The sequence below is a fragment of the Eublepharis macularius genome, chromosome 5, assembly GCF_028583425.1.
Source record: "Eublepharis macularius isolate TG4126 chromosome 5, MPM_Emac_v1.0, whole genome shotgun sequence".
Taxonomy (NCBI): Eukaryota; Metazoa; Chordata; class Lepidosauria; order Squamata; family Eublepharidae; genus Eublepharis; species Eublepharis macularius.
Window position 1 is genome coordinate 112,695,687 of NC_072794.1, and position 288,358 is coordinate 112,984,044.

Here is a 288,358-nt window from a genome sequence, read left to right on the forward strand (position 1 = left end):
ATTGACACTAGATCTTTGCTTTCCTTGTGGTTTAGACTCAGTACTAGTTTATAGTTTGAAATTTGCAAGATCTAAAGAAGTTCACATATGTACAGATCCCATGTTTTGACTCCACTGGGACTAATAAGACCCCACCTTTTGTACTTGTTAACAGCTGCTTCACACACAGTCAAGAATAAATGTTTTATAAGCTAGTTAATATTCTTCCTTTCCAATGGAACTGCTCCTCTTGGGTTTGGTCTTTGATCTGCATTCAGGACTTGCTGATAGATGTTCAAAGCTCACTTGTCCTCTGAGTAAACTTCCTGGCAATGCCAATACAGGCTCATTAATTGCAGGTGAGAGGACTAGTGCAGAAAGAATTTCACCAATCAACATTCCATTCAACTTCACGCCAGACTTAAGCAGCACAGGACTGCTGTGAACCATTTGACCTGAAAGCCAACACCTGTCCTTGCATGCTGTCACTCCTAAGTCCTTATCATTCATCCAAGCATCCCTTCATTACAACTGCAGGCTTATTTCGAGGCCCAGTTCATGTATGCAGCTTACCTATGTAATTATGTTTCAACTAGCCAATCACATAGGCTCAGCTCTATGCAGACAGCTGTCTATGAGGATTGGACCCAACCCAACACTACACCATCAGATAGTTTCCGAAGCAAGATAGACATAAATCCAGCATATATTCAGCATTTGAACTTCACCTTTGTCCTGCCAGGCTATACCACAGATAGTAACAATTGCGACACCATCCACTGCAAGCTGTACAAGATACATAGCAAATATTTTTCCTATAATTACACACAGATATAAAAGGTGCCTCTTTTTGCCAGATACCCATTTTCTTCACTATCCATTGTTATGATAGAGTACACAAACACCTTAGAGGATACCCAGGCCCTGTTACTTAAGGACTGGCTTTGAAATTTTAGCAGTTTTTCAGCTTACTCCTGAATAGGTTGGACATTATTACTCATTGATGCAGTAACACCACTTTACAAAATATAACAAGCAAACCAAACCAAACAGGCTATAACACCAGTTTGTTAGTAAGGCAGAATATAAACCAAATATATTTCTGACAACAGCATACACAGTCAGTATGTGATCATTTGGTCAAAGTGGAGGCTCCTAAAAATTGTGCCGGAAACCAAACTAGAGTTTTGTAAGGGCATTTCTATTTTGCGGGGTGGGGGACTAGACAAATTAAAATGAAAAGGGGTCTGTAAGTATCCATGATGGTGAAATGACGCCTCCATGTTCAGAGACAGTATAATAGAGGGAAACCAGGACCACTGGTTGGACACTGTGGGAGAGCAGATGCTGCACTAGATAAACTTTTGGTCTGATCCAACAGAGCTCTTGTACTTATTTTATACCAGTTCTCTTTGGCCTTTGGATATACTAGAATCTTCATTAAGGAGTCAAACTAAGTAGAGTCTAAGATGTAGTACTCAAATTTTATGTTTGTATATAATTTATTTAACCCATACATGGAGATTATTTAATTTCTTACATATTTTAATTTTTTTTTACAAACATTCTTATGTGTATTTCTGGCGACACTGTTGTGTTTAGTAAGATAATAAAATTGTGGAATTGGTAAAGTCATCAAACCTTACTCAGTATTTTTTATATACAAAGCACTGCAGACTTATATCCACAAGCAAGTAACCAATGTTCAGTAATTTAAATTTATAGTTCTTACATATTAGGATTGTTTTAGAGTTTTCAAAACATGCCTTTGTCCTACGTCTTGAACATCTGGTGCTCCCAAGTCACTTACTTGATAAAAAAGATAGCCCCCTTTGGTGTGGTATCCATCTCCCAGCCTTTAGGCATCTCTGAAAGACAGATATAAAAGCAGACTTCAGAGAATTCTTTGATGCAGATTATGATGTCAAAAGTGCTATATGGTTTTCAAAGCAACATCATTCAGGAAGGACCTCTGTGATTATTCCTAGAAGCAAGCACCTTTTATGCCACATGTACAAAACTGCCTACAGAGCCAGACTTTAGAGACCATTGAGCCTAACACTGTCTACTCTGACTTTGCCATGGTTCTCCACAGCCTCAGAGAGAAAGAGAGAGAAATCATTCATAGCCCTGCAACCTGGAGATGCCAGGGCTGAACCTGGGTTCTTACGAATATGATGTGCCACTGAACCATTCCTACCTATCTGCATTATAGTCAGCGTGACTCGTGTTATAAAAACTAAATGAGCACAAATTCTTCTGCTATTGACAACTCTATAATACTTATATAAATATAATCACAACAGAGACTTTGAAAATTGCACTAGTTTTAAATTTATTTAGATTTCCTCCCTCAAATGCATTGAAGAGCTCAGATTTGGTTACTGCCAATTCCAGTCATCCCTCACCCCAGCAAAATCCTCCCTCTGAAATAGTGTTTGTACACTTAACGCATATTGGCTTGGACCCAGAATATAATAGTAGGATATCTGCCTTCAGTTTTAAGAGCAAGAGAAATGCCCTTATACATACATTTCATTTTAGAGAGTAAAGCAGTAATGAAGGAAGGTTAGACTCTTGAAAGCTTATACTCTGGGTGGTCTTTAAGGTGCCAGTGGACCTGAATCTTGTTCATCCAATACCGGCCAACACAGCTACCCACCTGAAACTTTTTCTCCCATCACACCCTCCACAAATTCCATAAACTACACTCAGGAAGGAAGGTAGCCTTAAGTGAGTTTGGGAGTAAGATGGTGCATTAAAGGGTCCACCATTTTTCTCTTCACTCTGACAGTTCTTCTGCTCCCTGATTATCAGCTCTGTGGAATGTTGCATCTCAGGAAATTTCACCTGAAACTGATCCATCTTAGCACTCACCACTCCCAAATCACAGACTATAGTTTGATGTTCAAAAACTTACTGCCACATATTTTTTCTCTTACTCAGTTTACTTCATTGAGCTATGCAATATGCTGTTTTGTATAATCCATTCATGCAGTAGTTCAGCTGTCACTCAGATGTTTATCCAAAGTACATCAAGTTCTGCAATTTATTCTAGACAGACTAGGACTGCAATCATAAGGATGCTTGCCTGGGAAGAAGCCCCATTGAATACCATAGGACTTACTTTTAACTAGACCTGCTTAGGATTGCTCCAAAGGGCATCAGCATGCACTGGCCTATTCCCAACCACATGGCCCATGTTGGCTTTTATGGGACTAGGGTAAATTGTATAAATATACTTTCTTCTAGACAGGTGTTCATGTTTGCCTTTTTCCTTAGATGTTTCCTCTACTTTCAAATTTGTGTGTATAACCCCAAATGCAAGAAGCTGCCATCAGGGATGCTGTGTGAGTGCTTATCATGGCCAGTTCATATGAAAAGAGGCAGGCTTCTTACAGTAAGAGCAATCTGGGCTCCCAAAATCTCAAAGCTTGAATCACTCTTGTCAAACTGGCTCTTAAAACTGATGGAAAGCACTGTTTGTTTTCACCATTCATAATTAGCAGCTTCTATATCTCACTCAATCTTTGCACAAACAGGAACCCATTTGGACTCCAGCCAGCTTCACCGTTCAGCTTCCTTCTAGTTTCCTCAGTTGAGTTCAATGTATTCTAATATTTGGCTTCAGATATTGCAGGAGAGTTTGGAATGTTTTGATTGGAGGATACTTCAAAAGTCATGGGAACACTTTTAGCCATTTGGAGACTCTGTGTATTTAAATTACATTATCTATATTTGCTAAATATTTCCAGCAATAAAAACAAAACTAATAAAATATTTCCAACAGGATGTTTAAAAATGGGGGTGCAGCTTTAAAAGAGAGATATTTATGTCTCTCTCTCTCTATATATAAAATGTCTGTCCTAAAAGAATAGGAATAAGAGGAATACCCTCCTGAACTAGCCTCTTTTGGGGCCTGAGGGATAATGTTGCGCAGGAGTAAAAATGTCAGATAATAGCTGGTGAGTCATGGATCCAAATTCCTACTCAGACCCACTGGGTGACCTGGGGCCAGTCTCTCAGCCCAATCTATCTATTGTTGTGAAGATGAAGGGGAGAAACATATACAGGCTGGGTCCACCAAAGTCTTTCCACAGGCAGATTTTCTCACACACAGCCTTTCTGTTGCAGCTCAAATTGATGCCCACAACTCAGATGGGGGGCATTTCAGGGGGCATTTTGAGCTGCAGTGGGAGAGGGAGGTGAGGAACTTATGCTCTGTGGGCAGAATTCCTTCTGTTCACAGAAACACTCTGGTGCATTGCTGTCATGGTATCCAAAGCTCCTTTGAGGAAGGGTGGGATACAAATTAGGTGGATGTATAAACAGGTGGATCACCTGGGGAGACTGTTGAGCATTCTTGACTTAGCACTTTAACAAAGCACAAAACAAAACCCACATTGCAGAATGCTGTGCCTGACCAAGGAAGCACAATTCTCCATTGATATTATTTCTTCCCCCTTAAACTCCTAAGAATTCAGTAGATATACAGAACCTTTTGTAAAGATTCTTCCTGACATCACCAAGGCTTCAGTTTTAGGACCCGTGAGTGCCATGTGGCTGGTGGGGTTAGGCACAAGTCAAGAACAGCACATGGGCAGATCCTCAGAGACAGAAGAAGCCAATAATATTCCCACAAGGCAACTGCTCCAGAATGAATATTTTAATAACAAACTGGGAATTTGTAACACCAACATAGATATTCTCTCTGATAGATATTCACATTTCCTAATAGTCTATCTCTAGAAACATTATAAACTGCATGGTAGAAGCTCCTTATATTTTAAAACAAGTCATTGACTTGTAGTGCATGAACAAATGATTTTTGTTTAGAAAACAGTGATCACTTCCACCTTAGATTCCTGATAGCCACGTATACCTTTCTGAGGGGAAGTCAGATGTTTTTCTCATCCAGATGATATTGGTCAAAAGATATCACATCACATTTGAAGAAGGAAAGTTATCATGGGCAAGACGATATTTACTGCCATTGAAGCAAATGCAGCAATATGAGGTCACGTTTTCTCCTTACCTGAGCTGGTGAAGTGCCCACTTTGGATGGGACACCCACTGCCTGGGTGTGTCCAGCAGGTAGATTTAGTTTCATCACTGTGAAGGACAAGGCATAAACACAATATAGCAAATGGATTCAAGACCTCCTATCACTTTCAAGATTCATAAACGTACAAGAACAGAATCATCTACATCATCACCACACAGGATTCCTAGAATTATATACTTAAAGCCGACTTAATTGTGGCTACCCAAATGGGAATCATGATTATATAGTTAGATGGGGGATGGCCTACAGTCTAGTAGCTGTGCTGCATCGAGACCCTTTAAGCTCTCAGAGAAGGGTATGCCACAGGCTGGCAGCTTATACTATATGGGGACAGAGGATCAGCATCAATCAAGTAAAATACCATTACTTCTAAGGCAAGAGATGCAAGTATTATTAATAGTACGACTCTTCTCTTATATTATACTTTAGAACATTAAAAGCGCTCTGCATCTAGTAAACTTCACAAACATTTGATTGGTAAGTCAATATTATTATCATAATAGGGACGTGGATGAGCTGTTTGCCCAACCCCAACAAGTGAGAGACAAAGTTTGAACTGGGAATTTCCTGGTTCATAGCTTAAATTGGCTAGCAGATACTGATCTGAAGAGAACCAATGTCCAATGAAAACTAGATTTCTGACATTGTAGGTTTTTCATTCAAGATATATAATCTTGTAAGGCTACAATTCTGTGCACAGTAAGAGTCAGGAAGATTAGGCTGTGTCACTTCTGAAAATGGCCAAAGACCCACAATGCCCCCCCTTTTTTGGCAGCACATTTATACTCAGTGCCAGTCTTCTCGTGGGGAGTGTCATTATTCTGTCAGATTTCCTTTACATCATCCCCCCCCTCCCCTCACACACACATCAAGACCTGGCCTAGTTGTTCAGACACCATCTGGCACAAAATACATAGGAGACAATTAATCTTGGCAAGTACCCCCATCTTCAGACACCACCACTACCCCACCCTCAGACTGGGAAAACTAGGAAAAAGAAAACAAAATGGAGCAAGAATTTAACATACTTGACAAAGAAGATTCGCCCGTCACTGCAAACGCCGTATGTCCACCTGCCAGGCAGGTCGAGCCAGTCAATGTCCTCTGTGGCCATCAAGCCCTTTCCACTGTAAATTCTCCCAAGAGTGGGGGAAAGAAACCCAGAGGGGATCAAAAGCCAGTGCTGCCCCCCCTCCCCAGCCTGTTTACCTGCACTGCTTTCTTTAAGTCAGGGAGCACAGAATTAATGCTAAAGCCACCTGAGCCAGTTCCACCAGGACACGGGCTGCTCAGACCTTCCAAAGAAACTCTGTTTTGCTGCAAATAGCTCAGGAGGGAGGGGGGACACAGCATCTGGTTAACTCTTTCAAGGGCCAGCTGCTGCTTCACTTAGAAGATGAAGCTGCTCAGGGGCCCCTAAAGCAGCAATGGCAGACATCCTAAACTGCATGATTCCAGAGAAGGTTGCTTCCTTCTTCCATTCTATCTAATTACCACAAATTAACTCTGGATGAAGGCTGAGAGATCCCTGGCTGCTTTCTGGTGTCTATTCTTCTTACCTCCAGAGCAAGAGGCATTTTCTGTCTCACTGTAGCCATCAATTAAAGCTTATTCATGAGGTAAGGTGGGGTTTGAGACACTCCCCATGGGAGGGGGGAACATAAATGTCTCCACAACATCAGAAACATGCTTTTGAGCTCCTTCATCACAACAAGGAAAGGAAAATGACACCTTTACTAGAAAAAAAGGAGAAAGGCGTAACCTGACAGAACAACTTTTTCAAAGAAACATTACCACAATTCACAGAAACTCACTTTGGTGAGGGAAACAAGTTTGTCCAAAGCTACAAGGATGTGTTCCAACCACCACATGGCAAACATATCCAGTGAAATACAGCTCAGAGGCTAGATGAAGCTAATTGTATTTATTAATTTGGAACTAATTGTAGGAAGATGGCTTAACACCACCCCTATATTATCATAGGTTTGAAGGGATATGTATGTGCTTAGGATTTTAGAAGGTGACAATGCAGGTGATGGAATGCCGCTCCAATTGCCCGGGAGACTTATGGTAGGCATCTTGCTATGTCACTTATTGGGGTACCAGTTTTGTTTTTTAAATGGCAAGGCTCTTGGACTGTTGAACTGCTGCACAACAGACACAATACATCCAGCACAGAAGAGCAGTGAGGTGGTGGGACAGAATTTCTGCTTGTCACAATTCATTTCAGATTGCCAGGAAATAAAAGGGGGGGGGGACATCCTAGTCATGCCCAGTGATAATGAATGTAGAATTTACCTGGATTATCCCTTCTCCCATGGGAAGTAGGGACTTGGTCTATCATTCATTTGCATATGTAAATGAAAGTATATACACACACATTTAAAACTGTATATTGGTGTTGATTTGAGAGTAGGACAGGTGACCAACAAAGTAGCTGAGTCACAGCAACGTTACACTGCAATGTGCGCACACCTACCTATGTGCAATTTTAGTGACATAAACATGGAGATCTAACTTGATGACAATCGTCAATGGAACTACCTAGAATTTGCACATTTAGTGCCAGAACAGATCTTAGCTAAGATTATGTCTCTTATCATGCAATACTTGAAATTACTAAAGGTGAGAACTTGTCAAAGCCAATGACTGAAAAACTACTCTGTGCCATTTTCTTATTCACAGCTGAAACTTCCCATGGCATGAAAGTAAAAAAATGTCACTTGGTAAGTATCATCCCACTAGTAACAAAGCCCGTAGTAGGAAAAAACGCAATGGACTCTAGAAAGGGGAAGGCAGGCAAATGGGCATTGCCTCCTCCTCTGTGACTGAACCCGGCTGGGTGAAGGGAGGCAGGCATTGCCTCATGCTCCACGCCTGATCCCAGCCGGGTGAAGGGGGGATGGGCATTACCTCATGCTCCACTCCTAATCCTGGCCGGTGAAGGGGGGGCAGGAGTTGCTTCCTGCCCCATGACCAATTCCAGCAGGGTGAAGGGAGGGTGGGCATTGCCTCCTGCTCCATGCCTGATTCCAGCAGGATAAAGGTGGGGAGCAGGCATTGCCACCTGCTCTGCTCCTGATCCTGGCCAGGTGAAGGCAGGGGGCGGGCATTACCACCTGCTCCACTCCTGATTCCAGCTGCATGAAGACGGGGCAGGGGAAGTATTGCCACCTGCTCTGCACCTGATCCCAGCCTGGGCTTCCCGCCATGGCGTGCTCTCTGGAGGAACAGGCTGCCTCACCTGGTCTTCCCTCCACAGCAGCGTCCTCTTGTGGCACACCAGGATAGGAAGTGAGCTGTCTGGAACACTCTTCGCCTTTTATATAGTAGGATAAAGGCTCAGTTAAAGGGACAGGACATTTTTTTTCTCCTGTTAGTTGCTCAATGGAAACAAGCAGACATATCCGTGGAAACAAATAATACACATCTCTAGTCCATGTAGGCTTCTGTCACAATAAAAATGAGTTTGCCTTTCAGGTGCCATCAGAATTCTTGCTTGTTTTTTGCTGCAACAGACTAAAGCCCCCCCTGGAATTTGGACTCAATAGCTCACTTGGTTTATAATTGTGCAACCTATTAAGCACATCCTTAATTTTAATCAGTAGTGCTCACTTTTAGATATTTATATAGCTCCCTTAATGTATCAGTGACAGTCATTAATGTTCAAATTTTTCCAATATCTCTCTTGCTGTGTCCACAACAGCACTTTAGCACAAATCTGTGTAACATGCCTAAGCACATTTTGCAATTTAGTCTGCACTGTAGATCACTTTAAACACTGAACTCTAATATACACCATTACAAAACTACAGATCCCATAAAGCGGCACAGGACGCCCACAGCCTTTCTTCAGATCTACAAGACTTTTCAAGCATCATCAACACTAAGATGTTCTCTACAACGCATTCTCTGTCACAAGGGTCAGTAATGTCATTCCAATGTATAAAAATTTAAATATACTCTCCGGTGTTTTTAGCCGCTTGAGCTCCCAGTACCTCAATTTCCTTTCATTAAAGAGATTAATACTCCTTGTTATTGAGCTTTAATGAATCACCACCCCAGCACAAGCACCATCGAGGTGAATGGACTTGTTAATAGTAGAACGCCTAGATGATTGCAGTTCGTATTTTCATTGTGCTTGGCATAGATTACCCATGAATTCCTGTAAATCACAGCCCTGAATATAGCATTCCAAATATACTTTGGATAACTGACTGCTAAAGGCTAGTATCTGGATTTGAGTTTCATCATATTCTGCCTCTACATTGCATAGTTACATCAATACTTCTAACACCAGACTCTTATTCCTTTACTATCTTGACTAGCATGTCAATGAGATAAATACCTCTTTCCTTTAAGTGTTTAACTACATGATTTACTTCATACCCAGACATGTAGAGGTCTGAGCTGGATTGGGACCACAGTATGATCTTCTCTCCATGAACCCCATCCAAATTGGGCCCTGCTTACCTGGGACATATGGAGTTCTCAGACCATGCCTGTCAACAGGACCTGGGAATAATGCATCACAAGTGGGGACCAACAAGGACTTGCAGGGGGGCATCTCATTTTCCCTTCCCAATGTTTCCTCTATCCCTTCTCTGAAAGGCTCTACAGCCTTGTCCCTTTTTCTTTTCTCCTTCTCACCCACTAGCCAACCTACCTTTCAGCGCAATCCTCCTAAGCAGTTACTTCAGTCTAAGCCTTGCCTTACCTCCCTCTGCCACTAACCTGTGAAAATTCCATGTGGCTTCATTTGCGGGACTGGACCAGGCCCAGATGTGTAGTGCTGGCTGCTGGTCTGGACCCAACTGCATAGTGAAAAACTTGCCAAGACTTGTGGGGGGAGCCTCACTTCCCCAGTACCCTCTCCCCACACTGTTTCTTCTTTTCCTCTTCCTGACAGCCCCCATATCCTCACTCTCCTCTGCTTTTTTCTCCTTCCCACCAACCCATCCACCACCAACCTACCTAGCTTTTATCTGACCCCCCCATCTTCAGCTATATATATTATATATTTGCTTCATTTCTACCTTGCCTTTCTCTACAATGGGGAACCAAAACTGCTTACATCGCTCCATTTCATCCACACAATAATCCTGTGAGGTAGGTTAGGCTGAGAGCATGTGACTGGCCCAAAGTCACCCAGTGAGCACCGGGGCAGAGTGTGGATTTGAACCTGGTTCTCCCAAAACCTGGTCTGAAACTTTAACCACTATACAACACTGGCTGCTGTTGAACAGTAGCAAGCAACTAGGTGTGACTCACGCAACTTGCAAGGTATCAAGTCATCCAGTGGTTGCTGCCAGGCCTGGCCCCAATGAGTCCTCCCTCAGAGACTAAAACAGCCCTGGAAAGAGCCACCCTCCCACTTTCTCCTTTATACTAAGAGAAACCAAGTCTTGAAGGCTGGAAATTCTGTTGTGGTTGGCAATTAATGTTACGGAAGCAAGAATCTGTTTATTAAAGCTACAAGAGCTTATTCTATCATGGTGTGGGGGAGGTAACTCCGACTCCCCAATATATTTTTCTTAGATTAGATTTTACATTTTTCTGCAAACCTGGGGCTTTTCTCAGGTTTGTAGAAAGAACTGTCTTGTCTCTTCATGGCTGTGATCTCTGGATTTAAATATGTTGAGAATTAGATATACTGACAAGTGGGAACCTGCAAGGACTTGTGTGGTGGATCTCATTTCTCCCTCCCCCATTATTTTCTCTTTCCCTTCTCTGGGCTTTTCTGCACACTCAATTTATTCCTGATTTTCTTAGCCGTTGATCCCCAAACATTGGCATCGGTTTGGGTATGGTTCTTTTGCACATCTGCCCTCCTTTGCATTTTTACAGTTGTGGCGTGGGTTTGTTTTGTTCTGCACATGCCTTAAATAATCAGGACTTTCAAGTGAGGGTGCTATCTTCATCAGTGGCATCACTGGTGACATCATAGAACCCCCATCAGTTTATAAGGACTGATTTTTTTAAAAAAAGATGGAAAATAGGCACTCGGAGAATGCTTTGCATGAGGAAGTCTAAAAGAGGAGTAGCTCCACCACCTATACCTAAGCGCTGCTGCCCCCCAGTCTATACTGGAGCCCTGCCTGGGCTGACCCAGAGCTAAGAGGTAGAGACCTGCACTGGCAGGGCAAACCAACTTCTGTTGGGATAGAGCCCAGAACAGCAGCGGCTATGTGCTTTTCAAACTATGCTGCTTTTTCTGGTGCCAGATGTGATCACCCCACCCTCCCCTGGGCTTTTGCAATTTTTTTAAAAAAAATCATTTTCATAGGATTATATAACCTACGATTGTACCAATAAATGCAGCAGATTGAATTCCCAGCTTCCTTTTTCTAAAAAAAGTAAGTTTCTAGCTCCTTCCCTTCCTTTGCAGAGATATTCCTTTATCCCTAAAGACCAACTGGATTTCCAGGGTATGAGCTTTAAAGTTCCCCTTTTCAGATACATTTAGAAGTATATAGGGTTTTATCCAGCCAGAAGGTGGGGAGTGGTGTTTAGAATAAAGGTGTAAGGTATAATAATACTGTAATTAACTTGATAGAGTTGGGATGTGAGAAGTAGAAAATCAGCCTGCGTAGTGTGAGAAGGTTGATTTTACAGAGGCTTTTTTGGTAAGGCAATACTTGTTTAAAACAAAATCACACTCTCAAAAACAATTTTTACAACATTATTCTCCACGAGGGTGACTCTGCAGTTACTTGTAGATGTAATTTTGTGACTTGGAAGAATTCCCTCAACTGCGGTTGCAGTTATTTGCACTGAAAGAGGGAGAGTGCAGAGTGTTCAGGGTAATGCTACCTTCAGAACGGAGGTGAGCACTGCGTGACCAGTCTAGCACATATAGTGCATTTCCCCACACCCCGAATACAGAAGGGTGGATTGTCCCAGGCCTTAATGGCAAGCAGGTAATGGTACATGAAGGGGGAGGGAGGTGCTCTGGATTTTTGTCAGGCACCAGAAAGGCTAAACCCAGTCTTGGCCCCACCAGAACGTTGCCAAGAAGAATAAACCAACCTGACCTAGGAGAACCTGAGGTCCAGTCATTCCAGTTTAGGGTGTATCCAGACCAGCATTCTTGTTGGATTTCAGCTGAATCCTAAATATATTTACTTCCTAGTAAAGATAAAGAGAATTATAGCCTTAACTACATTTCACTTCTGTCGTTGTGGTTTCTCTCCTTCAAGATTACAAGCTTTAAAAGGATCACTGAATGTGTTCACTCTAGTATTGCCAGCTCCAGGTTGGGAAATTCCTGGCATTTGTGTGTGTGTGTGTGGGGGGGGAATCTGGAGAGGGTGGGGTTTGGAGAGGGATCTCACTTGGGTATAGTGCCATAGACATAGCAACCTAACACGACTGCACTTTTACCTCTTGTCTGCCAGGCAGTTTTAAGATGGGCACAGGGGCCCACATGAATGGACACAACTCTTGGGAGACTTGTGAGGAATTGGGGTCTTATGAACTCCAAAAGTCATCTTGAGAGACGCGAGAGAACACACAGGCAGGCAGGGGAACAGAGAAAGAACTTTCAGTAAATCCCAGTGGACCGCTGGGGGGGTGGGGAGACAGCAGTTTCCTTCTGTATCCCCAGTGCCAACAGACCATTATTCGTTTCAGTCTCCTCCAAAGACAAACAACATGGCAGAAATCCACATGAACAAAATAGGTCAATAGCCCGTTGGCCAAACATGGCTCAGGATCAGTTCCTGATCACTCCAATGAAAGATCTCAAATAGCAGGGTTGGGAAGACCTAAGACCCTGAACAGCAATCCAAACAACAGAGAAAGTAGCATGCGATCAACAGGCAGATTAATGTTGTGAGTCAATCTAAGGCAGTGCCTTTAAAGAAACTATCACTGTGTTCCCTATTTGAGTGCATCAAGCAGCCACATGTCTGACCCATTGGCCTCCCTGGCATGTGGGAGGATGGGGAACAACCTTGTCATTATTTCAAGTGTTAGGTTGTGAGAAGAATGTATGAGATACACTTAAGAAGAGAGCAAGTGTCAGGATGAGGTTTTCCTGAGCAGGAAGAGACTTGCAGTTATCATTAGGAATGGGGAAGAGATTGGACTGCTTTTAACAGAAAGGCTTTGAGTTAGAAAGGGGACTCTTCATCAGATGCTGACAGGGTGCTGGCAAACAACAACAACAAAATTGGGGTTTTTTTTGTTTTTGTTGTTTTGCTGAGGTAACCTTTGCCAATTTTCATTCCCTTAATAACAATGCCTGCATTCCACTGGCGGGGGGTGGGGTGGGGTGGCAAATGTTAACTGCTCATCTCTTTCCCTGCCAAAAGGACTCTATGGCAGTGTTTCCCAACCTTTTTTTCCATGGAGGAACCCCTAAATTAATTTTTCAAATCCTAAGGAATCCCTACCTATGAAAATGCTTACAAGCCAGAAAAAGCTGATGGTGGGGAGTGCAAGTTATTGTCAAGAGCTGCACTCTCTCTCTCGTATGTGTGTGAGTGCGAGCTTGCATAGTAAGAAAAATATGAAGCATTTTCCTGTTTTTTTAATATTATCTAATCTTTTTTTTTCAAATATTAACTCAAAATAAAGTCTACTCAAACATCAAAGTTAAGTTCACATCCAAAGTCAATATAAGGTTTGCTTATTTATTCCATGATTTCTCATGGAACCCCTCATGATGTCCTGCAGAACCCTGGTTGGGAAAATACTGCTCTGTTGCCTAGTTACTCCTGCTCAAAGCAGGGGAAAAGTCACTCTCTCTTTATTCAGAGTTCCTTCTAGCTGCTCCTGAGGGAAATTTTGCAGCCTGCTATTTCTCCCCCAAGAACTCCTTTGAAACTGTAGCATGCTTCCTCAAAGTTTCAGCTCCAAGAACTCTAAAAGTGAGGTGTTCTTTTGGAACAGACAAAAGTGCAGGAGTGGTAATGAAGAGAATGTAGGTTATACACACTATCCATCAAGAACATCACCAGCCATACAATGTGGTGGGACAGCAGCGTATCATCATACCTGAAAGGACAGCTCTATGTTGCTACCAAAATGCCAAACACCCCAAACCAGCACATAAAGCCCCCACCCGCCCCAATATAACTTCTGTTGACTGTGTTTCAGCATTGGAGTGAAAACCTCTGCCAGGCCTAGAGTTCAGAGTACAATTAGCTCTGCTTCTACTGCATTTAGATACAATTCTGGGTTGCAAATGCGATTTCAGTGGTTTTATCTACAGTTCCAGCTGGTTTTGAATAATATGCATTAAAATTCCTATGGCAGTTGTGAGTGGGAATAAGAAAAGGGTGTTTAAGACACTAAACTAACTTAATGCACAAGATGTTTGTTGGGGATACAGATTTTTTTCTGAATTGATTTTCCTGGACAAACAATATGGATTCACATCAGAAACTACACACTCTTATAGCATGTTCTTGACTGATAAATATAGTGGTACAAGCTTTTGTGGGCCAGAGACCACTTCATCAGATGCATAAAGTAGGGCTGTGGCGGTGGTAAAACATCCGCTTTGCATGCAAAAGGCCCGACATTCAAACTCCATCATCTCCAGCCAAAAGTATCAGGTGGCAGCTGGTGTGAAAGACCTCTGACTGAGAAATTGGAGATAGCCTGCTCACTAGAGTGGACAATATTGACCTTGATAGACCAGACATCTGATTCAGTAGAAGGCAGCTTTGTGTGTGTGGGTATATAGCCTTTGAATTTGGAGAGGAAAAAAATGAAGAAAGAATTGCAAAGTGAGGGCAATAGGCCAAGCAGTGCAAGAGATAGCAGATAGATCAAATCATCAGACATAATATGAATTAATGGGAGATCCATCCAACTACCTTGTGCTGGTACTTAATAAGGCATAGCAAGAACATGCAAATAACCACTTTACAAGGGATAATTAACATGCTCCATTAGCTAGCCACTCCCTGGACTTATTTATTTTAAGCAACAAGAAGTTACAAACATACAAAACACAATATAACAAGCAAACAAGATAAAAACTGCTCAGCCACATCTCCAAAAAACAAAACAATTTACCCTCCACCTTTTGAAGTAAAAATCTTTTACACACCCTCCTGGAATGCAGAAGAGTGAAGTCATCCTCTTCTCCTACTCCAGTAAGCCATTCCAAAAGATTGGTCCTACTATAGAAAAAACTGGGAGCCTGGTGGTGGTCAAATGGTCCTAAGAAAGCACCACCAGAAGCAGTTCAGCCCTTTGAACTGGACCCAGAAGCAAATTGGTAATCAGAGTAATTGACAGAGTTACTAGTAGCTGACCCCCAGACAAGAGTCTTGCTGCTGCATTTTGTACCAATGGAAGCTTCCAAAATGTCTTCAGAGGTGGTCCCACAAACAACATATTTCAGTAACCCAGTCTTAGTTCAAATTTCCTAAATGGAAGCTCCAGTTAGGAATCAAAGTGTCTACTTTCTGTCTATTCTCTTGCCTATGCACACAGAATTGTTGGTAATTGATATTGTATCACATGAGAATAGGCATGCACAACTCATGACCCATCAAAGTAGGGAAAAAACCTCACTAGTCTCCAGTGGACCACAAATATGGCAACACCACCCTCCTCCCACTGTTGTTATAGTTCTAGCAGGGAGACAACATAACAAGTTTTGTCAGGTCCCTGGTGGATTACAATGCATGATTGACAAGCTGTGTTTGGCTTGGTGAGTCACAAGTTGAGCAGACCAGTATGAGAAGATGTGCTTACTCCATCTTCATTAGGATGCCTGTGTACAGGGCATTTATATCCATAGGTGTCAGAATGGTGTTTTCTAGGAGATAATTGAACTGTCATTCCTTCTGGAGGTCTTTGGAGTCCTATAGCGCAGGAATGAGGATGGAGTCCACGTCGACAGTTTGAAAAGCATGGAAGTGGCAGCTGGAGGAACAAGAAGTGGACTTAATAACAATAGCTATCCCTCATTGGCTGTTGCTGCAGTTCAAGTTACAGGAGGACACCTGGGCATGGGAGAAGAGACCCTCCACTTAGAACACAAACACACAGCTGCTAGGCGATCACACCTGGCAACCACTTCCAAGGAAGGGCTATTTTCCATATAGATTCAACAGGTGATAAACTCAAAAGCGTTAACCCCATGGAACCATCATTTGGGACACACACGAACACCGTTCTGAAGGCTTTGCTGCCACCTACTGAGAGAAGATGCTGTAGATACAAGGTCCAAGTTAGGACCACGTTCTTGTTAAGAGCAGGGATACACACTCAAGTGGTTAAGTAGCCAGAGAAATGACTACAGTGCGAGCCTCCTTGAGGTGCAGGCCCTCATGCCGGGGATGAGAGCAAATGTGGCTCTTTTGGTTGATGGCAATTGCAAACATTACTCTCCATGAGCCACAGAGAAGGCATCACATAAGGTAGCTAGACAATGAAGATTATTTGTGTCATTTGTGGGGTTGGTGGGTTATTCTCCTTGTTTATGCATGTTAAGTTCTGCAACATCTCTGGTGACAGCTATCTGGAGAAGGAGTGCCCCAAGTGTTTCAGTTACAGACAAGAGGACATACTGTGGTGGGAGCTGGACAAGCCATTTAAGAAGATGGCAGAAGGCAGTTAAGGCAATTTAAGCCTTTTCTGCCATCCATTCCCTCCTTCAGCCACCATTACCAAGGTGGGTTTGCTGTGCCATCAAGTCTTGAATTAATGTTACTAAATGCCAGGTGGGTACATGAAAACATGTTATCCAGGATTTAATGTACACCTGACAGGCATTATAGAGATCTGGGTCAAAAAGCTAGAAGGAATACATAAGCTGAAGGGTGAGTAACTAATAGACACAAACTGCTATATACCACACTAGTAAATTTAGTATGCCATCTACAAATATAAATGAATATTCCCAGCTGCTATTGAAATCCTCCTGACTCCATCAGATTCAAGCATGTGAAAAAATAGCATAACCCCCACTCACAGCTTGGTTTGCTCAGTGGTAGAATGCTGATCTTTAAGACTAAACAAATTTTGTATCAAATTCTTACTACCTGTACAGTGTTTTCACATTTTTCTAGTAATCATGTTGTCTTGGACTACAAAGCACTGAATTTAGATCATGTGGAACTAGTAATTCCAATACCCCCATGAGTCACCGTGCAATCCGACACAGAGATATACTTCAAAGCTCTTAGAAGGGTGTAACTGCTTAGGATTGCACAGTCTACCAGGGAGGACCTACCATCTGTACAAATGTAGCATAGCTGAGGGCCTTTCTTTCCTTGTTTATCACTTTTGGTATTTTCATATACATCACATATGGATTATACATTTTTGGTTGGATCCAGCAAACCATGGCATGAGGATCTTTACTGGATCCTTCTCCCTCCAGTAGTAATTTCCATCTTTTAGAAAGTTGATTCCTTGGGGTTGCTCCCTCCTCCCTCTTCCACAAATAGAGCTGTGCTGATGGAAGAGGCAGGAAGCCATTTTGTCCCTTTCTACTTCTTCAGTGTCCTCCCCTTCACAAATTTCTGGATCCTCCCCCTTCTTAATAGCAGTGACTACCTCCTGCCATGTTGATGATGAAACCAGGCCACCCGCAAATAAGATAGACGACGTTACATATTTGGGGCAAAAAAAGGTCTATAAACTTGCCTGAAGAAAAATGCAACACACCAGCAAAACCCTGTCTGGATGAGACATGACTGTTCTCGGAAGGGCTGCAATGTTGAGAGCACCTGATTGTCTATTTAAAGAAAGGGAAATGAGGATGGAGGATCAGCCTGTTCAAACCCGATGGAATCCTGGAGGGGGAGAGGTTTTCCAATTTTTTGTGATATATTGTGGATATCCAGTTGTAAATAAATAAAAGGTCAGATAGAAGTAAAACATATGGAGGTATTTTTAGTTGTCCCACAAATCTGATTTTGTTCTTGAATTAGTTGTGACTCAGTTTCTCAATGTGAGAGGCAGGGGAGGTATGTCAGTGTTTAGTTTAAAAGACCTAGAAACAATGAGGCAGTCATTATTCACATCCCAGGTGCTCAAATCCCCAGCCTGGAAGAACGGAAGCCACATGACAGCATTCTTAGCAGATGGCTCAAAGCCTCTCTGTTGCCAAATATTACCAATGCTTTTATCATCAGATAGGATGATTAAACCTTTGTTCATTGCTGTCCTATAATTTCTGCCTCTGCTTATTACTAAAAGGACTCAACATATACTTTAACATATACACCAACTAACTTGTGACCCTGATGAAAGCCACAAACTAACCATCCACAAAGATGATTCTTTCAAATTTACTGTTTTCTAACATATATTTTGTTGGCCTGTTATATCGTATCAGCGCATTCGACCAAAACAGACACAAAGAAGATCCTTTAGTAGAAAGTATCTGGCTCTGCATGACCCCACCTTCAGAGGGGAGGAGTGGTTTCAAGAGACAGGGTTCCCCTCCCTCATGTTTCCTCTTTTATGGAATTTCCTCTTTCGATCTTCTGGCACCAGGTGGAAATTTTTATTTTCCCAGGTTTCTGCTGATATATAATGGGTCCCTAATATCTTTCACTGTTTGGCATGTATTTATCGCTGAAGCTTTGTTTATTGTATTTTATAATAGATGTAAACCACCTCAAGAATTTTGATTAGAAGCATGGAATATAAATATCTTAAAGACTCATCTTTTAAAACACCACTGTACCTACTGCTTGCCCATTGTTAGCATGGATGGTTAACATACATATTCCTTCTCAGCCTTCTCAACAATTTAGCAATTTGTGAGTTTTCATGATTGAAGCCTCCTAACAAATCAAATAGCTACAGTCTAAAGCATAAAAATTAATGCCATATTCAAGATATAACATTCATCATAATCTTAGGCTATGTATGTGTTTGCTCAAGAGGACAGAATTGTAAACATGCAGAACTCAGCTCTCAGGTATCACTAGTTCTGCCCACCAGACTGAACCCCAGGAAGTGCTCTAACAGGTGGCTGCTTATTCTTCCATTACAGTATCTGTAGAAGACAAGATCCTGGCAAGAACTCAGGTTTGCAATCAGGTGGGATAAAGGTGAGAGTTTAGCGTCAGCATGTATTTCTGTATCTTTTTCTCCAACACCTTTCTTCTGCTGAAAGGTTGGAAAGCCCCCACATCAGCATACCCTCCTTGCATTGTTACATTTCATGATTCACCAAAAGCTTCTGATCTCTAGCTTTATGACCATCTCCTCATTCCTACACCGTATTTTTCTCACAATGTTGTACAAGAACTCAATCTCCCTCCTCCCTAATTTCTAATCCAAATCACAGCCAAACATCTCAGCCTGTTTATATAAGGGGTTTTAACTCTTTACCCATACAGAAGCTGCGCAGTCCTGAATACAGGACTCTTATCAGGATTCTTGCAACTTTCAAGTTAATAGATGTATCAAAGGAAAACATCTGACAGTTACAGTAACAATCTATATATTGCATTTTATGATTGCACATGAGAAATGCCATATTAGAGCCCTTGTATCTATGACTAGATGGCAGCAATAAGGAACGGGGTTAAAAAGGCAAGTTAATCACATAGCATTTCTGTAGCTGATAGCCCTTTTATTCAAGTCTGAATCAGAATGTTTAAGAATGCCTCCGCCGCCAAAAAAACCCATCAAACAATCAAGCATCCAGAATTCCTAGAGCTATTAAGATCAGATTTACATTTTAGAAGCTGTGTTGGCAGATATAAAGAGCACTGACCATCTTCTTCCCAGTCTCCATTTGTATCATTTCTACGTGTGCTGTTTCCATTACACACAACATATATAACACAGGGGATACCATCAGTCAGAGAAATACAAAGGCAGCTGAAAAGTCCCCCCAGAAGTGACAACTGTTGCAAGTCACCACACAAATTACAGTAGGAATTTAATCTAAGGATTTGTTATAGAAAGTTAAATTGTATACAGGCTCGAGAAATCTATATAACAATGCCTTGTATTTGTACAGTTGCTTCAACTGAATTGACCAAAAGATGGCAAAATACAATGGCATCTAAGTCAACAGAAACCCAATTTGACTGTTGGGTTGACAATTTTAACGTTCCCATTTTTTCTCCAGTGTGATCACAGTGCTTCAAAATGTTTCCGGTGGTTAGGGTGCTAGCTACTTTTAAAATTTTCTATCAGTCTTGCCAAAAGCTCATCTAGTCCAAAGCTGCTTACCTTTCAGCTAATGAAATATTTAACATTGCATAAGTTTTAACTACAACAAAATCCACCACAGCACCCTGCATTCTAGCATTACATTAACTACACATTAACTTAGAGACAATATAAAGGTAACTTGCAAAATCTCTTTATTATATTTAACAGATTAGTTTTAAATTATTATGTACAGATATAATTTTAAATATAAAAATCCAAAGAATTGCAAGCAAATTGATTTAAACTCGTATAAAGTGAATTTATAAGGTTGTTAGGCTCTACTTTTGCCTTCCTAAAATGATATAAAAATAAAACTCTCATTAATCACAGTTTTGATTTAAAGTTTATAAGTACTGGATTTTCATGTCTCACTACTCAAACGACTCTGAAAGACATCCTTCATTGCCATATTTAGCACCACTAAATCTTTATATAGAAAAACTATTTGAAGACAAATTAATTATATTTCTTGGGTTTTACAGCTTGAAGTTGAGAGCCAGACTTGTTTTCCATCTATTACTCTGTAGATAACTAGAAAGACAATACTTGGAGTGGCAAGAGTCGGTACTTTCAGTATTATCATTTTTGCATCCTTAACCTGTGCACATTTACTTGGAATCTGTAAGACTCATTCTCAAGTAAGTATACCAGCTCTAGATGGCTCAATGAAGTTCTACAGCAGTGTATTCCAGTAAAAATACCCTTTCAGGAACACCAGGATCTAAAAGAAAGTATTGTCAACAGTAAAGCTACAGCCACATCAAAGCTTGAACACACCAGATTGGATCCCTTGGAATATTTCTGCACACACAAGTATTCCAATCCACAGAGCATGACTTTTTCACCTCTCCCCTTCCCACTGCAGCAGAAAATGCCATCTGGATCCACGCTGGTGGATCCAAGCCTTTTGTTTCTTGCTTACTGAACACAAACAGACCAAACATAGGTTTATGAAAACAACGTATCATAATGGTAAACATTCAACAGCAACATTTCCATTGGCATTATGTAAATTGTAAAGCTAGGCTGAACTCAGTTAAGTGAGCTATTTTTGTGAGCAAAAGAAAGAAACAAAAAAAAGCATGCTTCCTACTACAATGTACAAGAACAAGAAAGAGGGCATATAAAACTAATAGGTTAATTCTGGCTCCAATGTGAGTTACAAAGAATAGCAGCATACTGAACCAATTAGGTATCACCCCAGCTTAGTGCTAAAGTTCTACAGATGAAATGGAACCGACAGTTATAAATGAATGCATTTACTCAAATAACTTTGGATGCTGCGCTATTTAGAAATGCTTTATCTATGCCATTTAAATAATTGTTTAAAATCCAAACATCCTTCCCATTTTTGTTGTTTAACAATTATGCTTTATGGAGAAATTTCAGTACTATTTTTGCAAACAATATCACTATATGATTATGTTAATACTGATCTTTGGTAAACATCTGTTAAGTGTTACAAGTCTTGAGCAGCTAATACCTGTATTTTTCATGAAGTGGGCCACAATTGAAACAGACCAATTTAAACTGTTTATGCTTTACATAGTGCCTAGCTGTTTTCAAGTCCTATATAAATAATAATAATAATAATAATAATAATAATAATAATAATAATAATAAAAGAACATGTAGAACTGCTGTAGACTTTCAGTAATCCATGCTTAAGAGTGGAATGCTGTGCAATATCCTGTTAGATACAAATGATCAAAGGGGGGAAAACATACTATACTGTTGCCTATCTTCACGGCAGCCTAAATTCACACTGCCACTCAGAGCAGGCCAACATGCTGTAGTTTAAAAATTTACTACAGACTGCACATGTGCAATAAAAGCACAATACAAAGATTTTGCACGTTTGGGAACAAGACCTATAAAACCAAAGATGCAGTAAATTATAGCCTTTTGACATTGGAGAGAAATACCTACGTAAAGGGGAGGATGACATTAGATTCAAGATTGCAAAGTAAAATGAAATTCATCTCAGCAAAAGGAATAATCAGAAAATTTCCATTTTCTTTTCAAAGAAAATTGGATTTAACTATAAACTTTAAACCAGAACTGCACAGCTGGGCTTGATACCCAATAAATACACTTTCAAAATATTTTCCCTTTTAAAAAGTGCAAAACTCCACTTATATATGGCAAAAAGAGGCATTTCTGGACTGGCTTTTGCTAAAAAAGACACTCAGCTTTAAAAAGGAATAGGTATTCACTTGATGTTACCCAACAAAATTTATTTTAACACCACGTCCAAACACATACAGCATATTTATTGGCAGAGTATTAGAATGTGGGATTAATCATCCTTGTACCCCGGTTTTATATCTTTGTAGGCAGCTGCCATTTTATTAGAAAAAGTGATCTTTTGCGAGATGTTCATAAGTATCATTAATTAAATGCATGAGTGTTTTTATAGTTTATTAAGGTGCTAGAAAACATCAAGGTTTCTGTAACACATTTCCTGGATCCTTTGTATTATTTGCTGCCTGTGTTCCATTGTTAAGCAGTACCCAATAGCATTTTCAGTTTCTTGAATTCGTTTATGGAATCTGCACCCATCACGTGCAAGTTCTTCCCAAGGTCCTTTGCGATCTTCCTCACTGCTCACATAATACTCAGTAACTTCTTCTAAGAAAGTCACCTATAATAAATTAAATTAAATCAAATTATGCAAATATTTTGAAGAACATTTATTTTTATAATGTATCATTTAGAAACAAAGTATTAAATACACAGACCTGTATATATTTATCAAAACTATATTATGCGAAAATATCATAGCAGAATTCATGTAGCATGGTTGGTACAACTTAGAAACACTTTAAATAAATAATACCACCATGAGAACCCAGCACTGGGTTGAAAGGTGGCATAGAAATGCTTCAAATAAACAACACAGCTTTGTGTGCAAGCAAAATTAGAACATGTAGGTCAAAGGGCATACTGTACGATAGCCAAGTTGAACTAGCTTGGTATATGTGTGGAAGATCTGTGCTTCATATAAAGGCTAAAATCACATGAAAGTTTTTCTTTTTCTGACTACCATTGCTCATTATTGCACATTATTCCTAACAGGTTAAGGAGTCAGAGACTAGATATGAAGAGCTGTTATTAATTATTGATATCCAAAATAAAGTAATATGCAGAGCAAATAACCATATCTGAATTCATTCTTCCATTGGGTTCATCTCACAAACTCATCCATAAACAATGTCAGAGTAAACTAAGAAGCACATGAAAATATAGTATGTGCTTTAATCTTTGTATACAAAAGGAATCTGTACCCTATAGTCATTATTTATAAATGGTACTTACATCATGCTTTATAATACAAGTTGGCCATTTTATAGCCAGAAGTTTTGAATTTCACAGAGAACTAAGCTAATCTACACTGCTTTCCTAAAACAGGTTCCTCCATAATAAACACAAGTACTATATTAAAGTACATTAGGACCTACTTACAACCCACTCAAATTTTGTGTTATCGCATTGTTGAATTAAAATGTGTAACTATCTCCACACTATAGGTGATACACAAGCATGCTACATAGTTACATCAGCTTCTCCCTCTGCGCCTCATCCCTTTCGTGCCTTTTACATCATTCTAAAATGCTCTCTAGGGCACCATTACCTGGTCATGTAATATTATGCTATATATTGCACACAGATCCTTGTTCATTTACGGTGTCACTAAAAAGACATGCACAAAGGGTTTGAAATTTGTTTTGAGAGAAGTCACTGCAAGTGATTTACATGCAAGATAAAGCTAAAATATGTAATTTTATAGCTCCAGTCTCATGTCTGAAAAGCAGCAAGGCAACAATCCAACAATACCTAGACACTACATATTGCTATGCCTATCAACTCATAACAATTATTAGTCCTTAACCTCAAGGACACAAAACTGAGAACTAAAAAAAATCTAGTTTTATTAAAAAGCAAATGCAAAAAAAAAAATAACTTAAATCAGGTTGCACTTCAGAACTTGGTCACATGGCTTTATTAAGTTAAATATATCTCCATACTTTGTAATTCTTGTGTAATACCTCTATACTCTGTCAGTATATCTACCAATCGATCTGCTTTTATCACATTTCTTTAGTTAGAAATCTATGCGGCCTCTCCAAGGAACCTGCCTGAGGGAACATTACACTATAGTCCCCTCAAGAAGAGAGGACACAGCAGGTTAATAGTACGAGCCAAGTAATGAAATTGCTCTGAAAGGCACAGGCCATTTCATAGCCTGTGATGCTTAGGGATGCTTTAGATTCAGGGTTTTTATTTGGCACGTATATTTATAATGCAATCCTACTCTCTTCTGAGACTTCAATGGATTCAGAAACTTAGATAGGTGTTCAGGAGTGCATTGTCAGAGCGCCAAACACTTGCAAGCCATACAGAGGCTGTTTAGATAACTAGATGTCCATACTGTGATCAGGGTCTAGGACCAGGTTTTGCACAAGCACACAGACTCCTATGCTGATACCACTTCTATTATAATGTCACACCAAATATGGGCACAATTGTCCTTCCAGAACTTGAAAGTATTACACGGTACACAAGTATTACATGGTACACAACTTCTATAACTTAAGATGAAAAGGATGGTGCCTGGTGCTTCTAAGACCAAGCATTTTACGCCTAAGGAATCAACAGGATATAATACAATGATGGCACACCGCAAGGAGCATGGAAAGTTCTGAAAAGCAACCTTATAAAGAACAAGAGCCAAATGGTAGGCCAGAAATAAGTTAGCAGATTTTGGAAACTAGCCAGAAGCCCTCATGTAAAAGTTTTCTTTTTTGATTACTGTGTATTTGTGGTATCAGATTAACAAAATTAGCAAAAAAATTATTTAGATTTATATAGTGAGAGTGAGTGTGTGTGTGTGTAAAAACTGCTCTCAAGTGGGATTTCTCACTGCATTCTGAAACAGAGAATCACATTCCCAGAATATGTTTTACATGTTTCTTTCCAGCACCAATATTAATAATCAGTGACATTAGAGCAGTAAGTAAAACAGATCTGTGCATGTTATCTTTGCCCCACAATAGTCACTTTGATCCCCATCAGGTACATAATCATAAACTTGCCATTTCATACCTTAATTTTTTTAGTGTGCTGGAAAGATTACACTAACTTTTTAACATTACTGGATAACTACATAATTTAGGTTTCCTTCGTACTCTGTATCTGGAATCTTATGAGGGACACACAAGCATCTATTTACCTTTGTTGTATGTTGCCCTGAGGGGCCAGCCATACAAAGAGACGTATAGTGTACATGTATTTAAAGGATCATTCAAACAAGTACCCTCTCATACCTTTTTCTTCTTCTTCATGCACTTTTCTGTAGAAAGGATACCATGCTTCACAGTTTCCTTAATCTCAGGCTCATGGTTATCAAGTACATGCACCTGACAACTAAGATAGACACTCTGTTGCGAGAGACCAAGGCACATCTCTGTTGGTCCTTTAAAGTCGTGCTTCCCTTTCTTTCCTGCAGTCTGAAACTGCGCCTTAAAGTTGAAAGGATTATAAGGGTCCTCTAAATTACAGAAAGAGTTCCATAGCTTCAAGTTTTCAGCTTCATCTAGGCCACTAGACTCCCATTCATCTTCCTCCCCAGAACTTTCCGTCCAAGAGGAAGAATCCTCCACATCCTCTACCCTATTTGGCTCACCGAGAGGCTCTTTTTTGACTTCGTTCCCAGCAGTCTGAATAACAGCCGTGAAGTTCTGAGGGTTGTAAGGATCTAGGCTACAAAAGGAGTTCCACAAATGCGTCCTCTCCCCATCCTGGCTGGCCGTATCAGATTCCGAAAGGGAGCCTTCACTATCAAACCCATCATCGTCCTCCTCGTCCCCACCCCAGTCATCCTCCTCTTCCTCCGCCTCGCTTTCCTCCCCGCTGCAGGCGCCCCCCAGGATGTAATCTATGAGTTTGTTAGCACACGCCGGCCTGGCCGCCGCCGGCCACAAGTCTTGCTCTAAATCCGAGTCCTCCTCGGGGACGGGTCCGGCCTCGGCCCCCGCCTCCTCACAGAGATCCCCCCCAGCGGGAGGCCCGCGCATGTTTCCGGGGCCCGTCCCCTCTTGCGCTGGTTGGCGGTCATCCACCGACGACTCCGCGGGCTCTCTCGGCGCCCCGGACTCCCGCGGCTGCTCTTCCTCCAAGCTATGATAGCCATAATCGGGATCTGGCACCTCCGGCCCCGCCTTGCTGCCCCGCTGCTGCAGGCGTTGCAAGATCTCGGGCAGCTTGGAGCGGATGTGCTGGGCCTCGGGCAGCTCCTCCCAAGACGCGCTCAAGGGCCGAGGCAGCGGGCTCTCCTCGGCGCCACTCAGCACGAAGGAGGAGGAGACCAGGCCGAAGTGGTGCCTGACCAGAAGCGGCGCGAGCTCGGCGGGCCCCCACAGGGGCAAGGAGGGCTCCCGGGCGGTCGCGCGGGCCTCGGCCTCCAGGAGGAGATCGGAGGTGGCCGGGCTGGGCAGGAGGCGCTGCAGCAGCTGCGAGAAGAGCCGCAGCCACGAAAACGGGGCGTCGGGCTGGGGCTGCGGCAGAGAGGGCGGGCAAGGGCTGGCCGGCTCCCGCTCCCTGCTGGGCTCCATGGCAGGCCGGGCCTTACCTCAGCGCAGTCGCCGCGGCCGAGTCTTTCCGCCCGCGGGGTTTCCAGGTTTCCTAAGGATGCGATGACCGCCTCCCAGCTTAGGCCACGCCATCTTCCAGCGAAGGCGAGACGGTCGCCTCAGAGCCCAGGCGGCTCGGGAAAGAAGGAAGAGACAAAATGGCGTCGGCCCAGCAGCACAGCATTTGAACCGCGGGGCGGGAGACCCCGCGCACAGTCCGCGAGCGCGCAGGCGCCCCAGTCAGTTGCACGGACAGGACAGAAAAACTGTTCTTTGCCTTCTCCCCAAAAGGGAGAATTGAAGAGCGGGCGGTGCTCCTCGTAACATCCGGGCAATGCAGCGCGCGGTGGACGTCTCTTGATTGGTTCCCGTCGAAGCGCCGTCCCGCCTACCAGAAGGAACCCTTGGAAAATGGGCGCCGCCGGAGCCCCGCGGTTGCATCAGCCGGTTCGGTTTGAAAGAGGTGCTGATTAGCAGCTTTGTTGGAGGTTGGCGGAAACGGCAAGCAGGGCTGAAAGGAAACGATCCCTTGAACGGGCTAAATGACGGCAATGGATACCCAAGCTGAGGAGGACGTAGGGAATCGGGGGTGGGTGGATGAGGGTTCAATCTGGAAATATTTCCCTCAATTTTCTGGAGCTCAGTGAGATTTCCACGCCCCCTTTCATCTCTCCATAGCGGGGGCGGGAGCCCTCATGAAGAAAAGTGTAACAGCCTTGCGGGGAGGAACCGTGGCTCAATGGAAAAGCATCTGCCTGGCATTCAGAAAGTCCCAAGTTCAAGCCCTGTCATCGGCAGTTAAATAGCCGTCAAGTAATTGATGATGTGAGGAGTTGCTGCCAGTCTGAGTAGACAATACTGACTTCAATGGACTGATTCAGTACGAGTGTTTGTGTGTGTATTAGGTGGCACAAGGGTGGGACTCTGAACAAATAGTCATAAAGATAGTGGTAACCATAGCATCAAACATCAGTTGCACAAGTGGAACCCTGAGAAGACAGCGCATGTTTCCAGCAGCAGCCAGCCTGCATTTAGGAGCCTCAGAAGCAGGGCATAACAACAACAGCCCTTGCTTGCCTTCATTTTTTTCAGGCAGCACCATCATCCTGCCTCTGAATGGAGATAGAAGTCAGTTCTATCTAATCTATCTATCTAATTGAGCTAGGTGGCAGGTTAAAAGGATAGAGAGTGAAAACCCGAACACTTATTTAGGAGTAAGTAAGTGGAACTTGCCCCCACATGAATGGAATCAGGCTGCACAGCTGAAATCTTAAGCACCCTCTAGCAAACCTCCCATTGAACTCAAGCAGTTCACAAGGAGGGCAATATTTACAAAAAATAAAGGAGGGTGTGGTTATAAACATATGTCATATGAGCATATTTTGTCTTGAGTTCTGTAACCAGTCTAATACAATCACTATTTCTTACATGTCAGTTAACTAATAATTTAAGCTACTGAAGTAAGGGCTCTCTGAGGAACAGAAATGAATGCAAAATTTGGTTGTCTCTTTTTAATGGCTTCACCAACAAAACTGAAATACTGAGTGCATACTCTGCTTCCTCATTAAGGTCTCTTTTCTCAGCAGCCTAAGAGGGAGGTTTGGACAAGCTGCAGCTTTTTTATCTGAGCGTGCATACGCTTGATAGACCAAACTCTCTCATGGTGCCCTTATCTAAGGGTGACAGATTGATACTTATTTTTACAAAGTCAGTGAATATTTATGAATTTCTCCATCAGCTTCTATACTAGGAGTAGGTGTGCAGATTCATTTGAATTAATGTCAGGGAATGATGCCAGTGTCTACGTGTACCTATAGGCATATTTATAAGGCTAGCTTGATGTGAAGCAACAATTCCACAGACAGTGCCAATTTCTTTCCTCTTGTTCTGGGTGTCCTTTAAACAAATTTATACAGCAAACATTTTTTAAATTAACTGAAACCAAGCATGTCAAGGAAAATCAGTCCTCAGTACTTTATGAATGATGGGCCTGCATTTTAACATACTAGTAATTAGGACATTCCACTCATTTATTTTAATGTTAAGTATCCTTAAACTGATCTCATGATACATACAGCCAATGCAGTGATTCAGGGATAATGCATTTTGAAGTATTTATGGGGATAACAGGAAGACTGAGAACACCTATTATTGTACATGTTTTTGTGTTGTCCATGTTATTGTATGCTTTGTCACGTCTTATTTGGGGACAAGATTACTTACCTGAAGCCACTCTACATTAGGGTTTCTAATTTTGGGGGGCAGGGACAGGAACTATGCTTTGAACAGCTGCAAGACAGCCAGAAATTAACTATCCGTGTACAATAGAGTAAGGTGTTATTTCACTCAGATTTTGCTCTTTGACTGTAGACCAGCATGGCTACTTACCAGAAATTAACCATGTACAGCTTTCTCCATCATTATATCTTCCATGTAAAAAGCTGTATCTGTTGAATTTCTACCTATCGTACCAGTACCAGAGAAACGGGAGTCATACCACAAAAGGAGGCAACCTTGTTAGAAAGGTTCAGAACATCCAAGCCAATTGGATAATCCAGGAGTTAAATAGTATTGCACCTTAGTACTGCACAAACAAACATGTTTGATACAGACTGCTACTCAAGTCAATTTTAAACTAGCCCTAGCCCATGCAGGAGGAGGTTACAGTTGCACAGAGGTTTAAATATTAACAAGTGGGAACCTACAAGAACTTGCTGTGAGAAATCTCATTTCCCTTTCTCTTCCCTGACAGCCTCTATAGCCTCCCCCCTTTTCTTGCATTCCCCCTCTCCCTCCTTCCCACCCACCAGCTAACCTACTTTTATCTGCCCCCCTTTGGTTTTCTATCCTTCCCTATCCCTGGTAGCCTTCACCCAGGAAAACTGACCCAGTTTTGCAGCGCTAGTTGCCAGAGTGGGCCAGTTGGATAGTGGGGGACCTGCTAGGATTTACAAGAGGTACCTTATTTCCCCCTGTATTCCCTTCTCCACACTTTTTCCTTTTCCTGGCAACCCCTACATCCTCACCTGTTTCTGTCTCTCCTTCCCACACATTCACTTAACTCGTCATCTTCAGCTATATTTATTTATTGACTTCATTTATACCCCACCTTTCTCCACAATAGAAACTCAAAGCAGCTTACATCTTTCTTCCTCCATTTTACCCCCCTACCAACCATTTGAGCATGGGTGGGGAGCCATTGTCCTACTGGTGGGTGTCAAAGTGCTCTTAATGGCCAATCCACCCCTGTTTGTAAGGTAAATTAGAATGAGAATGTATAATTTCCCCAAGGACATCCAGTGAGTTTCCATGGCAGAATAGGGATTAGAGGTTCTACTTGGAAAGAGGCCTATGTAAGTTATGCAATTTGAGTGGTAGCAAGTTGCCCAGTAGGTGCCAGGCCATGCCACAATGAGTTCTCTCTCAAAGACCAAAATAGCCCCTGAAAAGGCCCTGCGCCCCCTCTCCCTGCCTTTTACTGATAGAAGCCAAGCCTGGAATGCTGGCAAAACTGTTGTGATTGCCTAGCAATGGTCATAGAGGGCATCTGTGTCTTAAAGCAACAAGTGTCCTTTTATCATTTTTTTTTAACCAGTGTATTTTTTGTTTTTTTTCCCCCAAGTTTTTTTTAGATTTCAGATTTTTCTGCAAACCTGGGGTGTTTTCCAGGCCTGTAGAAAGATCTGTCTTGTTCATTCATAGCCCCAGTCTCTGGTTTTAAATAACCTCAGATGTGACCAGGTTGCAAATTACATATATTGATGATGACAATGACAACGATGATGATGGTTGAGTGTGCAGTATCCCTTCAATGCAATCTTTGAAAGGCACAAAAGTCTTGCCTTTATATGGAACCTGGCAACTCAAGAGGAGAAACTGATCATCTCCTTTCTGAGAGGAAAGGCCAGGTCCCAAAATACTATTATTTTCTCCCCATATCCAAATGACAAAGCTTTAGGCAGCCAAAATTTGACTTCATAGTTGTCCAGATTCTTTTAACCTCAATCACCACTCAGCTGTCTTCTTCATCAAACTTTAGTGAAGCAGGCTGTATCCAAAGTTGGTGTTGTGACATCACAAACGCTCCAAAATGAATGTATTTTTCAGTTAGAGATACACAGTCCCACTATGCTTCTTTGTCTGTTGCAGTAACAATGCAACCTGCACTGAAAAGGTTATGATGTGTAATTAAATAGACTTGAGTATCGTAATTGCTCTGTGGTGTGCCTTGGCAAGCATTCTTCCTATGTACCTCTTCCTATGTACTAGATGATTTGAGATGCTCCCAGACTAAAAATCTCTCTCTCTCTCTCTCTGCTTACTCACTGAATTATCCCTTTCAAATTTTATAATTTGAGTCGATATCCATATGGACAAAGAGTGTTGGCTGATTGTCATTAACAGGTTCCTCATTATAAAGGAGGTGGAAATGGGGTGTGCCAGCAAGCAAACTCTAATTTAGTCCTGGATTTCCTCCTGATATTTATGTACACAAACACACTGTTTCAGGTTGATATGAATGTAAGGAAAACATTTTGAAGCTTACCAATTTCGTTTTGGATTTTTAGCTGTCTTGCTGCAGAGAATGCATAACTTTCTACTGAATTCTATTTCCTTTTATTTTTTTATTAATGCCACCATTTTACAATTGAGAAAGATGCAAATGGCTGTAAGGTCCTTTCCCTTACCTCCCTTCCTACAGGACAGGTTACAGAATCAATGAACAAGGCCAACACCCTCACATGTTGCTTTCTGAAGTCTCCCTGCAGCAATGCAGAAATTAATAAAATGGCATCTTCAAACGAACCTCTATCTAGGGAAGGGGCTAAAGCAGTCCTTCCCCAAACTCATTTCCAAACTGGTCACTTGTTAAATACAACATTTTAAAATCTTTAAAACAATCATATTCTTGATCCTGAGAAACATTCCATTGATTTAGGGTGTTCCTACTGTAAACGAACAGCTTATCAAGGGGGAGAAGATGACAGGTTCTTGGCCAGTGGACTAGGCCCAGAGTTGCAAGTCTTCTGCCTGGGATGTGGAAAGATCCTCCCCATCTGTTCTGAAGTTCTGTCTCTCATACAAGGAGGCAAGTAGCACAAGATATCCCTTAAAATTGAGGATTGTTTTCTTTTTAAAAAACTGGTCTTTTATATAATTGTAAAAGAGAATAGGTTTAAAAGCTGGTAGTTTCCCAACTCAATAGGAAAGAGTCAACATGTTTTCTACAAAGTTTCTCTTCTCAAAATAAAGGAGAAAGAATAGCTAAGGGCCACCTGTTCTACAGGGACTCTTGCAATTCAATGGGTGTATACAAAGGCTTAAGAAATTATTGGTGTTTAGTGACAAATGCCTGGCAGCCTTTTAACTAGTCACTCTACTAATTTGTCTTTTGCCTCTTGCATCCAATCCACCATCTTGGAAGAACAGCCTGTAGTTTTGATAAAGGGCTCATCTATAAAGGGTTTCTAAACTAGTGTAATTTGCATTTTAGTCAATGGAATTTGGTAGCCTACAATACTGGAAACCAACTTCTACTAAGAGTGTTTATGCTAATTAAGTGTCTAGGAGGAATAAGACAAATGTCTTCTGTTTATATCCGTGCAATCTATCTCCTTCCAAGACTTAGTGCAACTCATCCCATCAGGCAGATCCAGTCCCACTAACTGATCAGGAACAAAACAACAACATGAGAAACACTTCAGTTCAGCAAGCAAGGAACAGGGAAGTCATACAGCTGCCAGATGCTTGCTGTGGTCAAGGCCTTTGCTGGTAGATGTTTGGAATCAAAAGTAACATGGTTGCCTTCTGCCTCCACCAGACAAGTGCAGATGTTAGTCCAAGACAGCATGTTTTCTAGGTTACATCTCCTAGCAGAAAATCAGGAATTGTAAGCTTTACACATGTACAAATTACACAGCTCTCCTTTGGAAGCAAATTCTCCAAGATGGCTTAAGTTGGAGCACACCAGCTCCTATCCCAGAGATAAGGGTTTAATCTACCATTCATACCCACCCAAGGTATCTTTCCCATCCCCCACCCCTTGCCTCCCCTTATGTTCTCATGCACACATTCCTTTAAAAAAATTAAAAAACAAAAACACCTTCAAGAAAGTCCAGTAAGAACCTCATTGACAATATAGCCCCAACCCTGCAAGGTCTTTTGTCCTATCTGGACTCAAATTATTATTATTAATATTTTTTGCTTCTTAAAAAATTAAAATATCCCCAAAGGAAAAAGAACCCCTGTTATTTTACCCCTCCCTCACTTTAAGTAATTGTTCCCTTGACACAAGGTAAATGTATAAAATGACAAGTCTACGGCAGCCATTTCAAGTCATAATAGGATTTCCTATCATGGCTCAACCCTAAATGCTCACTCTCCACAGGAAATTAACCCTTCATTTACAAAGAAACAATACATCCATCCTTCTTATTTGCAGGAAACTAAATCCTTTCAGATATACCAGGATACAACTCCTGGAACATGCACCAATTCCCAGGGACTCCTGTGGGGCCAGAGTGGTTCCAAAAGCACTGTGGCTGCCTCACTGCTCCTCACATGGTCCCGTGGCTCCTAGAGCCTAATTCAAACCAGCCCATCTTCTCCCGTGTCAGATCCAGGTCCCGTAGTCTGATAGTGACCTCCCCAAGGAGGATGTTCTCCCAAAAGCCCTCTTCACTCAGGACACTGAGACGCAGCTCCCGCTGGTGAAGGTCTCCTTTTGGAATCCCATCATAGATAAGCTGCAAGATACAGTGAGAGTGTCAGAGTGCAAGTTAACTGCCTCTTGGAAGGCTCAAACAAGCAGTTGCCAAGAGATACAATACACTGTTCCTGGGTGCGCCCCATGATCCAGTCTACCAATGTGGTCTGAGAGTTCAGTATTCGGAACTTGCTTTCCAGGTGTGCAGTGGACTGATTTGGATTGGAACTGTGGTGCATGGGAAGAGGGGGCTTAAACCTCCTCTCTGGTGTCATGTTTTCCTGACCTGACCCAGATCCAAGAAGTCACTATTTGACCTGTTGGGGGATCTTAACATGTAGTGGAGGGGGAGTGTCACTTAAGCCACTTTCCCTACATATCCAATCCAGACTTGGCCGCAGCATACCTGGGAATCAAGTTCTGCGCATTAGACCTCCCAAACCATGTCATTTGACGACATAAGGATGTATATAGAAAATGTATATTGTGTAGTTAGGCCCTCAGGCTTCCAAAGCAGAATGTCTGTCCAAAATACTTAGTACATTCTTGAATTATCCAAATGTATCTTAACACAAGTGCATGTTTTTCTAGCATAACACTCCAGGTAAGCATTATCTACCATGAGAAACCAAGAATTGCTTCTATCAAATAATAGTTTTAAAAGTCTTTTTTTAAAAAAACTATTGGTAAAAGATCCAGCTACAAGAAAAATGTTATTTAAGCTCTTGATTGTCCAAAATGATCAATTAACCAGCACTGCTCAGAGGATAAGATCCCTCCCCTGCCTCAGCCACCATACCACTGCATCTTTGGGCATGTGGAAATCCTACTTGCCAGCCAGCCAGCCAGCTTGATTTCTATAGTTGGCGCTGGGCTTCTGACAGCTGGCACCACCAGCCAATATCATGCTTGGGTACCTTCTTCCCGTTCAGCCTGCCTCAAGCTGTCAGAAGCCAGCTGTGCTGGAGGACTCCCAGGCAGTTGACCTGCCTACCTATCTGCTAAGTAGGTTGTCTCCATGGCTTGGGAGGGGGGGGATTGTTCTGCTGGGCATGGGTGTTGTTGCCATAGCTCTTCCAATGGGGTGGAGTTTGTTTACTGCAGATTTTTACAGGGAGAAGGTAGGGCAAAGCAACTAGCTTAAGTATCCAGTACATTTGATTAACTAGCAAGCCCTAGTCCTGATGAGAGCTGGTATCAAAGCTTTTGTAGTTCTCACACATTTTGAATAAATATTCTTTAAAAAGGTAAAGGTGCAAGCACCTAGTCATTACTGACCCATAGGGGGGACGTCGCAGACTTTTTGTTATGGGGTGGTTTGCCATTGCCTTTCTCAGTCATCTATACTTTACCACCAGGAAACTGGGTACTCATTTTACCGATCTCGGAAGGATGGAAGGCTGAGTCAACCTTGAGCTGGCTACCTGAACCTGGCTTCTGCCAGGATTAAACTCAGATTGTGAGCAGAGCTTGGGCTGCAGTACTGCAGCTTACCACTCTGTGCGCAAATTCTCCATACTGCAAATTCTACAGAAAAATGGTGGATTGTAATAGAGAATCTCTTACCATCATTGAAAAAGCATTGACTTGAAATATGTCTCCACTTTTACAGTGGTTTTATGACAAGCTTTTATGAAGTTGTTTGATAGTAACTGACCTTCGTTTACTGTGAATAGTGAAATATTTTTAGTTTGAATCTCTGCATCTATAGCAGAGTTTTTCTGAGCCTATGACTAACATGAAGAAATGAAATAGGTGAAACTTTTCCCATTATCTTTATGACAGGAAAAACTTCAGAGTCTTAATTTTTGTGTGTCAGACTGCTATGAAAAGGCAAAGGATAGGAGAGGGTGCAACCCTATTTCCATTGGTCTCCATATTTGATTAGAAATGGGTAATAGTTACCTTGAACTTTTACACTAAGACATTCAGAAGCAATAAGTGAGTTTTCCTTCAGCCGTTTTTCTTTGACCACCTAACATTGTACATAGAGTATGCAAATAGAGAGGCATGCATATATTGAGGGGGTGGTCAAGGATTCTTATCAAAGGATCCTTCTATACTTCATAGTTAATGTACTATTGCCACTTCCTTCGTCCACCTTGGAATTCTCCATCTGTATATAATGGGGTTATCAACTTCAGCAGGTTGAAAGTGGATAGGGCCAATTTTTCCTGAGTGCAGAGTGTTTATACAGGCGTGCTTTAGCTGCTGTTTACAGTTAGCCTTGCTAACTGTAATACAACAAACTCCCTCTCAATATTTATGTATTTATTCCATTTATCCCCCACCTTTCTCCCCAATGGGGCCATAAAGCAGCTTATATTGTTTGCCACTCTTCCATTTCATCCTCACAATAATCCTGTGAGGTAGGTTAGGCTGAGAGGGTATAATTGGCTCAAAGCCACCCTGCATTTCCCAGATCCTAGTCTGACACTAACCACTACATCACAATGGCTCTCAATAGCCAAGTAAAAAGAATAAACAATATGGGCATCAGCCCTCTTCCCTGGTTTCCCTATGACCCACTTTGCCTCTGTTCTGACCCCTGGAGGCTACAGATAAATTTGCTGCATCAAAACATCTACTTTTATAAAATTTTATAAAATACTGACAAGTTTTGTGCCAATTTTCTGATTTAAGCAAACCTACCAACAAATATTTATGGAATCAATTCTTCAAGCATAACAAAAGGTATAAAAGGAGGGCAAAAAATTATCTCGGGAGCAGGTTGTCTATATTTTCAAAAACCAACACAATTTATCAAGCCAGAACTTTTAACTTCTTGCGCATCTGTCTTTTTTTATCAATCTATATCAGTCTCTGCCTCACTCAGCCCACTGAGGTAAGACATGCAGGAGTGTACCATTTCATTGTAAGTTGGGTTGCAGGTTTTTCGAGCAACTTTGGTTTTCCTCTTGGTGGTTTTCTGGGGATCAGGCAGAAGGTAGATTTTAACATAAGGGTCAGGGTCACTACCATCCTGAAGAGGCTGCTGGAAAAGAAAGAAGAAGCCATTCCCAGCTGTCAGTTATTTGTATCACACAAAGTTGCAAAGATTAAATAAGTCTGGTTGGCAACCACTGCTGGGATAGCTACAGCACAGCACTTACCAGACCTCGAATGTGCATCACCATGATAAAGAGCTTGTTGTTCTTGTAGGAGATGGACAGTTTCACCTCTCCACCCATTTTCCCAACAGGTTGGGACCATGTAGTATCTAGGGGAAAAAGGAACAGTCTGCAGTTTTGGTAGAGCACAGTCATCTTCCTAGGGACATAGAAGGAGGGGGGCTGCAATACTCAGAGCAACTTCTACACATTTTCATAAAGCTTGCTTACTTTATCTTTCTAACCGTCCCCCCTACATGCTTTGTCACATTTTAGCCAGGATCCCATCTCCCTCCAATACATGTTCTATAAGCATGAGATTTATGTTATTTCTCCTACTACAGCACTCAAAATTTCATGTCAACTATGTACATATAAGCCCGAATGAACATGCCCACTTTAAGAGGAAGCAGCAGATTCTTTCACATGACCAGAACTTTCCGTTACGTTTCCAAACATTCCCGAGTGATCTCATGATAGCTGTGCAAGAGCTTTGCTCTCCTTCCCTATCCCCAATAAGGATATATCATCTTTTGACAGAGAACTAGTGTGGTATTGTGGTTAGTGTGCTTGACTATGACAGGGAAGACGCATGACCCATGTTCAGATCCTCACTATACCATGGAAGCTCATAGGGTGGCCATGGGCTAGTTCCTCTCAGCCTAATCCACACACTGGCTGCTTTCACACATGCTGAATAATGCACTTTCAATTCACTTCAGTCCACTTTCAATGCATTCCAGTGATTGTTTGCAAGTGGATTTTCCCGTTTCACACAGTAAAGTCCAATTGCAAAGTGCACTGAAAGTGGGTTGAAAATGCATTATTCAGTGTGTGCAAAAGCAGCTGCTGTTTGCTGTGATCAGATGGAGAGGACAGAACCCTGTATGCTGCCCTGAGCTAAATGGAGAAAGGATAGGCTGAAACAAGACAGAAATTTACCTGCAGGCTTTGGAGCTGGGTTGGTGCCTGCAGACACTTCATCTCTTGGAAGAGGGTGGAAAAACGTATATAGCAGATCAGACTGCAAGAAAAGCACATTAATAGGCAGGATGTTAAAGGATTTTTAGACCTTTTTCCATAAAATCTTGTGAGCACACATTCAAGCTGACCGCACACAAAGCACACAGACACTGAAGCAAGGCTCAGATTGATCTCATGAGGAAGAACTGATCTCAGATTGATCTCAGAGGAAGAATTGTGACACGGGAGCAAGGCTTTTAACCTTGAATGAATTCCTTCCTAGGAGTATAATAGAAACATGTCTCAATCATGTCTCAAATGTTTGTCACTCAAGCTTGTCAGCGACCATGTATTCTGGGAAATGCATCATTTTGCATCATTCTGACAGGGTGTTTATACTAACCCTTTGATCTTTTATTCTGTAAACAATCAGTGCTGAGAGTATATAAAGCCCTCCAATGTAACTGGTCTTGCACATTTCAGCCTGGAACTGGTGATATGTGTCATGGGTTTATTCTATAAATAATAAACCCATATTTCTTTATAAGATCACTGCTTTGGTGTCTTGATTAAGTGTAAGGTTATTGGTTGAAAGGAGTTTGAATTAAAAACACAGAGTACTCTAAAATAAATCCCCCTTGATAGTACACAATTTTATTCTTCTAATGGTGAGTGACCAACTTCTGATCTCCACCAAGTCAAATAATAATTTGCTTGAGTATGTTGTCACTACATACTGCCCATACTACTACCTGCTCATAGTAAGCAAATACATTATTGAGGCTGAAGAATTCTAAAGCTCCTTAGTACTTAAAAATCGCTTTGTATGATAATTGCTCCATAGTACAAAAGGAAAGGATTGTTTCCTCCTATTAGATGAATGGGAAAATAAAGGCACTTATGAGTAATCTGTCTGACAAATGCTCAGCAGTGCAGGGACAGAGCAGTTCTCAGCTTGCTATAACTGTCACACAAAGCTCTCCTGCCTGGATAGTCTTCAACAGTTCAAAGAAGGTGAGCTGCTCTAGCACAGTGGTTAAGTTATTTTATTTATTTATTTTATTTATTTTGGATTTTTATTCTGCCCTCTCCATGAGCAGGCTCAGGGCGGATTACATCAGATAAAAACATTTCCTACAATTTACATATAAAACAGTTCAGCTCAGATAAAAACATCATACAGAGTAATATAATGGTAAATATACCAGATAGCAGCAATCAATATTCACTAATTGGAAGTCAGATGGTGGACGACTCTGGAGGGGAGGGCTCAGATCTTCTCCTCTATCCAGGCTGGCAGAGGCCCAGCCCAGCCTCAACCATATGCCTGGCAGAACATCTCTTGTCTTACAGGCCCAGCAGAAAGATAAGTAAATACTCCCGGGCCCTGGTCTCACTAGACAGAGAGTTCCACTAGGTTGGAGCCAGGACCAAAAAAGCCCTGGCTCTGGTCAAAGCTAGGCGGGCCTCCCTGGGGCCAGAGACCACCAATAATTGTTTATCTCCTGATTGGAGCATCCTCTGGGGCACATATGGGGAGAGGCAGTCCTGCAGATTTGCTGATCCCAGTCCACATAGGAGTTTATAGGTTAGTACCAAAACCTTGAATCTGATTTAGTATTCCACAGGCAGCCAATGCAGCTGGCACAGTATAGGTGTTGTATGTGTTCCACTCGACATTCCCACAATAATACGTTCTGCTGCATTTTGAACCAGCTGCAATCTCCAGATCAGACTCAAGGGAAGCCCCCCATAGAGTGAGTTACAGTAATCCAGCTTAGAGGTGACCATTGCCTGGATCACTGTAGTTAAGTCGTGGGTCAAGAGGTAAGGGACAAGCTGCCTGGTCTGTCATAGGTGAAAAAAAGAGGACCTGGCTACCACTGTGACCTGCGCCTCCATTTTCAGGGAGGCATCCAGGATCACCCCCCAGGCTCCTAACTCTTGGAACTGGCACAAGCAGTGCCCCATCAAGGGTCAGGAGCCGGAGTGCCAAACCTACACACCTGCTACTCAAGTGCAGGACCTCTGACTTTGTAGGGTTTACTTTCAGCCAACCCTGCTTCAACCATCCAGTCACAGTTTCAAAAGCATGCTCCAGAACATCTGGGGCCAAGTTGGGCTGGCTATCCACCAGCAGACACAACTGAGTGTCATCCATGTATTGGTGACACCCAAGTCTCAAACTTTGCACCAATTGGGCAAGGGGATGCATGTAGATATTAAACAGTAATGGGGAGAGTATTGCCCCCTGTGGTACACTACACACCAATGGGTGCCAGGATGACAACTTCTCCCCCAGTGACACCCTCTGTCCTTGACCGTGGAGAAAAGAGACAAACCACTGCAAGGCTGTCCCTTGTATTCCCACATCAGCGAGGTGGTGGGTCAAAAGATCATAATTGACCATATCGAACGCTGCTGAAAGATCCAATAATATCAGCAGCGCCAGTCCACCTTGATCCAGATGCCTGCGAAGATCATCTGGGAGGGTGACCAGCACTGTCTCTGTCTCATGTCCTGGGCAGAAGCCAGACTGGAAGGGATCTAGGGTCGAGGTATTCTTCAGGAACCCCTGCAGCTGTTCCACCACTGCCTGCTCAATCACCTTGCCCAGAAACGGGAGGTTAGAAACTGGCAGTAACTGGTCAGGTCAGTGGGGTCCAAAAATTGTTTCTTTAAGAAAGGCCTCACCACGGCCTCCTTTAACACCCTGGAAAAAACCCTAGAGCTCAAGGACAAGTTGGCAATGGCCTCCAAAGAATCTCACAGTCCATCAGCACCGGACTTCACCAGCCACAATGGGCACGGCTCCAGGAGGCACATGGTAGATCTCACTGCTCGCAGGGTCCTGTCAATCTCCTCCCCAGAGAGTTGGCTGAAATGATCGAATATTGTCCCAGAAGACAGCCAGCCAAGGGGTCTCTAGTTCATGTACTGTATCAATTGTGGCAGACAGATCATGGTGGAGAGACAAAATTTTATCAGCAGAAAGGCCCCAAAGCCTCACATCTAATATCCGAATTCAAATTTTGATGGCCTCCGATAATGAGATTAATTATCACACCACATTAAACAATTTTGCTGGGCACGATGGAAGCTGTGTAAAATTCCTTCTTCACAGCCTTCACCGCCACCTCATAGGATTTCATCAACGTCCTGTAAGATGATCTTGCCTCTTCATCCTGAGATTGCTGCCACACTCACTCAAGCCGTCTTAGCTCCCACTTCTTCTGTTGTAGCTCCTCTGTATACCATGGGGGCGAAGAGGGTGGCAGGGAGCAATTTTGTCAATGGCTTTAGAGAGCTGGATCTACCAGTCCTCCACCAGCTAATCCAATGAACTGCCATGGAGTATTGGATCCCAGAGAACATTCTGAAAGCCAATTGGATCCATAAGTCTCCGTGGGTGAACATAAATTAGCTCACTGCCCTTGCAAGGAGGTGGCGGCATATCCAACCGAGCCTTTAGAACCAAGTGGTCTGACCATGGCACTGGTTCTACTGCTTCCAGAACTACATTAATCCCCATCCCAAAGATCAAATCCAGTGTATGGCCTGCTTTATGTGTAGGGACCAATACAAACTGGGAGAGTCCCAATGCTGCCATGGAAGACACCAGGTCTGCAGCCTGCACAGAGGTAGCATCATCATCATCATGGACACTGAAATCCCCCAGCACCACCAGCCTAGAATACTCCAAGGCCCACCCCACCAAAACCTCCAGCAGGCATGACAGAGTATCTGTTGGTGTGCTAGGTGGTCGGTACACCAAACCGATAGCCAAATTCTTGTCAGCACTCCACACTAGGCCTACACAATCAATGCCAGAGATCTCCAGGGCAGGAGATCCCGTTTGGGACTGATGGAGGACTGAGTACCCGGGGGGGGGGGGCAGGATCAGCTTTCCCAAGGCGACCATTTTACTCTCCCTCACCTAGGTCTCGATCATGCATACCAGGTCCATATCATTCAGTGCAAAGGTATCTTGCAGTGTTCTGGTTTTATTATTTATGGGCCTGGCGTTGCATAACATCAGTGTAGAAGGGGGGCTTGTTTTCCTAGCTCCAATACCAGCATGTCTCAGGATGGTTGGGCTATGAAATGGCACTCTGCTGGTTTGAATCCCACTACTGTCATGATGAGCTCAGCAGCTGGCCTTGGGTAAGCTACTCCTCGCAACTCCAGCTCTACAGCTGTATTGTGGAGATAATTACAACATTGACTGTTCACCACTCTTAGTGGGGCACTAAAAACAAGTCTAGAAAACAAGTATATAAGTGCTTTGTTGTTGTTATTAGTATTATTGTTATTGCTGCTGTTGTTATTAGATTCTCAGATTTACAGGTCAACAAGGAAAGGGGATGCTACTTATGTTTGTACTAGTAAGGTTAGCTAAAACGGCATTACTAGTATTTACAGACGAACTGCAGAAGCTGGCCATGTATGAGACTAGTAGAAAAGGACAGACGAAGTTCTAGTATACATTGCAAACCTTACATATGAGTTATCTTTGGTCTTGCTTACATAACCCTCTTTCAGTTTCCCACTGCAAAGGACTGTTCTTACCTCAGCTATTTCAGGGGCAGCATGAAGTAGATTCCAGATGTAGCCATTCAGTTCCTCTTTCCTCTTTTCTGCTACTGCCTCCCCTCGTGAACGTCCAATCACAAACCTGCTGGGGAAGCTGGGAAATTGTGGAGTTTGGGGAGGGGGGAGATTAGAGAAATAAGAATAGATACAACCATAAACAAAAGCAAAAGCTCAAGTAAAGTAGCAGGGTTCTCCAAGATCCCTGTAAAGGAGGTATGCATAAATTAATTTTAAAAGGATCCATCTTATCATATTGCAGTATGTGGACTAGGATTAATATCATTCTTGCAATGTCTAAATGCATCCCCATTTCTATTCACTTTCTAGAGAGCCAAAGTGGTATTGTGGTTAGAGTGTCAGATAAGATCTGGGAGACCCAGAGTTGAATCCCCATTCGGCCACGGAAATCTGTTGGGTGACCTTGGGCCAGGCACATACACTTAGCCGAAACTTCCTCACAAGGGTATTGTGAGAACAAAATGGAGGAGAGGAGAACTACGGAAGCTGCTTTGGGTCCCCACAGGGGAGAAAGGTGGGACATAAATAAATTTATATATATTATACCTGATCAGAAGATCAAGCAGTTACTAATTCACATTACTTTCTATTGAAAGACTGTGAGGAGGCTTTACCAAGATAGCATAGTTTGTGATACAATTCACTGCACATTAATAAGAAGAATTTCTTTCTTTCTGCTAAAATGTACAGATCAGGGAGGTAACAAGCCTTGGCCTGACGATGTGGATATAAGCCAAGAAAATGTTTTCTCCAGTCACCTCCTTTTAACACCAAAATATGGTGGTGCAGAATTCATCAGAGGCAAGTATATAACATAGGAGTTGGATGCAAAGCAAATACTGATAGATTTTGCAATCACGGAAACGAGCTACATACTGCAAAAGAAAATAAACCTATTCGATTTCTAGCTAATCTGACTAGTGGAGGAGAATATTATTTCCTGATCCCATATAAGAGATCTTGAGTCTGAGCAAAATATACACACACACACTCCAGAAACATATTTTATTAGGTTAAAGCAGGGAAGCACAGAGCAGAAAAAGTACTCAGAAAAGAGAACTTTACATGTATATATAAATCAATTGCACCAAGTTGTATCCCAGTTCTACATTCAGTAAGAGAGGCACAAATGGAAAAAAGAGTCTTGTAAACCAATGGAACTAACCTGGGTAAAAGAGACGACGGAACGATGAGGCGCAACTTGTTATGCAACTCCTGGAACTCCTCAAAAGTGCGCTGGATGTAGGTGATCTCAGAAGGGTTCTCCCGTTTCACTTTCACAATGTATATCTGTAAGACAGGGAGAAAAGGTCTCTTTACAATCCAATTGTAGCTCCTAAGAATATTGATCAATAAGAAATACAAACTGTCCCATGCTGAAACCCCACTTCCAGGATCTCAAGCTAGCTCTCCAACACTGGGCTGGATCCAGTGACCCATCAGTGGAAGGTGCTGACAGTTGCTGATCTTCCCATGTCCCCTGCCCTCCCTGGCCCCAAGATCCTTCTGACCCTGGAAAAATGTATTCTCAGGGTTGTGGACTAATAGCCATGTGGGTTGGGAATCTGCAGTGTAGAAGGTAAATGGGCAAAATCAATCCTTCCTTCAGCAGAGCTGTACTTACATAAGCAGAAGGGAATTTTGTTCCATTCCTTCTTGCCAAAGCAGTCTCCAGACTTGTATGGCTATTAGTCCACATGGGTCCCAAGCTTTCCCGTGGTCAGAAAGGGCTGTTAGAGGGAGGGGAACATGGGAAAGATCAGCAGTTCTTGCGTCTACACATTGTGGAAGTCAAGCCATTGCCTCTATTTCATTGTCCTCCAATTACACCCAAATAGCTGATGAAGGGACTCACATAGCCCTTGCTGGGATTGAAGACTTTTTCATGACGCCAGAGGAAGACATCAACGATCCGGCTAGATGTCTTGATTGTGTGCACACGGGGAGCAAATGAAAGTGTTGGCCGGGAGTCTGAAGCCGTGAATTTCATCTGTGCCAGATTGTGAATGAAGAAGTTGAGCTTCGTGGCTACACTGCCCAGACTGGACTCTATCAACCTGCATTACAGCATGAAACGTTCAAGTTGTAGATAGACAAGGCATTGGCTGTTTTACACCAAGATGTTCAGAAGCCCCAACAGACTCTCATACAGGATATTGGAAGACCAAGCTTCTTTCTGTCAGGCAGTTTTGGGACACTGAATGGGGTGATAACTTTTCTTTCCATCCTTCCAGCCATCAGGACCCACTCACCTGGTGAAATAGGTGGTGGCATCTGCTTCAGAGTCCTGTGGTCTCAGTGCATCATAGACATACTTTAAGTCCTCAAGGTCAGACAGCTCAGGGATCCCACAGGATAGCATCTGGGTGTACAATGAGTCACAGGTTAGCATCACACAATGACTCAGCTTGAGCTGTGAACATTCCATGTTACTGGGATGCACCACATGCAATCTGGCTTCCTAAAAACTCTAAAAATAACCACACAGGGAAGAGAAGTGAGAATAGGAAAGATCCATCTTCCATAATTCTTGAACCCCTTTTAAGAATCCCATGTTATGAGAAGTTTCCATAGCATAAGCAATCCAGATTTTTACCCAGAGGTCAGTGCTGCTTGTTCAATGCTCTATGATGCCAAGAGTGTGCAGACTTTGCTTATTGTGTAATGGTGCTGCACTTTTCATCCACCCTCCTCTCCTACCAAGTGTAGTGAGCAGGAACCTAGTTTTATCCCACATCAGGAGGAAGGGCAGAAGAGAAGGCAGGAGAAACAGTGATAACATCTTCATTCAGGTGAGCCTCCTTGTTTGCCTTGGGCTTCCCTCCAAACTCTTAGCATTCTCAGAAAGAGGTGAGCAACCAAAATCGTTTTCTGTTTGGCCAGGAATTGAAGTTACCCCTCACCAAGATAAATACTTATCCTTATATTCCTCTCAGTATGAGAAGGTTCAAGGCAATGTGTTGAGTCACAAGAGACAAAAGAAATGCTTCGAAATTGAGGGGCTGCAGTCTTGGAAGACCAAGAGCAGATCTTTGTTCTTAACAGTCAAGGCTCAAGTTCACCATTTTGTATCTCTCTCCACCACACCGAAAACCTAACTTCAAAGGACAGCTACAGGTACCACGATTCAAGAAAGGGTTATAAAGTTCCTGCCTGGACAGATGCAGTACAGTTGAAAGTTACGAGGAACAGAGAAGGGAGAATAGGGATGTCTCACCAAGCCCAAAAGATTGAGGAAGAGATGGGTGTGCTTGCGGATCAGGTTGTAGGCTTGGCAGCAGAGATCAACAAAGTCATGGAAACGGCTGGATGGCTTGTCTCCACCATTAATGACATATGCCATATCTGATGTGAAGACAAATGGAGCTCGATCTCTTATGGAAGAAAAGTACATATATGAGATTATGGCTAATCCCAGGGACAGAAGATTCACAATGTTTTCATTGGCCTGTATCAGCTACACCACAAAGGAAACTATCTCAGAGTCTCTCAACATGAGACCTCTTACCAGAGAATACTCAAGTGAAGGGAGACGCAATGTTAACGGGAAATGTAGGAATTTAAAAGACAGAGCTGAAGGCTTCCTCACTGTCACCTCTCTAAAAAGAGCCAGAGATGGCTTGGAGGGTTTGTTTATTTCTTTGCCTCCCACAGTGTGAGGTGAAATTAACACAGTCTTCACAAACCCTTCAAGGAGCCATCTCTGGCTCTTTGTAGAGAGGTGAAAGTGACAAAGCCTTCTGCTCTGTCTTTTAAACTCCTATGTTTCCAGGCTAACATTGCTGTCTCCCTTCACTTGAGCATCCTTGTGTACGAGGGCTCGTGTAGAGACTCTCATTAACCGTGCAGTAGGATAAAATAGAGATGTCTATTTTAAAACAAAATGCATATTTAATTACATACTAGACAACTTGACTTTCTAGAACCAGCATTCTATGTTTTAATATTTCTGTTCTGCATTTGTTAGATTTTTATGATGTTTTAAATAGAATGTTATTAAATATGTTCTTGAGATCCTATTGAGGACTTTCTGTTTGCTAGATATTTTGAATGTAAAAGATATTAAGATCTGTGGGGGAGGAGATAACCCTGGAGTAACAGCCAAGACTATGTACTTAATAAAATCTTATCAGATCCAATCATTTTCCCTGCACTTCATTTTCTCTGCTGAGGCTCACAAAATTTCAGGCTTAATTCTCAAGCAACAACAAATTAATTGCATAGAATACTTACCTCTTGATGTTGCCAAACATTTGGGCATGGCCCAGAAACCTGCCAAAGTCAATGTGGAACATGTGGCCAGTGGTTTTCAGCATGATGTTGTCATTATGTCGATCACAGATTCCCAGTACATAAGTGGCTACACAGCAGCCAGCACATGAGTAGATGAAGTTCTCTACTGCCTGGGAAATCAAGATGGCTTGAATTGAAAAACTCATGTAAAGATTTGACTGCATAGACAAAAGGGCCAAACAAAGTTAAGTGGGGAGAGGGGAGACCTTGAAAATATGCAGAGGGATGTTTGGAAAAAGAACAAGCTGGAGGCCTGAGATGGCAGAATGGTCCCTAGCACTACCTTAAAACAAGCTACCTCTCACCTTAGCTACACTTACACATAATATTTTCTACTATAAAGCACCCTGAGTTTTAAGATCAGCTGCTAAGTTGTGCCAGCTGATATCTTCATCTGTAGTTAGGCCTTATAACCTTGGGCAGGGCTTGTTCATTAGCATGGCAAAGCCCCTCACAATTTTTCACCAGATACAGTTTGACAACCAATGAAAATTTTTGTTTACTCTAGCTTTGTAGCAAGGATTCAGGTAAAAGAGAGACCTTTGTCTCTCTTTTACTGATTTACCACATTTTAGCTTGTTCATTTAATGCTGTTTTCAGAAAGTGTCTTATTTTTGCATACCTGACTAGACAGCAAAAATGTCACTCAAATTTTTAATAACTTGGCTTCTTTACAATCTATGATTTTGCTGGGAAACAAGGAAATATTTGTAGGACTTGCAAGCAAGCAAAGACAATTACCTATATGCATATCCTTATCATAATGCTTTTGTTCTGCTTGGCACACAAATACATCACTACAGATGATGGAACATAATGGCTTTGATCCTAGTGCAGCCCTTGAACATAATTCTGAGCACTTGCTGGTGAATGACTCTCAAAACAATGGATGTTATTTTCTCTCTTCTCCTGGCCTTTACCTTCTCATATTCATCCTCCTTGGGGTTGTGCTTTTGCAGCCAGTCTGCAAGAGGACGGTCTTTGAAGGAGCCTGTCACCCCGTGCTCCACTTGGATCTTTCGCAGAGTTTCTGCATTGGGGATCATCTCCACCATCCCTACAAAACATACCAAGTAGCTAAAGAGTAAGTTTATAGGAGCTGTTTTCATCTTCCTACTCACTTGAACAACTATCAAGGAAGAACCCAGTTTGGGCTGGGATTTTGACTGTAGAGGTTTTAACATCTCCTTCTTGTTGGAAAATATATCCTATATTTGTGTGTTTAGAAAAGAGATTAACTTTTATAGTTCAGGGAACCATCAATTAATCTAGTCATGTTGAACAGTGAAGTAGCCATATTAGCTGGGAGAAGGCAGCTGTACTGGCCAAAAGAAGACGGAGATTTGGTATAATACAGGTGACACCAGGGCTTTTTTTCTGGGAAAAGAGGTGGTGGAACTCAGTGGTAGAACTCAGGACTGCACAATGATGTTACTGGGTCAGCTGGAACAAGGGGGGAATTTTTTAAAGTTTAAATGACCCTCAGCGAAAATGGTCATATGGCCGGTGGCCCCGCCCCTGATCTCCAGACAGAGGGGAGTTTAGATTGCCCTCCGCGCTGCTTGGCGGCACAGAGGGCAATCTAAACTCCCCTCTGTCTGGAGATCAGGGGGCAGGGCCACCGGCCATGTGACCATTTTCAAGAGGTGCCGGAACTCTGTTCCACAGCGTTCCTGCTGAAAAAAAGCCTTGGGTGATGCTATGATGAACAAAACAGACAATGCTCCATGAAAGCAGTCTGATTTAAGAGTCTCTCTATACGATACTTCTTTCACGAGGATGCTCAAGTACAAGGAGATGCAATGTTAGCAGGGACTTGTAGTTTAAAAAGACAGAATGGAAAACTCTGTCCATTCCCACTCTCCACAGGAGGGTAGTTTAAAAAGATAGCAGGCAGAGATGCTCCTCAGAGGGTTTGTTAATTAGATGCAATTAACAAATCCTTTGAGGAGCGATGATGCTCTGTCTTTTCAAACTACCCTCCTGTGGAGAGGGGGAATTGACAGAGCCTTTGGTTTTTAAACTACAACTCCCAGCTATCACTGCATCTCCCTTCACCTGAGCATCCTTGTGAAAGAAGTATCATATAGAGAGGCTCTGAGTAAGAACTTGCCAGCTCAGAACTGCTATGAAACATCATCAAAAACCGTGATTGCTGAGGGAAAGGGATGTGCACTTGTAATAAAATGGGTACTTTTTGGATTTGGGGTCCCTTGATACCATTTCCATAGTCAGGTTTTTCCAGGATTCCAAAATTATCTGGGTTCCATTATTCCATGGGGAGAGGGGGGAATGGAGTGGCCATTTTTTAACCAAATGATACTATAATTGCAGGGGACAGTCCTGCCTACCCACTAGCGCCTCCCCCGCCCCACCTAAGTTTCAAGTGAATTGAACCAAGGGGTCCAATTCTGCAGGCCCCTGAACAAGGTGCTCCTATGCATCCTACTTGCAAAGGAAAAAAGGGCCCTTCCCCCACCAAGGATGGAGGGAAGGGGAAGGAGCAAACCAGACCTTCCAGGCACTGCATCTGGCTTGCATCAGCTAGGAGAGAAATGCCTGCTGGTGGTGGTAAACACCCAAACACAAAAAATTACATGAATTTTTCAGGAGGGGGGGGTGTTGTTTTTTGTCACACCTAAGAATCGTGGATTTATATGTTCTAGAAAATTACAGTAGTGACCTGAAATTGAGGTTTTGGAGAATATTTCTCGCTTGGGAATTCTGGAATGTACACCCCTACTTAAAAAAATTAATAATAAATTTATTACACATTAATTTAAAACATAACCATACAAAGCCCAAAATATAACAATTCCTAAGGAGTTCCATACATCTAGAAATTCAATAGCTCTTGACAATGAATGTTAGAAGAAACAATTTCTTTTTCCTGCAAAAATTGCACAATAGGAAACCATATTGCTTGGAAATTTTTTCGACAGGCTTCCAAATTCTGAATGCCTGTAGAGCAATCCACTTTACCCGATATAAAATGGTTCCAGATGGAGTCATACCGATCTTGTAGTGAGGGCCCTTTCTTATTTCTCTATTTCTTGGCAATCTCTATCCTAGCAATTGTTAACAAAGTTGTTATTGTAACCAGTTTGTTTTTATCTACTTGTTTTAACAAATCTATTTCTAGAAAAATATTTTCTGGATTTCTTGGAATCTGTTGGCCAACTGTACTTTCTATTTGCAATAATACTTTATTCCAGAACCTTTTAACGGTGGGGCAAAGCCAAAAACAAATGTACACCCCTACTAAGAAATTCAACTGACCACCAGGAGGAGGGAGTAGAAAAAGGAGATGAAGATGGTGTCTTTCTAATACAGCTGTCTACCATGTCATAATAAAAGTTCATGTCCGAGGACAAAGGAAAATGCTGAATAAGTGTTATCAGGAGGAATGAAATGACGTCACACACCTGTTTTTTGTTTATGAAGAAGATGAATAATTGGGCGGGGAGGTCAGACGACAACGGTCACATTGTCCCCTGGGGGAAATGACTGGGTAAAATTAAGTTACTATCAGCAAAAAAAGAAGAAGCTAGTTTCCACCTTTGAATCTAACCACCCAAAACTCCAGGAAAGGTAGCTGTGAACTTACTTTAAAATGTAAAAGGCGTAGCTTTTAACTAGGTGGTCTGGAGGTGATTAGAATGACAGGATGCTGTAAAGTTAGAGCTCAGCTGTAGGATTTTTAAAAAAACAATTTGCTATCTGTCTTTATAACAATATTTCTTTTAAAAAACTAACATTTCTATTCTTTTTATTTGCTTCATCATTTCAGTTATATATTTATCGCATAGTGTTTTAGAAAGTCAGTACAATTCATTTTAGTTACTCTTTTGACTCTACATTCTCTTTCTAGTTAAGTGTTACCCATAAAGAACCCCAATTAATACCATATCACTTATTCATCTCTAAATCCTACATTGAGCTACTTACCTGAAATCCAGGCATCCTCAAAAGGACATGCATCTGCCACAAGCATAAATATATGTCCAGCAAAATTAACTTACATTATTCATTAGAAGATGATGTTGCAAAAGCTACTTACATAAATGACTTTTTAACAGGTTTCTGACTGTCTAAGCACTAGATAAAACTAACTCTATGGTTTGTCAAGCAAGGCAGTTTTTATGTTCTTAGCTTTCACTCACATAGGTGGTAAGTTACAGATTCCTAAACATCCATCTCAGTTCTACAATTTCTGATCAGGTTCTCAGAGAATCCAGTAAGCTGAGAGCACCACAGCTGCTACTGAACCAGAGTAAGTAGTAGGAAAGTTTCACACTTGTTTCCAGACTTACCGCGACCACGGCCTGTTGAAAAACAACGGAATATGACCATGCGCATGTCCAAACCTTCTTGCACCCAAATCTTGTTCATTATACGAATCATCTGCAATGTTAGCATGTCCTGCCGGAGATCATCTCCACACTGTAAGGAGTAATAGCACAAGGTAAGATATGTGGTTTCCAGTGTTTTGTAAGAGTGGGCCTCTGGGCAGAAATTGCCAAAAGAACTTTCCTCATTTAAATGCATCCAACTCAAAACAAAACCCCTTCTCACTTCTTAAAAAAAGCAGCAGCCTTCACTCATTTCTAGGGGCACCGACACTTCCAGAACTGCTTTATGCTTGGAGGGACACCCATGTGGTTCAGCCACATGGCAGCTTCTTGGAAAGATGGTCATCATGAGGGGACAAAGACTCACCCTTGCTCTGTCCCTTGTGTGGAGGGATGAGTGCCCTATCACCAGGACCATTACAAACACAGAGACTATGTACAGACATCGTAGAGGCCATGGATCGATCATCTCAGACATGAGATGATTATACTAACCTTCTTTTGCTCTGGCTTGAATAAGAATTCAGGGATCAAGCGCCACACCCAAGTAGTGTCTCCTTACAACAATGCCTTACAGATTTTCACTCAAAAGCAAAATCTTGATGTGCTAATTAATGTAACAGTGGGAATTATTGGGATACTTGACAAAACCCTAGTGTACCAACTATTCCATCTCCAATACTGGCTATAAACCAAAATCTCAACAACTATAACAGCAGATCTTACCCTAGCAGTGACTAGCTTCACCGCTGAAGTATAGGGCTCCCACAAGGCTTTCTAAATTTGTGAGCCCACTGATTAGATTATCCAGAACTAGATGCCTCAGCTTCCTCCCAATTTAACTCCGTGTTGTCTGTGACAAGTGCTCCACTGAGGCCCAAGCTTCCAAACTCATCACAGTGGCTGCAACAGTACCAAAAATCAGATTCTTGCAATGAGAGCATTTTTTTTCAGAGTGGACAACATGGAGTGAGAATTCTCAGAGGCTCAACTTTTCAGAGGTCCCAGCCATAAGTTATTTGGAAAAGGAAGATGGAGCAGTTCTTCTAGATATATATACAATTTGGCAAGCAAGAATTGCTTTAGTCCTTTCTGGTTTCTTCTCAAAGCTTGAAGGGAGAATGAGAGTCTGAGGAGGGAAGCTAGGGGTTAAGTGACTAGACAGTGGAGCATACGAGCTCAGAAAGGCATTCTCCCATAGGCCCATGGTTTTTCTCAGGAGCACACATGCTGTAGAGTAAACTAGTTAATCAAGGCCAATGTATAGTCTTACAAGAGCAACTTGGACAGAGGAGATTGCCATCAGCTGGCAGAACAGCAGATCAGAGCAGCTTCAGCGTTGCTCAGGAGGACCTGGGCAAAGAGAATGGCTGTTGTCACCATTACCCAGTAAGAAACACTAGAATTTACCTTAAAAATAACACGGATATTCTCTCCAAGAGGGTCAACATTCTGGAAGGAGAGCTTCAGAGGAACTGCATTAGAGTTGAAATAGGAGCAATCCTGAAGTCAAGGAGAGAGGGGGATGAGCATGGCGGCAATATAAATCAGTACTGTAATCAAGCAGCAGCAGAAATAAATGCTCCCTGGAATGGGCAGAAAGGATATCAAAGAACACAAGGTCAAAGTCACACCAAAAATACTATAAATTCCCTCCAATGAGAGTCCATTCCACTCCAGATATGTGGATTTTCCTCTCTCACAGGTATAGTTCATTTTTTTTACTTGACTTTTTGATGCTGCCTTATCAAACTTTGAAATAACTAGAAGGGTAGCAGAGTTTCAGATGGGTGGCTGTGTTGGTAAGCAACAGAACAGCAAGATTAGAATCCAGTAGTGTCTTAAAGACCAACATGATTTTAAATGTACAAGCTTTCGAGAGTCAGTGTTCCAAAGGAAGTTTTGACTGTCAAAAGCACATACACTGAAAAACTCGAAGGTCTAGCAGTAGTGAGTGGTGAGCTGCCTTTAGTTCTGACAGTGTGGTTGACAGTAGGTACTGATGTGATCCTGTAACCAGTCACCTGGAGATTCTATAAGCTTCCATAAAAGCTTGGTTCTAGACTAGAATCCCACTCACTTCATTTAAAGAGGTTTCTGTCAAATGAGCTACCCAGGCCACACCTGTTGCAAGATTGCAGAAGCCAGAAGTTCATACAAAGGGAATTTCCAGTTTGTGATGCAAAAGACTGGCCACTAGTCCAGCCATCCTCTGTAGCATAGCTATTCTCCATCCCCAGACCTGTTCCAGCACTGAGGGCCTTCCACCATTCATTTTGTAATAACAGGCTTTTGTGCTGTTGGCACTGATAGGGGCCAAGTTTTAAATAATATAAAGCATCTCAAAGCCAAAAAGGAGGAACTGGATGATGGCTGATGTAACATAGGGCTGAAGATTAAGAGAGCACTGGATAAGAAATACAGGTCTGGAAGCAAGTAGATAGATACTGCATTGGCGAAAGGAAAAAAAAAACCAGAAATGATGTTCCAGGGTATTATATAAGGATGTTAATGGCTGTTAGCCAAAAGTCTCTCATCCTCAGAAGCTGACCTGCTTGTTATACAACAGAGATGAAACAGCTGAGGCTGAAGCCCAGCTATGCAAATGATGCTGCTAAACCTCAATACCTGGAAGCTCCACTGAAAGAAAACAGAAAATATCACATTCTTCTATAGAGCACCAACAACCAGCATTCCCAGCAGTCAGAAACTCACCTTGGGCACAATCCCCTTCACAAGCAGGCTTGGACTAAGTGGTAGGCGGCAAGAGCCATTGACATTGAAGAATTGCTTCACATCCTCTAGTCCCTCACGAAGGATGGCCTGGAAAAACAAACACCAAAATAGTCTCAGAAAAGAAAATACCTCCATTATTTAAAAGTCATTTTCTGCAGTCTAAGCAAGCACCTTTTCTATCCCTTCCACAGTTGGTCTGTACTTTAGGAGTCACCCCAGGAAAGGTCATCTCATCATCCAAAATCACTATGTATGCATTCACTTCTTGCATTTTGCACAAGAAACCCCCAAATTCTGTGCTCAATCACATAATTAAAGCAAATCATGCAACTTCTGCAGATCAAATTTTGTTCTAAAAAATGCAGTTAAAACACAAACTTTATAGATTTGCTTAACTCCCTCTATTTCCAAGATATAAGCTTTTAAAGAGGTCAGTCATAATAGTTCTTAAATTATGTAAGAAATGTGATAACATAAGTCGAAAAGGAAGTGATGGGCTTGGAACTGGTCATTGCAATTCACCAGCCTATAGGATAATCCATCCTTGATTTGGGCTACAGGACTGGGCAGGCCTATGAGCTTCATCGAACATACAGAATATTTCTTAGCTATGCAAACAGATAAATCTCAGTAATTCACAACTGGAGTCTTACATCATCCCCAACAAAAATTCCTTCTAGAAGAGGGTGAACTTTTAAACTCATACCGTAGTCACTTTCCAGGAGAGGTTGCTCTTTGGGCAATTGTGTCTGAAGTTTTTCCACCAGCCTTTGAACTCTCTAAAGAACAAGCTAATATTTTATCTGTGCATGCTGTCCAGATAGATTTGATGCTTCGTTGCTCTCCCTCATCCCAATCATAGTGGACATCATGAGATGCATTCAGAAACATGTACCTGTCGTGACGATGGAGCAGCCTCACGGACCTGCTGGGCCAGCTTGGCCAGGGTATTAACAAGCCAGCATTGCCGATCAAACTCCTCTCGCAATCCCTTTCCACAGCAACACAGCAGCGCTGCCAGCAGGTACTGGTAACGGATACTGAACTGAGAATCCTTAAGTCCATCCTTCAGCAGCCTACAGAGATAGAAACTTTCTCACCAGGAGTAGTGAGGCATGTGCGGAAGTAATCTATGTACATGTGCAGCTAAGCAAAGCTTCTTTTGGACATCCCAAACCAATCTGTTCAATTTTTATGACTTTTCTAAAGCCAAAGAAGTTCCAAAAATGTGTTTAAAAAAATAACAGGTAGTAAAGCATAGCCAGGACGCTTGGGAACATGACAAACTCAGGTGGCAATGAAGACTATATGGCAAGAGAATATTTTTCAAAGGCTGCTTTGCAACCATGATGACTTGAACCTCGCTAGAGAAAATAAATCCATGTAGCAGTTCCATATGGCTGGAATGCCAAGCAAACAGAAATGCAGGATTATATGAACTACCCTTTTCGGTAACCTATTTGATGAAGACCATCAACAAAGAAATTTCTTATTTAAAGCTTGATAATCTAGTAAACAAAAGCTGTAGCTTTTGGAAATGTAGGTTAAAAAGAATTTGGAAATGTCCCTGAACTCAGTGAAACATTAGGATTACATTATTGCAACTCTTGCAAATATAAAAGCCCAAACCCATTCCATGCATCAGCAGCACATCCACCAGCATTACCAGAAGAAATAGTGGGTGATCCTCAGGTCACAGATGGCTCGCTTCATTAGGAACCGCACCAGAGGACTGTCCAGGTAGCATTCATATTTGAGAGCCTGGGAGAGAGAAACAGATTATTTTTCTAGCAGGCAGTGATGGGCCTTGCAGACAGTGCAATATTCCTAACTGGCCAGAAAATGTGAGCCACAGAGGATGGGATGATGAACCAGGGAAGCACCAAGATAGAAGCAAAGTAGCAATCAAGTGGCTTCTATCCATGGGATTTCCATCCTACCTTCAATCTCAGTATCACCAGTAACAGATTTATTTAGAAGAAGTCAATCTATGCAAAAAGCTCTTGTTTACAAGTTACAACTATCATCCTACACCATGGAGGTGCACATCTAAATAGTATTCATTGCCTGAAGGAAAGGCATAATTAAATTAATTGGAGAGTAGTAGTAATATTAGATTGACTGGAGAATTCCAAAGTCATGAACTCAAGAACACCACCTTTGACACTAGTATCCAAGGTTTTACTGGCAGGACTTTACATGAAATTTGCCCTTTGTTTAGAATTTTTCTGTCTCTATCATATTGTTTTTGCAGCCTGTTATCTCTACCACACACTACCTGCAGCCTTGTTTCTTATCTCAAGGCCTCTGAAACACCAACCAGTTTGGAGATTTCCACTTTATAGAAAACAACATAGATGCTACCCTAATTGCGAAGTTCCACAGCACCAAGCACTGTGGCCACAGCACCTTCCTGTCCCAACACAAACCACTTACATGGCTCTCAAAGGCTTCACAGTTAACATGACTTTCTTTCACTGAATAATTTTTATTTCAAAAACAAAGAATTTACAAAACATTGCCAGATCACATTATCAAAGCACATTTTTCATTTTGAATCAATACATCTCAACAAAAATAATAAACAATCATTACAATATAACAATAGTAAGTTTAATTATAAGAGCTGCGGTACGACAGCCCAAGCTCTGCTCATGACCTGAGTTCGATCCTGGCGGAAGCCAGGTTCAGGTGGCCGGCTCAAGGTTGACTCAGCCTTCCATCCTTCCGAGGTCGGTAAAATGAGTACCCAATTTCCTGGGGGTAAAGTGTAGATGACTGGGGAAGGCAATGGCAAACCGCCCTGTAAAAAGTCTGCCAAGAAAACACTGTGATGCAATGTCTCCCCATGGGTCAGTAATGACTTGGTGCTTGCACAGGGGACTGCCTTTACCTTTACCTTTAAGTTTAATTATAAGTTATAAATGTTGGGGCTAATTGACATAACAATTATTTAATTCATGCTCAGTCTTAACCATTTACTAATTTCCATTATTCTATTTAATTATAAAAGTAAGGCACAATTATACAGGTCTAATGGTATATTTCATTTAATCATGCCTTTCTTTCAGACAGCACAATTACTCACCTGTACCAACTGAGGCAGATAATCAAGTAGTTCAGCATCTGATATGGAATCAATCCACCGCACAGCTGTCCTCCTCACTTCCTGATCTGGGAACCTATAGGCATATTCACACAACAGAGGCAGGGTTCACAACAGATTCTCCACCCAACCTTCATATGGATGAACTCTTTTAAGCTCCCTGTAATCCTGCAGCAGGGAATTGTTAGCCTCACCAGCCTTGCAGTCTGACCTCAGAAGTCAAATTCCACAGAGTTCAGAGGACTTTACTCTTAGAGACGTATACACATGACTGCAGCCTTAGGTTCTGGTGCATGGAGATTCTTTGATCCAGCTACCAAAACAGTGGCCCAGCCTTTAGGCAATATTAACACATGGCTCAGACATTTAAAGTGCAGTTCTAAACAGAGTTACAGCCTTCTAAGCCCATTGACTTTAATGGACTTAGAAGGGTGTAATTGTACTTAGGATTGCACTGTTAGCCTACTATATATCCAGTATCCAACTATATATCCAGTTAGCCTACTATATATCCACTCACTCTCACACAGACAACAAAAGCTTCAAGGCAAATCACTTACGCTGCATGTAAGAGTCCCAGGGCATCCTGATGGTTCATGTGAGTCCATTGCTTAAGCAGGGCATAGATGTCCGGCAAGCATGCCCACTCCCAACTCGGAGCACTAGCAAGCAGCAGAGGCAATGAACCTACTTCAGAATGGCAGTAGTAACGCTTCTCCCACAGCCGCTTCCGGTCAGCATCTGTTAGCCTGGGATGACAGGAGACAGTAAGAATAGTCCAGGGATACAATGTCTGTTAGCCCTGATCACTAAGCAGAATCTCCATATTCAGAGGTAGCATGCCTCCGGGACAAGCAACAGAGGAAGGGTGTTGCCTGCATGACCTATTTGTGGAAGCAGCCAGCCACCCACTGCTGGAAGTGGAATGCTGGTCCAGATGGACTTTTGATACAATCCAGTGAGGCTGCTCTTAATTTTTTAAGAGAACTTCATAAACATTCTATATGAAGGACAGAGGCACACAGTGACAAAGGACAAGGGAATATATATTTTTGTGCAGTGTGGGGGTGTGAGCAGTACAGTGTCATCAAATGACCACTACAGTATTCCATTTGATCATATGACTGTGATTTGGGTACGATCAGGAAAAAGAGTGTTGTTTTATGTGGCCACCAGAGAGCAGCAAAGTTGCTGAAAAACCACCCCTTAAATCTCAAATGCACAGGACAATGCCTGGTATTTCCATGGGCAAATGAGTTGATTTATTTCTCTCCAGGGAGGGATCAGGTGGCTAATGAGGAAGCTTGAACCAATTCCACCCCAATCATAATGGGACCAGTGATTCTCCTGCCCAAAGGGCTGCAGAAGGAAAGGAAGTTGTAGCCATTGATAGATAAAGTGCAAGAGCGCTAGGGAAGGGGCTGGTTCCCATTAAAAGGAATGGAGCCACCCAGATGTGCATCTGCGGAAGCTGGCTCTAGCTTATGCTTCCATTTGGCTTCTGTTAGCCTTTAAAGATGTCACAGTACCCCTCTTATTTTTTCTGCAATAGACTGCCATGGCTACCCCACTGGAATTTGTTCTATCTGTGTGGCTCTTCCTCCACCAACATTGAAAACATATCCTACATCTGAGGGAAGAAAGGTTAAACTTCCTGAAAACCTGATTCACAAGTATAGTTCTACCTTAAAACTTCTGGAATGAAGAGGTAAAAGGCCTGGCAACAATCAAAGGAGAGAAGAAAATGAGCAGTGCTTGCTTAACTTATACAAGAGAGGCACTGAGGCTGAAGGCTATCTTAGAAGGAAAAACCCTTTGACTTTGACATTCTCTCCCCTTCCCATCCCAAATGTTTGGCAATATATGCTAGTACTCAATAGCATTCTGCACACTTTCAGAGAGGCAGGTTCTAGAGCACGGCCAGGCAACCTCCAGCACATGTTCTCAACATGAGCACGCCAAAGCATTTGCTCAGTGTGCAGGGCCAGGTCTCTAACCAAGGGACTGAGGTGACCACCTGAAGAGCTGGTAGTGCTGCCTGCCTTGGGTTCAGATTGTTTCCTGTGTGCCTGGCTAAGTGCAACCCTGTTTTCTCCCCTCTCCCACTGAACCTAGTTCAATAACTACTTCACAGGTAGAGATGTTGTGGGGTTTTCAGCACTAGGGCCACAAAGGTTGTCTGCACCTATTATTAAGTTAAGCCATATGCTGAAAACAAGGCCTAGGGACTAAACTCAGGAAATGAGGCTTATTCCATATAGCTCAGGCCCCAGCTGGAAAATTAGCCTGTTATAATTTTATTTGGTCTCTTGAGGGTCTTTTTTATTTCACAGATCAGTATACTTGGCAGCAAAAAAGGCAGTAAGATCAGAAGACCTGAAAGGTCAGAAGCAAGAGTTCTGAGGAAGACCGTTGGGAAAACAGGAGCAGCAGCAGAGTCTCACAACAAGGAAAACTAAACGGGACTGGCAAAAGCAGCCTACACGTGGCGTTGGTCTGTAACAGAAGGGAGCGGCTGAGGAGAGACATGTGTCAGCCTTCCTGTAGGGAAAGAAAGAGGCCAAAGTCTGAGGAGCAGCTGGAGGTACCCTGCGCTGAAATAGTACAGGAGAAAAAAAGCTGGCAAAATTATTACTTAGGACTGCCTCAGTCTCTGCTGTGGTCTCCCTCACATTGTTCTGCCAGAGTAACCTAGAAGGACAGGATTTGAGCCAGACCTCAGCCCTGGAATATTTCAGTGCTAAGGTGTGAAACTGGAGTATGTCAAATAATAATTTCCCTCAGCCCTGAATAGCCACAGCCCATGTCTGGGATGGCTTTGAGGCTCTTCACGCACACACACCCTGCTGCATCTTTTTTCTAGAAACTGATTCTTGCACCACAGGGGAGTTTTCTGGAGGGAGACCAGGTTGGTTGCAAGAGACTAAAGCTAAGCTCCAAGGCTACTGTCACTGGAAAAGCAGGAGGGCTGGGTGTGGGGGCCTTGGCAAAGCTGGATGGGAGGGCCCCTTGCACAATATGGCTAACTCTGTTCCCACAGGCTTCCTTTCACCCCCCCCCCCCCCCCAGGAAATCCATTCACCCAGATCCTGAACAAAGCTGAAGGAAAATGAAAGTGCTACCCACCCGTGGGAACCTCCCACACTAGCAATGACCCAGAGCAGGCAGGAAAGGATGTGGCACTGCCTCCTGCACAATGCCAGGAAGTGCCCACCCACCACTTTTTAACACAGAGCATTTTTCTTGCAGAAAGCCCAACAGCTCCCAAGCATGAGGGGAAAGGGGCGAGAAAGCAGCTGGACACCTGCTCTAGATACATCATAACCCCAGGGCACAAATGGACAACATCCATTTGGCCTAAAAGCTTTCCTTCCAAGAATACACACAATCTGCAGTTGCAAATGGGCTGGAAATAATCAAATCAAGGTTCTCTTCTTTTATGTTGTGCTTGCAGAGATAGTGAAACTGTGCTAGAATATAAGATCAAGAGGAATTAGCCATGTTAGTTTGCAGTAGCAAAATAGCAGAGTCCAGTAGCACCTTTAAGACTAACCAACTTTATTGTAGCATAAGCTTTCCAGAGCCACAACTCTCTTCATCAGATACATGGACAAAGAGAGCTGTGGCTCTCGAAAGCTTATGCTACAATTAAGTTGGTTAGTCTTAAATGTGTTACTGGACTCTTTGCTAAAATAAGGTAACCCTTAACAGCACTTTTGGCATCTAACTGGAATTTTCAGCACTCTGGCTCTATCTACCCACGATAGGATGTTGTGTTGTTGTAATCACACACCTACTGGATTTTCCAGCCAGAGGTACAGATCCTGCCTCTAATGGCCAGCACAAGGCATATGGGATTCTGATCATAGCAATTCCAGAAATTAAGCCACACCCCTTGCCATTTATAAATAAGAATGCCCAATGACAGCTTTCCATTTAAAACCAGCTGTATACAATTCTTGTCCTTGTCTTGTTGGAATTAAATACAACTAAGCCCAGGAGACTCTGTTATTATACAACTAACAGATAGAACTCCCAAGAGATTCTCCATCTCAGGCAACACAAAGAGGAAGAGAACTAATATTAACCCTTAAAAAGCCAAGCAGTTTTGTGCACTTTTCACTATACTCTTCAGCCCTGGCAGCCCTCTTTGAATGAGTCTCATGGGCAACAGAAGGCTCAAGGCTGTATTATAGAAGGGCTGATGACATTATTAATGCTAATACTGCTGCACAGCATTTATCACATTCCTAGACATCATTTTTATCCCCATTTGGCAGATATAGGGCAAGAAACACTGAGGTTGAGAGAATAGTGGCTTTCCCAATGACTCTACCTCAATCTGTACACAGCCTGTATCCTAGTCTGTCCCTGCTTCTGGAAGCACTGAGGCACGCTATCAGCATACAGGAGACTCAGATGCTTCAAGCTGCCTGCATCTGGGGTCAATTTCATGTCTCATCCCAGAACACAAAATTATAGAGAGGCTTTCCTGGATGTGAAAGTTGGACAGTGAAGAAAGCTGACAGGAAGAAAATTGATTCATTTGAAATGTGGTGCTGGAGGAGAGTTTTGCAGATACCTTGGATGGCCAAAAAGACAAATAAGCAGGTACTATATCAAATCAAGCCTGAATTCTCCCTAGAAGCTAAAATGACAAAACTGATGCTATCTGGTCATATTATGAGAAGACAAGATTCTCTGGAAAAGTCAATAGTGCTAGGACAGAAGGCAGTAGGAAAAGAGAAAGACCTAAAATGAGATGGCTTGACTCAATAAAATAAATGATGCCCTCCAGTTTGCAAGATCTGAGGAAGTCTGTTAATGATAGGATGTTTTGGAGGTCTTTCATTCATAGGGTTGCCATACTCATACATCGGAGGTGACTTGATGGCACATAACACACACACATACTCCACCATGGAGCTTCAGCTCCTCCTCTTTACTCACAGTCCTGAAGGTGCTTTGGTACTCCAGAGGACCTGAGCCTGGAATTCATGTATGTTAACACTCGGCTACAGAACCTCTTTTTTACTTTAACTAGACACTGTATATGTGAAATACCAGTGAACTTTGCAGTATATGTAAATGCCCTTCCTTCACACTCAAGTAACCATAGCCCCCATCACGTTCTTTGGCTTAAGCAGCAGGGCACTCAAAGTACATGCTATGACCCCGAGGCACAAGCCCCAGTGCATCTCTTTTTGGAAGACAAGGTTTGTTTATGTACTCAACCAAATACCCCTGGTGACACAGGAATAGTGCCTTTGCAGGTGTGAAGGCTTCTGGAGCAGCAAATTAGGGGAGTTTGTAGGCATGCTCCATTATGGAAGAGGTGCCATTATGCCAGTGAGAATCGGCTGTATACGAAGCACTCTGTCTTTACTGTAGGTGGCATATGAACTCCTTTGGATGCATTTACACTCTCCCTGACACTATGGTAGCTTAAGTAAGAAGTGTTTAACTATTATCATAACATTTTTAAAATTTGAGGTGAGAAGCACAATCCTTTCTTGTAATGCAAGACAGAATCCCTCCCCACACCCCGTCGAGGATTTTCAACTAGAGACTAACAGTGTGTCTACAGGGCCCATGCTATTCAGCAAGGAACTAAAATCTGTTCTAATTCACAGTAGTTCCTTGAATCTTTGTTCTTTTCTTCTTGACATTTATTAATTTTGACAATAAAAGAAGGTAAAAACCACCTTCAAACCGGGAAATGTTTGCCTCTTATAGTTTTAAAATCTCCTTCCTCCATTCTTATTTGCCTTTAGATCACAGGCAATCTAGAATGGAAGCTTTTCTCAGTTGGCAGAAAACTATTTGTGAAGGAAAGGGATCTTAGAAGCTGGTTGATATGGTGTCCAGCATGGCAGCCACTAACCAATAACCACATTGCCAGCAGGGAAGCATATTTTGAACAAAAACTCTGGATGAAAGTCCCATGCCAGGAAACACTTATAGAACAGCTGTAGTAGGGTGTGCCAGGAGATCTGATCTCAGAAAGTATGGAAAGCCAGAGCAGCAAGGAAGGAAGGAGGTGAGATGACTAGACGAGATACCAGACATTCTACAGGATCAGAGAGTATAATGCACCTAGGAAAATAACAATAGCATATAAAGGAGGGCCAGGATCTGACCTCAAGAGTCTTCATCTGAACATATAAAGCTGCCATATACTTACATTATACAAAGCCAGTTTAGTAATGTTTATTCTGTCAGTGGACCTCAGGCAGAGAAAAGTCTTTCCCAACATCTGCTCCTGAGATCCTTCTTTTACTGGAGATGTAACAGATTGATTGCAAGACCTTCTGCACACACACAGCATTTACTCTATCACTGATCTACACCCCTCAGAAGGGAAAACACATACCATGGGAAACTAATCTGAGCAGTTTTGCTTGGCCACTTTTAGGAAGAGATCTGCAACAGATCTGCCTTTAGAAACTAACAAATGAACTAAAAGTCAGCATCCGAGACTTCTATTGGTCAACTCAAGGTTCTTGAAAAAAACCTAAACCATTGTAAAGCATACAAATCCAGTTTTGTATGAAACCAACTGAAGCTTGTTTCAGTAAATAAACAAAATGGCAGTTTATTTAGAATTACACGATAGAAAGATGACACAGGTTAGAGGAGATGATTTACCTATGAGGGGCTTTTACCTGAAATGGTTTCATGGCTCCTTTGGCTGCAACTCCTGGGAGATGCACCTTTCCCAGTACTGCCACCCAAGTTTCTAAAAGTGGGCAATAGGAACTGATCCTCAGGCCTATGCACAATATGGAAACACTGATTTATGGAAAGGTTTGCCAACTGACCAGGAATAGCTACTTTTTCCTCCCATTCCATCCAGTTGCTAGAAAAGCAAGGGACAAGGCAAGGCCTTCTTTTCCTGTACTGACTTTTTGAAGTTTATTTTTAATTTGTACATTTTAGATGAATAAGCAGATTTTGCATTTGACTATGGCCCCAATCCCACCTAACTACTGGGTACACAAAGTCATGGCTTTGTATTAGACTTGTTCCAGGGGCTGCTCTAAGAGTCTCTGTACATGAGACATCTTATACGAGGACACTCGAGTATAGGGAGATGCAATGTTAGCCAGGATGCAAGTACCCCAAGCACCCTAGACTTGCCACAGACCCCTTACCTGCAAACTGATGGCACCCCAGCAGCAGGCACAGACAGCCCAGAGGAGTTGATGAAGCTCCAGCCAGTGAAGAGGGAGGGTGAAAAGGAGCCAGCTGGAGAAGCCAGCCAGGCACATGCTGCCCAGCCAAACCTTAAAGAGCAAGAGGCACGCACGCCTACCTGGGACGCTGACACCAGGGCAAACAGGCTAGACGCCCCTACCCAGGTCCTAGGAGGGGGGGAGGGGGAGGGGGAGGGTTGGAGGCAAGAAGCAGAGACAGAAGGGAGCTCGACAGGTTGAGCAGGCCTGCGAGTGGTAGAGAGGAAGCAAGGGTGATGTATACCTCCCCTCCTTCCACAAAGCTGGAACCTGTGCTGTCCCTGTCCACACCTGGGAGTTGTAGTTCAGGCCCACCAGCGCTCTGCGCAGCCACGCCCATGCCAAAGCCTGACAGTAGTTCAGTTTCACCTCTCTACACAGAGCCAACAGAGAGCATTTCTGAGAGGGTTTGTTAATTTCATTCTTCTCCTCCCCAACTGCTCTGTCAATTTCACCTCTCCTTCTGGGAGGCGAAAATGAAATTAACAAACTATGCTATCATTGCATCTCCCTACACTTGAGCATCCTCGTGTAAGAGGTCCCATGTAGAGAGACAGTCAGTCTCTGCCTGGTACCACATTACCGGTCTCATTACCAATGCTGATTTCTCCACACCCACTACCCTTCTGCATACCCCACCCTATTCAATCACAACTGCCATTGTCACTCACTGGCTATTATAATTCGGCTTCTGAAATCACTCCACTCCAAGTTATAAGGACAGATGGACTCACATTTTTGCTGTATCTGAAGAAGTGAACTGTGATTCACAAAAGCTCATACTCTACCAAATTTTGTTAGTCTTATAGGTGTTACTGGACTCTTGCTCTTTTCTACAGGTATCACGGTCCTTCAAAGAACTGGTAACCTAAATTCTCCTCTTAGAATGGATGTGGCACACAGAAGTGCTAAAAGAGGAGACCAGGAATCATGAAGGAGATAAGAGATGTTCCTTACATTGCATGACATGTACGTCAGAAGAAGGAATGTGATCCTCCTTCCCCTCCCCCTCTCACTTTGCAATGCTCCATTCAATACCATCCAAAAGTGTCTGAAGGGCTAGAAGGCATCTCCCACCAGTGCCTGTGCACACACTCGCCTCTTACCAATAAAGTGATTCCTTCTGCATCACCTCCTTCAGCTTCCGCTGGTCTCCCTCAGTGAGGCTGTGGAAGTTGTACTTTGGACTGAAGTCTGCAGCTGGTGGGCTAGTAAACTTGACTTCAAATGCTGAACTGGGAAAATCAATCTGTAAGAGGAAGTAAAAAAAGGATGATTTTTTTTAAAAAATGTACAATCTTACAGTAATCTTGAAAGGGCATATGGATACCGAGAATACCTTCTCTCACATCCTCTCGTGGAACTTGCCTGAAAGAAGGTCTTGCTATCACCAACCTGTATCTGGATGCCCTATTATTCATGTGACTGTGGGCCAATTCAGACATCACAAAGAAGCAGAAGACCATTTATTTATTTTCTTTTTAAAAAATTATATACTTTTTTCTGACAAATGTTCAAAGTGGTTTCCAGATAAACCCACAGACATAGTTTTAGGTGGGCAGCTGTGTTGGTCTGCAGTAGAAGAGTAGGATTTAAGTCCAGGGGCACCTTAAGAGTCCAACAAGATTTTCAGGGTGTAAGCTTTTGAGAGTCAATGGTCCGTTGTTCAGACTCAAGTAGGAATGGAGATCTCTGAACCTTTATATCCCAGCTGAAAGGTGGGTGGGGTTTTACAAGGAATGTAAAGGTACAATGCAGCTTGATTAGAGCAGAAATTAGCAGCTGTAGTAAGATAGGATTCTTATCCAAAGTCTCTATTCAGCCCTAGAGACGTGGGTCCATTATTCCGAATTTGTGAATGAACTCCCGTTCAGCAATCTCACATTGTAATCTCCCCTTGAAGTTTCTCTCTTTGAGGACAGCCATTTTTAGGTCAGCAATGGAATGCCTTGGAAGATAAAAATGTTTTATGAGTGTTGTGATTTCTAATGTCAGGGTTATATCCATTTATTCTTTTGCATAGGGACTCACCTGTTTGTCCAATGTAGAGAGCGGAAGGGCATTGCTGACACTTGATATCATATATAACATTGGAAGAGGAACAAATGAATGAACCTGAGATAGTAGAACTGGTGTTGTTAGAGCCAGTGATCATGCTGTCGGAATAAATATGGGAATCACCAAACGCAGAGGCTTAAAGCGAGAAGAGCAACCAAGACCAGGTTACAGAAAAAAGCTCACTCAAATGCAATAAACTCCAGTAAATATGAAACGTTTTAAAGTGCTCAGTGCTATAATATAAATGTACATACAAAAATTAGCTAAACAATAACACTATATCAACAATATTTCATATTTTTCATATCCATATATCAGTAATATTCCATCTCAAAAATCCACAGTATACGTAATTCATACAATTGAGGAAGATCCGAAAGTCCTTATGTAGTACAGTCCGTTAAGAGTTTCAATCAATTACTATGAATTGCATTTGCCCAGTATAGCTGAGTCATAATTCAAGGTGCCATAATTCAATCTTCCAGCAAAACAGTACTCGTGGGGAGGTAACGGTTTCAAACTTGCCCGACAAACCGCTAGCGTGGTTTCTTTCGCACTCACATGCTTTGTTAGGGGCATTAAACACTAGATACAAAGAAATTACACTTGATACTACAATCCCATAGCAAATTGCATCTAAACTTACTCTCCACAACATTGTAATACTTACAGCAATTTCAGTGCATTAATCATGTCGGATGTACTGCTGCTGTTAGCCGATGGACAACATATCCACAAAATGGAGGAGGTATTAAGCACTATATATACTCTCTGGCTTAAAGTAACCATGCCTATTTACACCTACCACTACTCGACCCCCAAACCAAAGCTGAGTGACACAGATCTTATATATCGCTGTCTGTCTCAACAAACTATATAAAGCAGGAGAGATCCCAATCTAAATTAAAACCCTCCGGTGTAAGGGAGTTTAGAAAGAAAATCCACCACATTTCTCGCTTGAGCAACTGTCTAGGTTGTATGCATCCTTCCCTATCCCTCACCACCTCCAGCACGGAAAATCTCAATTCCTTTTCAGTATGTTTAGCTAATGCAAAGTGGGAGGTGAGGGGCGCCTCTTCTACCCATCTCCAAATCTTTGATTGATGCTCCTGAATCCTAATTCGGACCCCCGTGTTGGTACTCACAATGTCAATTAACCCAAAAGGGCATTTGATAGTGTACACAACCCCTGGTGTGCTGCAGGTTGAAAACCTTTTCAATGAGATCTTTTTATTATTTTTCTTCAACTTGATGGTGTTTCCATTAATCACTAAGTTGCAAACAGTGTCCACAGCTATGATGACCTGTAGGTAATCCTTTCAAAGTTTCATATATAATGTCCGCATGTACTAGTTTGACTCTAAGGCTATGTGTTTTTCTGTAGCCTATTCTAGGGGGGTTGCTGCAACCTGGTAAGTGTGAGACTAAATGCCAGTGTTGTTTAATTATCTGCAGAATCTTTGGGGACAAGAACGTATAGTCCACAGACCAAAGCACTCGAGGCATATCTAGTCTTGGTTTGACTGTTAGAAGTTCGTTCAGGTTAACTTGGGTAGCTCGCTGTTTGGCATTCCATACTGCCTGTGGAGGACAGTCTCTTGAAATAAAGTTATGGTACATGGTCTCACTTTCCTTAACAAAATCTGGTTCTGTTGTGGCATTTCTGCAGATCCTTAAAATCTGACCATAAGGGATGTTTAATTTAAACATCTAGGGTGGTGTGAAGAGTACTGTAGAAGAGAATTACGATCAGTATTTTTTTGATAGAGACATACTGCCAATTGGTGTTGGGATCTTTTATATACTATTACATCCAAATAACTAATCTGTTGCTGATGGGCACGTGGGTGCGAAACAAACCACGCTAGCAGTTTGTCAGGCAAGTTTGAAACTGTTACTTCCCCACAAAGACTGTTTTGCTGGAAGATTGAATTATGGCACCCCAGCTATACTGGAGAATTGGGAGTACAACAGGCAAGTGCAAGTCATAGTAATTGATTGAAACTCTTAACGGATTGTACTACATATGGACTTTCGGACCTTCCTCAATTGTATGAATTATGTATACTGTGGATTTTTGAGATAGAATATTACTGATATATGGATATGAAAAATATGGAATAAATGTGGGAACAGAGTTGGCCACATTATACAATCTCAGGTTCATTCACATGTTCATCTTCCAGTGTTATATATGCTAGCAAGTGTCAGCAATGTCCTTCCATTCTACACTGGACAAACAGATCAGTCCTTATGCAAAAGAATAAATGGACATATATGACATTAGAAATCACAACACTCAAAAACCAGTGGGAGAACATTTTAATAGTCAAGGACATTCCATAGCTGACCTAAAAGTAGCTAGCCCCAAACAGAGAAACTTCAAAGGGAGATTACAACGTGAGATTGCTGAAATGGAGTTCATTCACAAATTCAGAACAATGGACGCCACTCCCACCCCCACCCACGTGAATAGAAATTTAGGATTCTTATCTCACTATAGATGCTAATTTCTATTCTATACAAGATGCACTGTACCTTTACATTCCAACATTGTCCTTTGTTACACCCCTCCCATCTAATCAAGCTGCATTGTACCTTTATATCCTGATACCCTCCCTTGTAACACCCCACCTGCCTTTTCGCTGGGATATAAAGCTCAGGGATCTCTACTGCTCCTCGTGTCTGAAAAAGGGAGCTGTGACTCTTGAAAGCTCACACCCTGAAAATCTTGTTGGTCTCTAAAGTGCCACTGGACTGAAATCCAGCTGTTCAACCACAGATGTAGATAAACCAAAACTAGAGACATAGATAAACCAGCAATAGATTCAAATACTCTCACACTTCCATTTTCCAAAGCACTTGGATTTTCATGACTTTTCAAACACACACATCCCCTCTCCCCGACTTGCTCCAGTGCCAGGACCAGGCTTAGCAGGTTTCAGTGTGCGAATGATGCATTTTCAAGGAGAGAGAGATGGATGTGTTTGGGGGAAATGGCAAAAGAATTATGAAATCAAGTTAACTCCCATTTTTACAGGCAGTTCTCATACTAAAAAGGTCAGAGAAAGAGAGATCAGGAAGACAAAGAGCTGCCAAAAATGACCAAGGGTTTAGGGCCAAGTCACACCTCCAGTTAGGCTGGCCACATCTGTGTTACTACGTAAGTGACCAGCACTGAGGCTGTGCAAAAACTGCTATCACACCATTTCAGCGTTCCATTTGCCTAGACTGTGACTTAATATGCTATCACAAAACTTCCAAACAAGGGCTGAATGTTGGTGTGCTAAGCCACAATATGGACTAGCAGGGGAACAAGCGGGTGACTCTTCTTGATGCTGAGTCAGCACTCCTCATCACTTGCCCCATAACCTACATCATGACAGCCTCAAAAAGAATGGGTGAATCAGCCCTCAGTCAGGGCCACATAGTTTTCTCCAAGAGAGATGCTATCCTTCTCCACTCGACATTCCCTTTGGGGCAGGCCACAAAAACACAACCGATCCTTTTACCTCACCTCCAGGCATGTTTCACATGCTATGAGACAATAAGGGCAAATAAACATGACTTGGAGAGGAGGGGAGTCCATACCTGTTTATTTATTCCAAACAATAGAGTGCATCAATTTAAAAGGGAAAGGGGCAGAGCAGGATTTAGCACTCCTCACCTGTAAGCTCCATTTTCTGCAAAAAGAAAATGTTCTTTTAATGCACTCGCAAACTACAAACCCTTAGATACCATGAACTAAGTACAGATTCTCCAAAGCCTCAGGGACACTGCAGATAGGCTGCTGTCTTACAGCACTGACAAATAAAAGTCACTTGCACTTAGATACTCTCTTAAGACTATTCCCACCCTGAGAATAGTCACATGAACAGTAGGATATGCAGATACATGCAAGTAGATCTTCCCATCACATCAACTTTGGACTTGACAGCCTCCAAGGATTTATACTGCCCCCAAATAATATAGTTACTCCTAATGTCCTAGATAATTATAGTTTAGGCATCAGATTCACTAGTGGACACAGGGCATGCATGTCTGTATTTATTTGTGCCAATCAAAACAGAGGCCTATAAAGCCAAGCTGAGAGCTGGATGGATTAATAGGAATGATCTAAGCAAGAGAGCATCCAGAAATGTGGATATAGCAGTGCTGTAGGATGACAGCCATCTAGAGTGCCCTTGAGATTCTGGAGAATCTGTGCATTATACATAAGGGACTTCAGTTGCAAGTGGATTAAAGAACATCTCATTTGAATCTTTCAAGAGGAAAAATGAGGTCAAGCTTCACAAGCTTTAGAAAGTCACAACCACACCCCATCTTTAGATAGGAAAAACCCAAGGTGGGATGTGATGCAAAGGCTCATTTGCAACAGACTTCATTCATACAAATACAGTTCACTGCAATAGCAGAGCATAGAGAATCACCAGCCATAGTTTTTTTTTAAAAAAACCTAAATGCTTGATGGATTAGTAACTGGCTTTGGAAGAAAACCCAATCCTTTGGTTGCGTGCCAAAGAAACCAGTACTTCATAAGCAGGTCAGAGAACTACAGCAGAATCAGGAAAGAATTATGGGAAGTAATTAGACTTCAGGTGAGCCTGGGTTGGACACTTACAAAGAATCCTCCCCCCACCCTGCTCCTTGTCAGCAGCGGTCGGTGCATATGATAGGACGGGGGGGGGGGGGAATTCCCAAATCCAGTCCAGCCGAATTCCTCCTCCCGCCCCACAAAGCATTCACTTAAGCAGCATCAGCCTCTCCTGCCATTCCTTCTGTCTACACCCTGAACAGCAGGCTTGGGGTCTTGCCATCTAGTTCCATAGCCAAAACACAATTGGTGTGTAAGTGGGGACGAGGCGGAGGGGGAAACAAGGAGAAAGAAAAAACACAAACCACTGGAATCAGAAGGAGGCAGGTCTAACTACTCTTATATTTTTCTTTGGATGTTTGCATATAAACCTGCATGACATTTCTAATAATGTTTTCTATTTTACAAACATGTTGGAATTGAAAACCAGATTTTTATTAATGTGTACATACAAGAAGAAACAGTTCAACAAAGTTTGCTCATTAATTTTGAGCTGTGACCAGGCAAATGGTGGGAGATCATGGAGGCTTCCACCGTACAGCTCTCAATAAGGCAGCACTAAGGATGCTTTGGGTTGCCAATGTCCAGAGAGAAGGCAGAGAGTCTTTACACAAGAAGCCTGGATGCATGTTCATCAAGGGTCGGGAGATGCAATGTTAGCTGGGAAGCTTAGTTTTGAAAGACAGATTGCTCTGGAGGGGATGGATTCTCTCACAGCCCTCTTCCGCCTCTGGCTTCTCCCCTTCCAGAGCCTTTGCCCTGCTGAGGCTTGGTTAATTCAAAGTTTTAAACAATAAGGGCAGCGGGATAAAAGTTCTGGAAGTGGAGACAATCCAGCACGCCAGAGACAACAGAGGGCTGTGAGAGAATCCATCCCATCCGGAGCAATCTCTGCCAGCTCTGTCTTTCAAAAACACGCTTTCCAGCTACCATTGCGTCCCCCAGCATGTGAGGAACACGTGTCAAAGTATTGTGTAGAGAGATTCTCAGGTGCTTAACAACAGCCGTCAGTGGCAGACCAGATAATTATATTCAGGTTCTTCTCTCTGACTATTTGCTCACATTTTTTCTTTACATACTCCCATACGACAACAATGTAATATTGGTATATAAGCAGCAACTTCCAAGTGTTCAACAAATTAATTCCATCTTCCTTCTAACAAAAGTTTTGGATCATTCAAAGCAGAAATTAGGCTTTTTCTAGATAATCACTTGGTATTCAGGACTGCCTTCTTCCCTAATGTCCAGCCCAGCAGCTGAAATCCTCTTCTCAAGTCCTGCTTTCCATGCCCCCATCTACAATGGTAGGGTGCCTAGCAACCAGAAACATGGTCTTTTTGGTGGTGCCACCTTGTCTTTGGTATACCTTTCCCAATGAGGGTCACTTGACACCTAGCTTACTTTATTTTATGTAACTGGACAAAACATTTCTCTTTAGCCAGGCTTTTAACGAAAGGGTTTGATCTTTTTTGGTCTGCTCCTAGCTTGGGGAATGTTTGATCAATCTTATTTTAGACTGTTCTATTTTTATGTGCTTTTATGCCCTGAATTGTTTCATTGGCATGTTTTTATTGACTTATTTATGTAATTGATATGGATTGTTTTACTGATATGTTTTAATCAGAATTTTTCCTCTGTTCGCTTAGTTTTGTTTTGTTGTTGTTGAGTCATCTCAAGTAGGACTGGAGAGGTGGCATACACATTTTCTAAATAAACATGTGTATATAAAATGCCATCAAGTCGCAGCCAATTTATGGCAACCCCATAGGGTTTGCAAAGCCAGAGATGAACAGAGGGATTTCCCATTGCCTGCCTCTGCATAATGACCCTGGACTTCCTTGTTGGTGCCCCATCTAAGTGCTTACCTTCCAAGGTATGGTGATTGGCCACTATTGCTAAGGATCCACATATCAATTACACACTTGGCACAGTTGTTGCAGGAAAACTGCATTGTTTAGGGAGAATGACATTTTTCCTTAAGATACAACCACCTATTCGGTTTGACATGCCTGTGATATTCTGTTTATGAGAAATGCCTCCCATTGATTCCTCATGCATACTCCCTTTAGGGATCTATCGCGTATATGCATCCTTTTAAATAATATAATTACTTGATGAACTCTAGCAAAGCAATGCCTTCCCAACAGTAATCCTTTGCTACATCATAAACTTCCAAAATAGGTTTTCCCCTAGCCATGCAGCACAGCCCATCTCCCATTTTTTTAAAAAAAATTAGACAAACAAAAAAAGTGAACTTTTTATCCCTCTTGGCATTGCTGATATGCAAAGAGACTATTCTCCTGTTCAAACCATCAAGTGTAGATATTATTGCTAGTGCCAGTCTCAATCATTTTTTCTGTTGGCTAGAAATGCCCCTAATCAACATGGCCCTGACCATACCCAGTGCATATAAAAACTTAAGTTTTCATGGACCAATGCCAGACTGCCAGTTTCCAGGGACAAATAAAAGCCCAAATGTAGTTAGGATGATCTGTGATTGGCTATTTGTTCATCAACTAGCCATCCCAGGGGGTTTTTGTGCTTCCTGAAGGCTCACAAGGAATGGAACCCAAGTAATGGACTCACCTGCAGAATAACACTGTCAGGTTGGTTGAAATTGGGAGCACTTGATCGGGCACTGGAAGGGTCTTGAGTTGCTGGCCACAAACCCAGAAGTTTTCGCCCACAGGTCAGAACTCTACACACACACAAAAGTGGAAGAAGACATCAAGGCTAATGCAAGCTCCATAGCTAATTAGGAATAATATCCAGTAACTAAAAATAGTGGCCTAGAGAATCCCAATCATCAGCATAAAATATTGGGATACTTTTCTGTGACCACACTGAACAACTCTACAACAAAGTCATCATTTAGAAGGACCAACCTTTTAAAACAAAGGTCAAATGCTTTGAGCCATCACTGACCCTTAGGTAATAATCACTAGCCAAAGCTATAGAAGCTTAATGATTAATTTATAAAACGAAGTACAGAGCAAAATTCAAAACCCCTGCTTTACATTAATCCTACATTGCCCCTAAGCAATTCTCATTCTACAAACTAGAGAGGTTCAACTCTTGCTTTTATATCCCACTGATGTTCACATGATTCCACTCACATGACCAATCAGAGCCTATTGCAGCCCACATGTCTGAAAGAGACTATAGATCAAAGCTTCTTCCATAATAGAATACTTTTGAGCTGCTCTGTCATGCTTTTTTTGCAATCAAATCAGCGGTAAGTGGAACTTAAACTGGGGTTCCATATGGCAGTAACGACTGTGTTATATTACCCATACAAACCTGGAAATGTTCATTCCATAACCAAGATACTACTATAGGTTTACTTGTACGTAAGTCACATTTTTTCTGCTCTATATTGGTTTCTTGTTAATGCCATGTCTTTTAAAGTTGTATCTATTTGCCCTATGGCATTGTTTATGGAAATGTTCTTGATACTGTATTGAAATGTACTTGATACTGATTGTACTAATCTCATACTGTGTAATCCGCCTTGAGTCTCAGTGAGAAAGGTGGACTATAAATGATATAAATAAATAAAATAAATAATAAATAAATAACATTTAGCAAAGATTCCAATTCCCCTTGCAATTTTCCTTTTTCTCCTTTGCTTTACAGGCCTAAGTGGATCTCTACAACTAGCATACCATTCATGAAACAATAGTGGCAAGAGCTGCTTTTCTCTTGGCAAGCAAAGCTACAGCTCATTTTTGAAATTTTATTTTTTATTATCATAACTTTGTAATAGCCCTATGATGTTCATAAATAAAATACCAAGAACGGATAATTAACAATTGATTCATGAATGCTGTGGTGTGGCAAAAAGAAAGGAAGTCAACCAAGAAACTATTGGAATATAATGGCACCATCAAGATTCTCCATTAATTAGCCAGCACATCATGGACATTTCAGACTAAACTAGTGTGGAAGCAATCAAGCATAGTTTCTTAGGTGTTAAGCAAGTAATAAGCAACAGTTCAGCACAGTTGCCCAAGTTACTTATCCCTCACAGACCCTGGATAGGTACATTGTTTATTCTTTGAGGAGTTCCCTCTCTTTCCTCAAGGGAACAACAAAAACAAGTATACATACTGCCTAAAGTTGAAAAGAGGGGTGGTAACCCAGCCCAAAGCCTCTGGATTCCGACGCTGCTTATTTGCCTCTGAAGAACTCCCAGGAGGTGGGATTGGAATGGCATAGAGAGTAGCTGTCAAAAGAGACTCCCGTGGCAGACGGTTCACTTGAATTGGGAAGCAGATTCTGAAAGAATTTACAGTGAATTAGCTAGGACATTGGTTTCAAGCCTTCTCCAAGTCAAAGTCCTCTACAGCAATTATCCCATTCACCGTTTATAACAACCCTGTGAGTTAGGTCACTATGATGGTGATGTTATCTGGATTCCACCTCCCACCCCCCGCCTGTAAATGAATGTACAATTAATGATAATATGCTACATTTGGCTAATGTGGAACCACCATCAGAGTATATTGGTTTTATACTAGTTTAACTGTCATGGCTTCCACAACTCTACCAGAGATCCTGAGCTCACTCTCATAGAACATCAGTTCTTAAAGTTTCCTGGGGGGGAGAGAATGACCATTTTAAGTCAGTAGCATAGGCTTAGGCTTGTTGCAGACCATTCTCCTCCCCTTCCATTCCATATTGCCACTCCTTCTCAGCAATGGCTCTCCTTAGCCTATACTGTACATTTGAGTTTTGTTCCCTTCTTTACAAAAGAGCGGACAGATTAATAGCACAGGAAACAGCCCCCGCCCTAGATCATATTGTTCCTCTACAAGACAGACTATAGCTAAAGCAAATACATTTCTGGAAAAGGGTTCAGAAAGTAGCAACAGCCAAAGGAGAAATGAGTCATGCTGAAAGACTATCGCTACCCTCTAACTTTCAGCATCTTATTTGAACTTCTGCTGCATGGCAATGGGAAGGGGGGGGGGGAATGCACTGAAATGACACACAAGCATTTGGCTCAAATCCCTCCTGGCAGGGAAAAGAAGTGGGCTTGCCCTCTGCATGGAAAGAGGAGGAGGAGGAGAAGAAGGAGAAGAAGAAGAAGAAGAAGAGAGCCTAGGACTTCTCTTCTTCAGGGAGAAGAGACAAATTTGCTCAGAAGGAAACAATCAAGAGTCTAAAAGCACCTATACCAGTCAACATGAGAAAGAAGCTGTGGAACCCCGTATGCCAGAACTACAGGCTATGTTATGGTATGACAGACTTCCCTCACCACACATTTGGCAGTTATTATGGATCCATAGAGTTCCTAATTAGGCCATTGCCTATAAGGCAGTACACCATCAAAATCCCAGAGATGGCCAGCTGCTTCATGCAGTCTCTGAAATAAAATGCTACTGTTTTCCTTTACTGAAAGATACTAGACTTGATTAAGGCCATTTTGTTCACACTACAGCAAAAGAGAGGACTGAAGATAGATGGGTTTCAGTTGAAAATCTGACTATTAAAATGAGACAGATCAAAGCTGTATTAGAAGACACTCCCTGCAGCCCCCCTCCCCTCCAAAAACTTTCCCTCAAATACTTATCCCACTAGTGACCATAGTGACTCACTGGCAAGGAAAGTGATACTCTGCACAGATTCAGAGGGTTTTTTTAAAAAGTACCTTACATGTCCCAAAGCTGAGCTGTAGCAGCAGCCAGGCTTTCGAGTTAAATCTCAGTCTCAATTCAAATAAAACTCTGAAAGTAAGACTCCAGCTGCTTCCAAAATTTCCATCCAGAGTTTTCCTAGCTGGATGGAAGAGAGGAAGGCAGAAGCATACTAACCTTTACCAAGAGGATGTCCCTTTTCTTAAACCTCTTTTACAGGAATTGCCGTCTACCAACCCCTCTTCCAATCCTGTAGCAGTAATTGAGCTGGAGAGTATGCCAGAACAAGGCAGTCTCATACCCACACAGTGACAGTCCAAGGCAAGTTTTCAAATCTCTCATGACTCAAAGCCCTTTCTGAAGATAGCAAAGGGCCTGTGGAAGCAGCTACATGGTGGACTCCACATTCAGGTTGTCCCATGCTGAAGTTTGATCCATCTTGGTTTGCAGAACAAAAACCATTCACACCAAAAGTTGTTTAGGCCACAATCTCCATGTTGCTTCGCTGTCTGCCTCTTGATGTCATTCTGTGGCAACTTCTAAAATTATCCCTTTCCCATCCCTCTTTCTGCTGGCCTAGTAAAAACGCCAAGTGTCACTGAAGCTCAAGAGAGGGCAGCAGCCTTCCTGCTGCCAGGGCTATTTTAGGATCAGGATTCCTCCCCACCTTCAGCAACTACATGGAACATATGAACAAGCACAGGGGTAGGAGAGGAGACACACCCACCCACCCTGAAATCCAACACCCATCGGAAGTTGTTGTTGTGTCAGATTCCCTAAATCAAATCGCTGCCTGTCCAGACAGAGGGCATACTTTTGTGGAGTCCAGCCAAGTCACAGATTACATAGCAAATTAGGCTCAAGCTACACAATAAATTTTTCACAAGTCAGATCAGAGTCCCCTTGACCTGAATCATTTTCCCTGAACCACAGCCCCTGTTCAGCACCTCCAATTTGAGGTAAAACTTTAAAATCCAAAATTCTAGATCTGGAAAGCAGAGACTGTCATAATAATTTACAGTTGGTGGAGATCAGAGAAAAACTGGAGGGGAAGGATATGGTGGCTTTTGTTCAATCTGTTTTGAGAGACACCTTGTCTCTACCTGAGGACTATGACCTTAGACTTAGAAAGGGAGCACAGATCCTTGGGTCAGATCCAGAGCACAGCAGCCTACCCCAGGGCCATAATGGTCTACTTACTGACCTTTGCCACTAAAGAAGACCTTCTGAGCTGGGCTAGAGAGACTTGTCAGATGATGTGGGTTCCAGATAAAATTAAGATTTCCCTCTTCAATGCCTTCCCCTAAAAGATTCCTGCATGCCAGAGCTCCAACTTGGGGAAAAGCTATATATGATAGCTTATATGACCTGGAACCATCCCAGGTTTGCAGAAAAAAAACACATTAGGGGTTTAAATCCTCCCCAGACAAGAGCTTTGCCTGTGCTTGTGGGGGAAGGATTGGACATTATTTAGAACAAACCAAGAAGTTGAGAGAAAAAAAACAGGAGTGAACACCAGTTCAGAAGGACCCTGTGTGACCAAAAGGGTAGCCCAAGGAATAGAAAGACTAGTCAATCTATGGCAAACCTCCTGCTGGTAGCTAGTACATTCTGTCACTGCACAAATGTTTAGGCTCAAAAAAGTTGGCTTATGTGTACTATATTTTACATTCATTGAGAGAAGCTTTTCAAAAATTCTTATCCCCTCTCAAGCACCAGACTGAGTCCTAAAGTCTATGCACAGCTAGGAAGTATTCATTCTGCTTTGTAATTACACATCCAACTTTTACTCTCTATGGGATACTGAGTAAGGGATTTTTTCCTCCTTGTGACCCCCTTCTCTACTTCACTGCACAGAAAATGACCTATGTGAGTTTATAGGTCCTTTCCCCACCCTCTCCCTGGCCAACACAATATACAAGATTCCATTTCTAGAGCTACTTCCTCATTCTTTTTGCTATACTTATTCCACCATAAATAAGATACATAAATGGGGAAATGTCTTACTGCTGGTCCCAGATGATAAGATGAAAGAGGTACTTGTACACATGAGCTTTTCTGGTTTGCAGAGGGCTGCATAGCTCTTTGCCACCATGGCTAAGAGAGCAGGAGAGGTAGAAATCTTCATAGCTGCATAAAAGAAACAAATGGAAAGGCAAAACCAGAAAATCCTTCTATCTTGTAACATAGGTAAAAGGGGTGGGGGGTGATAGCTGAAAGACGGAAGGCAGGGACTAAAAGCAGCCTGCTGTCATTCTTAGTGGCAGCCACATAGCAAAGAAGAAGAACACATGAAAGGAATACTTCGACTTGATTTATTTCATACTCAGCAGCTGATTCATTGGTGAGAACGCGTCTTAATCCCAAGCAAGAGCCTATCCAGATTTCCCCCCAAGGGGAATGAATGAATGACAAACCACAGATGGCCTGGGTCTGGCCTATATGCACAAGTCTTGTTAGACAGTTACGGGTATTTTGACTTTCTGGATGGACCCAACTATAAAACTTTCTCTCTCCCATCCCCAGATTCATTAAAGCCCAAACAGCTTTCAAAAGCCTTATAAAACCTCTTATATGGCAGGGGAGGGGCAGTTGGGACTAGAACAAGGGAGCATGGGGGTTTAGCATTTGTGTTGTTTTAGTTGTTTCAACAGAAAAGTAACAAGATAATGGATATTTGCTTTTTAATCTGTTAACCACACTTGCGTTTTTGGGATGGAATGGGAGAATACTTTTAATATGTGTGTTAGTACAGGGTTCAACTTGCTTCCTGCATATCAGGGATAGCTTTGCTCTGGCTATACACTGGTGCAAAGTGTGCCCAGTGCAAAGGCCAAAATGCTGACAAAAAATTAAGCTTTACCTGACTGTTTAAAATCTTTCCAGGCTCACCTACTTGTTCCACCAATACATTTCAAAAAATATGTTAGACAACACCCTCTTCTTCCTCAGCTATGTTGCAGGGGGGGGGGCGGGGGGATGAGGGGACTCACCAGATTTCTATAGATATACAGGACATGCAGTTGCCTTGCTTCTATATGAAACCCCTGACATTCCATGGCCTTGCACAATCACAAAGCTTTTGCCAATATAGTCCTTTTTAAAGCTCAGATTGCAGGGCAGGGTTGGGAATTTAGGTCAGCATCATTCCTAGTCCTGATTATGTTCATTTAGATCAAATCTATGTCTGAATCATAGTTGAAATTTTGTCTCTTAAATAGAAATCAAGTTATTTCCAGCTCAAACTCTTGATTAAAGGGAGAGGAGGGACTGGAAGTGGCTAGTTTGCCCACACATTTTCACCCATACCAACAGATTAAGCGTACGATATTCCCTTAGGCTGTTCGCTTTTGAGAGAAGTTCTTCCTGCTTCCTTCCCAGCCAGCTGGACTGACATACACCACTTAGAATGCCATCACATGGGGCTCTGTCAGAAGGGCCAGCCATGTGACAGGTGCCAAGCGGTGATGCAGGGAGTGCTAAGGGGCAACAAAGGTCAGGCCAGGCCTGGATTTCCCAGGCTAGTGTTTTGTTCAGAATCACTCACTCACTGGAATACATTAAGGATGGAACAAAGGCAAGAGGTCCCTGGAGGGGTGGCGGCTAATGTTGCTATCACCTCCCCACCCCCCACCCCCCACCCCCTTGAACGCTCCTGCTGCTGGGGATGTGGATTACCAATGGGCACCTCCCAGACATTGCCTCCCTGCTTTTAGTGAAACACAAACACACAAGCAAAGGCTGTGGACAAAAGAATATCCCCACCCTGCCTAGACTCCTCATTGTTCCTACATCCATTAGTGATTCCCCTCTGCCAACAGTCATTGGTTGAAGGGGCATAAGCCCAGGCTGAGAAGCAGCCATCTGTCACTGTCTATGGGGCTGAGCCAGGACGGAGGAGTGCCAAGACTAATGGACTCTCCTACTGCATTCCAGGGAACCTGAACAACAGTGGGCGGGGAAAGGAGCAGAATGCTGCTTAGCTAGATCAGCTACTGAGAGATAAGTGCACCAAATTAGTTTTTCGTACAGTTAGGTCAGGACTTCATACCTGCCTTTTCAACCCAGCAGCAGTCTACTCTCAAATGAACTTCAGCATTAAAGTATATTATTTCTGTACCATTGATGCTGAAGTTTTTGTGAAAATTCAGATGTTGCTGCAGTTCTTTGTTTTGCTCCCAAGTCAAATAATAAGTGGTCATGCTCTAGGCTAGCTTGATCTCATAAGATCTTGGAAGCTAAGCAGGATCAGTCCTAGTTAGCACTGGGATGAGAGACCATCAAGAAAGTCCAGGATTGTTCTTCAGAGGAAGGCAACAGGAAACCACCTCTGTTTGTCTCTCGCCTTGAAAACCCTACAGGGTTGTAATAAATCAGCTGCAACTTGATGGTACTTTACACACACATCTCATGTACCTTTAAATAAGGCACCATTTTCCTCACTCAAATAAACATAAGTGGTTAAAATTTCAGGTATGCTATGCTGTACACAGAAAGGTCTCCAAAGCCTTTGACTCAGTATAGGCCCATGTTGCTGTGCCACTGAAATTTGATGAGAGGGCTAAAGCTGGGAAGAAGAGGCAAATATTTATAGAGAACATCACTAGAGAAAGCTGTTGCTGCTTACCTTGCAGCCCAGGTGATGGGTATGCGATGAGTGGCATAGACTGTGAAGGAGAGAGGGCAGGTAAGGAGCCGGGCCTCTTGGCTAAGATAATGCTTTCTGTTCCCATGTATCACAGTCTGGAAGTCTGCATTAAATGTGTTGCAGTAGAGCTCCACCAAATCCAAGATGGAGGCTGTCAAAGCTTCCACAACTTTCTCTGTACAGGAGAAGAATTAATGTGAACAATTTAAAATTCGAAAGGAATCATAGGATTGGTGAACTGTTTGGAAATCCCCACATCCAAGATCTTCCTCTCTAAGATTCTATAAGCTCTTAGAGACTTGACTAAACTAATTACATACCCTCCCCCCCATCACTACCACCACCCAACTCTTTCCCCTTTAGCCGATTCTCTGCTGCTCTTAATGTTTTATGCTTCTAAAGCACATTTTGTCTTCATTAGGTCAAATTCCCTCATCTTTGTTAATTTACAAATGGTATTTACTGCATATCTGGGGAATACTTCAAATATGTAGACACCCCTAAGATGTCTACAGGTTTGCTGCTTTTGCGATTAACACGGAGTTCATATAGTGATGCTCCTGCATCGTTTATATGCATAGAAGACTCCTCTGACCACAGATAAACCCTGCCAAACTTGGCCCCTAAAACTGAAAGCCCGTCACAAGTGTCTCCAGTTATCCCTCTTGACTGTTCAAACCACAGAATGCCATAACCAGCATGTAAAAAACATCCTTAAGACCAGATGTCTAAATCAAGAAAAACTGGATTGTAAATCCTATATAGATGATGCAAATTAAGGCATTTGCCCATAGTTGCTTACTTTATATAACCATGGTTTAGCCCTGTATGATATTAACAAGCCTAATGGTGCTTTTGACTTGTGCATGCCCACCCTCCTCTTTGCACACATGACACACTGTTTAGTTACTTGTTTGCTTGTGGCGAACCATAGTTTGCCATCACATCTTAACTGGCTTGCACTGAAAACAAGGATTAAAGTGTACTTTACAACTCTAGGACAAGCAAAACCTAACCTTGGAATGGCACACCTCAAACCTCAGCTTGTTTATGTCAAAATACACTGGGAAATATATTCTGTCCAAAAATGAATCCTCCTCTTTTTTCTTCATTAAGCTTGGACAATTGGACAACCTAGCTCAAAGCTGCAATGGTACTGTTTCATTACTAGACTCTCTCCCATGAGGTCATGAACAGCGATTGGGTGACCAGTGTCACCCTGCTCTTAATCATTTTGAGCCAATGTATCTGAAAAAATTGGCCACTGGGCTTTTCCCATTTAAAAGGCTGCTATTAATACACCTAATACTACTAATAAAAATAGTTCAGTAAATAACTATATGCATAATTTAGGGTTAGATGTGCCTTTGGGAGGGTGCCGGAAAAAATATGAGTTCCAGGAACTTGGTAATAACAATAAAAGAAGAGAAATTACCTCTATTTTCCCTCATCACCAGAACGTTTGGATCCTGTTCAGGAAAGAGAAACCAGACTAGAACATTTTCATGACAATCAGAAATGGAAGCAAGTCCCTGAGCCAACCACTTTATATAACATGTTCCAGCCACACTTCTATTTTCAGGAGTTAAAATTCACCCAAATGAGGGAATAAAACAGAAGCAGTTACATTTCCCCAGCTTTTTACATCCGCAGAAGTTTCAGTTGATAAAAGCAGAATATGGTCTGGAGAAAAAGGACAGATTCTTTTCAAACAAGGTCCCCTTTTTTGAGGAATCCTGACTGAGTGTAAGGAATAGGTAGATTCTTCCATAAATAATAACTGTCCCACTTCAGCAAAGTGCTTTAACAGGGTTTAACAAAGACTGGAGGGAAGATGTGTTTGGCTCCAATTTCAGTTACTCCTTTGTCCTTCTATTCTTGATTTGTTTTACCCAGGATTTGGCTTTCCATATTTCTGCGTTGGCAAGGCAGTATAAATTACTGATTTTTAAACTGCTTCAAGCTGTTTTACATTCCATGGATCAGTGCTATGTAGTGGCTAAATTTAGGGCCCAAGCATCATTTCTCTGGGCTCAGCACGAACTTGGACTGACAAGCCTCCTTTCCCACTTAATAGGTCCTGAAGACCCAATCAATTCTGTCCCCCTCCACACACACACTGTTTAAACATCTACACAAAACTGACTGGAGAGATCACCCAGAAATAGGGAGCACGGTGCCATCACTATGACAATGACTCTCAACTCTGTATCCTTCCCATATACATTTAGGGATGGAGCACAAAACCAATAGAAGTATGAATGCAAAATCTACTCTGACTAAAATGTAATTTTGTGTTTTCCACCGCGCCTGTCCTACATTAACAAAACACACATATGGATGGCAAAAGTAGCATGAGAAGGGCTTATGTATGCCAATGCCACAGTAGCACTTTTTGTCCTATGGTTGGGGAAAAAACGTAACAGAGGTAAAAAGTTTTGTTCTCATTCCCTCCTATTTAATTTTGGCATTGAGAGTAAATCCCCCTTCCCTTTCATTCCTCCATCTTACCTTTTGGATTTTGGGCTGCATGCGAGATGGACAGGGTGGCAGCTGATTCAGGGCACCTGTGATCTCCTGAGACTCCACAGCAGCAAGAGCATTGCAAATGGCCATGACAGACTGGATCACCCGCTCGGCCTTCAGCTGGAAGTCTCCCTGAATGGGGAATTAAAGAAGGGCCGATGTCTCATGACAGCAGCTGGTAAAGCCATTTAGCCAAGATGTCTTTCTATTACTAAGAGCATCATGTGGCATACTGATAAATTGGAAGCAACAGATCATAAGGACCATAAGGATAAGCAAGATACTAACATTCAGATAACAACAACAACAACATTCAACTTATATACTACCCTTCAGGACAACTTAATGTCGACTCAGAGCGGTTTACAAGTATGTCATTATTATCCCCACAACAAACACCCTGTGAGGTGGGTGGGGCTGAGAGAGCTCCTAGAAGCTGTGACTGACCCAAGGTCACCCAGCTGGCTTCAAGTGGAGGAGTGGGGAATCAAACCCGGTTCTGCAGATTAGCGTCCTGCCACTCTTAATCACTACACCAAACTGGCTCCCAGAGTATCAGCATCACTCTCCCTCCAATTTGTTCTCAAGTCTGGAGGAAATGGATACAGACTGTAGAACAAGGAGGCCCAGTACTAAGAAATGAGTTGCCTTTGTCTATATTCTTTTTGCCACATTTACTTTGCTGCCCACAGACAATTGCCCAAGCAAGAGAGAATTGTCAAACAGAACCCAACGAGTTTAATCCAACATGTACGTTAATTATTTCTTCACACAATACATGTGTGGAATTCACTGCCACAGGACAGCTTCTAGCTTAGCTCTAAAAGGGGATTAGACAAATTCATGGACAATAGGGCTATCCACAGCAAATAGCCATGAAGGCAGTATACCTCTGAATGCCACCAGAGGAAGACTTAGCCTCTGCTTCTGGGCCTTTCATCAAAGACTTCTGGTTGGCCACCATGGAAAACAGGACACTTTACTAGATGGGCCCTGATCCCTGCAGGTCTCCTCTTAGGCTTTTAGCTCCGTCAGAATATGCTTAAGCATCTGGGAATCATGGAACAATTATCTTTCCCCCCTCCTCCCCACACATTTTATTAAGGCTGCAGTCCTCAAAATACTTCTCATGGAGTAATGTTAGTGACCCCATTGAAGTACTCCAGACCAAGTGGTCTTAAGTATACTAACTAGATGAGAAATTCTCGTTTCTTCTATCTTATACATTTCTCCCTCCTGTGCCTAAACAGGAAGAAAAACATACAAAAATATCTCGGTGCCAGCTCACACATATTCAACTGCCAAAGTGAACAAGTGTGAAAATGCCTCCAAAACACTTCTCAGAAGTCAGCCTCTTATCATTTTTGACAACAATCAGCAATTGTCGCTGGATGAACACTGGTGCTTAGGATCTTCTCCCCAGCTCACTTCTTATCCTTTGCTTGTTATAAACTTTGTTTTACAAGCTAGGAGCTGGCCTGACTATTCAAAAAGCAAAATCCCAGGATCTCTGGTAAGCTTGGCCAAAGAAAGAAGAAAAAGGAAACTTGCAAAGTCCAGCAAATTTTGGAGCTGCTGAAAGCTTCACTCTCCAATGATGCTCATTCACCAATGTTTGTGAGAGCTCAAGGGGCATGAGCTTTATCTGCATACACCAAACTGACAGCCAGTTTGCTGTAGTGGTTAAGAGCGCGGGACTCTAATCTGGAGAGCCGGGTTTGATTCCTCACTCCTCCACTTGAAGCCAGCTGGGTGACCTTGTGCTAGTCACAGTTCTCTGGAGCTCTCTCAGTCCCACCCACCTCACAGGGTGTTTTGTTGTGGGGATAATAATGGCATACTTTGTAAACTGCTCTGAGTGGGCATTAAGTTGTCCTGAAGGGTAGTATATAAATCGAATGTTGTTGTTGTTGTTGTTATACTCTTGCCATCATCTCCAAGGCTAAGACTTGCCTTTAAAAACAAGGCAAGACAGCTGAAGATGCCTCTCAGTTGATTTCAAGCATGCAATAATGCTCAAATTACTATTTGCTGGAATGCCAACTGTAACGGATTGCATGTTTTTAAAAGCCTGGAAGGGCTGGACATGCACAACTGCAGGACAGTTAAGGGTTAATCCTGCACAGAATCAGAGTTTTGAATGACAGGCTACTCTAGGGCATATCATTGGGTAGCATGAACTGGAAAGAGAAGGGTCTTTTTTCAGTCCTAGCAGAGAGGAATCCAATGTGAAGAGCTGGGGGATGGAGTCCTAATGAAGAGCAATTTTATCACTGACAGGAGAATTGGGGAAAAGTTAGCAATGAAGTTTGGGAAGTAGGTGCCCACTCCTAAATGAGCCAAAGAAAGGGAATAGATCTTCTAAGGAGAAGAGATTTTCTCTACTCAGTCAAAAAGGGAAGATACTCTGGAGAGTGAAGAGATCCCTGGTTGGGTACTACGTGTAGAGACCTTCAGTTTCAGTTAACGACTGAAGGAAATCAGTGGTGTGTGAAAAGAAGGGGACTGGGGTACAAGAAAGTGGGTACTACCATTCCTAACTCCAGAAGAGAAAGAGAATACTAAAAGAAAGTATAGTAGAGTACTGAGGGAAATACAAGGGAATCAAAGCTTCAAAACAGAAGCCTTTAAGTATCTGTGAAAAACACAAGAACTGAAATCTGTGCATGTTCTGATTTTACCCCAGATACATGTATATATGTTGAAATACCTCAGAAATTTTCAACCCCTGATTTCATCTGACCTTTCCCCTCTAAAGTAAATAAATTAGTTAGTTATTTTTGGAATTTTAAAAGCACATGTGGTGCCATTTCTGTTGTATAAGGACAAGGGAACATCATACCAACACTAAGCTTTCTAGAACCTAGGAAGCTATTTGACATTGCCAGCACCTTCAACCAAAGTAATTCCAGACTGGATGCCTCAGAATATGCAGATGGAATTGCCACTAAAAGGCTTACAAACACTACATTTTCCAGACAGATAGATTGCTACATTAAAAACAAAACGGCAATCAAAGGCAAATATATGTATTGCTACTAAGTTTTTGGAGACTTTGACCCATGAAAGATTATGTCATATGTTAATCTCTAGAATAACACAAAACTGTTTTAGACCTACAAAATCCATCCAACAGTAAGCATGAAAGACAGGAGAAGATGTCAGTAAACACAGAAATTGGAGAAAACTGGACCTACAGTTTTCTAATTGTACAACACTTGAAGAAATAAGATTCCATTAAGCAACTAGGGCAACACCCTATAAAAGATACATAGAATACCAGGGAATGCAGGTTTGTGGAAAAGGGGGGGAGACCTTGGTCCATGGGAAGTGATGTAGAACGTTGTTTGGCCAATGTAATCACAAACACACACCAGATAGTTTCTGATATCCTGGAATTAAGTCGACCCATCTACTAAAGCTTTTTTCTGCTTGACAATCATGAAATCTAGCAATCTGTTCTTTAAATCTGAGATTTAAAGAACAGATTTAAATCTGAGATTTAAAGAAGTCTACATATGACTTGAGAGAGCTTGATTATATTATATTAGAGAGAGGATGAACAACAGTATTAGAGTTTTCAGTTTTACTGAAATACTCTAGAGGGCATTATTATGACCTACTTCGGGTATATAATTCTTCATATAGTAGGGCAACACAACACCTAATATGCTTCTATGTGCCTTGCATATACAGAAGAATAAAAAAGGAATTAAGGAGGGGATTAGAAAGATTTAAATTCTATCTGTACCTATTATTATGGTGCACCCCCACTTCTAGAGTGGCAAGAAGTTCCAGGGGAAGCATTTACCTGGGTTGGTCACCTTTGGAGGATAGTGTACTGGACACTTAGCGTTTCTGTATATTTATTTCCAAATGTACAAACAGAGCACAGGTGGAAGCAAAGAGGTACTCCTACAGGGCAGCAGATTTGCTACCTCTCATCAGATTTCTAGAGAGAGATCCTTTCCTCCTTATAGGTGCTTGGAGAGCTACTTCTTAAGACCCACTGAGATAAAACCTACACAATTATTAAGAAATACAAGTGCCCACCCCCTCACCCCCCCAAAAATCCCAAGGGGGGATTTTAGGAAGCCACATTGGGATCTCTGCCCTCACTCCATCAGCGCCCTCTCCCCAACTCATTCTGTTTCCTCCATGAACCCCCCCCCATGCCTTGTATCTTTCCCACTCTCACCTCCACCCCTTTTTTCTTTTCCCTAGCACTGCCTCAGCAGTTGTCTTCATGCTTCCCTCCTCCCCATCTTCCTTATGTTCAGGTATCCATATCTAGGGCATGCTTTGTGGTGACGAAGTAGGGGTGATGCAAAGCCCGGTCCAAGCTCTCTGAATTTGGCTCCATCTGCTGATCCCCTGATGCTGTTTCGTTTGGTGATGTCATTTTACAGCAGATTTTTGCTATTTTAAAATTAGTGCAAGGCCCTGATCCACCGTGGACTTGCAACATGCCAGCAGCAACAGATATTGTTCCTCTCCCATGCCTTTTAAAGTGCCAAAACATTTTCTGCAGGTGTCCCAAGTTAGCAGAAATAGCTGTTCGGCTCATACAAGCATGCAATCATAAAATATAAACTATAATCATATAAACTTAAAATAAGATACATTTATATGGAACTTATGTTTAGTATTTCACTTAGGTTTAAATATCTTTATTCTATCTTTACCATCTGTCTTCATATCTAATAACATTTTTATCAACAAATAACGTTGTTCTAAGCACGTATTGCCTAATTCTTTCCTTCTATCATTCTCTGTATTAATTTAATTTTGTTCTTGATCTTCAGCTATATAATTTTTAAAAACTTTCAATTTATCTTGAAATTCTGAAGTTAATCTGTTATGTATAAAAGAGGTTAATTTTGCCATTGTCACATGTTCATTTAATTTATTTTTCCATTCATTCAGGACTGGGCATTTTACCATTTTCCAGCAAATATTACTCTTGCTGCTGTCACTATATACTTAAATAGTTCACTGTGTATTTTTGTAATCTTACTTGGTAAAATATTTAATAACATATTTTTCGGATCCATTGGGAACTTAATTTTTAATATCTTTTGCATTTCTTCATGTATCTCTATCCAATATTTCCTTGCTTCTTTGCATGTCCACCATATGTGATAATATGTTGTGTCTGTATTCTGACATTTCCAACACTTCTCATCATAGTCTCTATTTGTTTTTTTGCTATATCGTTAGGGATAATATATCATCTTAAAACATTTTTATAAACAGTTATCTCCCTTAATATTTGACATTCAGTAAACTTAATTTCTTTTGTCCATAAATTTCCCTACTGACTCACACATGTTTTTTTCAAAATTTTGCCTTCATTTTATCATACGGTTTTTTACTTGTTCTGTTTCAGTGTCATATTGCAATAGCATTTTATAATTTTTTCCTAATAAGTGTCTTAAATTTCTGGTGATTATTTGATCAAAGGTAGTTTTCTTTCTTAGTCGCTCCCTTCTTCAGCTGTTTGTTCTTTCAATTTAGATACCATTTGATGATAACACAACCATGAAATATTTTTCCTTCTTTAACCACTTGCCAGGATTTTAATGTTCCTTGTTTGTCCATCATATATTCATCATAGGTAATATGGTTAAATTTTTTCTTGTACTATTATCACAATAGATGTCTACTGGGAATATCAGTGGTGAGGTTGGCGGACTTATTCTATTTCTGCATTGAAACCATATTTCTAACAGACCATCTCTCAAGATATGATTACCATCTTGTTTTTTAATTGTTTTTAGTGATTTCTCAATCCATAAATAGTTATATATTCCTTCTTTAATATCAACTGTCTCCAGTTTAACATTCCTTTGATTTGAGTTTATAATCCAGTGTGACACCTAGACAAGTGTGCTGTTTGATGATATAATTTGATATTTTGTACAGCTAAGCCTCCTCTTTTTTTTTCATCCTGTAATATTTTAAATCTTACTCTTGGCTTCTTTCATCCCTATACAAAATTATTGACCACTTTTTGCCATTTTTAAAAATCTTTTCATCTACATGAATTGGTAACATTTGAAACAAAAAAGTCAATTTCGGTAATATATTCATTTTGACTGTAGAGATTCTTCCTGACCACAAAATTTTCAGTCTTTCTCATCTTTGTAAATCCTTCATGATGCTTGCCCAAACTTTGATAATTGTCTTTATAAAGATTATCATTTTGTCCTGTTATATACATTCCCAAATATTTTACTGATTTCTTTAGTTGCATATTCTGTTATTTTTTTCCTATCTCTTCATCATCTGCTTTGGTTGCTGCTACTAACATTATTTTTGTTTTCTTTTTATTCAATTTATATTTGGAATAAATTCCAAATGTAATTATTTGTTCCATTATATATTTCAGGGAGATATTTGGTTTTATACAGATATAATGACATCTTTTGCATAACTTTTCATTTTATATTCTTCTTTATCTTTTTTTATTCCAAAAATCCTGATAGCTTGTCTAATTTTTATAGCCAACATTTCCATTGCCAAAATAAATAATAATGATGATATTGGACATCCTTGTCTGATTCTTTTTTCTATTTCAATTTTTCCCATTAAAGAGCCATTTATTAAAATTCTACCTTGTTGGTTTGTATAAATACTTTTCATCCAGTTTAAAAATTCTGTTCCACAATTCATATTTTGTGGAATTTTCATTAAAACAGTGAAGATACTTTGTCAAAAGCTTTCTCAGCATATAAATGCCATTTTTCTCCTTGAATATTCAATTGCATTCAACAAACATCTGATACTATCTCTCATATATTTTCTTGGAATGAATCCCGTTTGATCTTTATGGATTAATTCTGGAATACATTTTCTTAATCTCTTGGCCATGATTGTTGTAAAAATTTTATAACCCACATTTAATAATGAAATTAGTCTATGCAATTGGAGTAATAGTGAGTCATTCCCATCTTTACATATTACAGTTACGTTCACTTCTTGCCCAGTAGGTGGTATATACTTTCTCTCTTGTATTTCATTCATTACCCTTTGCAAAGGTATTGCTAATATTTCTTCAAAACATTCATAGTACGTTGCTGTCAAGCCATCTGGTCCGGGTGCTTTATCCTACTTGAGGTTTTTTATAGCATAATTAATTTCTTGTATTGTTATTGCTTGATTCAAAATTCTTCTATGCTGTTTGGCTCTGTTTGGTTCTGAAGTGGTCCTGATTCTCAAAAGCAAGGATCTGCATCAGTTGGGGCCACTTCAGTATTAAATATGATCGCCATTCCTTTTGTCATACCTTTCGCCATAGGTTCTAGTTCTTTCACTCCCAGGTATGCCACTTGCCTATAGGAAAGAACCATTCACAACAGTATGAAAGCTTACTTTCAGTGCTGATGAGATAACTCAACTTCAAGCCAAAGGGAAACCTTACAACTAGTTTATCAGGCAACAGAAGTCTCTTGTCTAACTTACTTTCTCCTTTGCTTAACCACTCATCATGCCAGAAACCCACATACCAATCTGTATTAAGGGTCAAGCAGTCTGGAAGTTTCCAAATAGAAAAATGACTTCTGCATCTACAGTCAATACAAATTTAACCTTCAAAAAGGCAGGCAAAAATATGTTTTTTATTGTACTTATCACAAGGGAAACTGCAAAAACGAATGGATAAGCAACATAACTGATGACGATGCCAAGAATAGAACCTGGGGATCACTTCACTACACACAGTTTGTTTTCTGCACTGAGCGATAGCTGATGTTGCTATGTAGCTCAGCCTCTTGGCTGCAGTCCCAAACATACTCATGGCTCATCTAATGTTGGGAAATCAGACACTCATGAAGGATTCAAGACTGGAATGAGGAAGAAGAGAAGCAGGCAAGCAGTTCACTGTCAGATAAGGTGGGGAAGGGAAAGGTTCAAGTAGAGTTCAAGTCATTTCTTGTTTTATAGGTAGGCCCAACCCTAGCAAAGCAGCATAAACCTCTCATCAGCTTCAAGTAGGAAGCAAAAAAAAAATCGTGTGTGTGTGAGCAATAAGTTGATTTAGGAAAGGCCCGAAGAAAAAAATGTAATAGGGGAAAAAAATAATTCTGACATTTGTCACAAAGAAATGTAATGTATGTTAACTTTACTGTTTCATTTACTGTATTATTGAAAGCATCATCAGAAGCACTCACAAAGGTGTTGTACTGCCCTGTAATATCAAGGATTTTTTTTTAGTAAAGGGAGCAGGCAGAGTAACTGTCAACTGTAAAGCTTCTTAACTTATTGCTGGTAAGGGAGACTATCATGGCAAATTTGGGATCTGTGGTCCAGAGAACATATCAGCACAAAGACATGCACATGTACACCTCACAGTCCTATGCTGAGTGTATGCTAATCCTATGCTAATGTAGATATTGTACATTAAGAAGTGCCTCTTCAGTACTTTGCCATCTTGTCATATCTACTACAGCATTAATCCCCAAACTGTCCTCTTACCTCAGCTGCGAGGAATGCGTCCACCTCATTATGGAAGGTATCAAAAAGAAGACTCAGAGCTTGCCTGTTGTGGGGGAAAACGTAACAGCTCAGTAAAAAAATATGGGAACAGGATGCCATGCCTCTGGCATATGGAAGGTCTCTGCTACAGTCTGGAGTTTTTATCAGACAGCTTGAATGAAAGCAATGTGGCTGGCCTAAACCAATCCTGGATCTGCTATGTTAGCCTTCATTCACTAGCTCTAAGCTTGCCTGCTGCATGCAAGTTGCCAGGTGCATCTTTTTTAGTTCCTCTCTCATCTTTACCTGCTGATGGTCTGCTTGATTGGCCTCTCCTGGAGGTGAATATAGTGGTTGAGTGTGGAAGGACTCTGATCATCATTCACCTGTATAAAGAAAGGCAGCTATTTAAGTGCATTCAGTTAGGCCTTCCAAGTGTGACTGGTGCCAAGCTGCCTGTGAGTAGACAATACTGACTTTTGATAGACCAACAGTCTGACTCAGTATAAGGCATCCTTATGTATTTACTTGAACACTGACATTTTCTAATGTGTGTGACTGGAATTTATGGCATCTGCATGTACAGATCCTATTAATATGAGTTGGGGATGGGCACTGAATTCCTCTCTACCTCTCCCCCTTTGAAAAAAGTTCCACTAGAAGTCTGAAAGATCTTCCAGATCCATGTTGAAGACTACTCCAGATACTATTTTTCCCCTGTAAGTGATTCTGTCAAGTATGAAAGTATTGTATGCATGAATCACTTTCGAACTATGTATTATAGATTGTCAGATCCACTATGGGTTAGTAAGGAAGCTATTTACATATAAAGGTGAACATTTCCATGGCAACCCAGGCATGAGGATTACATGCAAGAGCAATCATATTCCAGGAAAATGTAACTTCCGAACCATGCACAAACCAGTGAAATGAGTAGAGTCAAAAGACCTGCAGCTCTGCTCTCTGTGGTAAGCTCTTTGACCATTTAGAACCTGATCCTACAATCTGCTGTATAGAGGCACTAAGGCACAGGATCCAACTTCAGCACCTACTGCTGTCCCCTTACTTTCTTGCACCAGCCTAAAGCTTCATCCACTTTGCAAAAACTGCAGCGCAGGGAGGCTTCCAATTATGCCTTGCCAAGGTGGATTTGTATATGGATCAGTTCCATGAATGACTTTTTACACCACATTGCAAGGGCCACTCTATAGGCCCCTCAGTCCTAATATTGGTGTAGCCTTCCACCAGCCCGGAGCTGCAACAAAGGTATTCCCTCCTGTATGTATTATTAATTGGATTCTAGACTATAGGAGGCATTAGATACATGAGTAATGTTCACAATTCTTGCCATGGACTCAATCTATCAATGGCCAGCCATTCCAGATAAGGAGAGGAGAGAGAACAAAGCTCCTTCCATCAGCCTGCCTGGCCAGCAGTCACCAGGCCCCTCCGCCCCAAGAGTACTTCAGTGATTAGCCATACTGCAAGTGGAGACACAGCAAGGACCCCTTTTTGGCCTGTAGTTGTTAGCCACCTTGACTTTTCCTTCTGTAGATAAAATCAATAATTAAAGGCAGGCAGTGATGCTGAAATGGTGCTATGGAGCATGTCACGCAATAGCTGCTAGTGCCACTGCACTGGAGATGGGAAATGCAAACACCAAATACAGTTGCAGGTAACCAAATAGCGGATATATTGTTAAGGCTGCAATCCTTTCTCTTTAATAAGGCAAACAGCACAATCTGATTAGGAGTTACAGCCTAAGTTCTTACCCCCATCACCAAGAGACTAGCACTTCTCCCACCCTTTATGTCACCATACTCTCAGCTGGAGTAGGTATTTCATCAGAACTAGGAACAACAGGAGCACAAGCAGCTGGTAGGCACTGCCTCCGTCCCCTGAGCATTCAGTCTCTTGTGCTCACTGGCAAAGCAGGTACTCACTGTCCGAGCCAAGTCACTGCGCACAGCCTTCCTCTTCAGCAGCTGCAGGCGGATGTCAGTGTCAAACTTCCTGCAGTGTTGGATGTATTCATGGCTTCCCAGTGGATGTTTGCTGAAAGGATGCAAACAAGTTTTTAAAAATGGCTCCCTTTCCTCATTTGTACAGAGACTCCTGCAGGCAGGAGAAGTCTTTGAATTCACTGTTTACCACTACCCTCTAGAATCCTGTATATAGTACAAGACATGAGGAATACCTCACATCTGATTACTTTGTCTTGAAGATATTGGGTCAGTTGTGTCACTATTATACATTTCATTTTTTTCTCCCAAAGAAACAGCAGTTGGCAAATTTCATTTCATGACCAGAGTTAAAGGAATGTGCTTTTTTTTACCCATTAATAATGCCATATTTAGTTAAGAAATCACAACAGAAACAGCAAAGAATGGAAGAAAGGCAGACTGCATAGATCAAAGAGAGAGTCTGGCAGGGAATACAGACAATCTTTATAGAAAGCACTCTTAATTTTCAAAGAATTGCAACAACAAAAAAGTGACTGAAGTGAAAAAGTGTTCTGGAAGGTTATTTTTTATTTTACTTCATACTCTGCCTTTCTCACAGAGGAAGATCAAAAGCAGTTTACACTGTTCTTCTCTGCTCCTCCATTTTATCCTCTCAACAACTCTGTGAAATAGGTTAGGCTAAGAGCATGAGAAAGGCTCATGGTCACCCAGCAAGCTTCGAACCTGGGTCTTCCAGATCCTAGTCTGCCACTGTAACGACTACATCACACTGGCTCACAGATCGTAATTTGAAGGGCCTGCTTGCCTCAAGCTGGACTGCAGCCCCTCATTAGCTCATGTCCTGCCAATGCAGCTTCCTAAAGTATTATGTGCATGCATACTGAAACCTGGACTATACTGTACATGCTGAACTCAAACACTGATTGTGTTCATGATAAAAGGAGGTGCAACTGTGAAGGGCAGCCGTAACAGGAAGTCTGGCCTTTTCACCTGCCAGTCCAAGAGGAAAGGTCAGTTCTTATCTCAGCAGAGCCTATATCCGGGCTTGGACCACCACAGCTGCCATCACACAAGCAAGCAATTTGCAGAGCCAGGAGGCAGAGGGTGCTCTGTTTTCAAAGGGAAGAAAGGAACTCAGAGGGAAAGAAACCCTTAAAGTCTGGAAAAAGGAGATAACAAGACCAGCCAGAAATGCCAACTGTGCACGCTCACTAGAAAGACCTAGCATTCATTTTCAGGAAGTGCTGCAAGTCATTTTTATGAAGGCTGATTTGTAATGGCTGGGGTTCAGAAGGCACGGGGTAATTTAACAACATTTAATCTTGATTATTATTTTACTATTTGAAGAGGTATTTTATTGGATTTCAACATGCTTTCCTGCTCCTACTAGAAATCCAGCTGACTACAATTAAGTCAACACATAAATAAATCATTCAGGGCCAGCCCATCCACTGGGCTGACAGGATGTTTGGCCAATGACAGAGCATTATTGATGCAATTGAGAGTCCAGCCATTCTGCTGCCCCAGTACAGATCTACAGCCCTCCTTTGGCCCCAGCCATTTCATCACTCCAAAAGATGGGAGCTGCTATGCTTGTTGTAGTTGTACAGCAAAACTGCTCCAACCAGCTCAGCTCCCAAAAAGGTAAAAATGGAGACACTGAGGGCTTAATTACACACTATGTTACTTACAAATCCGCCCCATGTCCTGTCGACCAGATGTGTGCTGGGAACTCTGTGTTACAACTTAATTCCTAGACATATGGGGCCTGATTCAAACTGGGACCACTTTGTGTGAGAAGAGAAGGCTTAAGCCTCTCCTCTCACACTGGTTTCTTCCCCTGAAACAGCCCCAGGAAGCCACAGTTTGTCCCACTCTAGAAATGTACATGAGCTACCTGTAAGTTTGCACTTTAATATCTAGTCCCTTCCTCATCAAATTCCTTTTCTCTTCCCAACACTCCTTTATTGTACCATGAGAGGAACACACACATTGAAAATCGGCATGCATGTTACATTAAGAAAAGGAGCTTCTATACCAATCTGGGAATAAGTCACTAAGAGTTCTTCATCCTGTAAGAGAGGCATGTGTGGAAAGTTGAATTTTTGTCCCCTCTGCTCTCAACACTATAACCTGAATTACTTGAGTTTAGTATTCTGAACACCATTTGGGGGAAGCATCTATGTTTCATGAGGTCTGCACTTCATCTGCTGCCTGATGTCCTGAAGGACACACAGGGAACAACTCAGCAGGATACACAAGTCCAAGAGTTAACAGAACAAGGGGAATTTTTGTTGATCTCTTGGCTGTGTGAATTGCACTGCCAGTACTAGGTAAATATTTGGTGTGTATCAACAATAGGAATGGATAGTGGAAAAAATTGTGTCAATGTCAAATGCATACAATTATACAATGCATTTAATTTTGCCTGCAATGCGAAATTTTGACTATTATTAAGTCAACTCTACAAAAGGGTACCCAGCTAAAGGAAACTGATATTGTAGGAGAATGAGAAAACCATGCCCACCATCTTTGCAGAATGGCAACTTAGTTAAGACCTATTGAAGTCTGTAAGATTAAATCATCACTACAGGATTGCAGACTGTGGCAGTTAAGTCAATTTAGAAGGGTACAGGAGTCCTGCGATTTCATGTCAGCTGGCTTGCAAAAATCTTTAAATAAAAGCTGGCACAGAAAAATAATTGATTTTCTTGTGATTTCCAACATATGGAAAGCCATCCTTTAAAACTGAAAATGAAATTGTAGAGCTCAAATAATATTGCTCCCCCACAACAGAAAATAAATACTCTCATGAAGAAATCATTATGCACAGAAATCATTATCTGTTCATGAGGTACTGCCCAGACCACCACCAAGAATTACTACAGAATTTTTCCAATATGCTACACTTCTTAGTATGTGCACATTAAAAAAGCAGGGCTCTTTCCCTTTGTTAGTTAGACTTATATCAGCACACTTAAAACGGTGTAAACTAAAGCACATGTGGCTTGAGACTAAAGGCAATTTGCTAGCTAGCTGCTGACTCAGCAAGAGATGCTACAAAATTGTTGCAATGCATCAAGCCAAAACTGCAGCAAAGTTTTCCTGGAGGAAGCTGTCTGGAAGGATGGCCCAGCAGTTAGAAGATTACATTCAGAACAATGCCTTGCCTTTGATACCACATACTCCTTATGCCACAACCGAACAGGTTACAGGGTCTCTCCAGATCAAATGATCTCATAATGATACTTGCACTCCTCTGCTTATTTTACAAATTGCAGTTTGCAGGAACAATAGGATAACTGGAAAATTTGTTCTAAGAAAATATAGGAAGCATGTGTTGTTCTTTTTTCTGCTACATATTGCCTTTTGGTTTCAATGGTGCCCGATGGACATGATGCATAAAAGGGACTTGTGCCTCCACCAGTTCATACAGGGCATGTTGGTATCTGTATTTGTCCCCAGTAGAACAAATAGCAGCTCTCCTGCTTGTCTGACCCTACAAGGGGTTTGGGCACTCTTCCTTGGTGAAAGGATTAAGCCAAGAAAAAATGAAGTTTGTTTCCTAATGTTTCCCAAACAACATTGTTGAGATGTAGGGAAACATTTGCACACCAGCTCATCAGTGCAGTTTTCATCTATATGAAGGTACAGCAAGGAGCACTTCTGATTTCTACATTTAGTACTTGGGGTGTTGCCAAGAAGGGGATGTACAATGTGGGTAGAGAAGAGCTGGTGTGTGTGTATGTGTGTGTGTGTGTGTGTGTGCTTTACAGGACTCGGGCATTCATCATTCAATTTGTATTAAAGGTAACATGTACAGGGCACAGGTTTATCATGTTAAGCCTTCAAAAGAAATGAAATAGTATATAGTCTTTATGAAATAGTATATAGTCTTTATGCTGCAAAGCTTAGTTTCAAAGGGAGAGGCAGTATTTCACAGGAGACAAAAGACAGGAAATGATCCTCCCTGCACCAACTAACCTCTCTCCATTCCCCAAATCTCAGCCTTCCAGGTATTCTAAAGAGATCAAAAAAGTGCAAGTCAGGAATGGCTGCCTTCTTTACCCATCTAGAACTTACACAGATTGCATTTTGCCCCCTGCATGACATTTATGGAAGAACAAAAGGTTTTTCAATAGGAGCCAGAATTCATTATCCAAACTGCAGTTTCTGTATCTCAGTATTGCTTGTATACATGAAGAAAAGCCAAGGAGCCTCCACAGTCTTGGTGAACTCTGGTTTCCCAAATCTTAGTATTTTTCCCATGTACAGATGAGCATATAGGTCATCAGTACATGCACAGCCTACCAACAGGATAAATAATGCCCCTCAAGGCCATTTTGAGTTGGGAAAGCTGTATTGGGGTAAGTCTAAGGCCACCACCCTAACTATGGTCCCAACTTGAATCAGGGTCCTGGATGCTTAAAAACAAGTCCCCCTGCTCCGTCCTGATATCTGATTATTGACAACAAAGTTCAGTCAGGGGAATCCCAACCTTACGTGTTATGAACTGTGTCATGTAGTTCAGGCCCAAGCACAAAGATGGAAATAGGTCCAGAAAATGGGTCTCATTCAACTAAGATTGGAGTTTAACAGTCACTATGTGGCTTGAGCTCTTTGTCCAAGAGGATATTTGCTAGTTGCTGATAGTGACATACATCCTCTGAATCCAAAGAAGGCTTCTTCAGGAGGAGCCATACCACTGCCTCCTTCAAGGCAGCAGGAATTTCCCCTTCCTTCAAAGAAGCATTAATTATAGGGACATGGCTCAGCAGCAGTCTTCTTCCAGTCTGCTGTTAAAAGCCAAAGGCAAAGACAAGAATCATAGTGCCATCTCACATGCCTCTCATCAACTTGCTCACATCCTCAGACTGCAACAACTGGAACTTATCCCAGTAAATGTGATTCAACTATTTCATTATGGAAACACAGAAAAACTGATCTCCCATTCATAATGGATGCAAGTGATTTTGTCTGCAAGATGTCTTACAAACCTACCTATGCAAATTACAGAACAAGCCATAATGGGATCCTCAAGGCCAGATGAAGCACAAACCCTTCACAACACGGAAAATCTCTGCTGCACAGCATTGTGCAAGCGCAATGGTGACAAAGAACTAACCACACTTCACTTCAGAGAAGGCACAAAAATGTGCTTCATCTGTGCTTGGTTATATTCACTAGATTTTCTCCTCTTGTGCTCTAGTAGCCTGCCAACTTAAGGCCAAACTACACATGGTAATGTCCACCACTCTGACTCATGGTGGCCATTGCCATTTCAAAGCAATTTTAAAATGCTGCAAGGGACCAGTCCTGATTGGGCCTGCAACACAGTGGACTGCAGCACTGGTGTCCATCCTTGTTCCCCCTGGTGATGTTTCAAGTGCCAAAACAGCAGTGGTACGTGTGTGTGTGGCCATTCTAGAGGGGGCGGGGGAGAACAAGAACACCTCAGTTGGCCATGCTGCACCCTCATAGCATTTTAAAATCATTCCATTTAAAATCATTCAATTTAAAATCAATCAATTACAGCCCGGAAAATCCACAGCAACCATTTTAAAATCACTTTAAAAATGTGGCAGCCTCTGAAGATCAGACTTGTGGAAACTGTCACATAGGGTTTAACCTCCATTTCATTGCTCTTAACTCTCCAGTAAACTAGAAAGATGAAGTGGGCTGTATGAGGTGGCACAAGACATTTAAGAACAATCATGCTGGCTGCCTGAGTCATTTTGCTTTCTGAAGATCTACAAAAGCTTCAAGTGGAGTATTGGTCATGTTGACAAGAAATTCCACACACACTCTCAAGAAGCCATCAAACATTAGAGGCAGAACATCTTGACATGTCACCCATCCCCAGTAAGCCTGAACACTGCTAGGTAGTATAAAACCCAGAAGAAGAAATTGGGGACCCAGATTTTCAGGAATGTCAGACAGAGGAGATGAACATAAACAGGAATAAAGGGGCTATGGGAATACAGTTTGGCCAAGGAGACATCATGTGAGGAGTCTTTAGCTGGAATCCAATTGAACTGTACTTCTTCCTAAATGTACCTAAATAGTCATATAACAACAGTTCTTCAAAAAGCAAGAATACAGTAACACCTCTGCAAAATTTAAAGCCTCTAAATTATTTGCTAACCCCCACTTATAAGGACTGCAGTCATAAATGGGCCTTTTCCTTTCCATAATCTAGTTCCAAATCCCTTTACAAAGGGGGGAGGGAGAGAGAAAATACACGAGGCGCCTGTGGGTTCTAGGTTGGCAGTATTACTTCCTTCATCTGATGTACATTTCTTATTTCTGTTTTTAGTTAATACATGTTACATAAAAGGAAGGAAGATTTTTCTGCTGATGGCAACATCACCATTAAAAAAAAAAGACTACTAGAAGCCAATAAGAACTATTGCAACAGTTCTTACTGGTTCTCTGGCTCCATATCTGGAACATTCTTCTCCAGTTACCCCTGAAGTGGCTGGGCTCTACCAGCAGGCATTCTTTAACATACATTGCAGTCACGAGTGATTTCCTACAGACACTGTGCAGACTGAAAGGTGTCAAGGGATCTAGCGATGCCAAAACTGATACCTTGACATTTGAGCCATTCACTGACACACACGCAAACTTGTTGCCCTCTGCTAACACAGAGAAAGACGGCATTTTAAGTCACTTTGTTTATTGCCAGGGCTCCACAGGAGAAGGGAATAGCCTTGAGACTTAAAACAACATTTATAGCCACATATAAACACTGAAATCAGTCTGGGAGGTTTCTTCTCTTGATTTGGCTTTCAATTCACATGCTGTCTCTTATAGGGGTATATGCACACACACACACAAAATTGTTTTCCACAGAGGACTCAGTGGTTTCAAAGTCTGTTCACTAACCAGCCAGTCACAGTAATAATCAGTTTGCACTTGCCAGCTTGCATTCCCAGTCGCTGTAACTGAACCACAAGCTCTTAAGATCAAAAAGTACAAAGCCACTCTCAAGGCCTCCTTACATTAGTAATTTGTCTGATGGAAATGCAGCGCACTGTGGTCAAGAAAAGCAGGTTAAATGGCCCAGCTATTTTGCTAAGTATTTGGAATGCTCATTCCTGGTTGGCTGATAGTAAACCAATGAGAGAAGTTTTATTGATTTTTCTCCTGAAAAGCAAATGGTATTTTCAGTATTCTTCCAGGGGAGACTTCATTTTACACAACTGCACAGTTCTAAAGAGAAGAATCAACAGCCCAAAAGATGGGGCATATATTTCAAATGTATATAGGTATATAGGGCATAGAGCCAGTTTGGTGTAGTGGTTAAGAGCATGGGACTCTAATCTGGAGAGCCGGGTTTGATTCCCCATTCCTCCACTTGAAGTCAGCTGGGTGATTTTGGGTCAGTCACAGCTTCTAGGAGCTCTCTCAGCCCCACTCACCACACAGGGTGATTATTGTTGTGGGGATAATAATAACATACTTTGTTATCCGCTCTGAGTGGGCATTAAGTTGTCTTGTAGGGTACTATATAAATTGTTGTTGTTGTTGTTGTTGTTGTTGTTATATATGTAGGAAGGAAATAGTCACCTCACTCCAGCATGCTAGAAGCAGAAGTTTGTATTAATGGGTTGCTCTCAATCTAGTTACACATCAAAAAATGTACCAGCATTAGTTGCTGACCACCTTGGCAGTCCCATATTAACTGAACCACATTAACTGGGACAAGTCATGGAGACAGTAATATGGTGACATGGTCAGGAAAGCTCCCACTATTTTGGCTTTCCACAAACTATGCAAAACTGAATTATTCTGGAGAGCTTTTTAACTCTGGACTGCCTGTAAGAAATGGATCAGACAGATGTCCTGGTAAAGGGACAGAGACTGTAAACTATACTACTGGGTACTGTATATTGGTGTAGATATGTTCCAACCTGGAGTTTCTGCATCATTTAAAATGTAATGTTAAATTACTTGTTTTGTTTCTTCAACATTTCATATCTGTATTTGGATCTATGCTTGTTTTCAAATTTCTACAATCTATATTCTATTGTACTGTTTACTAAGTGTCCCAGCCATTGGTTGTGTTGATTTACACTGTGTAATCTGCCTTGAGTCTCAGTGAGAAAGGACTATAAATAACATAAAATTTAAAAAAAATAAAGAAATGCACATGGCCTCAGCTATGCTCCCAGGAGGTGCTAAAGTAACCCAGTTTATCCAATAAAATCACTCCCTTTGGGAATAATTGCCAAGCAATGACTGTACTGCTGGAAACTGTGTGAACACAAAATGAGAGAAGCCAGAATGGAGGCCATGTAATTGTAATTTATGCTATCACAGCAAACATGGCAGGGATTAGCCCCAGGTTCTTCAGTCCCTTACAAAACAAGTCTATAATATGGTCTAAACGTTTTTGAGCCTGTTGGTACCTCTGGAATTCTAAGAGCCAAAACACACGTTAAGAAAAACCTAGGTTCAGCACGTGTTCTCTTACCTCAAGGTTTGCTGGGATCTGTAGGCGTCCTGGAAGCTTAAAGTTTAGCATTTACAGAGCAGCAAAAAGGGAAAGGGAAATACAGGCGCCTGTATTTTAAGCTTTAAGCTTCCAGGACGCCTTTAAGCTTCCAGGATGCTTACAGATCCTTTAAGCTTCCAGGACTTTAAGCTTCCAGGACCCCTACAGATCTTTAAGCTTCCAGGACGCCTACTTTAAGCTTCCAGGACTCCTACAGATCCCGGCAAACCTTGAGGTAAGAGAACACGTGCTGAACCTAGGTTTTTCTTAACGTGTGTTTTGGCTCAAACATATGGCAGGGGCACAGATACAAAATGGCTGCCAAAGGAGGTGGAACTAACCACAAAATGTCAGTGAGTGAGGTTATGCATAACTCATAATATAGCATAACTTAAAATAAAATAAATAAAATAACTTGAACAGTAACCCTTCAGCATTTCAGGCAGAAGTTTTGCTTAACAGGATGCTTTGAAAAATATTTTATTGTAAAAGACACAGCTTACTTTCAGTCACACACTGAAGAATCTTGTGCTATAGCAGCAGCTGGAGCTGAAGCAGTGGCTTGTTTGTTTCAGTCTTCACAGCCAATTGCATCTCCAGAGTCCAATCAGAAATCCTTTTGGGCAAAAGTCCTACCTGCACACCCACTTTCTAAAAATACTTGGCAGGGACCAAGAAAGATGTCAAAGGATACCATGGTGTCCACGGGTGCCATGTTGGGGACCCCTGGTCTAAAACAACTGTATTTTATTAAATCACTGTAAGAGAGACATCCATTGAAGAACTGAGAGGGGCTATGTAACACATGTTCGCATTTGGGATAAGACAGGCAAAGTGCTACTTACACATTGAGGGAAACAAGAGGGAAAAGGTTGAGGGTTATTTGGATAACTCTTCACATTCACCCCTACCATTCACCCACTGCTCAAACCAGCAGCAGTTCTAATCCTGTATTTCTTGTGTTCAATCCGCAAAAACAGCAAGATCTCTAATCCTGTATTTCTCAAGCACAGAGAGTCCACAAAGACTGTGGGATTGAGAATGCATCAAGGAGGCCAAAGATAAGGCATGTATTCTTAACCCTTTTTTCAAGCACTGCCCACTCACTCACTTTTGCAGGAATTCCTCCAGGCCACACAGCTTGAGTACAAAGTCATCCACATCAATGTCATGTAATTCGTCATGAGTGTAGCACAACGTCTGATAAATGAGCAAGTCCACAGTGGAAGAACCTGAAAGGACAGGGGGGGAAAAAACATGCTCAGCACAATGAACCCTGTCAAAATTCCCCAAAATTTGCCATTGTGGCTACTCCTTACTCTAATTCAGTGGTACTCACTCTGTGGCTCATGGATTACCACATCTGCAATTGCCATCAACCACAAATTCTACGTGACTATTATATGTGGGCTCTGCAGAATGAGGATAGGCAAAGTGCCCACCTTTTCTCTGCAGACCGTGCTTACTCGGATCTGGTCAGCAGCTGCAGGAGCTGCTGTGCCAAGATGGTAAGAAGGCCGAGGTCAAATTAAATGGACACTCTGGCTTCCCTGCAGGAACCTACTCGGGTGGGCCCAAGAGCATTCCGATAGGAGGCTCCAAGTCAGCACAGCTCGCTCGCTCAGAGCAGGCATCTGCAGTGGGAAGCCTGGGCACCATTTACTTCCCTGGCCGTCTTCGTCCCTGGCAAAAGCCCACCACTCAGGTGAGAGTGAGATGGCCAACACTATTCTGCCAGGGAGAGAGCAAGAAAGTAGGGGGGGGGAGTAAGCCATGATTAGGTTTTGCACTGCAGAAGCCTACTCTGCACCAGCCAGCAGCATGATTAAGCTTCTGTTTGCAAGAAGCCAGTGGATTTTAACTTTCCTTTCTGTTTTCTTGCTCTCCCCCCAGCACAAGGCACATGCCAAAGCACCCAGAGGTGAGCAAACTGGACGTGGAGAAGGGGCAGTGAAACCACCACCACTGTGGCCAGCTTGTTTTTTTTCTTGAGTGGCTCCCAGGTGGTGGTAGGGGTTTTATCTCTCTCTGGTGTAGGCCAGCTTGCTGTCCTGGCTGCTGTTTGGCTGCTGGGATGAGAGCACAGAGGCTGCAAGAAGAGTAAGGATTTGGGCAAGGCTTGCAGCTTACCCATCCTCCTCCAGTCCCTTCAGCAGAAGCTGTTTCAGCAGAGAGAACCATCTGTCAAATACAAGCCTCACAGGAAAACAGCTTTGCCCATTTTCTTGAAATATGGAGCAGGTGCCACACTAGGGAATGGTGCTCAGAAGAGCCACAGGTAGCATATCAAATAACCACATGCCAGGCAGCTCCCAAGCCACTGAGTATCACCACTCTAAATCATGCCATAGACTAACTTCCTCTGATATCATGAAAATGTCACTCACAATGTCTCCATAGTTCTTTCCGAGCCTGATTAATTTTCTTGTCCCTCTGCTACAACCCAGACTATTATCAACAAACCATTCAAACAGTCTCAACTTCAGTCTCAAAGGACAGCCTCCTAAAAGTTAACAGAATTCTGATACAGAAGCATAAATGAGATCATAAGGACACAACACTGACAGCTGGCATTGGACTGGGAAAGTTTACATTCGAATAATAAGGAAAGAAGGAAATGAAAGAGCATGTGGTCAAACTCCAATTCAAACAATGTGTTGGATCCTGTGATAGAACAGTGAAAGATACTGATGACAGTGGATCTTCCCTGCTTTCACTTTACCTTATCAGGCTTTTCTGACTCTGGGAAAGTTGATTCCCAGGGTTGTGGGACCCTAATAGCCATATAGGTTGGTGGACTGCAGAGAAACAGGGGAAAGGGATGAAACAGTCCATCCTGCTTTTCCACCCTGATGGGAGAGGTAGGAAGGAGTGGTTTGGTCCCTTCCCCCTCCTCAATGGAACCCACTGACTTGCCTGGCTATTGTTCTAGCTGGGCCCCAGGAATCAATTTTTCAAAAGCCAGAAGGGATTGGTGGGGAAAGGAGAAAGCAGGGAACATCCACAATCCTTGCACGATCAGATCATTTCATCCAACACCTAATCGTGTGCCACGATCAAAGGGCAGATGCCAGGCATAAAGTGCCAGCAAAACAAATAACTCTAAATGATTAAAATGAGGAAGCTAGAGTACATACTGCAAGGAGGCCAGTTGCAAAACTGACCTGATCAATATGTCGTGTCTATCAGAACATAACTATAGCCATTCCATATCCATAAAAGAGCAACATCATGAGACAGAATGTCAGCAAGCCCATGTTTATGGAAGGGTTAGTTGATTTGGGCTAATACTGCGATGTCTCACACTTCTACCCATCTTTTCTGCATCTAAAATTTGAATTGATTTATGCTAATGTGCTAGAGAACAAAAAAGAGGCTTTGAATTAAAGAAAGTAAATCCCACAATTAATTAATCTCCATATATACATTGGAAATGTTAACAAGAAATCTGATTTAGCGTAATTGGGTTTGTTCACCTGTTGAACAAGGTCAAGCTGAACTAATTGCACACTTCTGCTTCATTAAACAAGTGAACTACATGAATAAAACGCACCTTAAATGAGGTACTGGCCACCGTTTATAAGAAATGGATAGGTAACTGTCAATCATTTACAAGATATATAAACACTAAGATGAAAAAAAAACTGAATGGAAAATGCCAAGATAATGCATTTTAAACAGTACATTAAATATTAAACATTCAGTTAAACAATCACAAAGAACAAAATCGAGATAACTCTGGACAAAATGATGAAATTAACTATTAGTGCTTGTGTTTATGAACATGTAAAATTGAATGTTTACCACATTTACTCCCCAAATAGCCATTTAATATGCAATTATGAAGGGTTTCTCACAAATTCACATTTCATTGGTAGGGTTATATACATGTCTGTAGGCAAAATATAGAAAGAAAAAAAAGATGAGATTCTGCCACAACCAAGAGACTGAAGACGACTTGCCAGTGTTTGTTTAGATTCCTACAGGCCCTCTGAGTGGGAAGTCAGAGTCACGGCAGAAGCAGGGCAACACTGACCTCATCCAGCTTGAGGATTCTTTGGTTTATAGTAGCCCATTGGAAAAAACAACATTTTACAAGTGTAAAATTCTGCATATTTCTCATCAGTGTATACTTGTTCTCACACTAGTCTACTACCAGTAACACCACTGCAAAAATATAAAGGACTGCATAAATTTCAAAAACTATAATTTTAAAATGCCATAATTTCACAAGCCTCATAGGTCAGTCTCTGCTGCTCTACTGCCTTGGGGGCAGCTGGGCCGGCCACCACAAGGGCCAGCTTGGAAAAGAGGCCTTGCATGGCTTTGGCCCCAACATGCCACAGAGAATAGGTTCATCAACAGCTATTAGCTATGCCTACTAAAAGGAACCTCCATATTCAGAGGCAGTAAGCCTCTGAATACCAGCAGCAGGAGGCAATATTAGGAGAAGTTATTAGTCTCTCTGCCCTGCTGTTGACCATCCAGGGCAAGTGGCTGGCCAGTGTGCATAACAGGATGCTGGACTGGTCTCTGCACTGGTTAGATCCAGTAAGACTCTTCTTATGTCAAAAGTGAAGAGATGCCTGTGATGGGCTTGATGGACAGAGGCCAAATGCCAAACTGGCAACTGCCCAATTGGCTGGAACAGCTGTCAGTCACCAGAGGGGAAGAAGCTGCTGGTGAAAATGGAGTCTAGTCAGCCAGGCTATAAAAATCTCTGGCCAGAGCCAGGGAACACTCCTGAGCTCTAGGCTGGCAGTAAAAAATAAAGGTAGTCCCCTGTGCAAGCACCGAGTCATTAAGAGGCAGTATTTGGAGCAAAGAGGACAAGGAACTGGGTGAAGTAAACCCCCACCCCCATATAGCTCGATGCATTCTTGAACCTCCCAAACAGAGACAAATACCACCAGTAACCTCTAAGGGGCACTACGGTCAGTGGTACCTTACAATAATAATACATATTGAAATACAAAGTTTAAAGGGTTCACAAAATGATGAGAATATGGAAGGAAAATCTTTGTGTCTCACGGGCTAATATCAAGAGCTTTACAGTGTTGACATATAACCATATTCTATATCATGGCTCCAAAAATGACCATGATTCAGTGGCAGTACACCTGCTTTATAAGCAGAAGGTCCTCGGTTCAATCCCTATCACCTCTAAAAGGATAACAGGTGTAGGGAAGATTTTTTCTCTCTAAGTCCCTGGAGAGCAGCTGCCAGTGAGTTCAGATAATATTCTGAACTAAAACAGACCACTTGTCTGACTCAGTATAAAGCAACTTCATATTTGTACATAGATTCCGCAAACAGTACATGTACAAAGAGGGGGTGGACATCACATTTCTGCCTTGTAAAAGAATGTGGCTGTTTAAGGGCTTGAAAAATGTGATACCCTCCACAAGAAAAACATTAGCTCGATGTCTGATTTCTAGTAAAATAAGAACATTTGTGCCCCCTGCCCAAAAAAGTCTGAAGAAGTCCCACAAGGTCTATCATTGGTTTTTTAAAGAACCAGAAAACATTACTAGAACAAGTAATAGTAGCCCTTTCATTGCTAGGAAGAGGAGTGGATTTGTCTTGACATTAGGAGCTCAAGGGACTTTGAAGTTCAAACCAACAACTTACAGTCACAAGTGAAGGTGAGGGGCTCCTGCAGGCTGTCATAAACTACAGTCACTTTCAAGCTGACCCCGTGTCCAAGGTGTTCGGGACTGAGGTTGACAGTGCTCCAGACATAACCAGTAAGAGAGTAGTCCTTCGTACTGTAGCCAGATCTCAATCTGCGGGAAACAAATAAGATAAGAAGGGTACTATAGATTCCCTTAACCAGCCAAGTCCTCTAGCACCAGAAAGGACCTTTTCCCCCTTGCTTTGCTTTCTCTCTTTCTTTCCCTAGACATCTTTGTACTTTACCTTTACCTTTTCCTCTCCTCTTTGTCCCACTTGAATTCTCCCATTTTGGAATTAATATCATTACAAGAGGATCTACAAGGAACTGGAAAGGGGAGACCAATTATTTGGAAATTTCTCTCATATCTTTCCCACCCCACACCTAATCTATACATTCTCAGGGGCTTGAGGGAAGGTTTGTTACCCTCCCCCAACATTTTTCGTCAACAGACTGTCAACTGCTTTCAACATTCTGGGGCTTCCTGCAGGACATTCAGTCCTCATCTGGCTATTATTGGGGTGGGGGGGGGATGTTATTTTAATGTTGGTTAATGTACAAAATATTATTTTTCTACATGACAGGGGAGAAAAGGATAGAGGTAGCTTTTTCTCCCTTTCACATAATACTATAACTCAGGGGCACAGATGAAAATACTTTTTTACTCAATGAATTCATTGCCAGGTGGAGATAGTGATGGCCATGAGCATAGATGACTTTAAAAGATTAGACAGATTCATGGAGGAAGGGTCTATCAATGGCTACTAGTCACAGTGACAAAAGGGAGCCTCCATTTACAGAGGTAGAACACCTCTGAATGCTGGGAGGCAGCAGTGTGGGGAAGCTCAGCCTCTATTCATTGTTCGTTTGGCCCTCCAGTGCAACTGGTTGGCTGCTGTGCGGAAAAGGATGCTGGATTAGACAGACCGCTGGAATGATCCACTAGACTCTTGCATTCTTATGAGTCCTCCGAATACAGAGACTTTTTGTGGATGGCTTTATTTTATTGTTCTTGTGACTGGCATGGGGGGCCCAGACCCTTTACTACAAGGGACAGTCTCATTAAGCCTTGCAATGCCAAATCTGTTTTCCTGTTTGCTCAAAGATCTTACTTCATCTTCTCTAAAGAAATTTACCTATGTGATTCCCAAGATTCCTGTCTAAAACGATTGGGCCTTTTATAATTTTCCAGCAAGATAACAACAGTAGAAAAATGCAAGAACTTTATGGCACAAAATAGGGTTGCCAGGTCCCCTTACCTTCCCAGCGGGAGACTTACCAGAGGAGGTCTACTTGTGCATGCATGCTCCTAACCTGCACAATAATGTCACTTCCAGGAAGTGATGTTATCATGCAGGCCACGTGCTGTCCCTGGGAGAGCTCCCACACCCTGCAGGGGGCAGAATCGAGCCTGCTTTGGGTCCAATTTAGGCTGAATCGGGCTGCTGCAGAGTGCAGGAGTGCTCCCTGGAGTGCTCCTGCACTCTGCAGCAACCCAATTCAGCCCAAATCCAGGCCGACTCAGACTGAATCCAGCAGCGGCGGCAGCAGCAGCAGTAGCGAGAGCAGCTCACTGTTACCACCGCCACCGCACTGGTGAAAGTGGCCTGCAGCGGCAAGAGCAAGCGGGTGGTGGCAGCAGGAGGTGCTGGCGCTGGTGACAGCGAGCCACTCTCGATGTCACCGTCACTGCTGCCGCTGCCACCGCTGCTTGCTCTCACCACTACAGGCCGCTTTTGCCAGTGCAGCGGCAGTAGCGACAGTGAGCCGCTCTTACTGCTGCTGCTGCCGCCACCACCACCACGAGCAAGCTGCTGCAGTGGCAGCCAGGAGAAAAGGGACACAAGCACGCTTTCATCAGCACTGCGGCTCCTGCACCATGAGAGCAAGCGGCAGCGGCATAAGCGGGTGTCGCTGGCAGCAGTGGCGGCATTGAGAGCAGCCTACCTTCACCACTGCCGCCACCTGCTCTCATAGTGCAGAAGCGCCCCCACCCCCACCCAGGGGCACACCGCACCCCCCGGGGACAGGGCGCCCCAGGGAGCATGCGCCCCTGCCAGATGGGTAAGTGGGAGTGGGGTGGGAAGGGTGGGAGCGGAGGATCCCCCGCCAGGGCAGGGGGATGGCAACCCTACTTCCAACACATATTCCACAGATGTCACTCTTTAGACCTAATGTTACAAAAATGGTAGTATCAAAGAGGATTTCTTCCAGCTGCTGAGGATTAAATCAACAATAGTAATCAATCAGTTGCTCAAGGCATTTAGGTCATCCTGCCGCCATATACACTTAAGTTCCAAGGAAGATGTTGGCCAATGGCAAGCCCTGAAAAAGTATTTTACTGAGCCCTTTTCTGTTCCAAACAAGTACTTACACATCTAACATATGGCAGAAAGCAGCAACCTCTTCATCCTTCTCCTCAGAGACCTCGAACAGCTCATAGCCGTTGGCCACAGGATAATGCCGAGAAGTGCCCTGGCACTAAAAGCCACACAGAAACAGAAAGCACAGTTACAAATTACAGTACGAACAGCAGGTGAGAAACAGTTCTCACTCCATTTCATGCACTGATGAGTAGCTTTCTTCATGACGCTGAAGCTATGGAGCAGTTCACACAACCCAAAGGAGGTGCTAAGAATACGGGCTTAGCAGATAAGAAGAGCTGAGTACGTGAAATGGCTTCCTCACAAGCCTAGTTTTCAACTCATCCAAACTTGACCATCCCACCTTTGCAGTTTTGTGGTACAGTGGTAAAATGTGGGTTAACTTGCAAGCTGGGGTAAGACTGCAGTTCTAGTAAGTATAATATACAAGACCCAGCCCTTGGCTTGGTTTGAAACAGTTGAGGACAGAAACTCTGCACACTTTTGAGCCAATGCGGTGCTCATATCCACTGCAAATGACTTTGCAATTATATCTTTTCTAAAAAAGAAAAGAAGAATATAATCTTGAGTACTCTAAATATATTATATACTGGAATGACCTAAATGGACAGTGTATAACTGTTCCTATCTATACAGCTGTTCCTATAGGTTCCTATACAGCAGTTTTGGAAGAATGAGGTGATACACATCCAATAGCCCATACTGGCCTACAGCTTGAATGCACATCTGAACCACAGGAGTGGTAGAATGAATACACACAGTGCATTCTCCAGGGCAAACATAGTATGTTAAACACATTAAAAAAGAACCTGGCCGGTCATACTTCCACTCTGAATTTCCATTTTATCCTCACGACCACATTGTGAAATAGCTAAGAGAGAGTGACTGGCCCAGCATCAGTCAGTGAACTTAATGGACAAGTGAGGACTTGACCCCAGGTCTCTCCAATTGTCATCTGTCACCCTAACCACTGCACAGCCTCTCATATAGTTTACAACTGAGAGTACCTTTTCCAGAATTTTGTAGTCTGAAAAGAAGCTATTATTCGGTATCCTTCTTGGCTGAAATGTTTGTTCATATTATAAAATTTAACAATAACTATAATGTACAGCCAATTTCAGGTGGGTAGCAATGTTAGTAGAACAAAATTTGAGTCCAGTAGCATGTTAAAGACCAACGAAATGTTCCAGGGTCTAAGCTTTTGTGAGTCAAAGCTCACTTTGTCAATGCATAGACAGGCACTCACTCACTCACTCACTCACTGTCTGTCTGTCTGTCTGTCTGTTTGTGTCTGTCAATCAGGAAAATTCTTAAAACTTTTCACTGAGTTTCCTCTGTCTTTTTCCCAAATAACAAAGCAGGATGTAGAGGAAGCAGGACAGAATGCCATGCCACACCACACTGTGCATGTGTACATGGTCTCAGTGCCTCAATTCACTCCTTTAAAGCAGACAAAGATTCCACTGTCAGAGCAATTAACCCACCAAATAGTTAGAGGAAGAGGGAGAGAGTGAGCAAGAGACAGAACACAACAGACGCTAATGGCAATTTTAGTGTTCTTTCATCATTAGTTTCTTGCACAGCAAAAACAGAGAGCAACTTACATAACCTTTAACAGGAGCTTCCGACAGCATTTTCACAGGTTGCGTGGAGAGGACGTTCTGTTAAGCTTAGTGGCAAAGGATAGCTTGCTCGTATTTATATCCTTTAGGTTCCAGAGGTATTTTTCATTTACTCTTTGTCTATATGCCTTGGCTTGAACCATTTACAATGCCAAAAGCTAGTAAAGGCTATCTTTGTGGTCCAGGCCTAGAACACTCTGGTATCCCCTTTACCAGAAATCCACATTTAGCAGCATGACAAAAGGGCTAGGAATTCTTCATCAAAACCTTGATCTAAAGAAGTAAACAATTTTCCCCATCCCGGCTTGCTGACAGGAAACTAGCCTGTCATGCTCCTTACACTGTTTCTTTCCTGAGGAGCTTGTGACATTTCAAAAGCTGTTATTTCTGGGGAGGGAAGCAGCCGACACACTTTTCGGAAAGAGAAGAGTTTTGCAGGACACCAGCTCAGGCTGCTGCTGTGGGGACCTTAAAATAGCACTTCAGATGTACGTAACCCTTTCCAAGGCACAGTGGCAAAAGCATTTAATGTGTGACAACAAGCTCAGTAACTAGAGGGACAATAAATCCTGGTGGTGACATTTAGGTCAGAATTAGGAACAAAGATCAGAATCTGGTATTCAAGGGCAATCCAAAGCAGATATTTAATGTACATTTCCACAAAAGCTTTCATTTTAGCACTCTATTGCCAAAAAGGAAACTTAGGAAAGGTCCTCCAAATAAGTTTTGGGATTGTGCAGTAAGTATAAGCCATGATGGCCTTCCTGTTGGACACATGTACCATCCAGTGCAGTAATACCCAGGGATGGGGTGTGTGGACTGATAAGACTGGATTGCTGGGCAAATTGGATATCTTTCCCATACCAAAAGTCTGTGAAGACACATGCCTGTGAAGGCACAGCTTTACAGAAAGACTACAGGGACTCGAAATCTAAATGGGACATTTAGAGCATGCCATAACAAGATCACAGGTCTCCACATGGGACAAGAGTCTTTCAAGAATAAATACACCTCAATGTCTATCAAATTCAAATGTCTAGAAATGAAAAGGCAGTCCTTACTGTACAATGGATAGGCACACAATCACAATACACAACATTCACTCTTTATTTTGTCTCTGGGCTCTGATCCTTTTAGAACAGACATTGTTTGGGATACATTATTGTTGTTGGCTGCTGCAATTATTTGGCTAAACAACTATTTATTTAAACACATTTCTGCCCACCAGATGCACCCAAGACACTTAGCAAATACAAGATCATAAAGCCACATCTACAAACAGTCCAAATGTAAGAGCAGCAGTAAAATCACATCCCAAGAGCAGTAAAATTGTCATTATTTAAAAACACAAGGACAAAAGCAACCACCACTAAAAGTTACTCAACGGTCTTCCAGATTTTTTTTCGGTTTTATGTTTGCTCTAGAAGACCTCAAGACACAGCATGTCTAAGGTTGGCAAATGAGGCTGGCAACTGGCAAGAGACTCACAACTGGGGGGAGGGAGGCTTGCTGGAGATGGCACTGGCATTGTGGTGATGTCACTTCTGGTATGACCTTGAAGTGATGTCATATCATTGACAATGCTGTTTTGCCCAAAATGCTATGGTTCAACCACAATGTTTTGGGGAAATGCTGGAATGTTGTCCAACATGATGATGTCATTTCTGGGCTATGACAGAAGTGAGGCAATGGTATCAGGATGACACCAGTTTCTCCCCATTTTTCCTTCTGCTGCCCAGCTCAGCAGAGGCAGGAAGTGCCAGCAGGTGTGCGGGTGGATGGGAGGTCTCCTGCTGAAGCTGGAGATCTCACAAGTCTGTATCCGTCTCACCTCCTTGAGGATAAATTCCATAATCTGGGGGGCAGCTGCAGAAAAGGCTCTACCTTTTCTAAGCTAACTCCAAATAATGTGGACAGATTCAGACTGGAAGGCACCATTTATTGATTTCAGCCTGATATGGGTGGAGGTACTCCTTCAGGTACTTTGACATTTAGGTTTGCCAACTCCAGCTTTGAAAATTCCTGGAGATTTGGAGACAGTGCCTGGGGGAACTCCATGGGAATGCAATGCCATACAGTATGCTCTCTGAAGTCTTTTCCTCTGTGGAATTGATTTCTGTAGTCTGCAGATTAGTTGTAATCTTGGGTGAACTCCAAGGATCACTTTCAGATTGGTAACCCTATTGACCTTTGACTTTAAAGGTCAAAACCAGCACCTTCAAGAGTGTTCAGAAACAACCTGCAAGTTTGTTGCAATTGAAAAGTACTGGCTTTATAGATTCATTGTGGCAATTCCCTTAAGATTATTTTAACAGGGGTCTTATGATTTTTCTGTTCCATGTCAACAATTCCTGTGGTTATTCACAGAACTGCTATGCAAGTATAAATAGCTGGGATTCTAATTTTATTATAGACAGAATAAAAGGATGTCACAAAAGAGATTTTCTATGAAGATCAGACCATTTTTTTCAAGGCCCAGTTAAGAATGGCTCCCTTAACCTGCAGGGTTTTTTTCAGGATAGATGGATCCCATGAGATTTCAAAATCTCTGTCAAACTGTCAAGAATTTTTTTAATGAGTCAGGCCTGGGTTCCCCAAACCCAACTCATTTTCCCAGCAGGGAATGTCATTTTAAAAGTTGGGGGAGGGGTGGGGCAATTTAGCTCATCTGCCTGAATGCTGTCAACAGATTTCTGGGTCCTCTGAAAGCCTCTACTTATAACTTGGACCCCTGCAAATCATGGTTATTGAAATCTTGCAAGGAATCATTGAGTATTCCACTATAGAGAATGGTTAGTACCTCCTTAGTTGTGGAGACCTTTCTCAAAGAACAGAGCAGGCAGTGATGAAGTCACTATTTAAAACTCTTGTTGAGTTTTCAAACACTGGTGAGCTATAAGCCATTTTCTGTTTTTTGGGGGGTAGGGGGTAAGATGTGCTCAATCATCTAGCAAAAAGTAAAGACATTTGCCTCCCTTAAAAATTAACTTGTGCAAAGGGTTCCTCCTTCACACACAGCAAATAGTGACCGCAAGATCAGCATGGATAACAAATTTCTTTCCATATACTACACCCTAATGCCCTGAAGAAATACCCTGCTGAGAACCATACACAATAGTAACCAATGCATACATCTACCAGGGCCGATTCCAGACGGCCCTCCCCATGCCGAAACGTCGCGCGTCGTCGCTCGGAAAACGCGAAATATCGCGTTTTCTCGCGCGAGTTTTGCGTGCTGTCGCGCAAAACTCGCGCAATGACGCGCGACGTTTCGGCATGGGGAGGGCCATCTGGAATCGGCCCAAGCCTTGAGATATGTTTCATGCCCCTAATATCTGCTCTGAAAATGTTACGCTGTCTTCAGTTCTTCCACTGAAAACTTCATGTCACTAGCGAAGACATATAGACTAAAAATAATAGGTTGCTCCAAAAGTAGCTTCATTACAGCTGCCACTGACATTTCTGTGTTCCATTTTGCCCTGCTTACTGACATCACAAAGTTTTAAGGAAGGTCTCTGCACTAACCATGTGTCTACACTAGACATAGGCACGAACCAAAAAAAAAAAACCCCAAACCATGTGATTCGTGGTTCGTAGCATTCCACGGAACCTTGAACCACAAACTTCAAACCTTTTCCAAGTTTGGGAATTGGTTCGTGGTTTGTGGCATTTCAATTGCTCGGGCAGTCAGTTTCACAGGCCCCGTGCCAGTTACAGCCCATCGGCTGAACCCAGCACTTCCAGCGCGGCAGGACAAAGGGGCTGTCAGTTTCAAAGTCCCTGCACTGGGTTCAGCCATGGTGTCTATGAAACTGACAGCCTCTTTTCCTGCTGCCTGGGCTGTCAGTTTCACAGACCCCGCTCTGGAACCGATGTGCAGTCTGTGAAACTGACAGCCTCTTTCTCCTGCTGCTTGGGCTGTCAGTTTCACAGGGTGGCTGAATCCAGTGTGGGGGCTGTGAAACTGACAGCCCCTTTCTCCTGCTGCTCGGGCTGTCAGTTTCACAGACCCAGTGGCTGAATCCAGTGCAGGGGCTGTGAAACTGACAGCCCCTTTCTTCTGCTGCCCGGGCTGCCACTTTCACAGACCCTGCACCGGTTCCAGCACGGGGTCTGTGAAACTGACAGCCCGGGTAACAGGAAAAGAGGTTGTCAGTTTCACAGACCCCGCACTGGGTTCAGCCGATGGGCTGAAACCAGCATGGGGTCTGTGAAACTCCGAACCAGCCACGGAACAGCTGGATAAATTCATTTGTTCTGGAAAAACACGGTCCCTCAGAACGTGTGTTTCGCTTCAAACAAACTGGCCATTCCATACGGAACTGTGTTCCGTGTTTCGTATACACTAACTCTCTGTAATGGTTTCTGTAATTCAAATTGTTAATTCTCCAATAGGGGTAAATCCGATCATTCTATCTATATAGTCCATTATTGCATGATCTTGTGCAATCATACACAGTTGTTCCAGTCTAAGTGGACTAATATCAGTGAGCTTAGATTGGAGTAATTCTGCATAAGATTGCATGAGTGCTTATTAAACAGAAACTGTACAAACACAACTTCATGTACAACACAGTCCTAATTCTTACCGAAACCAATGTCTACCCTTGAGCATTTAATAAGACAACAAAAAATTTGGGGGGGGGGGGGGTTGCGATATAAAAGCATGCAATTAAAGACAGAATCACTATATGTATATACAAAGGTTCAAAGTAAAAGACTGAGCAAGCAACCTTAGGGCTGTTTTTTTTCCTAACTTTTTGACTGACAAGGGTACTGTACACCACTTTTACACCACAGTGCTTCCTGAGATACACTGAAAGATTAACTTGGAAAAAGATAATGCTCAAGGACTTTTTGTTTACTAATACTTTTATGATGATGGCTGCTAAGGGGAATACTAATCCCTTGATACCTGGAATCTCCATATTGTATCTGAAATCATGAGGAAGTGATAACATTGAGAGGATTGTATAGACCTGCTCAATGCTACTTGAGATTTTTTGACATTTCCTTCCTTCCTCTTCATGATATTCCATCTGCTCCAGGTTTTTCAGTCATATCCCCAGCTCTTCAGGCCAATTTTGATGACATAAAAATGGTCTTACCGGATCTGCTGAAATCCTCCGATTCTTGTTAGGTGCAGCATTCTTCCGTTCACCAGACCTGGAGACATAGGTTCTGGGAGGGACTTGGGGAGGCATAGTCTTGCTGCGAGCAACTGGCTTTCCACTGCTTTCTTTCTCAAATATACTTCGCCCCCCCTTCCAGCTCCATGTGGCTTCCCTCAGAAGTTCAGCATCATAAGTAGACTTGAGGTTCAGTCTTGTGATAGCATCATTGATGCCATCATAGTCCACAGTACTATACGGATCTTCCTCTGAGATTCTACGGCCTAGCAATTTTCCATCTGCTCTCTCATGGGCTGAGGAAAACATATTGATATCATTGGGCTGGGACCCTTTGAGAGAAGCTTGATTCACTTCAGAGGCATTCCAGATGGCAATGCGAGGGGGCAATGGGGGAGGAGAAAGCTTCTTGGGGGAGTTTCTGCCATCACTATTGTGGTGGGATGTCCTACTGGACTCAGTGAGTAACTCTCCCCCTGAGCTGTCAAAGATATACAAGTAGTCACTGGAGAGAGGTCCCTTCAACCAAGGCTGGTTCTCTGGCTCAGGAAGCAGACTCGATGAGGTAGTGGTGTTGGTCCCAAAAGCTCTTGAAACCTCCTGGCCAGAGAGGGCATTGTAATTAAGGGTGGGGTCCGAGCCAGAAAGGCCTCGCATCACCTTGATACTATGACAATCATTCCTGACAGCAGGTTTGTTGTATTCCAGAATTGGATCATCCCAGGAAATGAGAGGTTGGTCAGTATTTTTCTTAGCCTGGTTCTCCTCCTTGTCCTGCCTCAGGCGGGACAGGGCATCATACTCCATCTGCAGGGCTTCTGCAAGAGCCAGCTCCTTACGGCTGATCCCCACCGATTCCAAGGACTTCCAGTGCTCTCCATTGCCTCTGGTTGCAGACATCTCTTGAGAAGCAAATGCTGAAACCAGTGACTATTTGATGCTTGATTCAGGGGTTAGGAACAAAGGCATGCTGCGTCACCAGCCACCTGCAAGTTAAAGAAACCAAAAGAAACTTGAACAACAAACAAATCAAAACTTGCATCAAGCAAAGTCTGGAACTGACTCAGCATTCACCTGTCCCTCAGGAAGGTCAGACTCTTTGTGGGCTTTCCATGGAAAATATACCTATTGTATCCATATTCTTAGTTATCACTAAGTTATTGATGATTATCTATTGATTTATTGCAGAGTATTCAAATGGATTTCCTACAGAAAACTGTACAATTCCAGAATAAAATAGGTCCTTTTCTAATTAGGTGCCTTTCAGTTAATTCCACATTGACATTCCCACTCTCTTTAAACCATGAAAAACATTCTACTAATGGTACTATTTAGCATAGGCCAGAAGACAACAGATGTTATATAAAAAGTCTTAACATTGCTGACAAGACAAGGAATGTGTGGAAGTTTGGGGTCAGAGACTGATGAAAGAGTTGACAATTGGGATAAAGGCAATCTAAGTGACAAGGAAAGGCAATAAGAGAATATCGCAAAGAAAGCAGTAATATGATGCAGTGTTCCAAGATCATTCATGAGACTGTTATACCAATATAGGGTCAAATCCACATTACTCATTCTAAGTTGCATGTTCCCTGCATTCCCCACGCAATCCCGAGTGCAGGTCACATTACCTCATTAAACAGACGCATTTCATTTGCATTTCTCCCAAATATGTGGTCACAGGTTTTCAACGGGAGTTTCATGGTGGCCGTGAACGGGCCAATGCGCAATTTACGTGGTTTTTTTAAAAACCACCCCCCTTCCTGTCTCTCCGGCCGTTCCGAGAGTTCCTATTGGCTGATTCAACTTGCAAGTGCTCCGTAGTCTGCAAAAGACTGTTTTTGACTTCATAGCATTGGATTTATTGATTATGCTGTTTCTGAATCAAATCTGGTAGTTTGAAAAATCATTTTGGGGTGAATCCATCCTCAGAACGGACTCGCGAAACTTCCTTTTTAACTGTTTTTTATTTTTTTTATTTTATATTACTGTAATATCGAAATTATGAAATATTGAAATAATGACACTCCAAGGAAGTGAAACTTCAGTAAAATTCAGGCACTGAATTGAACTGCGTAGGAAATGCCCACGAAAGCTTCCCGCATGCTTCCAAATTCCCCAAAAAGAAACGGGAGAGAGCCATCAGTGCTGTCAGTGGGGGAAAAGAGAGGCATCATTATCTTCAATGATGTTTCTTTATAAGGCAAGATCGAAATAACGGAAAAGTGCACTAAAAAAATTTAAAAAATGGGCGGGAAAAAAAGGTCCCGCCCAAAAAAGCGGTTTTCGAGCGGCTGTGTGACCAGAGGGACGTGCGAGAAAGACGGATTGGAAGCAGGTATGTGAACGAAGAGGAAAAAATCGTGGATTGGAGGCAAACGGAAGATATCCGATAAACATGCGGGTAATGGGTGAATGTGGATTCAACCTAGATAAAAGCACATGACAATAATCAATACTGAGTAATACTAGGCCAAACTCTTGTATTCTCTAGATGAACTTTTAGACTTTACATGAACTGTCTGAGTGTTTTTTCTATGTGTTAGGTAATTCTAACAGGTGTGCTTTCATCCTTTGACAGTTAATTAAAATAGTGGACTCTATCGAGATTAATGTTCCTCTATCAGAGATTCAACCAATGGTGATCGCTCAACTTAACTTTTCCTGACACTTCTCAGAGATTTGTAGTTTTGTTTTGCAGATCTGAGTATGGCGTAATTTTTTACTAATTGAAAGGTTGTACTATAGAAATTATGAATATTCAGTGAAGCGTCAAACCAATCATTGTTTGTTTGTGCTATCATGTGAATAGACCTTAAATATTTGCATTTGATGAGGTATAAAATTGCAAACACAGATAGAATGGTAGAGCTCTGATGGAAGAAATCTCTTGAGAGAATTTAGGTGAGAACTTATTTTTACCTATGCATTTCATAGAAACTTTGATTATGTTAAACTTGGAATTTATTAAGAAATGTTAGCAAACTTATTTCTTATTGCCTTTCTGTGTTCTGTTTTTATAGGATTTATATTAATAGCCATTTATATTTTGATTACTTGCTTCATTAAAAAACTAGGGTGTATTTTCAATAAAGTGAAATAAACTCTAGACAGGTGTCTGTGTGTTTGATAAAGAGTTGCAAAGCAATATTGAACCCCATATAAATAAATGTACTGATAAACAGCTGGTTCAAAGAACTTATCTGTTTGACAGGTCTGAGAACTAATTGCTGTAAGCTTTCCAGGAGAGAGATACATCTTTCTCTTGGCTAGTAGAAGCTTAGTTTCAGACACAGGCAAAAGCTCGTTACAAGACCACAGACTTACAAGTTAGTATACAGCCTAGTAAAGCTGGAACACTCTCCCCCACTCTTCTAGTTTTCTGCAAATGATACAAAACCAAATTATTCAAAAAGGCTTTTGTAATGTAGGGAGGGGTCTCAAATGCTCCACTGAAGAGTTAGACTTCACCCATAGACTTCACCATTATGTTGCCTTACCGACTATCTGTTGCTTTAAATATGTGCTCCTATGTCAGCCCTAGAATTGCTTATGTTCTGTTTCAGCATTTCTTCAACTCTGTATTGGATTCTTGCTAATGTTATGTCTTTGTAAACTTGCGTTTATTTACCCTATGGCATTGTCCTTGATACTGACTGTACTACTCTCACACTGTGTAATCCGCCGGCTCTTGAGTCTCAGTGAGAAAGACGGGCCATAAATGACGTAAATAAAATAAAACAGAAGAGTTAAATTAACTAAAATCCCACACTAGAGTTTAATGGCTGCCTGATTGTGATGCCAACCTGTTTACCTACTTTCTAATTCAGAGCCCTCCAAGTTATTCTTGAAATACTTTGGTGTTGCACGTAAAGATAGGCTTAAGGCTGTGGTCCAATGCACACTCTTCAGAAGAAGTACCAACAATAATTACATCCAAATAAACACATATTGTGTTGGGATACAAATAGGGCTGCCAGCCTCCAGGTGGTGGCTGGAGATCTCATGGAATTATAACTGATCTCTAGGCCATAGAAAGTTCACCTGGAGAAAATGGTTGTTTTGCAGGGTGGATTCTATGGCATTATATCCTGCTGAGGTCCCTCCCCTCCCCCAAACCATGCCCTTCCCAGGTTCCACCCTCCAAATCTCCAGGAATTTCCTAACCTGGAGCAGGCAACCTTAGATACAAACAGCATTTGACAACTGCTAAATCCAATTGCTATCCAATGTGACAAACTGAATTGACTGTATCATGAGCTACTGGGATATGCACATTTTGAGCACACTCATCTGCCCCCTCTCTCCCCAGCCCTAACTCCAGTGTGAGAAGAGGAGAAGAAAAAAAACATTCAAACTACCTCCCTTGTCAGCCTCAGTCCCAAATATGTACTAGCAACCACAGACAGCCAGATTTCACTCAGTTAACATCTCTCTTACACAGGACTTCTAGTTGCTAAAGCCAAGGAGCTGGTACCATTTATTTATTTACATTATTTATAGTTTGCCTATCTTACTGAGCCTCAAGGCAAATTACACAGTGTAAGTAAACACAATGAACAGCTGGGACATTCAATAAATAATACAATAGGGTATGCAAATACAAAATTTGTAGAAATTTGAAAAAAAACCCAGAAATTTAATATAGAGCTGAAACAATGATGAAACAAAGCATAAGTAATTAAACATGACATATTAAACAATGCAGAAATTAGCCAGCAGGAACATACTTACAGCAACAGTTTACTTTAGTATAATCTTTAGTCCCTCTCTAATGCATCTCTTTGAGCCAATCCCTTACAGTACAACCTTCCTACTCAGGGTTGCCAGGTCCTCTGGGGGCCAAAGTGGAGCATCAGGGCAGGGAATGCCAAGGTTCTGTAAGGAATGCTTCCATGTCCTTGGCTGATGATATAATTTCCAGTGTGACACAGAAGTGCTGGGGCATGCTGGAAACTGAGTCTCTAAAAATTAGCCCAAAATTTAGTGTTGGGCTGATTATTAGAGAACCAGCCCCGGTGCAACCCAGCACTTCCATGTCATGCTGGAAATTATGTCATTGGCCAACTATGTGGGAGCACGTGTCCATTTCAGCTGCATGCCTCCCAGTTTCCCATGCTGGTTCCCCCCACTTCCCCCACCTTGCCAGCCATATGACTGGTGTGAGGGGGCAGGGCATCCCCAGCCCCCTCTGAGGGACTGGCAACCCTGCTGTACCATACAGCCCCCTCGAATAATTCAGTTTTGCACAGTTTGTGGAAAGCCAGGAGAAGTGGGAGCCCTCCTAACTTCATCAGGGAGGCCATTCTATAAGAAGGGGGCCACAACAGAGAATGCTTGTGTACAAGCTGTTGTTGATTTTCCAAGGTGGCACCTGCAAAAGGCCCTGTTCAAATTAGTAAAGATGCCATGGTGGAACATAGGAAGAGAGGCGATCCCACAAATATGAGGAACCAAAGACATGAAGGGCTTTGTATGTAACAGCGAATACTTGAAATGAATCCAATAACCGACAGGAAACCATTGGAGTGACTGCAGAATGAGAGTATGGTGCATGTTCCATTTAGTTCCTGATGATTAAGCTGCGCTGTTTTGTACCATCTGGAGTCTCCAAATTGACTGTGAGGGGAGACATACATAGAGTGTGTTACAGTAATCTAGTCCTGATGTTACCATGGCATGAATCCAAGTGGCCAGATCAGCTGTGTCAAGGGGGCCATCTTCTGCTCTAGAATGGGGGGCACTGGATTAGCAACAGCTGTTTGCTCTGCTCTGCTCCTGGCTCTGCTCTAGAATGAATTGGAGCCATATTAACATTCTTCTCTTGCAGTAGTGCTGGAGCGAGTATAACCTCCAGGCTCTTAACCGAGCCTGCAAGGGTCAACTGAACCTCATGTAGTGTAATAGCTAGGAGACCAAACCACCAGAAATCTCTGGTTGGAATCTCACCTTCACCATTAACTCACTAAAGGAACAATCCTAAAGAGGCCTACTCAGAAGTGAGTCCCATTTTCTTCATGAGGACTTACTTTTTATTTACTTTAAAAAAATTATATGCCACTTTTCAACTCAAATAGAGTCCCCAAAGTGGTGAACAACAGATACTGAAACATTTAAAATATTAATGTAACATTTAAAATGTGTATGTAAATACAATAAAACATATAAACACACACATATATACACAACCACGGAGGAATATGTTCTTAGGATTGCCTTAAACAAGCTGCTCTTGGTCTTTCTTATCTTCAACCCATATCTGCAGTATGGAGTGGTGAAAGGGTTGCCAACTGTGGGTTGGGAAATTCTTGGATATTTGGGGGTAAAGCCTGGGGAGGGCAGGGGGGGGGCTCAAGCAGGGTATAATGGCATACAGTCCACCCTCCAAAGCTGCCACTTTCTCCAGGGAACTTTCTCTGTTATCTCTGTAACCTGGAGAGCCATTGTAATTCCAGATCTCTAGGATTCCCACAGGGAGGTTGGCAACCTAGGCAGTGATACAGGGACTTTATTTAATTTATTTATTTATTTATTTATTTATTTATAGTCTGCCTTTCTCATTGATACTCAAGGCGGATTACATAGTGTGAGATTATTACAATCAGTATCAAGGACATTTCCATGCAGTGTCAAGGACATTTCCATACAGTGGCATAGGATTTTACAAAGACACAGCATTAGTAAGGATCCAATACAGAGTTGAAGAATTGCTGAAACATACCATAATTCTAGGACTGATAATAGACAACATGAAGCTAAAACAGAACATAATCAATTCTAGGACTGACATTAGACAACATGAAGCACAGGTAGTATATAGGAGTATATATATTCAAAGCAACAGGTAATATGTAAGGCAACATAGTGGTGAAGTCTATGGTCTCTAACTCATTAGCAAAGCATCTGAGACCTCCTTCTCTACAATAACACCCTCCTATCTGAGTAAAAAGCCTTTTTGAATAATTCAATTTTGCATTGTTTGCAGAAAGCCAGGAGATTAGGAACTCTCCAGACCTCCTTAGGCAGGCTGTTCCACAGGATGGGGGCCACCACAGAAAAAGCCCGTCTACGGGCTGCTGTTGATTTTGCCCATGTGCAGGCCGGCACATGCAAGAGACCCTGTTTAGATGAGTGAAGCTGCCGTGGAGGGATATAGGGAGGGAGGTGGTTCCATTGGTATGCTGGGCCAAGGCGGTGAAGAGCTTTGTATGTAATAACCAGTACCTTGAATTGAGCGTGGTAGCTGATAGGTAGCTAATGGAGTGACTATAGGATGAGAGTAATATTCACGCTCCTGCTCACTCCTGCTAACAGTCAAGCTGCAGCATTTTGCACCAATTGGAGCCTCCTCGTTGACTTAGATGGGAGTTCAATGTATAGTGCATTACAATAGTCAAGTTTTGATGTTACCATATAGCATGGATCCAGGTAGCCAGGTTGGCCATGTCGAGGTAAGAAGACATCTTCCAGGCTAGAGTGAAATTGTAGTAAGCATTTTTTGCAGCTGCCTTAACTTGTTTTTCTAGTAGTAGCACTGGATCGATGAATGTATATTTTATTCTACCCTTCACTCCAAGGAGTTCAGTGCAACATATATTTCCCTCCCTTCTCCATTTTATTCTTACAACAACTAGTGAGGTAGATTGGGCTCTACGGCTGCCAGGTCCCCCAGGACTGAAAGTGGGGGATGGGGGGTCATTGGGGGTGTGTACTGGTGAGACCTTACCTTGTGAGCCTGCTCCAGAACACTCCCACATCACACTGGGAACGGTGTCATTCCTGGCATGATGCAGAAGCGCTGGGTCATGCCAGGGGCTGATTCAGTAAAAGCCAGCCCTACATTTAGTGTATGGGGCAGATTTTACCCAATTGGCCCTGTGTCATGCTGGGAATGACATTATTCCCAGTGCAATGTAGGAATGTTCCCTATTTCTGTGCTTCCCCCCATCGAGAGCCAGGTGAGAGGTGGCAGGAGGTAGAAGCTGGGAGCTGGGGATCCCCTGTCCCCACAGGGGGCTGGTAACACTATTGGGCTGAGGGAACATGAGAAAGCTGCTGTAGCATAGTAGTTAAGTGGCTGGGCTGTGAATCAGCAGCACTCTGCTGGTTTGAATCCTACAACTGCCAAGAGCTTAGTAGATAGGTTTCCCAGTTGCCCGCCGGGGGTGGTGAGGATGCTCCCGGGGCAAACCTCCCAGCGATCACCTGCTACTAGTAGGCAACCCAGGAAAGCATGCACTGGGCACACTCCTGGTGGGGCATGACATCACTTCCTGGATATCATCGTGCCAGAAGTGATGTAATCATGCCTCATTGGCAGCGCACAAGAGGAACTATTCCAGGTAAGTCCTGGGTCTCTTCCCTCTTCTGCCAGGAACCTTATTAGTAGGTTGCCTTGAATAAGCCACTTCTCTCAGCCCTAGCTCCCCAGCTGTATTGTGGAGATAATAATAATTACTTTGTTCACCACTAGATATGGGCACGATCGGAATTACGGACTGAAAATTGCCCCGATTTTGGCGTTTGCGAGACGGGACTTGATCAGTGAGGTTCGGGTACCTGGGTTCGGCACCGCCGCAGAATCACGATCAGCTAAATCGGGATTATTTTTTGGATTGTGCCCATGTCTATTCACCACTCTGAGTGGGGCACTAATCTGTCTAGAAGAGTGGTATATAACTGCAGTTGTTATTGTTACTAAGGTCAGCCACTGGGCTTCATGGCTGAGCTAGTCTGACATGCTAGCCACTATACCACTCTGGACTGTTGTAAAAATTACAACATAATTTATGCAAAGCACTTCAAACATTTGAAAGTGCTATACAAATGCTAAGTATTCTTAAAAACTGAGCATTCAGGACTAGTAAAACAGCTTAAATAAGTCCCTGTCTTGCAACTAGCAGAATAAAGTGAGTGAGCAAGAAATAAGAGATTACAGGGAACAGAAGTGTATCCAAATTCTAGAAGCATCAAAAGCTCCACATTCTTTTAAAAGCTGGTCTGCTCAGCAGGTTAGCAATGTGAGTGGTTTACACAGCAGTACGCTACAAAATAATTCAATAATTTGTAAGGAAAGGGGTGGTGTGTGTGTTAAACTATTTAATGAACTAATTAGAAAGGAAACTCAGTTGGTTACTACCTCAGCATTTAACCAAACTTCCCCTTCAAAACATTGTTCACTTTCACCCACCTTACTAGCTGCACTTGAATAACTGATACGTGCACCAGTCCTTTTGGAACAGGAAAAAGGAAAGGATTCGCTGGAGGAGGTTAGGTGCCTGGCTTGTACAGAGAACAGAGTACTTTTGGGAAGAAACTATCACTGACAAAAAAACATTCCTCTTTTCTTCTTCTGAGGATATGCACTGTAACCCAGGTGCAGCCTGATATAGCAGCACATGTACAAGTGTAGTTTATTTTATATATATTTACCTTTCACATCTGTTTAGTTATTTTTAAGTGGAATTAAATGGGAAACAAAGTTCCTTCCTTTTGACTTGGAGGTCTCACAGACCCAGACCGAGTGGAACAGATTGCCCACAGAGTTTTGAAGCCCCTGACACCATTCAACATCATGCAATTAATTCATCTATTTGCCTCAGAATCAGAGAACTATCCTCATTTTATCTCCCTATTAGAACAATTTACAGAAAAGTAAGCAAGACAAAGATTTTGAAACAAGAATTCAAAGCACTTCACTGGAAGCAAGGCAAGGCCTTTGAACAGGTGTCCTGCGTTGCTGGGACCACTGAAACAGCAGCCTCTTTAGCCCCCCCTTACGACATTCCATCAATTAGCACTTAATTAATAGTATTCTGCCTGATCAAAGTGACTTGCTGTGATTTGTGCTAAGGAAAAAAAAACAATGTTCTGTTAACGCTATGTTCTTAGACTATAAAACAGCAGCATCCCACAGTTCCAAGCAGCCCATGACTTACAACAAGCTAAGTGGGGCAAACGATAAAACTGTGGCAAAGCCAGATGAAAACTGCTGAACATGCTACATGGTCATGATGACACCAATTGAGAAAGAGATTAGAATCTGACTCAGCCTAGCAGCCAAAATCCAGCTGTAATATCAAGGGCTCAGGACACTTCTCTTCAAAATGTCTAATACCAACAAGCAATTTTATGGTGTTGGGGGGAGGGGTATTAAACAGGTTGCTGTTAACTGTAGAGAGTTTTCCACATAGTTCAGACCTAGACACAAACATGGTCTTGTTTCTATGGGTCCATTTATGAGTGCGTATCTTTACATGGTTCATTAAAAAGGAGTTGGGAGATAATAGAAAAAGTAAGTAAAAAAGAAAATAAATTAAAAAAACTAAGTCAAGATTACTAATAAGAGTTAGCAACCTCATGTCTAGTGTTCACAGCTGTGCAAAACTAAAACGGAGGCAACAGTGGGCCATTTCCCCACATCTTAAAAATAGCGCCCCACTCACTGAACGCTGGCGGCTTTTCTACGCGATTTCTGATGTCACTGTTTCCAAAATGGATGCAGGCAGTTATTATGATTCTGTTTTGTGGAAACAGCTATGGTCAGATACAGAGAATAACTGGTAAACAGTTATTCTGGTTTCTTTCACTGGAAGTCCCATTCCTTTAGTTATAAACTGCTTGATGCACCAGGTTAAGCAAGGCAAAAATGTAATCACATTTAAAAATGACAACTCTAATTTTAATCTGACCATTACACAATAATGAGAATTCAGCAAACTGAAAAGAGAACTTCCTCAGGAAAAATGTTAGTATAACATATTCTATATGAAATATAAAATGTGTGTGAAGTTAACAGTATAGAAATAAGGTACTTATTGACACCATTTAATTTGGTTTTTAAACCTTAAAAGATGTCAGTCTTTGAACAATAACTGATCAGGATGTGTAGACCTGCTAGATGCAAAAGACAGCAAAAGTGTATGAGTGGATATCCACAGCCTAATTACTCAAACAAAGACACATGGTTATGGTTTTGATTTTCACTCTCTGACTTAGCCACATAACAGAGCACCAAGTTCATCATCTTGGATCACTCTTCTTTGACTGGTAGCTTCTTGTGTGGCCTATCAGGCCCACTCCTTCTTCCCATGTCAGAGGAGGACAAGAACTTGCCTGGAATGATCTTAGTTGCTACCCAGGGTTCCTGTGCTGCAGGCAACTCACAAAGGCTTGTATAGCCTCTTGATGGCCTGTTCATAGTATGCAGCTGAATACACTGCTACTGAAGTAGCCACACTTCCCAGGCATCTAAAAGCCTCATGCAGAGCTGCCCCCAACTTGTGGGAAGCAGGTGAGAGCTGCTGCTATGAGCCAGTGGTTCCCACCCCATGCAAGGCAGGCTGGTGTGAACCAGCAGCACTCACCCAGCATAAGGCAGGTGAGAGCTGCTGCAAGCCAGCACTCGTCACTTTCTGCCTGCTCTTCCTCCATCTGTTGCGGGCAGCTGCCAGGTCCTTTTCCAGAGCCATTTTGTCCTTCCAGTCTGCCCCTGACTGTAAGCATCATAATGCAGTACATGATTACAAAGTTGTTTGATACCATGCAAATTCCAGTGCAAAAAAATTGGTATTCTAACCAAATAGATAAGTTTGGAGAATATACTCCATTATTAGGAGCAGATAGCTAAATAGCAGCAACTGGTATACAAGTGAAAAACGACACTTGGCAGGATCCTTCCAACTCTCAGGACAGGGTTACTAAACCCTAGATAGGACCTGGAGTTTCGCCAGAATTACAACTGCTCTCCAGACTACCATTTTTCCTTGAAAAAATGACAGCTTTGGAGAGCCATATCTATAGCACAGCCACTTTGGTGTAGTGGTTAAGATCAGTGGGACTCTAATCTGGAGAGCCAGGTTTGATTCCCCACTCCTCCACTTGAAGCCAGCTGGGTGCCCTTGGGTCAGTCACAGCTCTTCTAGAGTTCTCAGTAATAACATACTTTGTAAACCACTCTGAGTGGGCGTTAAGTTGTCCTGAAGGGAAGTATATAAATTGAATGTTAAATGAATGTTATGGCAGCACATCATCGCTCAGTAGGGTTCCCAACCTGGCTCTGGCAAATGCTGGGAGATGGGGGGGGGGGAAGGGGCAGGGTCTGGAGAGGGTGGGGTTTAAATTGCCTCTTCTAGTATTTATGGGTTTTACCATTTTTTTCTCCTGCTCCTTCATTCTTTGGGGTGGTGGAGACAAGTAATTCCCCATATTTGGCTGGGTAAATAGGAGGCCTGCAGCTGAACTCTCTGAACCTCACTCTCCCCAAGCACTAGGGGGCCCAGCCACCGAATGGTGGCAGACAATCTGCTGGTAGTTTGCTTGGTTACTTGCTAGTTGCTGGCAACCAGCGGGAGGTTTCAAGCTGCCTGGCAATCACCTGCCACTGATACACACCCCAGGCACAAGAGTGGCATGCATACACTTCACTTGAGGCTGATTTGGGCCCTAAAGGAGCCAATTCTCAAAGAGTGAGTACTAAACCCCCCCTCCCACCGGGAGGATATAGAGACCTGACAACCCTATCAAGCACCTCTGCCAAATCTCCAGGGATGACCCAAGCTGAAGTTGACAATGCTTCCTCAGGACAGTCTCCTTCTAATGTAAAGAGAGATGCTGAATCACTGCAGGTGAAGAGTGTTGTTTGCATAGAGAACTGGTGCAGCAGAGGCAGGAAAAGACTTCAGTACATATACATCCTGTCCAAGACGTCCCACCCTGATTTTGTTGTCTGAAAAGGGAGTTGTGCCTTTGAGGACCCTCCAGTCCTTTGTTGCTTCCTCCAAGTTGCAATGCAGGGCCAGCATCAGCACAGGATGAAGTGATGCTGCTGCCAAAGCCCATGGATTCTGGTGGGGCCCACTGCTGCTGACACATCTCTAATGCCTGCACTCACAGCCATCCACTGCCTGCTTCTGAGTACGTTGTCACCTCTCAGCTGTATATGCTGCCTCGTGCTGTTGGAGAAGGGCAAGTGGACGGTGCACAAAGCATCAACATTCCTAGTGGCCATGGCAGCAGCACTCCTAGCTGCACGCACCACCCAGCACCAATGGGGAAGGGTATGCTGGCAGCGTGGGCAGCTGCAAGTGCTGCTAGAGCTCGTGAGTGGGGAAAGGAAGGACATATAGGCAGTGGGGGCACATGGGTGGGAGGGAAGAAGAGGAGCCTAGAGGTGAGCATAGGAGGGGGCCTGAGCAGTCTCTGCCTAAGGTAGGGTTGCCTTTCCCCGGCTGGGGCAGGGGATTCCCAGATACCACCCTTCCGCCCGCTCCCACTTACTTGGCCGGTGGGATGGCACTCCCTGGGGCACTCCCTCCCCGGGTGGTGTGGTGTGCCCCCAGAAGAAGCTGGGGTAAGTACTGGCTTCCAATCCCCTGCCGGGTGACTACAGGGGCCTGGGGATCCCCTGTCGAGGGGATCCAGGTCCCTGGCAACCCTAGCCTAAGGCCACCCCCAAACCTGGAACCTGCCCCGTTGCAATGAACCATTCTACAGCCTACACCACTGAAATAAAATACAAATGATCACACTTCATACATTCATCCAAAAATCAAGTTGCACCTTTTAAAACTTACTGCTTCACTCAGGCATAAACTGCAGAGTCTGAGGGCAGTCTGGACTTCCTCAGCATGCTATTAGGCAGTTGTATCTATTTTAGCAGATATAGGTTAATAGCATCTTTGGGAAATCTCTAGAGCTAATTGTGAAAGAAATGTGAAAAGGTAGGCATAGGCCAAAAAAAAATAATTATGAACTACAACTTAAATCCAGAAAACTACAGCACAGGGGGCGGGGGAGCCTGTGTGGATAAAGCCACAGCTTCTGGAACCAGCCCTCTACCATTCCTGCATAGCTACTCGAATAATTTCTCCTACCATACTGCATACTATTGCAGTGACAGAAAGAGGCTCCATCAGAGTCACTATAGAAATGAGGCTTGGGGGTAACAGAAGAAACACTGTGAGCAGAGTTTGTGAGCAGCTCCACCTGCGCAACTGCAAGGCAATAGCTTCATTCTCGACACCCAGGTGTTTCGTTGCCTGCTTTCAATCAGTGTGGTGTCTCAGAGGGACTACCTGAACCATGGGTACTACCATAGCTCACTTCCTGCTTCACTCTTGTTCTCCATTTATGGCTCGAACTGCAGAACAGCATGAGGAAAAGGCGGGGTTCAAGCAGATGCAAATGTTAATGCCAGAAACAAATTGTGCAGGCCAACAGTCACTGCACACATTTTATATGTAACCTTTCTGAGAATTAAGAGACCTACATACAGACCTACATACAGCATATAACAATAATTCATATTTGTATCCTTCATGCCCAAACTCTTGTCCTATTCCAATCTGGTCAAATGCAAGGTTAAAAGTCAAAGTGGAAGACAGGATCCTTCTATCTATCATCCCCAAAGTTGTTGATTGTTACTGCTTTACTTACAATGCCTGGGGGAGAAATAGGAATGGAAAAAGTCATCTCCTGTATTCTAACCTGCTGTGGGCAGATTAACAGAGACTTGTGCAATAGACCCAAATGGACCATGAACAGCAAGAGTGAATTCATGTCAAGAGGCAACCTTTCCAAATGAGCGATATCCCCTCCTCACAGGCTGTACCTGTGTTTCAGACACAAACATAGGGACGTAATGCCCCTGAAAAGCAACCACTTTCTGGCAACATGAATTCACTTCATGTGTTATTACAAGCAGTGATCCATTTGATACTTTATGTGGAGAGCATGCATATGCTAAAGTTTGTGACTTCTCATGTCACAGTGCATTCAAATCTATACTTCTACTTATATGGCCTAAGAGAGAGTTTGAGTGACTGAAATAGGGATCTAACTGGCTTATAAGACAAAAAACAGCTTCAGTTGTGGAAACTCTGCACTTAGGAAAGCTGTTTGAACTGATGGGAGATCTTCATTTCCTAGAGGAATTCACATCAAAATATGCGCATGTTTGCTACCATGAGGACTGAAATGAGAATTTGGCCTCAAGGCTCAATGAGAAAGGCAGACAGTACAAGAAGTAAATAAACAAACTTATCTCCTAGCATCACCAATCTTGAGCCAAGTATATATGAGAATATGGCAGCAACGTAGTCAAGAAGAGCAAAACAGCCCACTGTTGTCTGTGGATGATTTAGAAACCAGGTCTCAGCTTCTGGATTCTTACAACTATCATTAACCATGAAGATCTTGTGAGTGTGACTATACAAACGTTCATATCAACCACATAAAAAAATCAAGCTTTCTGAAAACATGGTTATCTTGAAACTTATTTGCAAAACTCTGGGTCTGGGATATAAAATCCCTATCATCATGGTGCCTAAAACTTCACCTTGGGGCAAAACATTGATTTCATGCATCAATCTCCTGTGAAACACAAGTAAATCTAGAACTGCTTCCTAAAATTACTGCAAATGCTTCAAGCTCTCTGTGGGAATGGTGTTTGAGTCCTGAGGAAGGCATTATTGCATGTGTGTGGGCAGCAACAAAGGATCAAAGGCAAATGAAAGCCACATGAAAGGCCAACTTTCTAGTTGCCCTTCATACTACAATTGCAGCAGCTGCTTATATGTTTATCTCAAAGCTCTCCCCATACAAACTCAGCATTCTGCCTGATACAGAACCATGGAGGCAATCATGTCTTGTGCATACTCAGTGAAAATTAGCTGCAAGAGCACCATCACAAGACAGGGAACCTCTTTCCATTATACTAGGCTGTATTTTCTAAGCAGTCCAATGAGGCATCTTTCCAAAGAGCACTAAACAATCAAATATGTGTAAGGCTTTGGTTAGATATGCTAACCTATGCTGGCCGTGGAAAGACATGGAAAGCTAATATCCATTTTGCCGGCCTTACAAAGACTCTGCGCAACTAGCCCTCAGGGTCTGAATTTCATGTTTTATCTTTGCAGAGAATAAACCTGCCCTGATTCAGAAGGCAAAAGGGACAACACTTATGTTAAAGATTCCTAACACAATGCAGGAATAAAGGGATGCATGAACTACAGGTAATACACAGAAGTACAGGAGTAGCAGCGGGGGATCCCCCGCTCCCACCCTCCACCCCTCCCACTTACATGGTTGGCAGGGGAGGCAAGGGCCTCATGAGTGTGCTCCCAGGTGGCGTGGCAGGCTCCCACGGGCCCAAAACGGCCTGGATTGGACTGCTGTGGCACAGGGGAGTGCTCCCCTATGCCACAGCCTGTTCCAGGCCGATTTGGGCCCAATCCCAGCCAAATTTGGCCCAATTCAGGCCAAATTGCCCCCACTCATGGAGAATGGGAGCGCTCCCAGGGCAGCCATTACCTGCGTGATGTCATTACTTCCCGGAGGCACCCACCTCCCGCTGGGAGTACAGGAAGATCTGGCAAGCCTAGCAGCCCTTCTCAAAGTGATTTCCACTTACAGTCACTTCATACCTTAGTCTGAATACATACCTCTATCATACATTAAAATGTCTTGTGTAATACTTTATAACATGTTTTCAAACAAATGTCTGATATGAGTCTCCACTTCGGTGAGTTCCCAGTTGGCCACAGCTCTCTCTGATATGTATCCATATTGCAAGAGTTGTGTCCACAGATACTGTGAGAAATGACTTTAAGGCTTCATTCACACATCATGAGCAACCTTGATGAAAGCCCCATCAGTGCTGCTATCTGAATTCAGGATTTCCAGAAAACTGGGGTTCACTTACTGACATCAAACGGGGAATTCAAATTAGAACTTCTGGTTTATCAACCACAGATGGTACTAATTGTGGTTGTCACTTCTGAATTCACATGCCACAGTTTGATAAGTAGCCCTGCCAGGCCACAGAGACAATAGTACAAGGAAGATGTCTTCCTTCTGGGAGCAAGAGAAGAGACAGAAGCAGACAAAAAAAAAGTTTATGCATAAACTGGGATTTTTAATGTATGTCCCTAGAGTAATCAGAGTTTGCTGTAAGTATGACCTAAATAAACAAACCATAATTTAGAGTGATGTCTGAGTACGATCTTAGATTAAAGTCAAAATGTTCTTATCCAGTATCCAATCTCTACCTGCTAGTAAAATTAATGTATTTGCATTATGCATTATACTTGTACTGGCGGATAAGAATTCCAAAAAGTCAGTCCAGAAGGTGTTTGTTCTCTTACTGGCACTTGCTGTTCCAAGGTTTCCCTTGCTAGTGAAAATGCTTTTAATGTCCTTACTCTGGCCATTTAAGGAGAATTAGATAAAAATCTGCCTGTACATTCCAAATAGAACCTTCCCCTCTCACTTCCCTCCATGGGATACTATTAATAAAAGAGCCAGTCAGTTCTAAAAAGGAAACGCCAAGAATACACTGCATCCTTACATACTAAAAATATTATTGGCCTCCTGCTTTGACATCTTCTGAACCTACTGTATGCCAGGAAATGAACACCTAATGTGGTCCATGTGCATACCATTCCAAAGAACAAACACATGATCTTTACCAGCTTCTCACTTTTAAAAGTTTTGATTCTCCCAGAAGAAGACTGCTGGACATGCAAACAATCTTCAAGGTACATGCATGTTGCACAACATTCAATTTGACATTTGAGGTAGTCTGTAGCTTGCTGAGATTCTAATCTTCATTTATTTAAATGAAGATTAAATAAACTTACTTACTTAAAATACTCATCTCCAGCTTTACTCATGATCAATGGGACGTGAAGTGGCTTACATCATAAAAATCAGCTAAAATCTTAGTTCACAGAACAAAAACAACAAAAAGTAGAAAGCAAGCCATTGCCCCATCATAATAACTGATTCCACTCATGAGCCACTAAAAGCACATTGGAAAAACTCTGCCTTCATGGAGGTTCTGAAATTCTTGCAAGCTTAGGGCCTTCTTCTCTTCTTCAGGAAGCCTGTTCCATAGAGCAAGAACAGACACCAAGAATGACTGGAAATATTTCTCACTAACCTCAAGGAACTGTTAATAATCCCTGGGCCGTTTCCAGATGGCTTACCTTCTGCCGCTCTGTGCCGCAACGTCGCGGCTCGTCCTGGGGCGAACGCGAAATCTCGCGCGAGTTTTGTGCAACGTTGCGCAAAACTCGCGCGAGAAAACGCGGTATTTCACGTTTTCCCTGGCACGAGCTGCGACGTTGCGGCATGGAGCAGCAGAAGGTAAGCCATCTGGAAACAGTCCTGGTCTCAGTCATGACCAGAGCTACCTTCTGGGCACATATAGATGAAGGTGATCCAGCAGATGAGGGTACCAAGCCATGAAGGGTTTTAGAGAATACCTTGAATTTAACCTGGAAGCAGATTTGCAGCCAGTGTAGCAATTTTAAACTTGGTATATAGTGTTCAAAATGCTTAACCCCCTGTCAACAATCTAGCTGCTATATCCTGCACCAATTGTAGCTTTCATGCTGTCTTTAAGGACAGCCCCAGGCAGAACATGTTAGAAGTCAAGTTTTGAGGTTACCGTTGATTAGCATGACTAGGTCTGCTGAGTCTTTAAAAGGGACAATTTCATTGCCATAAGATGTTGGGGGGCGTGGGAAGAAGCATTTTGCTACCAGATCTATCAGACTGTGTACAGCAGAACTCTCAAACCCTTGACTGAGTCTGTTAGTGATAAAGCCACACCATCCAAGGATGGTAGTATAATTTCATCCAGAATCTCAGCTGTCTCAACCAGCATCATCCCCATCTTATCAGACCACAGCTTCCAGACATTGTCCTAATATAGAGAAGGCTGCTTCTGGAGACTTATTCACTGCAAAATATAGCTGGCTGTCATATTGATTCATATTGATGACAATCCACATCAAAGCTTTGAACAATCTTACTCAGTGGTCTAACATAGATGTAAAATAATATCAATGACAATACTGAACCTTGTATAACTCCACAGGAGGACATCCATGCTACAAATCTGAAGATGGCCTATCAAGTGCGTGTAAAAGACAAAGAGGGGTCAGGATGATGTGAACAGAGATTGGGGGTGCCAATTATCCAGGGGAAAATGGCTTGGCTTCCTCTTGTCCCTTTAACAGGAGATTGATATGCAAAAATCAGCAGAAGACACTTTTTCACAATCACCTGTTAAATGATGCAGATCAAACTGCTACCGAAGAGACAACTAGGCTTCAAAAGTTGGCAATCCATTACCATAGAGAAAACGGGGAAGATCTCTTACCATTTTATATAGTTCTGCATATGATCTATGGGCCCCTCATCATAGTGTCCTTTCACAAATACTGCCATGAGGGCACACTGCTCAGCAAATTCACTTAGCTCTATTGCTTTGCAACACAGCCTCAGCTCTGAGAAGAAGAACCTCATTGTCTGGGGCTGATACTCCGGAGATGAGTACCACAGATTAACAAAGCAAATTGTGTACATTAACATGCCTTGTTCCAATTTATTCAGTCTATTGTTCAACCCTACCCCCTTCTGCAGTCTTTTTATTTGCAATGGCCACTGTGGTACAACAGCGAGATGCAATTCAGCACTTCATGTGGGAGGAAAACACATTACAAGCAATTGCAAAGTCTGTAGGTTGGGTCAAAATCCTCATTTATGGGCTGGAGAGTAGATTTGCAAATTAACAGAAAAACTAGGGTAGCAGACCCATGAGCCTGTTTGTACATTAGGATATTAAGGATATACCTAACAGTGCAATCCTATGAAGAGTTACTCCAGTATAACCCTATTGAAATTAATGGGCTTAGACTGGTTTAACTCTTCATAGGATTGCACTGTACAAATCTTATGTGATTGCAACAAACATAAGTGTCACACAGATGAACCTAATGTAAAAAAGAAGATAGATGAAACACAACTGTTTAAAAATGCTGACGCGAGTCCTGCTGTTGCTGTGGTTGCAGCTACCAGAAGAGGAGAGTGTTGGGAAGGCATTTGCCCTGCCTCTCAATGTACACACAGTGTGCAGACAGCCAAGGGGAGGGTGTGGGCACCTGTAGTCCTCTTTAGGGCTCTGGAAAGATCTATGCACTCATCTATACATTTGCGCTGAGGCTACAAGTCCCCCTCTTCAGCTCAGTTTAGTTCAAAATGCAGTTAGATTTCCTAGACAAACCCACATAATTGGGAGTTATGGCCAAACCACAAACCACCCCTTTCCTCTTGGTCACGTATGTGGCCAGTCTGTGGGATGCATTCAAAAGCTTTTAAGCACTCTCTCAAAACGTTGAACTCTTGTAAACCTTTCAGATCTGCCACAGGTTCAGGATCTCCTCCTTCCTATGCACAGGATTATTTCAACAGCAGACCAAATAACAGTTTTGAAGGCACCTAGATTATTCTTTTTCTCCACCAGCAGGCCTATGTTAAAACCTTGTTAGCTTCAACTGCTCTGTTGCAGGCCACAGAATTATGGCGTATTTATTTCCCTTGGATTACGTCAAGTAATGGACAGGCACCGAGAAGCTACTAGTGCCCAAGAAAGAAAAGTAAAACCAGGAGGGTCACAATCTCAGTTGTCATCCTTCCCCATTTCTGATTATAATTGCAGGAAGACCCATGCAAAGAGTCTTGAACATTAAAGGAAATCTGGGAGGGGAGGGAGGGCAGCCCATCTGGTAGAAGGGACATGTGTCTGCAGACTTTAGGGTTACAAACAGCCCCATGTGAACAGCCCGCGGCCTGTGCTCTTGTATTCGCAGCAGCTGAGCACCACCTGCTCAGCTCCAGGGACAGACAAGGGAAGTCAAGCAGAAAGATTGTGCTGTGGGAACTCACAGCGGCCCACCCCACCCCCATCAGGCAACAAAAACTGCAGCCGCATGGGAGGGGGATGCAGTTGCAGTCTCATCTGCCTGCGGAGGAAGGGAATGAATGCATGGGGGCTTGTGGTGTGATGTGCAGCATAAGCAGTAATTCTGCAGCCGCTACTAACATCAGAACCATCTGGAAAGGCATCTGACTTCCAAGGTCATTGAAGTAGAGCATGTCTCAGATGAGGGTGCCTTCCAAAACGATCTGAGCTAGAGAGATTTGAGGTTTTGCCGGCAAAGGGGGGGAATCATTTTTGTTCCCTCTAAGAAGAAAGAGAAGCATGAATAAAGAGAAGAAAGAGAAGCATGAATAAAGCATCAGCCTCTCTCTCTCTCTCTCTCTGGGTTGCAGCCTTCAAGGCACCCCTTAAACAACTTTTTCTGTACCTGCCAGCTAGCAGGTCTCCCTATACTCTGCCTTTTCTCTAAAAACAATAATCTGTGTGTCTTCTGGTGTGTTTTAGTGAGAGGTGCTTTGGCATTTATGGATTCAATCCTGGTTCACTGTGAAATGACGGAAATTTCTGTTGGATTAAACGGGGCATGTGAATTTGGGTTCCTGGGGGTTCATTGATGTGCAATGATTGGAGGAATGAAACAAGGCTAAATTAGAGACAAAGGTGGGCTGAGATGAGACAAGGCAAAGGGTGGGAGAGGCAAATCTAACAAGAGACAATAGCAAGCAGGGTACACTGATTGTCAGGTTGGACCCAGATTACAGGCTCACAACCCAGAACCTATTTATAGGGTCAGTTTCTTAGCTCTCATTTTAAAAATGGTTTTAAAGACATTGGAGAAAATATGCAGGCAACATTCTGTCCAGTTATTTAATAACAAGAAAGCTTGCTTCCACCTATCAATCAGGGAAGCTTTGCTAGGATTGATATCATGTGAGGTAAACACAGGCCTAGTCATGCAGCAGAGTGATGTAGTAGAATGTTCTGTACCAGTTCAGAAAAGAGGGAATGCCAATTGTGAAAAAAACAAACAAAACAAAAGCTCCCAGCAAGTAAAAAGTAAAATAATGGGGTGGGGGGAGCTTGTCCAATCTGATACCTACTGTGCTAATTTTCTACCTGTACTCTGATACAACCTATCTCCTCAGGAGTCTACCACCTCTTTCTGCTACACACGTAGACCAGGCCTGATTGACCAGATCTATTCCTTCTTTCCAATTAGCTAGAATTGTGAAAACTATCTGGTGTGAGAAGGGATTAAGTTCCTTTACACTGTCAATGCCTTCTCATAATGAAAGGCAACAGGCAAGTGTTCTGAGCCTGTTGTTGTCTGGGAAGGAAACACCTTGAAGCCATTTTACAGATTGCTGTATTGCTATTTATTATGTTGTTTTGCTGTGGGGAATACTTGAGAATAAATGTTAAATAATGCGTCTGTTGGGTCCTGAAATGCAGATTTTTAGTTTGCTGTCAAAACACAGTCTCATTAAAACCAGAAGCAATTTCAAATGTCAACACGTTCAAAATTCCACAGCTGTTTTACCACATCTTATCAGAACATTGGTCAAAATGATACCACACCTACGCGTATGAAACTAACAGGTGTGAGGCAAGAAAGACAAATCCAAGATATTCAAACCAGGACCATAGGTCACCATCAAAAGATGGGGGAGAGAAAGACAATCATTTTGTTTTGGAATACAAGTGTTAATGGCAACAGATTCAGCTGCTACCAAAACCACAGCACTAGTAAGTGTACTGATGAGAGGAACTCATATGCAAAATCTTGGCTCTTTAACTGGCAGATTTATTTAAGCAAACATACGTAATTGGGAAAGATCAAGACTTCTGAAACAACCAAAGGTGACTGCTTTGTGCTACCACTAACACCAGTTGTGCATAGACTAATGATGGCCAGATTGATAGGAATTCATATCCATTCTTTACCTTAGTAAAAACTGTTATTTTGCTGTCTTCCGGTGGGTAGCCCTCTTGGTCTTCAGTAGAACAGTAAGATCCTAGTCCAGTAACACCTTGAAAGCCCAACAGTATTTTCAGGGAGCTTTGACTCTCCAAAGATTATACCCTGAAAATGTTGTTGCTCTTCAAGGTGCTACTGGACTTGAATCTTGTCTTGCTATCTTGTTACTTCTCATTATATCTGCAGCCTCTGCATGCTTTGATTTGTTATCCATTTCTTCTCATTTTAGAACAAAGTAAACATCAGCAAATTTTTCATTGGCTCAATTTATGACTTGGAGAATGGTGAGAGAGTAATTATTGCATTGAAGAAAGGATACACGCTGTGGAATGAAAAGAAGAAACCAAGAGCTGTCCTCATTCTTACAGGGTGCAGGGTGTCTTTCCCTTGAGAAGGGTGTGCTTCCTGTGGGTGTGAGCAATGATAGCACGCACATCTCACTAAGAGCAAAGATAACTTGGCTAAATTTTTAATTTTATTTTTTGCTTTGCATTCTCCAGTTATGGTCACGGGCCAAACGAACAAGATACTTCGCCTGGGTAGCAACTTGAAACGAGTCATATTCGTAAACACCAATAGAGATGTAATATTTTATAGTAAAGGCAGTCTTTTTAGGACAAAAAATATATGGACTATTGACTGCATGATGGTATGGCAAAACACAAAACAACTGTCCTGGGGAACAGATCCAATTGCAAAATATTAGGAGCTTCCAGGCTCATTTTACTGAGATCATTTAACTGTAGAAGGAAGACAGTGAATGGGGAATTTTCTGCAGACATTGCCTTGAAGAGATCACCAATCCTACCTACCAATGTTTAAAAGCAGCAGCAGGGAGGAGAGAGTTTATCTTTTTCCCTCCTGCATCATTTTACCAACAGAAAAATCTGCCCCCATGTTGCTACAAGTCTCAGTGGGCAAAAAAGACAGGCAGGAGAGCTAATAGCAGCTCAGGCGGTAGCAACTGCTACTGGGAAAACAGTTTTTGAGGGGAGTGTCCTGTAGCTTGTTCCTAATTTTTTTTAAATTGAGAGATCCAATCACAGGTATTGTGTACTGGATGAATTTTGAAAAGGAGAACCATGGCTCATTTAAAAATCTGTATCAGCATGGTGACAGCAGCAAGAGTATTATTTGCAGGAAAATGGGAAAACGATGCTTGTCCTGGTCTCCCAGAATGGAGAGATAAAGTTTATGAATATGCTTCAATGGCCAAACTTACTACTTACCTACAAAATAGGCCAATAACCGACTTCTGGAAAAAATGGAAGCATTATTTGATTATTTAGGCTAAATTAACTGATACAGTAGCTTAGAGGGAGGGAAGTGAAGAAGAGTGAAGGAGAAATGTCATGGATCTAGGCTTAGGGAAGCCAAATATATAATACTTTATTAGCTTAAAGAAATTTAAAGGTACTGCTTATTTTATTCCTAAGACTTTTACAAATGTATTGTTTATATACTTATTGGTTGTATAAGATGTATAACTCTCATTTAATTTAGAATGTGTATAACTTTTATACTATGCACTTTATTTTATTGAAATAAAATTCTTAAATAACAAAAAAATCTCTATCAATGTGACTGCTCTTTAATTATTTTTAAGCCCTGTTGAACTCTATGTGATTTACTCCTAAGTAGGGTGTATTGCAGCATAAATATTACTTCTGCCAATTAAGAAATCACCACATTTTGTCTAAGCCAGGTTAAGCTTTGCAAGCTAATGGATGGAGATTTGTTTATAGAACACAGCTGCCAAGATTCAAGTGTGAGAAGGAAAAAAGGAACTCCCTCAGAATTTCTACTTTGGCATTACTGAAGGGCCACATAGCAGTAGAGCAGCAGAAGCAATGATGGTAGGGACATAGCAGCCAGTCCACTCTATCCTAACTTGCTCTGCTGTGCTACCATACTCAGAAGACAAAGGCAGACAGAACGGATGAGAAAGACCACTCCTGGGAATGAGCAACCATCAGATTTCTTGATACTACTCTTTCCCCAACTTTCATGGTGCCAGGAACAAACAAAAAACAATTTAGAGAAAAGGTCCAATCAATGTTCCTGATTTGCATTATTAATAACTAGGATTGCCAACAACCTGGAGAAAAAAATGTCCTGCTTCGTTAATATAGCAGCTGAAGTGTTTCGTGGCATAGAGATTAAATAACACTACCTTGTAACCAACAGTTCATTAAGCCTAGACTGGGAGGACAGTTGCTATTCCCAGACTGTTGGGAATAGGTTTGCCAACCTCCAGATGGAGCCTGGAGATCTCCCGGACTCACAACTGATCTCTGGATGACAGAAATCAGTTCCCTGGGAGAAATAGCTGCTTTGGAGGGTAGACTCTATGGCACTATATCCTGCTGAGGTCCCTCATCAACCCTCCCTCCCAAATCTCCAGGAATTTCCAAACTCAGAGTTGGCAACCTTAGCTAGTGATCCTCTGTATGTGAATCCTAACAGTCTGGTTGGTCATCCTGCAAATTCTTTCATCATTTAAAATCTGGTGATAGCAAGCAGGCTGTAGTCCACAGGTCCCAGATTGTTATAAACTGAGACCCAATATTCTGACAGGGCCTGGTAAGCACATTTCCTACACATGTAATAGTGATTTTCAAAAAAACCTGACTGAATGCATTGTAGTCATACAGCCATGTGATTAAAATACTAGAGGGCAGAGAGGTGTTTTATGTTGTTTGGGGTATTTTCCCTTTCTATGGTTTGCCCCTCTTCTATTCGCTTGGAAACAGCATTTCTAAGAAAAGAACTAAAGCACCATATGGTTGCAGGCTGTCTTATGCTGTGTTCCCCACAGAATGAACTTCTGACAGTTCAAAAAGAGCAGCTGGAATGAGCATCAGGGAAGTGCAAAAAATGCCAGTTCCTTCTGCCCTACAAAAGATGAAGGTATCAGCAACTTGTAGAAAACGATGGTGTTCTAGAGCTAGATTTTATGGCACACAAAAGCCAATGTGCTTCTCCCCCTTCCCCCAAGTGGCAAAAAACCTTTTGCAGTTTCCAAGTGTCTTGCAATGGGCCATATAAGCCAGCAGACCCCTTGGAAGTGGTCTGTTCACTGCTTTTGCTGCCTACCTCCCTATGAAATGTTGTTTGCCAACCCTGTGCTAAACCATGTAGGAGAGGGAGGTCCATCAATGCTCCGGCTACAACAAACCTGTGTATCTTTGCAGCATTTGGACACTATTTGCCTTTTTGCTGCCAAACAGTACATGACTGGAAGTGGTGCAAAACATGATAAATTTATTTTCACATTCACCATGAAAACCACTGAAGGTTGCGTAGGTGACTGATTGATGATAATTCTTGATGGTCTTTGCTATGTCGGCAACTAGATTCCAGGAGACTCTGCGTGGCAGCTGCCTGGATGAGAACGGCAAGCCAAATGACTGCAGCCTTTAAGCTTTATCTGAAATACCCAACATTAGAGAAGGAAGGAACTCAAGTGGACTGTGCTGTGCCCATATTTGATAACTGCGTAGATGAACTTAAAATCCAACTGTTTCATATGGCTCCATCATAAGAAAAGCTGAAGTCATCATGATCAGCCAATAATGAAAGCAGTAGAAAAAAAATGTTTAATAACATGAATGGGGGTTTGCACCACAGCAATACTACAGCACAAGATCCAGGCCTTCTGTTCAACTGGGAATTTCATATGCTTTCTTGCAGGGGCTCCAATGTGCAGTGAGGACATGTATTCATTCTCAAATGATTGAAAAAATCACCAGACCAAAGATATTGTTATTTGGCTAATGAAAACAAATGTGAAAAAAACCCATTTATTCACTTTCCTAGAGTCTGGCAGTTTTATGGAGAGAGAGGGATTCTCTTTCTTCCTTCCCTCTTACTATGCTTACAGTGCTTTGGGTGGTGGCAGCAGCAGAGGAGGCAGGAGGCAAGAAAAGAATATTTCCTTTGCCTTGCCTCAGCGCACCTTGGGAAATGTAGTTTGCAGAATTCCTGACCTTTAATGTCAGGCATCTTGAGGACTACATTTTACTGCATTCAGTACAGTGCAGCACCCCATACTATGGCAGCCTCTGAGGCAATGGGGAGGTAGGAGGGAGATACAGAGAGATTTTTTTCACTTGACATCCTACCTCTTGACTGGCTGACTAGCTGTCTGGTCCACTGATGTATGGCACCACCATTGCCCCCAGTACAATGAGGAGGCATAAGAATTTGTAAATTCCTACTTGAAGTGAAGGTAAAGAACACTAGAACCTGGAAAGAGAGTGATGATGGGGAGGGGGACAGGAAAAAATAGCACAGATCTTGTTTGTGTAAAGCCATGGGGGTTATGCTGCACTGGTCTCTGGGACTGAGGTTTGGATAAACAGCATATTCAGCTTCATTTATACAAGAAGGGTGTCTCTGTGAAACCTTCCCTTTCCCCCTGCATTGCACCCTTTCAACTTAGTGTGTGTGCAAAAAAAGAAAGAAAAAGGACCAGTTAGTTGTAAAGGGTTCCACACATGGTTAGCATCTGCTACAGAATTTTGCACTGAAGCATGCTAGCTCAGTGGCCCAGATTAGATCACGCTCAGCCTTATGAGACCGAGTCTTGACTTTCATTGATTCATCTCTTTCAGTGGGGCCAGAATAAGCAAATTTCACTTCTATGTGTAGCAGTCTCTCTGCTTCTGGGCTAACTGATGTAAGCACACCCTGGGGCCTCACCAAACAGAACAGCATCCCTGCGTAACCGTTCATTTACAATGCAGAAGTTTCAGTTCTGCAGAACTGACTGGCAGAGCATGACAATTTATACTGCAGACACAAGCACCTGCACCTCCAGGGCCAGATCTCCAAAGGAGACAGGTTTGCACAGGAATTCATAGGCAGTTGTGTGTGTGGGGGGGGGGGGGATCCTCATTTGTCTTAAGAGCTAAGCACTGAAAATAGGACTTCACAAGCTGACAAATCCTGCAAGTCTGGTTCTGTCAGGAGACAAAGGAGCAGATGTATTTGCATATACATAAACATAATACATGTGATGGTAATAGTATGCATTAATGTAATCTAAAGGGGCAAGTGTGATTGCATCAGTACATTAACATCAGCAATACTATGTCCTAACCTCTTCAGTCCTCGATAAGCTGGAGGCCTTCTGGGGTAAGTTACTGAAGAACAGAGAATCACTTCTGACCAGTTACAAAACATCAGGCTACTTTCATGGTAAGACTCTCATCTAGAGATGGGAGACCATGGAAATTTTGGGGGATGACAACAGTTTTTCTCTGGGCTTTTCCCTGGGACCCCCTCCCCATTTTTACAAGAAAAATTGGAAGATTTGGGAAGGATTGGGAGGGGGGCTCTTCTATTGGAATGAGTCACGGTGTTACTTAGAAACTGTTGTGTAAAGTTCTTTATGTAAGACAATCTACAGCATTAGATAATAAGTCCTGTGAATACAGTAGAAACAAATACTAATATTTTCAAAGATATATTTGTTTGATTTTGTCCACAGTTAACATGCTATAATGTACATGATAATAAACCACTGAGAGCGGGACCACAAGTGACGCCTGACACAGGTTGGACACTAGTCAGCTTCCCTCAAGTTTTGATGGGAAATGTAGGCATCCTGGTCTTGCAGCTTGGCTCTCCGACTGCTGTCCAATGGACTTTTCAACTGTCACTTGTCCAACATTCCGCCAAGCTGCCTACATTTCCCATCAAAACTTGAGGGAAGCTGGCAAGTGTCCAACCTGTGTCAGGCGTCACTTGTGGTCCCGCTCTGAGTAATTCAGAGTTACTCGAGTCTGAAAATATTGATTTCTTAGAGTTATTTCCAGAATAACTCTGCATAGGATTGCACTGTCTGTATTATAAATTTAATATGCTAACCAAATATACTGCTGGTCCTATCATGACTATACAAGACTTTTTCCATTCACTTTCTTTTATTTCCTATAAAATTTGTGAGTTTTTTTTTTATTTTCAACTTATTTTTCCCTGCTTCTCAGGTGGAAAAAAGGAAGGAAGGAAAAAAATCTCTATGGCTTCAAAACCTCTACTTCCATCTACAGTTGAATTATAGAGCCATCTCTAAACAGAGATACACCCTTCCAAGTCCAATGACATCAATGGGCATAGAAGGGTGTAACTGCTGAGGACAGCACTTACAGTCTCCAGTTTGTGACTAAGGGTTAGTAGGCTTCCGATTACTCTCTACCACACAGCCAGATTGATTTTCAGCCTGCAGCAAAGTTCTGGAAAAAACTACCTACCTTTTCCCACTTGCAGTACCTCAAGAGTATCATTTTAGAGTTGGTTCACACAAACAAGCAGCATTTATTTCCTCCCTCTTTGTTTTATCCACTTACACAGGGACATTTAGATGCCCATAGCGGCTTAAAAAGAGTCACCCACCATGCAGAGCAGGCAGCAAGGAGGAATCAAAAAGAACAAGACAGGAAACAGGAGATGCGCAAACAGATAGGGAGACTGTCACTTTGCAAAGAGACCTTCCCATACAGTCTCCTGAAATCAGAAGAGCCAAAGACCATCCTAGAGTGGCACACTTCAGTGTCTTGCAAGTACAGATGTTAGGTGAGTCATACCCATATTGATTCTAGACCACAGAGAAAGATTTTTATGTCCCCTAGAAATAAGGACATTCAATCAGTGAGGAAGTGTAGGAGAGATGGCACTGTCACTTGAGAAATAAAGAACTTTCTTTTGCATATCTTTGCTTCTCTCTAATTATAGAAGATAATGACTTGTAATTCTTCACAAGGTAACACCTCCAGGTCTACTTCCACCGAGAAACAATTCTCTGTGTAACTCTTGCACACACATTCACAGTGGCAACAGAGTACCCACACAGCAGTTTCCACCACAGATCTTCCAAAATGATCTTCTATTGCAACAATGTTTGCAGCTTTTAAAGAATTTAGTGTACATCCCTTTTCCTTGTGGATTTATTAGGGGGAATGTGCAGCCTTACCTCTCCCCTTATAACTCTACAACAAAAAGGGCTAGAAACTTACTTTTTTCAAAAAATGAAAGCCAGGAAGTAGTAGAAGCATCTCCATTTCGATGCACACACATGGTGAAAATGAAATCCAGGAATACATTGTTATAATAGAAGGCTACAGAGGCTTCTATTGTAATAAAAAGCTACAGAGATCCAGCAGTTTCAGGTGGGTAGCCCTTTTGGTCTGCAGTAGAACAGCAGGACTTGAGTCCAGTGTGGCATCACAGAGAACAAGATTTTTGAGGCACGAGCTTTTGCGCGCCAAGCTCCCTTCTGACTTGTATTTGAAGAAGGCAGCTTTGACTCTCGAAAGTTCATACCCTGGAAATCTTATTGGTCTCTAAGGTGCCACTGGAATCAAATCCAGAGATCTTGCAATCTCTGTGTGTGTGTGTGTGTGTGTTTTAAGAGACCTCTAATGCAGAGGATGATGGCCATAGGGCTGATATAATGAAAATGGTGCCAATGTGGGTGAGACCTGCAAAATATGCACCTTTTCCTGTCTAAATGGGCTTTAAGCATAATCTTTTCAAACAGATTGCACCAGACCAGATTTGGGAAAGGTCACAGAACAGAGGGAACACAGAAGGGAAGACAGAAGCCGACATGATACAGATGCTTCTGAAAACAGCATTGCAGCAAGGTGCAACAAAGCATCCACGTGGGAAGTGCCCAGGATTTACTGTTTCCAGTGTCAGATTTATTTGAGGCAAATTTGGCAGGGGAGGGGAGTGATGCCCTAGAAATATTATGTAGGTCATGCATTTATTTCTTTTCTCATGCACATCCATAGGCACATTCCTTAGGCAATTAATGTTCTTTTTCTATTTTTCTTGATGCCGAGCTAGGAGCCACACCTCCAGTCACAGTTAGCAACTGAATAAATATACCAAATCAGACTGAATGCTCTACACACTTCCAGAAGCTCTTCTCAGGGACAGAACCTACGATGTTCCCATGCAAGGTCTATGGAGATTCTTCTGTAGCAATCCTTTTGTGTGAACACCTGTGGTCCTCTTTCACCAGTCTGGTTTACCAGCACACTTGCTCCTTGCTGAAGATCTTCATAACCAAAGAGTGAGTACCTCATGTACAATGGAGTTAATTGAAAATCTTTATACCAGCTAGTATATTCTCTGTGCATGATATTGACATTTACATTCAAGGAGCAAGGAGCATTTACAGATTGCTCTCCTAACACCAAAAGCTTCCAGTACAACTGCTGCATGGAATTTTCAGGTGTGACCTGACTGGTAATATCTTCCTCCTGTGATACACAGAAGAGTGGAAACAGGCTGAATATTTGCATGTATTCCAATTTGTATAAATCTATGGTAATGCAGCTAATGAGCTCTGACCTGTACACTTTGCTAGGCTGTGCTATGCCAATCAAATTCCAATGCAGATAAATCTTCCCCAGTTCACATCAAAAGTGGGTGGGTGGGGGAAGAACATATGGATATTGTGCTACTGGACTTATCTAAAGGCTGCAGCACAAAATCAATAGAAAAGCTTCTCATTATTCCAACCTCTATCAGAAATAGATTCATTGCATTTGGTGGGACGATTTATACGTTTACAGCAAAGGTCTGTGATTTACAGCAAACGATGTATACGTTTACAGGGAATAAACCAGCATTGCATTTTATCATATAACACAATCATACTGTGCCAATGAACAGGCACATAAGAGTTTGCTTGGTCTGCAGGAATCAGATCATAAGGAAGAAGACTGTATAAAATGCATCTGTAGAACCCAGTAGAAGTTTACACCAACATGAAAGGTGGCATCATAGAAGACCCAGCAGAGTGATGGAACAGCAGACTGCTGAAGTTAAAATATCTGAAGAAGTGAGCTCTGCCTTATTAAAATTCATTCTGGAAAAAATGTTGTTAGTCTTTTAAGGTACCACTGTATTCTGTTTTGTTTTGCTAAAGGTACAGCTGAACAGTTTGATTTGCTTTCCCCTCCCCTCCCCTTTTTGTTTAAGCCTCTACAGTGCTGGAAAAAACAAGGCTAGAGTGAATAGAATAAAGGAAATGAATGGCAAATTAGCCTGTGCTTGGTCCAAAAAAGCATCACTCTTTCCTTAGTAGGTCAAGGCCTCCCCCCACACTTCCTCCAAAAGAGAAAAACAGGAATGCCCCTCTAATTAGGGATTTTGCTCCCCTGCTCATCATTTTAACTAGGATTATGGTAAGAGCCCTATAAATTACATATAAACCAGACTACACAGGGAAACCATAAGCTCCTTATGTTTTTCCACATGCAGGAACTGAGCTCCCAAAAAAAAAGAAGCGTTTTTTAAAAAAGAGAGAGAGAGAGCAAGCGGAATGAAAATAGACAAGAAGTAATGGTGCTAACAGTGCTGGTGTTCCTGCCAAAAGGCACACCAAAGGATGAGAGATTTTATTTTGCTCTCAGGAATTTTTGTATATACCAAAAGTCTCTACGAGGAAATATAAGAATGCACCTTCGAGAACAGAGGCCAAACTTTCTCGTTAAAGTGCAAAGAATTCCCAGCCATTCCTCGAAGACGGATTTGGTTCCACAAAGATTTATTTTGCAACTGGGGAGAGGGGAGGGGCATTAACCTTCCAGGGGTGGGAACTTTGTTTCGGATTGCACTGAACACCTTTTGGCAAAGGGCTGGCCAAGATATCTTCGGAAAGCCTGCCAGTTTGGAGAGACCAGCAGAAAGCGACTGCTGTCCGAGGCCCAGGTCCTGGATTCTCTCTCCTTTTTCTTTTCTTTCTTTCTTATTTTTTGTGGCCCGTCTCCTCGCTTGTTTTGGTTTTTGCTTTGCCAAAAGGCCGTTCGTCGCCTAGAAAGAGGATGGAATGCAAAACAAATGTTTCCAAGGAGATCTCTTACTTCCCAGCGCACGTTGCAAAAAGCACACACGCGCACGCACCCTCATTCCCGAAGGAAAGATTAAAGTCAAGCTAGTTCTCGCTTTGGAAAAGAAATAATTCGGCCGTAAGCAAGGAAGGGAGATTCTTGAAGGAAGCGACTGGGATCCCGCTCGAAAACATTCCTCTACAAGCGGGGACTGGGAGCAGCCTCCACGCCTGCAACCTGCTCTCCCAGGCTTTGGCGGCTGTGCTGTATCCAAGGCTGGGACTGCAGTGGAAGCGCACCCACCCCACCCCCTTCCTTCCACGAGAGAATTGTCTTCCTTTCTGCCGGGTCTGCAGCGCCGACCTCGAAGGCTTTCCAAGTCAATATCACACCTCCCCACAACAGCCCCGCCAAGCCCATAGCCCCGTCCTTACCGGGTGTTTGCACGGCAATTTCCTGGTCTGTTGCAGCAGCTCGCGAGCGAGCGATATTCTTGCGCCCGCCCGCCCGCCTCTCTCGCCCGACGCCTCTCTCCCTCCCCCGCCTCCTGCCGGGATAATTCCAGGGTCGCGCCTCCGAGCGATCTGCTAATCCTCCTGCATCTGGCATTAAGAACCCAAGCAGCAGATCCAGGGACGGGCGTCTCTGGGAAGGTTACTGGAGAGCGGAACCGCCGACCTGCAAATTTCCAGCGCAGCAAAGCGAGCCAGACTGCGAGAGGGAGGCGATGCAAGTGAGCGAGACAATAGAGAGGGGAAAGGATGAAAAGGGACGCGCCACCTCCTGGAGACCTTGCGCACGGCCGCGGTAACCCGCGCTTTAAAGAGCCCCCTTCGGCTGCTCCGGCCTGTGGGCGAGCTTTCCGTAAGCCGCTCTGACCCCTCAGCCCCGCGGCGATGAAGCTTTATTTTGATGCTGCATTGCGGGTACGGAGCAGTGCCGCAATCCCATTTGCCTGCAACGTTGTTGTCTGGAAGGAAGCCGTCTCTCTGCTCCGGGAAACCGTTTCTTTGAGTTTTCAAGCGCGCTCGCAAATCAATGAAAGAACGACGGTTTTGTCCTGTACGCTCCTGGGCGCTCTTCTTTGAGTCACGCGATCCGGCTTTCCCATAGCCGCAGAGATTGCAAACTTGGGGCACAGTCCAAGTAATTATTTGAAAGCCCCTTTGAAATGAATGGGAACGGCTCGCTGATATAGTTGACTTTCAAGATGGGAAACTGGAGTCTCCCTTCATTGCTTTAGCGTTTCTGAAAATTTAGCCCCTAACCCTTAGGCATCAGTCCCCAAAATGATACGCCAAACGTGGAGCATCTCATGCATATTTCAAAATTAATTCATGGAGACAGGGTTACCAACTGGCCTAGAGAAAAAAATGCCTTTTCCCTTTAATGGAGGCTTAATGTGTATAAATTGGAAGCTGAAGGTTTTGGTGCCATGGGAGTAAAATGACATCACCTGGCAAATAATGCCCCATTAAGCCTTTATTAAATAGATTATACATTTTTTCCTACAGGTCACTTGGCAACCCTGTTCTTTATCTCTCAGAATGGCACGGTACACTTTTTACAATGTTTCTTGTCAATTTGTTGATTTGCACTGATTACAAACATTTAGATAATGTACTCATTGCTAAACTCATAGTGTCACACAAAGTCAAACAAGACAGTTTGCTCAGACCTGCTCATGAGACTTTGTACCAACAAATCCACAAGTTGGAATGTAACAGCTGCTGCCCCAGCATGGTCCCAAGTCATGACAGCAGTGCTACAGGCAGAGAGCCCATCCAAACAGATTTGCAACTGAGTGCTACTCAAGTATTGAATCCTGAAATTTTCCCCAGGCCAGTTTGGCTAGGGATCCTAATGGTGTTTTGTCATCTTCTGAGCTTGGAGTAAGGGCCACTGTGTGTGTGCGTGCGGTGTGTGTGTGTGTGTGTGTGTGTGTGTGTGTGGAGGGGGTAATTGTGAATTGCCTGCATTGTGCTGGGGGTTGGACTTGATGACCCCTAGAGGTACCCTCCAACCCTATGAGTCTATGATTCTATGTTTCTGGAGCTCTATTAAGTCAAAAATGACTGAGGCCAAATTCAGTACTGAGACTCGTGTCTTTCTGTCTTCTTGCATGCTAAGATTGCCCCTTCCGAGCTAGAAACCTATGTTCTATCACACCAGTACTAAACAGTGCCTCAGTACCTTTCACACCAGGAATGAAAGAAGAAGAAAACAGAGGGACAAATGGAATAGATCTCCTAACCCAAAGTAAGATCTGAGTCTAATAGCACCATAAAGACAAACTAGATTTCCAAGGTATTACCTTTTAAGAGCCAAAGCTCATACCTTGGAAATCTAGTCAGTTGTTAAGGTGCTATTGGACCTTGATCTTGCTCTTTAACTGCAGACCAACTTGGGTACCCACTTGAAACTAACCCAAAGTAGATGTTTTGGCCCTGATTCACCCAAGAGAGTTGCTTTGGAAACTGCCATTTATTCTTCCCTTTATTTGGTGCATTAGCATCAGTTCTGTTCGTGTTGTCTGTTGTGAATGATCACAAACTATAAAAAGGATTGCAAACTATAAAAAGAAGCTACGCCACAAACAGATCCGCTGTCATTCTAAACAAGCAACACTTTTTGGAAGGGCAGTTATCTTTCATTTTGTTGATGGCCATTATGAGTTTGGGAAAAGTTGAAACAAGTCATTCAGCTGCTCTTTACTCCTACTGGTTGGATCTTTCTACAGTTGCCAATTGTCTGGAGGAAAAAAGGTCCCTTTGACAGATGCTTAATGGGATGTTATTTATCTTCATGCCCCCAAAAGATTCATCTACCCGTTCCTAAACTGTATTAAAGGGATGTATTAATGGGATGGGATGCTTTTCTCCAGGCCTGTTGGCAACCCCTACACAGTAACTCCCCAGTATCCCTCTCCATAGTTTAGTTGATTTTGCTTGGGGGTTTCTGCTCAGACCCCTGCTCTGCTACTGCCACAAGTTCTCCTTAGCTTCTGCCTTCCTAACAACCTCTTCACTGACTTGAAGTCTAACGTCGACGTTAAGCTATTTTCTACTGAGCCTTCTCTGCTTCAGAGCAGGGGGGTTTAGACTGACAAAAGAGTGTTGACTTTTGCCTTAGTGGTCCTCCCCAGAAGTGTCCAGGTCTCCTCCAAGTAAGACTCAGGGAGCTTCCTGGCATTAAAAACAGCAGCGACAACAGTTTTGTTTAATAAAAATAACGCTATACCACTAGGCCTGTTTTGAGACAATTGCATGTGTAACTTCTGAACTGAAAAGGGAAAAAGAAACTTGCAGGAAGATCATCATGCCTGGAACCATCAGCCATGGTGCTGGGAGGCTCCTTCCCATGCTGAGCCATTATAAATGGCACTGAATGATTCCCCACTCATTAGCAGTTGGGGAGTGGGGAAGCAGCCGCCTTATCAGCAGGGGGAGATCCATTTCAGCATTTTGAGCTGGTCTTTCCGGAGGGGAAAGTTCTTTGCAGATTAGTAAGAGGGCCTGGGTTACTTCGTTTGCTCACGACACACTCCCTGCCTTAGCATCCATCACCAAAGGAGTATTTTTTTAATTTTATTCATTTATTTTATATTCCACCTTTCTCACTGAGGTTCAAGTCAGATTATACAGTATGAGACAGCATGATCAATGTTTGTGACATTCCATAAAGCAAGACAGTGGAGTATGGAATTGCATAAATTTGAAAAACAAGCATATATGCCCAACATGGAATGTCTCATTCATATTTCAAAATCAATGTATGGAAATTGATTATAGTCCCTCATTACCAACTGGCCTGGAGAAAAATGCCTTGTACCTTTAGTAGAAGCTTAATGTGTTGAAATGGACAGATGAAGCCTCTGTCAAAGGTACAAGACTATTTTTTTTAGAGAATTGGAAACTCTATGCCTTAGCCCCTTTGTCTTGTCTAGACAAGAATGTATCCTCTCTTTTGCTTTGTAGCATGGGGTCTTTTCTATTACCACTCCAGCAAGATGGATCTTTTTTTTTTTAAGAGGGAGGGAGGGACAGGTATGCTTACTAGTCCTGGTGCAAACAGCAATGCTTTATTTTTCTTTAAAATTCAAAGGCAGGTAAAATTGAGAAGGCTTCCCTACACCTTATTTTCACTTGGGAGTAGGGAAGGGGGAGGCATCATGCAGATGAGAAAGAGAGTAGATTTCCACACCAGCAAAAAGCTTGCATCTGAACTAAGTGAGATTGTATTATCAGTCAGGTCATACTTGAACAGTCCATGTAGCAGTTGCATTGGAGGCTTAAAAAAAAAGTTGCAATGAAAGTTGGCGGTAATAATGGGAAATATACATGAATTAAATGTTTTGGGGATGAATAGCATCTGGATTGTAAAGAATAGATGCTATCAGTGCTATAGAAAAAAATGTGAAAGCAAGCTACCATTGTATGTACTCTTACTAGGAAGTAAGCTCTATTTAACTCAGTGAGAATTACTGCTGAATACATTGGATCAGCCATTCAGATGTATATATCTGTCCTCAATCTATGGGCAAACTAACAAGGTTGACAACTGACTGGTGAAGAATGTCCTGTTCCTTGAATAGAAACATGGTGTAGTGGTTAGAATGTCAGCCAAGGATCTGGGAGACCCAGGTTTGAATTCCTACCCTCTACCATGGAAGCTTGCTAGGAGATCATGGGCTAGTCACACACTCTCAGCCTCACCTACCTCACAGGGTCATCCTGGGGCTACAATGGAGGAGAGGAGAATTACGTAAACCAACTGGGGTTCCCATTGGAGAGAAAGATGGGGTATAAATAAAGTAAATACATAGGTTGTTATTGACTAGGTGATGTTATTTAACTCCCTGTCGTAAAAAGCTTTAGCTGCCCATTTCCATACATTTACAGTGCAATCCTAAACAGAGTTACTCCCATCTAAGCCCATTCCTCAGTTAAAGAGTAATGACTTTTTTTTAAATAATCCAGGCTTGTTGGTAACCTTACAAATGAATGAGAAGAAAATATAAAGAGCAGAGTTATATGGGCCCACAAGCTTAAGACTTGGAAAACATAGATACTTTCCTATTGAACTGCAGACCCTGAAAATCAAAACAAGAGTTTATATCTTGATATATATGAGGAGGAAGAGTATAGCGCCCTCCCCTGAATCAACTGTCCTGTTTCTTTATCCTTTGAGGTCTGCTGGTTTGGTTACATAAATGTGGTATGATTGCCAATGTACTGTGTTTGCAAACAGGATGATCTTGATCCTACAATGTCTTACAACACCATTATTATTATTCCCATAGTAATGCCTTATAAACTACATATACTTTTCCATGCTGGATCTGTGGAATTCCTGAGGGCATTGAAACACTGGTGACAAGGAAAAGCTGTCATATGTACTTATATCAGTAAACAGTCTTTATGTGGGGTGTCAGCCTGGGACCTTGTTCCAGAAATTGATTAATGAAAATGACAATGTAAACACACATTGAGAAAATGAGGCTCCATGTGCTTCTTGTAACTAAGTGCCCATTTATTTTGCTATTCTCATTCCCAGGCCAGCTGAGGCTGCTGTCACTAGTGCAGCTGAAAAACGAGCATATGGTATTACACATCCATAATGATCATTCTAGTCCCTTTGCTTCTTTGATACAGACAGATACATGGTATTTTTTAGTTCAAAAACATGACACAAATTCTAACCTGCAATTAAATTCCTCTGAATTGTTCTGGCTCCCAATACAGGGATTTAAGACTGGAATGGCTGTAAATGATAATACGTTATCATAATTATATTTAGTGGGTTTGTTTCCTGCATTGATTTATTTCAGCTTGTCTTCCTAAACTTGAAAGGGAAGGCTGCAGGGGTGGGGTGGGGGGCGAGATTAGCAGCGTAAAGTACCCTCCAGCTGAACTCTGGTGCCTGTAACAGCTGCCTGGAAATTCAATAGACATCAGGCGAAGTTTTTGCTATCACTTCATCCACATGCTAGAAGACTTTCACTCAGTTACCCAGGAGCTTTGCCAGAGAAAAAACTGGCAACTGTACTACCATGCTGACCTTTTGCACATTTACTAAAAATCCAATTAATGGAATTTACTTTAGAGCAGGATGTGCATAGGAAAACTGACTTGTAATATACACATTGGTGCTGCCTTCATTATCTTTATGCCTTTAAGACAGGCAGAAATGCTCCAAGTATCACCTTTCCCATCCCTGACATTCTATGCTGGAGAAACAGGGACTACTGAATTCTTGCCTATCATGCAGTTGTTAAATGTAGTGAGCTTCTACTAGGACTGCTTCTATACAGCAGCAATTCTCCATGGAGCTTTCATGGATACTGCAAATTTAGAATGGAACATCCACATGGCAGTTTCACCGACATGGTCCTTGCCTCAGCGCCCCAGGGTTGCCATTTTGGCCTGCCACTAGAGCACTTTTTCAGAGTTTTTTTTTTAAAAAAACAACAGCAATCAACATAACACTTCAACATTATAACAGTCTATTACTAGGTCCTCTGAATTCTCAGCTTTTTTTAAAAAAAAAAAGTCTATAGCTTCTTGCAGGAATATAAAATGAAACAAACCAAGAATCCTCCCTCTATCTTATCACTATATGGTTAAATATATGTAAACAGTTTAATAAATTGCAACTCGTGTCTAAAGTGCAAGAACTAAACTATACATATATCTTATACAATCACTATATGGTTCAATAAACATGAAATACAATGAACCATTAATATACAACAATTCAATCACTATAAATACCATACAATAAATATATCATCAGTCGATATATACACATAGTACACGACAAACCAGAATGATACATAACATCAAAAGGTAACAACCAGACCCTAGTTCATATCCATATATTCAGTAGTAACAATCAACGACTATTCCAAAAAGGGAAACCACTACTGGGAAAATCACAGTCCAAAAGTCTGTTCCAAGATATCGATGTAATATAATAAACATAATAAATATAACCAGCCACTCCCTCCACCTCATTCCATAATAGGAAACCTATGTTCTATCACATCAGTACTAAAGAGTGCCTCAGTACCTTTCATACCAGGAATGAAAGAAGAAGAAAACAGAGGGACAAATGGAATAGATCTCCTAACCCAAAGTAAGATCTGGGTCTAATAGCTCCATAAAGACCAACTAGATTTCCAAGGTATTACCCGCCAACCCATCAGCATCATGCTTTGGAATTTGATTTTTTTAATGAGTTGCCAATGTATTCCATTTATAGAACTCAGAGTGCAACTACAAGTGACAAAAGGCACAGATTGGACACTTGTCAGCTTCCCTCAAGTTTTGATGGGAAATGTAGGCATCCTGGTCTCGCAGCTTGGCTCTCTGACTGCTGTCCAATGGACTTTTCAACTGTCACTTGTCAAACATTCTGCCAAGCTGCCTACATTTCCCATCAAAACCTGAGGGAAGCTGACAAGTGTCCAATCTGTGCCTTTTGTAAGAGCTTGATAACATGAACCAAAGACTCCTTAATTATGAACTTGTTTGAGAAGAATTAGTAGGATCTTGTTATACCATATCCACACACTTTCTAAGGTACTACAGTACTTTATTTCATTCCTTCTCTGCTCTGTTTTTGCTGCCACTTCTGTAGGGAAACCACAACTGTTCCTTCCCATATTTCTCCATGCTTAAAAATATATAATGACTGCTAAACCATTATTCTTTTATATGAAGAAAACTGACTGCAGTCTTTGAACAGGGCAACAACCACTCTAGTAGTCAATGGTTGTGAGCTAAAAAAGAAAAAGAAACACTCAGCTTAGTTTCAGGTGGGTAGCCATGTTGGTCTGTAATAGAAGAGGAAGATTTGGGTCTAGTGGCACCTTAAAGACTAACTAGATACACTGGAAATCTAGCTAGTCTTTAAGGTGCTACTGGACCCAAATCTCACTCTCAACTTAAAATCCTCTCCCTTGTGTTGCTGTGGAAAGTTGCCCCAGTTGTATTTCTGCGTATAATGCAGTTGTTAAGGCACAAAGATTCCACGGGGAATGGGGAGGGGAGAGCTTAGGTGTAATTACATCCAGTTGCCAATGATCCTTCTGTTTTTTAATTCCAGAGGGGTAGCCTTGAGTGTTGGTAGCAAACTTACACAGGAAGTCTAGTAGCACTTTAAAGACTCACATTTCAGCATGAGCTTCTGTAAATCAGAGCTCACTTCCTCACATGCAAAGAAATATCCATCTGATAGGGTTAAATAGTCAGTAGAAAGAGGGTGGGGAGAGATATTTCAGAAAGGCTGCTGTAAAACAAGATCCAGTCAGAAGAGAAATCAGTTTACCTAGACTATGTGTGAGACGCTTCTAACTAACAGCAGAAAAGAATGGATATCAAGTTTTATCCAGACAGCAATGAGATAGTGGAAGAAATTACCAACTGTAAGGGGTGGGATATGCAAGCTGTCAGCACATACAGTTAAGTTAGAAATGCAAGGCCTCAATTAAACTTTGTGTGTGGGGGGGGGGGGGTTGCATCATATTAAATCTGTTAATAATTTCTGATTCAGCAGTCTTGGATTGGATCCTACCCGTGAAAGAGAGCAATAACCCTCTAGATCTGTTAAGTGAAAGCTTTATAATGCTACCTAGCATGAGCACAGTCGATGTTACTAACATGGATCTTCACCGAAGCTGAACTGCATTCTGAGGAACTTGAAAACTTGCTATACTTGGATAGCTTGGATGCTCTTAAATAAAAAGGCATCACGCTACTGCTGTGTTTATCATATAATTATATCAAAGGTATCTCGATGTAGTCTATGCTTTCAATAGCAAAAATCTTGGTTCTCTTGCTATAGCTGTCATCCAGTCTGCTGGTGAAAGCTGACCTCTAGTGGCAGAAGGTAAAGATGGTATTAAAAGGAAAGGGGGAAAAGCATCGTTTGTAGAACAGGATGCATGCAGCTAACTCTGAGGCCTGCCAGTGAGCTTGCTCTGTGGTTATTTCAACTATAGCCTCTCATTGCTTTAACATTCCTTTTGCCTCCTTATCACCCTTCCAGTCGCTCCAGAACAGATCACTTGAGAAAACCTCCCTCTCATTTTCATCACCACTGAATGGTTCCTAAAAGAATCTCCTGTGTGGTGCTGCCAATAAGTCTCCTGAAGCTGACATCCATTTGCTTATTCCACAAAGCAAAGAACCAGTCCTGGTTTTCTGTTGTTTCCATGGGGCAGAAGGCCCTTCAGAAGATCCCTGAAGAACAACACATTTGGGTCTTTAAGGGGAACCCACTCCAAAATATTTGCTCACAACAGATGACACTTGGCTTTAAAAAGAAAAACAGAAGTCCAATGGCACCTTAAAGACTAACAACATTTTTCCAGCATGAGCTTTTGTGAGTCAGAGTTCACTTCTTCGGATGTAATGGAAATAAAGAAAAAAATCTCTCTCATGTGTTTTCTAGAAAATTATAGACAGGGAGAGGGGGAAAGAAGAAGGCCTGGTATCATAAATCACATGCGATTTTCTGTGTCAGGGACTTGAACAGCTTAGATTTGATGACAAATGAGATAGGTCAGAGATTCTAGCCTATAGTGGATGAAAATACACAAAACTGCAATAAAGCAGGGTAAATAAATGATCAATGAAGCCATCTGAAGCATGACTTTACTGACATCAGTCAATGGTTATGATTTGATATAACATGTTAAGAACAGTCTATTAAAGTTTCTTAAAAGTGAGTTATTAGAAATTACCAGCACCAGACCCACAAAGACTTGTAATATTTCCTTTTCCCTCCCCTACTGTCTCCTCCTTCCCCTCCCTGAAAACCCCAGCCTTTCCCTGCTTCCTTCTCTCCGTTCCACCTACAAGCCAACTGTCCTTTATTTGCCCCCCCCCTTCAGCTTTCCCACCTTTCCTCCTCCTGGCAGCCTTTTTCTGGGAAAACTTTGTGTGGTGCCAAGGGTTGCCAGCTCAGGGTTGGGGAATTCCTGAAGAGTGGAGTTTGTGGAGGGTAGGGTTTGGGGAGGAGAGGGACCTCAGCAGGGTATAATGTCATACAGTGTGTCCTTTAAAACTGCCATTTCCTTCAGGGGAACTGATCCCTGTAGTCTAGAGATCTGTTGTAGTTCTTGGAGGTTGGCAACCACAGTGGTGCCAGTCACTAGGCCGGGTGGAACGGGCAAAAACTTGTTGGGAATATCTCACTTTGGCCTATATTTCCCTATACACTCTTTCCTCTTTGCTTCCTCCTGGCAGTCCTCTTTATCCTCTGCCCTTTCCTTGTTTCTTTCAGTCTTTCCCATTTAGTAACCAACCTACCTTTTATCTGCTCCCCATTGTCAGCTATATTTATTATTTATTTACTCCAGTTACACATCACCATCTCCACAATGGGGCCCAAAGCAGCCAGTTTGGTGTAGTGGTTATGAGTGCAGGACTCTAATCTGGAGAGCCGGGTCCCTGCTCCTCCACTTGTAGCCAGCTGGGTGACCTTGGGCTAGTCATACAACTCTCCGGAGCTCTCTCAGCCCCACCCACCTCAAAGGGTGTTTTGTTGTGGGGATAATGATAACATACTTTGTAAACTGCTCTGAGTGGGAATTAAGTTGCCCTGAAGGGTGGTATATAAATCAAATATTGTTGTTATTATTATTGTTATTTTTGTTGTCTTCTCCTTGTCCTGGGCACTTCCAGTTTTCATGCTATGGCAACCCAAAACACTGTCTGAATTCCTGAGGGGTTTTTTTTTTGCGCTCTGTGCATGTGCAGACACCACAGGCAAGAAGTCTGCACATGCTTGTATTGAGCATGTTAGATTTATCAGCAGACCTGGGCATTCCCAAAGGCTTGTAATGGAAGCTGTGGCTGGCTTGGGTGTGTGGATTTGACTAGCTGCACAGGGGCAAGCATGTTATTATTATTTTATCTTTCCCTTTCCTGAAAGCTCCCATAGGCTCTCCCCTTTTCCTGCCTCCCTTTTTTATTCTCACCTACCAGTCAACCTAACTTTATCTGTTCCCCTTTCTTCAGCTTTCCCTGCATCCCTCCCCTGGCAGCCTCTAGCAAGGAAAAACAGTTGTACGGTGCCAGCCACCGGACCATAGAGTTACAAGGTATCCCACTATAGTGGGAGACCTCACCCAAATCTGATTTTGCTGGTGGGAGGGGATGGGGGGATGGGGACATGTACTGTCATGCTGTTGGCATGCTGATGTCACTTCCAGTGAAAACCAGAAGTGCTGTCATCATGGAACACGCTAGGATTTGCAAAAAGTCCATGATTTTGTATTGGGAGTCCCCACTCCCTAAATGCTCCTGGAGGTAGCCAGCTGCTGCGTGAGCCTAGTTGCACAGTGCCAACCAGCAGGTCAGGCCTAGTTGCGTGATGGGGAACCTGAAGAGACTTGCATAGGACACCTCATTTACCACTGTATCCCTTCTCCCTCTATTTCTTCTTTTCTTCCTCCTGGCAACTCCCTCCTTTCGCTGCTTCATTCTCTCCTTCCCACCTACCCATCAACCTATCTTTTCTCTGCTCCCCCAATATTCAGCTATATATATCATATACATCATTTATTTACTTCATTAATACCCTGTCTTCTCCACAATAAGTACCCAAAGCAGCTTACATCATTATCCTGTCCCCCATTTTATGCTCACAACAAACTCATGAGGTGGGTTAGGCTGAGCGTGAGTGACTGGCCCAAAGTCACCCACTTCCATGGTAGAGTAGGGATTTGAATTTGGGTCTCCCAAATCCTATTCTAAAACTCTAACCATTACATCATACTGGCTATTGTAATTTGACTGCTGTTGAACAGTAGTAAGCCTCTTCTGGATGAGTCATGCAAACTGGGTGCTAGCAAGTCTGATGGGCCTGGAACTCATGAATCCTTCCTCAAAGGCCAGAACCCCTCCCCCTGCATTTTACTGACAGAAACTAAAGCCTGAAGGCTAGCAATATTGTTGTGGTTGTCTAGCAACAAGCTACACACAACAAGCTAGACAACTGAGAGCATTTGTTTTTTAAAGCTACAAGCACTGCCAATATTTTTTGTTCCACGTTTTCCTTTGAAATTTCCCCCCAAGGTTTTATAGAAAGATCCATCTTGTCTGTTCATGACTCCAGACTCTGGGGGTAAGTTTCTACATATTTGGCCATATTAAGAATTAGATATATTGATGATATGATATAGTTATGGAGCCATTACACACAAACGTAATGAGGGAGACCCTGAGGGACTTTTTATTATTTTGGCCAGAATTTTGTTCTCTTGATCAATTGCCTGAAGAAGAGTACACAAAAGAAATGAAGAGGACTAGACCAGCTGCTTCTCCTCTCCCAGTTGTATTTGCATAAGCAAAGAGGGTTTTTCCACAGGAAGACCACTCCCCCCTTGTGCACACTGCACTGCTATTTTAGTAACTTTTGACTTTAAGTAAAAAACAACAACAATTTTTTGTAACTAACTTTGTGTTTGTTTTTTAACATCCACTGACTGAAAATGGGCGGTAGTAGCATTCATTGGTTTAAATGTTTGGATTTATGAAAATTTATTTTAATCGGATATGACATGCTATCTTAAATGCAATCCTATGCAGAGCTGCATCAGTCTAAATCCCATTTAAATCAATGGAAGACAGGAGTAACTCAGCAGAGGAATGCATGACAAACATCTGGAGAGGTAGGAGATGTATTTTAAAATAAATTCATATAACATAAGTGCAATCCCCACTCCAGGGAACACTGTAGTGCACAGGCACATGCTGCTACATCTTATGCAACCACATAAACCTCCCCTGCTCTGGAATGTTATGCTAGTTCCCTGAAAGACGATAAATTCTGGCTGAACCAGTCAAATCTGGCCCCAATGATAGCTCTAACTGCAGCCACGTGGCAAGAGTCATCCTAAAGTGTGCTTATTGTGTAACCCGGGCTTTGTAATTTTCAGTGGCTGTTGATAAGCAATTGATATGCTGGAGGGCAAATTAGGAAAGCACTGTAGGCCTTGAAATGTAGTGCTACTGGGTAGGGGGCAGGCAGGATTCATGCATTTGCCTCTTTGGATCATTTCCCCCAGAGGCCTGAAACCCTGTCCGGGATGCCCTTCTCTTCCAGATAGCTATTTCTGAACAATCAGCATTCCTGGTTTAAAAAAAAGTGAGGCATTTTCTTTTCCTTTTTAAAATTAAGTTTTGATCATCAAAGAAACTCATAAAGAATCCTAACTAATTCTTTTGCCCCCCCCACCAATTTCCTTCAAAGTAGATATGCCATGATGATTATAATGTACAAAATAACAGCAAAAATGATTCACAGAAAGTATTATGAGAATCAATGGATATGTATATTATTAAATAAATTCTAATACTTCCTTTTAAGAACTATAGAGTATACTGATTGATTATACTGATTACACTGATCAATATAGATTGTACTGATTCCAAAATGTTATGAAAACAGACCAGGTTCATTTAAAATATGACCAAATTTTCTGGGATGTCATATATTTATAAACTGTTCGTGATCTTTACAAACTAAACCCTGCTCACTGACCAACTTGAGTCTTTTGCTGTTTAATAAGGCATTTTCTTTACCTGGATGGTAAGGTTTGAAGGGGTTTACCTGAGTTTATCCAGTAGATTTCCATTGCTGGCAAAGTTCCATTTCAGAGGAACCCCACGCCACCTACAAATCGCTCCTCCCAGGGTAGTCTACTCGGACTCCTCTTGTCCGTTTCCGTCCATTCCATTTTCCAATTCGTCCTCATTAAAATGGACTTCCTTTCCTCCTTAAATAAACCCACACCCCCAAGATTTTGAGATGGGTTTCAGGAAAGCTGTCCTGCTCCAAAGGAAGCCACGATCTTGGGGAAATGGGGCTCAGGCCAGTTTGGAAATCACAGATGCTCTAAAGGTCTACTCTCGGTCTCAGGCATCCTATAGCAGCCTTTCAAACAAACGCTTCTCAATGCACACCCTTCTTGTTCCTTCTCAGCTGGTTCTGGGGTTCTCTGATGTGGGAGAAGTTTTGCATGTCGGGCTTTGAGTCAGAATGTGTATTTGTTGTAGACCCTCTCGAGTCAAAGGATTTAAATTGACTCTTCCATTTCTGAAAGGCTGAGACGCCACGTGGGATCCATTCCATTGCTCTTTTGATGGGGCGGGATTAGAATACAAGAGTTTAATATGCTTTAGGACACGCGCCGGAGCATTCTCGCCCTGTGAACTATTTTTGGGTGTCTTGTTTGCATTTTTATCCTCTTTCCGCCCGCAGCATACGAAGTTGGAACCCCGTGTATTAACTAAACAAACTGGGGCATGTGTATGTGTGATTCTTATATAAAACTTCAATATAAAATAAACACCTGTATATCGTGATCGGGAATGAATTAGTATGTCAATCTGTGTGCAAATATAAACTATCAGTTGAATGGAAACAATAGTTTACAGAGCGCCCGGATAGCTCAGTCGGTAGAGCATCAGACTTTTAATCTGAGGGTCCAGGGTTCAAGTCCCTGTTCGGGCGAAGCAGATTTTTAATACTAGGTAGCCGTCTAAACATTCTGTAATATAGAAGGAGATTTTAATAAACGTAATTAAGTAACTGCCTTCTTTTACAGCAATATTATCTTTTTAAAATTTATGTTAAATCCACATTTTCCCCACACGGGTAATACGCTGCAGTGCCAAAAAGCTTCTTTTCGGAAATAGATTTGAAGCAACAAGGAAACAAGGTAACATATGTAAAAATAGAAAATTACAATAAACGAAAAGAAAAACTACCGCCCGAACAGGGACTTGAACCCTGGACCCTCAGATTAAAAGTCTGATGCTCTACCGACTGAGCTATCCGGGCTTCATGCTAGACGGAGCTACTGTGGCGCTATACAAAAGAAAAGCAAGGTTTTGTTACTACGTAAATTGTTACTATTTCTGTGCATCTCGCCTCAAGGAGTTGTCACTGAACTCAAATAGTCCTCTTTCTATGCAACAAGCGGTCTCGCAAATGGCGCGTGAAAAGACAAGCTGCAACAAACACAACTGGAGAAACAAAAGTTTAATTTTGCATTCACTGTTGAAGGCAGAAGTAGTTGTACTCATGCTTAGCAAAGGACATAATTTGTACCGCAAAGGTTCAGAGTGAACAAAAGTTTAATTTTGCATTGCTGAAGGAAGAAGTAGAGAAGTAATTGCACTCATGCCGCAAAGGTTCGGAGTTCCGTGGCTGGGGAGAAAGTTATTTGCAAGCTTGATAGCAAATGTAGCTTTGTACAGTGTCGAAGAAAGAAAGACAAGGTCTGCATAGCTCACAAAACCCGTACATTCGCGTTTTCTCCTCAAACCAGGCATTCCTCAGGCTCCACCCCAAATATCCTGGAATTTCCCAATCCAGAGCTGCAACCCAAATAAGACTTATGTAAGACAAGCACTTTCAGAATTCAGGTAATGTGATCTAGCTTATTAAAGCCTATTAAAGCTTATTAAAACTGGAAGGTTTATCCAAGTTAGGTGAATAGAAAGGAGAGCCTGCTGGAGGTGATTAGATTACTGTAATACACTCTACATGGGGCTTCCTTTGAAAACTGGAAAACAAAACATGGCAACCAAGCTATTGTTGGCTGTATCACTCCACTGGCTGCCCATCTGTTTCTGTTACCTGTCAGGCCCTAAATGGCTCCTCCCATACTGTCCAGGCTGCCAGTTAAGATCTTTCTCACAAGTCCTGGTGTCTGTGCCCTCATCTTCAGAGGTCAGGTGGGCGGCAGTAAGATGTGGGACTTTCTCAGCAGTGGTACTTTGCCTGTACAGTTCCCTTCCCACTGAAGCTTGCATAGGAGCTAAGCCAAAATGGTTCATTTTCAGGGGCCTGCTTATGGCAAGCAACTTCTGATTGGCGGGAGGAGGCAGGCAGGGGGAATGGGAGCATGTGCCCCCCCATCGTCCTCATGTGATGATGGCACTTCCAGCATGAAAACCCTGTGTTTGGCTCATTGTTAAAGAATCAGTCCCAGCACGCTGCTGTCCCTTCTAGATCGTGCTGGAAGTGATGTCATCCCCAGGGGATGATGGGTGTGTTCATGCACCCTGATAAGTTCCTGCTACCCCCACCTCCTGCTGGTTGCCAGGGGAACCTGGTGATCCTATTGTATTTTACCCAGGCCTTTGATTAAGGGGGTGGGTTTTAAACATAATTTTTATGGTCTGCCACTGTGAGCAGGTAAGCCCCTCCACCTCACACCGCCCCAAGATTGTTGCCAGGCAGACCTGCAGACCTGAAACACTCCTGTGTGCCCAGAAGTGTTGTCAGTGCATCCCTGGGGATGACTAATATGTCTCAAAAACTTTCAAGAAATGCCAGAGTGTCCTTTGCCACTTCTAATTTAAATTGAAAGCAATACCGGCACACCAAGCTTCCCCCCACCCCGCATTCCCCTCTCTCTAATTTCTCCCATCTGCTGGCATTAAAGTAAATTGCCAGGCGTTTGCCTTCCATAAGTGGGCACCTGACAAGCTTAGTGAAAAGGGCAAACTCTGTAGATGGAATTTTTAGGAAAGAGATTGAAAATAAAATGGCCTGAAATTGTAATACCCTTGAATAAATCTATGGTTTGGCCTCACTTGGAATACTGTATATGGTTTCTTTCACTGTAGCTCAAAGAAGATATTGAAGAACTGGAAAAAGAGTGCAACCAAGATGATTCTTTTCCTATGAGAAAAGGTTGAAGAGTCTGAGACTTTTCATTTTAGGGGGAAAAGATGACTTAGAGGGATGTGATAGAGGTTTATAAAATTGTAGATGGGACAGAGAAAGAAAGTGGATGGAAATAACTTTTTCTCCTTCTCCCATAACACTAGAAATTTGGGGCATCCAGTTAAGTTGATGGGCAACAGATTCCACACAAATAAACAGAAGTACTTCTTCACTCTACAAGTAATTAAGGCTGCAATCCTAAAAATACTTACCTAGAAGTAGGCCCTGTTGAATAAAAGGGGATTTACTTCTAAGTAAACATGCACAGGCTTAAATTGTGCAATTCAGTGCTAGTGGACATAATAACGGCTTTAATAGGGGATTAGAAAGATTCATGGAGGACAGGGCTATCAATGGCTAATAGCCATGGTGACCTAAGGGAGCTTCCACATTCAGAGGTAGTAAACTTCTGAACATCAGCACTAGCTGCTAGGAAGCTCTGTGCCCCAGTCTATGCCCTGTTTGTTGGCCACTGTGTGAAACAGGATACTGGACTAGATGGACCACTGGGATGATCCAGCAGGGCTCTTTTACACTCTAGGTTAGAAAAGAAAAAAGAGGGATAGTTGAAGGGCTCTTTGAGACGAGCACTGTAAAACTATGGTTAATACTACTACAGTCTCGTGCAGTTCCATTGGAGAGGACAAACTAGCGAGCGAGGGTTGTGTGTACGCTGCAATCCCGTGCTTATTTTGAATTAAACCCCACTGAACACTGGGATTTATTTCTGACATGCAAAGACTTGTACGGACTAGAGCGGCCAACTATCTGGGGGAAAAATACTGGCCTGTCCGTTTAGTAGAGGCTTAATATGAAGTTAAAAACATGGAATCCTGTCCTCATTTTTAACTATATTACAATTGTTTAAAGTAGAGGGTGTAGCCCTTTCAAAGCACTGCAACAAAAGGGAACCTGTAAATTGCACTTCCGTATTTAGATGCCAGAAAAAATCTCTTCCCTTATCCATTTATAGATTTGCTGTTTCCCCGGGCATTTTGAATCGTACTGGGGACAAAAGTGTGAACAAGAAAACCAGTGAGGACTACGAGTCTAGCTGCACCTTAAAGACCGACTAGTTTCAAGGTATAAGCTTACAACCTGAAAATCTTGGTCTTTAAGGTGTGGCTGGACTCGAATCTTGCTGTCCTACTTAGGGTTGCCAGCCTCCAGGTAGTGGCTGGGTATCTCCCGGAATTACAACTGGTTTCCAGGCCACAGGTATCAGTTCACCTGAGAAAATGGCTACTCTCTCTCTCTCTTGTGTGTGTGTGTGTGTGTGTGCGTGTGCGTGTGAGAGAGAGAGAGAGAGAGAGAGAGATGTTAAGGTCCTTTCCCTCCCCAAACTCCACTTTCTCCAGGTTTCACTGCCCTAGTCCTACTACACACCTCCTGAAAATCCCTTCAAGAAAACCACTGGCATCTGTTCGTGACTCAGTATTTTGGTCGGGGGGGGGCTTTATTTGTACTTTGCGTTTCCTCTCCAGTTCTTGTCCCACATTTTAAAGATTCTATTCATAGCAGCGCTGAACCAAAGTCTCATAGGGAGCTGTGACTAGCGTCAAAAGAGTCTTTGAAGCGAAGCTTCCCGTTGCTATAGAAACGCGTCGCGCTCTCGGTTTCGTTTTCCGCAAATTCTATCTGTAGCTTTCAGTATTTCTAGAGGGGACGCCAGTTCCACCAACCTGCAACGTCTGTTATATACAGGAAATGTATAATGTTTGTGACGTTCTTAGTTCCTTATCTCGATGGTCTGGGCGGAAGTAGCTGGGCAGCCATGTTACTTGAGAGGCAAGTAGATGCCTGTTACTCTCCCGCCCTTCCTAAGATGGAGGCGAGGAAGATTCGGCGAAGGCGCTAAAAGGTTTCGAGTTCTTCTTGGTATTCGAGAAGAGTCGTTGGGTGCTATGGAGTAACTTTAAGGTGAGTGTAAGGTCGGGTCTGGTTGCTCCTCTCTGGAGTGAGAGGTTATGGGAGACACAGCTGTGTAATGTGGGGGAATATTGTAAAGAAAGACGAGAAGTTGGTTACGAAGAACCTTACTCTGTAGATAGGAGAAAGGGAAAAAATAAACTCCAGACGGGAGCATAATGTTCTGTTAGGACCAAAATATGACAAAATAGCAAATGTAAGTTGTTGATTTATCCAGAACTTAAAAGGAGGTAAGTATGCGCCAGAGCTTAGCGGAAAAGCCCAACATCTGCAGTAGTTTAAAATGGAGGTTTGAGGCTTAATTAAGTTTCAGAACACGCTAAGGGGTTCTTTGATAGAGAAGCAAAAAATGGCTTGAGTATAAAAACTAGATAATTCGGTCTATGTGGAGTAGGAAAAAAGGGTGAGTGAAAGAGGCCTACTGAGGGTGCTGTGGCAATGGCAAAAAGTGGTGTGAAGAAAAGAAATATTACGAAGTTTTATTGTAGTACATAGTACAGATGCTAACCAGGTTACCCCTGTGTGATGTTTTACCTGTTGCCTTATTGAGGGTATTTCTGCTCTAAGCAAGTTGAGTTGAATTTACCAGCAAGTGAGAGGTATTATCTGTTTGATTTGGAGAGGGAAGTGCCTATGAGATAGATATAATTTGCATGGGTTCATATTGGCAGCTGAAATGGACTTCTGCAGTTTAAGTTCCTGTTTTTCTCTAAGAGTGAGAAGAGTCCCTAAAAAGAGCCTTAAAAAAATAAATGTCCTTGAAATCACAGCATATTTAGAGGTTTCAGTTTTAGATGTATTGATGCACCTGTATGGCTTTCATGTTAGAGAACTAAAATCCTGATGCTCTTTTGCAGTGGGTATATAGTTTGAATATGTTTGCTGGCACTGCAGGCTGTGGGTTTTGTCCCAAGTAGCTTTGATTTTGGCTGTATTGGGTTTGACACTCATTGTTACTTTTATGAGTTTGTCATCAATTTTAAAGCAAGAGCTGGCCTTAAGAGCATGGAGGAATGGCTAGAGAACATGCTGACGAGATTTAGAGGGAAAATTAAAGTGAGGAGAGTGCGCAAGTCATTACGTCATTCCCGGGGCTGCGAGTTTTCTATAAGATGCTGAAATGAAAGCTGCTGAATGACAACTGATATTTGCCATTCCACTACCCCAGCTAGCCATTTTGAGTACGCTTTAAAAGAAGGAAATACTCAGAAAGACTAAGAACACAAAATGAGTTATATGTGGCTTTTTAGATACTTAATCATGCGTGTGGCATGCGGCACACTTGAAACTTTCTGCGTCTTAACTGATGGTGCATGGTATACTTCCTTGACTCTTTCTGCATCTTAAGAGAATGTTTAGTGCCAAGCTGCAGTGGAATTCTTACGTTCGCACTACTTGAAACTTGTATTGGCATGAGCTGTATTGCAAGTTTGGGACTTAATATGGATCATGTAAACTTAGGGATTACAGACTACGTAAGCAGAGAAACCAGCAGTAAGCATGGTAGATTGGTGCTGAAAAAATGTGAGACCTCAACTGAACTGGTTGGTGATGGTGAGAATTGGTTGGTGATACTTGAAACTTTGCCTCATAATGGTCCTATTATAGAGAAGCCCTTGGGAGTGAATCAAACACTGCTTGTTTCCTACATATGTAGCAGTTTCATGGTGGAGGGAACATAAAAGTATGCCTTCAGTGTGTATATATTCAGCATATGAAACAACTTTGCTGTATTTAGTCATTTATTCCACTGCAGCTAACAACTACAGCGGTTGTGAACAGATAAGGTTCAGGCAGCATCTCACCTTTTAACTGATTCTGGTACAGTGCTAGAAACTAAACTGGTCCAGATATTAGATATCTTTACTGGATTTGACATGCAGCCTATGTTGAAGAGAATAATAGAGCTGTATGAATTCTGTATGGATTTTTTTAGAATGATTCATTCTTACATGTGTAGGCTAACAGGCAATTCATCTATGTTTCTCTCTCTCTAGGGAATACTGAGGCTACAGTTATAAAAATAATCCACAATATATGGGATTTTGGAGAACTCTTGACAGATATGACTAACAACCTAGTTCCATGCATGCTTACTGTCCCACTGAAGTTGATGAGACATTTGTGCAAAGTGCTTTCATATGAATATGGAAATATACACAGGGTTGCAGTCCAAGACTACCAAAAACGTGTCTTAGTCTTGTTTCCTCAAGCAAATGTAATGCTTCTAGCATGGAGTTTGACATTTTTTTTGACTGACACTGCCATCCTAAGTAGAGTTACACCCTTCTAACTCCACTGATTTCAATAGCTTAAAAATGGTTTAACTCTGTTTAGGATGGTATTGTTTTGGTTCGTTCCTTTTTCTGAGTTGTTTGGCTCTCTTGTAGGAAGGTTAAATCACAGGGCAATGTCATTTGGAATTGCTTCAATTCAGTTCTTGTTTGTATGTTAATGCAAAAGTTGGTAAGTAGAATTCCTATGTTCTGCGATGATTGGTTGAAATTCTGTGGATACTAACATCATGTCTTCTTTTTTCTGTTTTTGGCCCCCTGTAGCTAAAGCTAGAGAGACAAGCAATGCACAGTAATTCTGATTATAATATATTAGGGTTTATAATAAAGGTTTCTAGATGTAGCTGTTAAGTAAATTGCAACAGCATTCTCACACACCCTTTAATTTAAACCTTTGAAAGTTGTATTGATCAATCCTTCCATTCCACTTCAGGGCATTTCATTTGGATATTTCAGATGCTGCTTATTTCCAGGGTTTAATTGGAGCCAAACAGCTGTGGGATCACAATCTTGTACTTGGAATATGTTATCTATGCATTCCAAAATAATTCACTAATACTTACTTTGCAGGGGATAAGTGTGAGGTTTCTTAGCATGTACTCACTGATTTAAAGCACACTGCTAAGAGGAGGGTATGCAGTAAGCGACCACTAAATGTACCGAATAGTAAGTCTGTCTTAGTCCCTCAATTGGGCGCTGTCTGTGAGTGTGCTTCAGTTCCTTTGAGGTAGGGTTGAAGATTTTCCAAGCTTAAATAGATTCTTGCTGTGTATAACTTTTTAACCGTGCTATTTCCGTCAGTTCCCTGTCACTTTCCTGTTTTTTATTAAGAACCTATGCAGCTGCCCTATACAGAGCTGTGATGGGGTTTGAAAATTTTCCTCAGATGCTGTATTTTTCCATGAAAAATGTTCTGCCCCACATATATAAATTTAGTCTCTATTTATAGCTGGTAGGGCTCTTGTGCTGTCATGTTAGATAATCTTGGACATGAAGTATTAGAAAATCCAGTGCTCCTTTCAGTTGCCAGTGGCAGGACTGAAAAGTGACAGCCCTCCCAGTGTATAGTGCAATTGGATCCTGGGTCTTGACCAGACTAGTCCAGGCTTGTACTTGTATTTGCCTTCTTTTAATGACATTCAGTAACAAGCTGAAGCAAAACTGAAACCAAATAATGCATTTTAAGTTAAATCAGTAAAATAAGATTAGATTTCATAGGAAAGTATAGTGGCCCTGATCTGTGGATACTTAAATCCAGAGATTGGAGCCATAAACGGACAAGACAGATCTTCCTACATACCTGAAACATGTCCCAGATTTGCAGGAAAATCTGAAATATATATATATAAAAACATTGGAAGTTAACCCCCCCCCCACAATTAAAGAGCTACTGCAGCTTTAACGAGGTCCTCAGTGGCTGTTGCTAGGCAACCAACTAACAGCTAGGTCAGTATTCCAGGTTTGTTTTCTTTCAGTAAAAGGCAGAGAGAGGGGGCAGGGCCCTTTCCAGGGCTGTTTGGCCTTTGGAGGAGGGTTCGTTGGGACCAGGCCTAGAAACAACCACTGGATGACTTACACGACTCACCCATACCCGGCAGCTTGTTACTGTTCAACAGCAACTTCCCCTAAAGCCAATGTGGTATAGTGGTAGGATGTTGGAGACCCAGGTTTGATTCACCGCTCTGCTAGGGAAGCTCACTTGGTGATTTTGATCCAGTTACACATTCTCAGCCTAACGTTCCTCTCAGGGTTGTTGTGGGGAAAATATGGAGGCAAGAAGCATGATACAAGCTGCTTTGGGTCCCCACTTTGGAGAAAGGCAGTATATAAATGAAGAAAATCAGTAAATATAGATGAAAATGAGGGACAGATAAAAGGCTGGTTGTTTAGTGAATTTGAAGGAGAGAAGAACATAGGGAAATATGAGGGCTGCCAGGAGGAGGGAAAGAGTGGGGAAGGGGATACAGGGAAAAATGAACACCCTGCAAGTCCTTCCTTACTGTGTACCTGCGCTATAAGAGAAAGGTGGCCTGGGGTGGAATGGGAAAAGGTGAAGACAAGGACAGACAAAGGCGGATGAGAAGGAGAAAAGGAAGCAGGAAAAGGGGAGAGGCTGTGGGTAACAGTGAAGGGGAAGAGGACATCGTGCGGGAGGAGAGTACATGAGATGCCTCCCCGCAAGTCCGTATGGGTTTCCAATCTGTCCTAAGATATAAAAGCCAAACCATGTTGCTGACGATTCACTTCTTATCCCTGCACATGAGCAGTATGCCACGCATATGCAGTGTTATGGGGAAGGAAGGGTAAGCCACTCGCCAGAATCCGCAACCCCATTTGAGCCAGGGAAAGGGGAGGGAAGGGCAAGGCGCCCGCCGGCTTCCGCAGCCCCGGTAGAGCCAGGGATGGGGCGAGAAGGTTGAGCCAACCTGCCAGCCCTCCCCAGCCCCCCCCCCCCGCCCTTCAGCCTTCCCATGCCTCTTGCTTGCTAAACCTCCCATGCTCCCCCCATCTGACACCCCTCCCCAGCTCCAGCTTTCTAGTGCTCGTATTTTTTCCCCACAATGGACTTTGTTGCTAGTTGCATATATTTCACCTTTTCTCACACTGTTCTTTCTGGAAAAAAAACCTTTCCCCCATGACTTCAAAATATCTAGAAATCTTACATCTCTCTAGTCCTTGAAAAGTCAGACAGTATGTAGAACTTTACATTTCTTTACATTTATCTTTGGTACCTTCATTTTACTGGATTCAGTAGTACAGAAAATGGTGAAGCCTTTAAAGCAAAAATGTTGAATAATATAATTTTGCTTTTAGGGAAGGAAGGAGATTTTGCAACTGTTTTAAGATGTGGGACTGTTCTGTGTTCAGTTTCTTGATGAAACTGTAATCTGTCGTACAATACAAATTGAGACAATCCTGATCAAGTTCAGAGATTATTTTTTGTCATTTTAGCCTTTCTTCTTTTGCTGGGATTTTGAGTGAGGGGAAAGCGTCTCTTACTGAACTGAAAGCTGTTTGTTAGCTGGTAGCAATGATTACCACTGTAGGACAGTAAATGCTATTAGTGTTCAGAACTTGCCCCAACTCTTTCTGGGCCAAGTTAACCATTGCTGGCAAGAATTTCCTGTGAGAGAGTTGAGTGACTCAGCTTTGTTCCAGTGAGTCAACTTAACAAATTCACTCTTAAGTTCTTGTCTCAACATGTCACAGGGGAATTCTGTGCTCAGACAAGTCAGGGCAGTACGGATTGCCTGGGTCTGCATTTCAAAGAAAGCATTCTGAGATGGATTTCTTAAAAATGAGAAAAGGAAATTACTGAGTAGTCTGAAAGGCCTGAGAAGAGAAATAGTTGGCTTTGCCAAGACAACTTAGCTGATTTTCCACTTGTTGAATCGTTTAAGGATTTCTGATATTTGTTATCACACTGAAAAGGTAAGAAGATAGTTTTAGTCCAGTGCTTTAGACCTGTAGCATTTTGGAGGTATCATCAGGCTGCTGCCTTTTGTGTTTTGTACCAGATGGCTTTCTAGAGCTTCTGCAAAGTAGACTTAGATATAATATAGTTCTCTGTGCTTTTTCTTTCAGAGTAGTAGTTGCTAAATCTCATTTCTTTATTTCTTTTTTTAGGTTAGTAGTACTATAGATAGCTGCTTCACTGCCACAATGACAACTTCCACCTCAGCACAGTATCCAACATCTGAGAATGCCTGCAGAACATCATTTGGGCAAATTAAACAGGTAACATGCTTTGGTTTTACTATCATAGTCTACATTCTAATAAATCAAGTTGAGGTATTTCAACTTTTCTAGTGGTTACTCATCCAACTCAGGTTAGAAACATTTGATTAGCAGTGCTCTTTGGTATTAAAACATATTTGAATGTACAGGAAGGTATGATATCTGCATAGGCTTATACGTGCTAAACTTTAAACTTATACAGTATTTTTTCTCCTAAAATTTGAAATTCATGAATTTGCATATGGTTGATAATAGTGATAGTTTGGATAAATATAGTCTTCCTGGCCTTGATTTGAACAATGTGAAAATGTGTTTTGGAGATGGATGCTTAGCATTCATTTGAGTTTTCATGCTTGTGTTCCAAGCCATTGAAATTCAGTCTTGAAGGTTTCTCCACACCCCAATTTACTAAGGTTAAATAGTCTTTTACGTACCTAATTTTAATATAAAGCAATTTGGACAACATTGGGATGTGTATTTGAGTTCTGTTCCCTTGGTTCACTGTCCGTCTTCTGTGCAGCCCCACATGGGACTGCGCCTGCGCAGGCCTGCCGACCGGATTTTTCTTTTCTAGCAAACGTCCACTAGGGGGCGCACGTCCGACCCAATGCGCATGCGCGGCTGTTTCCCGCCCGAGCGACATTGGGCGACGTCGCCCCCTTTCCCCTCAGTTTCTTCTTTGCCGCCGACCGGTAAAGACCTAGCTGTCCGCTTGTGAGGAAACTTTCTTTGAAAGTCGTGAGGAGAATGTCGGAGAAGTCGCTGTTTAAGCGTTGCTCTACTTGCTCGACGAAGATGACGAGAACGGATGGTCACTCCGTTTGCCTCGAGTGCCTGGGCGAGGGGCACATCGTCGGGAAATGTGAGCACTGCCAACGGTTCACCCCGAAGGCTAGGGCTGAGAGGGCGAATAGGCTGAACGCCCTGCTGTGGAGAAGGGCGATGCGGGCGTCGGGGGCCCCGGGTACCCCGGGGGGGCCGCCACCGGCTGGTGGGACGGCTGCCCCCCCCCCTGAGATGGGATCTGGCCGGAGCACCGCTGCCACCTCACGTTCCCGCTCGCCGGATCGCCGACAAACCCAGCACCCGACCCCGGATCCGAAGGAGGCTGCGAGTTCCGCGTCGGGTCGCAAGCACTCAACTCCGAAGTCGGATCCGACTCGGAAGCGGCATCGTTCCAGGTCCCCGTCGAGGTCGGAACCGACCGCCACACCGGCTCCGAAGGTGCCGAGGACTTCATCGGATCCGAACATCCCGGCTGGGTCAGTTCCCAAGTCGTCGGATCCGACTCCGACTCCGACTTCGTCGGCTCCGAAGCCCACTGAATCGGCTCGCACCGGCCTTGTTCCGAAGACGGGCTCTCGATCGGATCCGGAGGTTTCGGATCCGTTGCCCATGTTGCCGGCTCCGATTGACCGGAACCGAAGCTCCGATCCGATTTCAGCCGCCAAGGGCGAAAAGAAGTCGAAGAAAAAATCGAAGCACAGGCAGTCGACGTCGGTCCAAATGGATGAGGTCCTCTGGGAGAAGCCCTCGACCCCGTCACCGCACCTGTCACCTCCGTTGCACCACTCCTCTGATGACGATGGTGACCTGCCTGACGCTCCACCTCGGGTTGCCCAGACGTGGCATGCCGGTGCCTATATGGAGGACCGGCCTTATCACCTTCCTCGGATTGGCTATGACAGAGAGGGCTCCCTGTATGCCAGCTCTCCATCGTTAGGCAGGAAGTATTGGGGTGACACTCGGAGTGAGTTCTCCCACTATGGTTCTCCCAGGCGCGTCTCACCTTACCAACGTGCAGAGCCTTATCAGTGCCCGAGTCCCAGCCCTCCGTCTGACCCGTCACCAGATGACATCATCATTGGGACTGGTCGTGTGTCACCCTCTGAGGACTACCGGCTCTATTCTGAGCAGATGGTCAGAATGGCCCGTTCTCTCGACATTGAGATATCGGCTGTGGATCCTAAGCCAAAGGACAAAATTCTACAATATGTCCAGTCTGGGAACCCTCCAACTATTGCTTTCCCATTCACCGAAGGCTTGGTGGAGATCATTCACAACATCTGTGAGAAGCCGGCCTCTGTGTACCCGACGTCCCGCAAGCTGGAGGCCCTGTACAAGACGCGGGATGATGTTTGTGCATACCTCTTTGCACATCTGCCTCCTTCTTCCCTCATTACAGAGGAAATGCAGACCCGCCAACACCAGGGGTCTTATGCGGTGCCCATTGACAAGGAGAGCAGGAAGCTGGATTCCTTGGGCAAGAAATTATACTCCTCTGCTGCCCTGACGCTGAAAATCTCTAACTATTCAGCCATCATGGGGGCGTACCAGATATTCCTTTGGAACTGCATGGCGGCCTTCATGGAAAAACTCCCGGCAGACCAGAGAGTATTGGCAAAGGTGATCCTCGATGAGGCCCTGCGGCTGTCTCGGCAACAAATAAATGCGGGCCGTGACATGGTTGATACCTCTGCAAGGGCGTTAGCATCCTCCGTCGTCCTCCGCAGACACTCGTGGCTCCGCACAACTGCGTTGCCGGTCGAGACACGTAATAAAGTTGAGAATCTGCCCTTTGAGGGTCAATCCCTGTTTTCTGCCAAGACGGATGACTACCTGTCGCAGAAGCGCAAAGATCGGATGACAGCCCATTCTTACGGCATTCTCCCGACCAGACCAGCCACCGAGAATCGTGTCCAGTATCGCCCTTCACAGGGCTATCGGGGACGGCAGCAGCGGTACCAGCCGTATCCGCGCTATGGGTCCTACAGGCAACTCCAGCCGCCTGCAAGTTCCTACCAACGCCGGAGGCCTAACTACCGCCCTCGTCGCGGTCCACAAGCCCACGATGCCAAAGAGTCAGCACCGCAGCCAAAGCAGTTCTGACTAGAATTCGAACAGTCTGTCGTGTTTGGGAACAGATTGGTTCAGTTTGCCTCTGCATGGGCAGAAATTACTTCCGATAGTTGGGTTCTTAGAATCGTTAATGTTGGATATAAAATTCAGTTTGATGTTTACCCAGTGTTGTCTCTTCCTGACCACTCGTTACAATCCTCTTCTGATAACTTACAGGCTGAGGTTATAGCGCTATTGGAGAAGGGGGCTGTGAAGGAGGTGCTCCCTCAGGACCCCCTCTTAGGTTTTTACTCCAGGATGTTCCTGGTAGACAAAAAGGATGGAGGTGTGCGACCCATCTTAGACCTCCGGGAACTGAATAAATTCGTTCTCGTCAAGCGGTTCAGGATGCTTACCTTGAACACAGTCCTCCAGTTAATGCCTGAGGACATGTGGTTCGCTGTCCTGGACCTCAAGGATGCATATTTCCATATTGCCATCCATCCTGATCATCGGAAATACCTTAGGTTCCTGTGTAACAATAGGGCCTACCATTACCAGGTACTTCCCTTTGGCCTCTCAACAGCCCCACGAGTTTTTTCTAAATGTATGGCTGTGGTAGTGGCTTATTTGAGGGAACGGGGTTGTACCATCTACCCCTATCTTGACGATTGGCTTCTAGCAGCACCCTCTCCTGATGCACTCCTGACCCAGATTCGTACGGTGATGCTCACCTGCTCCCGGTTGGGACTTTTGGTTAACTTACAGAAGTCTAACCTTACCCCATCCAGACGAATACTGTTTATCGGTATGGAACTGGACGGTGGCGTAAACAGGGGTTTTCTGCCCAGGGTGCGTGCTTTAAAGATTGGCAGGATGGTGAACCTTTTTTCTAAGTGCAGGTTCCAATCCGTAACGGCTATCCAGAGGCTACTGGGCCTCATGGCCTCTTCTACAGCTGTCACCCCTATGGCCCGGTTGCACATGCGACCTCTCCAGCTGTGGTTCCTACCGGTTCATGATTTTGAACACGAGTCCCAGAATAAACGATATTCCATCCCCAGAGGGATTATCCGGGCCTTACGATGGTGGCTTGATGAGGCTAACCTTCTTGGGGGTATTGCCTTTGGATCCATCCAAACCGAGATCACAATCTCGACTGATGCCTCCACGGTAGGATGGGGAGCCCAGTGTGGTGCCCTGAGGGCACATGGGGTTTGGTCGGAGCAGGAAAGGAAAGATCATATTAACCTGCTAGAATTGAAAGCGGTCCGTTATGCCCTTATCGCGTTCGCAGACACGCTGCAGCAGAAAACGGTTCAGGTGCTCACAGACAATTGCACCACGATGTTCTACGTGAACAAACAAGGGGGCACTACATCCAAGGCCCTCTGCGACGAGGCCGTTCGGATCTGGAACTGGGCCATGGACAGAGGCGTGTTCATTCAGGCGGTCCATATTCCTGGCACCACCAATGTCGTCGCGGACAAGCTGAGTCGGATGCGATTCGACAGCTACGAATGGACCGTAGCAGACAATTACCTGAACGCCATCTTTTTGGACTGGGGATTCCCAGACGTAGACCTCTTTGCGGCAGAGGCCAACAAGAAGGCCCCGCTATTCTGCTCCAGGGGAGGGCTAGGTCACCGCTCCCTGGGGGATGCGTTCCAGATACGCTGGACAGGGCACCTGTTTTATGCCTTCCCTCCGTTCCCACTGCTGTCTCGGGTCGTCAGCAAAATCCAGAGGGATGGGCCGCACTTAATTCTGGTGGCGCCCTTCTGGCCCAGACAGGCATGGTTCCAACATGTCATGCAGCTTTCGCAGGGGTCATATTATCGGTTCGCACTGAACCCGGACCTTCTGTCCGACGAAGGGGTTTGGTATCACGACCTACCCAAACTCAACCTCACTGCTTGGCACATTCGGGGACGGAGGGGATGTCTGACAGGGTAGCTGAAATTTTGCTGAATGCCCGTAGGGACACCACTCGCAGGTCATACGCTGCTAAATGGAAGCGTTTTGAGGCCTGGGCTGCTGACAAAGAAGTTAATGTTTGGGATTGCCAGTTGTCTTCTGTGTTTGAGTTCCTCCTGTCCCTAAAGGACGGGGGACTCGCTAATTCTTCTATTAAAGTCTATTTGGCTGCCATTTCAGCCTTCCACCCTAAAATAGATGGGAAGACAGTGTTCTCCCACAGTTTGTCGAAGTCTTTTTTGAAAGGGTTGTATAATATGTTTCCACAAGTCAAGGAAATTGTTCCCCAATGGTCACTGCAGGTAGTGTTGGCGGGGCTTATGAAAACACCCTTCGAACCACTGGCTACCTGTGATTTAAAATGGTTATCCTGTAAAGTGGCCTTCCTGATTGCCATTACATCTGCCCGTAGGGTTAGCGAGCAGGCTGCCCTGAGGTGGGACCCTCCCTTTTTGAAGGTCCATCAGAATAAGGTGGTGCTGAGACCTGACCTTCGTTTTAGACCCAAAGTGTCCACTCAGTTCCATACCTCACAGGACATTGTCCTACCTATATTTTTTCCTGACCCTTCCAGTGGCCCTGAAAGGGCCTTACATTCCTTGGATGTGAGAAGGGCTATTTTATTTTACCTACAACGTACATCACAGTTCCGGAGTGCCAAACAACTGTTTGTGTGCTATTATGGGCCCAGAAAGGGAAAGGCTGCTACAGCCCAGTCAATTTCTCGCTGGGTTACTCAGACTGTTAGGGCCTGCTACTCGCATGCTAAGTTACCTTGCCCCTTGGAACTAAAAGCTCATTCCACCAGAGCGCAGGCTGCCTCTGCGGCCTTCCTTAGGGGCGTACCCTTGCAAGACATCTGCAGGGCTGCAACGTGGTCGTCTTCGGACACGTTCGCTAAACATTACGCACTAGATGTGTGGGAAAGGAAAGAGGCTGCTGTGGGTCAAGCAGTGCTTCAGTCTCTTTTTCAGTGAGAACACATGCCCGCCTCCTGGGTAAGTGGCTTGTGAGTCTCCCATGTGGGGCTGCACAGAAGACGGACAGTGAAAACAGAGTTGCGCTTACCGTAACTACTGTTCATTGACGTCTTCTGTGCAGACACACAACCCTCCCTCCTACCCTGCTGTGTTCTTCCAGATAATGTGAGGGCATTCGGCGGCAAAGGAGAAACTGAGGGGAAAGGGGGCGACGTCGCCCAATGTCGCTCGGTCGGGAAACGGCCGCGCATGCGCATTGGGTCGGACGTGCGCCCCCTAGTGGACGTTTGCTAGAAAAGAAAAATCCGGTCGGCAGGCCTGCACAAGCGCAGTCCCATGTGTGTCTGCACAGAAGACGTCAATGAACAGTAGTTACGGTAAGCGCAACTCTGTTTTATTCAGCCTCTTTCTTTGGGATTGTTATTTGAGTAGCGTCCACTACCCCCCCTCCCAAACCCTACCTTGTTCAGCTGCTCCTTCAGAGATTGCATTACTTCATTTGTTAGAGAAAACAAAATAGTGGCCACATTCACACATCACAGCAAGCCTTGGCTTGTCATGATAGGTATAAGCACAGCTGTTAGTATGCTTATGTATATTGTTATTGTTATTAACATTTGATTTACATACTGCCCTTCAGGACAACTTAACACCCACTCAGAGTGTTTTACATTATTATCCCCACAACAATCACCCTGTGAGATGGGTGGGGCTGACAGAGCTGTGACTGACCCAGGGTCACCCAGCTGGCTTCAAGCAGAGGAGTGGGGAATCAAACCTGACTCTCCAGATTAGAGTCCTGCCACTCTTAACCACTACACCAGACTAGCTCTGTGTGCTTCCTTCCCTTCTATAAACAGTGTGATTGAATGCTTCCTGGCTCTGAGAAGACTTCTATGCAGCTCCAGTTTGCCCTGATGCCTGAATGAAAGTGCCGTGGGAAATTGGCATTTGCCCCCCTGACTGGGATTCTGAACTGAAATTATTCTGTAGTTTTAGTTCCCAGTATGGGTTGGGAAACAGATTTGCCAAGGCAGCTGCATTTAGATGTTACAAAAAAATGGAGCTTAGTTGAAAGCTTTCCACTGTATTCATGAAGAGACTGGCTTCTTAATCTCACCCCATCCAGTTGATCTACTAGACAAAGGCTCAGGTAACTGATCGTCTGGCAGGGCAGTCCTAAACACCCTTCCAAGTCCATTAAAACCAGCAGCATGTGGGGAAAATCCCCCTCCCTAACAGTTCTATTGCTTCCTCCTTGTCTTGAAACAAATACATTATCTAGATTCCACAAATATGTTTCCCAAGGTACCAGTGGCAATTGCTATATGTTCCCATGTGACAGTCATCCCTGCGTTACCTGCTTAGCACAAACATTCCCTTCCTTGTCTTGAATTACCTGTGTACTGCAAATGGATGTATTTGTGTGTGTGTGTGTGTGTGTGTGTTTTAGAGGAGAAGAGACCGGTATGTTCTTTATTTCTGTGATTGTTTTTTTTCCAGAAGGTGCTGCTTCTGCAGCAGCCCATTGCAAACACATGCCCTGATCCTTCCCCTAAATGAAGGACTCAAGAGAGAGATGTTTTCCTTTAGTTTGAGGTTTGCCAAAGGTAGAAGCAGCGTGTCTTCAGAATCTCAGTGTGAAGGCAGAGAGAATGCCAGTCATGTTCGCTGATTTCTCTGAGTGTGTGTTAGGGCTTGCAGAAGGGAATTGGTGATAACCACAAAAAAGGTTGACTGGTAAGATGGGTCAAAATTAGTGGAACCCTGCATATGACAACTTACCTGCAATCCTTGACCTGTTCTACTTACAAATAATGTGTTCTCTAGCTGTGTATGTGCAGAAAGTGGCAAGAGGCTACTGTTTTGTGGAGTAATTAATCTGAGTAATTGATTCAGTCACTTTGTTTTTTAAAATAATGCTAACTTTGCATTCTAGCTTATTTATGTGAAGTGGACTACTCTGGCCAGTCTATAAAAGTTTGTTACTGTTAATGTTTTCCAGATCTCATTTCTCAGTCTTATGAAGTTGTCTGTGACATAACTGGTAGAATTGACTTAGCTCTTGTATAAAGCTTCACTAACAATTGATAGAGTAATATTGTAGCCCTTTAGAAACACCACAGGGAGGGAATTCTTGACGGTGTGAGCTGGAATCCTGACACTTTAAACTGAACAAATATATCATTGCTGTGTATCAAATCATGCAAATAGGGCTTACTTTGAGAGATGCAGTGTGTGGTTTGTATTATGCTCATGAGCTGCATTTGAATTGCTTTCCTTGACATTATTTATTTCAGAGTAGTGGATAAAAGTTGATTTTGTGTGAATTTCCACCCGTTGTGGGGATAGTACAAATTCTTTCCTCTTGTAGGGTCACACTTCTAAATAACTTGTAGTGCCATGCAAGATTTGGGTTTATGTTTTTTACTTAGTGTGTTGTGACATGATTAAATTACGCTTACTTTATACATTAGGTACAGCCAAAACTGCCACTCCTGAAGATTTTGCAAACTGCAGGTGCTCAGGGTGAAACTTTCACACCAAAGGAGGTGAGTTCATCTGCAAGTTATTCTGAACTGAGTAGGTAGTTTGGCTGCCTAAATGATATTTTATGCAGTGTGGGGAAGGAACTTTTTCACCACCCTTTATGTCTTACTAGCAGGGGTGGTTGTAAGGTCGCTGTCTGAGGGTGGTATTTCGGAAATTTTCCAGTTTTAGTGAAGTTTTAATGTAACTTATGTTTTTTGTTGTAACCTGCCCTGAACCCGCTTGTGGGGAGGGCAGAATAGAAGTCTAACTAATAAATAAATAAATAAACAAACTCTGGCTTTGGGCCCTGAATTTTATTTGCTGTTCATTTCAAAACCAAGGGGCAATAGCTGTGTAGCTCAAACCAAAGCAGCACCTTACTTTCCAAGTATGAGATGTCTTCCTCCCCCATCACCCTTCATGGAAAACCAGGCAGTATATATAGCATTGGAAACTTCTCTCACTTTTAGGGTCCTGGAATAGCTGAAGGCACTTGGCCTCGGCATCTCTTATCTAATGTTGGCTGGGCATCTTGATCTTAGTGTTTGAAGTGGGTCTTGTGCTACCTAATTTTTACTCCCATATGGTCATCAGTGACCATTTGACACAAGATTCTCTTCTAGTTTGGAGTGCTTTGGAAATACGTGTGCGCTTGTTTGAAGGGATTCTCTGCCGCTTCCTTTTTAATCTCTTCTTTAGTGAACAGTATGCTACTTTTATAACTTTGCAGGCTTAAAACACTCAACAGTGCACTTTGCTGGCCAAAGTGTAGTCATGTCAGATTGAGGGAACAGATCATGAGTGTAAACGTTGAAAACTACTTTTAATTGCAATTTCACAGTCATTTCAGCATTTGAACCATGAAATCTGAAATACTGTTGGTTTGGAGGTTATAGCTCAACCCCTCCTGTTCCCTGCATCCAAAATAGGAGAATCCTCAATTGCACAAGTATGAGTGTATTTATCTAAAGAGTTTGAAAGCCTTGTATGGAGTCTGATACAAGAGTGCAAAATCCAAATTAAGCTTGTTGCATACCATGTAGTTTAGAGAGATCTGAAGCAGCTTTAAGTGTGTGAGGAGAATTTTCAGTGCATGGTGCTTGGTTGTGTGCCTTAAGGATTGCTAGAGATGCTATTTGCTTTTTCTTATTGCCAATTGATGCTTGAAAGTTTTTAAATTATACTTTTATTTTTATCTCATTTCATTTTGAGTGTCTTGTCAGCAAAACCCAGGGCACTGTGTGAAATCATTTATTTTAAGATTAAAATGCAAAGTGTGTACAAGATTAGAAAAATGACAGTAGCTGTGATTTACAGGGGTAGCATGTCAGCTAGGAATTAAGTACAGTGGTTTTTCATTAAGAATGTGTCAGATACTCCTGCAGAGCTGTGTGACTTATTTTAAACACTTATGCATTTAAATAACTTATTTAGCTTCTAATATTTTAGCAGAAACAAATTGAATTCTTTAAATGGAAGGGGTTTCAGTGTGAAAATGTTAATTTGCTATAGCCACCCACATTTAGCATGGTAAGGCCTGTCCCCTGCAGTGGGTGGAAGCACTGGTAGCAACTCCTTGTTTTCCATTTATTGCTTTTGGATGAGAATCCTTATTGCTGCTGATAAAGAGAAGATAAGAGATTTTATACACAATATATTGGTTGAAAGATAAACCACTTACATTTAATACTTGCTGTGGTACAACTGCGCCATTTGGAGTCAGTTGGATCTGGATTGTATCTAAGCCAGTGATTGTCCATTTGAACAGTACCTGAAGTTAAATTTGCATATAAGCAACTCCAGTGTAGGCAGTGGTAGTCTGTGCCCAGTGGTGACTGAGATAAATTTTGTCTGACCTGAGATTCCTGACTTACATGTTGAATCGTTCACCTGTTGCCACTGCTATGCTTCAAAGCACATGCTGTGGTTAACAGCCACTAGGAACAGTGTCTTGGATGAGTTATCACATGGGAACTATATGTAAGCTATTTTGGAATTCTGTGTGCATAAATTAAACAATTGTGTCTCTAGTAGAATCTGTTTTACTTGTGCTTAATACATAATGTACAACCATCCACTTAAAACATCTCAGCAAGAACAATGAGTATATACTGTTCAATGCAGTATGTATATATCCAAACAGTCCTGTGAAATATACATGAAAACTGGCTCAGTTTTTCCAGAGAGGTAGAACAAAACAACCAGTGTTTTCTACCTCATCTCAAACTACTGATTTACAATTATTTCATCTTCAAGAATAGCAGTTGTATTCCTGTGTGGTATATTTATGGGGTTTAGTCCTGTCAGCATTATTCCATTGGGCAGAGAATTAATATGTATCAGTTGTTTCAGATTTTCTAGAAGGGAGAGAATACAAGCTTCTTTTACAGTTGCAAACATCTTAATGGACTGGATTAATGGAAGTACGTTTTTTGCAAAATCCTTCTACTTGGTGCTAAAGGTGCATTTTGTATAGCTGTTAAAAATACAGTAATTTCATTTTGAGTAGTCCATATCAGAATAAATAACATCAGAGTAACTGTGGTCCTGACCCTAGAAAATTTGGGTTCAGTTCAGTCCTATTCTTTTGGTTAGCTTGCACAAATTGACACTTTCAACCCTTGCTCCATTATTAAGATAACTTACAGCACTCTAATGATCAGTTCATATATCATGCCAAGCCTTAATGTGCTGCTGTGTGATTTGAGTCTGGAAGCTCACATGCTCCGTGTTCCTTCTGTGGTTGACCAGCTAGTAAATGAGTTCTGCTTTTGTAGCAGACCATAACCATTCACTAGCTGGCTATGCATGAGGGGAGGAGGGAGCATGTGAATTCCAGAAGTCTCATTCACATAGCGTCTGAACTGAGCCTGTTACATGTAAGGAGTGTCTTACATGTAATAACCAATAATAACTATTGGAAGTTTATTGAAAAGGTGATTCCATCCAAGTGCTAATACTTAGGTTGGAGAAATATCTGAGAATATTCTCTTTGCTTTTCAGTAGCTGAATCTTCAAAACACAGCCCCTTTTCACAAGCAGCAAACTCACTGTGCTGTGATGTCACCTTGGCAGTTAGATTAACACATTTTGCTGCTGACTTGCATAAACTTCCTTGGTTAAATTTATAAATGATCCATATCACTTCATCAAGTTATGATTTAGTCACTTTATGATCACAAAATTGTGATACATGGGTGGTGGAAATAATGTTTTTAGAGAGTAGAAAAGAGCTGCTATTTTGTGGAGTTACTGAAGCAATTACGGGTTTAATAATTGCTGCAGGTATAACTAAGGTTATCTTTTTCTATCTAGATCATACATTACCTCGGAGAATATATCATGCTGAAGCAGTTATATGACAAACAGCAACAGCATATTGTGTATTGTGGAGGAGACCAGTTGGGGGATCTTCTAGGTCTTGAAAGCTTCTCAGTGAAAGATCCAAGGTAGGATGCATATATGTAGGGATGTTACTGTATATGCTAAGTATTCTGAGCAGGGGATCTAGTTTTGGTAACATGATGTGACAGCCATGCTTTCCTAGCCTTTCTAGGCCTGAAGAAATTTCCAATTTGAACGTTGACAGACTTATTCAGCTTACAAAATTTGGAATAGGGTATGAACTTTCGTGAGCCACAGCTCACTTATTCAGATACCTATCACAAATTGTGTTAGTCTTATAGGTGCTACTGGACTGGACTCTTGCTCTTTTCTACTTCTACAAACCGACTAACACAGCTACCCATCTTGATCTTATTCTGCTTAATTCTGCCTTGTGAACTTCACTCACATTTTTGAAGAATAGATACCTGCTTGAGGTCAGGATGCCCGCTCAAGAGTCAGCTTTTCTCTGCTGAAATTGTTTATACAGGTCTTACTGTGTCTGCAAGTCTAAACATTGATGGGATGTTGTGAGAACGTATACAGATTTTTTGTTTACAAAAGGATGGACTAGAGTGTAAAAGGCAAAGAGCCTGAAAATGGTGCCAGAGAGACTGCTTTTAATTAAATTATGCTTCTTTTCCCTGTTATCCTTCTTTTTAATAACATTTAGAGAAAGCACACACTGCTTCAAGCCCATCGTTATTTCATGTTATTGAGTTAATTTGTATTAAGAATTCTCCCCCTCTTCAAGCAGATAAAGACGAGCTTGTTTAGATAACTGGACAGTTGGTAGTTGTTGAGGGCTCTTGCTCCTGGACTGCCAAGTCTCCCCAAAAGGGTGGTCTGTGACAATAGATGAGAACTGAGAAGCAGGTGGCTTCTTCCTCCCGCTCTCGTCCCCCACACATAATTAAAACATTGTGGAGTGCCCTTAAAGTCTACTGTATTTGATGTATTCCCTAAGGGAAACCAAATCATTGATCTCTTGTGTTGCCTGAAAGACTAATGTAGTTATAGTGGTACAAGGTTTTGTGAGTTAGTGCTTGTCTTTCTCTGTGTGGATGTGCACATTTCATGCCTGCATTTGTGTACATGTTCAAAAAAATAGAAGTGATGGGGTAGCAGGTTATTACAAAGGGAGGCCAAAAGGCCCAACATTTTAAGGCATAGATATGTTAGAACAGTAAAGAACACATTTTGAAACTAGGGGTGTGTGATTCAGGTTTTGGATTCGGGGAAAGTACCTGAATCAGACCCGACTCACAATGATTCAGGATTTCCAAATCGGGCCCAGCACACTAGGCCCAATTCAGAAACCCGGAATCAAAGCTTTCTGAAGCTATTCGTATTGCTTCGCGAAGCTTCAGGTCGAGGGGTTTAAATGCCCCTTTCCGTTCCACTTTGCAGCAGCACGGAAACAAGCATTTAAACCCACAGATCAGATGTTTGGTGGGGAGATCCCCACCAAGCAACTGATCCAACCAGTGGGGGTTTAAATGCTCCTTTTCTGTGCCACTGCGAAGCCGCACGGAAAAGAGCATTTAAACCCGTGGATCAGATATTTGGCGGGGAGATCCCTGCCAAGCAACTGATCCAGTCAACTGGGGTTTAAATGCCCCTTTTCTGTGCCACTGGGGTGGCAGAGGAGGTGGCATGGGCCCCGCAGGAGCCGGCTCCATGCTTCTCCTTTGCCCAGCTGGCCGTTGCAGCGGCAGCAGAGGTGCAGCATGGCCCCACAGGAGCCAGCTCTGTGCTTCTCCACTGCTCACCTGGCTGCTGTGGGGGCAGAGGCGGCGGCGCAAGCCCCGCAGGAGCTGGCTTCGGCCTTTCCCACTGCTCTGCTGGCCACTGCAGCGGAGGAGGAGGTGGTGCGGGCCCTGCAGGAGCCAGCTCTGTGCTCCGTTGCCAAGCTGGCTGCTGCGGCGGCAGAGGAGGCAGTGCGGGCCCCACAGGAGCTGACTCCATGCTTCTATGCTGCCAAGCTGTTCTTCCTCACTCCAGGTAAGTGGGGTGTGTATGCAAAGGAGGGGGAGTAATTGGGGGGCTGGGGTGTGGTGGGGCTGGGAGACAGGCAGCTTCCCCCCTTACTTCAGTATGCTCCAAATCTTTATGGCCCATACTGAAGCAATTTAAATGCCCGAAGCTGAAGCAGCGTGCTGCTTTGGCTTTCGGGGTATTACAGATAATTTTCCTACTTTGGGTAAACCTGAAACAGGAAAACTGGATTTTTTCCAGGTGCACACACCTAGTTGGAACAAGTAAATGGATCCAGGATTAGTGTGGACCACTCACTAATGTTTACTGTATTTAATCACTTCTAGCCATTCTCAGTCCAAGTCCTGCATATGCTCCAGTTCCACAGCATTATGTTGCTGCTTCTCTTTGAAAGTCTTTTAGTACAATAGGGTAACTATTATTATAACTATCATGCATTCTGGATCTCCATTCTAGATCTCTGGTTATCATACCTTGCCATTGCACAGTTCTTTGGCTTTTTCTGTGTTACTTTTAGTAGTGAAGCTACTAACATACGTGGTCAGGTTCCCAGTCACAGCAGTACAAGTATTGCTTATTTAGATCTCCTGGTGAGTGTGGCTGTTTCCAATACCAACCCTACTTTCTGGGGCTGTTGATGGAGTTGTGCTAAGAAGCCGCGTAAGCTGATATGATGGTACTTGCATGTGATACAACTACAATTGGAGTCCTTGCCATATAGGCAAAATCTTTGGATAGAGCCCATACTACGGGCAGTGTATGAATTTCACTTATTTTTCTTAATCTCACTTAAGGTTGGGTCTGCTGATGCAGTAGAATGAGAGAGTAGAATGGATTGTTCTAGGTCAGATTTCATGGGGAGCACCATTTTGGAATTTTTTCTTGCATTAGGAAATCATCCCTTGCTTGAAAATAAACTAGTTTATATGGGGCGAGAGTCCAGCCTTGCCAGCTGTTGCCTTGTTGTTTGTGATCTGCAGTTTAGAGATGCAGTATGTTGGGTCATCTCATTCCAGTGTGTGTGTATAGACCAGCCTTATGACAAGCAGTATGATAGCCTGTTTATTAAAGTAATTGGTCTGGCAGTTAAACTTCACAGCTTTCCTATTTATGCTCATCATTTTACTGAGTTGTGTCACAACAAGCCCTCCCACTCTATGATGACTAGATTCTTGCTTTTCTGGGTAGAAAGTGTGTATGTGGGAATGGACTGATAATTGTTGGGATGCCTAATTTTCTGTTGTCTTTCTAGAAAGAATGACGGCTACATAAGTCAGACGTGTGGTCATTTACTTGTTGTAATTTATCCCAAGCTTTGTTAGTAGCACCTATTTACTTTAGAGATTTAGTGGACAGATGAACATTATTTATCTGCTTGTTCTCCATGAGTAAAACTTAAAATGAGATGAATTAAATTAAAAATTGACTTGCAAATACTGTTTTCTATTACTGCACACAGTGCAGTGTCTGCCACTAGGCACCTCTGCTTGATGCAAACCATGTATTAATTTCAGCACTTCGGATAGCTTGGTCACGTCTTGAACTGCATAATGATTGAAGCAAAAAAGATACTTTTCCATGTTTTGCTGTATCCTCCTCTAACTAGTCACTTTTTTCCACAGTCCTGTTTATGACATGCTAAAAAGGAATGTGACATCTGCTGTTGTTACAGGTAGGTTTGTTCTTATTATTAGCTAAATTTATTCAATAGTATGTAAAATTTAATATTGGTAAGTAACAGTGTGCATTGAAATGAACTGCTGATGACAATGTTGGGGGTGGGGGCTGGGGAAAATGTAGCCTTCTCTCACTGGCTGTAAATTGCTGATGAAAACACACATGCTTGCTTTGGCACATTTGGGATTAGAACTAGGACTTGAGAGCTGCTGTAGCATAGTTGCATAAACTCTGTAGGTGGCCTTGGGTAAACCACTTTTCTTAGCCCCAGCTGCGTCATGCGGATAATAACAGCACTGCATTTTTTTCACTGCTCTGAGTGTGGCACTAATCTGTCCAGAAGGGTGGTATATAAGCACACATTATCATTATCAATAATAATAATAATAATAGAAACAAATTTTGAGACTTTGTGGATGATCAGTGCAGTAAATACAGTGCATTAATCCAGATAATGTTGTCTCTGATTGGGCTACACATTTAACTGTAGAAACAGTCTATTGCAGAAGGACAACAGTGCATTTAACATCTCTGAATTGTGCTAAATGGTTTGAAGGGGGAGGAAGAGTATCAACTTTTACTGCTGCAGTTTGGCAAGTGTGATTATACTGTTTCTTTAGTCCCTGATCTGGTATAAGGCTGGGAACAGTCCTTCATGTCATTTGGTGCCTTTTTGGTGTTACTTCTGACAATTACTATTTTTCTGGCCTCTTCATTGATATGGCCTTCTTTACCTCCACTCCATAAGGTTCCTTGAACATGTAGATCTGTTCTAAGACAGTAAAGATCTTTTGTCTAGCTGGCTTAATACTGTCTACCCTTGATTAACAGATGCTCAGCACTGTCTTAGGCAACTGTTAGGCAACTGTTGTGGCCTGAGATACTGGGAATTGAATCTAGGACCCTCTATGTATGAAGCATGGGCTGTATCTCTGAGCCATGGCCCATCTGTTATTTGTTCCTGGAAGGAGACTTATATCAAATTCTGTCAAGTACTAACTATTAACCTTTCAGGCCAAATGTCAAGTGCAAGCATGAGCGAAGGAAAATCATTGTGTGATGGTTACCTCTATTCTAATGGTTGTGAATGTTTAATCCATTCATTTAATGTAACAACTCTGTAATAAAAAACTTACACAAATTGCATTTGGGGTATATTTCTACCCCAAGCCAAATTCCAATGTATTTTGAAGCAGAAAGTCTCACCCCCCCAAAAAATGTTTATGGTGGCATAAATAATTGGGTTTCACAGTACTAAAACATTCAGAACTTGAAAACAAACTTTGACATGAGGCAGAATATTTCTTTTGGTGGATCCACCTCTCCCCATTAACAGGCTGAATAATTCCCCCTAGTATGGTTCCTTTAAAAAGCTATATTTTTAAAATTTGGAACAACAAAAGCTCTGTTTTGAAACTAAAATATTAGAAAACCAACAAACTTCCATGACTATTAAAAGAAAACATTTAAAATTACTAATTTCTAATGTTTTTGTATTGTGGGTATTTTTCTACCCAAGAACATATCTCTACAGTGAGGTGAATATTCTGTAGGTTATCATTAAGGGCTGTATCTCTCCAGAGCGCTTAAAATGATTCTCTGGATCAATGTTTTCTTATTTACATGGAGTGTTGTTTTTCCCTATATGTTAAATGGGCTTTAGGTGAAAAAAATAACTGGCTATACTTTGTATTTGTGTTTGTTTACTACTATTCTAGTGACAATGTCCTAAGAGGACAAAGTTGTACAGCCATTTCTATATGCATTCTGCTGACAAAAGTACAACTGGGGTAGAAAATTCACCTCAGACAGAGGGGTTGGGTTTGAATTCAGCCAGAGAAACAATCATTCAGTGTTTGTTGTTATGCTGACCCACAGCAAGGAGATATCCATGGGGATATCCTTAGGTTGAAAATGAGTGTTACATGAATTTACCTCGTGTGGTTGTATGCATGCACATGCACTCTTCTTTTTGCCAAAACAAACGAAACTTGGCAGTCCTAGCCTGTGTATTGTACATTTGTAAAGATGTATGCTCCCTGCAGTCCCCAGTGATTTTCACTTTCAAAACCCCTTTATGGGTTTTGTGGGTCTACATATTCACTTGCTGGATTATTACTTATTAATACTCTGCATGCTATATGATTAGTGTGATACTACTCAGAGGTAGATTTAGGCATATAATGAGAAACGAGACTTTATTTTGAATTTAAAAAATGAATGTCAAGATCAAGGCTAGGCCATGGGATTATAAAGCAGTTCTGGTGTGTGAGTGTAAAATATGTCTAATCCAGCAAATTTAGGGAAAATAAGGAAATAGTTTACTATAGGTACTCTGGTGAAACTGCAGTCTGTAAAAGATTGCAAAAGATTGGCTGTGATATTAAAAAATCCCATGAAGCATAATTAAATAGTTTCCATGCCCTGAGATTTTGATCTCTCCCTGCCCCTCCCCATATCCTTGTTAGTTGTAGTTCTTTACTTTGTCTGAGACTGCTTCTGAAGTTGTCTTTAGTTATTGGGTATGGGGAGGGGCTCGGTCTTACTGCACATTGTGATTCTAGCTCAAGGGTTTTTGAAATCGAGGTCTAAGTCTAGGAGGGGTGCAGAGAAAAATCATTTTGAGGATGCTGATAAAAAAATCCTCTTCTAAGGTGGACTGTGATAGAGAAAGGAAGAAACAACATAACTCTGTATGGGTAGGTTAGAAAGAGAGAAGAGCAGTGTCAGAGTTTGCATGATCTGTATGTATGAATATGTTAGCTTCAGCAGCAAAGAGATGTGCTGCTGCTTTTCAGTCCTACAGTTCCACCCTTTAAGCCAAGTTTTATCCCTCTGAAGTTAGTGTTGGTATAATGCTAATCTGGCACATGCATGGAGTTGAGTTGGTGGTGTTGACACAAAACAGAACTAGCAACTAAATGGAGGCTGAAGTGGAAATAGTACACTGATGATTTTGGTAGAATGGCTAGTGCACAGTGTGTATTCATTAATAATAGTTTTGCTGTCAGTGTGCCATACAAATTCTTTTTTAAAGCCTGGAAGATGAGCCAATCTCCATTTTGGAAAAAGAGCTGTTTTTTAAAAAAAAAATAGTGTATTGTTCATGATCTGCAAGCTAAATAGTAAACTGCTGCTTCCAGTGTCTGGAGAGTGGGAGGAAATCTAATGCTCTTTTTAAAAGCAGGGCGACTTTTGCTCATTTGCCATCTGAACAAAGTCACAACACTTATTTTTCCTTCTTGTACGGCAAAGTTACTGTAAATAAAAGTTTTCCAGTGTATATACTGAAGGTAAACATCATTCATGTTGCCTTTCAGTCACTGCAGGGCATGTGCTTTTTCTAATATAGAAAATGATACCAGTGTTTGGAAGAAACGGCTTTTGTAAAATGGTCCTGAGACTCATCAGTAATCCGACTAGTGAACAGTGTGCCCCTCTTCCCATTATTGCTCATAGATATCTGGTTAGGAACTAGATGAATTTTGTGTACATTTGCATTGTGGCTTAGAAGTGGCTGTGTTCGCATGATTCTTGCCCTCTTAAGTTTCTGGGCCCTTTTAGAAGCAGTGCTGGGGCTAAGCCCTTGGACTCGCTGCCCTGACAATTCAGCATTGCATTAATGAATCCATTTAACCACAGAAACTGGACCCTGAACTAGGAAGGTTTTTTTGGCTTTTCCTTTCAGACCATACTTTAAAGCTAGGTGCTTGATTCTCAATAAAAGTTTTGTTAAATGCCTCACCTCATTTAGGAGATTTGTTCCATAACTCAGCCTCTGTAAGGATGGAGGCTTTGCAAATGGAAGGGTGAGTTTCCAGTGTAGCTATCGAGTTGCTTTGTCTTCCTACCAGGATGCCATATACTAAGGAATGTATTTTCATGATGGCTCCATGAGACATCTATTTCCCACTTGAAAACTAAAATAGAGCGTGACATCCAGAAATTCTTTCTTCAGTGAGTCATAGAATCCACAGCAGCTTGAGTCACTGGCCCTGAATGGCTGAATGAAATGTAGTTTGAGTTACAGTTTAGTAGGCCAGAATGCAACTCATCTGGAAGAGTCAGAGAAGGCAGGAAACCCATTTTCCAAATGTGAGCTTTCTAGCAAATGGAACAGTGTTGCTGGATGAAAAACTATATCCTCATTTGTCTTAACACTTTATACCCACAGCTGGCAGACTTGGGTTGTTGGTTGCTTGTCAAGGACCCCTCAATGTTTGTGAGAATGGTTATTACCAGGGAAGGTTTTTTCTTTTATTTTACCTGCTGTCTAGATGCTGCACAGACTCATGCTCTCGCAATGGATCAAAGCGCGGATAATCCAAGCCAAGATCACCTGAAGGTAAACCCAGTGCTGGGTGGTTTCATTTGTCGTACAGAGTGCCCCTTCTCTGTACCTGTGCGTGGTGGACTGCCAGAACTTTTGAATTGCTTGAGTTGTAGGCTTTTGCCTTCCTCAGAAGTTCTCGGGAGTCCACAGACCAGGGACAGAGTGACCATTCTCTGTCTAACAGAGTTCCATTCTCTGTGTGTGTGTTTCTGGGGTATAGCACTTCTTGTCCTCAGTCATACCAGCTTGCTGTATTAACTTTCTGGGTAGTATTTTTTGTCTCTCTTTTTGGAACAGATCGTGCTTTAGAAAGATCCCTGTCTGGATTTGCTTAGTAGCATCCTCCTTCTAATACCCTAGAAAATTTAGCTTAACTTAATTTGTTCCTACTACTTACCTTGTATTGGATTTGTTCAGCTTCAGAGAAATACATCTGATTTGGGATGGAGGTAAGGAGATGGATATCACTAGCAGGTTGCAGATTTTAAACACTTGTCAATTATGAAGTTTTTTTCCTGGGTTTTATCTGTTTTACTCACATGTTCTTTGATCCTTGACAATATCCTCAGACAGTGAATGTGTTTTTGTGTACTCAGTAAACTTTTATTGTTTAACTCCTCAGTGTTCTGCAGCTGGTGACTCAGAAAGGAAGTGTTACATCCCTGTGTCTCTGTAAGGTCTGATGGGCTGATGTGTATCTTTCTTTGCTTTAAGCAGGGTAGCGTGGAGGTGTCTTGCAGCCCAGGGCAAAAAGAGGACACATTGGCCTTGTATACCTCCAAAAACATATGCAAAGAAGATGAAGGTAAGTATAGGATGAGTGAAATGGGACACAAAGCATAATCACCACACAGTGGGGTGCTGTCTCTCTCATTTGCTTGCATGATCTAATCTGGCTTGAGTAAATGTTAAAAGTGTTTGATAAAGTAGTAAACAGCTGTATTTTTTCTTATTTGATAGATAACTTTTCAAAAAAACAGCCCACACTGGATCTGGTGCTGGAAGAGTGGGATGTAGCTGGTCTTCCATGGTGGTTTTTAGGTAATCTAAGAAACAATTATAAGTCCAGAAGTAATGGCTCAACAGATATACAGACTAATCAGGTAAAATATTGGTCAACACGACTTGTGTGATGTGTGCTAATTATTCTTGTAGGCCTTTATTGCTGAGGTCCTCAGTATTTGATTTCATCTTTGGGTAGATGGAATTAGGAATTGCTGCACTATCCTGCATTGCTATCAGTGTAAATAAAGATTCAGAATTCAGATACCCATATTAGACTGGGTAGTTAGAGACAGGAAGGTTACTTGCTCTCCTATTCCTGTCAAGGCAATGAAAAATAGGTGAATAGGGCAGAGACAGATTGATCTTCACTTTTGTTTGTTGTGGTTCAGTTTCATTAGCAGCTTGCCTTGTCATTTAGGAAGTGATGATCATGAGATCTCTGAATCCCGGGAACGTGTAAATAAGTTTTATTTGAAATTTGCTTAACCATGCTCTTCATGTAACTGCTGTAGATTTTATCATATAGCTTTAGATTAATTAGGGGTAGGATTGAAATAAAGCCACTAGTCCATGTTAGATATATTTGAGTAGCTAGTTAATACAAGAGCGAGAACTGTGAGGATGGAAATTGAAGTCAGTCTTGCATCTTGTCCCGTGGGGTTGAGAAGTAAGAACACCACAATATTGTAGTTGTACTTGAACACAGTACTTTCAGAGCTGCAGAGCTGCAAAATGGTGTATGTCTTTCCTTTGTTTCCTGTGTAGGATATAGACACTGCTGTTGTTTCAGATACCACTGATGATTTGTGGTTTCTCAGTGAATCTGCTTCTGATCAGATGGGTGCCACGATATCAACAAAAACAGTTGACTGTGAACAAACTAATGAAGACGGAAAAGAGGATAGCAAAATGGTAAGGCCGAGACCAGTCAAATGATGACTAGGTTGTATGTCCTAATGTTTATAGGTGGCACTTAATGTGTTTATTTTTAAGTTGAGCGTTTTTTAAAAACCCCAAATTTAAGCCAACTTTATATACATTGTCTAACTCTTTCCACACTTGAAGTGACAGATCACTTGATTAATGGTCAATGTTGGGATGTTACAACCATTCTTCTATATTGCTGTAATGGCAGGAGATACTTATCTGGCTTTCTGAGTGAATCATTAAGTTTGTAATTCAAGACTAAGTTAAAATTTTATAGAAATGATTTGATGGTTTTAATGTATTTAATTTGGATTTTATTTCTGCTTGCTGATGTGAGTTTTTTAAAAAAATATTACTGTGAGTTTAAATGCAGACCTCTGAGGAAAGGAGGAGGGGGGCTGGATGCATGAATGGAGTGTGCAGTGATTGGCCACTAGCTGTTCCCTATGGAGTGCAGTGAAGTGCAGTTTTGGATCAGTGTTCTGAAAGTATTCATTCTGGCCAAATCTGGCAAACTGTGTGGAGTCTGGGAGTCCGTTTGTCTGTTTCTGAAAGAAAGTTAAGCTAGGAGAGTCTAGTTAAAGTCTTTAGATGTCTCAGAGAAAGGATTATACCTCAATCAGGCAAACTGTGTGTGATCCTGGATCAGTTTGTGTATATCTGAGCGAAAGTGTAATCTACTTAGGTTAGGCAAGCTGTGTGGAAAGGCCTCTCTGCATGAATGAGTTTATTCTGTTAGTGAATATCTGTGTGAAAAATTATTTTGTATGATTGGCTGTGAATATACCTGTAAGAAAATAATTATTTTGACACCACCAAGCTTAAGAACTACAGGGGTGTGCACCCGAAAAAGATTCGGGTTTCCTGCTTTGGGTTTACCTGAAGTGGGAAAACAATTTGGAATAACTTGAATCCTGAAGTGGCAAGCTGCTTCAGTATTCAGGTGTTTAAACTGCTTTGGTATGCTCTGTAAAGATTTGGGAATCTTTACGGAGCATACTGAAGCTCAAAGAAACACTTTTCTTGCCACTTGCCTGCAGCAAGAAAAGTGTTGCTTTCAACTGGCTTCCCGCCCTGCTGCTTTTTTCACCCAATGGGAGGGGAGAGGAGGGGGTTCCTTCCTCCCCCCTCCAATCGGGTAAAAAGGGTGGCAGGGCGGGAAGTTTACATGTCCTGAGATTTTCATCTCTCCCTGCGGGAACAGGGCAGGAACTGGCTTCCTGCCCTGCCGCCTTTTTTACTCGATGGGAGGGGGAGGAGGGGGTTGTAGTGAGTCACTACAATCCCTTCCTCCCCCCCTCCCATTGGGTAAAAACAGTCAGGAAGTTCAAAGCAGTACTTTTCTTGCCATTTGCAAACAGCGAGAAAAGTGCTGCGGCTGCTGCCCGAAGCTTTCCGAAATGCTCTGAAGCTTTTGGAAAGTTTTGCTTTGGTATTTCGGAATCAACTCAGCAATGCTGGGACCGATTCCGAAATACCAAATCTACCCAAATCAGGCCTGATTCGGGTTAAAAACCTGATTCAGAAGCCCGAAGCGCACACACCTAAATAACTATCCTGAAACCAATACGCTTATCAAAACTTTGCGGCCATCATGCTTATGTACTTGTAAATAAATTCTGCTTTTGTTTAAGCAAGAAAGATCCGTTTCCCCCCTCACAACTACTTTCACACACCGATCATTCTGTCTATAACAAGCCTTCCTTTGTTACCAGTTAAACTGAGGGGGACTAAGCCTTTGATGGAAACAAAAACCTTTTGAGGAAACCAGGGAGGCAGAAGTATAAAAGTCACACAAACTCAAAAGGTCCAGAGGAGTTAGCCGTGTTAGTCTGCAGTAGCAAAATGCATCTAATGAAGAGAGCTGTGGCTCTTAAAAGCTTATGCTACAATACAGTTGGTTTGATTCACAAGGGAAAGTGTTCTTGAGGGGAAATCTTGGGTAAAGTAGAGAACACCTGAAGCTCTGTGTGAGAGGAAAATAAAGAGTGAGAGGATTAAGGAGGAGCTAGATTAAAGGTCCAAAGGCTAAGGTTTAATAAAGTATTTTTTTAAAAAAATTACAATGGTCCATAAGATTAATGCAGTTGACTTTGCGGAACATTATAGAGAATTGCTTTAATGCTGGGCAGAATCTGAGAATTTCCATAGATCAGTAAATCTGACTTTGGCTTTGGGAGAATTCGTTTTATTATGAGATCTTCAACAAGCTGAAATTAGTTTTCTTTAGTTTATAGAGTTCAGTTTCTCTATAAACTATATGTTTCATCATAAACTGAATGTTGTGGTCTAGGGACCATTTTGAGGGTAAACGTATTAGAGGAAAGTACTGTTAAATGGTGTAGTTAATTTATGGATTAAGAATTATGAACAATGGGAAAAAGAGGGCTCTTATGTTTAACTTATAGTAAGTGAGACGTTTGTAATGATTAGAGATGGGCACAAACCTGAATACAAACCAAAAAAACCCACGAACGAGCCCGGTTTGTGGGTCGCAAACCAGTGGTTCGTGGAAGCCTGTTTCCACGAACTTCAATGGAACTGGTCTACTGGTTCTGTTTGGTTCATTTTAAAGGGCAATGCCCCTTCCCATGCTACTGCAAAGCGGCAGTGAAAGAGGCAGTTTAAATGGCCATTTAAACTTTTCCTGCCGCAGCAGGTCCCTTTAAACTATCATTGGGCAGGCGTCAGTGGGGGATTCCCCCCCTCCACTGCTTGCCATTGGGCTGCGCAGTGGCAGAGGAGGCCAAAACACCCCTTCCCGCCCCTCGCTGGAGGAGGGGGAAGAGGCCACGGGCCCACAGAGCGACAGAGAAGGCCGGAGCCGCTGCTGCTGGACCACAGCCTCCACCATGCCAGCAGCAGAGCCAAGGTAAGTGGGGGGCTGGGGGGTGGGGGTGGGTGGGTGTTGGGCCGTTTGAAAGGCCCTGCCCGCTTGCAAGTGGCAGGAAAGGGCCCTTTAAACTATCAAATGCTCTTTCCCCTGCCACTGCTAAGCGGCCGGAAAGGGCCATTTAAACCCCATGAACCACGAACTGGTTCGTGAACTTTCCCCAGTTCGTGGGGTTCCTGGTTCGTGAAAATGGCACGAACCAAGAACCCCATGGTTTTTTTTTTTTTTTTTTTTGTGGTTCGTGCTCATGTCTAGTAATGATAAATATTTTTTGTGGAGAAATCGGAACTCAATCTATAGTTTAGTTTTTAGGGTCTTTTTGTTTTGTTTCGTTTATGTATTTTTATTGTCTTCCTTTTAGAATGTTTTTTTCTTATCTTCTATGTTTATTGTTTATAACTTATGTTATTGGTTATAAATAGTTTAAATAAAATGAAATAAAGAAAATGGTGTAGTTAATTGATCACATGCCCATTTAAAGAATCAAATGTGCAGATCACTTGGTTGAAATCGATTGTGGTATACATAGAGTTTTCAGAACCAGGTTTTGTTGCTGGCCTACTTTATATTGAAGGCTGCTTTAGATATTATGAATTTCTCAAATGCAAGCTGCTTCTGCCCAGGAAGAGTATAAAAATTGGGGTATACATGATGTGACTTAATCTGTGCCTAGTGTATTGTGTACTCATGCAAAATAGCATGTGACCAGTTTGCTGTGTACATGTTTAACTCTGCAGACCTTCAACATGTATGTCAGTAATGAAGTGCCTGTGATTTTACTGTAGCAGGCAGCAGAGAGTGATAATTTCTTGAACTACAGAGACAGATGTATCTTTAGAAAACATGTAATTTGCTCTGACTGTCAGCAAGAGGCCAACTAAAATACAGTATTTCTTAAAAAATCTGTAGAAAATACTATTTAAACTTTGATATTAAGCTGATAATATTATTATATGGTACACTGTTGTTCATTGTCCAAGAACACAGAGCTAGTGTATTTTAGAGTCATTAGTATGGTTTGCATACATCTTTTTTTGTTTGTACCTATTGCAGGCAAGTGAAATTGCATCTTCTGATGATTTTGAAGATTCACATTCCTTAAGTGATGACACAGACATATTAGATGCTCCCTCCATGGTACGTATACTTGGGGTGTAGTGTTCTGAATTTGGGATGTATCCATGATAGAAATAGATCAAGATGGGTCGCCATGTTAATCTGTCTGTAGCAGCAGAAAAGAGCAAATGTCCAGCAGCACCTATAAGACTAACGAAATCTGTCGTAGGATATGAGCTTTTGTGAGTCACAGCTCACTTCTCATACCCTACCACAAATTTTGTTAATCTTATAGGTGCTATGATAGAAGTAGAAAGTGTGTTTTGTCTTCACTGCATCCACTTTAAATACTCTTTAAGCAATGAAATATGATGTATATCCTTTTGATATTTGGAAGAACAGGGCTTGTGTATAATTTTTAGGGTTTTTGTTGGATGTTTTGAGCTAATGGTAACTAGTTATTTTGTAAGGATCCAGTAGCCAATCACAGGCTGAGCTCAAGAAAAAAAACATGATGGTTCAAATAGTTCAGAAATCACAAACTATTTGCTCAGTTGTATCCTTCTAATTTCCTCACATCCATCATCATGGAGAGTCTTGAGTTCGTACTTCCCTTAAAGCAAAGTTGATCAGGTTATGTTGTATAAGGATCTATGTCTTTAGATCCCAGGTGCTCAGTGGCTTGTTCTTAGCAAGGGAGAAATTGAAACGAGTGAAATAATACTGATTTAAAAAACTGGTGTGTCATAATTCATGTCTATTGTGGAACCAAAGAAATAAAGCCATTAAATTAGATGTCAAGTTCATTGTTAGTAAGGAAAGAATCAAAGCTGCTAATTGTTATTTCCATACTTAGGAGAGACTTCTAAATCTCTGAATTCTTGGAAACTATGTCTGACTACATCCAGATTAGATTGCTGTAATCACTTAACATGTGGCTGTCTTTGAAAACTGTCTGGAAGCTTTTGCTTGTCAAAAATGCAGTAGCCAGACTGTTTTTAGGGCTGGGATGCAAGGATCATATCCCCTGGTGCTGAAAGATCTGCACGGCCTGCTTATTTGTTTCCGGGCACAATTCAGAGTGCTGGCTCTTACTTTAAGATGACTTGGGGCCAGGGTACTTGAAGGACCATCTCCTCTGATACTATCCAGCCCTACCAGTTAATATCTGCCTCAGAAGCCCTGCTGTTTGTGCCCTACCTTCAGATCTGAGAGAGGTGGCCATCAGAAGCACAGCTTTTTCAGTGGTGGGACCTGGCTTGTGGAATGCCCTTTCCCTTGAGGCCCACATGATCCCTAGGTTGCTTTCTTTTACGTACCAGGTCAAAACATTCCTGTTCTCCCAGGCTTTTAATTTAGGGATTGGCTGTTTTTAAACACTATTTTGGCCTGGAAACTGTTGTTTTAGAATGGTCTGTTTTATTATCTATGTCTTTATGCTAGCTTTGGCTTTTTAATGCTGGATTTTAATTAATATCTTTTAGTGTTTTGTTTTAATTGGCTGTATTTTGTAAATCACCTTGTGCAGGTTCCTGGAGAGGCAGCATAAATGTTCCTAAATAAATAAACTGGGACAATTTCATGGGGTGGTTTCAGTATAATTTCATAAATTGGCTAAACTGTTTTATACCAGAAGAATTGGATGAATCAGCATAGTCATCCTTGAGTTCTTGTCTACCAGTAACTTAAACAGTTATACACCAGTTTTTCATGTTTGTAAAAATCAAACGTTGTTACTGCTTGAGGGTAGTTTAGTGTATATGCCAGCTTGACAAATTAGTCTGTCTCTGGCGTTGGACAACTGAATTATAACTTTAAACTTTTAAAAAGAAAGCCATTGCCCTTGCTGCATAGGGTAGTCAAGTAGGTCCCCATCAACTGTATAGGTTCAACAGATATTATATAATTATAGTGCCTGAAAAATATTCATCTGATTCAAGGAACTATCTGTCCTTGAATTAAGAATGTGGCATTAGAAATACAATATAGTAAACAGAATGAGAAATGGTCTTTCACCAAAGTTATCGGAGAAGCGAATGGAATGAAGGGAGATCTAGCTAGGATTTTCCAAGTTTCTGGTTTTAAAAAAAAAATACGTATGTGCGCGCGCGTTCGTGCATGTGTGTGTGTGTGTGAGAGAGACAGAAAGAGAGAGGGGGGGAGAAAGAGAATGTGTCAACCTTGACTCCTTTACTTAGGGATGGAGTGCCACTATTGATGGTGCTTCTTAAACGCTTTCTCCTTACAGAAGGAGAAGAGCAATATGTGAGAATGCACTAACCTGTGATTTGGTTTGACTGCCTCTTTCATTCATCAGGACTGTTGGCAGTGCACCAAATGCAAGAAGTTTAACTCTCCCATCAAACGGTACTGTTTCCGTTGCTGGGCCTTACGGAAAGATTGGTTCTCTGACTGCCCCAAGCTGGTTCACTCTCTGTCTGCATCCAATATTGCTGTGATGCAAAGTAAAGAAGACACAGAAGGGATGGATGTCCCAGACTGCCGAAGGACTGTCTCTGCTCCTATTGTACGCCCCAAAGATCTGTGCAGAGCAGAGGCTAACCAGTGCCCTAGAAGCCCCATGGAATCCATGCATCTGGCACAAGGGTGTGAAGGCAAACAGCCTTTGCTTCAGTTTAGCAAGTGCAAACAAAAGGAAGAGGAGGAATTCCAGTCTCTTGAGAGTAGCAAAGAATTGCTGAAACCTTGCCTTGTGTGCCAGAAGAGGCCTCGGAATGGGAACATTGTCCATGGAAGGACTGCTCATCTAGTGGCTTGTTTTACCTGTGCAAAAATGTTAAAAAAGGGACGATTGCCTTGCCCAGTGTGCAAGAAACAGATTCAGATGGTGATCAGGACCTTCATAGCATAACTCTTGTCATTTGATGCAGGGAAAAATGGTGACCAGTTAAAGGACAACTGCCAAAGGGTACTATTATATTTTTAGCTGTGTGTGTTTCTTATTAGAGCAGTCCAATGTTTAACTGTGAATTCAGAAATGTTATTTCAGTCTAATTCATAATGTATGCAAAACCACCAGTTTTCATAACGAAGTATACAAAGTGATAACTACCATGTAGTTTGCTTTATGTCGAAAAGGCTTGTATGTGAATTACTTGATCAAAGCAAGCTGTTTGTGCTCTTACTATTCAGTTGACATGGCAACAAGTTGGAGTGCTCAACTGTACACGGCACAACTGTATCGAGCCTTTTAGAAGACACCTTAATTTAATTTCAAAGGAGATTTCAGTTGAATTGTTCTTTAAATAGTGTACTTTGCACACACATAAATAGCAAAAGGCTAAAGGTGGATATCTAGTTAAGTTGGTCAGTTCTTGGAAAGGGCATCCTGAATTTTGAATTTATCATTGTTCCAAGGTTTTTAAAATACCTGTTAAGACCTATTTTATAAAACCTGTTAAGCTGTAACACAAATCCAGTTTTTCTTTAATTGTCCCTATAAAATAAAGCAAAAAGGTAAATATAGTTGCTGAATGTTAGCAGTTTTTGTCTGAAGCTTACTTCAGGCCTTGTAGGAAAGAGTGTGTGTTTGCCATTTACTGCAAAAAAGGCTATAACAGTTACTCACTTTGGTCTTTTAGAAAATCTGCCTCAAGAGAGCACCTCTTTGAGAGTTCAGGGTTTTTCAGGACCTTGGCTTATATAGTCATTTCCCACAGTAGATTGTACTCATTCACGATGAATATTGTATCTGGGCTTCAGGTTATAAGCTATACTTTGATGTGAATTGTGGGACTGGTTTGTAGCCCAAAACCCTATTCAGATGTTGTTCACTGTAGAACATACTTGTGATGGGGATCTGCCTTTCCTTCTCTCCATGCAGTAGGTATTCTGATGGAGTAGGAGTCTGTATTCTAATGGTACAACTGTGACCTTTTAAGCGCTGGAGGAATAACAACCCCTCTGGCTGTTTGCATGAAGCTCTCTGCACATTGACCTATTTCAGTAGGGTGTCTAGTGCCATATAAGCCCATGAGTAGCCATGCTTTTAATCCCCTGCTTTGTGTAGGCTCTACAGAGTTCCATGTCTGAATAGGTTTTAAAGACACAGCTAATCAACATTTAGTTCTGCTTGCATGAGAGTTAGCTGTTGCAGGGCTTTATGTCTTCAGAGCTTCCAGTTTTCTAAACTTGTCATGGCTTCATAAAGGCCAAAATAATGGATCTTACATTTCCTAATTACATTTTAATATGTTGTAAAATCAGACAAGTTATCCTTTCTAACTAACTCTCTAATCACATAGCTCTAAATAATGACATAGCTAAAAGTCTGGGTGATATCTGAAGGACTTTGCTCTTGCTGAATGTGGTGCTGTTTTTAATTTCCAGCTATTCTACTTTTCAAGCTTCACTGCCCAAGACACCCTTCAAGTAGCAAGGGAAAAATATATTAAGGCATTGTAAAATCTTTACACTGCTTTGTATTTAAGATAGAATAGGCAGCCTTCTCAAACTCACATTTGCACCATCTAGCATAACTCAAATAGCAATTCCTCCTGCAGATACTGCACTTCCAGAGAAAAGGTGCATGCCATAGAATATTTTTCAATTCTCTTTGGGCTGATGGCTGGAGTATTTGACCTTGCTGTTGATCCTTCCTCAGCTTAATTGGTCTCTCACTGTGTTCTTTTTTTCCATTGTGAAGCTTAGGTTCTGGGATACATTTTCCACAGGTCAGAGGTGGACAGTAGCAAATAGTATAAAAAGCCCAGCTGCATGAAAATTAGAGGTAGGGATCTAGAAATGTTTCAGGTGGTTTTAATATCAATGAAGTGAGGCATCTTGCACTTTAGAACCTTTAATACAGGTCGGCAAGTCTTAGGCTCCATATGCTCTCCTCATTGGAATCATTGTAGGATTGTTTCCTTTAGTACCTGGACCACTTTTAAAAGTAAGATTAGTAATGGATCCTTTTCTTCAGGTACCATTTTATGAGTCTTCCTGAAGTTATACAGTTCCTGTGATTCAGGAGGTATTCCCTATTCAAAAAGAACTATAGGATTTCCTCCATTGCTTTCCTCCTTAAGGTTTTTTATTATTATTGGCCTACAATTCCTTATACTGTATAACTGCACTGCGAGGTCCTGGAGACTGTTCCTTCTTACATTGTTGAAGGGACTTGGAAGTTGCTACTTCAAGTTGAAAATGACAGACTAGTACATGCCACATGCTGACCCGTCATTGTCCCTGTATTTAATTATAGGCTTTAAAATAGCAAAGACAAAGTAAGGATTAGCTTTTGTTGGTATAAAATTGTTTTCATATTTATAGCTACTCGAAATTCTTTTCTGTACTTTGCTGCATACTTCTAAATTTATTGGAGGAGTAGCCTGAGACTGGAATTAGGAACCCCTACTGCCTAATTAATATTTTGGCAGATAGTTCTTAGTCTCTGCAGTTTACCTTCTTGCATATCATCTTTAGAAAAATTGAATATAAATCTATGCTTATATCAAAAAATAATTCACATATAGTAAAATTCAAAACAAGACAATACATTTAAAAACATGGCAATGAATAGACAGAGCTGGTAGCTATGTAGTTTTAAAAAGTTGGGCAAAATCCCCAGCTGTTCCACTTGATCCTTAACTTCTAACAAATTGCCTGTAATTGATCAGCTGATCATAGGAGAAGTTGAAAAGAATGCAGCATCCCCTGTTCTGCTGCGGGCGGGGCAGAAGTAGTATTGCTGAAAGCACGTTTTTGTCTATTTTGCAGAAATTAATACTACTTTATGGTGTAATTATTCTGCTTGAATTTATCTTTGTGTGTTTAATGATAGGCTAATAGTGGCTTTGAACATTACCAGGAAAGTAGTGAGATATGTTTTCAAGGTATCATATCAAAGTAATGGGAAGCCATATATTTTTCCTCGTGAAAAAGAAGCACATCTTTTCCCTCTGACATTGCCCTACAACATACAATGCCACCCTGAACTATGTATGTACTAAATATCCATTTCCTATTTCTGCAGTGTGTTGCTATTGTCTATTGTATCTCATAGATCTGCTGATCTCAGAATCTATGCAGTTTCATTTGTGTATTGGTTTTTGTATAAAATTGATGCACCTTGATCAATGGACCATAACGAGTGTTTTGGGAATAGCTCCTGACAACAGATGAGTGAACTGGTATCAGCTTATTGTTTTATGTATCATGTGTTCAGCCTCTTATGGATCCTGTGATCTGGCTTTTCCATAAAGTGTTATTATACAAATATCTACTGTTTAAACAGTTTAGTCTACTTCTGTTGTGAAATTCTTGTGTGAGATTCTTGTTGGTCTTCAGGGATAGACTTCTGATGCTCTGTTGGGGCATATTTTATTGAAAACATATTTAGTTTTACATACCATATGTTTATTTCTTTGTGGCTCAAAGCTGTACGTTTCCCTGTAACCCAAAAGAATTTTTAGATGATCTAAGTTTAGTGAAATAGGTGTGCATCCAAATCCTAATGTTGGCAACAGCATACAACAGTCTGTAAATACAACTCATTCCTCAGTCAATAGTAGGGAAAACACCAGATACGTTCACAGCATTCATTACTTGGATCTTAGTCTATGGAATATTTACTAAATATTGAATTTATTGTATTACTGTATAACCATTCTCTTTAATTCTAATTGATGCTGATGATTAATTTCTAAGCAAAAGAGCAAATAATTTTAGGAATTTTTCAAGAAAGAAAAGTTATTTTTTTTAAATGAGAACAAGTTATTTAAAGTCTTACAATAGATAATTTTATAAATATATAGTTAACCAAGATGAATTAAACGTGGCTAGAAAACGGAGATAACTTGGGCTTGCCTCATTATCTAATAGCTTTTAAGATATTACTTCAGAACTTACCCCCTTATCTTTACCTCAATTACCCATAACATGAAGAAGATCTCTAGCTTGCAATACTGAGATTAAGGTGGGAGCATAAAACTAGGTCCCTTCATAACTTGTCAAATAACCAACCAGAAGACTGTCTCTGAAAGACTGCCTGGGTCTTTCAGAGTTGTAGCTAGAAGGGTTGATTTATTTAAATAAATGTTTAGTTTAAAGTGTCATAAAAATCCACTTTGTGTTTACTCTGGCACATGATACTGTGGGTGGAAAGTGATTTCTAACTCTTCATATCAAATATCAGACAAAGTTATACTGAACACCTGTGAAAATGCAGCTGCTTGAAACAAAGCTGTAAGCACAGAACTTTCAGATAGAATAAAAGCTCTGCATTACTGGATGATGCCAGTGAAAGTGAGAAAACATGGGTAAACCTGCCTACGCATTACTGGGCGGGAAGGGGGGCGGAACTCGTTTCCAGCAGTATTCTATTGTTGGGCTACTTGTATAGTCCCATTCTGAAGGCTAGGGCAACTATTTAATCCATTTTAATTCCTTCTGTTTTTTATTTTCTTATGTAATGAGCAGTTATGGGTTCAGTAGCGGTAGGAGGGGTTGTGCAGGTTGGAAATTACCTTGCTGCTTCAGCGACTCTGTGGGCCAAATTGGCCCTCTACTTTCTAATTTTTCTCTGTTAAAATAGAATGGAAGTGTGTGTCTACTCTGATCGATTTTGTGTCACATAGCACTCTAGAAGGAGCTGTTCACATCTGAGAAGGCGATTAATATTTGAAGTCTTAAATAGTGAGCAGCACTGAAATTAAGCAACTAGAGAAAATAATTAGTACACTCTGTTACTTACCTGGCTAGAAGAAAAAACAAATGCTTACAGCAGAATGCACCATAAATGGCAACTTCATCAAATACTGTTGTCCCAAGGATAAAATCTATATTAGACTTCTAAAAGCTTCAAATATCTGGAGATCAGGTGCCCCAAATACATATTAGAGCATCTCTCATTGTAATGAATTTGCTTTTGCTATGTTCGCTGCCTTGTCCATTAGTAGCTTCCGATTTTAAATCAAGGATTCTAAAATGGTTTCCAGTGTATTGTATTGCCACAATGACTGAGGAGCTGTAGTGCTTTGAGGTCTTGAACTATCTGGGGTAACTTACTGTTGACTTGGCTGGATCTAAAGCACTATGTGTGGTGTGATACTCATGGAACAGGTCTTTCTGAACATCTCAGTCCCACTCCAGCATTCTGAAATTCTGTTCCAGGGGACAAACAGCATGAGATGGGTCAAATCGGGGCGAAGGAGTCTTCAATGCCCCTCTGCAAATGGAAGGGTGGCTACCACTCCTTTCATTTGTTGATGGGTTGAGCATAATGTAAAACCTTATACTTTCCATTAACGTGATAGATAGTATTCCTGTAACTTTTTGTTAAATGTAAGCAAGACCAAAAGACAGTGTGTCTGACTCTGAACATTTCTGATTTTATGACATGTGATAAGACTGTATCTGTACTAAACTCCTCTGTTTTAAGTCACAACAAGACTTTATTTGTTTTCAGTAAATCATCCTTTTTTAATTTCACAAAATGCGAGTGAAAGCAAAGTTGCAACCAAAATCTGCACTGGGGTCCCACAAGAACTTTTAAAAAAATTGCTTCACGCTTCCTCAATTGTTGAAGTTCATGATCACTTTTGATTTGGGGCAGTGATCCGAATACAGAGTGAGTACTTCATGGAACTTGGCAACATGGCTTAAATAAATGGTGACCAGAAAACCTCAAAGCAGCTGCTTCTCTGCTAGAAACTTCAAAACTTGGCAAACTAACTTCACATTCAAAACGATTCCCTCCAGTTTTCCCTGCCCTTAACGTTGCACAGTCTGGCTGTGTACAGCTTCTACTTCGTGACCTGCAGGTGGGTGTGCTGTTAACTATCCAAATGTCTGAGGTGCTCTACTGTGCTGATTGCATATTAACGTTGTCTGTTATTGGGAAGCTTTGAGTAAGAGGCCATGATGGATCATAATGATACCCATTTAGCTCTGAAAATCCTTTGTGGCACAGATCCAGGTAATTTTGATACTAATGGCAAGATTGTGCCTTCTCGTGTTTTGAAGTGAGGCTGAGTTTAAATACAAATGTATCTGACTGACAAATATACTTTGACTTTCTGTTAAATCTTAAGCACTTTGCAGCTATTTATGTAACTCTATGTTAACTGATCTAAATGCACTGCCATAGATGTCTCATTTCACAGTAAAATCAGATATGATCATTATATATACACATGTGTATTAGTACTTTTTTGTCTTTTGCACAGAGTGGAGGCTGAAATTATTGTGCCTGCACATTTGCTTTTGAAGATGTCTAGAAAAACTGAGTGCACATTTACATTTTATTTGCATTTTACCCAGAAATGGTAACTTGTTAATGTCTTATTTTCTAAATATTTCCTGGAAAAATAAATATCTTTGCCTGATTAATAGACTTAATCAGTTCTTAGACTTGCTGTACTATATTAAAATACTTTTACCCAATTACTTGAAGCTGTGTTGATTTCCCTGAGAGTAAACTTGTAGTGGTTAACTTGGATTTCTTTCTCCCCTCAGCTGTGTTCTAAGGTGGAAAATGAAAACTTGGCATTGCAGAAGGAGGGAATTTATTTATGGTGCATGAATTATAAAAGGAATTTTACATTGGAAGGTCTTCAGTTTTTCAGGGTCTCCTGGCCTCCTGGAGATTTGAATATTTCCTATTCTTTTGATCTTGATTTGAAGAGGGCATTATAGCTGATTAAAAAGTGACATTGGGGTCTCTGGAGATCATGTATTTCACTGAAAGTTCTAGTGATTTTTAGATCCTTGCTGTCAGGCCCTGTGAATCAAGGCACATATTTTCCATTTCTTAGCATTACTGTCATCAGCATTATGTGGCAAGTCATTAAGCCAAAACATTTTCTCTCTTACTTTGTCTTCCATGGTGTGAAAGAAGTGATCTGCCGCAGCAAATAGTTTGCCATTTGACAGACATTTCTGAGTTACTGCTGTGTCGCAACTAGGTGGCACCAGTTGATAACCAAGAGAGTATAAACCACATAAGTCTTGTAATATCGGACAGTTTCACTTTTATAGGTAACTTCAGTGCATCACGACAGAAATTTGTGTGTGATCTATTGCATTAAATTCGGTAAAAGTAAGGGGATATCTTGAGTTGTAGATTTAGGCAGACCCCTGAAATGTACAGGCATGCAAAATGACTTTCATGAGACCAGAAAATTACAGACATAAATAGCTGCTGTAAGCATTCAGTACAAAGGCCTTTTAAGAAAGTGATGTTAGATTTTAGGAAGTCCAGTTAATTTCTTATTATGATACTGCCTTATGTTATGATACTACCTTATGTATGTAGATTTCACTACTGCATGGTAGCCTGTCAAATATAAACTTAAAACGTGCATCTCGTAGAAAAAATTATTTGCACAATCACATATATATGTTTGGCTTCCTTTGTGTTTTTATATCTTTCTCATCCACAAACTCTAGACAGGATTGAAGAGGGCAGAGTTCTTCAACAAGGGCACCTCCAAAGTTAATAATATTCATTCCTCATTGCTCTGAAACTCCTTACAAGAATTTCCAGTTAGCTTTTTACTGACTAAACTGAGTCTCTTATGGGTATTTTTTCAATTTTACTTAGGATGACTATCTTTACAGGCCCATTTAATTTTTTCTTCCTATTTTCTCTTGACTACATCCATGTGATTAGTATTTTGCCATCTTACTTTTCTACTGCTCTCCATAAGTCTGGTTTGTGAAAAGGACTGTTTCTCTGCAAACTTGCTTTTTTGGTACAAACAGTTCTGTTTACCTTCTGCTTGAAACAGAGCCATATGTCTATGACGTGTCTTCTAGTTGCAGTGAGTGTGTTAGAAAACACAGGGGAATGTGTTCTGAAAATGTTCACCTCTGCATCTGGTTCCTTGAGGCCTCAAATAAATGCTTTCTAATGCTTTCAGTGTATTTATGTATTTAAGGAGAGCTGAACATAACAATATTCATGCACAGGTCTGTCTCTCTCAGTGCTATTGCTATGTATTGTAAAGAAACCAACAACAAAAAAACCCTTTTGTGCCCTAGGGTCTGGGGTTTTGCTTCCACCTCTTTTGCTTCTGCCTTTAACATATTCCATGTTGTTGGGCTACATGCTTTTATCTCTTGTGCATTGATTTATAAAGTGCCTGAAGGCCTTATTGACACAACAGGGATCCCACTGTATTAAGAGTTTAAACAAAAGTCATGTAAGTATTAAAACCAGTGTGTGTGCTCAGAAAGCAGCCTCCTGCACTCTTGGGAATTAGATTTGGAGGGAAAACCATGATTTTACCTTAAAAGGGAATCTTATTGGCATTACATGTATTGTGTCCATTATAGCCAAAATGAATATTGAGGTTGACACGTAACATTATCTGCAGTGGCTTGGAAGCTATATTACGTAGCTGCTGCAAGTACCACTGGTTCCAATTTTAAGTAGTATATCCTCCACTTTGATTAGAGGTATCTGACAAGTGTACATGTTGAAGATTCTCCCTGCAGATCGTCTTCGTCCTTCTGTGCAGCCCCACATTGGGACTGCGCAGGCGCAGGCCAGCCGCGGAAAAGATTTTTCTAGCTCTAAGAGATGTGAGGGGGACGTTCGGATCCACCGCGCATGCGCGCCGGTGTTCCCGCCAATTTTGAATGCATATATATCCGAACGTCCCCGGCATTCCCTCAGTTCCTTTTTCGCCGCCGTCGAAAAGGTTCTTATTGTCTAGCGTTCGTTTCAAGCGTCTCTTCGGAGTTTTGGATCGTTTCTTCTGCTGGTCGGTATTTTCCCCTTGTCATCTGTCGGGAGATACCGTTCATTATGTCGCAGACATCTTTGTTTAAAAAGTGTCATAAATGCGGCACTAAGATGACCCATTCGGACGGCCATGAGCTCTGCCTCATCTGCCTGGGCGAGGGGCATGTTGTCGAGCGCTGCTCCATTTGTATGTCCTTCACTCCGAAGGCAAGGAGTGATCGGAAGGCCAGGCTCCGTGCCTTCTTGTGGGATGCCAACCTTCTCCCCCCCAAGCCGTCAGGCTCTTCGGGAGATAGGCCGCGCTCCGCCGCTCCGTCACCGGCGCCGTCTCGTAAGTCGCCAGAGCCGCTCCCCTCGGAACCGACGGGGCAACCCGTTCCGGAGGCCCGTCCTGATTCCGGTTCCGGGGATCGTCCTTCGAGCCGGAAGGCCAAGAAGCGTTCCGCGCCCAAGCCGAAGTCCTCCTCCAGGCCTTCGGTTCGGGAGGCTGTTTCGGAGCCCCCGTCCAAGAAGGCCAAGGCGAAGTCGAGGGCCAAGGACCGTGCATTGTCCCCAGCTCCGACTGTGCTGCCTGGTTCTCCGGCCGAACCAGTCCTGATACCCGACGATGTGGTGAGTCTCCACACCCCGTCGCCTCCTTGCACGCCTCCTCCGTCGGTTCCCGAGGAATTTGTGCCGTTTCCGCCTTTCCCGGATCCGTTCCAATCTTTTGAGCGCTCCCTGCCGTCCGCCCCGGCGCCTTCAGAGGCCTCCGTTCCACTGCCGTCTACCTCGTCGGTTCCGATGCCTCTTCGCTGGCCTGCCCCGGTGCCTGCTCCTCTGCCCCCTTGCCAGCCGGTCGCGGGGGTTGGGAACATGACCTCCTGGCAGGATTTTGTGGCGTGGTTCCAGCAGTCGCTGCCCTTCCTGCAACATCCGTCGGTTCCGATGGTCTCCGTTCCGGCTCAGCCAGTTGGGCTCCCAGCACCCGCTCCTCCACCTCCGGGCTTACCTCTGCGACCGCCGGTTCCTGCAACTTATCCGTCGGCCCCGACCGCTCACCGGTCTTCGGTTCCGACGCAAACCTCGCCGGAGTTTTCGGATTCCGAGGATGATGAAGGTCTGGCGTCACCGTCGGAGTGCTCTTCAGACGCGGCCTCGGATCCTTCCCCGGATGACACCGTGGGTGGGCCCCGCTCATCGTCCCCGAATGACGATTACAGGCTATTCTCCGAACAAATGGTGCGGATGGCCGCCGCGCTGGAGATAGACGTCTCCTCCACGACCTCCAAGCCCAAGAGTAAGCTGCTGGAGGCGCTGTATTCCGGGTCCCCCGCGTCGGTGGCGTTTCCCCCTGTGGAGGATTTTGTTGATAACGCTCTCGCGCTCTGGCAGGCGCCGGCGTCCCTGTCCGCGACGGCAAAGAAGGTGGAACGGTACTACCGTTTAAAGCAAGATGATTGCCCGTACCTCTTCAATCACCCGAAACCCTCGTCGATCGTGGCTGAGGAGGGTCAGGCTCGGTTCCGTTCCGGTTCCTCGTCGGCCCCGGCGGACCGGGAAGGCAGGAAGCTGGATGGCGTGGGCAGGAAACTCTACTCATCCGCGTCTCTGGGATTCCGTATTGCCAACTTCCAGGCCATAATGGGATCCTATAATCTATTCCTGTGGAAGAGGCTGTCTTCTTACCTCTCCGACCTCCCGGAGGATCGCCGCCACCTGGTTAAGGCCCTCCAAGCCGAGGCCGTGAAGCTGTCAAAACAGCAAATGACAGCTGGCAAGGACGCCGCCGACTCTGCAGCGCGAGCGATGGCAACTTCGGTGGTCCTGCGTCGGCACGCCTGGCTCCGGTCCACGGCCCTGCCTCCAGAGAAGAAGGCGAAGGTGGAGGACTTCCCGTTCGAGGGGCCCCAGCTCTTCTCGGAGAAGACGGATGAGTCCCTCTCCCTGATGAAGAAGAATCAGCAGACGGCCAAGTCCCTCGGGGTCGCCCCCTCAGCCCAGTCGTCGGGTCCGAGGTATCGCTATGGTCGGTTCCGATCCTACCAGACCCCTTACCAGCCTTACCAGCAGCGTCAAGGGCGCTTCTTCTCGGGCCAGTCCTACGGTCACCGATCCTACTCTGCCCAGCAGCGTCACCCTTCCAGGCGCTCCGGCCGGTCCAAGGGCAGGCAACAGCCCTCTTCGCCCAAGCCTTCGACCTCGGCGCAGAAGCCCTCGGTCTTCTGACTGCGCCTGAACGCTCCCCCGTTGGCCTCCGAGGGTGCTTCCTCTGCTGCCCAGTTTCTGGACAGGCTTCGACCTTTTTTGCCCTGTTGGCAACGTGTTACTTCTGACGCTTGGGTCCTGTCCATTGTGGCCCATGGTTACAAGTTAATGTTTACGGATGCACCCCCTCTCTCTCTCCCTCCCCGTTGTTCTCCATGTTGTGATGTTGTGTTACACAATAATGTTATGGAGTTGGTTACCAAAGGTGCTGTCCGGGTGGTCAATGTCTCTACTTCCCCATGGGGATTTTACTCCAGATACTTCCTTGTGGATAAAAAGGGTGGAGGTTCCCGGCCCATCTTAGACCTTCGAGGCCTCAATGGTTATTTGAAGGCTGAGAAGTTTCGCATGCTGACCCTGGCGCGAGTCATGGAACTCCTGGAAGTGGGCGTCTGGCTGGCCATTCTAGACCTGAAGGATGCCTACTTCCACATTTCTATATTTGAGGGCCACAGGAAATACCTGCGGTTTGTGTATGGGAATTCTGTGTATGAATATACAGTGTTGCCCTTCGGGCTAGCCTCTGCACCCAGAGTCTTCACAAAGTGCATGGCCACCGTAGTGGCATACCTGCGGTCCCAGGGTTGCTTTATCTACCCGTACTTGGATGACTGGCTCCTGGTGGGACCCTCGCCTGACTCTCTCCAGGCCCATATTGCCCTCACTTTGTCCGTGCTGGCTAGGCTGGGCTTGGTGGTTAATGGGGATAAGTCTATCCTGACCCCAGGCATGGCCATTAGGTTTATTGGGGTCCATTTCAATTCCCTGCTGGGTAGAGCCTACCTGCCCCCTGACCGGTTGGCCAGGCTTTCCGCTTTGGCCCGGCATTTTATGCATTGCCGGTATCAGACTGCCCTTTTGGTTCAGACTCTGTTGGGCCTTATGGCCTCCACCACAGGGGTGGTTTTCTTTGCGCGCCTGCGTATGAGGCCTCTGCAAAACTGGTTTGTCCGGAGGTACAACCCCCTCACCATGGGTCAGCACCAGAGGTTTTCCATCCCCAGGGTGGTGCTGCGCTCTCTGGCCTGGTGGACTGTCCCTGGGAACCTGTCTGAAGGTTGTCCTTTCGGCCCCTTCCTAGCCGAGGTCACGGTTTATACCGATGCCTCCAACTTGGGATGGGGGGGGCGCTGTGGACAGCTTTCGGCTCAGGGCATCTGGTCCCCATCTGAGGCATCCATGCATATCAACCTTCTTGAGCTTAGGGCGATCCGTTACTCCCTCGCTTCTTTTGCAGATGCCATTCGGAACAGGAGGGTTCAGGTCCTGTCGGACAATACCACGGCCTGCTACTACCTCAACAAGCAGGGAGGGACGGTCTCGCTCAAGCTCTGCAAGGAGGCAACAACTCTATGGAATTGGGCCATGGTCAACAACGTCCTTCCCAGAGCCGTGCACATTGCCGGGGATCTCAACACCTCGGCGGATGCGCTGAGCAGGGTGTTTCTGCCTCAGCACGAGTGGTCCCTAAACAGGGTTTACCTCGACCAGGTTTTCCGCACATGGGGCACGCCGTTGGTCGACCTCTTCGCCACTGCCCGCAACAAACAGGCCCCGCTGTTCTGCTCCCGGGCCGGCATTGGCCGCCACTCCCTAGGGGATGCCTTCCAAATACCTTGGTCCCCAGGGCTCTTTTATGCCTTCCCGCCCTTTCCGCTCCTGTACAAGGTTCTTTCCAGGGTCAGGGCCTACCGAACCCGCTGTATCCTCGTTGCCCCTCGGTGGCCTCGCCAGGATTGGTTCCCCCTTTTGCTCTCCCTGTCCCAGGGGCGATGCCTCCCCCTGCCTCACGCCCCGGACCTCTTAACCAGGGACGGGGTGTGGCATCACGATGTGGCTGTACTGAATCTGGCTGCCTGGCTTCTGGGCAACCGGGAATGAACCTCTCTTCTGGGGTGCTTGGGGTGATCTTGAATGCCCGGAAACCGTCCACCAGGTTGTCCTACCAGAGGAAGTGGTCACGTTTTTCCCGGTGGTTGGCCCCAAAGGGGGTTTCTCCCTTTAGTTGCCCGCTCCCTGTCATCCTGGACTACCTCCTGGATCTCTGCTCCCAGGGCCTTGCGTTTTCCAGTATTAAGGTCCACATGGCTGCAATCTCTGCCTTCCATGAGCAGATTGATGGGAAGACAGTTTTTACTCACTGGCTTTCCAAGCAGTTCCTGAAGGGCCTGTTCAAGACCTTCCCTCCTAGGGCCCATCCCATTCCACAATGGAGTCTCTCCCTGGTTCTCTCCCAGCTGATGCTCCAGCCCTTTGAGCCTCTATCTTCTTGTCCCCTGCCTTTGCTCACTCAGAAGGTGGCTTTCCTGGTGGCAATCACGTCCTCTAGGCGTGTTGGGGAGCTGTCTGCCCTGCGGTGTGACCCTCCCTTCCTGCAGTTTTTCCCTGGTACTGTCATGCTCCACACTAGCATGGAGTTTCTGCCCAAGGTAGTCTCAAGGTTTCACCTACAGCAAAAGGTGTTCCTCCCTTCCTTTTTTCCAACACCTTCATCCCCAGGGGAACGAGCACTACACACATTGGATGTAAAGCGTGCTTTATTGTTTTATTTGCACCGCACCAAATGTTTCAGGAAGTCTCCTGCCCTGTTTGTGTGTTACTCTGGCCCTCGCAAGGGCTCACCTGCTTCTGCCCAGTCCATCTCTCGCTGGATTGTGTCTACGATTAAACTTTGCTATCAGCATGCTGGAGTCCAGTGTCCCTTGTTGGTTACCGCTCATTCCACTCGAGCGCAAGCTGCTTCTGCTGCCTTCCTACGAGGAGTGCCGCTCCGGGACGTCTGCCAAGCTGCGACATGGTCCACTGCAGACACTTTCATCAAGCACTATTCTGTGGATGTGCATGCACGACGTGACTCGGCTGTGGGCACAGCTGTCCTGCAGTCCTTGTTCAAGTAGACACTCACACCCGCCCCCATTGGTGAGATGCTAGTTACTCTCCCAATGTGGGGCTGCACAGAAGGACGAAGACGATAAACAGGGTTTCTCACCTGTAACTGTTGATCGTCGAGTCTCTTCTGTGCAGACACACATTCCCTCCCGCCTGCCCCGCTGTGAGTGCTTGGTTTCTTCCATTGTTTCTCCGGCGGCTCAGGTGAACTGAGGGAATGCCGGGGACGTTCGGATATATATGCATTCAAAATTGGCGGGAACACCGGCGCGCATGCGCGGTGGATCCGAACGTCCCCCTCACATCTCTTAGAGCTAGAAAAATCTTTTCCGCGGCTGGCCTGCGCCTGCGCAGTCCCAATGTGTGTCTGCACAGAAGAGACTCGACGATCAACAGTTACAGGTGAGAAACCCTGTTTTTCCAAGGGATTAGAGGTGCTCAAGGGGGTTATGTGTCAAGGGAGAATGTTGCACTGTGTTTAGTTTGGGCTGCTGCTTCCTTGACATCGGCTGTTTGAACAAACTGCAAATGTGGAAGCAGGAACTTGTTTGGTGATACAAGTCTGTTTGAGAAGTGTGTGTTCTCTAAGCTATACCGTGTTCCATTTTATTTCCTGCTTTTGAGTTGTCAACTGCACTGATGACTTTGTGATTAATGTTGATGCTATATCCCTCTGTTGCTTCTGATGTCACCAGTATCTTTTAAAACAAAAATGATTTTTCTGCATGCAGATGAATATTGCATGTGAGTTAGCTGGCAGTAGAATTTCTGTGGTATTTCTACAGTATTCTAACAAAAGGCCTGTTCTAACAAAATGAAAGCCTGTAGAGAGATCTCAAATCATTTAAGTAATAGATGGTAGGCAAGTCTTCACAACAGGCAGAGAGCAGCAGTAGTGACACGCTAATAAGACAATGGCAAATTATTTAAACTTTATTCCTATTCTTTTAGAACAATATCAACAATATAAAACAAAGCAATACTATACATAACCAACTTCAAGCAACAATTTAACAATTGTTATTTAACCATCTGGTTAATGAATACAAGGTACAAATGGTATTATATTACATTAATAAGTAGAACAGTTATAACTCAAAAGAAATATATCCCGTTCGTCATATCAAAAACTTACAATTCAGATTTCCGGGTTTATGATTGCATAATAGGGTAACTTTGAAACTAACAAGTCATTCTTAGATAAGAAATCTAAAAAGGGGTACCACTTCGCATAAAAATTTGTGGGTTTAGAGGGATTCATTAGTAGCTGTATTCTCTCTGTTATTTTTTCCATAATAAGCTGTTCCTACACCTTCAAATACCACGTGTTGAGATTAGGTGGGAAGTGTGATTTCCACCTAGATGCTATCGCATTTTTGGCAGCAGCTAAAAATGTTAATATTAAATCCTCCTGCTTCTGAGGTATTGTCAAGTTTTCCCACAGATCTAAAAAGATTAATTCCGGACGCAAAGGAATAGTATGGGATGTGATTAAAGAGATTTTATGAAGAATTACCTGCCAGAATTCTGCAATATATTTGCGTTCCCACCAGCAGTGTGCGAACGACCCTTGTTCTCCACAATTCTTCCAATAGAGAGGGGATCTGTTTGAGTAAATTTTTGCCAATTTCTGGGGAGTAAGGTACCATCTATGGATGATTTTGTAAGTCTGAAGCTTCACATTAATTCCAGAAGAATTAACTAATTTAGAAGACCAAATCTGTTCCCAGTCCTTTTGTGAAAAATCTATTCCACAGTCTTGTTGCCACTTATTTTGCATTACCATGTTTTGCGTGCTCTTAATATTTATTAGCATGTTATAAATTTTAGTTTATTCCTATTCTTTACAAATGTTCTTTACTAATTCATCTGCAGAATTGTAGACAAATACATAGGTAGAATTCTCCCAGTAGCTCAGTACTTAGGGCCAAGCTAGAAGTGACAGCTTCCCTGGGTTCAAACTCATCTGACACCATTTTTAATTCAATTGTAGATTTTTTTTATCGCAGAGCTGCAAGGCCTCCCAGCAGAACAGGCATGCAGCCAGGCAGCCCTAGTCGCACAGGCTGTCAGTCTATGGAAGACAGGATACGTTGAAGGTGACTTCTCACCCTTGCAGCAAGAAATCCAAGCTCTCTTAATGGGTTTTTATTGAGAGATCACAGGCTTCTTGTTAAGAATGACGCATTGAGTACATGATACATTATATCAACCTTTCTCCATGTCCCCCACCCCTCCAGTTCTCCCAGCCGAACATAATCAGTAGCGGAACGGGAAGGAGTCGTCCCAAGGCTGCCGTGGCAAGCCATCCGAGATAAGGGCTCGACTGTCCTGGAATCTGGAAAGCAACAAGGGAACAGGTGCACGAGGCTATTGCAACATATCTTAAGCTGGGTAACAATATGGAGGGACAGTGGGCAACAATCCTAACACAGGCTTGCTTTCCTCCTGCTCTCATCTCCTTTCGCAGACGGAAGATGGCAACCGAGTTGGCAAGTCCACACGGCCCTGCCACTGTCTCCCTGCTATTAACTACACCCACCAAATGTCTTCAAGGCATAAAAGGCTGCTGGGTTGTTTGCTGTGCCTGGGGGTATCACTTGGCAATCCTCACTGTGTACAAAAATGAACACATTTTGTATTACGAGCTGCCTTGTATTTCTTGTGAAGACCAGGGTCAAAGTGTTCCTCAGGTATAGTGCAGAGTGACTCATGAACACATAACTACCCTGGAAGGAGGAGTGTGTTGTGAAAGCACCAAAATTAAAGTACAGATTCTGTCGAGCTTACAGACTGCACAGAGTCTTAGGAACACTGACAGAAGTGAATTCAGGGAATTTTATAAACGGGAAGGAGCCGGAATGTGTGGGGAGGAGAGACTAGATGCCTCCAGTTCCTTGTGGCCACTGGAGCCTCCCTTTCCCTGGCCCCTTTGCAAAAAACCACTGCTGAAAGAGAGTTCAGACATTCCCCTCCCGCCATATGGATTCAGTGCTAGGCTGAGCAAGGGGGGTAGGGCAGGCAGCCCCTGTCAGTCTTCTGATTGGAGCAGTATGGACAGACAGCTGGGTCACTGTCTTCCTCCTGAATATCCTTGGGTGAGCTGGCTGGTCAGCAAGCTGCCTCAACTAAGGCTTGCCCCACTTTATGCCTATTCTGGAGGGGGGCCTCGTGGCTCTGTGTTAAAAAAAAAAGACAATTTTTAAAATACATTTTTATTTCCGTTAATAAACTCACAAGCATAAAACAAACTACAATTGTAGTCATTTGAATCATACATCTACAATTGTCCACTACTACAATTGTCTACAATCATGTAAATCATGCCTAGAACATAAGCACAATAATCTAAATCATTCAAAAAACATAAAACAAACTCTAATGATTTAAATCATATAATTATGAATCAAATCATATCTATATAGATTTGCTTATACACTTAATTTTTGCTTCTATTTTAATATCTTCTGTTTTCCGTCTGTCTTCATATCTAATAATGATTTTATTACAAATATACATTACCAATCTCTTCTTTTTTAACATTTTGTTTAAATTTAAGTTTATTCTTCTGAATTATTCTTAATTTTCAGCTACATAATCAAAAATACTTTCATTTTTCTTGAAATTCTGAGATTGGCATATTGTGTATGTAAGAAGTTAGTTTTGCCATTGTCACATATTTGCATAGTTTGTTCTTTGTGGACATCTTTCTGCCTTCCATTTTGCTGCAAATATTACTTTCGCCACCATCACCATTTACCTAAATAATTTACTATGTGTTTTTGTAATATTACTTGGTATAATATTTAATAGCATATTTTGGGGATTCATCACAAACCTGAATTTCAGTATCTTCTGCATTTCTTCACGTACTTCTATCCAATATTTTCTTGCTTTCTTGCATGTCCACCACATGTGATAAAATGTTACATCCATATTCTGACATTTCCAGCATTCTCCATTGTACTCTTTATTATTTTTGTAATGTCTTTGGGAGTAATACACCATCTAAAAGCGTTTTATACCAGCTCTCCCTTAATATTTGACATTCAGTAAATTGAATTTTAGTCCATAGGTTTTCCCACTAGATCATGCATATATTATCTCCATAGTTTACATCTTAATGCAGTTTGTATTTGCTCTGTTTTTGTATTATATTGTATTAACATTTCATGTATTTTTCCTGATAGGTGCATTGAATCTCCAATGATTAATTGTTCAAAGACAATTTTCTGTCTTAACCACCCCCCTTCTTTGACTGTTTGTTCTTTGAGTTTAGACACCATTTTTTTCTTGAGTTTAGACACCATTTGATAATAAAACAACCACAGAATATTTTTCCTTTATCTTGAATTTCTTGCCAGAATTTTCTTTTCCTTTGTTTATCCATCATATATTCATAATTTATATAGTCAATTTTGTTTCTAATGCTATTGTCACAATAGACATCAATTGGAGATATCAATGGCGAGGCTGGCGGACTTATTCTATTGCTATACTGAAACCATATTCTTAATAGTCCATCCCTCGAAATATGAGTGCCGTCTTGTCTTTGAATAGTTTTTAATGATTCCTTAATCCATAAAAAATTATGGGTTCCTTCTTTAGTATCAATTGCCTCCAGTTTGATGTTCCTTTTATTTGGATTTATAATCCAATCTAATATTCAGACTAATGTACTGCTTGGCGGTACAGTTTGATATTTGGTATGGCTAAACCTCCCCTTTTTTTCATCCTGTAATATTTTTAATCTTATTCTTGGTTTCTTCCTGCTCCATAGAAAATGACCAATCTCTACTATTTTTAAAGGTCGTTTCATCTATATAGATTAGTACCATTTGAAACAGAAAATTCAATGTTGGCAGTATGTTCATTTTACAAAACAATTCTCCCAATCTACTTCAATTAATTATGTATTTTAACAATATACTGAAGTGCTAATGTACCTAAATGCAATTTCTTATATACAAAATATCATCCAATAAATATATATAAATCCATACTCATGTGTAATACAAAAATATCCTATACCAGCAAACTCTTGTTACAATGAACAACCAGAATTTACAGCCATGTATAATAACACACATACACACTATAAGTGATCCCACTTGTCAGTATAAGGCCAAAATGCCACAATTCAAGAGTTTACAGAGTCCAAATCCTGGAGAAAATTAGACCACAATTCTCAACCACTCCCTTCCAATCCAATACATATTCAATGTGCACAGCGTCGTAGCTCTGGAAGGAGTGTCAGCTGTTCTGCTAGCTTCATTCGTTTCGCAACGGATGCTTCCTCAGGGGCGACTTGCATTGCAGTATGTTCATTTTGACAGAAGAAATTCTTCCTAACCATGAATTTTTCAGTCTTTCCCATTTTTGTGAACCTTGAGCAATGCTTGCCCGAACTTGCAGGAGGAAAGCAAGCCTGTGCAACTAGGGCTGCCCTACTGCATGCCTGTTCTGCTGGGGAGCTTCACAACTGTTTTATAAAAAAAACCCAAAAACTACAAATCAGTTAAAAATGGTGTCAGCAGACACAGGTCTAAACCCAGGGAAGCCGTCACTTCTAGTTTGGCCCTGAGTGGGAGAATCTAAAAGCTTGTGGTGTGACTTTGGCCAGGATCCAAAGAACTGTGAAATTAGTTCCCTGAGCTCAGTGGTTCCGTTGCTTCATGGAGAATTGCTTTTGAAACTGATGGGCATTTCAAAAGTAAGTTGATATGACATGAGAGCTATCAGAACTGTTCAAAGAAGGATGTCAGTTCTCTAGGGAATTCCAGTCAAATCAGCTGTTTGAATTCTGAATCCTGGCCCATGTCTTCAGTTGAAGGAGCTACAAATATGCCCCCTTTTGTGTGCTGTTTTCCATGTTGTCTTTCAGTCTTTTCATTCTGCCTACTTTTATTGTGACTGTTCCTGATTAATTTTTTCTTTGATACCACTGATGCAAAAACATGTATAAATTTTAAGTGGAAATTTTCTAAATTTCGTTAGAGCCAGAGGGGGGAAATTACTACTTGTCCCAAGCTGGAGGAACCTGTGTCCAAAACTGGATTTTTCAGAGAAATGAAATGAGAAGATGTCTAGTCTACTAAGACTGAATAAATACTGTTTTTAGCTTTGCTTATCAGAAATATGTTGATATCCCAATAATTTCAATATTTAGGTATCTTTAATTTTTATTTTATATCCCAGCTTTCTTCCTAAGAATTAAAGATTACAGAACTTTCTTAAAAAACAATACAGTCATACAACAGAAGGTATCCAGTGAATAATACATTAATTTCAGAATTAAAATATGATGCAAACAAAGCAGATTGCAGAATAAAAAGGAGAAATCAGTGCAATAGAACTAAGATAAAAATAGACGGCAAACCACGAACTGTGCAGACAAGGAAAGCCCTGATACCTATTTTTTCCATTAGACTATATTAATGTGATTTGCTTGGGGGGGATGAATAGACTGCCTCTGGTTGCTGTGGTTCTTGGGTCCTTTTCTTTCCTAACAGCATCTAGGAGGTTTTGGATGGATGATGACTGCAGGCCACTCCCCAAGTGTCCTGATGACCTGCCTGCTGTTTCTACTTCAGCTGTTCTTGTCCACTTGCCTAGTGAGTGGACTGGACTTAAGAAAAAGTAGCAAACAAGAACAGCTACCTCTTCAAATGGGTGCCAAGAGGAGCATGCTAAAACATCTGGATAGCTGGGAACTTGCACTTCTAGGAGTCCTGCTTATGGACAAGAGATACCTATTACAAACACATGGTGTTATTTAATAGAATTATATTTGTAAAATTAAACAGGTTTTAAACAAAATGTAAAGCAATTATAACTTTAAATTAATGCTAGTTTTATAAGGCAAGTAATTTTAAAATAATGCAGGTTGACTGTTGTACTAATTATCTGATTAAGTAAATTAACATAAATTTGTATTTGGATATTCCAACTTGTAATCTATTCAGGTGTTGAACTTGTTCAAAGTTGGGAGTTTGGTAAATATTTGGTAAATATCCTCTGGATCTATAACATTTTACTGTAATGTATGAACTGGGGAGTGGTGTATTCAAAAGGCCAAATTTTGCTGTCTGCCATGATAAGTTACTGACCCTCTCATCTATTTGCACACGATTCCTTTAACCTATACTTCTAGAGTGATTGGTCAAAGTTGTCTTGGAAAGAAAATTTGAACTTGTACTTGATTGGCCTAGGAAGGGAACTCTTAGACTAGGGGCAAAGTCTGTAAATGGGGTTGCCTGGGCATGTGGCTGTGTGCCAAGATTCCAGACAGGCTCCTGCAGCTCCACGTTGGGCCAGGTGGGAGGTGTCAAGTATCTATATCTAACAACCCACAGTCTTGGACCCCATTTCTAGGGAGAGAAATATGTAAGGTTTTGTAACCAAAGGTTAACATTTCCAACTAAAGGTTAATCTTAGTAGTATTCTCCTGTAATTGAACCTGTTTATAGATTCTCCCAAACATATTTGCAGTTACCAGCTCTATAAATTTATGGAACTAGGCCCTTGGGGAAATCCTATCCATGCTGTCTAAAGTACTTGGACGTGATCGTTGGTGCTGAAAGGACAGTTCTGACCACAGTAGGAGAAGGGGGAAAGCTGAAGTCCTTTTGCTTCCCTCCTCATCTTATTTAGAAGTGGCCCTAAGGGGACAGTTCAGACAAGAGACCCCCTGTGTGTGTGTGTGTGTGTGTGTTATGTGCTGTCAAATCGTCTCCGACCTATGGCGACCTTATGAATGAAAGATGTCCAAAACGTTCTATCTTTAATAGACTTTCTTAGATCCTGCAAACTGGAGAATGTGGCTGCTTTTATTGAATCAAGCCACCTCGTCTTAGGTCTTCCTCTTTTCCTGCTGCCTTCCACTTTTCCTAGCATTATTGACTTTTCCAGAGAATCTTGTCTTCTCATGATGTGACCAAAGTACGATAGCTGTAGTCTTGTCATTTTAGCTTCTAAGGAGAATTCAGGCTTGATTTGATCTAGTACCCACTTATTTGTCTTTTTGGCTGTCCATGGTATCCGCAAAACTCTCCTCCAAAACCACATTTCAAATGAATCAATTTTCTTCCTGTTGGCTTTCTTTACCATCCAACTTTCACATCCATACATAGTAATGGGGAATACCATAGTTTGGATTATCTTGATCTTGGTTCCCAGAGTCATCTTTATCTTTAAGGATCTTATCTAGCTCCCTCACAGCTGCTCTTCCAAGTCTCAATCTTCTTCTGATTTCTTCATTGCAGTCTCCCTGTTGGTTAATGATTGAGCCAAGGAATAGAAAATCTTGAACTTCAGTTTCCTCATTGTCAACTTTAAAATTGTGCAATTCCTTGGTAGTCATTACTTTTGCCTTCTTGATGTTCAGTTGTAATCCTGCTTTGCTGCTTTCTCCTTTAACCTTCATCAGTAGTCGTTTCAAGTCTTCACTATTTTCTGCTAGTGATGTGGTGTCATCTGCATATCTCAAATTGTTAATGTTCCTCCCATCAATTTTCAGTCCACCTTCTTCTAGATCTAATCCAGATTTCCTTATGATATACTCTGCATAGAGGTTAAACAGGTAGGGAGATAATATACATCCTTGTTTGACACCCTTGCTAAATGGAAACCATTCTGTTTCCCCATATTCTGTTCTGATAGTAGCCTCTTGTCCAGAGTACAGGTTGCGCATCAAAACAATCAGATGTCATGGCTCCCCCATTTCTTTTAAGACTCTCCATAGCTTTTCATGATCCACACAGTCAAAAGCTTTGCTGCAATCTATAAAACAAAGGCTGATTTTTCTTCTAAAATTCCCCGGTATGTTCCATTAGCCATCATAAATTTGCAATGTGATCTCTGGTGCCTCTTCCTTTTCTGAATCCAGCTTGAACATCTGGCATTTCTTGTTCCATGTATGGTAAGAGTCTTTGCTGTATAATTTTGAGCATCACTTTGCTTGCATGGGAAATTAACGCGATTGTCCAATTGTTGCTGCACTCCTTGACATTCCCGTTTTTGGGGATTGGAATGTAGACTGAGTGTTTCCAGTCTGTGGGCCATTGTTTTGTTTTCCATATTTGTTGACATATTCTTGTTAAGATTCTCATGGACGCCATTTCTTGGCTTGAAATAGCTCTATTGGTATTCCATCTACTCCAAGTGCTTTGTTTCTTTCAGTTGCTTTTAGTGCAGCTTTTACTTCACTTTTTAGGATTTCTGGTTCTTCATCAGAAGATTCTTTGTCAAAAGTATCTGTCATCCTTCCATCTCTTTTGTATAATTCTTCAGTGTATTGTTTCCATCTTTCCTTTATTTTGTCCTGATCAGATACTGTATTTCCATGTTGATCTTTCAGCATCCCAAGCCATGGCTTGAATTTCCCTTTGATTTCTCGTATCTTTTGGAACAAGTCTCTTGTTCTTCCTTTTTTGTTGTTCTATTTCTTTGCACTGGTTAATATAATAGATTTCTTTGTCTCTGCATGCAAGCTGCTGAAAAGCTGCATTTAGAGTTTTGACCCTATTTCTGTTGCCTTTTGCTTTTGGTTCTTGTCTGTCTTTAGCAATTTTAAGAGTTTCCTCGGTCATCCATTTAGGCTTCTCCTTTCTTTTGGCTACAGGAATAGTTTATGCACATTCTTCCTTGATAATATCTCTGGTTTCAGCCTATAGTTCTTCAGGCTTACGATCAATTAAACTTAGTATTGCAAATCTGTTCCTTACCTGGTCTTTAAATTGTTCAGGAATATTATTTAGATTGTATCTTGGCACTATGATTCTTTCAGTGTTTCGCTTCAGCTTTATTCTAATTATTGATATTAGCAATTCATGATCTGTTTCACAATCAGCTCCTGGTCTTGTTTTAGCTGAAAGAATAGCACTTCTCCATCTTCTTCCAATTATGTAATCGATTTGGTTCCTGTATTGGTCACCCATTGATTTCCACTTATACAATCATCTTTTTGATTGCCCGAAGCATGTATTAGCAATGAACAGGTTGTTGGCTTCACAAAATTCTGCTTCTCTCCTTCGTTTTGTGATCCTAATCCAAATTTTCCAACTAGGTTTGATTCTGCTTTATCGCCTACTTTTGCATTCCAGTCATCTATGATTATCAGCATAACTTGTTTAGGTGTATGGTCAATTTCTTCTTGGACACTTGCATAAAAGTTTTCTATTTCTTCCTCCTCAGCAACCATAGTTGGAGCATAAATTTGAATGATGGTTATGTTAACATGGTTTCCCTGAAGTCTGACTGATATTACTCGGCCAGACTTTGTGTTGTAGCTCTTAACTGCTTGTGCTATGTCTCGCCTCAGTATTAGAGCAACACAGTTTCTTTTGAGTTCATTTCCGCAGTAAAACACCGTGTGAAATGTCCTGGTTCGGTCCACATTAGTTCACTCACACCCAGGACGGCAATGTTTAAACATTCCATTTCTTGTTTTATGATTTCTAGCTTACCTGTTTTCATACTTCCATCATTAAGAATAGTGCTATTCTTACTTGGCCATAGCTCTTCCCCAGTAGCCAATTGAGTGCCATCCGACCTGGGTGTCCTGTCTTCCAGCACTATATCTTTTTTCATTCTGGATTGTTTCATCATAGGGTTTTCAAGGTAAGAGATTAGCCGAAGTGGTTTACCATTGCCTTTTTCCACTTCGCAGTACTAACCAGGGTTAGTTGAAGTGCCGCTGCATTGTCTGTGAAAGATCCTCCACCAATGTCACCTTCCACTACTGCTGCTGCCCAGTAGCTAGCCTTCAAGAATTCTTCCGCTCCCATCACCATTGGAACATTCAGTTCTCTTCTGATGTGACCGTTGATTCCTGAAGGGGGTGGATACGTCTGGTGTCTCAGCTTTGACCATTCCTCCTTGAGTGACTCTTTCAGAAGTTTAGCCTCTTGACCAAGTCTGTGCTCCTGATGGTGTTGCTCTCAGCTTCACTGACACACTCAAACCCTCTCACTGCATTAAGGTGTGTATACAAGAAGGGGAAGAGCCCCCCTGTGGATCCCCCAAAAGAAGTTCCTGTGGTGGCTGCAGCTGATGAGTATACATAGGAAAAGGCAGAGAGTTTCTCATTTTAAGGTGTTTTTTTTTTTTAAGAAAACAAACCTCTTGGCTTTTGGTCACCATGATGTACAGAGCTGAGACCCATTATAGAGAGGAGGTTGGGGGCTAAGAGAACCCAAGAGCAGGAGGGTTTGTGCCACTGAGTTAATTGCGCCCTACTTCCTTGTAGTCAAATTTGTCAGTCTGGCTGAGGGGAAATAAAACTAATTTAAAGTGAATGCAATACTTTCTGAAAAGATATTGACCTTATGAATTAGTTTGATTTGTCCTCAAAAGTGTTAATACAGCCAGATACGACTGGCTATGTCACATCACTATAATTTGGAAGAAGAGCATGTTTAATTGCTAAAACTGCAGATTGGAGCTGCAACTGTCAATGAACAGGAGCACAAACAAGGAAAGCTTTGGATATTTGGGGAAACTTTTTAGCCTCTCATGCCAAAACTGTTTTCTGGAGAACATATAACTTGGCCCTAGTCTGTCTAGTTCTGCATTTGTGAGACACATCCAAGCAGGTCCTCTGCAAAGCAGCCAGCGGTCCTGGTCTACAAGCTGCCTTTGCTTCCCCTTTGTGTATGACAATAGCCATTGTAATCAAGGGGAACGCCTATTTATGTCTGTTTCCCCAGTATATCAGGAATCAGTTACACTCTTCAAAGATAATCTTACTTCCCAACTTGTCTGATGACCATGATTGATCATGTAGCTTTTTTGATCTTTACAATATGAATGACTGAATTATTTTAAAGCAAGTGAACTGCCAATTTACTCCTTGCAGACAGTGAAAATCTTAGTGATTGGATCTGGAATTGCACAACATCTTTGCTTTGCAGGATATAGGTTCCCCAGTTGATTGAAGGGTGAGGAGAGGTACAGCTGTTTCAGCCAATCCAATGCTTGCCCTCAAGAATATTTAATAGTATTTAATTTCTGCCCATATTTACATGATAATTTTTGTTGTTTAATGCCTTTGTCACTGTGGTTCAATCAGTATTAATAAAATTGTTGTGGAGAACACCGACATCTCTTAGGTAGTACCTGGGATGTTCATAGAAGAATGGGCAGAAATCCCAGTGAGTATATTCAGTGCATGTGATCATGGCATTTTCATGCATTTCTTTGCAAGAGGTGATAATCTTGAGAAGCCCTAATTCTTTCCTTGTGTACTGTTGCCTGTACACTTGTAATCAATGGCTGGGGTGTTGTCAACATGTATCCCTGTCTTAGTGGGATGCTTTATTTATCTCCTTGGTGGCTTTGGCAGGGTTTCATGTTATATAGGTGCCACTTCTCATCTGTCTACCCACTGATTTTGTTAATGCTACCACTGTGCCCAGATAAAATATTTACTGTTTTAATTAGTGTTCTCACCCTAGCCTGCTCCCACTTTTAATTAAAGATTTAGTAGGTAGGCATTGGTGATGCTGTTTGCTAGGCTTTAAGTGCCTGTTATAGTAGATCTGACAGAACAAGCCTGAATTAGAGCTAATATATACATAAACATACATGCTTATGTACTGTTGATCAGTCTATGCTAGTGAGTAGGCTAGAAATCATATGCATGCTGGGTCTTGCTGAGGAAATGTTACTGCAACAGGCATGAGGCATTCCTATAAACTTCACTGCAAATATTTAATCCAGTAATTGAATTTAATGGGCTTGAAAGGCCCCAAGCACCCCCCCCCAATTTTGCAAACAAATGGGGAGGGTCATCACAGCTGTTTGCCATGTTGAATTTGAGCACATGATGAAGTTCCTAAGTGGAATGAATAGGAACCCCTGGCTTTTCAGTTGCTTTGGAAATAGTTTTTGTTCACTTTCTGTTGTTTTTGGGCAGGTACATCAGCAGGTTCTGCTGTATAGTAGTCTTTTAGCCATGATGAAGCGCTGGCATGATGAGGTACTGTGTTCCTAAGGGAGCAGCAGTCAGTCATGCAGCGTAGTCAAACTCCCCATTTCCCTTTTCTGAAATGCATCTATGATGGAAGATAGTCAACCATAAAAGTGGCAATGATGGAAAAATAGACTATTCAGGTTTTGACTTTCAATTGTCTTTTTGATGGAAAGAAATGGTAATCACAGTAGTAATGGTTAACTATTTCTTCAAAATTTAGTGGGATTTATAACTCTCGAAAGAGAATAATAGCCTCATAAACACAGCTAAGAGCAAGGCAAGGCCCTGCAAGCCGCTGACCACCACAAGGTGTCCTGACTAGATATGATGGCTGTAGAGGGGGATCCAGAAGCTGGTGGTGGGACATGTCGTAACTACTAGACTTTGAAAAGTGTTAATACTGGATTACTGGAAAATGATCTTACATGCAAAAGTTAGGGTGTTGTCACATTTTCTCTTTTTACAGGTTGGGGTCCTGGCCCCAGCCTGCTGGAACTCTGTCAGAAGACACTTGGGCCCTCCAAGACCTTGTGTCCTTTCAGCGGGCCTGTAAGACAGCGGGCCTGTTCCGTCAGGCATTTGGTTGAGGCCAGCATTTAAATCCACTAAACCAGCCTCCCTGCTGGTCTCCTACCAGTGGGGAGGCAATATGACCACCTGCCCCCCACATACGAATAGTGACCAACTGAGTATCAACGCACGTCTCCACCCCCCTCTCTTCTCCTTATATGGGTTGCAGGGAAGGGTGAAGGGAATCTCGACCTGGAACACTGGGGACTTACGTTGTGGAGCTGTATTTTATGCTGCTGAACTTGGATCTTGTGATTCTTTGATTTTACCGTTTTATTTATTATGTTTTTTGTATGCTGTAATCCGCTCTGAGCCAGCTTGCGGGGAGGGCAGATTATAAATTTAATAAATAAATAATATGTTTGTGTCTTTGTCTGACTTTTATGCCCAAAAGAAAGACTGAGTATCCCTCAGATTAGATGGCAAAACTATGCTTTTTTAAGGTGTGATAATCAGAAAGCATGTGATTCTGCATTTGCACTACCAAGTCTATAACAGTGTTACTAAACAATATAAACTTCCTCATTTTCAGTCCCTTTACTAACAGTTCCCAAGATGGAATTTTCCTTTTTTGTTTGCTGCTGCATTGTTCTATTATGATAGCCAAGCACATGGACAGGATGGTTGGACAGTGTTTTGCCCTAATCCACTTCGCTATGCAGATTATTAGGTTGAATGACTGCTCCCCCCGCCCCTCTGCTTCACACATCTACTTGGAAAAGTCTTTTTGGAACTCCTTACCATTTGCTTGGAGTTCTACTTTGTTGACTTTCAGTTTAAGAGGTTAAACAGTTCTGCTTTCTGCAAATGCTTAATGCAGGACCAAAGCGCAAATTCTTTTCCATTGTGAAAACTGCTCAGTTTTACCCTCTGTTTCCTGTCTTCCACCACTCATCAGCAGTGTTTACAAATCTGATGAAGGGAGCTTAACTCTCAAGAGCTACACCCTAGAAACTCTTTGTGAGTCTTTAAGGTGCTACTGGACTCGAACCTTGCTCATCTAGTGCAGAGCAACATGACCGTCTATCTGAAACAATGTTTACAAGTGAAGCTCCCTTAAAAATACATCCAGGAAAATATGAACTAGTCCACAGTATTGCATAGATTATGCTATAGCAGCACAGAGCTCTCTCCACCAAATATCCAGCAGATGGTAGTGCTACTCCAAATTCTGAACTAGAGCTATTGCCATGGCAACTGAAAACACTTCTCCCAGAACTGCTCAGCTGAATCAATAGCACAGGCTGGGAGGGATGCAGCTGAACAGGATCAGGAAATTTTGAATTCCAAGCACACAACACAGAGACACTATAGGGGTGTTACTGCCTTATTCAAGGAATTATATAATTTTTCTTGGCAAAGAAATTCCAGCCATGTTTAACTGGCAATAAGCCATATTGATTTCACTGGGGCTTACTTTCAAGTCAATATGCTTAAGGCTGGCTTTTTCGTGCACAGTTCCTCAGGACTCTGTTGGAAATACTAAATGCTATGTTGCAGCTATATTATCCTCGAGTCAGTGGTTCAGTCCACTCTCTGTTGATTGCTAGACTCCTCAAACACAAACATAGCTCTACCTCCTGCATGAGCTGTGCCAGTGATGATTATAGAAGATGGTCTGTTTTTTAAATAAAATTTGTACACTGTAATAATAAAAAAGATGGTCTGTAGTGCTCTGTGTGTGTGTGTGCGTGCGTGCGTGCGTGCGTACGTACTGCAGTGACAGCATTTCTCCAGGCAGCACCTGCATGTCAACTCCCTGAAATGACAATAAGTGAGTCCTGTTTGTATTTACCTCAATGTAGTGATGCAGGCTGTCACCCTGAGACCACACCCTTACCTTTTACAACATTTTTATTGGCAGAGAGGTTGCTGCTGTTGCATCTCCAGCCCTCTTACATTGTGGGTTTCATTTGCATACACTCCTCTGTTTTTCTTGGCGGTTGATGTCTAGTTCAGTAAGTGGGTAAGGAGAGTGAGAGGTGGGACCTAAGAAGGAATGGGGCAGGATACACAGTAGTGACAACTTCTTTTGCTGTGCATGTATTGTTAAAAGAATGATTCACTGGCTTGTAACTAAAATGCAATCATCAATCAACTTTGATCCGATGCAAAGAATGCACTAGTTTGACAATGATCATCCAGGTGATTGAAAATTGCTGTTGAACAGCTTTGAACTTGTGCAGTACTGATTATTCTGCAAGCCCAAGTTGTTGCCCTTCAGTTCTTGCAGTTGCCAATTTTTAAAAAGAAATTGTTTCTATTATACCATTACACTATTTCTACTGTTAGGCAGTATTGCTGCTGTCATGGTTTAATACCACTAATCTTCTCAAAACAGATACTCCTGCCACCATCAGTAAATGGATCAAACACCCAAATAGTAACTCTCACTTCAAATTAATTTTTAAAAAATATGTGCCTTGGAGAAGGGTGCTATGGAAAAACATTGAAAATGGGTGACTAATAATGCCACTCTTTGTGTTTACTTACATCCAGGCAGCTAATTTCACATCCAGTCTGTTTCTTTTAAACCAGCCTTAAACTTTAATAACATAACAGCAACTTATGAATACAGAAGATTAATCACTTAGCTGTTGACGAAGTATAAACCAGAAGAAGGGAAGAATGAATGAATGAATGAGATGAAAACACAATACAAGGTTAAGACTTTCCCTCTCAAACTAGTTTACAGGAACCATGCTTCAATCTAGGCACAGTCAGTTGATATATGAGCCCCAAATTGGTTGCTAAGAGAGCCACCTGCAGGAAATTCAAACAGTTCTTAGTAGGGATGTGCAATTTTGGTTTGGTAGTCAGTAAAAATTACCAAATTATACCTGATTTGGTAAAATTTGGTATTGCCAAACTTAAATCTGTATTACTGAATGAATTTGGAAACACCAAATTTAAGTTTACTGAATCTATTCGGTAAAATTCAGGAAGCGTGGCAGTACTGTTCCTTTGCTAAGGAACAGCAAAGAAAAACTGATTCTGTCTTTTTTTTTAACCAGCTGGGAGGGGGAAGAGAGGGGGAGTGAATCAGAGGCAGGAGGGGGGAGGGGCGGGAGAAGGGAGGAGGGATTGTGAGTGGCCAATCCTTGCAGCAGCTCTCCTTCTCTGGCCAATGGGTTTCTCAAGAAGAAGAGTGCCTTTTTAAAACTGCTGTAAGGAGTTAAATTAGGAGACTTGCCTCAGTCAGCCTCCATTTTGCTCTGGTCTGGAGACTGAGAGATTGAGAGACACTGCCTGCTTGCTTGCTGGTGCTGGCTTTCTCTCCTGGCCTGCTTTGGACTGCAACTGGATCCTGCTGTCCAGTGAGTGGAGTGGATACCTGGCTGCTGCCTAGTTTGAGAGTCATAAACTCACTGGGTTTTTTTCTCTCTTTGGGGGGAGGAGGTTGGCCTGGTGTCTAGAAAGAATAGGGTTGGGGGGGAGGGTTCTTTTAGTTTACATTTTAAAAACTGCTTTTTTGCTTTGGGGGGTGGGCTTTTGTTGGGCTTTTGTGTAGGGGGGCTTTGATTGCTGACTTTTGAAGTTGGTTCTGTTTTACTGTTCATTTTGTTCGGTATTGTGCTGGGACTGCCTTTTGGAGTTGAGACTGACAGTAGGGTTGCCAGGTCCCCTTACCCTCCTGGCGGGGAGGAGGGAACCTGGCATTTATCTCAAGATCATCTTCTGTGCGCACATAGCACGTGCTCTCTGGCCGATGTGATGACATCACGTCCCCTGTGAAGTGTAGTAACATGCCTGCTGCCAGGCACGATTACATCACTGCCAAAAGTGACATTATTGCATGTGGTGGGAGTGCATCAGCTGTACAGTGGCCTGGGAGACTTTTTCCTCCCAGGCTTGTCCCTTGGGCCTTTCCCCCTGCTGGCCAGGTGAGTGATGGCACGGGGGGGGGAGAAGCTGGGTATGGGGGATCCCCAACTCTCACCAGGGGACCTGACAGTCCTAACTGGGAGGCACTGGTATGCAGTGATTTGAAGGCGGGCTTTCAGGTGTGATGCAGGAGAACTGCTGCTCTGCCCCTTTGCCTCTGGCCTATAGGGTCCTGCAAGATTCCATCTTGTCCCCATGCTTTTTAACTATCTACATAAAGACATTGGAAGAAGTCAACTGGAGATTTGGGCTAAGAGACAGAGACAGATTGCAAAGCAGCAAACCAAAAACCTTTCCTTGATAGTTTCCTTTCTATAAAGGAAAACAAACTTGGGGGCAGGGAAGTGAATGTATGACCTGTCCTGTAGAGTGTGGAAAACTTGTAGAGTCCTGATGTGAAAAGCAGAAGAATGGAGTGTAGAGACAGAAACCAGTTTGTGTCTCTAAGGAACCTGTGCCACCCAAGGGCAGTTGCTGGAAAAACAGCTGCAAAATATTGGGGATTTGGGGACTATATTTATTGTACAGATATTCATGATCTGGAATGTGCTGTTCACAAGGTGAGGCAATGATAAGTGAACAAAAAGACGAAGTGACTGGGGCTGTCTGTCAGTAAGGCCTCTGAAGATGACCAGAGAGAATGGGTAGGTTCATATGGAAGAAGGTGTCAGATACGCCTCCAGCATATCTGTCATGTGTTATGGATTTCTTACTGCAGTGTGTAGTGTACCTCTGAGAATATACAGATGGAAACCTGTTTTGCTGAATGGTTGCTAGCTGCTTATTCTTGCAGGAGTTTTGGTTACAATTTCCTGGCAGGCCTGAGAGCATGGCCTTGAAGTTTCAGCAGAGACTGCACCAAACTCCTAAGAGATTGAGCAGAGCTCATCCTTTCCCTCCTCTTCCCAGGCTCAGCTCGCCAAAATCCTAATGGACTTTCTTTCTCACCGGGGGGCAGGGACTTTGACCTATAATTAACCTTGCTTTGCTACCTTGAGTCACTTCAGCCAATGCTCCAGTCATAGCATCTTGATACTGGTATTCTTCTTTAACAAAACCAACTTTAACTCATTCACTCTTGTGATGCAGTCCTTAAAGTATGTGGGCCCCAAGCTGTATAGGGCTTTAAAGGTGTACAGCAGCTTGAATTGGGACAGAAGCAAATTGTAGATGCAACAAGACTGGAATGATATGGTATCTATCCAGTCTATACTCTGGCTGCAGCATTCTGGACCAGTTGCAGCTTTCAGATAGTCTTCAAAAGCAGCCCCACATACCGCACATTGCAGTAATCTAATCTAGATGTTGCCAAGGCATGCACCACAGTGGCAAGATCTTTCCTGCCCAGGTCTACAGCTGGCTTGCCAACCAGAGCTGCTGAAAGATGCCCCTGGCCACCAATGCCCCATTTATCCAGGTGCAGGTGACATAGAAATATTTGAAATAAGTTAAAGGAAACATTAGAATACAGACTTTTTCCCTCATAGCCTGCCTTAAAATCCAGTGGTAGCTTGGGATAGGATTGAATCCTGAAGGTCAGTCAGTATCTGCATGCTCTGTGTGCATTCTAAATCTGCAGCTAGACTACAGTCTTAGAAACTCAGGGCTTGTGACCTCATTCCATCTCATATTTCCAAACATCTATGCTTTCCAGTTCCTTCTTGGGACACGGGATATGTTTCCACGTGATGCTTTCTAAGCAACTACAAATCAACAATTTAAATGCAGTGAGAAGAGTTTCATGCACAGAAGTCTGGCCATCTGTTTGCATGTCCATTTGAGCTGTACATCACTCCAGTGAGTCAGGATAGTCAAGTGAAGTTGAACCCGCTACCAGAGACTCTTTGTATTATCTGGCATTCACATGGAGTGCCTCAGAAAAAGCTGTCTAGGAGTAATCATGGGAAGGAAAACAAATGGGAGTTCAGTTCTCTTATCACTGTGGCTAATTGCAGCCATACTTGGAGCTATACAGCATGAGCCCTGGCACATTTACTGAGAAGTAAGTCTCATTTGGGTTCAGTGGGTCATACGTGCATAAATGCATAAAAATCTAGCATTAATATCAAAGCCTTGGGGACTTTATCAAAGCTCCGTCCAAATCACCATTTTTGTGTATATTTGCGTGTATGGATGTTTTCTTTAACTGTGAAGGCTGGAAGCCTGCTCCTTTTAAAAGATGTAAACTGAGTTTCTCAGGAACCTGCAGTTTCCCTAGGTTGCAAGAATCTGTGCTAAGCAGTGTTATCAGAAGATTCTGAGAATCCTGCCCCTTGCCCTGACTTGCTCAGACTAGCTCAGACAAGAAGCTAATAAGGAAGTCCAGTTCTCCCCCATCCCCTCCTCCAGGTTAAATACAATGATACTGTCTCTGGCATTAAAAACACTGATAGATGTATTCATCTAAGCCAATATTTTTCAGTCCTCCTTGTTGATATCTGCCAAGCAGCCTCTGGGTGTTGCTGAGGGTTCTAGGGAGTGTTCTTAGGCTCATACTTGGTTCACGCAGAATGCTAGTCAGCATGTTGTAGTCTACTGAGACTTGAGAGTATGCCCTTACCTTGAGCAGTGCTGACTTTAGGTTTGGGGTTTGCTATGTAAGAAGTCGCCCCATACAGGGGCTCCGCTCCCACATTGTGCCAATGTCCTCCCTCATTGCCACCTGTTTACTTTGGGAAAAAGCAAGGAGGTCAGAACAAACTCTTGTTCCCTCTCTTATTATTTTATTTATTTATTATATTAGATTTTTAGTCTGCCCTCCCCGCCGAGCGGGCTCTGAAGATGATGGGCAAGTGTTGGCAGTGACTGCTGTTCCACTTCACCATCATTATCCATTTAATTCTCCTCCTGGAGCGATGTTGAAGAGGAGCAGTAGTAGAAGGAGCTGTTGCCACTGTTTGCTTGCTTGCTTTTTTCCCTCTTTCAGCAGTGATGCAGACTGGACCTAGTTTCTCCTCCGCAAATCCATCACTTGCTGCCATCTCCCTCTACACTTTTCCATCTATTACATCCTTCTCTCGCTAAAATAAGGCAAGAGGGAACTGCTGTTTTTGCTTACAGAGTACACACACTACAGATGCTTTCCTTTCTGCAGCTTCTCGCAACTCCTTGTAATGATATGCTCACAGAGAGTCCTGCTTCAGTCTCACAGGGGTGCAGCCCTTCTCTCTAAGCAAACATGTGCTTTCTCTTAGTTTAAATATTATTAATCTCTGTTGGGAGACGGAGCTTTGTGTTCCATGTTCTTCTGTCCTGGTTTAAAAGGAACAGTGCTTCTTGGGAGCGGATTCAGGAAATACTTAATGCACTAGCTTGGCTAATGAGGGAAAGATTTCTACATGGGAGCATCAGCCTCAGTTTGTTCTTGCTATAGGAAGGGCTAGTTCAAGAAGATGTCTTGGGGGACTTTCAGATCACCAGCTGTAATGAGAAAGTCCCAGATTTGCAGAAAAACTTTGCGGGGGGGACTGGAACAACTTTTATTAAAATAATAAATGCTTGACCCGTTAAGGAAAGAATGTCCACTGGGCTCTTAGTGGTCATTTGGGAGGCAGACAGGCAACCACAATATTGCTAAGCCCTCCAAGCTTTGATTTATGTAGCAAGAGTAGGGGTTGGCTTTGGAGGGAGTAGGAGTGGATTTGGATGTCTGAACAGACCTGGAAAAGATCATGTCATGTCTCCTGATGGAGAAGGACTAAGCAGTGACAGGTACCTGCACAACTCAGCCTGGCGGTGGCCACTGAGCAACTGGGACCGGCCCAGCACTGGACACTGGGCAACTGGACCAAGCATTTCCTGAGGAGAGGTTGCCAGGGGTAGAGAAGGAGGAAAAACTGAAGACATGGGGATAAATAAAGGTAGGTTGACTAGTGTGTGGGAAGGACCGAAGGAAGCAGAAAAAGGGAGATGCTGTGGGGGCAGGAAGGAAAGAGGAAGTAGTGGGGGTGGGAAGAGTCGGGGGGGGGGGGGAATGAGATGCCCTCAAGTTCTTAGATATTCCCTACTTGTGTGTATATGTAAAGCTGAATGTGTGAGGCATCTTCATTGGAAAGCCTTTTCTTTGGAATCAGAAAAAGTTTATTGCATGCAGCCAAAAGCAATTAAAACACACAAGTAAAATATGAACAGAGCAACAAATGAAATTATAATACTAAAATCACATAAAAGTATATTAAAACACATAGCACCTTCATTATACACAGATGAGGGAATCTCAGCCATTAACCTCAGTTTGCACCCAAATTTTCTTAGCTGCCAGGACAAACTGTGCTACTTTATAAGAGATGTATGGATCCAAATTGGAAACAAGAAAAGTTAATGTCTCTGCCACAGGAGAAGAATCAATTTATTTCTAGGATCTATATACAAAGGCCAGAACAAAATGTAATATGGAAGGCCTTCTGGGACTGAAGCTCCACAAATACACAAATGGGCAGCAATTGGTATTTGTGTATAATGACTGTTTAGAGTGGCTGAGGGTATGATTTGAAACCATAGAGAGTTTAAAGCCGTTCTAAGACTAAGAACGGTTATTTTGGTCAGATAAGATGCTCTGCCATGGTTGTTTTGGAACAATTTGAATTATGGAGAACATTTGGAACAAAGAATTGTACTTCTGTCCGCTATGCCACGTTGAGCTATGACTGTACCTTTACAGGAGTGAGAAATATAATTGAAAAACAAATGGTATCTTTTGTCTGAAATTCCAAGATATAAGTCTAACCCCTTATTCACCTTCAAGAGGAAAAAATCTTAAAGATATGCTTGCCAGGAGCACATTGAAGGAACACGCTTCAGATAACACCCTGACTGGGGCGGGGAGTGGAATTCCCAAAGGTAATTTTCCTTGTGGCAATTGCACTGTTTGTGGTCTTTGTCTTAAAACCAACATATTTCAAAATTCTTCCAAGACCAAAAACTACTATATTAGATCTTTTGTTAAATGTAACTCAAAAGGTGTTATTTATTGCCCATGCCATGCCCATGCAGTTTGCTATATGTAGGCCTTACAACTCATCCTGTACAAATAATGACTTCAGAATATACAAGCTGCATCAGAATGAAAAAACTGCAGTCTCCGCTGGTCAAGCATTTCATGGCCTTGAAACACTTTGATAAGGAAATGAAGTTTGGGTTATAGGAAAAAAAACAGGTTCACACTTCACAACAGTTCCAAAAGGGAGACTTTCTGGATCTTCATACTGGAAACCTTGGTGCCTAAAGGTTTAAGTGAAGAAATTGATTGGTTGTGTGGGTAAATGATATGGTTGTATGGTCTTTTGCTTCTCATTGTATTTGTGTGTGTATGTGTTTTTACACTTTTTTTATAGTGGACTGCTAGATAATAAGACAGGTCACTTTTGAGTTGATGCAATCACTGTTTCAGCAGCTGCCCTCTACCTCACTGTCATTCCTACTATTGCATCATCTTCCCCTCTCCTTTCTATAGTATATAGCTTAGAGGTGTAGGCATGTTTTTGTTTCATCCTTGTTTCATCTTTGGTTGGTATCCAGCACCTCATCTTGAATTTTATCTTCTTGGCCTGGCTATATAAGGTAAATTTATATATATTCAATTGGGATAAATTTGACTGTATTTCTCCTTTTTAAAATTTATATGCAAAGGAATTACTGCTCCTACTATGATACACTACCCTGACTTTATTCCATGTTGTTCTGGGGCAGAATTCTAAGGAATTCACTCCATGTTATTTTCAATTTCGTCTCAGAGTGAGTAATTTCATTGAAAAACATTTCTTTGATACTGGTTTTCTATTTGTTATCCTTTACGCATTTTGTCCTCCTTTTTTCTTTTTTCTCAATTCCAGATTCATTGTTTCCTAAGTCATGTATGTTTAATTGATGTATTTTATTGATGAGGTGCAACCTGTGATAAATTAGATTAAAACCATCATATGGTTCTACATATACATACTAAAACTTTGTATATAAATAAAATAAAATCACTAATATACAGGTATGATAGTACAACTCATTGCCATTTGTACAGAAGATGTGTTTCAGCCCAATGGCAATGAGTTGTACTATCATACCTGTATATTAGTGATTTTATTTTATTTATATACAAAGTTTTAGTATGTATATGTAGAACCATATGATGGTTTTAATCTAATTTATGTATTTCTAATTAAACTTTATACCAGTGTTTTTAATTCATATTTTTAGTTATTTCTACAATTTTATTGTTTTCTGTTGTTCCAACCACCTTGGTTACCCTTGGTTTGCAAGATTGCTGTTTTTCTCGCCTTTTTGTTGTCCTTACTAGAGAACCTGAAGGGCCTGCTTTAACTCTAGCAAATATATTGGAATGAAATTCCCAAATCAGCAACATTAGGCATTTGTCCATATTAGTACTTGCTAGTTTCACCCACAGTCGATTCTGATCTACTGAGTTGAAGGCAGCAGTTATATCCACGAACTCTATGAATATGGTCTTGGTGGGGCCCTTAACATTCTGTTGAGCCAGATAGTAAAGAGTCAGGCAGTGATCAGTGCACACCCTTTTCCTGAATCCTGCTTCTTCAGGATGGATAATGTTATTGGAGGTCTCCCAGTTCTCCTGTTTGCTCAGCAAAAATTAGCTGTACACCTTGGGGGTTATGTCCTGTAAGCTAATTGGCTGATAGTTTCGGGGAACTGATTTGCAGCCCTTTTTAAATACTGGGACTACAATGCTTAGTTTCCACCCTGATAGAAAAACACTAGTTAGATTGATCTGGGTAAACCACTTAGCTAAATTGGGCACCCACTAGTCAGGAAAGGATTTTAACAACTCAGGAGGGATCCTTGCTAGGCAGCCTTCCAGAGGGGAGAGAGAAGAGGAGGCTTTTTATTTTAGACAGTGTAATGGGAAGCCATTGTGGTGAGGCAGACAGATCTAGAAAAGGTGTCTGTCTCACTGTCTCCTTCCCCAGAACTGGGGGACTGAATACATGGCTCTAAGCATGCCAGTGTTTTGCAGAGATCCAAGCTTTTCTTTTGGGTGGTGAATGTTCTGGCCATGGTATTTGATTAGTGATGGTTCACTCATATCTGCAAGTTGCCACTTAAACCAGGTATGGACCAGCCTGACTTTTCAGGGAGCAGTATTCTATAGCAGAATCTTCCATGCATGGTGCATGCACGGCTTTTTTTTCTTTGCACACGCAGTATTGGCCTTTCATCAAGTCATTCATACAGCAGATCCGCATGACCCAAATAAGCAAAGGAAGACAATGATCAAGTCAGGCAAAAGGCATGTCTTGACATTATTAGCTGAGACCTTACTGCCAGGGATAAGCTTCAGGGAGCAATTGCATCTTGTTTCCCTTTCAGCAGCTGCCTACTCCTTTTACAGAGCAGATAGTCCATTTAGGCTCACTGGAGTCTCCTCCATCTACTGTAAATGAAAATATAGTCAGAGCTTGAATGAGGGTCATTATCCCCTGAAATCCTTAGGCAGCAAATTGAAAGGGCATAGCAATGATTCAGATATGAATGGGGCAAGGGGCCAATTCTGCAAAGAGCTGAGCATCTGTTCAAAAGGTGCTAAGACCTTCCAGCTCTCATGTACCTCAGCAGAGGCTGTGGAAATGTACCAAAGGGGCCTAGTTCCTCACTAGGCCTTATATTCCTACACATGTGATTCACAGAAATGTCTTATTACATGTCGGGCAGAATTTCTTTAGCAGTCATTTAACGCTGAAAAGCTTGATTCTCTAGTGAGATGGAAAGAGCTCCGTATTTTCAAAATAAAAGCTGGAATGGTCCTGAAATTGCATGTCTGTAGTAGCTGAAGGATGGACATGAGTGGGGAGGGGGCAGTGGCTGTTGAGCAGAGAGGTACCATGGCATAAACCTTACCTGAAACTACCCCCTTGCACCTAGAAGCTGTTGTACCAGTCTCAGACACATGGGACTTGCCAGCGATTACTAATGGCTAAACGATGGGCCAGCACCCTGTATATATCCAGAGGCATGCCTTTAAAAAAAGCTCACCTGTGTGCATTTCTCAAGGTTATGTTCTCAAGGCTGCATATCTCAAGGTTCTGCCCACGCTACTCTCTTCTGAGCAACGCTGTGAGTGAGACAGGTTGGGCTGAGAAAGACTAGCCCATGTAAGCTTCTTGCCTGAGCAAGGATTTGAATGTGAGTCTCTCCATGCCAGCCTGATCCTCTAGCCAACTACCCACACTGCCTACTGAAACCGCAGAGTCTTCTCTAGGAAAAAAAGATCTCTCTGAGTTTGAAAGAGGCGGGAGAGCAGCCTGTTAGGGATGAATAGGGTAATCCTGCCTTTTGGAAGAGGGTTGGCCTGTATTCATTGTCTTTCCTGTCCTCCGACAATGTATAATGTGATATATCAAGAAAAAAGTGATTTTTTAAAAAAATTGCATGCATATCCTACTTTTTCTCCAAGAACCCCAAGGTACACAACAGGGTGGTCTCCCATGGAGGAAGTGATCAGATCCATGCCTGCTTAGACTAAATTCACACGTGCCACTTAGGCAACAATCCTAAGAACACTTTTGTGGGAGTCAGCCTCATTGAATGAAACAAGTCTTGCTAGCTGAGTAAGGAATTGCTCCCTTAGTGCCTTTTGGCCCTTCTCTTGCTCTCGATGTGTGTGTGTGTGTTTGTATCTTTTAAAAAAACCATTTATGGCCAAGCAAGAAGGTTGACTTACAGTCACACCTCAGCTTTCTTGTGCTTTAAAAGGTGTACATGATGCAGCCAGATTGCTGTGTCACATACCTTTGGGCTATGCCATAGGCCTAATTTGAATGACGTAGTTACATTTAAAAATTCATGGTAAATTAGTTATTAAATGTGTAAAGATTTTTAACAAACAACTCAGGTACCATGCAGCTTGAGCCCATGCAAGTTCACTTGGAAGGAAATGTCATTGTGTTTAATGGGGCTTACACCCAGGTAACTGGGTATCAGATCGTAACCTAAATTACATAAAGAGATGTCTTACACTTGGTGCTATATGGTTCATAATACAAAATGAAGGGAAATGGCCTGTGTTGACCAAATACTGTAATTGTCATTTGATGAATGGAATTGTTGGCTATAAATAGGATAAACATTATTTTAAATACAAATAAAATGCATCCCTCGTATAAGCAGGTTCCCTTTGTTTTTAGTATCTTAAGTTCATCATGCTTGCTGCTTGTTCAAGGCTGCTATATAGGGGAGGAAAAAATTAGCTGGTCTTGCCGCTGTTCTGACCATGCAGTTTGTTTCCATACCAGAGATTTTGGTGGGGATGTTTCTTGCATCACCAGTTTAAGACCCTCAGAAGCAGTATGCCACTGAATACCTATTGCTGGAAAGTAATGGGGCCAGAGAAGAGTTACTGCCTTCATGCCCTGCATTTGTGCTTTCCAAAGACAGCCACTTGGCCATTGTTGGTTTGGTTGCATCAGATGTTGTTGGCAAGTTGCTAGGGTCCGAGGGCCAAATGTAATACCACTGCACCTCTGACCTGCTACTCTGCTTTTTGCCTGCTCTCCTTCCCCAGGGAAAGTGGGAGCCTAAACAGCATAAGCACTTGGTTCCAGAGGCAGCAAGTATCTGTTTATCACAATTTTATCCCCCACTTCCTCTAAGTTGTGTACATGCTTCTCCCATTCTTTTTATTCTCATAAAAATCCAGTGAGTTGTAGGGTAGGCTTGGCTTGAGGTCATTCAGTGAGTCTCATGGCTGAGCAGGAACACTGACGCTGTACTCACTTTGTCCTGTTTTGCTACTTACGGCAGGAAGGGGAGGAGGTACATGGTACCACCCTCCCAAATATGGACTTGTATGTCACATATCTCCCCCTCTTGCTCTGGGGAGTAGTAGAGGGAAGAAACAGCTTTTTGATGCTATTGGGGGCAGGGACCTGTACTGCTTACTCTCTGAGCCTAACCTACCTCAGAGGGTAATTGTGATGCTAAAGTGGAAGAGCGGGGAGAATGATGTAAGTTGCTTCAGATCCCCATTGGGAAGAAAAGTGGGGGAGGGGAGGGGACATGGCTCAGTGGCAGAGCATCTGCTTGGCATGCAGAAGGCCCCAGGTTCCATCCATAGCATCGTTAGTTAAAAGGATCAGGTTGTGGGTGATGTGAAAGACTTCTGTGTGAGACCCTGGAGAGCTGCTGCCAGTCTGAGTAGGCAGTACTGACCTTGATGGGCCAGGGGTCTGATTCAGTATAAGGCAGCTTCATGTGTTTACGGGAGGTATAAATAGCTACGTAAATATATTATAAGCAGTCAGCAACAGCAGAATTTCAAGCAATGACTTGCAAAAAAACCATACTTCACAATAGAGGTCAATCACCTATTCAGGTGCAACTCATCCAATGGTGAAACTTTTAGTGATGTGTGAATCAGCCATAAGTTATAGTGGGAAAGCACTTATCCTTTAATGAAGGAGACAGGCCTGCGGCTGTTATAAGTGCACACACACACCCTCCAGCCTGTTCTTTTCTTTCTCTGTCCTCATATTTATAATTGGCAATTTTTGTGTGGAAAATCAATATTTTATTAGAGAAGAAGATGGAGTAATTTTTGCTTATGGCATCTTCTTGCACATGGCTACAGCCCACACTGTTAGGAATAATTAACTTTTTTGCTACTTACCTTTAGTGAATGAATTAATCTTTAATGTTAACTGGGGATTCCATAAAGAAACTCTCGTTAACTTGCTCAACATTTAAAAGATGAGGTTGAGAAAAAATGGTGGGAGGTGGGGGTTAGGAAGAAGAAAAATCTGGCAAAAGGGGATGAAAAGGAACAGTGCTGATAGCCAAGGGGGAAAGTACATGCAGCAATTATAAACAGGAAAATTCAGCAATTTCACAAGGGATAAGTTTCCCAGATATGATCAGAATTAACCCAATGTGCTACATCTGGATATTATAGGACAGATTTCCATTTTATTCAGAATCAGCCCTATAACCCATATAATATAGCCGTATTTTATTAGTCCTCACTACTTCATCACTTTTCCTTCCTTCCATTCTCTGCTCCAATGTCAGTGCTACCTCAAGGGGGGGCTGTAGCTGTGGCACACGGGTAGGGCAACTGCTTTGCATGCAGAAAATCCCAGGATCAGTCCCTCGCATCTCTACTTAAGAAGTTTAGGTAGGTGGTAAGTTATTATTGTTTATAGCCTGCCTTTCTCCACTGAGCCTCAAGGTGGATTACAAAATATGATAAAAACAATTCCAGCAGATAGGAAGCATCTCTAATTAACAAAACAATGCAGTAGGGCTAGGATTAAAGAAGTGGAAAACAATGCAAGCAAAAAAAATGTCTGAAACAGAAGGCAAAGAATTGTCTTAAGGTAACAAAAACTAAAGTTTGATGGAAGAGAAGGTTATAATGGTCAAAGACATTGGACTGAATAAAAAGGGAGATGACACCTACAATAAGCTTTGCAACATGTTCTTGGGGCCAAACTAGACATGATGGCATCCTTGTGCCCACCACAGGCATGCTGCCACCATGTTAAACTTGAAGTTGGGTGACTTAAAAATGCTGCAAGGGTCCAATCTGACTGGCTCACAGCACAGCAGGACGAGGCACTATTACTCCCCACCACCACCTTTCAAAGTGCCAAAACAGCTGTACCCTTCCCTGTGTGGGAGAATTTTCACACTTGAAAAGGCATGGGGGCAAACAAGACCACTGTCCTGTGGGCCCAATCAGGATCAGGCCCTCACAACATTTTTAAATAACTCATTTGAGCTTTTAAAATTGCGTCCCCCTAGTGGACATGAGAACATCGTCATGTATTGTTTGGCCCTTCAAGAAACAACATTATAGTGCCGATCTATCTTATTTACTAATAGCCAAGTGCCCCTGACCTGTGGATACTAAAATTAGGAGACTGGAGTCATGAATGGATAAGACACACCTGAAAAATACCCCAGATTTGCAGAAAAATCTGAAATCTATAAAAAAAATACAGTGGGATTTTTTAAAAACAACCTAAAATGGTAAAAGAAGCACCTGTAGCTTTAACCAGATGCTCTCAGTGTCTATTGCTAGGCAACTATCACTTACCCAGGCCTGGTTTCTTGTCACTGTTCAATAGGAGCCCCCTCCCTCAGTCCAGTGTAGTATAGTGGTTAGTGTTTCAGAGAAGGATCTGGGAGACCCAGGTTAGACTCACCACTCTGCTTTGGCAGCTCACTGGGTAATTTTGATCCAGTCACACACTCTCAGCCTATCCTCCCTCTCAGGGTGGTTGTGAAGAAAATATGGAGGCAAGGAGAGTGATATAAGCTGCTTTGGGTACCCACTGTGAAGAAAGGCAGTATATAAATGAAGCAAATTAATACAAATGAAGATGAAGGGGAGAGATATAAAAGGTAAGTTATTTACTAGGTCTGAAAGAGAGGAGGACATAAGGAAAGGTGAGCATATGGAGGCTGCCAGGAGGAGGGAAAAAGGAAATAGTGTCGGGAAGGGTATACAGGGAAAAGTGAAGTACCCTGCCCCTGCAAGACTTTGAAGGTTCCCCACCATGCAACTAGGCCCAACTTATCAAGCACCATACAACTGGGCCATAGGGGAGAGAGTGCTGGGGAGGAGAAGGGGAAAGGTGAAGATGGGGGGCAGACAAAGGTGGGAGAGAAGGAGAGAAGGAAGCAGGAAAAGGGGGCGAGGCTATGGGGAGCAGGGAAGGGAAAGAAGACATAGTGTAAGAGGGGGAAATAAGGGTGCCCCCCACAAGTCCTTAGGGGGTGCCCATTTGTTTTACTATAGTTCTGATCCCTTTAAAAGAATGCCCTCTTGAATATTTCTGTTTTGCACATTCTGTGAAACAGTAGAAGTGTGGGGGGGCTCCCTGATAGCCTCAAGCAGGCTAAGTGATACAAAGTATCTCTCTACCTGAGACCCTGGAGAGCTGCTGCCCATCAGGGTAATAGCAGTACTAATCTCAATAGACCAGTGGTCTGACTCAGAATAAGGCAGCTTCACATGTTCACGTATGTTCTGGGGCATGTCTTTTAAACTTTATTGTATGGTACTAAGCTTGGGAGGCAATTGAATGATAAATTGGAGGTGTTCCTATTACCTGATCATGCTCAAAGTCATTCCAGAGCAAGTATCAAAGTGTGCTTGTATGTTACAGGACTTGGAAACACAATATGTACCAGCACCACCAACTGTAGCCTCAGTCCACATCAGGTCATGCAAGGTTTCTTCATAGTTGCCTTAGTTCACAACCCTTCCTTTCCCAGAAACATTCTTATTTAGTCATGGTCAGCCCCCCCCCCCGCCCCTCCCTGCGCCCAGCTCAAATTGTATTTGGGTTGCTAATTACGTGCTTTCCCCTTGAATGATCATGAAAAGATCATTTTTATTTTCAAAGTGTTCCAAATGAGCTTGTAATGTTTTGATGTGTGTGCATTTTTGCAATGCCACTGGAGAATAGTAGTGTGGGGGAGAGCCTGTGGCTGCACATCACTGAAGCAACCATGTGAGGATGATTAGATTGCTGAATTGCACCTGAAGTCGGGCCATTGTTTTGTAAGCTACAGTGCCTTTTAAAAAAATCTCAAATCAATTTCAGCGCTTAGAAGGAAAGGATAGTTTCTCATTGAGAACAAGAGCTTAAAAATGGTAAGTTACTGAGACTGCAATCCCCAGAACACTTTCCTGGAAGTAAGGCCTGTTGAATAAAGTGGAACTTCTGAGTAGACTTGCTTTGGATTACTTGCTTAGTTTGGCAGCCATGGGATGGGTGGGTGGGTGAAGGGTTTAACCTTTCTACCCATGTAGTTTGCCTAATAGAAGGTGGCTTCTGAGCAGCTATGAGTAGCAGCAGTGCTTTTTGTAACATGTTGTACTTCCTTTCTTCTCACCTGCCATGGCTCATAGACGATCTGGGGAACTGGCATCGGGGATAAAAGATAAGATTCCCCCAAGAGGTATGGCCCTGATCCAAGTTGTCCCAGATGCTCTGTAATGTTAAAGAAGACATCAGGAAGTCCAGTCTCAGGTCTCCTGTATAGCAAAGTGGTTGTTGAGCATGCATCAGCAATAGCCACCCACTGGTCTGATGAATTCTGCCTAAGCAAGTGCAAAAGCAGGACATCAGTTTGAAACAAAGTTTAGTTACCAGTTACCAATGCAGTTTTAGGGCAAGGGTGCTTGTTTTGTAATAATATAAATATTGTAAGCAGTGGAAATTCATTTTGCAAGGCAGTTACTTGTGATTTGAACCTAATCACCATGGCATTTTCTTATGTGAGTGGAAACTTGCCATTTCTGAAACTTGGTTTTATGTTGAACAATCACTTGTCATATATTTTTTTAGGACTTTAGACTGAGCCATCCATTTGAATGAAACCCAAGCATTTATAAAGCCAAATGCTGCTGTCCCTTTCTGATTATTACTGTCTACCCCCTCATTTGTAAATCAACAACCACTCCTAATTACAGGGCAAGCAATCCACACAGTCTGATTTTAAATTACACACACACAAACACACATCTGTGTTTGCAGGATTAACATTCAGTTGAACTACATACTTTTTAAAACAAACATCCTGTGATAAGATTCCTGGTAGGAGCTCCTGAGGGTTTGATTAATTTTATCTTAAATTTCAACAAAGGAAGTCTTTCAAACCTGACATGTTTTGCTGTTCCTCAAAGCCAGCCTTGACAGAAGCACAGTATCGGCTCCACTGCTACTTCACAAGGGCTCCCCGGACATCTTGCTGTTTAAAGGTCACCAATGAGCAGCATCCAACATTTTTTTAAATGCCATTTTGATTTAAAAACGTAAAGGGAGCCAACACTCTGGATTTCACTGGAAAGATGATTCTGGCCACCGGGCACAGAGGAGCTTTCTTGGTCCTAGTACTGTTTTGAAAGCTTCTGTGCCATATGCTTCTTTGGTTCAACTTACTGGCTTTGGTTCCATGGAAAATCTCCTCTAATGGAAGGCATTTTGGGGACTTTCTCCCATCCTCTTTTAGCCAAAAATTCTCACCCAAGTGATGCTTCCGGGAAATGGGAAGGCATCGGGGCAGCACGAGGAGCAAATTGGGTGTGTGCGAGGTGGGGAATTGGCAAGAACTGCCCCCTTCTGTTGACAGAAATTTACCTTAGTATCCATGTTGAACTTGATTTCCACCAACCACTGACCATAAGAGAATAAAGGAACAAACAGGAACCATGGATGCAGCAACAAAAGCAGAGAAAAAATTACTAGTTTTTATCATAATTATAAAAACCATGATTTAAGGAAATCAGTACAGAATTTTGACAGTGTTAAAGAATAGGGCACCAGTTATGTTCTGATGCTTATTTGCCTAATAAAACTCAACCTTTTAAAGGAAACTGGTCTGATCTTCACCCAGCAACATCTGAGGAAAAAATATTTCTGGCTGAGACACCTTGAATCTCAGTGAGAAAGGTGAATTATAAATGAAGCAAGCAAGCAAATAAATATGAATAGACCCTTTAGAGAAGTATTGAATTAGATCCTCAGTACCCAAAATCTATAGGGCATATCAAGTTAAGACCTACCAGAAAAAGAGCTCTTCTTAGCAGGTAGTAACTGAGTTCAACAAGGTAACATTCAAATTCCTGTTGATATTTAACTATTGCACATCATGGGCAATTGTATTTCTCCTATAGCCATGTCATCTGAAGGAAATATCATAAACTCTTGATTTAAACTTTGTCTTTACCAGATATGTTTTCAGTATCTATTGGATATTACCAGGATCTTGACATCAGTGAAGGCCACTACTTGTATACTGGGTCCTTTCCAATCTTGGCTGCTAAAATATGAGGCCTTGATGTCTATCATAAATCAATCACCAACTCAAAGCACATTCCCTCATCCATTCAAATAGGTGCTGCTATTTAAAAAAAAAACCTTGACAAAAATGATGTAGATAATTATCAACAAGTCTCTATCTGCCCTTTTTTGGAAAAGTGATTGAGAGAGCAGTAGCAGATCAGCTCTAGGCCTTCTTGGATAACTCTTGTATTCTGGACCCTTTTCAGTCTGGTTTCAGGCTGGGCTATGGGACAGAGAAATCCAGTGGCTTTGGTTGATGTCCTCTGAAGGTAGACAATGCTTCTTTGTTGCTTCTCTTGGTTCTATCTGCAGCATTGATAGATAAATAAGCTGTTCATTAGTGACTTTTAACTAGGTTTTTCCTGCCCACCTCTGGCTCCCTTGGAGTCTGTCCAGGCAAATTAGAAGTCGGTTTTTTGTCACAGGCTTACCTGTAGATTGGGGTTCAGAGGTAGCTTGATTCCTGAAGATGAAATAAGTTGCTTGCTAGTGTCGTGCCACCACATACCTAAATAGGGCCTTTAAAAAAGAGATTGTGTGTCTATCTCCAGGTTTAGACCCACAAAAAATAAGCTGCTATCAGTCTTGGGACTGTAATTTGAGGGGTGAGGGGAGACTAAGAACAGAGAATTCACAGTATCCTCACCAAACTACAGTTCCCAAGATTCTTTGGGAGAGACTAATGATTGTTACATTGGATAGGTCTTATACACATTCTCTCTGTCTTTGTCTCTCTCTCTCTCTCTCTCAAACACACACGGGATGCCAGGTCTCCCTACCCTCCCGGTGCTTACCTTATGTGTGTGCACACTTCTCAGTGGGCCAATTTGGGCCCCAAACGGGCCTGTTTGGGGCCAAAATCAGCCAGCTGAGAAGTGCAGGAATGCTTTCGGAGCAGCACAATGACATCACCTAGGCAGATCATGAGAGGGAGGGCAGGAAGGGCTACATCAGTGCTTATTTCTTATGGTCCCTTCTTATATGCCCAGGTTAAGGCTGATTTCCCCCAGGCCAGTTGGCTAGGGATCCTGATGGTGTTTTGCCATCTTCTGGGCATGGAGTAAGGGTCACTGGGTGTGCATGTGCGGGGGAGGAGGTATTTGTGAATTTCCTGCATTGTGCAGGGGTTGGACTAGATGACCCTAAATGTCCTTTCCAACCCTATGATTCTATCACTCCTGTAGATGGTGTCATTGCACCACCCTGGGAGTGCACCTAGGGTGATGTTCCCCTACCTTTCCACTCCCACCGGCCAGTTGAGAAGAGGTGGGGGACGAAAGGTGGGAGCGGGCAATCCCCTGAATTCCTAATTCTCCTTTTTTTAAAAATCTGCATTCACATGGATTTGGAGTCCTGCCATTCAAATATGTGGCCATTCATTTGAGCCTGCAAAATATTGCTGTTTAGCCAAGCCTGTCATTCTCCTTTCCTTTTATACCACCAAACCTCATTCCTCCCTCTCAGCAAACACAAACCTGTGCTTCTGGAGGTGTCAGTCATTGAGCAAACCTTTAGCCCCCACCCCAGTGGCCCCCAGAGCAGATGTCTCTCCTGGTTTATCAGCATTGGAATGGCTGTCAGGTGCCTGCATTATTTATCTGCTCTGTAACATTTACTGGGATTTAGTGTTTAATAACTGTCACTCCAATATATCTTTTCCTAATCCCTTCAGATCTGCCACTGAAGCAGTTTTAAATATTTAGCAACACAGTTTGTGTGTTCACTGTTAGGGTTGCAATTTTCTTGTAATTAAAGATTTACAAGACACTGCTCAAGATTTAGAAAGGACTGGTAAAGATCAAAGCTGTTCTGCATTCAGACTGGAAATCACCAGTGTGTATGTGGGGCCACAACCATCTCCCTGCTCAGGCAGTGGCACATGTTTGGCAGCATCCTGCTGTTCATTCCTTTGCTGGAATTTTCCTTTCCATTCATAGTTTAGTCTTCTATTCTCTTACAGAGGAAATAGTATCAAAAGTGAGTGACAACAGAATGGAAGAAGATGCTACTATATAATGACTCAGCCCATTGGTCCATCTAGCCTAGTATAAATTGGTCTGATTGGAAATATTGGAGAAAGCAGGTCCAGGGCATAAGGGCATTCATCCTCTGAAAGATGTGCTGCATGCACAGCCTCCCAAGTGTCTTAAGTGTGTTGTCATGGCAAAAGCCAGTTCTAGTTCCACTTACTCTTTACTGTGCTCTGGTGACTGAGTAGACCAAGTGACAGAGTGATCAATCTCTTCATTGCCCAGTTGTCTTGAATAAGAATGGGTTCATCATATACCTTTTCATGAACATGAAGCTGTGCAAATTGATGTTGGGCTTGATTCCTTTTTAAAAAATGGGGAGCCATTCTGTAACTGGGAATGAGTCATGGTTAGGGTTCTCAGTTGCCTGCCAGAGGTGGGCAATCTCCCGGGGGTTTGCTCTGTTGCCTGCTGATTGCTGATGATTGGCAAGAAGTGGTAAGCCTGCCGGAGATCGCCCACCACTGGCAGGCAACCCAGGAAAGCGTGCACCAAGTGTGTTCCCAATGGGGCGCAACAACATAACTTCTTGTTTGGGGCCAATTTTGCCCCGTGCAAAGTGCGGGAGTATGCCAGTGGCCATCATGATAATGCCACTTCCCAGAAGTTTATTTTATTTATTTATTGATTTGATTTGATTTATACCCCACCCTCCCCACAAATGGGCTCAAGGCGGCTAACAACATTCATAAAATACATTAAAAATCACAAAACCATAAAATCAGTAATAATCTTTAAAAAGTCATTAAAATAGTCCAGGCACAGGCTATTTAAACAAATATTTGGGAGTCCGTATATGGGCATAACAGATGACCGAGGGCAGCCCCAGAAAAAGTGGTGGTCTTAGATGGAAGAAGGAGGACACCCGCTGGCACTCGGCCAAAGGCCCGGTGGAACATCTCCATTTTACAGGCCCTGTGGAACTGTAACAGGTCCTGCAGGGCCCGGATCTCCAGCGGGAGAGTGTTCCACCAGGCTGGGGCCAGGGCAGAAAAAGCCCTGGCCCTGGTCGAGGCCAGACGGATGTCCCTTGGGCCGGGGACCACCAGGAGTTGCTTGTCTGCAGAGCAGAACACCCTGCAGGGGGCATAATGGAAAAAGTGGTCCCGCAGGTATGCAGGTCCCAGGCCGTGAAGGGCTTTAAACACCAAGGTTAACACCTTGAACTGGATCTGGAACTCCACTGGGAGCCAGTGCAGCTGGCACAGCACAGGATTGTGCTCGGATTGACTTTCCAGTAAGGACGCATGCCGCTGCATTCTGGACCAGCTGTAACTTCCGGGTCAGGCCGAAGGGCAGCCCAGTGTAGAGTGAGTTGCAGTAGCCTAGCCTGGAGGTGACCATTGCATGGATTACTGTGGCCAGGTTCTGGGGCGAAAGATAGGGCGCCAGTTGCCTGGCCTGTTGAAGATGAAAAAAGGCAGACCTGGCAATGGTCGCGACCTGGGCCTCCATTGAAAGTGTGGCATCCAAGGTCACACCCAGACTCCTCACTGTTGGCGAAGGTTTCAATTCAAAAGTGATGTCATTGTGCAAGCACTGAGAGCATGAATGCACAAAAATCATCATCCATGGAGCATGAGGTAAGTGCCAGGTCCCCTGCTCCCACCTGGAGAGTATAGGGACCTAGCAACCCTATTCATGATGGTGTCTTATGATGTAAGTTCAGGCTCTGGCTGGAGTCTAATATGGATATTCCTATTGTTCTTGATACTGGCACATATAAACATAGCTGGACTTTGATTAAATGGCTTAGTTCATTTGACTTCCCCTCCCTGTCTTGCTATGTCCCCTGTTTCTCAAGGTCTCTTTCACATAGTGCAGCAGTAGCTATGTAAGCACCACTTGCTCATGGTGCTATTGCATATGGTTGCTGTTGCCAAGTAGGCCCCCTCCCCTGCTTTAAGGCCTGCCATGAACTGTGTTAAAGTTTCCTGCGTTACTGTTTCACTGCTGCACAAAGATTGCTTTACACGTGTGTGTTCTGATACACGTATTAGTTTCCTGCCTGCGTGTCAATTACCTTGCTGCTGCTATAGACTGTGTAGTTTACTGACTCCATGTTTGGATATCTGCACAAAGGACTCTCTTTCTGGGCAACCCTGCCCTGACCTGTATCTGGATTTCCAGTGCGTGTTTGGACTTTATTACAAATGTGCCCCGTGCCTGCATTGCCATCTGCCACGGACCGTGCCTGTTCCCTGCTTTGGACTGTGTTTTAAAGTGTTGCTCCCCCTGCCTCCATGGAAGCCTGCCTCATATGGGCCCAAGCCGCTGCTAGCAGCCGGGCGCCTGCCGGGGAAACCTCCAGCGAGCCTGGCTAGGCGCTCCCTGGTCAGTTCCCGCCTGGAGCTTCCCGCGGGCCGGTCCCCGAGCTTGCCCTCGCTACCGGGCAGCCTGCTATCCAGCCCCAGCCTTGCCCAGCCGGCGTCCATGTTCTTAGGCAGCCAGAAGACCCTGGGAAGAAGACTGCTTTGGGAAGCCATTTCGGCGAAGCGGGCACACCACGTCCGCAGCGAGAGCCCCTCGCCCCGCTCTGCATATCTTAGGAGCCGCCCCGGAGAAGAGCTAAGTGCTGACCATCCCAAGCACTTAGAGAATGCATCTCAAAGAAACCTCCGCATTCCAGAAGCTGATGACATCAGGACAAGCCCTGTCCGCTGGAACATCCTTTCAGCCCACTTGGATTTCCCCCTCCCTCTTTTGTCCCCTCTTCCTGAGGTGTCACTTATCACAATCTGATTACCAAAGTGGCCCATCTAAGCCATTCAGTAGCCCATTAGACCCTTTGTTTTAATCTGTGAGAACCACCAAGTACAGCACCAGCCCCAGGGTACGTTTTGGGGTATTTAAGCTGGTCTCCCAGACCACTCGGTGCCTAGGCCATTCCCATCCAGAACCCCTCGCTGTCTGTGGCCTCGGCCATTCCCTATCCAGACTTCCTTGCTGTCCGTCTGTGGTTCCAGTGCTGGCATTGGACCACCACCCTCGCTGCCGTGTCTCTGCTTCGCTCCAGGATTGTGAGTATTTCCCTTACCATCGTTGGGAACCCGCTAATGCGAACGTCTCTGTATTTCTTACTCTGTATTTCTTAGACCTTGTGTGTTCCTTGTATGATTGTGCAAGCTAGGCTTACGCCACACCAAATACACGTGTTGGGACTTATTCGTTGTCTGCCTCTTTTTCACTAGAGTGTCTGGGATCGGGACCTCCGTAAACATAGGTTATGATCCGCGCTTAATATTTAGTTACAGACTGCTATAGCTAATTCCCCATTATAATAAAAGAGCAGTTCTGGTAACAGTTTACTGGTGGAGAATGCGGGCATAACCCAGTTCGTGTGAATACACGTGAGTCGACACGCGTGTCTTCAGCGAACTGACTTAGAGGAAAATTTTCCAGACCTCAGTGTAAAGAGCGCAATTTTAGCTCAGGGAATTAAAAGTGTGAGTGTGTGTGGCTCTAGTGAGCATTTCTATCTTGTGGGTTGGCTTTTCCCCATTTCCTCCTTCAGCCAGCTTTGGACTACTTGCCTTTTGTGGTGCACCGCGAGGCCCTCCAGCCGTTATAACCGGTGTACTGTGGGTGAGGACCTCTGAACTGGTGAAGTTCCTGGCCACCTTCCGGGCCGCCTAAACGCGTCTATGTGGGTGGGATCCCAGAAGTAGGCTCTAGATATATACGCATATACACATCCTGAAGCAGCACATATAAAACTCTCTTCCGCCCTCCCCCGTCTCTCCTAAGTCCGTCCAAACCCCGTTCCTGCCAGCACTTAGGCTTCAATCCCCGCTCCGGAGGAAACGTGAAGGGATCGTTAGTCCGTTTGTTTTAGTTTAGCTTTGGGAATCTAAAGCCAGGTTCCTGAAGCCCCGCGGCAGCCGGCCGCACCGTGCTTAAGAGTTTTAAGGTAGACTCTTGGGCGCCTTTCCGCTTGCGAGTTGTGAGTCAGACTCGTGGGCGCATCTCGCTTGGGAGTCAGTGGGACTCTTGGGCACATTTTTGCCTGGGAGTTGTTTGAACTCTTGAGCGCTTTTTCCGCTTGGGAGTACAGTAAATTTACTCCTGGGCACTGTTGCTTGGGGACTTGCAGAGGCAGTCCTTGAGCGCATTTAGTCTTTTGGTCGAGGCTTGGAGACAGTTTAACCGTTTGTCTCTGAGCACGAGGCCTGGGGACACTTTGAGTTTAGTTCTTGGGCAGAGAGCTTGAGAGCATTTTGGCTTCTGAGCAGAGGCTTGGGAGCATTTCTGGTTGCCTGAGCAGAGGCTTGGGAGACCCCCTTAGTAGCAGTTCCTGAGCAGAGGCTTGGGGACACTTTTTGGTTTCCGAGTATAGGCTTGGGAGACCCCTGAGCTTTAGCTTCTGAGCAGAGGCTTGGAAGCACTGAGCGTTTTTGTTCTTGGGCTTAGAGAGCTTGAGAGCACCCTCTGAGCCAGTAAACTTTTCCTGGTCCCGTGGCTTGTAGGCAAGCTTGAAACGGGAATAGGAATTTTCCTTCTCCCCTGGTGGAGAAGAGCCGAGTGTAGGACCCTTAAAAATCCCCTTGTGAACCTAAAAGTAGAACCTTAAAACCCCCTGGTAAAAACCCTTGAGGACCTGAGGGAAGGGGAAGTCGGTTTCGTTTTCTCAGCCATGCCGGACGCTCCTCTCGGCTGGTCCGGGAGGAAACAACTGGGCACCCTGACCGGGCGGCTGATCCGCAAGGATTAGCCCCCAGGACTCCCAGGGAGGGAGCCAGGGTCCGGGACGCGGCGGGAAGAACTCCCCGAAATCAATGCGGGGAGGGAATTGCCCGTTTGTCCCTATGGAGGCCGGCAGATGTGCGCGGCGCCTCGAGTGCCGCCGGGCAACGAGAAACGGCAAGTAAAAGAAACAGGCGGAAGCCTGTAAACAAGCGAATCCCTTCTGTTCTACAAGCGTTTGTGAAGGAGAGGTTGATCTGAAGAAGACTCGCTCTTCCCCTTCGTGGAGTTCCAGAATTTTGTTGGCGCCCCCCCCCCCAAAATGGCAGCAAAGAAGCAAAGTCCCGCTCTCGGTAAGTCAATCTCGGCCACCTTGCAGAAAGGGGAGTCGCTCGAAGAATTGGTGCGCAGGGCGGTGGTGGAAGCCATAAAACCCTTTGTTGACAAGCTGAACGAAACTGATCAAAGGGTGGGCTTAATTGAAAGCGAGGTGAAAACCATTAAGGCAGCAGCGGGGGGGGCAGAAAAGTCTGCTCTGGAAAGTGCGTCACTTGTGAAGGCTACAAAAAAGGAGCTGAAGTTGGTGGAGAACCAACTGATCGGGCTACAGGTGGAACGAACGCAGACAATTTTGCGTCTCCAAAACGTGAAAGAGGAGGAAAATGAGGATCTGTGGGATTTGGTCTCGGAACTACTGGCGACACCCGCGAGGACGACTAAAGAAGAGGTTAAAAGCGCCATTTTGGAGGTCCGTCGGGCTTCTTCAAAATATGCAACAAAGCGACAGTTGCCTCGTGAGATCATTATTGACTTTTCAACTAAAAAGATTCGGGACACCATCCTATATAACTCATACAATGCGGATTTGGACTTTATGGGTTTGAAAGTCAAGATTTTGAAGGACGTTCCATTTCTAGTCCGGAAACGGCGTTTTAAATATAAAAAGTTTGCAGCTCTTCTGAGGGACCATGGAATAAAGTACAAATGGTTATTCCCGGAAGGAATATGGTTCAGATATAAAGATCAGGCCTATAAGATATTATCAGAAGATCAACTAAAGGATTTTGAGAATAAAAACCCAGAACTCTGCTGCACCAAGAACGAAGAAAAGGAGGAGCCGGAGGGGGGGGGGAGGAGGAGAGCATCGCAACAGCAGTTGCACAGAGAGAATTGCGTCCGGGACCCAGAAGGGGGAGGAAAGTTTAATCAGAATTTGAAATGTTTATTCTCTGTATGATTAACCACTCCATCATTATTCTATGGAGCTATTTTTGTATTATGACAGTATGAAGGGAAACATTGAAGTGTAGTGTTTAGTGTTTGTAGTTCATTCCCCCCCCTTTTTCTTTTTCCACCCCCCTTTGTCCCTTCCCTCTTCCCTTTCCTTGTGATAGTCTGGTGTAGTGTTTTGTAGTTATGAAAAATAAAAAAATTTATAAAAAAAAAAAAAGGACCTGAGGGAAGGATAAACCTCCCAAAGGAACATAGAGAGGAGAAAGTTGTTAAAAACCCCTAAGAATCCAGTGTAAGAATCCCCGAGGACCCGAAGGGAAATAACCTCTGAACGGCCCCTAGACGGGAAAACTTATAGGGAGCTCAAACCGCCCCACCCCTGGTGCCGCTGATCCACTCTTTAACCACCCCGAGATCAGCCTTAAACGAAAGTAAAAATGTACCGGGCAAACCCCACCGTGCCCCGCCTGGAGAAGTGGCTAGTGAAGAAGGGAGATTGCCCCTGGGAAGCCGGTTCCTTCAAGGGACCCGACCCACTCCAGATAGTCAGAAGTGCCTTCCAAGATTTTTGTGAGAAAGAGAAACCCAAGTCAAGCAAGAAGGACAGATACGGAGCTTGGGCACTTTTTACTGCCTTACAGGACAGCGTGTCCCTGATAAATAAATTACATATAGCGCAGGAAGATAGTGAGCAGGAAATAGAGAGGCTCAGATTAGCCCAAGACAAAGAAAGGAAGGAGCTAGAGGAGAAAGCAAAGCGAGAACAGGACGCCCTGCACCTAGAAATCCAGAGTCTCAGGGCCAAACTAGTCGAACAGGAGAGAGACCATGAGGAAAAAGCAGTTGAGTGGCGCGCTGAACGCGTCAATTTCATATTGGAAAAACAAGGATTAACCACCGCCCTTCAGGACGCCCAGCACAAGGCTGAGGCGGCCACCGCTCGTGCCGACATGGCTGAGCATGCAGTAATCGAGGGACAGGAAAGGATCGCTAAACTAACCCATGCTGCCCAGTTCATGGCAGAGCACAATCACTCCAAGGTAGCTTCTGCAGACCACTCCGCTTGTAAGAGGGAGCTAGAGGCCCTAAAGCAGCACCTGGGTATGCAGCAGGCCGTAATCTCCGCCGTGCATCCCGCAGCCCTCTTGGCCCTCCCCGAAGGTAGTACCGACAGTTGGTCAACTCCTTCGTCCCAGCCCGAGGAAGCTCCACAGCCCCTCCATCCGATAGCTACCAAAGAAATTGTCACCACAGACGATGATGGCAGGAAGACAGACCGAATAGTTAAAGAGACCCGCAATTGGAGGCCCGATGAGCTCCAAGCCATAGCGGACCGCATGGGACCCTTGAACCGGGACTTAGCTATACAATGGTTCGCACACGTGACCATGTCCCAGCCCTCTGCCAGTGGCTCCGATGTAGCTCAGCTGGCTCGCCATTGTGCCAGCCCCGAAATAGTCACCTCTCTTAACGCATATATTTCTAACCGGAGACTAGCCACTCGCAGTCAGTATGGTGCCATGAAGGAGTTGTGCGCATTCCTGTGGCCCACCAAGAGTTTAAAGGCCCTGTATATTGCAGAGTCCCAAAAACCCGGAGAGGATCCAGAGGCATATTTAGCCAGGAAGCAGCTCCTAGCCGAACTGGCAGACGAGGTAGATTTAGACTTGAGCGACATGCCGGACTTCGACGACCTAGAGTTTAGGAGGGCAGTTATAGATGGACTCAACAGCACCACTCGCCTGGCCCTAGCAGGAGTAGAGCCCGGGAGCATTACATGGGGAGAGCTGGAATCCCGCATCAGGAGCATTGCTGGCCTATTGCGAGAGACCGGCGCCATCCGCCATGTGAAGTCCCCGGCCTCTCGTAGAAAGGAGAGCGAGCCGATAAGTGCAGTCACCTATGCCAATCATGGCCCCCACTCTCAGTACCGACCGCAGGGACGCAGCCCGTACCCGGAGGCAAGGGGAGGAATCCTGAGGGGAAGGAGCAGTAGCTTTAACAGGGGAAGAGGACCAAGGGACTACCGCCCGGGAGTTTCCTTTGCGCCCACCCCGAGTTACAGCTCCTCCTCCCAGCAGGGACCCCACGAGCCCCGATCACAGGATGCACCCCTAGCCCCTTCTCACTCTCGAGCATCGCACCCGTACAACCATCAGGTCTATCCGCCCCCAGATCAGTCTAACGCTTGGGGAGCATCGCAGGGCGACCACGAGGGCTACCGGGACCGCGGCAGCACGCCCCAGTCCAGGGACCCCCTCCGCTGGGAACTTTGGATGCGCCTCAAAAACATTGGAGCGAACATGGAGCTATTCGATGGAAAGCCCACGTCCGTTCTAATGAAAGCGATCATGGAGTGGGAAGACCAGCAGCAGCCCCCAGTACCTCCGTCAGCGCCCCCTTTACCGCCAGACCCTCCCTTCTCGAGTCCCCCGATAGCTGCAGTCCGGGAACGCCCGAGCCCCAACAACCCCTTCAGAGGAAGCGCCGCTTCCACCGACCAGTGTGCAGGATCAGAATAGGGTTGCCCCGAGTCCCAGTCTCCTTCCGTGGGCATAGTTGCCAAACTAAAGCCGGACACATGGGGGAGACCGACAGTAAAGGCAGGGATCGGGACTCCCGGGGAAAAGAAGAAGCCTGCCACCCTCCTCATCGATACCGGAGCTTCACTTAATATACTCCGGCCCACCTTAGTTACGAAGGGCACCCAGACCCCCACAACCATGCAGCTCGCCGGTTTTGGAGGCGGCATGCAGGAATCCCAGGTCTGGCAGGATATCCCCCTCTCCGTTGGGAACCTGGCCACCCGGATTTCGGCATGCGCAAACCGGGGAGAGGATGATGGACTTTTGGGCATGCCATTTTTCCGTGCCGAGGGACTGACCATCGACTTAGCGAACGGGCTCCTGTGGCGCATCCCAGGAGGCCCAGACTTCGTCAATGCAGTCCATCGATGTGCAGCCCTTAAGGCCCCCCTTCCTCTCGCCCCCATCACAGGAGACCCCTGGGTTCAGGACTTTCCCGAAGTGTGGGTGACAGACAAAGCCGAGTGTGGGATAGTGAAGGGCGCCTGCGTCCTGATTGAAGGAAAGGACCCCCCTCCCCAACGACAGTACAAGTACCCAGCGGAAGCTGAGGCAGGGATAGCCAAGACTATAGAAGGACTCCTTGAGTGGGACGTCATACTCCCGATGCAGTCCATCTGCAACGCCCCATTGTGGCCAGTTCTAAAAGCAGATGGAGTGACCTGGAGAATGACGGTCGACTTCCGTGCCCTGAATGCCACCACCCCTCCAGTTGCCCCGGTTGTGGCCAAGTACAATGAGATCCTAACGGCCATTGCCGCTGGGTCCCGGTTCTACTCGGTCATAGACCTGGCCAACGCTTTCCACTCCATCCGGTTGCATGAGTCTTGCTGGTACAAGTTCGCGTTCACTTTCCGCGGCCAGCAATACGCATTCAAACGGACACCCCAGGGATTCCACTCCAGCCCCAGTATTTGTCATGCCCATGTAGTTCAGATGTGGGAACGCCTCCAACCCTCCTCGAGGCCCCACGTACTGAGCTACGTGGATGACATTTTAGTCCACGCCCCCACGGAAGAATTAGCCCGCCAAATCACCAGGGAAGTCCTAGAACTCCTCCGCGAGACTGGGTTCAAGGCTAGTAGGGAAAAGGCCCAATTGGTTCAGACCAGCGTCAAGTACCTGGGTCTGACCCTGGGACCCGAGGGTCGCACCCCAGACGCCCAGCGAATGGAGGTCATTTCCAAGCTGCCTGCACCCACCGATGTCCCCTCCCTTAGAGCCCTTCTAGGAACTTTTAACTTTTCCCGAGACTTCATCGAGTCCTTTGCAGACAAAGCTCGCCCCCTTTATGCCCTCCTCAAGAAGAACACTCCCTGGGAGTGGGGACCGGAGCAACAGACAGCCTTAGCCGAGCTGAAGCGCAGCCTGGCCGCAGCCCCGGCCCTAGCCCATCCAGATGTCACCCAGCCATTCTTTATTCAGTTAGCCGTGTCAGACAAGAGCATAGGAGCCACGCTCACCCAGCAGCAAGCGGGAACCGCTAGAGTAGTAGCCTATGCCTCTCGCAACCTAACCGCAGTAGAGACCAAGTTCAGCCCATGCGAAAAGACTTGCCTTGCTCTAGTTTGGAGTCTGACCCATTGGGAATTTATCATAGGAGGTTCACGTACAATAGTTCAGACGACTCACACGCCCCTCAAATATATTCTGTCTGGCAAGATACAAGATGGACAAGTCTCGAACGCCCGCATAGCGCAGTGGACCCTGGCCCTGGTCAACCGCGGAGTAGAATTTAAAAAGGAAGCCACTGAGCCACCAGCCCCCTATGGCCTGTTAGTAACCGGGACCGAGCACGAGTGCCCCCTGGACCCGCCACCGCAGGTTGTTTGGCCAGTCACTTGGGGAGTCCCGCTAGAGGAAGCCCGACAGAACGGCTTCACATGCTGGTTCTGTGACGGCTCCTCCTTTCACGTTGGAGGCTCCCCTCGGACAGGCTACGGCGCCGTGCGAGTGAGCGACGCCCATACTCTAAAGGGCCCAGCCCGCCCCCATTCCAGCCAAGCGGCTGAGGTGCAAGCGCTTCTGGCAGTGCTTGAGTTTGAGCCCCCAGAAAGCCCACTTGCCATTTACACAGGCTCGGATTGGATGGCCAAAGCCGCCATGGTCTGGCTCCCGGTGTGGCAGAATCAGGGGTGGAGAGCAAGTGATGGGAAACCCGTAGCCCACCTACAGCTATGGCAGCAAGTAGCCACGCTCCTTCAGTCCCGCACAGGCCCAACGCAGGTGACCCATGTAAAGGGACACCAGAAGACAAACTCAGAGACCGCTTATTGGAATGACCAGGCAGACCTCGCAGCCAAGGCAGCCGCCACTGAAAATGCTCCCTTACCGGAACCAGCCCCCGATTGTCCTCTCCACCCTGTCACCACTCGCGCACAAGCCCGCAGCCAGGCTCAGGGAACCGCAGGAACACTAGACCTAGCACAACTGCAGCTATCTGACCCAGAAATAGCCGACCTCCTAACCGCAGGAAGAGATCAGACAGGAAGACTAATGATCCGAGAGGAGGAAGGCATAGTTTGGGCAGTAGATACAGCTGGTGAACGCCACTGGGTAGTGCCCTTGGAAGTTAGGGCCGACTTAATTCAGTTTGTCCACGAGCAGGGACACCGAGGCAAGGACCTGACTCTGGAAAGGGTAAAAGAGGTTGGATGGTGGCCTGGCATGCGCACCGAAGTAGCGCAGTGGGTGGACAACTGTCTGTCCTGCGCTATGGTCAATGCAGACCCCACCGGACCTAGGGCTCCCCTCCAGCATCAGAGAATTGACGGACCCTGGGCTCGCATACAAATTGACTTTATCGGCCCCCTTCCCCCCACTCCTCGCGGCAATCGCTACTGTCTCACTGTCATAGACCCCTTCAGCAAATGGGTCGAAGCGTTTCCTTGTAAGCGCAACAATGCAGCCACCACAGCCAAACTATTGTTCAACAATGTCTTTTCAAGATGGGGCATTGTGAGAGTCATGGACTCTGATTTAGGCTCACACTTCATCGGAGAAGTCACACAGGAGCTTTGCAAGGCGCTAGGCATCCAGCAACGCTTCCACATAGCCGGCCACCCTCAAGCTTCAGGCGCCATAGAAAGAACCAACCGGACCCTCAAGGAGGCTCTCCGCAAAATGGTTCGCTCCTCCGGGAGAGACTGGGATGAAAAACTCCCCATAATCCTAATGGCCATCAGAGGCACCACCGCAGTTCACGGGCTCACACCCCATATGGTAATGACAGGACGAAGGATGCAGCTTCCGGAAGCCTTCTGGCTAGATACACAGCTCCCTTCTGATATACAGCCCGTAGTGATTAATGACGCTTGGGTCCAGGATCTGCTCTCATCCATACACGCTGTCCACATGCAAGTGGCCCAGAAGTTGGGCACCGCTCAGAAAGATATGGACCGCAAATTAGGATGGGTCAGGAACCCCAGGCAGTGGGAGGAAGGACAGCTCGTTCTGTACAGGAAGTTCTCGCAAAAGGCGCATTCACTAGCAGCCAAATGGCAAGGCCCAGTCCCCATCACGAAAAGAGTCTCTCCAGCCGTCTACCAGGTAGCTATCCAGAGAAAGACAGGAGGCACTTGGCTAAAATACTTTCACGCCTCTCAGTTAAAAGAATGGAAAGGGAAGCCGCTGCAAACCGCCCCTCCTGTGTATGACCCTGGGGGAGCCGCCACCAGCCCAGCCCCCCTCTGCCCAGTGATTCGCCAGATATCCCTTCACCCTGGGCCAGAGATACCCTGTGTCCCCTTAGACCAGACCTTTGTAGCCTTAGTATAAAAGAAGCAGTAGAATATGTAGATAATGTCAAAAGTTTTTCCAGTTCTATTCTTTAACTTTCTTAGGCGGGCCCCACAGTTGGGACCCTTGGGGAAGACACGGCAACCAAAGCCAAATAGGACCACCACCGAAAGTGATTCTTAATTGGATTGTAAGCCGCATGTTCGGAAAAAAAATTGCACAGGCAAAAGAGATTTGCTGTGTGTGAAAGTGTTTGGAGAGGCTTTAGCCCAAGAGTGAATGCATTTCCAATATTGGAGACACACCAATAAAGGTGATCTCTGTATTTGAAAACATTTCACCCGCCGTGCTGGTGAAGATCCCGCATCTACGTAGATTCGGGGTCTCACCTGCCAGACCCACGCTTTCGCATGATGGTCGGCTTTGGCTTTGAGGGCCGTGCCTCCCCTGGAAAAGGACCCCCAGATAGCCCAACATCCCTCTTTTACTAATGTTCATATTCGTCATGGTGAGTTGCTGTACGGCGCCACCACTTAGTACGCTTTAGTGCAAAGGTAAAAGACCCGCCAGTATTTTGTAAATATGTTACCCCTGGAATATGTTATTGGGGTGCGTTCGCCACGCACAAGGGGCAGCGTGCCTCATTTACATAGCCAGGATCCCCCGCGCCAAGATGACCCCTGAACAACCCAGACACAGTGGCGCCGGCAGATCTCGGCCGCCTCCGCCGCTTTTCGATAAACGCTGCCGAGCACCTTCGGCTCCACTTCGGCCCTTTCCGCCAGCAGCCGCCCGCCCCACGTAATCTTTTCCCTTGCCCGTACCGTATAAGGGAAAAGAAGGGGGGGGAGACATATTGAAGTCATAATGAAGCTCTGCCAGGCCTTCCAAGTGAGGGCAACCTGAAAATAACCCACGCCCGTGTGCTTTTGCTTTGTGTGTTTCTTTCTTTTAACATGAAATTGGGGCCTCCCGAGGGAGTCCCTCCAAAAATTGATCCTAGGAAAAAATGGTCCGCCGAAATACATACATGAGGTCCTGCAAAAAAAAAGCAGAGGGAAAAAGGCAAAGCAAAAGCAAACCATCATAAAACATACCTTCAACCCTAACCACCCCTACTTAAAAATAATTTTTAGCAAATAGAATGAAGGTCTCCTTTAGCAGCAACCCTTATAGTTGCTGGAAACCGCTCGCTAGTTTTTTTCGTTTTGAAACGGCAAGGCCAGGCCGAGCCGGACCGATAGCTCTCAGCCCGCAAAATAAAAGTAGCCCGCCGCCAAGCAAGGGGCACCTGAAGGCCACATAGCCTAGGCACCCAGGGACCCCTGGGGCGAGTTTGCATAATCCCGCCTAGCGTACAGCCGACCCTCTCGACGTAAAGACGTCCCCTCTGAAATATACATGCTTTAGGAAAAAGCCCCCGCACAGGAGTTCCCCAGAGCAACAAGCTGGAAGGCCCGCTTAGTGCCCTGGGACTTCTCGTTCGAACCCCGCCTAATAAACAGTGCTGGCAGAAAAACGCCTCCCTTTTTCCCCACTTCACTTTATTTTATTTTGCTGCAACAAACTCAGGGGACCTGTACTTATATCCGCAGGTCTCCCCAGGATATTTTCACTACAGAAAGGAAAAGAAGGCCAGGAGATGAGGCACCTGGCTACTCTGTGTTTGCTCGTGCTGGCAGGCACCCTAACAGAGGGACGCCCGTCCAAATTAATGCCCTACCCCCACTGGAGATGTATTAATACCCTAGCAGGGAATGAAATGATGGTCTGCAAGGTTGTACAGCAGAGCAATATGACCACCCCCACGGATCGCACTAACTTCCGCAGTTGCGAAGAGCAGTGGATCCGACCCCCAGAGCTTGTTATTTTATGTGTGGGAGTCAAAACTCTGTCCCAAGAATTAGTATGTTACTCGCCTACTGATACAGTTTCACCACTTGCTCCGATCCCTTGTATGTTTCTTCCCCGTATAAGGCCAGCCCCCACCGCAGTCCCGGTGGTAGACAAATATACCACCCCTGCCAATGTCGAAACCTCGCCCTTTGTCACTGAGGCTTTCGGACCATACTGTGAAGTTATTTTAGTGTCGGCCGCAGTATGGAAGGCAGGAGACCCCTTTAGAATGACCATCCTACTAGGCACTACTACCACTGAAACTGCATCAGTCACTATCACGCCCCCTTCAGGCACAGTCCTCTCCTTCGCTATAGAACGCTGGGAGAACTTGACCTGGATTGTAAAAGAGGAAGACCTAGCCAAACACGGCCCACCCGATTGGATACTGGTTCAACAGACGCCCGAATGCCAAACCAAGCCCCTAGTAGAGAAATTTCACCGGCTTGGGCTGCTCTTTGTAAATTTGACTCATGAACCAGGCAATTATTCCCTGCTGATCCGGACCCAGGAGACCCACACCATCCAAATTGACCCTTTGATTGCTAGCAATGAACAATTAAGCCAAGGCGGCACGCATATAGTGGGCTCCCATGTTTTGAAAACTGACATTCGAAAGAGAGTTCTAGTCCGCCCGCAAATGTCTTTAAAAGAGATCCGCATAGGCTTAGCTGAGCTAAATATAACCCAGAGGCTGCCGCAGTGCGCTCCCTATCTGGAGGCCGGTAGCAGGGGTTGGAATGCATGGCTACAACTGTGGATCGATCCCTCCCCCTCTCTCTCGCGTGCCAGACGAAGCATTGCCGACTGGACTGCTCCTGCAGCCGGAGGCTTAGCAATCATGGATTCGGTCAACATTGAGACTCTCGCTAATAAGTTTGCCCATGTCACGACTAGCATCTCCGACTTAGGTAAACCGGTGGTGCAGTCCCTAAATTCCATTTCAAATGGGCAACACGAGATCAGCTCCATTTTAGTTAACTGGGAGAGTCAAATTGAGATTTTTCTCTGCTGCTCAAAGGAACGCAGTCTTTTGAACGCAACGTGTCAATAGCCATGGCATGTATGCAAGCCCAACAATTAAACCAGGCTGTGGCCATGGGGCTAATTCGGCAAGCCACGGATGGGCACTTGCCCCTGGAAATTAAAAGATTGATTATGCCCAAATTGTCACCCATAGAACTGGAGCTTGAATCCTGGTGGTCTCTCGTAAATTCCTCATTCTCACCGACCACCCAGGAGCTTAAATTATTTTTATTAACGGCCAGTGCGCACGAGTCATTCCATGTGTATCCAGTCGTGCCTCTGGGACTCCAAGTCAGCGACACCGAAGTCCTCTACGCCCGTCACCCCGACCATTGGGCCCGCTTCACCCCGACCGGATGGCAGCTCATCAGCCTCCAAGGGTGCCAGCATCGAGACCAGACCGGCTTCATTTGCCAAGACCAAGCCTTTGCACCACATCACCCCTGTGTAGCCCCGCAAGTCGACGCCCTCAACGAGTGCCCCTTCGAGGTCGTCCGGGAGAACAGCTCCGCTGTCGTCTACATTGGGAAAGGATGTGCCTGCGTGCGAACGGCCTGCGATTTTGTGGTCCTGAACTCGTTCCAGCTGAAGCCCGTGATCCCGGGAGTCAACCGCTGCTTTTGCAACCTGTCTTCGGTGGCAGCCTGCGACTTCACCTACACGGTACCGGTCTGGACCCAAGAAGAGATCCTGGTGGCACCCTCCATCTATCGACATGTGAAGCCCATCTCCCTCGGCATCGGTCTAGAGCTAATCCACGAGCTCCTGACCCACCCCCAGCTCCACCGCACCCTCCAGAGCATCCAGAGGGACGGGGACACCACTGCTTTGGTTGTGTCCCACAACGGAAAGGAGATTTTGGATCTTGTCCAGCGGATTAAGACCACGGGTGAGCATTCGTGGTGGGAAACCCTCTTTGGCTGGAGCCCCACCGCCACTGGAATTTACAATTTGGCTTTGCACCCGATTATTGTTATTTTGGCTTTTCAAGTTTTACTATGTGCCTCACTGCTTTATTTGGGCTGTTGGAGCCGCCGACAGCTCCAGCAACTCCAGCTGTCTTACCGTTTGGATCATTACAACCCCGACCTCCTCCTGCCTTAAAGGTTGTTCTTGGCGCCCTCCTTTAACCCTTGTTTATTTGCTTATGTTATTATGAACTATGCTTGGATTTTATTATGTGTACGGATCCTGGACCAGCCCCATGGACGCTTTGCTGCCGGACACCGCTCCGAGGCCCTCTTGTGGACTAGGGGGGGACATACTACTCTGCCTCCCGGCCCACGGCCCGTCTCCAAACGACCGCCAGCAGCGCCACCTCCATGAGGACTAGAACTGTGTGTCTGAAGCCCTTCTCGCCGCCTGCCGACCCTGCTCTGCGGATTGACGCAGACAGCAAGGGGGGGTGGAAGTGTGTTTTGGAGCACATGAACTAAGTTTACTTGTTCCTGTAAATATGCAACCCAGTCTAGCAGCTGTACTGCAGACTGAGCCGTCTGTGATCTTTGTAGCTCTAGTGTTTTATGAATTTCTTCCCATTGCCTTCATGAATTTTACTCCCATGAATTTAGCCCCGAACTAGTCCCTCCCTCCAGCTACTGCAAGTGCGCCCATTAACTTTATCCCTATGAATTTGATTTTAACCTTAGGAATTGCCTTTTTAACCTGACTCCCTCCGCCGAGGTAATTCTAGCCTATTTATCATTTTATGAACTGGGTTTTATCCGGGACTTCTCCTGAGCAGTCTCTTTTAAAGGTTATTTTATTTCTGATTTTAAACTCCTATGAATTTGGTTTTAATCTGGCCGCATGAATTGGTCTTTTAATTGCAGAGTTTATTTTCCTGCCCCCATGAGCCCTTCCGCCGCTTACCCCTCATGAATTGTTTCCCCGCACTTGCTTTTACTCTTGCTGCTTTTATTGGTTTTAACTTCCTGAATCATTGCTTTTAATCCTATGTATTTATGTATTTATGGTTTTAATCACCCATGAATTGTTCCACCCTCGATGAATTGGTCTATGCCTTGCTTGCACGTTTCACTTTCTATCTTGTATGAATTGCTTTTAATCCGGCATTCATGAATTGACCCATGAATTGCCTTTGCGTTTAATCTTATGCCTATGAATTAATCCATGTATATGAATTGCTCCTGGTTTTTAATGCTTTTAACCCATCATGAATTCCGTATGAATTACCTTCATCCATGAATTAATCAATGTACACAAATATGAATTATTGCTATTTATATGCATGAATTGCTCATTGCTGCCTATGAATTGCTGTCTATGTTGACTGTAGCACTTAGCACACCCCCTGGTGTGAACCCAGAGACCTGCAGCCCATTGGCTGATCTAAATTGCACTTATTCGGTTAGGTGGTTCTCCAAACTAAATTTTTGAGTGACGCCTCCTCCCCCTTCCCTTCCCACTCCTTCTTCGCTCGAAGCTCGACCACCGGACATTGCCGACCACCTTGCCTTCGAAGTCAAGTTCGGAGACCCGCGCGCCTGACGTCACGGGGTCTCCGAGGGGGGGAATTGTTGCCAAGTAGGCCCCCTCCCCTGCTTTAAGGCCTGCCATGAACTGTGTTAAAGTTTCCTGCGTTACTGTTTCACTGCTGCACAAAGATTGCTTTACACGTGTGTGTTCTGATACACGTATTAGTTTCCTGCCTGCGTGTCAATTACCTTGCTGCTGCTATAGACTGTGTAGTTTACTGACTCCATGTTTGGATATCTGCACAAAGGACTCTCTTTCTGGGCAACCCTGCCCTGACCTGTATCTGGATTTCCAGTGCGTGTTTGGACTTTATTACAAATGTGCCCCGTGCCTGCATTGCCATCTGCCACGGACCGTGCCTGTTCCCTGCTTTGGACTGTGTTTTAAAGTGTTGCTCCCCCTGCCTCCATGGAAGCCTGCCTCATATGGGCCCAAGCCGCTGCTAGCAGCCGGGCGCCTGCCGGGGAAACCTCCAGCGAGCCTGGCTAGGCGCTCCCTGGTCAGTTCCCGCCTGGAGCCTCCCGCGGGCCGGTCCCCGAGCTTGCCCTCGCTACCGGGCAGCCTGCTATCCAGCCCCAGCCTTGCCCAGCCGGCGTCCATGTTCTTAGGCAGCCAGAAGACCCTGGGAAGAAGACTGCTTTGGGAAGCCATTTCGGCGAAGCGGGCACACCACGTCCGCAGCGAGAGCCCCTCGCCCCGCTCTGCATATCTTAGGAGCCGCCCCGGAGAAGAGCTAAGTGCTGACCATCCCAAGCACTTAGAGAATGCATCTCAAAGAAACCTCCGCATTCCAGAAGCTGATGACATCAGGACAAGCCCTGTCCGCTGGAACATCCTTTCAGCCCACTTGGATTTCCCCCTCCCTCTTTTGTCCCCTCTTCCTGAGGTGTCACTTATCACAATCTGATTACCAAAGTGGCCCATCTAAGCCATTCAGTAGCCCATTAGACCCTTTGTTTTAATCTGTGAGAACCACCAAGTACAGCACCAGCACCAGGGTACGTTTTGGGGTATTTAAGCTGGTCTCCCAGACCACTCGGTGCCTAGGCCATTCCCATCCAGAACCCCTCGCTGTCTGTGGCCTCGGCCATTCCCTATCCAGACTTCCTTGCTGTCCGTCTGTGGTTCCAGTGCTGGCATTGGACCACCACCCTCGCTGCCGTGTCTCTGCTTCGCTCCAGGATTGTGAGTATTTCCCTTACCATCGTTGGGAACCCGCTAATGCGAACGTCTCTGTATTTCTTACTCTGTATTTCTTAGACCTTGTGTGTTCCTTGTATGATTGTGCAAGCTAGGCTTACGCCACACCAAATACACGTGTTGGGACTTATTCGTTGTCTGCCTCTTTTTCACTAGAGTGTCTGGGATCGGGACCTCCGTAAACATAGGTTATGATCCGCGCTTAATATTTAGTTACAGACTGCTATAGCTAATTCCCCATTATAATAAAAGAGCAGTTCTGGTAACATTGCAGTATATGTACAATTACCACATTCTCAGCCAGTATGGACTAAAGGCATATGGTGCAGGCAGCAATCCTAAGTAGGTCTACTCAGAAGTGACTCCCAGTATATTCAATGGGGCTTACTCCCATGAAAATGTTCCCAGGTTTGCAACTCTAGCAACCTTGCTGAAGTTGAGCGTATCTAAGTCTTAATCAGTGCCTGGAAGGGAGACCTTTTGAGGATTCTTTGTCACTTTGGTTCCATGGAATACTACACGATTGCAACTTATTACCATGTATTCCAATATTCATGCACATAGGATAGCTCTATAAGGAAGAGATTGATATGTACTTAGAGATTGATATGTATGTGTGTTTTTTGTGTGTGAGAGTGTGTGAAAAAACAGAGGTACTAACTAAGGACCCATAACAATCTGAAATCCTTATGTCCACACAAACCCTTTAGGAAACAAACCAGGAAGCCCCTACCTACCAGTTAATTTTTCTCTGTAAGATACAACACATTCTAAGAGCTGTCTATTTCTACTCGGGGGTTTGCTCGGGAATCAGAGAAGCTCTGTTGTCTGCATTTCATCCTATTATGACTACATCTCTCTCTAGCCTTCATGTCTCCTGATCCAGCTTTTGTTGCTTTACTGAACTCAGCATTCTGTGAGGAAGGCTATATTATGCCTGAAAAGGTCTTTGGCATCACAACCTCTTCCTCCTGAGACAGCCTCAGCTCCATAGTCTCGCTGCTGTTAGCAGATCATAAATGATTAAAATCCAGTTCTGGGCTAAGCACCAGGTCAGGCCAAGGACTGAAGGGACTGGTCACACATCGCATCTGTTGTTCTTGAGAGCTCAGGGGATGTGCCACTATGTTTTATTAATCATCTGCCTTGTCCTTTGAATCTATCAGCTGAAATATTCACAGGATAATTCGCCTAACAAATTAATGCAGGACAAAGAATCCTGCATAATTGAACAGGAATGTGTAACAGATGTGTCTGCAAGCCCTGTTGCACTGCTTTTACTCCCCTTCCATATTTCTTGCTTTAACTATTTCTTTCCAGGCTTGTTCCAAGCATATGAGAGTTGCAGTTTGGTACAAAAGCCAGAGCTGTTGCTTCAAGGATCTCAGATCCCAAGTGTGTCCATCTTACTCAAGTTTTGATCACTCCTTTGGGCATAATTTACATGGAAATTACTGTAGGTTTGATCCTATACGGCTGTAATCTTAGGCACCGTTACTAAGGTATAATAATAATAACAACTGTGTTTATAATGCTCTTCTAGACAGATTAGTGTCCCACTCAGATGGGTAAGTGAAGTCAGTGTTATTATTATCTTCACAATACATCTGAGGAGCTGGGGCTGAGAGGTGTGATTTACCCAAGGCCGTCTAGTGAACTCGTGGCAGTAGGGGGATTTGAACCAGCAGAGTGCTGATTTGCAACCCAACCACAACCACTTTGCTACAGCAAATCAACAGGCCCACTGAGCTCAATGGGACTTACTTCTGAGTAAATATGCATCTGCACATCAGCCAGGAGATGTTTTCCAATTAGAACCACAACCAGGAAAAGGATACCAGTTATCTATTATAATGGAATTTCTGCAACACAGATTTTGAATGCACACTGCACAAAATCAGGGCAAAACATGCTTCTAGTTTTATGTAAAGAAGAATTATAATCGAATGATGAAATAATATAGAACTGGTGGTTGAACTAAGTGCAAGAGCTTTTACTCTGTGTCCTAGAGACTGAAGTTGATCAAAACCCTGTGGCAGCAATGAGGAGAGAATAGGGGTAGAAAAGAAGAGAGATAAGGGAACTTCTAAGGTAACCTGCCTTCTGGACTTACAACTGTCCAAATCCCACACTCTAGTTTCTCCTTTTATTTGTGCTTGTTTGTTTTCCTAAAAACAAGTTTTCTTCCTTAACCTGTCCCAAATCCTAACTAAAAGCCTGATTAGGCTCACACCATTATCCACAGCAATCAAAAGGTCTGTCTAAAGGTAAAAGTATCTCTTTTCCCTCCTTAAACTGAGACTGACTTGCCCATCCCATCCAGTGGAGTTCCAGGGGCTTGGATTGGCTGGTAATCTCTAGGATTTGCATAAAGTTTAAATCATCAAGATTGGTTCAGAGCCTTGGTGGGTAGGTGGGACTTAGGGGTTGATTGCCAGACACCCCTTTGCATAATGTGAGGCAGAGTTGTTGTTTTTTTGTTTAACAAAGCAGCCTTTTCTTTCCTAACATACTGAGAGTTTAATTTTTCATATTTCACAAGATCCCCCCCCCCGCATTATTTGATAGAAAGCCAGCTGCTGTTGACAAATGAAAGACTATGTAAGATCACTGGAGGAAACTGGAAGACTGTACTTCTTGCATTGCCTTGCAAATAGATCAGTTGTTCAAGCCCTCCTTTGCCTGGCCAAATTCACTGCAGTAATGTGTGCACACATCCACAGGTGCTGGAGATTCAACGAGCAGCCCAGTGCTGATTCTGCTCTTTCTACATCATCAGAACAACTGGCCAGAGGTGGTAGCTGCTGGATCTTCAAGCCATTAGGCCAAAACATCTTAGGTAGAAGAAGCCTCTTAAGGAGGGCATCAGATGACTATGGGAGGTGACTAACGGTCCATTCTCTGCTCTACAATGCCCAGAACTTTCAGTCTGATCTTCTTTCTGGGCTTCTTCACTATGCTTACCTTCCAGTTTATTTGGCCTTATTGTGCATTAGAAATCCCTTCCCCCATGCCTTTTTCTGTTTTGGGATCCTTAGCAAAGACTTCACATTGGCCTTTTCTGAAATTTATACTGAATACCTAACTGCAGAGCTTTGGAAAAATCTACACTCAGAGGATATCCAGGCAGTAGTTCTGAAAAGACACTGATATATATGAATCAGAGTCCCCACACACACACTGGATGATGCCATCCTGCACTGGTCTCATGCCTGCTCATCCCCAACCTGGCAAGTATGGGGTAAGTATGGGTTGTGCAGTCCTTGGGCAGGAATGGTGCTGAGATACCTGTTTTGAAGGCAGCCCCATTTCCCATTCAGCTTGTAACCACTGACCCTGGAGTGTGTGGCATGGCTGCCTGGCACGAGCTCTGTGCTTTGAGAGCTTGGTAACTCTGAATGATTACATCTGTCCCCGTTAGTAAAGGATTTTGTAAAGGCAGCAGTGGGAGGAGGGAGAGAAACCTTTACAAAGAAATGTGGGCAGCCATAAGAAGGGGAAGTAGTAAATGCTTGTGTTGAGCAAAAGATAGGCTGACATGCCTTAATTAAATGTTTGTCCCTTCTAAGTGGAACGCATCTCCATATCAGATTGACCTTCACCCTCATCTCCATTAGCTCCAAAAGGTTCTCCGTAAAGGCTGTGTAATCATGCTCATACTTGCCTTTCTTTCTGCAGCACCTCCATTCAACACTCTCAACCCCTAGCCCAGTGATTATGAGGGGCTTTTTGTAGGTGGGAAAGTCTTTCTGCTCTGCCTCTCCACCCGTCTCTGATTTCTGTATTGTGTTGATTTCCATAACCCTCAAAGCTGGGAAGAAGATTGTTAGTGCATATTAATATTAATTTCTCATCAACTCAAATAGTGCCCTTCCCTCTTTCACTCTTTGTGCATGCAAATCAGAAATAGATTTCCTTCTAATTAAGATTTAATGTGTCTCTGGAACGGTATAGGAGCAATGAGATTAAGAGTAGTCCTGTATTCTTCAGACTGCCAAGGGACTTGGAGGGTGGAATCTGATACTCCAGGATGTTGTGCCCGGAAGGCATTTCAGCAACAGAACTTTTGCTGGCTCCCAATTTCCAGGTCGTCCTTGGCAAACGAGGGATGCACGCTGTTGCTGCTGCTGCTGCTGCTGCTGCTGCTCTCATGTTTGGAAATGGCAGTACTGCAAGAACAACTCTTTGTTCACCTGAAAGGTGAAATGCTGAACTTGTGGTTATAAATGATGTTACCTGGCTATGCTTTTGTAACAGATGCAGAGTTGCTTCTGGTAGCCAGTTCGCATTCTAATAACAGTATTTTCCTGTCCATCCTCATCCTGGAAAATTATTTTCTGAAGTCTTTTCCCTGGGGACCTTTTTCTATATAGACATACAAGCATTTTAAGCAGCTTTGAAATGTGGAACATTTTTAGCTACAGGTCCTTGATCCCCAGGGATTGCCACTGGCTTTTCCTTTCATTTGAGGGACTGATTTAAATATGAACATCACCAAAGAGAAACACCAAAGGGCTACCTGGGCTAGAGAAAAATATATTTACCTTGTCTGAATATCTTTGCATATAATATATACAATAATGCTCTGTGCTTGAAAGGAAACACCAACCACCCATTGAATTAGCCTGGTAACTAGTAATGTTCTGAGACTTAAAATGGTAATGTGACTCATTCAGGACTACACTAGCAGGACAAAAAGCTGCTAATTTTTAAAGTTGGCCCACCCATACCTTGTCTTCTTCTATAAGAAAGACATCTTCACACAGTGGCGATGCCTGTGAGGTGGGTGGGGCTGAAAGAGCCAGTTTGGTGTGGTTAAGAGCATGGGACTCTCATCTGGAGAACCAAGTTTGATTCTCTGCTCCTCCACTTGAAGCTAGCTGGGTAACCTTGGGTCAGACACAGCTTCTAGGAGCTCTTTCAGCCCCATCCACCTCACAGAGTGATTATTGCTGTGGGGATAATAATGACACACTTTGTAAACTGCTCTGAGTGGGTGTTAAGTCATCCTGAAGGGCAGTATATAGATCGAATGTTATTATTATTAATGTTATTACTTCTGTGCTAGGGGATGCCACCTTAACTGCAATGGCACTATTTCAGTTTGCACCCTCCTTTTGAATATCACCTTTCAAGAATGGTGGTGGCTTAATGGCAGAACATCTGCTTGGCATGCAGAAAGGTCTTAGATTCAATCCCCAGCACCTTCCGCTTAAAGGATCAGGAAGACATTTACATAAGAGTTAGGAGAGGGACCTTCAAGACAAGTGAGAAGCAGAGGTGGTTTGCCATTGCCCTCCCCTGCAGAGTCTTCCTTGGTGTTCTCCCATCCAAGTACCTAACCTGCTTAGCTTCCTAGATACAATGAGATCAGACTATACCATGCCGCCTTCCCTCCCCTGTTCACATTACTATTTGTTAATTTTTCCTGGCAAAGAATAAGCCCACAGATTTTGGATCGCAGCATACCTAGAAGCTAAGCTGATTGTATTTAGAAGTCAAAGCTGAGGCTGTTGTGAAGAGAGTGAGAAATATGGTTGCTTGAGATACCTGACTATCGAAAAGTCCTTCATTTTGCCTGTCTTGCCTGATACAGTCAAAGTTTCAGTTTTTAGGAGCAAATCAGTCAGTACTCTGGAATAGAGATGGGCACAAACCGCATTACGAACTTCAAAACCCCACAAAATTGGCGATTGCGATCCGGCGGTTCGTGATTGTCCTCATCCAACGAACCAGCGTTTGGAAGAAGGCTGGTTCGGTGCTTTTGGTCACGGTTCGGGAAGCCAGACAGTCAGGGCCAGCAATCAATTCCCCTGGAACAGAGCAGGGGGAATGCCTGAACTCTGTTTGTGCTCCTTCTGTCGCCCTGGAAACCTAGAAGCCCAGGTTACCTTGATCGGCAGGTCTTCCTTCCAACTACGGAGCTGCAAAGTGGTTACAAGTTGGGAGAAGACACCCAGGGGAGGGAGGGGGAAGGGGGTGTCCTGTAGCCATGGGCACTCCAATCTCATCTCTGCAAACCCTGATAGGCAGCTCTGACGGCCAAACACAGACCTCCTGCGTTGCTCAATGGGACCTGTGCTTATAAATAGCCGTGGGCTCCCAGGCTGGGTTTTACTTTCAGCGAGCAGTGGAGTGGGACAGAGCTCTTGCTTGCCACTTGCTAGCCTTTGGGGAGAGAGACTGAGAGTATAACTGAGCTTGGATTTTTGTGGGAGTTTCCTGGGGGCCTTGGATTGGAGAGGGTATAACTGCAAGATCCCTTTTGCAATCTTGTCCAAACTTGGGTGATGGTTGTAGGAGAGCCTGCAAAACACTCCCCGGGAATATGGGCTCTCTAAGTGCCACAGGGGCCATTCCGCACCCCACAAACTGCGAACCGGTTTGGCAGTGGAAAATGTTCATTGCGGTTCGCGACCTCAGGATCATCGTTGGCATTGAACCACGAACCACAGATTCATTAAATTTTTTTGGTTCGTGCTCATGTCTACTCTGGAATGTGTGTGGGATCTTCATACTTAGTTCTTTGATCATTGCTCTGTTTAGCTCAGTATTTCCTGATAGCCCTGTGATTTCACCACATACTTTCTTGGCCTTCATCTGCATGGCAAATTTATTTTGTATCCAGTATGACATGTTACCAAAAAGTTTGCAATGGACTCTAAGAACCATAGTTTATGATAATTATTTTAGAAGGAACATCATTGTTATAAGATGGCGTGCATGTGACAGCCAATTAGCTGTCCTCTTTTTTTCCCTCCTGTATCAATAACTTGTTCTGTGTCCCAGAACATCCATATTTTGTATTTTGAACCGTCGAACTAAAATTGATTATATACTTTTGGTAACCATATCAGCCAGTATAACCAGTTATGCCAGCATGAACTCTAGCATTTATTTTCTTCCAATAGCACCTTGAAGACTGAGATTTTCATGGTATAAGCTTTTGAGAGTCAAAGCTCCCTTCATCAAATACTTACTACAGACCAACACAGGTACCCATCTGAAACTATTTATTTTCTTATATTGCTGAGTTTATTTTATTTTCTGTTTTTTTTCCCAATAAGCCTTTCCTTGTTTAAATTTAGAATTTTTGTCTTGAGGATTTAGTGCTTTTGCTAAGCCAACACAAGTCTCTTACTTATAATGAAAATACAACAGAAGTTTTTATGACTGATAAGTGGGACCCATAATCCAGTGATGTGTGGGTTAAACTCACCTAGATATAATCTGACAAGATCTTAGCACAAGGCCATAAGAAGTTTCATTATTCATCTCAGTATGGAGTGAAGGTCATTGCCAACAGCTGGAAGAAAGAATGTGGTAGCTGATACTCTGCATCAGTGCTGATACTCACAGGTGTTAATCTGACACGTCCCCATTCCTAGTTGGGGAATTACATCTTTCCAAGGTGGTACAGTGCCGGGGAGACTACTTTATGTGTGGTCTTTCAAAACTGATTTTCCACCCTTTTTATCGTAGACATTACAGATCCCACAGTGCTTTATATAAAGGTCAGTCATTTGCAGGAATTGTGTGACAGAAGCTTTTATACCCTGTCTCCAAAAGCTGCATGATTCTTTCTAGTAGTGCTCCTAATTGTACCTTTCAACATGGTGACAAGCAAGTGTAAGCAAAACCCACTAGGTCTGAACTTGCTCTATATTTCAGAATTTTCAGCCTTATCATACCCATTTCATGATGAAAGCCTTTGCATACTCATAGATAAAAATATATGCGCATACAATAAGTATTATGTGTGTGCACACCATGTCATATAGAGGTATATGGGCTAGGTTAGCCACTGCTCTTATAGCATGAACACACAGCAGTGGCCATTTGTTTCCTATCAAGTCTGGCATATTGAGTGGCAATACGTTCTTACTGAATAGGGTTGATTATGTCCCTTGTTCGGCAATTTGTATTCCTCCCTTTGGTTTCTGGGAGGCACTAAGCAGGTTACACCTCTGCCTTTCAAGCAGAAATAATTACATCTGCCCTTATAACACACACATGACACACCCCCTGCTTTGTCTACTGCATTTTCCAGTATGTGGAGGATGAAAATATTAGGATATTTCTTTGATGGATTAAAGGTCCATCTGTTCCAGTGTTATGGTTCTAACAATGGTCATCCAGATGTCCTCCTAGGAAGCTGATAAGACAGATGTGATGAGGGAGCCATCCTCTATTGCTGTCTCTATCATCTGGCAGTCAAAGGCATCCTGCTCTGAACATGCAGGTTTCCTTGTTAGCTATCAATAGGCCTAAGTGCCATGAATTTCCTCTTTCACATTTCCTCCACTGAAGTTAAGGGCTGCATCTTGTGGCAGGGGGAGACAGTCAGCTAATAAGTGTTTTAAATAAACACACAAACAGACTTCAATATGCATTATGCAAAGAAATACTTCCTTTTATTTGCCCATCAGGATGGATCAGCAGCAGCTCTAAGCTGATCTCAGACTAATCGTGTGAAATCAGTGGAAAGGGACATTAGCATGGAGAGGATATCCCAAATCCCATTTTAAAACCATCCATGTCAGCACAACCAGCTTGCCTGAAACTTGATACAAGGTTAGAACTGATACATGGCATAGCGCTATTATTCATTAACGGATAAAATATTAGCTCTGGGAAAGAGAGTAAGTGCCACAGAAATAATCTCCCATTTCACTGTACTGTGATGGAACCTGCAAGGGTTTATGTCTCTGTATTGTGGGTATTTTGAGTAAACTTGCACCTCACCTGATTGGGGAAAAGCTGCTGCAGTGAATTTGTGTGTCTGCAAAAGCTTACTTGAAATTGGCTCTGATTAATGTTTAAGATCCCTTTCTTCAAATTCTCTGTTCTTCTCATGAAACTTTCTTCTTTACTTTACAGTAGAGATGGGCACGGAACAAAAAAACCCCGAACCATGTGATTCGTGGTTCATCGCATTCCACGGAACATCAAACCACTAACATTCGACCTTTTCCCAGTTCATGGTTTGTTGTTCCATGGCATTTCAATCGCCCTGCACCAGCTGCTGAAGCTGGTGCAGGGCGTTTGAAACAGACAGCCCCTGACTTCTGGTTTGGGAGCATGGTGGTCTGACGCAGCTCAGGGAGCGGAGCTGTCCGAGCCGCTGTTTGTGAGGGCTAGTGGGGTGCTAGATCACCTGTGGCCCCCTGTTCTCAGGCAGAGAACAGGCGTGAACACTCAGGATCCAGAGGGTGTGTTGATCTCGCCTGTGGGGGGAGATCTGCACAACGATCGCCCACCCAGCCTTGAAGTCCCGCTCTATGAAGGATGGCAAAGATCTCTGCAGCAGCTTTGGAGTCATTGAATTAACATAAGATCATCGTACCCAAGCTTCAGCAATTAATTTGGACTAATTTGGAACATTTTGAGTACTGAAACACCGATTACAACCCACAAATAGAATTGTTAAGGTAAAGATTGCTATCTCTCTTTTCGAGAAGAATTTTGATAAGAGGAACTGAGTTAATTTGGAAGATAAAGATTGCTAAGTTTTAAAGACTTACTGGCTATGTTCCGGCAAAGTGACTGAGTTAAAAAGAATTTATTTAGAAGAATTAGAGTGGAAAAGTGATTACTGTTTACATACCTGCGGTCTAAGAGAGATAGTGAACTGTGGGAAATTTGAAGAAACGCGAGAACTGCTGTGTGGCTGTAACGGAGCAGGAAGTGCATCAAAGTAATAGAGTAACGGGCTGGAAGCAGTGATTAAAGGGAACCCAGAAAAGGAAGTGCGCCATTTTGGAAAAGGGAAAGGGCAAGACCTCAACTTAAGTGGAAGTGGGCCATCTTGGAGAAGGATAAGGGCAGAAGCTTCGAGTCAAAACCATAGAGAAAAGACGCCTGCCATTTTGGATACCAGAATTTTTTAATCGGAGAAGAATTTGTTTAAAATAGAGGACCTAACTTTGAAAATAATAAATTATTTTCATCACGGAGTTGCAGAAGAGAGCGGACTCGTGGGAGCAAGGTAAAGCTAGCCCCACGATGTCAAAGAAGGAGTGGCAGTCGGCATTGGGGAGCCTTGATAAGAAAGTGGCGGATGGAAATAAAGAGATATGATAAGGGATATGGCAAAAGATTTTAAAGAGACACTTAAATTGGAGGTGGCAGAAGTAACCAAGAGTATTGATGAGGTCAAGAAGGAATTACAAACGACGCAGTTGAAAGTTAAAGTAATGGAAGACGAAGTTGATAAATTGTCTGCTTCTTTTAAGATAGAAACCAAGGGTTTGCAAGTAAGAATGGCTGTGATGGAATGTAAACATATGGAAAGACAACTCAGATTTCATGGAGTCCCAGAAGTAGAGGGGAAATCAGCCCAAGAGCAGATATCAGAAATACTTGCAAAATTTTTGGACAAGGAAGTGGAAGAAGTTGCAGCTCTTCTGTATGTGGTGTACAGAATTAATTCAAAATATGCAGCTCAAAAAAATCTACCAAGAGATACGATAGTGCAATTTACAACAAAAAGAACAAGAGAAGATAGTGTGAGTAAGCAGTTTCAAAACCCTTTGGAAATTGCTGGAAAAAGAGTGTGAATAATGAAAGAGGTACCTAGGGGAGTCTTGTTGGAAAGGAAGAAATATAGAGAATTGGTTCAAATGTTGAAGGATTTGAATATTAGATATAGATGGGAGATACCAGAGGGTTTGAGTTTTGAATTCCAAACAGTCAAGAAAACGATCAGGTCCAGTCATGAGATGGAGAGGTTTTTTATGGACAATGAAAAAGACTTACCTAAAAGATCCAGAATTGATTATGGAATGCAAAATCATATCTTGGAATGTAAATGGACTGAACTCACCTTCTAAACGCAAAACTATCTTTCATTGGCTATCTAAACAGAATTGCAATATAATTTGCTTACAGGAGACCCATATTAAGAAAACAAGATGTGAAATATTTAAAGAATGTTAAATTGGGAAGGGAATTTGCAGCTACATCGAAGCAAAAAAAAAGAGGAGTCGTTTTATATATTAAAGATGAATTGCAACCTAAAATGATATTTAATGATGTGGAAGGCAGATATACAGCCGTGGAAATTATTTGGAATACGGAAAAGATTTTGCTGATTGGGATTTATGCACCTAATGGTGCTAAGGACAATTTTTTAAAGTATCTACAGAAACAATTGGACGGACTAACTTACTCACAAATAATTTTGGCAGGTGACTTCAATGGAGTTACAGCTTTAGATGTTGATAAAAAATAAAGGGTGCACAAAAGAAAAGAGGACTTTTGCCAAAATCCTTCTTTGAAATTAAGGATCAGGAGAATTTGGAGGCTGTTTGGAGAAGGAATAATCCTAAGGTAAAGCAGTATACATATTTTTCACCAAGACATCTGACATTATCAAGAATCGATATGATCTGGGCCTCTAAGGACTTGGTTGTATGGACAAAAGATGTGGAGATAATGCCAAAAGTAGGCTCAGACCATAACCCAATTATGTGGAAGTTTGGAAAATGCACCAAAAGACAAGGATGGAGGATTTGCTGCAGCAAAAGGACAATTTAGAACTGTTACAAAAGGAGACCAAATTCTTTATACAGTATAATTTGAATAACACCGTTCCAACCTATAAAGTTTGGGATACTTATAAAGCAGTTATTAGAGGAGTATTAATGGACTTAAATGCAAGGGATAAAAAGAGAAAAGAGGAAAAAAAGAAAGAAATTGTGGAGAATATAAGAACTAAGGAGATACAACTGAAGAAAAGACCAGGGAAAAAGAAACTATATCAAGAAATTAAAATCTTGCAAGAACAATTGAAAGCAATGGAGAATAAAGAGTTGGAATGGGAACTGAAGAAATTAAATCAAAAGTCATTCGAAGGGGTAAATAAACCCGGGAAATATTTAGCGTGGCAGCTGAAAAAGAAAAAAGAAAAAAAGGTGATAACTAAGATTCAAGAAAATGGAATGACATTGATGGATCAACCAGCGATTAGTGGAGCATTTTTTAAGTTTTATGCAAAACTGTATCAAAGGAAAGAAGTAAATTTGGAAGCTATTGAACAATATTTAGATAAAATTAAATTGCCATTGATATCAGAAAAATGGAAGGAAAAGCTGAATGCAGAAATTACAGAGACAGAGATAAAAGAAGCTATTCAGTCGACTAAATTAGGCAAGGCACCAGGTCCAGATGGAATTACGGCCAAATTCTATAAATCATTGGCAAATGAATTGGTACCTTTTTTGAAGGTGGTAATGAATGAAATTTTAAGAGGACAAAAGGTCCCAGAATCTTGGAACGAGGCCATTATATCACTGATACCAAAGGAAGACCAGGATTTATGCAATGTTAAAAACTATCGACCTATTTCGTTGCTGAATAATGATTATAAAATTTTTGCAAAAATTTTGGCGGAGAGATTAAAGGAAGGGCTCATGGAATTTATTGCAGAAGAACAAGCAGGCTTCCTTCCAAATAGACAAATTAAAGACAATTTGAGAACTGTTTTAAATGCGATAGAATATTATGACAAACATTGTGAGAAAGAGGTTGGTTTCTTTTTTGTGGACGCAGAGAAAGCCTTTGATAATCTAAATTGGAGTTTTATGTTCGCCACAATGGAAAAACTGCAAATGGGAAAAGACTTTATCCAAGCGGTAAGAGCGATTTACAAAGACCAATGTGCAGCAATTGTAGTTAACAATGACTTAACTAAAAAATTGGAAATTAGAAAGGGTACAAGGCATTGCCCATTATCTCCATTGCCCATTATCTCCATTGTTGTTCATTTTGATTTTGGAAATGTTACTGATTCAGATTTGAGAGGATGATGCTATAAGAGGCATAAAGATTAAAGACTTCACTTACAAAGTTAGAGCGTTTGCGGATGATGTGATGGTTATTGTTGAGGACCCAATACAAAATATGCCAAAGTTGCTAGATAAAATAAAGGAATTCGGAGATCTGGCTGGATTTTATGTTAACAAGAGAAAATCAAAGATATTATGTAAGAATATGATCAAACAAAAGCAACAAGAATTGATGGAAATTACAAACTGCGAAGTAACGCATAAAGTAAAATATTTAGGAATTGAGCTTACAGCCAAGAATATTGACTTGTTCAAGAATAACTATGAAAAGCTATAGCAGCAGATTGATAGAGATTTGATTAAATGGAACAAACTAAATCTGTCATGGCTGGGAAGAATAGCGTCAGTCAAGATGAATGTGTTACCACGGATCATGTTTTTATTACAAACAATTCCAATTATCAGAGACAGTAAGCAATTTGAAAAGTGGCAGAGGAAGATTTCCGATTTTGTATGGGCAGGCAAGAAACCTCGAGTAAAAATGAAAGTGTTGTGCGATGCCAAAGAGAGAGGTGGACTGCAATTGCCAAATATCAGATTATACTACGAAGCAGTTTGTTTGGTTTGGCTTAAAGATTGGATGTCATTGGAGAACTGTAAGCTACTAACTTTGGAAGGCTATAAAAAAACTGTTTGGATGGCATGCCTACTTGTGGTATGATAAATTGAAAGCTGATTCTATGTTTCTACACCATTATGTTAGAAGAAGTCTCTTCACATTCTGGAAAAAATACAAAAGTTATCTGGGTGAGGGTATCCCCTTGTGGGTGGTACCATTTGAAACTATCAACCCGAGAGCTATTTATAATAGAGACCAATGCCTGTCCTATAAAAAGATTCTTATCCAGCAGCAGAATATGACAAGAATTAAAACAGAAGAAGAGTTAGCTTTTTGCTATGGATGGTTTCAATATAGGCAGATAAAGGACTTATATAACTCGGATTGTTCAAAAGATGGAATTAAATGGAAAGATTCAGAATTGGAAGAAGTTATACTACAAGAAAGTAAGAAGAAAATTTCAAAAATTTATAAAATACTCTTGAAGCGGTATACAGAGGATGAAGCTGTAAAAGTCCAGATGGTGAAGTGGGCTATAAATTGTCAAAGAGACATAACAATGGAGGCATGGGAATATTTGTGGAAAAATACATTGAAAATTTCAACTTGTACCAGTATCAAGGAACATGTTTTCAAGATGATATATAGGTGGTATCTGACACAAAAAAAATAGCTTATGGAAATGTTAAGATGTCTGATAAGTGTTGGAAATGTAAAAGTCATGAAGGATCATTGTATCATATGTGGTGGACTTGTGAGGTCGCTAGGCAGTACTGGGGAGATATTTAGAAGCGATAAATGAGATTCTGCAGATTTCAATAATAAAGAACCCAGAACTCCTGCTACTGAACTTAAATATGGAAGATGTTCCTACACAATACAGAACATTGTTATTTTATATGACAACAGCGGCAAGAATTCTATATGCGCAGAAATGGAAAGTGCAAGAAATACCATCTATTGGAGAGTGGATACAAAAGTTGCTGTACATGGCGGAAATGGACAAAATGACAAGAAGGGTGAGAGACCAGAATTCTGAAGAATTTTTCAAGGACTGGGGGAGATTGAAGGAGTATTTGGAGAAAAAGTGGGACGTGAAGGGGAAATTATGGCAATTTGAAAGTTATTAACTGGGGAAACTACTAGGGATAGGGATCTTTACCATTCAAAGTGAAGTTTTAATTATTGTTTAGTTTAAATTTTGAATAGATTTGATTTTAATGAATATCATATAGTTTATTAACAAAATAGGAGATAATAATATATAGAGGGAATAGATAAGTAAGTTATAGAATAAGATATGGGTTGGAAATCTGTTGGAAGTCTATGAAAAAGGGGGGAGGGAAAGGGTGGGGGAAAAGTGATATTTAGGTTTTTAATTGAAAATTATATTTGTAATCTGTACTCACCTAATAAAAATTTTTATATATATAAAAAAAGAAACAAACAGCCCCTTTCTTCTGCTGCCTGGCAGCAGAAGAAAGAAGCTGTCATTTCACAGACCCCGTGCCGGTTTCAGCCCATTGGCTGAACTTCACGCAGGGTCTGTGAAACTGACAGCTCCTTTCTCCTGCACAGGGGCTGTCAGTTTCATAGACCCTGCACTGGGTTCAGCCTATGGGCTGAAATGCGCGGGGTCTGTGAAACTCCGAACCTGGCCACGGAACGGCTGGAAAAATTCATTTGTTCCGTAAACCCGTGGTCCCACAGAACACGTGTTTCGGTGCAAACAAACCAGCCATTCTGTACAGAATTTTGTTCCGTGGTTCGTTTTGTGCCCATCTCTACTTTACAGTGATTTGCAGCCTGATCTTACTACTTGTTGTAACAGCAAATGAGTGCTTAGAATGGGGTTTACTCACTGACTGCTGAGCCCATATCATTACAACAACATTGCCAAGACCTTGCATTCACGGCAAATACATTGGCACAGGTGTTGGAAACTGGGATACTGAAGATGCACCTGCATAGGCTAAAGTTAGCTTTTCCATGAAAGTCCATCTTGGACTTTCATGGGCAAATGTCAAGGGCAACTAACATTGTTTCAGAAGGTGGAACTACAGGTTACAAGGGAAGCAAAAGACTCTCAGTTCCATGCTGTCCTCATGATGATGATACAGGAATGGCAGACATTCACAGAGGGGTATTTCCAGTTGATCCTACAATGTAAAGGGCTGCATGAGCCCTGTTGTTACCAAGAGCCCCCTTACTAGAGCCCCTTCCTTCCTGCTCAACTCTACCTTGGTTAAATTTGCACCTTGGCAGCCATGTTAAGAGCTAGCAATGCCTTACTTTGTTCAGGGCTCTCCTTAGTTAGGCTAATGAGTGGCCTACAGCTTGGGCAGGAGACTGACCCACTGATGGGGCATCTGCCTTTCAGCACAAGGGCTCACAAAACCAGGTGCCAACCTCAATGTATCAGTGTAATTTCATCAGCAAATGCAAGGTGATGAAAAATCAGGCATGAATGAAGCCTCCACCCTGCCAGGCCTTTTAGTGCACCCAGGATATTCCCCTGCCTGGATGTGATAGTTTTTTGTTGCCCAACTGGGAAGGCCCCCTCCCCACACACATATAATCAAATCAGAGTTCATCTCCAGCTGCTCATCCTGAATACCTCCCCCCAAACTCACCCTCAACACTGAGCTCAAATTCCCCCAAACTGGTTGTGTTTCCACATAAGTGACCTGAACCCAAGTTAGTGAGTCCACACATGTCTAAGAATACACATGAAAAGGAGCACATGTGATAACACTGTGTTTGCCCTAAACACCCTTTAATAATTGTGTGGCTGGGAGAAGTTCACAGAGGGGTGGGGGGCAGCTTCTCTTGCCACTGAAATGTGCATGACAAGTTCTGAAAGGACAAATTTCCCCTCTTTAAAATGCTAGTAACAGCACAGGGATCTCAGAAACCAAGTGGAGGCTGAAGAGTTAAATGTCCCTTTCTGTGTGGCTCCTATCAAAACTGTAGCATTGTGAGAAATTTATTTTTACAAACTAACAAGTGATCTCCATCACATCTGTTTTGGCTTTTAGTCAGACATGTAAAACCAGCAATCCAGGAATTCTTTGCTTGCTCTTCTTCCTTAACCTCGGGCATTTGTCTTTCATGGTTTATTCTGCGTTGTTATAATTTTTTCCCTGGATGTTGGTCTCTACTAGAGGTGGGCACAAACCGAAATACGAACCAAAATTTGTCACGAACCGGCCAGTTCGTGGCTCACGAGCCAGTGGTTCATCAGAGCCTGTTTCTGACGAACCGTCACAAACTTTTTAGGTCGGTTCGTTTGGTTCATTTTTTGGTTCCTCACTGCAGAAACCCTGGCATCAATCAATCAGTTTCCTAGGCAATGGGGGGGGATGGGCTTTCTGCTGCCCTAGAAGTGACGTTTTCAGGAACCAAATGAACCGGTTAGCTAACTGGGGCAAGTTTGTGAAGGTTCGTGGTTCATGAAATGTGACAAACCACGAACTGCACCATTCGTTTTTTCCCAGTTCATGCCCATCTCTAGTCTCTACATTTGTTATGGATGAAGCCAAATGCCACAGGCAGATTCAATGAATAAACTCCATTGCCCATAGTTGACTAGTCTCTGCTTGACTTGTGGCCTGTAAATAGGGCTCATAACACACACTTAAAGGAAAATTGGCTCCTTATGAAAATTAACCTTGATTTTCTGGTTTTGAAGCTGATTCATTTCACATCAAACCACACCCTTCCATCCCCATTTATTTTTGTTCAGTCACTCATAACCACTAAGCTTCCAAAAATTATTAATAATTAATAAAAATGAAAAAAATCTCTGCATTTCATAAGGTCCACAATGAAAACACAGACCTTGATTTTAAACTTTTCCCTTGAGTGCTAAAGATGAGGTATAAATATTCCACATAAGTAAAAACATACATCACACTTGTTTCATAAAAATAACAGCTTCAGGTTGAC

General features: G+C 43.0%; 3 protein-coding genes and 2 non-coding genes across 7 annotated transcripts; 2 read left to right on the forward strand and 3 right to left on the reverse strand.

The window, feature by feature from the left end:
* Window positions 1–20,329: 20,329 nt before the first annotated feature.
* PPP1R15B (protein phosphatase 1 regulatory subunit 15B) lies at window positions 20,330–27,102 on the reverse strand. Its single transcript, XM_054979282.1, has 2 exons — window positions 25,522–27,102; window positions 20,330–22,838 (listed from the first exon to the last, which is right to left on the reverse strand). The coding sequence occupies exons 1-2, from the start codon at window positions 26,806–26,808 to the stop codon at window positions 22,626–22,628; spliced, it is 1,500 nt and encodes a 499-aa protein (XP_054835257.1). The 5' UTR covers window positions 26,809–27,102; the 3' UTR covers window positions 20,330–22,625.
* Window positions 27,103–32,877: 5,775 nt separating this feature from the next.
* PIK3C2B (phosphatidylinositol-4-phosphate 3-kinase catalytic subunit type 2 beta) lies at window positions 32,878–150,411 on the reverse strand. Its single transcript, XM_054979281.1, has 33 exons — window positions 150,140–150,411; window positions 117,131–118,137; window positions 110,391–110,497; window positions 107,974–108,128; window positions 103,454–103,574; window positions 93,822–93,933; window positions 92,185–92,264; window positions 91,879–91,942; window positions 83,389–83,535; window positions 82,313–82,346; window positions 80,857–81,052; window positions 78,237–78,359; window positions 74,701–74,868; window positions 73,177–73,288; window positions 65,045–65,187; window positions 57,264–57,452; window positions 56,686–56,779; window positions 55,264–55,358; window positions 54,493–54,673; window positions 53,577–53,684; window positions 52,272–52,364; window positions 50,823–50,952; window positions 47,430–47,566; window positions 46,450–46,619; window positions 45,434–45,590; window positions 44,469–44,578; window positions 44,072–44,273; window positions 43,382–43,506; window positions 42,175–42,292; window positions 37,585–37,666; window positions 36,646–36,752; window positions 36,399–36,527; window positions 32,878–33,572 (listed from the first exon to the last, which is right to left on the reverse strand). Exons 2-33 carry the CDS (start codon window positions 118,049–118,051, stop codon window positions 33,384–33,386), a joined length of 4,899 nt encoding a protein of 1,632 aa, XP_054835256.1. The 5' UTR covers window positions 118,052–118,137; window positions 150,140–150,411; the 3' UTR covers window positions 32,878–33,383.
* A 13,747-nt stretch (window positions 150,412–164,158) lies between these two features.
* On the forward strand, window positions 164,159–164,231 carry TRNAK-UUU (transfer RNA lysine (anticodon UUU)). Its single transcript has one exon. It is a non-coding gene; the product is annotated as a tRNA-Lys (tRNA).
* A 257-nt stretch (window positions 164,232–164,488) lies between these two features.
* On the reverse strand, window positions 164,489–164,561 carry TRNAK-UUU (transfer RNA lysine (anticodon UUU)). The gene has a single exon. It is a non-coding gene; the product is annotated as a tRNA-Lys (tRNA).
* A 3,679-nt stretch (window positions 164,562–168,240) lies between these two features.
* On the forward strand, window positions 168,241–209,426 carry MDM4 (MDM4 regulator of p53). Of its 3 annotated transcripts, none has more exons than XM_054980283.1 (11): window positions 168,241–168,377; window positions 174,308–174,418; window positions 182,691–182,765; window positions 186,061–186,194; window positions 189,750–189,799; window positions 194,082–194,149; window positions 194,852–194,942; window positions 195,098–195,240; window positions 195,908–196,054; window positions 200,016–200,099; window positions 202,336–209,426. In XM_054980283.1, exons 2-11 carry the CDS (start codon window positions 174,344–174,346, stop codon window positions 202,888–202,890), a joined length of 1,422 nt encoding a protein of 473 aa, XP_054836258.1. In that variant the 5' UTR covers window positions 168,241–168,377; window positions 174,308–174,343; the 3' UTR covers window positions 202,891–209,426. The 3 variants fall into 3 exon arrangements, with proteins under 3 accessions (XP_054836258.1, XP_054836259.1, XP_054836260.1); XM_054980284.1 differs by having other exon boundaries at window positions 194,855–194,942; XM_054980285.1 differs by lacking the exon at window positions 182,691–182,765.
* The last annotated feature ends 78,932 nt before the right edge of the window (window positions 209,427–288,358 follow it).

Coding starts and splice junctions, on each gene's coding strand:
- PPP1R15B (XM_054979282.1), bottom strand. CDS start 26,808: ATGGAGCCCAGCAGGGAGCGGGAGCCGGCCAGCCCTTGCCCGCCCTCT. Junction 22,839..25,521: donor GCATGAAGAAGAAGAAAAAG/GTATGAGAGGGT, acceptor AATTTATTATAG/GTGACTTTCTTAGAAGAAGT.
- PIK3C2B (XM_054979281.1), bottom strand. CDS start 118,051: ATGTCTGCAACCAGAGGCAATGGAGAGCACTGGAAGTCCTTGGAATCG. Junction 52,365..53,576: donor TGAAGGGGATTGTGCCCAAG/GTGAGTTTCTGA, acceptor CCTTGACTTCAG/GATTGCTCCTATTTCAACTC. Junction 36,753..37,584: donor CCCAGCTCCAAAGCCTGCAG/GTAAATTTCTGT, acceptor TTTTTCCCCTAG/ATACTACATGGTCCCAACCT.
- MDM4 (XM_054980283.1), top strand. CDS start 174,344: ATGACAACTTCCACCTCAGCACAGTATCCAACATCTGAGAATGCCTGC. Junction 189,800..194,081: donor GACATCTGCTGTTGTTACAG/GTAGGTTTGTTC, acceptor CCTGCTGTCTAG/ATGCTGCACAGACTCATGCT. Junction 195,241..195,907: donor CAGATATACAGACTAATCAG/GTAAAATATTGG, acceptor TTTCCTGTGTAG/GATATAGACACTGCTGTTGT.